The sequence below is a fragment of the Choristoneura fumiferana genome, chromosome 6 (assembly GCF_025370935.1).
Source record: "Choristoneura fumiferana chromosome 6, NRCan_CFum_1, whole genome shotgun sequence".
Lineage (NCBI taxonomy): Eukaryota > Metazoa > Arthropoda > Insecta > Lepidoptera > Tortricidae > Choristoneura > Choristoneura fumiferana.
In genome coordinates, this window is record NC_133477.1 from 1611711 (window position 1) to 1867242 (window position 255532).

The 255532-nt window shown below is 39.4% G+C and overlaps 11 protein-coding genes and 2 long non-coding RNA genes across 19 annotated transcripts in view; 7 read left to right on the forward strand and 6 right to left on the reverse strand.

The window, feature by feature from the left end:
- Positions 1-29823, forward strand: part of LOC141428799 (uncharacterized) — a 164328-nt gene extending 134505 nt beyond the window's left edge. Inside the window, exons 5-7 of the mRNA XM_074088817.1 lie at positions 19844-19954; positions 23171-23346; positions 24148-29823. Of these exons, the coding sequence (XP_073944918.1) occupies positions 19844-19954; positions 23171-23346; positions 24148-24265 (405 nt within the window). The 3' untranslated portion in view covers positions 24266-29823. The remainder of the gene's footprint in view (positions 1-19843; positions 19955-23170; positions 23347-24147) is intronic.
- Positions 29824-29921: 98 nt separating this feature from the next.
- On the reverse strand, positions 29922-42435 carry Cluap1 (clusterin associated protein 1). The gene is made up of 11 exons (XM_074088825.1): positions 42247-42435; positions 41027-41223; positions 39827-39991; positions 39285-39380; positions 37741-37958; positions 36877-37009; positions 35973-36057; positions 34919-35014; positions 33101-33220; positions 32102-32194; positions 29922-30398 (listed from the first exon to the last, which is right to left on the reverse strand). Exons 1-11 carry the CDS (start codon positions 42266-42268, stop codon positions 30283-30285), a joined length of 1341 nt encoding a protein of 446 aa, XP_073944926.1. The 5' UTR covers positions 42269-42435; the 3' UTR covers positions 29922-30282.
- Positions 42436-44431: 1996 nt separating this feature from the next.
- LOC141428795 (large ribosomal subunit protein mL62) lies at positions 44432-54442 on the reverse strand. The gene is made up of 5 exons (XM_074088812.1): positions 54151-54442; positions 53565-53666; positions 52824-52907; positions 47205-47374; positions 44432-45972 (listed from the first exon to the last, which is right to left on the reverse strand). Exons 1-5 carry the CDS (start codon positions 54304-54306, stop codon positions 45879-45881), a joined length of 606 nt encoding a protein of 201 aa, XP_073944913.1. The 5' UTR covers positions 54307-54442; the 3' UTR covers positions 44432-45878.
- A 13526-nt stretch (positions 54443-67968) lies between these two features.
- On the forward strand, positions 67969-133115 carry sn (fascin domain-containing protein singed). Its single transcript, XM_074088816.1, has 11 exons — positions 67969-68247; positions 91239-91461; positions 100299-100407; positions 110531-110678; positions 113726-113911; positions 117884-117991; positions 118943-119063; positions 127706-127862; positions 129053-129214; positions 129941-130068; positions 130578-133115. Exons 2-11 carry the CDS (start codon positions 91242-91244, stop codon positions 130781-130783), a joined length of 1545 nt encoding a protein of 514 aa, XP_073944917.1. The 5' UTR covers positions 67969-68247; positions 91239-91241; the 3' UTR covers positions 130784-133115.
- A 1571-nt stretch (positions 133116-134686) lies between these two features.
- Positions 134687-139424, reverse strand: LOC141428807 (uncharacterized). The gene is made up of 2 exons (XR_012451465.1): positions 139287-139424; positions 134687-137780 (listed from the first exon to the last, which is right to left on the reverse strand). It is a non-coding gene; the product is annotated as an uncharacterized lncRNA (long non-coding RNA).
- Positions 139425-140128: 704 nt separating this feature from the next.
- On the reverse strand, positions 140129-179323 carry lqf (epsin homolog lqf). Its single transcript, XM_074088566.1, has 16 exons — positions 178898-179323; positions 169506-169561; positions 164047-164136; positions 161742-162033; positions 157696-157877; positions 156356-157100; positions 156080-156323; positions 155529-156044; positions 154978-155493; positions 153890-154942; positions 149900-149917; positions 147963-148092; positions 146028-146123; positions 144497-144626; positions 142764-142954; positions 140129-140266 (listed from the first exon to the last, which is right to left on the reverse strand). Exons 3-16 carry the CDS (start codon positions 164134-164136, stop codon positions 140129-140131), a joined length of 4341 nt encoding a protein of 1446 aa, XP_073944667.1. The 5' UTR covers positions 169506-169561; positions 178898-179323.
- On the forward strand, positions 152605-153656 carry LOC141428809 (uncharacterized). The gene is made up of 2 exons (XR_012451467.1): positions 152605-152990; positions 153141-153656. It is a non-coding gene; the product is annotated as an uncharacterized lncRNA (long non-coding RNA).
- Positions 176876-203554, forward strand: Nup75 (nuclear pore complex protein Nup75). 2 transcript variants are annotated; one of them, XM_074088815.1, is made up of 9 exons: positions 176876-178399; positions 179817-180509; positions 181482-181604; positions 182590-182802; positions 184110-184219; positions 184877-185094; positions 196122-196340; positions 196550-196649; positions 203047-203554. In XM_074088815.1, the coding sequence occupies exons 1-9, from the start codon at positions 178391-178393 to the stop codon at positions 203246-203248; spliced, it is 1887 nt and encodes a 628-aa protein (XP_073944916.1). In that variant the 5' UTR covers positions 176876-178390; the 3' UTR covers positions 203249-203554. The 2 variants fall into 2 exon arrangements, with proteins under 2 accessions (XP_073944916.1, XP_073944915.1); XM_074088814.1 differs by lacking the exon at positions 176876-178399 and adding an exon at positions 179528-179738 and having other exon boundaries at positions 203047-203553.
- LOC141428800 (uncharacterized) lies at positions 185666-191975 on the reverse strand. The gene is made up of 7 exons (XM_074088818.1): positions 191890-191975; positions 191004-191027; positions 190642-190844; positions 190286-190418; positions 187717-187890; positions 186853-187031; positions 185666-185994 (listed from the first exon to the last, which is right to left on the reverse strand). Exons 1-7 carry the CDS (start codon positions 191933-191935, stop codon positions 185887-185889), a joined length of 867 nt encoding a protein of 288 aa, XP_073944919.1. The 5' UTR covers positions 191936-191975; the 3' UTR covers positions 185666-185886.
- A 2972-nt stretch (positions 203555-206526) lies between the features above and the next one.
- On the reverse strand, positions 206527-207813 carry LOC141428496 (oxidized purine nucleoside triphosphate hydrolase-like). The gene has a single exon (XM_074088485.1). The coding sequence runs from the start codon at positions 207664-207666 to the stop codon at positions 207151-207153; it is 516 nt and encodes a 171-aa protein (XP_073944586.1). The 5' UTR covers positions 207667-207813; the 3' UTR covers positions 206527-207150.
- A 2103-nt stretch (positions 207814-209916) lies between these two features.
- LOC141428802 (uncharacterized) lies at positions 209917-221062 on the forward strand. Of its 2 annotated transcripts, XM_074088819.1 has the most exons (5): positions 209917-210121; positions 211726-211914; positions 219498-219580; positions 220489-220603; positions 220807-221062. In XM_074088819.1, coding segments are annotated over exons 1-5 (459 nt in total). In that variant the 5' UTR covers positions 209917-210120; the 3' UTR covers positions 220878-221062. The 2 variants fall into 2 exon arrangements, 1 of the variants encoding a protein (XP_073944920.1); XR_012451464.1 differs by lacking the exon at positions 220489-220603.
- A 3518-nt stretch (positions 221063-224580) lies between these two features.
- LOC141428497 (uncharacterized) lies at positions 224581-234676 on the forward strand. Of its 5 annotated transcripts, XM_074088488.1 has the most exons (5): positions 224581-224794; positions 225801-225974; positions 228879-228961; positions 231526-231588; positions 231790-231857. In XM_074088488.1, coding segments are annotated over exons 1-5 (333 nt in total). In that variant the 5' UTR covers positions 224581-224793; the 3' UTR covers positions 231802-231857. The 5 variants fall into 5 exon arrangements, 4 of the variants coding, with proteins under 4 accessions (XP_073944589.1, XP_073944591.1, XP_073944590.1 ...); XR_012451435.1 differs by lacking the exons at positions 231526-231588; positions 231790-231857 and adding an exon at positions 234536-234676; XM_074088490.1 differs by lacking the exon at positions 231790-231857 and having other exon boundaries at positions 224581-224802; positions 231526-231704.
- Positions 234677-236362: 1686 nt separating this feature from the next.
- On the forward strand, positions 236363-241104 carry LOC141428815 (ecdysone oxidase-like). The gene is made up of 4 exons (XM_074088832.1): positions 236363-236458; positions 237475-237635; positions 238764-238897; positions 239489-241104. The coding sequence occupies exons 2-4, from the start codon at positions 237494-237496 to the stop codon at positions 241073-241075; spliced, it is 1863 nt and encodes a 620-aa protein (XP_073944933.1). The 5' UTR covers positions 236363-236458; positions 237475-237493; the 3' UTR covers positions 241076-241104.
- The last annotated feature ends 14428 nt before the right edge of the window (positions 241105-255532 follow it).

Below are 255532 nucleotides of genomic sequence, written 5' to 3' on the forward strand. Positions count from 1 at the left end.
CAAGCGACATATCGACCTTTGCGTTTTGCAACGGTCCGCCGTCGCTGAAGGTTGATGCGGCTGATAGATTTATTACTTTACAGCCCAAGTACTAAGGTACTAAATCATACTAAAAGTTATGTGAAATTTTACGAATGTTTGTATTGTTTCCCCTGGATTTCGGGAATCACAAGAAGGGAACGGGTTTCCTAGTAGGCTATAATTTTTTATCTTATATATTATAGTAGATTGTACGAAAAGAGCATAAAACGAGCCATTTTTCCCGAGACGTTCGTATAGCCACCCGAGCCTGTATGGCGAGGAAATTTAAGTCCCCTTGAGAGTTTCGTTTTTTTGTACGTACACCTTTTCGTTAAGTTAACCATAGACGAAATATAATACTTAGTAGACTTGTGTATATGGTTTTAATTTCAAGTCGAGATCTCCACGCGCGTTCCCAAGATAAAAGGGTCTTGACAGACCGACGGACGGACGGGCGGACGGTCGGACCGACAACAAAGTGATCCTATAAGGGTTTCGTTTTTTCCTTTTGAGGTCCGGAACCCTAAAAACAAGGTAATGTGTCTGAGATTGATTTGTATGTTCGGCAGTCACTGTCCTCTAAACACCGCCGCCGGGCCCAACACCAGCTAACGACCTGCACTGTATCGCAACTCCAAATAGCTATGCGTTTGCGCAACGCGGCAAACCACCTACATTCTGCAAAGTTCATTCATCTGTCCGGCAAAGAGACCTTTAGAAGACCCGCGTATACTGGTGTTTGGAAGTCAGGTGGAGGGGTTTTGAGGGATGGAATAAGTGCATGTTTTTGTAACCGAAAAATTACACTAGGGGTACAGTGCCCTTAGTGTAAGTTTTCGGTTACAAAATACGTCTCGATCGCGTTCGCGTTAAAATCTCAATTTGTATGGAAACACGAACATCGCAAACGTTCCGCTAGAGGCGCTGTTGCTGTTCGTGTTTGCATACAAATTGTGGTTTTAACGCGAACGCGATCGAGACGTATTTTGTAACCGAAAACTTACACTAAGGGCACTGTATGACCCTATCTATCATCCCTTAAAATCCCTACACCCACTGCCATACACCCTGTACACATAAACTGTAGGGAGAAGATACATACGATGCAAATCGGTGATTATTCGGGCCTTTCAGCCTCCTCATTTTCGTGGTCACTTTTTGAAACCCCCGACGCAAAAAGAGGGGTGTTATAACTTTGACCGCTATGTGTGTCTGTGTGTCTGTCTGCGGCACCGTAGCTCTTAAACGGGTGGACTGATTCGAATTTTTTATTTGAAGGCAGGTTTTCTAGCAATGATTCTTAGATATGTTTCATCAAAATCGGTTTAGCCGTTTTAGAGATATTGAACTTTGAAGTGAAGTCAGGGGTTTTCTAACTTTATGTTGGTTAGGTTATTATGAGCTTTTATTTATTTAACTTGCAAGGTATCTTTGCGGGTCAAATCTTGCAAGTTTAATTCGACCAAATTTTAGTAGTCGGATATTGTCTTGAAATTTGGCATACTTGTGTAAATTGCGTGACAGTACAATAATCTGGTAGTGACACACCACACCAGGCAGGCAGGACCACAGGCAGGACGGAACTTTTCAACGGTTAATGGCATCGACTTGAAATTTGGTATGCAAATGTAGTCTGGGTGACAATGCAAGTGGAGTCAGCAAAAAGGCTTATTAAAATGAAATTTTTACCAAAATTTGGAACGTAATGTATGGTTACATAGGATCGTTGCTATAGATTCTTAGATAATGCCCCACTATTGGCGTCTGCGAGCGATCAAGATTTGCGGGTGGGTGGCCCGGTGGTGCAAATTGGTCAACGCACTTGGCGCATGTAGCCAGGGGGCTACAACGAAATTGGGTAATCGAAGTTCGTATCGTACCGTCTCTCTCACTCGTATTAAATAATATTAGCCATCAGCGGGACGGCAAGACATGAAGTTCGAATTGGAGATGGAGGGAGATGTGCGTTTGAATTTGAATCTCTCCCGGTGCACTGCACCTGAAAACTTGTTAGTTTTTAAAATAACGTGTGACGTTTACCGTGAGAATTTTCAATAGTGAGTCAGTAATCGAATGGTTCGGGATTCGATTTGTAGCATTCGAACATGGCGGATGTAGACAATATCTAATTTTGCTATTTCTGTTTCTTTGGCTAGTTGAAGTATAATTTTGATAGTGTTTAATGCGGCGATTAACCTTAACAGGGAACAGTGATCACAAAATTCTATATTGCTCTCGTATCTGACATTTTTCAATGCGCAAGTTGTCTCCACGTGGTTTCTGGAATTTTACTATCAAGTTGCAAAAACTACAACCACCGTACAACGTGCCTCTCAAAGAGACTTTGACACTGGCGAAATTGACAAGATTTAATTTTTTTAACTTCTGTTAATTAGTACAGGAATCGAAAGAGTTTTGCCTCCTGAACATGGGAAAATATTTATTATAATTGATTTCTCCATATTTAAAAAAATACAAAAAATTGAAAAAATATGTCTAAATTTGCCAATACTACAACAGAATAGATATGTTTCCTTTGCCTTTATCACCAGAAAAAGGAGCTGTCATAATTTTGATATTGTCTCTATGCAACGTCTACGTCAGATTTACGTGACCTTTTTTTTAAGAGACTAGACAAAAGTAATGGATCTATTGTGTCGTAGTTTTGGAGTTATGCCCTTTTAGAATAAGCACATCTTAAAAAAATTGTAATAAATTAATTAATAGTTGTAGCGAAATTTTAAAAATATCAGCGTTTTTCTCTTTCCAAACAGAATACAGAGAACGAATCAAATTATAGTCTTAGAAATATGAAATCTTGTCAATTGTCCTATTAATTAGGACAGAAAAGCCATAGGTATTTTAAAAGAGAACAAGAAGAAGAATCGAATGGTTCGATTCGATGCGGCGGTCAGAAAATAAACACAAAAACATAATCATCCGTCCGTCACATCACAATAGAGCTGGTTTTTGAACTTTCTCGGCTACTAAGAAAGCGGCGGAATAAATTCGTTTATCGATACAGCAGGGCTACTATGAAACTCGAAACACGAAGTTCGTATCGTACCGTCCCTCTCGCTCTCGTATTAAACAGTATAAGTGTCAGAGGGACAGCACGACACGAACTTCGAAGTTTCGAGTTTCGTAGTAGCCCTGCAGAGTCGATACTCGTGTCTCGACTCGCATAATGTTTTGATTTCAGTGTTGATTTGTACCTAATCATTTGATATGGAGTTCCATACAATAAAAGGTACAAATTCGTGAGCTCTTAGAAAAACCTTCGGGTTTCGGGGAAATCGGAAGGATTCGTTAGTAGAAAATGACAATTGTCTTTTTGACTTAGTAGCAATCCATCACGCGAAGAGTGCACTCGTTATGTTTTCATTGATTTATATAGAGCAGTTAAAACCACCACCTACATATTTTATTTAGTTTGTTATTTTTCGGAAACTGATTTCCATGGGGAGTCAATTTAAACAGGGTATTTCTGTAACCTGCGAAGCGATTCAATGGTGCGTGTGAAGTTCCCAATCCGCACTGGGCCCGCGTGGGAACTATGGCCCAAGCCCTCTCGATCTGAGAGGAGGCCTGTGCCCAGCAGTGGGACGTATATAGGCTGGGATGATGATGATGATGATTTCTGTAAATGGCCAATCACAAACAGGAAATTGTTTATAATTTATATAAATATTTTGTAAAGAAGCTGAAAGTTTCAAGAAAATTGTTGATCGTAAATATTTTAATAAGGTTCAAGACCGAGTTATAGAAGCAACGGATTTCGAAAAGTACCTACATTAAAAAATATTAAACGAAAGCAGACCAAAAAAAAACATTTGACATCCCCTTAAGAAAGTATATACACTGTAACAACAGCTCTATATACTTCCATATAAAAGTAGTGTGTTAAGAGCGTTTATACCTGCTGAGCTGGTAACGTTGCATTTTTGTTAGTTTTTCTCGATTATTCCATAAATGTTGAATGAAAAATAAAAATGTTTTCTGATAGAACACTCCTTCATAATATAAGTTAATGTGTCTACTTCAATAATTATTCGAGATAAACTTTTATATTCCTTAAAAACGAATTAATGTTTATGACCGGTTTAAAAAACACTTATTTTCGAAGCAAAGCTCGGTCGCCCAGTTACGGTACAATAAAGAGTTATACAATACAATACAATATTGACTGACAGTTCTAAGCTTCGCAGGTGCCGACGCCGTGGCCATTGTAGAAAGATAACTTGACAGTTTTGACGCACGTTTTTGCCGCGACCTACTTGGTGTGTGATGCCCAATGGCAAATAGGCACAATGAATAGAAGTAATTAGTGGAGAAAAAATGCCACAACAATGGCTCTCCGGACCTCTGAGAGTGAATGCTCTGAGAGACCTTGGCACGTCTTTCTACAGAATACTTATAAATATTCACTTCTCGTGCTCTTAAAATGTTACTTTAGTTGCATATCGGGACTAAATCTCCTCATCAATCTCTAGGGATTAAAATGTTTTTTAACCTAACCTGACCTAACCTAATGTTGTTCGGTTTGACGAGCATGATCTATGTTTTATTTAGTTATTTGCTCATATTACAGGCCACACCACGTATATTCAACAATAGACATCTTATAACGTTTTAAACTTTCGTGATTCTCACTCATAGTCAAAATACCACAAACGGGACTTATCACGCTATTATTACACATTATATTCGAAGAACTCGCGCTGCTAGGCAGACTTGACACTCCACACTTCAGTCTACTCGTGACCACGGCAACTGTAACGTTGCCGAAACGTCGAGGTAAATATTACTTGTGTAATAATAGGGTGATAAGTCCCGTTTGTGGTATTTTGACTATAATAGACATCTTCTGGCTAATCTGGCTGATCATGACCACCAGGACTTAATTAAAATCTCTAAATTCACCTACAACATGATAGTCCACTGCCACCAGAATCTGCCATTAAAATTACACGCGAGAAAAGCTGTAGGTACTAGAACAGAAAGAAAAAATCCATGCTAATATTATAAATGCGAAAGTGTGTGTGTTTGTGTGTCTATATGTTTATCCGTCTTGTATTTTTGGCAGAGAGATAGTTTACGGGCCAGAGAATGGATAGGCTACTTTTTATCCCGGCAAAATGCACAGTTCCCGAGGGAACAGCTTGCGATAACCGAACAAATAAAAAATTAGAAAGGTACTGGCTAAATACAAAAAACTAAAAGCTAAAAGCAATTTTAACCATCCAATTCACCATAAATTATGTAAACTAGTATAATTTGCAATAGGAAGTCGCACCGTCCCACTGATATTGGGTATCGTATCTGGTAATCAAATCATGTCCACTCTTACGCAACTGCGTCCGGCTGGGTGGGCGTCACTTTCTTTCAGACTGTCAATTAGATAACAAACAGTGGCTCTATGCTATGACATTATGTCGGTGTCATGTAACCTGTCAAAGTATTTAGAAAGGTTTTGGTCAAAGAATAGCGAGCACACGTGCCATTTCGTTTATATATATACCTACTAGCTTTTGCCCGCGGCTTCGCCCTCGTGGAATTCGGTTATCGCACGCTGTTCCCTCGGGAACTGTGCATTTTTTTATAAGATAAAAAGTAGCCTATGTCACTCTCTGGCCCATAAATTATCTCTATGCCAAAAATCACGTCGATCCATCGCTCCGTTTCGACGTGAAAGACGGACATACAAACACACTTTCGCATTTATAATATTAGTATGTATATATAATATATATCACACTAGTGTTTAGCCGCGCCTTCGTACGCGTAGGTTTGATGTAACAGTCAAAGTCAAAGTCAAAATATCTTTATTCAATTTAGGCTATAACAAGCACATATGAATGACAAAAAAAATCTACCACCGGTTCGGAAAACTTCTGTTGAGAAGAATCCGGCAAGGAACTCAACGAGGTATATTTTTTTAAAAGATTAAAATATTATTAAATGATATCTATACATATATCACAAGTATTTAACACAACTTTATTTTTAACACAGTACACACAGTTGAATTTCAATTCCGGTATTTCCCGAAATTCCTATGGGAATTCTCAAAAATTAAATATGAGTTTTTATAAAGTCGTGACAAAAGTAAACTAGGTGTTATTCCAGATGTTTAGCTATCTTCTTACAAAATTTCATCCAAATCCGGTCAGCCGTTTTAGCGTGAAGGAGTAACAAACGTATACAACACAAACCCTCACAATTTTTCACATTTATAATATTAATAGGATTAGTAAGATTCAATTTTTGTAGTAAATTTAGGTATTTAGGTTAGTACAGTTGCCATCAGATATTTTGGAGCTGCCAAGGTGGTCAAAAATATTGGAAAATGCACTCTATATATCTATATTAATTATTTATTGCCACGACAGCAGTATTTGTATTATTATCTTTTACACTGAGCCACGTCACTTCTCCTTTGATTATGGTTTTAATTTTTTTTTTTCTCCGTCTGACTGGGGCAAAGGAACTGGCTCATGCATACATGTTTATTTAACGTTTGGGCTCCACAGAAAACCAGCGTTGCTGCACATAATGTGCGGCAACACATGCTGAGTGGAGACCCTTTTTGGTATCCTGCCGTGTCACCAAGTAACATAGTTTTAGTGCTAGTTCTAGTCTTAGTTTTAGGTGGTACTTTTGGAGCCAAAATAAACCTTTCTTTCTTTCTTCTTCTATAGGTTCATGCGTCGATATTTTTAATCACCTTGGCCGGTCCGAAATATTTAATGGCGAACCTACTAATTGGTAGTACTAATGTTAATGTACTACATTTTTGAATAAGCTTGTAATAAAAACAGGCAACCTTATTGAAAGCGAAATTCTTGTTCGAAATATCAGGTATAAAGCATATTACAGAGTTGTCGTCGGTTACGAGATCGTAGAGACGCGGGCGCAAAGAAAGTTGCGAACTGCCGAATCGTCACGTTGCTCGGTCGACCGCAAAAAGTCGCGGTCGCTGCGACGTGTGACATACATCATATAAAATATGTCTATTTTTTAATACGAACTTTTTGCTGACTTAACTTTTGGTGATTGATGTGAAAGAGCCTAGAAACTTGCACAAAAGAAAACAAAAATACAATTATATAAATAAAAAACCCTCCAATAAACATACACATCACACTCTCTCTCACACACACACACACACACACACACACACACACACACACACACACACACACACACACACACACACACACACACACACACACACACACACACACACACACACACACACATATAACACGTGTTTCCAGGAGCCCTAAAACCGAATGCAGCAGAAATTACGCGACCGAAAATACAACACGCAAGCTCGTCTGGCTTCACCCTTAAGAGTGCAATGCTTGAGTTGAGAGTCGCGTATTTTCGGTCGCTTGCTTTACGCTGCATTGGGCTTTATCAAAAAAGACCAGTTTGTGCCACACGGCGACTCAAAATGAGTAGTAGGGACACAAATGGGACTTTGTATAAAACAAAAATTACGCGACTCACAACTCAAAAAGTTACGCTCGTATGGCTTCACCCTTATCGTCTTTATTCTGATGTAAGTTCCCATAGGAACTGTCATAATAACCTAAGGCTGGTCACATTGACATGCACTGACGGCCGAGCGTAGGTACAGTTGGAATTAATTCAAATGTGATGCTGTCAGCCCTTCCATCACAGTCAGGCTGCACATAAATCAAACCGCTCCATGTGCTAATGCCGGGAACTGAGCCCCACACAAATGGTAAGGCAATACAGCTCATCCGCCATTGAACATAAAGGTAAAAACTATTTGACAATCATATTATAAGAGGTAGATATGGTATTAAGGCGCCGAAAATGAAGAGTACAAAAGGTGGCAAGTCGCAGTTTCTAGCCTCACGGCAAATCAACAGCTTTACTAATCGATATAAATACTTTTACCATTTTGCCGCCAAAATGCATACGTATGTCTTCTCTTCTTCTCTTTTAAAATATGGCTTTTCTGTCCTAATTAATAGGGGTGAGCAAGGAAATTCTTTTAGTTCATTGATATGGACCTCCGCAAAGTAACGCCTGATTCAATCAATTAATAGGACAATTTCGCCAGTGTCAAGTTAAACTCTCTTTGAGAGGCACGTTGTACGGTGATTGTAGTTTTTGCAACTTGATAGTAAAATTCCAGAAACCACGTGGAGACCACTTGCGCATTAAAAAATGTTAGACACGAGAGCAATATAGGATTTTGGGATCACTGTTCACTGTTAAGGTTAATCGCCGCATAGAACACTATCAAAATTATACTTCAACTAGCCAAAGAAACAGAAATAGCAAAATTAGATATTGTCTACATCCGCCATCTTCGAATGCTCAAATCGAATCCCATACGTATGTCAAAGATGCAACTGCAACTGTAAGGTTGCGAAAATGTGTTTTTCAGTTTCTTTGATTGTTAATTAATTTAGTTTTATCGAAAATACAAACTGGAAATCGATGCACAGAAAAATCAATAAAAGAGACCAGCGCTGGGAATCGAACCCAGGTCCTCAGCAATCCGTGCTGCGTGCTATAACCCCTACACCACCGCTGGACAGGAGTCTAGACACGAATTTCTCCTATGCACACGTATCTCAGGTTGCATTTTTCCCACTACGCTACTTAAGCAGCAGCACTAGCGACATCTATGTTTCGCTCTCATCGAGAGACGTCACATTCTTTTGGAACTACCCGCTCACCCAGACAAGAGATGTCGCTACTAAGCAATCAAATTATGATTGGTTTTTTGGAGTCCGTAAAAGTAACGAATTTGGAGTTGAAATAAAAAATACAAAAAGACTCCAAAAAAACAATCATAATTTAGTTGTGTCTATCTCTATCTGTATAACAATAAGTATAGGTATAAAAGTATTATTTATTAACATACTTACTTGTTAAACGAACTGTTTTAACAATAAGTGCTTCAAGAGAGCTAAATAAAAAATCTTAATTGTTTACCATCTTTGTTTATAAACAACGCAAATTCTTCTAACAAGCTCCAAATAGGAGAAGTTTTGAATTAAAAACACGCCCAAATAACTATTCATACCCAATTAAACACCAATCTCATAAAACTTCACTTTTAATTCACTATTCCCTGCCAATTTCAACTCTACACCTCTATCTTACATTTCAATTTGCCTAATCATGGTTTTTTTTATAATTTCATTACTCTCATGCATAATGAACTTTTTAGTTGCGAAGCCAAGGTTCAAATCAGTTTAGGTTGGACATGGGAATTAAAAATTGCGAGTGAATGTGCGCAAGAGTGCAAGGTCGGGCGGAAACCGGGTCGCTTTCCTGATGATGATACAATGGTGCCCAATGACATGAGATTACTAAAAGATGGCCGATGATTTGCTCCATGCGGAATACATCCAGGCTACAGATTTTAAATTTACCTGACGGGTAAACGTGATGCCGTCTCTGTTTACTTTGTTTGAATAGACGGAGACGGCATCACATTTATCTGTCAAATAAAATTAATCAATGGGTGGTGAAGCCCGTTAGTGAATAATGTATTTCCATCGGGAAAAGTCGGATTTCAATCGGCATACGACGGCACCCGACGTGTCAATCAATTATTGCATTAAATGAGTGACATTTTTACATCATTAATATGGAACTTTATTATTCAGTGTCAAATGTCAAAATGGCTGTACGATGGGTACTGGAGGTGAGTGAGAGAGCGATAAACACGAGCTTTTCCGACAAAATGCCATGAAAAACTATTATGGACTACATTTGTAAGAAAAAAAATTAGGAATTAATCAATTAGGGCATCACTTTCCAACAACCACCTCCACCAACCACCAACCTCCTTTTGGCCTGTCCTTCTACCTCTTCCAAGACCTACTCTAAATCCTTTACAGTGCAATCTACAAGGTTGTGGAATCGGTTACCGACCTCCATCAGGCAATCTCGCACCGTAGGATCGTTCAGGGAGGGTTTGAAGAATATGTAGCTCAGACCTTCTCCGTAAATGTTGAAAACATTAACTATTATTATTTTAGCTTATTGTATTGGTACGTATTATTTTTATTTTGTTTGTATATTTGTATTATAGTAGGTGTATTTTTATGTTAGGATTCTTTTATAGATTTGTGTAAGTATTATATTATTTAAAGCAATGTATTGTAGCTTCCACTACTTATCTATTTTAAATTTTAAACTCACTTTTTGTCTGTCCCTGACTGAATGCTCCTCTCATCCACTGGTTGACTGGTAGAGATCCCTTAAAGGGATAAGTTCGCCTTTGTACAGTCACCAGCATTAATATCTGCCACAGCGGAGCATGTAAAAATATCTGACACGTCCTTCCGGCCCTACAAATAGAGTCGTATCAGATATTTATGCACGCTTGTTGTGTCAGGTATTGGTGCTGGTGACTGTACATATATTTCATTGTTTGTCATCTGTGTTTGTTTACTTATTTTATACAATAAAGAGTTTACATACATACATACATACTTAGACTTTCTATTTATTAACTGTTACTTTTTTGACGTGAGAAGGAAGACGAATACTTACTCTCGAATGTCAAAGGCAATGATGGAATATCTATAGGTAGGTATTGATTATACGACGACGCTACGTGGTCAAACCATATCAAAACTAGGTAGGTATTTACGCTGATTTCTCTAGCTGACAACGTGATAATAGAGTTTCTTTGTTATCAGTGCTATCATCGACACAGATATTGACACGTCTCGATACTATGTGCTGATAGATCACTAAGATTACTTTAATGAGATTTTGCGCTGGTAAAATGATATTACACTTACTCTCCTTGAGTAGTGAATACTCATGTGGGCAGCGGTAATCATTTCCCATCAGATGAACCGCTTGCTCATTTGCCTCCCTGTCATAATAAAAAAGTATCCCGTTGCCTGTCTCTCTGTACAGTCACCAGCACCAAATTATGACAGCAAAGCGTGCATAAATCATATAAATATGTAATACGACTCTATTTCTAGGGCCTATATATTACTAGGGCCGGTATAGGACGTGTCAGATATTTTTGCACGCTCCACTGTGACAGATATTAATGCAGGCGACTGTACGCCCACGTCAGGGTTGCCAATTTTTAGAATAAATAAGTTTCTGTTAAAAACTTCATTTTTAACACAAGCTTTTTTTGTTGACTGCACTTGCATTGTCATCTAAACTGCATGTCCGTACCAAATTTCAAGTCGGTACTTTTAACCATTGAGGAGTTCCCTCCTGCGGAGACGGCTGGCAGGACCACCAAGATGTCACTCCCAGATTATTGTAGGTATTATCACCAAATTTACATAATATAATATAGGCCTTGATATCTTTCCCAGATGATTTAAGTAAATAAACAAACAGGGCAAGCTAAAGAAAAGCTTGTAAATAATAAAAAATAACTGCTTTTATCTATTCAGTTTCATGTTCATGTCGCGACTCATACAGTGTGAGTCATACTTAATAAATTACAGAACAACAGTTTCTGATATCCTAATATCCTGATATCCTGATATTCTGGTAACCTAATATCGAATATTTCTCGCTCTCAATAACCTATTTGACAAAAAGTAAGGTTTTACGCAATTAAAACGAATATTAATGTGAAAAAATTACTTTGTTATTCATAGATATATACTGTTAAATACAAATAACGTTTTCGTTTGCTGTTAAATGTGTACGAAACCCGTGCGCATAACCGCCCGTACTTGGCCGGTTTCAGTTTCCGTCTTCACTTGTCGTAAAGCGAATGCGTTGCAACAACTAATCTAAACTCGTTTCTATCAGAACCTGTCCGTAAACAAAACAAAGAGCTACAGCCATGATCTAATGATTACAAACTCCTAGTTCGGTGTTAAGGCGTCCCCGCTTGCCTTGTACCAAGGCTGCACAAGCCAGTTTTCCATTCTATACCTACTTTATGCGGTTAAACCATGCTATAGCCCACAGTTCAAACCCCTTAGTTTTTAGTCGTTACAATATTCACTACGACAGAAACGCTCTCTGTTATAATGATTAACCTACCTAACTTACAAAAATTGAAGACCCTCCAAAATTATCATTTCAAACCTCAATATTTCAAAAATGGCAGAACCGATTATCAAAATAAAATATGCCTCAGAAACACCACAAGGAAACTGGCGTTCACGTAAAAAACCCCATTAACATCGGTCTATTCGTTTGAGAGCTACGATGCCACATACAGACAGACAGACAGCCATTGGCGTTGAACTTATAAAACCTCTATTTTTACGAGTACGTCGGGGTTGTTATGTTTTTATTATAAATGTAGGTAAATACTTCTTGTTTGGCAACTTGTTACTCTTTAGTAGGATTAATACCTGTTATGCAACGACTCGTTGTATTATGATTTGTGTTAACAGATCTTAGATTACCGCCGTATTACATTACTGCTAGCTGTTACCAAAAACAGGGCCATTTTGAAATACGGCGCCCCACGTTTAGCCGCATCGTAAAAAAACAAAACATAAAACAAATCATAGCTTAGGTTAGAGTTGAGTCAAGGCGCGAAGCGCCTCAGCGACGCGGTATAGGAGCTCCGCGTTCGCGGAGCTCCGTCGATTTAGTCAAAGAATTAAAAAAACTGTCAAAGCATCGGCTAATTGACTCGCTGTACTACATTACGGCTAGCCGTGTAGAAGAACGTATTACGCCGAATACATTCCGGCGGATTTTCATTCAGCCGTAGGTATTCAATCCAGCTAATCGTTGAAACGCCGCATTTCAAAACGTCCCTGTTTTTGGTAAAGGCTAGCCGTAATGTAATACGGCGGATTATACGATCTGGCTGCGACATATATATAAGCTAAGCTTATATATATACTGTGTTACAGGCTAGCAAATAGCGATGACGAAAATGAATTCCCTGTGAAATTCGTGTCTTGGTACTTACCCTATATTCTATATAATAATAATATAATAATAAATAAATATAACGGGACAATTAACACCAATTAACCTAGTCCCAAAGTAAGCTTATAGCAAAGCTTGTGTTATGGGTACTAAGCAACGGATAAATATAATTATTTAGATAGATACATACTTAAATACATATTAAACACCCAAGACCCGAGAACAAACATTCGTATTTTTCATACAAATATCTGCCCCGACACGGGAATCGAACCCGGGACCTCAAGCTTCGTAGTCAGGTTCCCTAACCACTAGGCCATCTGGTCGTCAAAATAGTCTCGTGGGGACAACGGAATAGAAAGTTTGTACTTGTTACCCCTGAAATCTACCTACATGTCAAACTTCACCCAAATCTTGTCAGTTTTAGCGTAGAAAAGCAAACTCACGCACGCAAACTGTCGCATTTAAGATTAAGATTAAGCTTAGCTAGGCTAAACATCGACTAGTCCACCGTGTCCCCTCTCTAACCTGGGCTTGGTATTTAGCTGAACACACCCGTAACCGTCTCAAGGTAGCCCGGTTGTTGATCGAACCGTCGCGATGCAGGGGCTACTACGAAAATCGAAGTTCGTATCGTACCGTCCCTCTCACTTTCGTCTTAAATCATTAGCGTCAGTGGGACGGCAAGATAAGAAGTTCCAATTTTGAATTTCGTAGTAGTTATAGGCCCAGGTACCTCGGTGGATCGAGAAATCACTTGACCATTCAGGCCTAGCATAAAGCATCCGACCAAAACTAGTAGGTATCTAGAACAGAAATTTGATGATGATAAATTGAAAAAGACTGACTTTGATACAAATGAGGTTCTGTCTGATGGGGTCCCATTCAATCAGCATAGAAACTTTTGTATCACCGAGAACTTTAACGGTGTTCTAAGAGTAAATGTTGAACTACATTTGGCAATATTTGGATAACCTTTACGGAATGAAGGTTAATCGTTGTTTGATCTATTTGTAAATACGGTTTGAAATTAACGTCGTAAAGTGAATGTGGTCTGTTGAAGCCTTAAAAAGAAGGTCATAAAATCAAAATCAATAGAATTCAAATTGTTCATTCTGTAAGTAAGCCGCAAAGGGTTCTTTCAAGGTACTTTTTTATATACCATCGCTTTCGAAAAGACCATCACTGCCAAGAATAATTATATTACGACTAGCCGTTACCCGAGACTCCGTCCGCGCAGAATTCGTTTATCGCTATCCCGCGGGTATGCAATTTTCCGGCATAAAAACTATCTTTTGTCCTTCCCTGGGACTCAAACTATCTGTATACCAAATTTCATCTAAATCGGTTCAGCGGCTTAGGCGTCATGAGGTAACAAACAGACTTACAAACTTTCGCATTTATAATATTGGTGGAATTACCTTTCCCTGCTCTTAAAGGGTACCAAAATAAATAAAATTAGAAATATAACATAATCTACGAGAAGAAGGTTGTTAGTTAACTTCTTAACATAATGTAAGTCTATGTTTAATGTAAAAGATGTTTAATTTATTAGCTGATTTAATGGTCAACCTGCATGACTGCTCCATCAGTCAGACCCTGGCTGGATACCATTATTGGTCCTTGCTCCATCTCAGTCCACGTCTCACTTACCAATGGGGTAATTGTGGTCAAGCACAAGCCTTTTTCTGTATAAAAAACCAAAACCTGTAACCTGTAAAATCATTAGGTGCAATAAAGAATTGAGTATTAAAAATAAAACACTACTAGGTTGGGGACTTCGTTCTATCAGTTCTAGTGCCTGAATTACTGCTCTATCATCAGATCAGCATCGATTGTCATCAGAACTACGCATACAAATGCTAGGTTTCTTGTCAATATACAACGTAGATAATTAAACAGTTGAAGCTAACACAAGAATATTAAAAAAGAGCTCCACCGTATAAAATTTTCACTAGATACATTATATACTCGTAGTTATAAGGTTTTTAATGAATTTTACGTTCTTACATCTCTTAGCTTACAGCAGAATTTCATGTAAACAAACACACGGAAGTTGCTTCGCCATTTCAATTTATACAGCAAATTAAATTTGACTGGCAACACTGATCGCATTAGCATAGGAGACGTCGGTCACATCACTGCCGTCTCCCCTCCCTAGCGTATAATGCTGTCTGTAATTGTAAATGGAGATAAATCAACATTGCTGACTGTTTGATATTAGTAGCTGCGAGACAGAATACGGGGAGTCTAGCTGTCTAATCCTCCCGCTCGAGTCTCAAAGGGCTAAGAATTTCAGCTCATTTAAACTCTCAAGTGCCTGTCAAGCACCAGCAGATGTTCCTGCGCTTCGACTTCGGGTCGGAGGTTGTGGTGTTCCGTTGTTTAAGGACAGCGACGAAAACGACTTCCAAAAATCCCTGTGTCGTTTTTTTAATGACTTTTTTGTGTTTTTAAAGTCTTTTTGTGGATTTACCTACTCCTTTTGCATTGAATATGTTTCTAAATAATTTATTGAATCAGGCGTTACTTTGCGGAGGTCCATATCAATGAACTAAAATAATTTCCTTGCTCACCCGCGACCTTACAATAGCTAAGCTTATGCAAAATATGCGTGTTCATGCAGTTCCTCCACCTCCACACTGTAAGAACACACACAAATCACACAAACCCATCTATCACCACCACCACACTACACTGACGCGTTTCGAACTCAAACAGAGCTCATCTTCAGAGTGACACAACCGTACACCATGCTACCAGTTGTTAGACTCAACAACTGAGTCGGAAATTATTTTAGTTCATTGAATATGTTTCTTGTATAGGTACATGCTCATTTTTCTTGGTACCAGGCAGTCACTTCTTTTCAATCTTTCTTATCTCTAGGAAAGGCGTGTTTTCGAGTTAAAATGGTTTTTTGTGCTCACGCGCAATAACATCGGTGATTTCGATATATTTGTCATTAGGTACCTGGAGGTCTAGAGTTCAAATCTAGGTCGGACACGGCGTAGCTTATTGTTTGTACATTTATTTAGTTTACGTGTTAGGTACTTTAACCAAAACACTTAAAGATGATTGTAAAAAAAATCTCAAATAAAATTTATTTATATTATATCTTTAAAAAAAAACACTAGCAAAAAATAAGCAAAAGACGGTCGCCGACTGCTCAATAAACTAAACTAAATACTCATGGGAAGTACGACTCGTGTTCGTTGATTTTGTTAACAACGCGCTCGGAATCACAATCGTTTTTAACACTTCTTTCTGTCACACGGTGTAGGACGACGGTAGAAAGAGATAGTGAATTGTGAATGCGACCGCGAGCGTTCGCCCGCTAGACAATACCAACCTGCTGCGAGTCAAATTTTAATCTTGATCTTATATCGCGCTTGACATCAAAGCCTTATTCATCCCATTGTTCGGGCCCATCTAATTATAATTTTAGTACACATTCACTTTCAAATGCCGTGTTCTGGACGCGACCGTGCCGAGCTATCAGTTGGAACCGACCCAGATTCGATTTACTGTCATTCAGCACAGCCCTCTCATTCTGAGAGGAGGTCTGTCCTGTGCCCGGTAGTGGGACGTATATCGGCTGGGGTGATGATAAGTACAAATAAATTTACTAAGTATTTTGAATTCGGACCAAAATGAATACCGTCCAAAAGTAATACGATAACCTAATCAACAAAAAGTTGGAAAACCCCCGACTTTGTCACTTCAAAGTTCAATATCTTAGAAACGGTTAAACCGATTTTGATGAAACATATCTAAGAACCATCGCTAGAAAACCTGCTTTCAAATAAAAAAACCGCATTCAAATCGGTCCACCCGTTTAAGAGCTACGATGCCACAGACAGACATACAGACAAACATAACGGTCAAACTTATAACACCCCTCTTTTTGCTCAATGAGCGAGAGGATAAAAGGGGCGTGGCGCCCTAACCTAAAACCACTACTGATCACAGGAACCTTCGTTACATTTTGACAGAATTCACTTAGACGGTATTTAATTATGGACTGAATTAAAAATACGCGAAATAAACATTTTCTATTTTTATTTTTTCTATTAAAATGGTCAATTTATGGGGATCGGATTCGGAAAGAGGAAATCCGACAGAGAACTAAAGTCATCCACATAGCTCACCGAATAAGCAAACTGAAGTGGGCCGGCCATACCAGCCGAAGAACCGATAACCGCTGGTGAAGGAGTTCTTGAGTGGAGGCCGCAGATCGGCAAGCGTGGCCTGGGACGCCCTCACACTAGGTGGAGCGATGATCTTCGAAAGGTAGCTGGCAAAAACTGGATGAGAGTGGCCGAGGATTGTGTTCAGTGGCGAGCAGGAGAGGCCTTCGTCCAGCAGTGGAATAAGATAGGCTGATGATGATGATGATGTGCAAGATTTTCCATGGAATGACAGCAAATCGGTTTTATCTGGGTTAGTTTTGTCATGCTAGAACTAAGGTTTCGTAAAACGTGACCGAGGTGCGACGAAACGAGGCAGTTCGTAAGCTGCGCGCGACGCCGAGAATGCAGATTTTCGCAAATCTCGCTGACATGGTTTAAATTCCTTTTAAACTACATAGCACTGCAGGATCTCTTTGTATGCTAGTTTTGAACGCGGATGGCAACTTAATGCAAGTTTAAATTCAATCCTTTCGGTAAGCCATTCGGTATTTAATTGAATCTCAGCCAACGTGCATTTTGCGAGCAGTTGTGCCGACTGCAATGGAACTGCATTGAAAGTATAGGCTGACGGCAGTTGCAGTCACGTTGATGTTGGTATGCAGTCCGTCTGTACTGGCCCTTACGCTGGGGTGACCAACTTCATTGAACCCAACCCAGATCAAGCTTTTTTTATATGAGGTAAAAATGGACACCTATAAGTTGAGTTACACGGTGCGTTACGGCCCTTTGAGAAAATTATAGGCTCGTTTTTTGAAAATCCCCAAGTTGTAAGTACGGGTCCGGAAATACTAGCGCTGTTCTCCTTGCTATACGACCTGCCCATTGCCATTTTAGTAAGAATTCGCTTGGGTCGGTGACCCTGGTTCTACGTACTTATCGTATTTCTGATTCGATCTCATAGACTCGGCGTAGAGAAACCCCGAGCATGTTCTCCATAGCTTGCAATGAGGGCTACTTGATAGGTGAAATATCGCTAGATGGCGCTTTAGTATCCTGAGGTTCGGTTGGCGTCACGTCTTGCTTGCGATTGGCCAAATTGGTTGGCTAAATGAGCCAATCGCAAGCAAGAGTCAAACGTACCGTGAGATAAATATTAGCCCCCTTATTCATAAACGACAATCAAACCTATTTTAGTTATTATTATTATTATTCCCTCAATGGCGGCCTTAAGGCTTGGCCAATGTCAGTTGCGATGACAGGGTTGCGGTTGATTCTGCAGAACGCCAACAGTTTGACAGCAGCAAGAAAATAATTTTGAAAAGAGAAAAAAAAAATCCTTTTCGGCCGAACGCTGTTGCGGGAGTCACGTCACTGCGACAAAGACAAAAGATGTTGTTATTGATTAGATAGAACTATAGTCTTATATTATTAGAGGATATAAAATCACACAGAATGGTAATAAAAGGAGAATATACATAACCCTATTTTAGTTAAAATGCCGCTAAAATTCGTTTGTCCTTATCTGTCACTTCGACATTTGTATTTGTTAAAAAGGGACAAAGCATTTGTTAGTTAACATAGGCTTGTTAAGTTTTATGAATAAGGGGTATGTCCTAGCCTATGAAATTGGCGATTTTTCTATCGTGCTTCTAACTATCGTAACTTCGACATAACAGACATAGAAGATGTTCAGTTTTACACACAATATTTTGACTTCATCGTGCACTTTTGACTGCCATAAAACCAAAGCATTTATTTAATTAACTACAAGAAAAAATATGTTTTAAAACACGTTTATTTTTGTTTCCAGAATTTAGTTTTTGATTGGGTGTGATTGTCGATCCATTTTTTTACATTTTAATTGATTTTCATAGTTAGTTTATTATTGTCTTTAAACACGAACATAAGTTACATAACGCTAGCATTGTTGGTTGCTAAATAAATTAAAAAACATTTAGTATGGAAAACGCAACTGCTATAAAAATTAAGATTGGTTTTTTGGAATCTTTTTGTACTTATTTTTTATTTCAATTCTAATTTTTTTGTTACTTTTACGGTCATCCCGTAAAACCTATATCGAAAATACAAACTGAAATATAGAGATGCACAGAAAAACCAGAAAAATAAGACCAGCGCTGGGAATCGAACCCAGGTCCTCGGCATTCCGTGCCGTGTGCTATACCGCTACACCACCGCTCAGTTTGTATTTTTTGCTATAAAAATCTCCAAAAATAAAATACAAAACCCCAAATTTCATAGGTAAGAACCTAATATGTGGTCTACCACCCTAAAGTTGATAAACGTTTGCATGTCATAAAACAATAATGCCAATAGACGTGTCTGTCAACTTCAAAATTCGACTTTAGCAACATATTCATTTGATAGAAACTTGTTTAAAAATTGATAGACCACTTATTTGGCTGACGGTACCATATGATACTAACGCCATCTAGCGATATTTCGCTTGTCAAGTAGACCTTATTATGTTTATAATAATAATAATAATAATAATCAAAAAATACATCACGGGACAATTCACACCAATTGACCTAGTCCCAAGTAAGCTTAGCAAAGCTTGTGTTATGAGTACTAAGCAACGGATAAATATAATTAAATATAGATAGATACATACTTAAATACATATTATAAACACCCAGACCCGAGAACAAACATTCGTATTTTTCATACAAATATCTGCCCCGACACGGCAATCGAACCCGGGACCTCAAGCTTCGTAGTCAGGTTCTCTAACCACTAGGCCATCTGGTCGTCGCAGTTATGTTTCTGATGTTTCCGTTTGTCCACAGCTCGGCCGCGTGCCGGTGAGCGTGATGGTCCCACCGCGGTACGCGACGCTGCCGCTGCCGCCGGCGCCGTACGGTGCGCCCGCGCCGCTCTTCTACCCCGTGCATGACGCTGTAAGTACTCGGCCCGACCCGGCGACCCAATGAGGGTTTTTGACAGGTGGATCGCTAGATGGCGTAAGTATCGTAAGGTCCATTTGATGTTATAGGAAGATGACCTCTTGTATGTAGTAGTAACGTGTCCGTATAGATAAGTCGACGTTCCATATTCGAAAAATGACTTGATTCCCATATCAATCCTGTACACTTTTTGGGTTTTTTTTTTTTTATTCAACTGGATGGCAAACGAGCAAGTGGGTCTCCTGATGATAAGAGATCACCACCGCCCATAGACACCTGCAACATCAGGGGGATTGCAGATGCGTTGCCAACCTAGAGGCCTAAGATGGGATACCTCGAGTGCCAGTAATTTCACCGGCTGTCTTACTTTCCACGCCGAAACACAACAGTGCAAGCACTGTTGTTTCACGGCAGGATTAGCGAGCAAGATGGTGGTAGCAATCCGGGCGGACCTTGCACAAGGTCCTACCACCTGCAAAAAACACACACACACTCTTTCCCGGCCCAGATAATACCGTTATGGAAATACCGACCCTGTTTTTCGTGTACACACCCATAGAAGCTCCTGTCAGTTTCTATGTGCGGGTACACAAAAAACAGGGCCGGTATTTCCATGTCGGTGCTATCCGGGCTGGGAAAGAGTGTCACCCCACTTTTTTATCTATAATTAAATTATAAAATGTATAAATTCAAAAGTTTGTGAGTGTGTGCATGTGTTGTGTTGACGCTGAAACGGGTGGACGCATTTCGATGTTATTTGGTATGTAGATAGCTATCTACATATCAAATTTTATCCAACCGGGGCGGTTGGCGCGGGGCGGATCGTGCGTGGACATTAGGGCATGCTCCCGGGAATTCCCGGTACTGAAAGTACCGGAAATCCCGGGAATTTTCGAATACACTGGTACGGTTCTGGGAGAAAAAATCCCGGTTCTTCGGTTCCTTCGGTACTGAGTTTGTAACTAAATTAATTGACGTTTTTTGAATTCAAAAATTACGCGTGGCCTTGTAATGCTGTCACCTTAACCGATTCACACACGCTCGGTTTTATTCGGGTGCAATCGGCATGCTCGGTCCACCTGCTGCCCGACCTGACGACGGCGACGACGACGAATGGTGAAGGTGTAAGTTTTCGGCTACAAAATACATCTCGATCGCGTTCGCGATAAAATCTCAATTTGTATGGAAACACGAACAGCGCCTCTGGTGGAACGTTTGCGATGTTCTTGTTTCCATACAAATTGAGATTTTACGCGAACGTGATCGACACGTATTTTGTAACCGAAAACTTACACTAGGGGTACTGAGGTCTTATTGCTTAACGCACTTGGTATCACAATCGTTTTTACCATTTCTTTCTGTCACTTCGTGTAGGATGAGGGTAGAAGGAGATGGTGATTGCAACCGCTAATGTCAGCGCGTTAGACAATACGGCCTCAGGTAGTCAAAATATAGCTGTTAGGATTTAGTATTGGTACTATCCTGTAGTCTGTATGTCTAAACGATTGATAATGATAGTGATGAGCTTGTTTGTGTTTTTATCTATGTAATGTTAATTAACACTACCATCTAAATAACAACTAGTTATATGTTAGTGATGTGTTACGTATCTTTTTGTTCTATTTTGTCATATTTTTATATACAGTACCTAATAGGCTTGCATTTGACCACAATCACGCCTGATGGTAAGCAAAGATGTTGACTGAGGTGGAGCACGCTTGCCAAATAAATGTCCATTCACCCTAGATTTTAAGACAGCCTCATTGTAGCGATCAGAAAACACAGAAGCTGGCAAGGCTTTCCACTCCTTAAATATCCGGCCGGATAATGAAGGACGAGCGAAAACGCTTTGTGTGAAGTTTAGGGATGCTGACAACATAAAGGTGAAGATTCCGCCTACTTCTGGTCGACCTGTGAATGGAAGGAACTGATGGAATAAGATTGTGTAGCACCGAGCACGAGCTACCCTTCTGCGGTGGCGAACTCTGTTAGCAAAAATTTACCACAAAATCGCCGCTAATGAGTTTCTTCATCGCTCGCCGTTCCACCGAATCCAAAGCAGCCAACTAGTACTGGGCAGAGCCGTCCTAAAGGTGACAGCAATAGGTACTCCATGCAATACCGGACTCGGGCTCTGTAAGGGTGAAGGAGCTGGTCCGCAGTAAAGTATAGCCTAACTTTGGAAAGGATGCCAAGCTTTTTCGCAGCGGTTTTCACCAAGGCCTCGATGTGACCCCCAAAGTTTAGTTTGGAAGAAAAGTGCGAATATTCAGCGGTTTTTTTTTGTCGTTAGTTTCTGGCAGGTGTTATTAAAAAGGGTTATGCGTAGGGTTAAATTTTTATGAAAATTAAAGACAATACCGATGCTAAATTTCGCGTGATTAAAATTGACGCAATTTTCTTTCTGTTGTGCTTATAAACGTGGGATGCTAATGGCGTTTGACCGAGCGTTCAAAACGCTCAAATATTCGTCCTTAAAACAAGTGTAACTAAAAGGTGGTGGGAAATAGAAAGAGGCACAGAACGGAAAATAAACACGACTGAGTTTTTTAAAACCGACTAAATTGGCACAGGTGTGAGAAATTCAAAGCCAGAGCAAAAGCATGAGCTTTTCTTACAGCATGAGTGGTCTTGTGGAACGGGAATAACCACACCTGGCGGTAGGCGTTAAACTCACCCAGAAGTGCAACCTGCGCTATAGAGAACCGCCGTAGGACCACCTCAGCCGAGTCACAGAGGGAAAAACCAGCCCGCACAGTGCGCACAGCGGCAATGCGGAGACGTTTGAGCGAACGTTATAGGTACACAGGCATAGAGCATCTTTTCCATACCTGTGTTTTGACTTTTGTTGATTAAATTTTGCACTTTGTTAATTCTTTTGGGTTAAATTACAACAATTATCACTTTATAGGTGTTTCATTTATCAAATTAACAAAAAAAATACAATTCATTTACTCAGTACCGAAAAGTACCGAAATCCCGGGAATTCCGGTTCTGCCCCAGTACCGAAAATCTCAGTCCCGGTTCTGGAAATGGTACCGGTACGCATGCCCTAGTTGACATCACGGTGTGATGTTGCTCATATACAGCCACGTAAATAGGCCCGCCGCACTCCCGACCCGACCCGCTCCCGACCCGCACCCGTCTAGTGTGTTTTCCACTTAATGCTTCTTAAATACAGCTTTAACATATTCGACCTACGTATTGCAGCGCTTAAGGCGACGTCGGTCACCGCGCGACCAGCGTTCGCGTCGGCGTCGAGACCGCGACCGCGACCGCGAGTCGCAGCTGACGCGCTCGCTCGAGCGCATCCACCGCAAGCGGCGCGCCGACCGCGACCGCGTGTCTGACGCGGAACTAAAGCGAACTTACACCGGACTCGACAGGTACTCGTATTATACTACAAAAAAAAACTTTAGAGTTCCAGTTGCTACCTAGAAGATACCTACATGATTCCAGAACAAAAACACTTTTTATACTTACATAATGTTGTTAAGGAAAATAAAAAAGTTAAATTACTTGAAAATCCCATGTTTACCTAAAAACTTCAAAAAGATTAAGTTATCAATTCGGCTGTATTTTTTTATGTTTGTTATCTCAGAACTCCGTCCTTATGAACCGATTTGAAAGTTTTATTCGTTGTCGTTTTTACACATCTATGGGCCGGCGCACACTGTCGGCACGGCACGGTTCGGCATGGTAGCCCTCGGGCTGCTTTATCAGCCTTAAGCAAGCTTAAACGTCACTCACTATACATGCCTAAAAAGATAAATGACCACTATGTCGCAATCTAAAATTCTGAATATGACTATTCGCTTGCACCGTTCCCACGGTACTAAATTAAACCTGCATTTGGATCCAGGATGTTTTATTTACACCTCGGCATGCCTGAAGAAACCTCGACAATAAGTGCCGCTAGTGTACGCCTGCGGGTGGGGTGGCCAAGGATCTCTTGCCGTGCCGATAGTGTGACGTGTGTAACTTTCACAGGGTCCCAATAAATTCACTTATTTACCAGTGGTTTAAATGTAAAGAAGTAACAGACAGACAGACAGACAGAGAACCTTTTACATTTATAATATTAGTAAAGATTGTTATTTGTTGTTGTTGATGTTATTAATTGTAAATGCGTAGGGCGCAACCAACGCCATGAAAAACAGGCTAAATCGTCGCTTTAATACTTCCAGGGCATACGCGGAGCAGTTCATAGCTGTATGTGACTCCAGTCGAACCGCAGCCGAGCACCACGACTCATTGCCCAGCACTGCCAGCGACTCTAGTCGCGAGCAACGAGACTCCATGTAGATTGACGACTCCAGTCGCGACCTACGAAACTCCATGCAGACTGACGACTCCAGTCGCGACCTACGAAACTCGATCCATGCACACTGGTGACACCAGTCGCGACCAACGAGACTCCATGTAGACTGGCGACACCAGTCGCGACCAAAGAGACCCCATATACACTGGTGACTCCAGTCGCGACCAACGAGACTTCATGTAGACTGGCGACACCAGTCGCAACCAACGAGACTCCAGGTAGACTGACGACTCCAGTCGCAACTAACGAGACTCCATGTAGACTGGCGACTCCAGTCGCGACCAACGACGACCAACAACTTCAACTGCAACCAGCGACTCCAGTCGCAGATAGTGCCACTTTACGTAGACTAGTGACTCCAACTGAGACCAGTGCGTCTCCGTATAGATCAGCGATTCCATAATGGACCGCAGATAATTATAGCGCCCTCTTGCAAACGTCATCTACGTTCATGAAGATCTTTGTCGCACTATCCCAGTTTGTAAACCCCTGATATTGTGTAACGCACTCGCAATCACAATCGTTTTCACCACTTCTTTCTATAAACACGGTATAAGATGAGGGTAGAAAGAGGCGGTGAATCGCGAGCGCTTTGGTGTTAGACAATACGGTTATTGCTTACTAAATGAATTACGCTAGCGTTTTCATTTTGCGTGTTGAAGGCGTATGCGCAAATACTAGCCGCATAAATTAAATCTTCCGAGGGATGATATCAAACTCTGCTGGATCAGAGTCATGGAGTCTGTTTATAAGTAGAATACTATCGAAAAATTAATCATTTCAATTAAGGACTTGTACCTACTGTAAGATGTCTCCAATACTTCAATGAATATTAATTTGAATTAGTCGGCATTAAGAAAAAATCAAATTCGTCACAGGGTTTTAAAATAAGTTAAAACCGTTTTCTTTCTGACCTACATAGGTTATTTTAAGCTATTATTCCACTAAGTTTCTTATTAATTACCGATTAACATTATTATCTAATTACCTATTGGCACAGATCTTGAATGAAAATTTTGTTAGAAAATCATGGAGGAGGCATTTTTAGGTGATTCTTGTGACGGTATGTAGTCTGAGCAACGACTAGCTCAGACTAAATCCTCCTCAAAAAGTACATCATTATTTAACAACACTTTAAACTACAAGGCTATTATTTCAAAAGCCACAGGGATTATCACAAAATGATTCCACCTTAGGAAGAAAATTACCAAAAGCCTCATTCATAAGCCGCTGTTAAGTCAGTGTGAACTTTAATATTTTTTGTCTTTGTCTGTCTCTAGCGGCTAGAGTCTAGCCCGACACGATTAAACGTTAAATCACATACCTTCATAGCAACACTATATTATGTAAAACACATATCATACCAAACTAAAATGATAGCTTTACGATTGTAAATAATTATAATGTTACTAACTAATGTCACTGTTAAGTCCGAGACACGCTTAACTGGCCGTTAAAGATGGTTAACTGATTTTTTTTTAAAGTATGCTAATTATATATAGGTAGAGTCATTCACGAATGGCGCGTGCCGTGGTTCTTATTACAATGTCATTAATGTCTAATTTTGATAAAATCACGCGTCTTCGTGGATGGCACTATGTATATAGCGCTATGAATTTGAACTATTAGACTAAAGACAAAAACGGACTGATGATAAAAAGTAACCAAGTTCTGAAAACTCCAAGCCGCGATATGATTAGACAGTCAAAGTAGAGTTACAACGGCGTTACCAATTCGGAAAAATATCTGCAAGCAATTTCACTAAGCTCCGTCTAGAATGGTCGGTTAAGCATGTCGGTTAAGTCCTAAACTTAATAATGTATCTGCACCTCACTAACAATGTGGCAGATCCTTTCATCGAGCAAACTCCACGGTCTTGAACTAATCTGTCAACTGAACCCGTTGCCAAGACTGGATCTGTCTCGACAACTAACAAGCACACAATACTTGTAAACTTGTGTTTATTCGTCAAAAATCTGTGTTATACGATACTTTTAAGTCTTATTTATCTAGATAGTAGTTTACGCTGAATGATCGAGATGTTCCTGTTGACAAAAACCGTTAAGATACTTAAAGCAATATTTATTTTGTTTAAATGAAATGTGTACAGTAAGTACTTATACTTTAGGTACCTCGCGCACTAGACGGGCGCGGCCATGCCCAGTGGGCGCAACAACCAGAGGTCATATTGGTTAACTAAGTCTGCGGCTCTGAGGCGGAGACGAGCGGAGTGGAGAGGAGACGTATAGGGATGGACCTTACTTTAAATACAGAATGCTGTTTTTGCTTTTCATTGCGTCCATAAAAATTATATCCCAAAAGTACCGTCTTATGACGTAATTAGTATTTAAAAACTTTATTCGAATGAAACATCTCAATCATACAGCCTCTAGTTTTAATTTGTATATTTCAACTGAAGTCCTACGTACCTTGGCGGTGCCAAATTGCACGCACGATCGGCCTGTATATACTTAGTGCATCTAAATTTGCTCAATTCGTTCGAATTACTAGTTTCCTAATCGTATTTTTAAATGTCTTACAAAGTACTTATGACAGCAGTATTTTTCGGAGGGCAAGGTATAGGGTTATTCCAGTTGTCCGCACAGGGTCTGATTTTGAAGTCTTAAGGCCTTTGGGCTAGGAAGAAACTAAAAAGTCAAAAAAGACTATTCGAAACGAACACCGAACATGTCAATGACCTTCTTCTATTGTTTCTTGTAGAAACTTCTTCCTTATGGGGGCCCCGACGGCTGTTCCTAAATCCGGCCCTGTGAACTACTGGAATTTTATGCCCTGAAATGCAACGCACAATCAACTAGAAACATCCCATGACTATAGTACTATAGGTATTGTTATTGCCCGTCATATTTTTGGCAGAGATGAATGCGCGCGAAACCATCTCCTGTAATAAGTACTTTGTGAATTTATTTATAATATTAGTTATAATTATAATGCGTTAGATTTAGTCAAACCGTTTGGATTTGTATTATAATCAGAAACTATTTGTGACATTCAATAAATTAGAAGATAAGTGGTCGTTAATTTTAGACAAAATAATGAAAGAAATGGAATAACAAGAAAGCAGAATTTTAATTAAATTAGGATTATATTTATATTTCATTGTACAAACAGCTAATCTATATTATTAGTTTATATTCTTCAGGTTATAATTAAATTATAAACATTTCGTTGTATTCTGTTACCATTATTCATACATTTGCAATTAATTGTTCAATTCAACTTCATTCTAGAATAAGTGCATAATAGTTATTTATGATACAAGTGCGGAAAGTAGGCAATTCCAAACGAGTGGCGGAGAACTTGAAACACGAGCGAAGCGAGTGTTTTGAGCCGGCACGAGTTGGGAATTTCCTACTTTTGACACGTATATCATACAACGTTTTACAATGCATTAAGCGAGGAAAAAAATCGAGGCAGTGACTACATCATTTTTTTGCCATACTCCTTTAGTAGCAGGCAGTAGATATACATACCGACATGCACGCCAAACCAAATTCGTTAACGTATACACTTTATTAAACCAACTTTCATAACAATCATTGACTCAGAGGATTAGAACAGCTACAGCTAGGTACTAATGATAGGTAAAGGAGACTTTGTTTTAGTATCGTGATTTTTTATGATTAATTATTAGCCCTTGTTGCTTGACATTTTCCACACTTATATTGGCTAGTCCTTATCTCCTGCACGCTCCTATAATGCTAAATATCAGTGCAACCCGTGAATAAATCCGTGTAATAGTTAATTATCATCAAGTATATGTTTTATGTATCTAATCTACCAGCTATTAACAAAAAGTTACCGTAAATCTGAGATTTTTTAGCTTTGGAACTGTAAATAAATCAAAATTGGTTCACTAATTCTAATAGATAAAAGCAAATAAATAAGAATAAGACATACCGGTAGATGTTATAATATCCATGTGTGTAGAAGTAGATTATTCTATCAATTTACGATGTTTATTAACTTAGGTATGTATATTATAGTTCACGTATTTTGTTCAGCATTGAGTTTGTCACTGACAATATGTGCTTCGTGGAGGACGAAAGGCGGCGTAAAGTCACATATAAATTCATCATTTAAACTCTTCATTTTATTTACTCATCAAAAATTAATTCACCGGACTGAACTCATGAACATTACTTTGGCGGGGTTTCATGACAGGCGCGAACGGGTAACCATGATTGGTTCGTGCTACGTCGTGCGCGCGCACTGGAAGCTCATTGGTTAACTTTCGAGTGCGCGCGCTTGACGTCGCACGGTCCGAATTGGACTCAAAAATTTATTTCCTTTTTTTTCATAACTTTCGATGGAATTAAAATACGAGTTTACATGAAAAATAAAATAACGTTCTCTTTTCTGTCGCGTTTAATCTGTATTATCTTATCAGTAAATATTCAGTTGGTTGCATCAAACGTTTTCTTATTTGTTCAAAGCCTAAATATAACGACTCTTTAGACTTATTTTTTAACAATACTTTGGACATCATTTGGCAGTTTAAAAAGTTACTTTACCGCACAAGTGCGGTAAGTAAAATCCATACAACTTTACTGCACACTTGTGGATGCGTGCAGGAATCACTAATTTTCTATGGATATGTTGACCCACGTCAAGAGGCACTTTCCGAGCACGTGCATTGTAAAGAATATTATAGTTGAGACTCTTTTGTCATAGATACGAAAAGGCATTTAGTTCATGTTAGAATTGAAATGTTACGTAACGTCATTATAACCGTAGGTACCTATTTCGAAACATCACGACAACAGAGTTCAAAAAACTTATAGTACATTGTGTCTTAAGGGCGGTAAATAAGGAATTACGAACGAGAGTCTATTAGAAGCCCGAAGTCGAAGACTGAGGGCTTTAATGAGTCGATGTTCGTAATTCTAGTACCGCCCGTGCGACATACAATGTTTTTCATCACATTTGCGAGTAAAATTGTATATTTGTAAAAGAAAAACTGATATTTTTTGAAAAATTGCCGATACCGCTGATTGCGCTCTTGGCAGCGCCAGATAACCCGCCGCGTCGCGTCGTTTCACTTCAATGTTCACTAAAACACTAGTGTTTATCTTGTCAGCTTTTACCTGCAATGTAACATTCGCTAGAATGCTCATGAGAGTGAATGTACAAGTTCATCAGCACCTTAACACGTTCGGGCCCCGCAACGATCCACTAAGCTCTTACACTATGCCGACGCATATCCCACAGCAGTCACTTCTATGCCAGTGACACGTATACGGTGCGAAATTCTTGCTCAGAAGTTTATGAACTCGACTAGTATAGGTATACCTACTTCATTCCACGCATATACATTTTTTGTAAATATGTTTGACAATGCCTTATTTATGTAATTTAAACATTTCTCAGCCTAGAACACGATTTAATTTTAATCTGGAGTCAGACGTTAGTTAATATTAAGATATCGGCATAGTTAATATTTATTCACAGTACGAAATCATTTTATCGACGCTGACATTGTCAAGTGCTAGATGATCGTAATAAAGTTTTATAATAAAAACTATTGTTTTACTCAAGTCATCCTGGATATAGAAACCTACTTTTTTGAAAAATAACAAAGTTAGCCTTCAGGGCCAAAGTGACTTAATATATAAATAAGTTAATGTGTCTACTCCAATAATTATTCGTGATAGACTTTTATATTCTTTAAAAAGAACAAATGTTTATTAACGGTTTTTAAAGAAAATAAAAGTTAATCACGAATAATTATAGGAGTGGAGACACATTAACTTATATTAAGAACAGTTCTATCAGACCACATTTTTAATTTTGATTAAATTTTTATGGAATAATCGAGAAAAACTAACAAAAATACAACATTGCCAGCTCAGCAGCAGCAGCAGTCGTGCGGTCCCTCTGATACTTATACTATTTAATACGAGAGCGAGAGAGACCGCACGACACGAACTTCGATTTTCAAGTTTCGTAGTAGCCCGTAGTAGCCGAACAGCGTAGGTTTCTAGAACTCGTTGTCGCTGAGGGCGGAGGCGCGGCCGGGCGCGGCGCTGGGCCGCTCGCTGCGCAGACGCAGCTCGCTCTCGGACGAGCTGCTCAGCGAGCCCGACCCGTCCACTCCTGCGCAAGAGGATACACATGGAGGCGTGGAGTAAAGGAGGATACAAACATTCGTATTACCTATTCATACAAATATCCGACCGGGTATCGAACCCGGAAACTCTAGCTACGTAGTCGGGAACTCAAACCAGTAGAAAATACAAACTGAGACATGGATGCACAGAAAAACCAAAAAAAGAGACCAGCACTGGGAATCGAACCCTGGTCCTCAGCAATCCGTGCTGCGTGCTATAACCCCTACACCACTGCACGAATTTTTCCTATGCATACATATCTCAGGTTGCTTATTTCTACTATGCTACTTAAGCAGCAGCACTAGCGACATCTATGTTTCGTCGACAGACGTCACACTCTTTCGAGTCCCAAACAAAAAAAACCAGTAGGCTATATGCGATCGTCGAAAAAAAAGATTGATAAAGAAAATTGTTCGTATTAATTCGTATAAGTATTTCATACCAATATCTGCCCCGACCGGGAATCGTACAATGGGGGGAAGAAAGAAGAATGTGGACAAGTTAGGAATGGTATGCTGACGACATGTGATTCACAACGATTTAAGATGGTGACCAAATAGGACTGCGAAGGTGCGATAGGCCAATGCGGGTTTTCTTTCACAGAGGCGAAATATCGCTAGATGGCGTTAGAATCGTGAGGTCCGTTTGACGTTTGCTTGCGATTGGCTCATTTAGTTATTTTTCATCACACTTGCTCGTAAACAGTGTCGTAACATGCAGGCTACCTTAGTTGCAACCCCCCAAATAAAACCCTCGACCTTAACGTGCTTGTCATGAAGCCCGTGGTCGGTAAATGAGTCAATGCCCGTACTGATGGCGCTGCGCGCGCTGCTGCAGGACTACATGGACCATATGCACACGCACGTTGCGGCGCATGCCGAGGGAGGTAGAGGGCGACGTTGCCAAGAGCACAGCCTAAGGTATCGCCAATATTTGGAAGCATTATAGTTTTTCTTTTACAAATATAAAATTTTACTTGCAAATGTGATGAAAAACATTGTATGTCGAGCGGGCGGTACTAGAATTCGACTTCGGGCTTCTAATAGACTCTCGTTCGTAATTCCTTATTTACCGCCCTTAAGACACAATGTCACGAGCAAACGTCAAACGGACTTCACGATACTAACGCCATCTAGCGATATTTCGCCTGTCTTTTAGCCCTCAAGTCGTTTAACTTCAAACTCGCATTTCGTCGCAAACCTTATTTGCCTTTTCTTTAGATACCAAAATCTTAAAATTCTTAGAATTGGATTTATTATACTTGGTTGGAATTTATTTTTTATTCCACTGGTGAGTCTCTTGATAGTAAGAGATCAATACCGCCCATAAACATCTGCAACACCAGGGGTATTGCAGATGCGTTGCCAACCTAGAGGCCTAAGATTGGATACCTCAAGTGTCAGTAATAGGTATTTAGCTAAATGTCAACAAACTTCAGCTACCAGATTTGGTAAATTCAAGGATTTTAAACATGTTTTATCTATCTATCATTATTATACAATACAAACTGGACTAGTGTATTTCAATACAGAAATGTAAATGTTTAGATAGTTTAATTGGGGAATTTCAATATCTCTTCATTATATCTTCTTTCTTTCAATATTTAAGACACCAATCGACGTTGTTTTGTTTACATTTAGTTAAATACCTATCGAAACCAAGTATAGAGTTTGAACGGCTGCAAGCTACCTTCAATGAGGTCGGCGAATTCGTCGTCGTCGGCGGCGAGCGTGCGCGTGGCGGGGCGCGCGCGCGGCCAGCGCGACTCCTCCACGCCTGCGCCTGCGCCTGCGGACGAGGACCGACGCCGCTTCACAATTAGATAACCAACAAAAAGTTGGAAAACCCCTGACTTTAACACTTCAAAGTGTGCGGCTGAACCGATTTCGATGACACGTGCCTGAGAACCATCGCTAGAAAACCTGCTTCCAAATAAAAAACTGCGTCCTCATCGGATTACCCGTTTAATAGCTACGGTGCCGCAGACAGACACACATAGCGGTCAAACTTATAACACCCCTCCTTTTGTCTTTAGAAGACATTATTCTATGCCAATCTGGTCAAAATGGTCCAAAAGTTGATGCGTCTGGACTGTACGTAAATGGGCACTGACAAAGGTCATAAAATTTACCAAGGGACTACTAAAGTGTATCATCAACTTTCACACATTACTATAATGAATATTGATGCAGCTTGAAGAGTCCCGAGCGTAATTTAATTTAATATGTGGAAAATTTAAATAATTTCAAAGTATCAACATCGTTTGACCTATTTTAACCAGGTGAAGGAAAAGGTGGTTGTCGTGCCGTACCTATCAGGAAGTCAAACAGCTGGCCAAAGACCGTACGGAGTGGCGATCACTCCATCGACAAGAGCATAGCTCTTAAATTTAAGAAGAACATCGTTTAATCAGTGTACAGCAAGTGTTGTCAGCCTAATTTTTTTTTATACCGTAAACTGCTTCAACTTTGCCCTCTGGCCCCAACATTGCCTGATTCGATTTAGAGTCGATAACTAGCACCCTTCGAGGTTTTTAAACTTTTATCTCCCCGTAATAATAATTCCCGTGTAGATAAATGTTTAAAACCTATAAGAGTGCTAAGTTATCGACTCTAAATCGAATAAGGCAATGTTGGGGCCAGAGGGCAAAGTTGAAGCAGTTTACGGTATGCCATAGAATTAACGTGCCATAGAGCGGTCGGTCCGAGTCGTCGTCGGAGCGGTCGTCGTCGCGGTCGTCGTCGAGCGAGTCGCGCGCCGCCACCGCCATGCTGCCGAACGCGCGCCGCGCCTCCGCCGCGCCGCCGCCTGCGACACACGCCACGCACGCGATACAAACAGAGAGAGAAAGTAAACATTTACCCCCTTATTCATAAAACTTAACAGGCCTATGTTAACTAACAAATGCTTTGTCCCTTTCTAACAAATACAAATGTCGAAGTGACAGATAAGGACAAACGAATTTTAGCGGCATTTTAACTAAAATAGGTTTGATTGTCGTTTATGAATAAGGGGGTAAATCGTGATGGCATGAAAAAATCGGCCAAGTGCGAGTCGGAGTAGCGCACGAAGGGTTCCGTGCCATAATCTATACCTACAATAGACATTAGCAAAAAAAGGCAAAAAAAAATTAAGTTAAATATTTATTTTATTTTAATTTAACTATTTATTTTTAAAGTGATTATACAACTAAATACTCTGTGAATATTTCAAGCGTATACCTGTTGCCGTTATTAATATCTAGCAAAAAAACGGCAAAAAAAATCACGTTTGTTGTATGGGAGCCCCCCTTAAATATTTACTTTATTCCGTTTTTAGTATTTGTTGTTATAGCGGCCACAGTAATTCATAATCTGTGAACATTTCAAGTGCCTAGCTATTACGGCTCAAGAGATAGAGCCCTGTGACGGACGGACGGACAGACAGACAGACAGCGGAGTCTCAGTAATAGGGTTCCGTTGGCACCCATTGGGTACGGAACCCTAAAAAACCATGGTTGCAATGAATAAATGAATATGAATATGAATGCCACTAATTATTATCACACTATAATATTATAAATGCGATTGTAAGTCTGTTTTTTTTTTGTTTGTTACTTTATCATCATCACGTCTAAAGCACTGAACCGATTTAGACGAAATTCGGTATGCAGATAGTTTGAGTCTCGGAGAAGGATAGTTTTTATCCCGGAATATTGCATAGAACGCGGAACGGATAAACGAGTTCTACGCAGACGAAGTCGCGGGCAACTGGCTATACCTAGTGTCATCCACGAAGACGCGTGATTTTGTCAAAATTAGACATTAATGACATTGTAATAAGAACCACGGCACGAGTCGCGTCATCATGAAGACTCTATAGTTATCAACAATCGAAGCAATCCTTGATCTCAATATCTTTTGCTCTAAGTGAATAATCTCATCTCACAAGCATTGAGCATGACAGTTACAAATCTCGAAAATACAAACTGAGACATGGATGCACAGAAAAACCAGAAAAAGATACCAGAGCTGGGAATCGAACCCAGGTCCTTAGCAATCCGTGCTGCGTGCTATAACCCCTACACCACCGCTGGACAGGAATCTAGACACGAATTTTTCCTATGCATACATATCTCAGGTTGCTTATTTCTACTACGCTACTTATGCAGCAGCACTAGCGACATCTATGTTCCGCTCTCATCGAGAGACGTCACACTCTTTCGGAACCAACCGCTCACCCAGACAAGAGATGTCGCTACTAAGCAATCAAATTACACGCAGCACGGATTGCTGAGGACCTGGGTTCGATTCTCTTTTTCTGATTTTTCTGTGCATCCATGTCTCAGTTTGTATTTTCGATATGGTTTCACGGGATACCCGTAAAAGTAACAAATTTGGAGTTGAAATAAAAAATACAAAAAGACTCCAGAAAACCAATCATAGTTACAAATCTAATTCGCTTTCAACAAATGCATGCTGGGAGACCTATGGCCAACAGTGGACGTCCTGCGTCTGATATGCTTACCAGCAGTCTTGATCCGCAGTCTGGTCTTGGGCCTGGTGGCCGGGCGAGGCTGCCTGGCCTCGAACTCCTTGCCATCGTCGCTGGAATCCAGCTCGTCTGTTTAAAAACACGGACCATAGGCACTTGTCCCACCGCCGACGATGAGCGAGAAGCGAGCAGAGCGAGTAACTAGAAACGAGTGGGCGAGCAGTGAAAAGCGAGTGTTCGAGCACGACGGGCGATTACTCGCTCTACTCGCTCGAGCCGGGCGGCCGCCAAGCTAACAGCGCTGAGCGAGTATCGCTGAGCTAGTTTTATAGCTTAGCGAGTTTTATAGCTTAGTGTGAACCGCCAGCGATCAACTATTAATATATGTGTCTCTTTTACTCACACAGGATCTTATATCTTTTGTTCGTTTCTTGAGCGAGAAAATAGTCGATAGCCAATCGTTTCCTCGCCGGCGGTGAGACAACTGCCTTAGTACAGAACTCTTCGTAGATGATACACTAAACCCTACCAATTCTACTAATATTAAAATGCGAAAGTTTGTGAGTATGTGTGTGTATGTTTTTACTCCTTCACGCTAAAACGGCTGGACGGATTTGGATGAAATTTGGTAAGTAGACAGCTGGTCATCTGGATTAACACACAGGCTATTTTCCGGCGGAATAGGGACAAAATTTCGAAATAACAAGCAAAGCAGAGGATCGTAGGTTCAAACCCCGGCTCGCACCTCTGAGTTTTTCAAAATGCACTCAAACTCAAACTCACAACATTCATTAACAAGAAAAACACTACATCACAACAAAAACACAGTAAAAACATAAACAGGAGAAGAGAGGAAAATAAGAGACATTGTGCTGTAGTGTGATGCCAAAAGGATGAGTGCGAAACTACATTTTGAAATTTACCACGAGCTTTACGGTACAGGAAAACATCATGAGGACACCTGCACAACCTGCGAAGCAATTCAATGTGTGTTTTAAGTTCCCAATCCGCAGTGGGCCCGCGTGGGAACTACAGTCATTCTGAGAGGAGGCCTGTACCCAGCGGTGGGTATGAGAGCTTTGCTGACCTGACTCGCTGAGCTTGCCGAGCACGTCTTCGGCCTCGTACTTGTGGATCAGCGTCATGATGGCTGCCTGCTGCTCCTCGGCAGCCTGCGCAACAGACAGACAAAGTAATCTATACTAATATCATAAAGAGGCAAAGTCTGTGACATTGTAGGGGGGTCGATCAAATTTTTAATCAAATAAAATGTCAAAATATCATTATTAAATTCAGGCTGTAACAAGCACTAAGAATGTCAAAAAAACAATAACCACCGGTACGGAAAACCTCTTTAATAATACGACAAGAAACTCAACCAGGGTTTTTTTTAACCGATTTTCAATATCGAAAAATACAAACTGAAATATAGATGCACAGAAAAACCAGAAAAAGAAGACCAGCGCTGGGAATCGAACCCAGGTCCTCGGCATTCCGTGCCGTGTGCTATGTGCTACGTGCCTTGTGTTTCAGTTTGTATTTTCGATATAGGTTTTACGGGATGACCGTAAAAGTAACAAAAAATTTGGAATTGAAATAAAAAATACAAAAAGATTCCAAAAAACCAATCCCGATTTACAATGTTTAAATATTTACATTTGGGAAATTTGGACTCATCCATGTGTCCGTGACAATCATTAATTTTATAATACGCCTTAGATATTTATGTCTTCTTGACACTAGATTTGAATTTTGTGTCTGTTTGATCAGTAACATTTTGTGGGATTTTATTTAAGACTAGCTGGTTGCCCCGTTCAAATATTTTTTTTTTAATTTTGGTTAGCACAAACACACAAATCTTATCCTGACAATAGAGAACATAACAAAAAAAAAAGTTATCCAGTTCGGTGCCGTCGTTTGGAAATATGGGCAACGAAGTGCTAAAGTTTATTTTGTCACCATTCGGCTACAGAACCTTAAAAAGGACAGACCTCTGCTTGTGCCGTCTCCAGCACGCTGAGTTGATGCTTGAGCGCTTCGACGCAGCGGTAGCGCAGCACGTACCGCTCCCACAGTAGCTCTATCTCGCTCTCCAAAGCCGACAACTCGCCTTGGTACGCTGGCCTGGTGGTGTTACAAAATTAGAGCCACTTAGGTCATGTCCATGTTATACCTACATACCCTTAAGTATTCAATGTTATTTTTTTCCATCTAATGTATTTTTATGTGTATCGAATATGTGTAAATAAATGTTTCTCTCTCTCAAAGTCAAACCGTGTGGAGAGGCATCTTACTACTTATTTGTTCACTAGATGGCGCTAGGAGTCGCTACAGTCGCATTAGTGGGTAATTTTATTGCCCACCCCCCAATCCGGCCCTGTTTTCAAGGACTGGTCCTTGAAAACAGGGCCGGATTAACCATGTCAGGGCCCCTAAGCAATGCAAATTCTCGGGCCCTTTTTCCGCCATTTGAAGATCATCAGCTCCTTTCAAGTTCGATCAAATTAACTGATAGCATGTGTGGAAAGAATGCATAGGTAATTAAAAATATTTTTTTTACTTTATGAAACATTTTTGATTTCTTTAGTGCGCGTGCGGGCCCTTCGGCAGTTGCCTGTTCTGCCTAATGGTCCTAATGCCCTAATGGCCCTGCTTGAAAGGCTTTCAACGGTACCCCACTCTATATTGTTTATATATGACAAAAAGTTCCACGGCCACGTTAACAGGCCCACCGCACTTCACACCCGACCCGCTCCCAACCCGCACCGGTTCTATGTATATTTTACGCTTGGGTTCCTGGTCACGAAGTCTACGATACGGAGCCCTAAAAACCGTGTCCCAGGACTCGTACTGACTTGATCTTCTGCACGGTGTGCAGCCGTTTCTCTGCGCGCAGCAGGTCGGCGCGCCGGCGCTCCAGCTTGGCGTCGAGCGCCGCCTCGGAGGCCGCGACGCTGTCGATGCGGTCCCTTGCCGCCGCCGCCCGCGCCGCCGCCGCCGCCAGCGCGCGCCGCAGCGCCGCCTCCAGCGCCGACATGTCCAAAGGACGCGCCAGCGCCTGCTCGCGGACCTCCTACAAAAATACGGCCAATGGGGACACGTGATAAATAAATAATAAATAAATATCACGGGACAATTCACACCAATTGACCTAGTCCCAAAGTAAGCTTAGCAAAGCTTGTGTTATGTGGTACTAAGCAACGGATAAATATAATTATATAGATAGATACATACTTAAATACATAGTAAACACCCAAGACCCGAGAAAAAACATTCGTATTTTTTCATACAAATATCTGCCCCGACACGGGAATCGAACCCGGGACCTCAAGCTTCGTAGTCAGGTTCTCTAACCACTAGGCCATCTGGTCGTGATAGGCCTTATACTAGGATCGTTATACGAGCATTATAATTTTTTACTTGTATATTTGCGAAACACGATGAAATAAATTGTTACTATCATTAATGTTATGTTTTAAGCCCACATTTTTATTTGCCTAAGGTACAGGCTACTTCAGTATCCTAGTTTAGGCATTTAAGTTATTTATGAATTAGCATGATATTGTATTATGTTTAGGTACTCAGTGTTCTAATTAGATGAACATTGAGTGAGATGATTGAGTCAAAAGTGTACCTAGTATATGGGTTTATTGTTTAATAAAACCTAGACGTAATTTCAGCGCTTACTTACTTTTTATGTGTAAACAAATATTATGTTTTTAATAAACAATTTCAATTTATTTTACACTAGCTTCTGCCCGCGGCTTCGCCCGCGTGGAATTCGGTTATCGCGCGCTGTTTCCTCGGGAACTGTGCATTTTTCGGGATAAAAAGTAGCCTATGTCAATCTCTGGCCCATAAACTATCTCTATACCAAAAATCAAGTCGATCCGTAGCTCCGTTTCGACGTGAAAGTCGGACAAACATACAAACACACACACTTCCTCGGGACTCCGACTATCTCCATACCGAATTTCGTCTAAATCGGTTCAGCGGTTGAAACGTGAAAAGGTAACAGACAGGCAGAGTTACTTTCACATTTTTAATAGTTATTATTAGTAGCTTTTATTTACTTATGCACGGTAGAAAATTATGTCACAGGTCTTCAATTTTATGATATGCAATAGAGCAAACTGCCAGGTCACACTTTAAAACTAAGGTGTTAGTAAAGGTAGATTTAAGAGGCTTAATTGGCTTATCCTTGGATCTGATAACTTTTTACAGCAAAATCGTTATGAGCTTGTCAGCGTTATGAAATGTTTTTGACGGGATGTTATTTTACAAAAATAAGTTTCAACATTTTCTGTCATCTCCCAGGATAACAGGATCAAAGGAATTTGGGCACAAATGTGTGCCTCTGGGAGAGGACAGGTTAATTACCAACTTGAAAAAGTCTCACCTTGTTCTCGGCCTCTTTAGCCAGCAGATCGTGGAGGAACGCCCCTTGCGCCGTGATGTCCGTAGCAAGGGCTCTCGCTTGCTTAATTTCGCCCAACTACAAAGCATAAACATAAACATTGAAATAAAAAACCCTGTGAGGAGAGGCTACAGTAAAAAGATCTCTCTCAGGCATGCCCATCGTGCCCACAACGATGGATCCCCTTGCCAAGTATCGACCCGGGTGCTGACGTCGTATATAGGCGAGCGGGCGGCAGCCGGTCGGGCGGCAGCGCGGCCCGCATCAGCGCCGCTCCCTTGCCCAGTCAGTTCAGTACTGACCAGGGTGCTGACGTCGTATGTATATAGGCGAGCGGGCGGTCAGCCGGTCGGACAGCTGGTCGGGCGGCAGAGCGGCCCGCATCAGCGCCGCCCCCTTGCCCAGTCAGTTCAGTACTGACCAGGGTGCTGACGTCGTACGCGAGCGGCCGGTCGGGCGGCTGGTCGGGCGGCAGCGCGGCCCGCATCAGCGCCGCCCCCTTGCCCAGTCAGTTCAGTACTGACCCGGGTGCTGACGTCGTACGCGAGCGGCCGGTCGGGCGGCTGGTCGGGCGGCGGCGCGGCCTGCGCGGTTCGCAGCAGCGCCGCCACTTTCAGCAGCTCACGCACGGCCCAGCCGTCCGCGCCGTACAACCGCTTGCCGTTCAGCTTCAGGTTGGCGCGGGAATGCTGGAATGAGAACTTGCTTACATAATTCCTATAGACCAGAGGCCGTTTTGCCTAACGTTTCTGACGCCTTTGATCGCAATCTAATGACAGATTTAGCATACAAAAACTGTCATTTGATTGCGATGCGAGCGCCAGAAACGTTACGATACAATACGTTGCAATACGGCCTCAGATTAGAATGACACTCGTTAAGGTGCTGACAAACTTGAGCATTCGCTACCTATTGAGCATTCTAGCGAATGTTACATTACAGGTAAAAGTTCTCAAAATAAACAGGAGCGTTTAAGCGAGGATTCTAGCGAGCATTCAAGTGAAACGACGGAAAATTTGCTGCGAGCTTTTTACCGAGAATCCATCCGACATCATGCGCGCCATTTTTGACTACCATTTACTACCTACTTAGAGCGTTTCCTAGGTTCCCTAGAATGATCGATGATCGATCGATGGTCGTTGTTATTTAGCTCTATGTTTGACTCTATTCGTTGTTTAGTTCGACTAGTAGTAGACAGGTAGTGTTGGGTTTGAAGTACCTATTATACTTCATTTATTTTAACATTTGAAACTTAACATTAATATTTGCACACGATTTAAGTGAAACAATGAAACTATTTAAAATTGTGTTAACTTCTATCATAAAAACATAATAGATACCGCTGATAAATTTACCTGAGTTACAATTAGACCGTTAATTCAAACCTTAAAGTAAACGGAGTATAGTAAAATATTATTCTGCCCGGTGTATTTTTTTCCACGGACGATTGTATACCTAACGTATTATAATCCGTCCAGCAGTTTAAGCTGCAGAGAGGACCACAGCAATAAGCATACATGCATACATCAGTGCATCCATACAAATTATGCTCGAAAAACATAACCCTCCTTCGTAGTCACCAGCATTCATATCTGCCACAGCCCTAGAAATAGAGTCGTATCAGATATTTATGCACGCTTGTTGTGTCAGATATTGGTGCTGGTGACTGTACAGTCGGGTGAAGCGATGCAAAAAGTTGCCCAACTGCCATGGTGTGGACTCACAAAGAGCGCCTGCGCGTGAGTGACGAGCGCGACCCGCTGGTCGGGGCTGCCGCGGCCGCCGGGCAGCGCCGCGTCGGGCTCCAGCCGGGCCGCGAGCCAGCGTATACAGTGCTCCAGCGCCGCCCAGTTGGGGCTGCGGAATGTGTCCAGACACACCGCACGCGGGTAGCCCAGCGCGCGCATTGCTTCGCTGAAATCTATTTTTAACCCCCGACGCAAAAAGAGGGGTGTTATAAGTTTAATAATTAAGCTTAATGATTAACTAATTTATTTAATCAGTCGTTACTTTGCGAAGATCCATATCAATGAACTAAAGAGGTGAAAGAGAAGGAGGGGAGGTAATGAGGTCGTTTTAGGTCATTAATATTTAACCTGATTTTTTTAACCCTGGGTTAGAAATTAACTCGGGCGGGACCTTTCTTCTACGCTAAAACCTTTCTCTTTTAGCGGAGAAGCAAGTTAAATTAGCATAAATTAGAGTCAACTTTACAGTCAAGTGCAAAAATAAGTATCTATTCGAACCACTCAAAAATATATTACTACGGCCTTAATGAGGGCTATCGTTTTTTGTCTCACTAGATGGCGCACTGTTGCGTGAGGTTTTTAAGTATGGTTTTGAAAGTCTGTTATTACGGGCGTGGAAACAAAGTTTAGATTAAAATCATATTTAATACACCTTAAAACCGTACCATATAAATATCGAGCATGCCACAGTGTTGCATAGTCCCCGTTTTGTTCGGAAAAAAGGGAGGACAAAGGTTTCCGAAAGACAAAACTGTCTCAAAACACAGACATTCATTGCCCCGGAACGCATATTTGCCATAATTAATTTCAGATATTGCAAAATATTCACACAATTATTCTAATTCTAAATAAACCCGCGTAGCTCACCCAATAACTATGAGATTTGACATTTCGGAGACCTCACGCTACACTAGCGCCTCTAGCGGCGAATTCACACGCGATAGCCCCCATTGCGTCGGAATAAGAGTCTGTGGTACTTTATTTTGAAACTTTGAATAAGTTCATATTTTTACAATTGACTGTACAATACATTAATATATGTGATACTAACGAGCTGATCTGATGATTAAGCCGGAAGCTAGTCACTAGAACTTCAGGACAGAACAGCGTAGAAAATCAAGCTGTGTTTGGACTTGTTAGTAGACTTAAGGTTTATTTTAACTAAAATTTATTACATAGATAAAAAAGTCACTTACTTCGCAGATCTCTGTAAGACATGTTGCACTTATTCTAACTTACTGCTGCTACTTTACATCGTTTCTTGTTAGAAATTGATATTCTTTACGCTAGCGTTGACACAATCGACAATCGCAAGCTCAGATCGCAACTCAATGTTTGTTGTCAAGCGTAACCATAGCAACAGGGCCTACTCCGAAATTCGTATCGTATCGTCCCTCTCACTCTCGTATTAAATAGTACAAGTGTCAGAGAGAAGGAACGACACGAACTTCGATTTTAGAATTTCGTAGTAGCCCCGCAGCATGAATACCATAGATAATTTACTCGACAAGATAGATTCTTTGTGCGAGACTTTGTTTTAATGAGGGTTCCAAAGAGTATAAGGTTCTTACCTATAGGGTTCTCTTAGTCACTAAAACTGCGAATTTCCGAAGCTTCCTCCTCACTCACAGCTCACTGTAATGAAGCGTTTCTATTGGTTCATGTCATGACTCATGAAAAACACATTCTTCGTATCACATCCTCTCCATCTCTGATGGGAATGGAGCCTAAATATTGACGTTCGGCAGAATCAACTGTACAGTCAAATAAACTGAATCTCGTACCAGGGTGGATACTTTGTGCTATTGATGTGATGTCATATTGCTATTCCATACATGTGCCAAAGGAAAATCATAGCTAAATTGATTATGAAAAGGTCCCACTCAGAAACGCGATTTAATTTCCTCGACTGTAACCCGTTATCGTAACTGGCATTAGCCCAATTCTCTCAAGCCGCCATTCAGGGGAATAATAATAACTAAACTGGCTAATTATGACGAGCGCATTGAGAGACGAACATACATATTTATTGCATACGTTTTATAATAAAATTCCAAAAAATATTATAAATGAAACGGATACAAAATTCAGATCTATTGTCAAGAAGACATTAATATCAAAGGCGTATTATAAAGTTAATGATTATATCATGGACAGGGATATTTGGAAATAATTCCGATCCGCATTAGCGATCCCTTCAAATAGCGAACCTACTGTGTTAAAAATAAAGTTGTGTTAAATACTTGTGATGTATACATATCATTTAATAATATTGTAATCTGTTTTAAAAAAAAATATATACCTCGTTGAGTTTCTTGCCGGATTCTTCTCAGCAGAGGTTTTTCCGAACCGGTGGTAAATTTTTTTTGACATTCATAAGTGCTTGTTATAGCCTAAATTGAATAAAGATATTTTGACTTTGACTTTGACTTTGATATACAGCAGATGCTTAGTACGGTCCCTAGGCACCCTTTGGGTATGAAACCCTGAAAATTAAAAGCACTGAAAATTATAGTAAAACAATAACATTTGCTTTAAATTTTATTTTATCTACAGACTATATTAATACTACATTCAAAATAAAGGGTAACTAAAAATAATGGTAATTGGACACACTCAGCAGCCAATAACAAGCCGACTGCTGCAAATACTCGCTATTTTGAAACCCATCATAATTAAATTTCTCAACACTTGCTTTGAATTTGTAACAATAACATCACATTTAATATGATCACTTTCAAAGCAGCTAAGTACAAGTTAGACACCGGTTTTTATATGTGCGAATGACGACAAGCCGGTTACAAGAAAGCAGTTTTTTTTTATATTGCGACGCTCCGCCGTCCTTATGGAGTTTTATCCCCGTTTCATACGGTTTATCATTATTTGTTATAGGCAAGATTCCTAAAAACATATAATTAGTCGATAAGTTAGTTTAAAAAAAATATCAGACACGTTTTTATATTTGTCGACTAATCAAAAAAGGACGAAGTTGCCAGTTAAGGTTCCATGTGTCGTCACACTTATGTACACTTTTAAGTAAGGATTGACATCACTGGCACCATAAAGATGAACAAAGAACAAGTTTTTTTTTAAATAGTAGATTGTAAAACAAGAGCATAAAACGAGTAATTTTACCCAAGACGTTCATATAGCCACTGGAGCCAGTACGGTAGAGTTCTACACTCTACTTTTCACTTCGATGGCGAGGAAATTAAATAGCAACGCCGGAAACAATTGTTCACTTACTATGTACCTTTTATTTTTATGCATTACTATATAATTTTTTTTTTTTAGTTTTATTGATTTATTCTGATCGATTTTTATTTTTACGAATTAAAGATGATAAAAAATATGTAGAAACTTTTTTGTTTGTGGCTTTAATCTTAGACGAAGATTTTACTTTATGCACTAGAGCATAAAAAGTCAAACGACAAACGTAAAAATGCGTGTCTAATATTTTCTGATAATCTTACTGCAGACTTACCCCGTTTCACCATCCATTGATTAAATTTATCTTAGATGCCGTCTCTGTTTGTTTTGTTCGAATAGACGGCATCACATTTTATCCGTCAAATAAAATTAATCAATGGGTGGTGAAACAACCCCTAAATAGAAAATTATTTTTTCACACCGCTCCTTCAGAAAAGTAACTTTTCCTCCCTGACGAGAGGGAGCAAAGTGCAACTTTTCTGTTCAAGGCTTTTCTAAGTGTTTTATTGCAAATGCCATTTTTTGAAGGTGATAAATTGTAAAGCCACGACATTTTCTATGCTGGTTGTTCTTTAATAGTATTTGATTTTTTTTTTCAGGTTTCTTAATGCTCGGTATGAAAAGTTGTATGAGCCACTCGGGGGCATAATTATTTTCATCTAGGGCGTTAATAGTTGAATCCCTCATTACGCGCAGGATTCTATTGCAGAATCCTTCGCTACATTCTGGATTCAATGTACGCCCTCGCCGTAAATGGGCCAATCAACTTTTTTACCGATACTACTTAATCTGCCCGCAACATTTTTCAAACAATGGCAGATTTTTGTAAGTAAACATGTTTTTTCTGCAATTTACCTAATAGATGGTGTACATGGATACATGGCATCCTACGTAAGTTCAACCTATTGAACCGTGGAATATCTTCTTGGAAGTACGATTTCTTCGTAACGCCAGAGACAATTTTGGTAACGCAGGAGACGCCCAAAGTGTCGGTAAAATAGTTGATTGGCCCAAATACACCATTTCGCTCCCTTGTGACACAAATAACTATTTTTACCCAGGAATCTACCCAACTACATTGCCTGCCTTAACATGTAACGCTTGCGTTTCCACCAGCGATGTTCAAGGATGTGTTGCGAGGAATGTGTTTATCATGAACCAATAGGAACGCCTCATTTACCTATCCTCGCACAGCACATCTCTGGTGGAAACAGCTGAGCGGAGCGAGGCGAGGTAAATGAAGCGTTTCTATTCCATCCCAGCCTATATACGTCCCACTGCTGGGCACAGGCCTCCTCTCATAACAAGAGGGCTTGGGCCATAGTTCCCACGCGGACCCAGTGCGGATTGGGAACTTCACACGCACCATTGAATTGCTTCGCTGGTTTGTGCAGGTTTCCTCACGATGTTTTCCTTCACCGCAAAGCTCGTGGTAAATTTCAAATGTAATTCCGCACATGAATTTCTAAAAACTCAGGGGTGCGTTTCTATTGGTTCACGAAAAACACATTTCTCACAACACATCCTCGCACATCTCTGGTGGAAACGGAGCCTTAATCTGGCCATCGCAGTTCTCGCACGCCAAAACCCGGTACAGTGTGCCCAATTAGTGGAAGAATCATAAGTCGAGGATGGTCGGCGCCTGCCTCTGGGCGCGCTTAACAGCGTCCTCGCGTTTGAGCACCACTCGGAGTCTCGCCGCCTTTAGATGCCTGGAAAAAATGCAAATGTTATTAAAAAACCGGCCAAGAGCGTGTCGGACACGGCCAAAATAGGGTTCCGTAGCCATTACGAAAAAAATAAGTAATATTTTTCTAAGGATTTCGTATTTTATACGGAATCTTCCAAGTTTAGGTATATTTTATACCTTAGGCTGCTATTTACTCTTAAACTACTAATAATTCTCATGCAAACTTAGCCGTTATAGTTTCCTTGAAAGTTTGATATACTTACTACCATTCTGAATTTTTAATAAGATTTTAGAGGGGGGGCGCTCGACTTTAATGAAAATTTGCACTGCCCCCCCCCCCTTTACGTCTATACATATTCGTGCCAAATTACAGCTTTCTAGCATTGATAGTCCCTGAGCAAAGCCGCGGACGGACAGACAGACAGACAGACATGGCGAAACTATAAGGGTTCCGTTTTTGCCATTTTGGCTCCGGAACCCTAAAAAACGGTCAAATACGAGTCGGTCTCGTACATAAAGGGTTCCGTAGCTCCTTGGGCGGTACAATGTTTGAAAAACAGTACAGTAATAAGTTTTTGTTAAAAACTCAAATACAAACTTTTACTTCTCACATCTCACATATAATATAAACATCACGCCTGTATTCCCAAATGGGGTAGGCAGAGCACACGAAACGTTACCGCTTCGGAGTCACTTTTAGCAATTTTAGGTTTTAAGTTTGACAAAAACGGTACAATAGTGACAGGTTCTAGCCTGTCACATACAGTATACCTTAACCTATATCCTCAGTCGCCTCTTACGACATCCATTGAAGAAATAGAGAGGTGTAATTCTAACCCGACACCACATGGGGATAATAATGTATTGTCTAGGTACTAGCCCCTAGCAACTGGCGGCTGTCACCTTGCCGCAACAAATAACAACGCCTAGCGACCAAAAATTGCTGAAAAAAACCGAGGATATAGGTTAAGGTATACCTTAGGCGACAGGCTAGCAACCTGTCACTATTGTACCGTTTTTGTCAAACTTAAAACCTAAAATTGCTAAATGTGGCTCCGAAGCGGTAACGTTTCGTGTGCTCTGCCTATCCCATTTGGGAAGACAGACAGACGTGATGTTTGTGTGTGTGTGTGTGTGTGTGTGTGTGTGTGTGTGTGTGTGTGTGTGTGTGTGTGTGTGTGTGTGTGTGCAGCCACAGTAGGTTATACATAATCTGAAAAAGTTCAAGTGTCTAGCTATTATGGGTTGACCAACCTCTGGCGAGCCCTCTCCTGGGCGGCGGGGTCGGGTGCCGGCTGCGCGGCCGTCGCCTCCCACAGCATGTCTCGCAGCTTCCGAAGGCAGTCGGCAACGTTCAGCTGCTGCGAGCGCGTTGCGTCGGACCGCACGATCAGATAACCCTCCTTGGACAGCTTCTTACCGTGCTGCAATGCATTAACAGTGTAAAGCTATTTCAGGCAGTTGTCTCACCGCCAGCGAGGAAACGATTGGCTATCGACTATTTTCTCGCTCAAGAAACGAACGAAAGATATAAGATCCTGTGTGAGTAAAAGAGACACATATATTAATAGTTGACCGCTGGCTGTTCACACTGTCGGCGAGAACTCGCTCTTATATCTTTTGTCGCAGCGACAAGAGCTATAAAACTCGCTGAGCTATAGATACTCGCTCAGCGACGCTTGACGGCCGCTCCGCACGAGCGAGTCGAGTGGAGCGAGTAATCGCCCGTCGCACTCGGACACTCGCTTACAGCCAGCGACAAAACTAAACTCGCTGCTTACCCACTCGTTTCTAGTGTACTTTAAAGATAGCGCGACCCCCTTAAGGGGCATATGCTACCCCCGGGGGCTTGCGACGCACAGTTTGAAAAACATGCACTGCCTTAGAACCATACCCCACAATCGACCTAGCAAATCTGTAGCAGTTGTACGTCAGGGTAAGTAAGTACTATGAACAAATAAAAATACAATGTAATTTAAATCATACAATTTGTCTATATAAATAAAAATGAATCGCCAAAATGTATTTACGCGCATAACTTCCGAATGACGGCACCGAATTGAATAATTATTTTTTTATTGTATTCATTATTTTCAGGAAAAGGTTAGCGCTAAGCAATATAAAAAAAAACTGGAACGGGGTCAAACACCTAGTTTAAAATATATCTCATTTACCTCAACATTATTTTGAAAAAACTATGTTCCTGTATGATTACATTGTATCAATGTCCAAAATAAATTATCATGATTTTTTCTAAATGTATTGCAGTCAAACTGCGTCGCCTACTTGTGTAAATCCATTTTAAAGTCGAAAACGAGTGTATAATATTTTGTTCATTGTTTTCAAGCACACCAATATTCAAACAATATATCATGCAACAAAGATTCCATATTAATACTTCGATGAAATATGGAAAATACGTGATTTCATAAACAAAATGACAGACACATTGAAACGCATTTAGCATTGACATTGACTTGACATGTTAATTTATTTTCTTTGTTAGAAAATTAAATGGTTATCATTAAATTGTATTAATCATATGTGCAAAAAAGTAAGTAAATGATTCATCATAATCGCCAACCCTAACATAAAACTGTCATATGCTACGGTTATGCTACTTCTTGTGATGAATGTTGTTTATAGTAATATTGTAAAGTGAGGGTATGTCTTCACTTGAAGGTAGACGTACAAATTGATTGTGACAGCTGTCAATAAATCAGTCTTGAAAACCCCGTCTTTCTATTAACACTATACCTTACAGTGGCGAACGATTTGGTGTTTAAATTACGATGCCTATTGGTAAATTGCACGAATTTAACCTCGCGGGAGGCACGCTGTGGCCCGCGTACGTGAGACTCGTCCGACAGTACATCTTGTTGAACGATATTAAAGACGAGTTGCATGTTGCCACGCTAGTGACGCACGTGGGCGCGCCCACCTACCAGCTCATGTGTGACCTGTGCGCGCCCGCCAACCCCGAGGACAAGAGCTTTGACGAGCTCGTCAAGCTCGTCACGGAGCATTTAGAACCCATGCGATCTGAAATAGCGGAGCGTTACGTTTTTCGTCAGCGACAACAGGCAGAGGGCGAATCGATCGGGTCTTTCCTACAGAACCTCAAGCATCTGGCCACCCACTGCAAATTCGGCGCGAATCTGGAGGAAAACATCAGGGACCAGTTCGTATCCGGCTTGCGGAGTGAGGATATCCGGTCGCGGCTGTTTGCCGTGCGGTCGTTGGACTACAAGAAGGCGGTGGAGCTGGCACTCGCGCTGGAGGCGGCGGAGCGGCACGCGGCGGGGGCCGCGGGGCGGCGAGCCGCGCTGTCGGCGGGCGCCGGCGCGGGACTCGGGCAGGGCGAGGCCGCGGAGGGGCTGCACCGTGTGGGCGCCGGCGCCGGAGCTGGCGCGCCGTCGGGCGCCCGCCGCCGTCGCGGTACCGCTTGCTGGAGATGTGGAAAAGGCGCACATACTCCGAACAAGTGTAGATATAAGTCCTACGTATGTGACAAGTGCAGTGAAAAAGGGCATCTCTCAGTAATGTGTCCTAAAGAAAAGGAAGTCGGCAGGTCCAGGTATCAAAACTTTATTACTAACGGTTCCGATTCCCTTAGTGACTCGAGTGACGGCTTATACCAGGTTATTTCTGTTAAAAATAACAAAGATAGTCCATATTATTGTGAGTTAATGCTAGAAAATAAAATAGTTACATTCGAGATAGACACTGGTAGCAAAATTTCAGCAGTTAACAAACATTTTTATGATACGCATCTTTCTCATTTGCCTATTATTACTGACAAAATTAAGCTGCACTCTTATACGGGCGATGCCATAATTCCGCTCGGACGGGTTAGTGCCAATGTACAATGCGGCGGCGAGACCGCATTGTTGCCACTCTTTGTTATTGATAACGGCGGCCCGCCTCTTCTGGGCCGTCGCTGGCTACGTGAATTAAATTTAAAGTCAATAAATTTGTTTCATCTGTCGGATAAGGGTGCGCCTATCATAAATAAATTAAAGGCTGAATTCCCGGATGTATTCAATCCTGCTATAGGCACGTTTAGATCTAGTATAAAATTATATTTAAAGGACAAAACGCCTGTATTTTGTAAAGCTCGTCCCATACCGCTCGCGTTGCGCGCGCCAGTCGAGCGCGAGCTCGCGCGCTTGCAGCGCGAACAAGTTATTTACAAAGTTGAAAGGTCCGATTATGGAACTCCAATTGTTCCGATCGTTAAGAGAGATGGTACGATTCGAATATGCGGAGACTACAAAATAACTGTTAATAAAATGTTAAAGGACTTTCACTACCCATTGCCGCGTATCGAACAGCTGTTCGCAGCGTTGAGCGGGGGCGAGGAATTTACTAAGCTTGATTTGAAAAATGCCTACTTGCAATGTAACCTAGACGAAGAGTCGCAACCCCTTACTGCTATAACGACGCATTTGGGCACTTTCGTTTACAAGCGTGCACCTTTCGGTTTAAAGTGTTTGCCTGAGATGTTTCAAAAATTAATAGAAGAAACTTTGTGCGGGTTAAAAGGTGTTGTGGCTTTTCAGGATGACATTTGTGTCACCGGTCGTGATAAAACTCAACATTTGTCAAATTTAAGGTCGGTATTGAAGCGGCTACAAGACGCTGGTCTGCGACTTAGATTTGAGAAGTGTCAATTCTTCAAAAGCGAAGTATGTTATCTAGGTTATAGAATAAATAAAGAAGGTTTGCACACTGACAAAAGCAAATAGAGGCAATCACTAGGGCACCGGTACCTCAAAACGTATCACAATTAAGAGCCGCTCTCGGTCTAATAAATTATTACGCTCGTTTTATACCTAACATGAGTTCCACTTTACAGCCTTTGTACTCCTTGCTCAAAAAGGGACAAAAATGGAAATGGACAACCGAATGTGACACGGCGTTCACGACCATCAAAAACACACTGACCCGCGCGCCTATACTGGCTCACTACGACCCCTCGCTGCCGCTGGTGCTGTCCGTCGACAGCAGTTCGTATGGGCTGGGCGCCGTGCTGTCGCACAGGTACCCGGATGGCGGCGAGCGCGTGCTGTGCTGCGCGTCGCGCACGCTCAGCGCCGCCGAGCGCCGCTACAGCCAGGTAGATAAAGAGGCGCTAGCCATTGTGTTCGGTGTCACACGCCACCATCAGTACCTTTATGGTCGTCACTTTACACTCAAAAGCGATCACAAGGCGCTGAGCTACATATTCGGCGAAGCCAAGGGAATTCCGCAGACTGCCGCCAGCCGCCTGCAAAGGTATGCAGTACGCCTTGCTGCGTACAATTTTAATATTCAGTTTGTATCTACGGAGCGTAACGGGAACGCGGATGCCTTATCCCGCCTCCCGCTAGAGCGAAAGAATCGGAAACTGAACACGACGACGCCTGTGCCGCCGTCCGCAGTGCGCCGCCGCGTGTGCCGCCAGTTCCTTTCGTGTGGCCATCGGAACCGTGGACCAGACTCCACGTAGACTTTCTTCAACATGGAGGTAAATATTACCTGGTCATTATTGACTCCCACTCTAAATGGATCGAAGTGTTCCTCATGAACAGCGGTACATCGGCAGGTGTGGTAAATGCTCGACTGAGGGAATGTTTCGCGAGGTTCGGTCTTCCGAAACAGCTCGTGTCTGATGGTGGGCCACCATTTACCTCGGAAGAATTTGAAAATTTTTTGCGCCACAACGGTGTCAAACATATTTTGATAACTCCTTACCACCCTTCTAGCAATGGCGCCGCAGAAAATGCCGTAAAAACAATTAAGAGAACCATTAAAAAGGCCGCATCCGAGAATGAAGACATCGATAAGGCTTTGTCAAAATTTTTATTACAGTATCGGAATAGCACACACAGTACCACAGAAAAAGAACCGGCTGTAGCGCTGTTGGGACGCAGGCTGCGCACGCGTCTGGACATGCTGCGTTGCAGCACCGCTGACCGCGTGGGCGCCGCGCAGAGCGCGCAGGCGCGCCATACCGGTGGCACGCCGCGCACTCTACAGCCGGGGGACCAGGTACTTGCGAGAGACTTCTCTAAAAAAGCGCAGAGTAAGTGGAAGCATGGGGTGGTCACCGAGCGCACCGGAGCAGTCACGTATAAGGTACTGACCGCAGATGGATTGTCGCATCGGCACACTGACCAAATAATATCATCTCGGAAAAGTCATCGCTTTTCCGGTGCACAGGTAACAAACGACGCAGATACGTCACAAAGCAAGGTAAATAGTCATTTGAGCGAGGAGGTGGAGTCCAGTTGTGAGCCTAGTGCCTCACAGCAGTCTGTTCGGAATGACGCTGCAGACCCACACTCCGACGACCATCCCACACCACCAACTAATGAAACGTTTTCGTACAAGGACAGACTACGCCCCCGTAAACGTGATCATAATGAATGAGTAGGTAAATAATTATCTATTCTGCAGTGTGCAAATCATCACAATGTCTTTAACATAAATCTGATAGTAAATTAAATGCTATCGTTATTGTATGCATAATATCCATCAGCAACCTATTTCAAAAACAACATTGTTTAGAAATGATGTATTTATCTTTAACCAAAAACATTACGAATCTATGTGTGATAGTTATAGTATTCATGCGCAGGGGGAATGTGATGAATGTTGTTTATAGTAATATTGTAAAGTGAGGGTATGTCCTCACTTGAAGGTAGACGTACAAATTGATTGTGACAGCTGTCAATAAATCAGTCTTGAAAACCTCGTCTTTCTATTAACACTATACCTTACACTTCTGTTGCGGTTATGCTTAGAACATAGGATACTTCATGGCAGAAAAATATTTTGACTTCAGTTTCTTTTGGGTTCAACAGGTTGAGCTATTTATAAATAACTTACCAGTTCAAGCATTTTCTCTTTCACTTCAGGATGCAGCCAATCAGCGTCTGCCAGCTTGAACCTGAGGTCTACTTTTGTATGCACCTGAAGCATAAAATAGAATCATTATTAGTATTACAAATTATTCAAGGCAAATAATTGATTAATAATTGTTTGCTATAACTTTACAGATGTCCATGTCAAAGAAACCACCTTTGTTTACCTTGTTTCTATGTAACAATATAAATAGTGGATTGTACAATAAGAGCATAAAACAAGCCATTTTACCCGAGGCAGGCATTCATATAGCCACCCGAGCCGGTACGGCGAGAGTGGATAGACACATAGAGGGGAAAATGGGTTTAATGCTTGAGTTTTACAATCTGCTTTTCACTTTGATGGCGAGGAAATGAAATAGCAACAGTGGAAACAATGATTCACTTTCTATGTACCTTTTATTTTTTATGCATTATTATAATAATGCCATTTTTTTAATTTTACTGATTTATTATGATTGATTTGAATGATTTTTAGTTTTAACTAAAAATTATTTAAAAAATATACAGAAACTATTTTCTTTGTGGCTGTTGACACCTGATTACCTTGGTCTTAAGTTGGTCTTAGACGAGGATTTTATTTTATGAACTAGAGCATAAAAAGTCATTTTATGTCACCTAGATACAGCATAAACACAAACTTTATGAGCATGAGAAGTGAAAAGGTTGTTCTTTATTCAATCTAACATCATATATATTTCTGTACCTTATTTACGTTCTGTCCTCCAGGCCCTGAGCTAGCGCTGTATGTGATTTCCAGTTTCTGAATAGGTATAAAACCTGTGAACTTTTCTTTGGGATCTGCATTCTGAAAAGAACAATTATCATATGACAGCAACAGTAATTTAAAGTATAAGAAATAAATACAACAATACAATCCTTATTTTTTTCTTCAATCCAATCCTTATTTATAATAATCTCCAGTACAACCTGCTGTCAATTTGCAGTTTCAACACAAGGTAATTTTTGAAGAGAATTATAATACTAAAATGTAAATTTTGTTTTGAAAAATGATTTTCTGACAAGCTTCTTGCAGTACATATTTCTTGGCAATGATGGTCTTTCTGAAAGCGCTTAGAAGTCTATTTGTTTGTTAACTCTTCACGTCTAAACCGCTGAACCAATTTAGAGCGGGATAGCGATAAACGAATTTTACGCGGATGGAGGCGTGGGCAACAGGCTAGTACTACCTATATAGACTCGGACGTTACCTTGATTACTCTTAAATGTTGATTAAATATGTCAGATGGTGGCCGAGAAATCTTATAAGACGGCGTACAAATGGTACTTACAAAAGTAGGAGTACTGAGTTTCAGAGAACTGTTTGGGTATAATGTTTCCAAAGATATGGAACTTTTGTAGGCCATAGGTCGCTTTAACATTGTGGTGTAGAAGACGTTCTGCACCATTTTGTGAATAAAACCCAGCCTTAAAGGTGTAAACGCCATTATTCAAACGTATGCTCAGTTTCTAAATAAATGTAACTGTTAGTTTAATAAATATAGCATTGTTCCAATCTTCAATATCGATCGATTTCAGTTTCAGATATTTTATTTAATAAATTCTAACCTAACTTTTATTCAAACGTCAGCTATTGACAGCTGTCAGTGCCATCATGCTTCGAAAGCTATTCGACCTCCAAATAAAAACATGGTATATCTAGTTTTAGTTTATTTATTATCTACCTTTTATAATACTATTATAATATCAATAAATTATGTGATTAGATTATAAAAAATATGTGATATTATTTTACAAAACAATTAGGTACACTTGAATTGTAATTAAAAACAAAATGCTTCTAACAAATCAATCCTAGACCTATTTTTTAGTTAGATTAGACAGCTACTCGTACACTGTTATTTTTAGGGCTGAGCTTTGATAAACGATTGATCATCGAAGGGGCTGAGAATATAAAATGTATAATATGTACAGTGTTCAGAATACACAGAATATAAATAATGTTTAATAAAATAATGATAGATTAGTCAGGTATTCGAATAAGGATACTCTATTGTGTGGGTACTCTACTGTACTGTAAATACCTATTGTAAAAAAAAAATATGTGTTATCCATAAATAAATAAGTAAAAATTACAAAAATAAACTGAAATCACACTGGCAACATCTTAGGGCAATATATAACATTCAGTTTTTCTTCTGTAATAAAGCTATCAAAGTCGAAGCGTCTCTGCAATAAGTAAAGAACGCATGCATAAAAACAATTTTTAAATCCAATTTTTTGCGGTCAGTTAAACCAGACGCCAGTTTTAGTTAATTCTCTAGATCAGCATTTCCCAAACTATCGAGCCTTACTGATGCCAGTTGAGCGAGAGTGACTGGCCTTGTTATATTATATATACCTACCTATCTACATAATCATTTATTTTTCAAAAGAACTCCACAGAAATCAACAGATGCCCGCAACACGCAATCTTTTATATACGCGCACAATATGACCAACCAAGAAAGAATCTATTATTAGTAGGTAATTGTGTGGGATAGTAGATACGAGTAGGTAGGTTTGCGGAGAACCAAGCCCTATAATACTAAGTAAAAAATTCGAACCTTGTATGTTGCCGTCGCGCTCACGCTTATATTATTTAATACGAGAGTGAGAGAGACCGTACGATACGAACTTCGATTTTCGTAGTAGCCCCACATAGCACATAGCAGGATGTCCTAGTGTACCACAGAAGCCATGTGTAGGCCCATAAGGCACAGCAGGACACAGTCACATATTGCAGGATCCCTCACTTGCAGGGTCAACATTGTTTCTCTCCTCGAATAGTAGGATTTATCCATCCATTCCATCTTTGGATGAAAATCTGCAGGTGGTAGGACCTTGTGCAAGATCCGCCCGGATTGCTACCACCATCTTGCTCGCTAATCCTGCCGTGAAGCAGCAGTGCTTGCACTGTTGTGTTTCGGCGTGGAGAGGAAAACAGCCGGTGAAATTACTGGCACTTGAGGTATCCCATCTCAGCCTTCTAGGTTGACAACGCATCTGAAAAACCCCTGGTGTTGCAGATGTTTATGGGCGGTGGTGATCTCTTACCATCAGGAGACCCACTTGCTCGTTTTCCATCCAGTCGAATAAAAAAAAAACTGGTTACACTACTCGACCATAATAGTTCACTTGTCTTCTCGTAGTGCATGAAGTAATCTTATATATATAATATAAATAATCTTATATAACTAATGTAAAGCTGACATGAACATATTGTATCTAGTTAATGTAATTAAGAATCTAATTTTTGCATGCCTATTAATGGTGAATTATGCTGCTCTGTATTTATATTTTTTGTACTATCATCTTCATGTACCATAATTCTGGCAAATAAATAAATACTATACTATACTATACTATACTATACTATACTATACTATACTATACTATACTATACTATACTATACTATACTATACTATACTATACTATACTATACTATACTATACTATACTATACTATACTATACTATACTATACTATACTATACTATACTATACTATACTATACTATACTATACTATACTATACTATACTATACTATACTATACTATACTATACTATACTATACTATACTATACTATACTATACTATACTATACTATACTATACTATACTATACTATACTATACTATACTATACTATACTATACTATACTATACTATACTATACTATACTATACTATACTATACTATACTATACTATACTATACTATACTATACTATACTATAAATAAGTTAGGTATCTACTTTAAATAATATTTATTTCAAAGAAAAATAATATGAAAAGGAGAGTACAACGAATAAAAAACTAAAATTAGATTAAATTAAATAAACCAACTACACTAGCACCCGTTCTGGCTCCAAGGAAAATAAGTTACCTGCTACTCATGTATGTTCTTCTTCTCTTTTAAGATATGGCTTTTCTGTCCTAATTAATAGGACAATTTCGCCAATGTCAAGGTAATTTCTCTTTGAGAGGCACGTTGTACGGTGATTGTAGTTTTTGCAACTTGATAGTAAAATTCCAGAAACCACGTGGAGACCACTTGCGCATTAAAAAATGTTAGACACGAGAGCAATATAGAATTTTGTGATCACTGTTCACTGTTAAGGTTAATCGTCGCATAAAACACTATCAAAATTATACTTCAACTAGCCAAAGAAACAGAAATAGCAAAATTAGATATTGTCTACATCCGCCATGTTCGAATGCTACAAATCGAAAAACATGTATGTTAAAATAAATCATTTTTACTGACCGATGTCCAGATAAGTTTAGGAACCACTGTTCTAGAGGAGCTGAGACGTGTTCCTTCACGCTCTAAAACTTTAATTGGGATCGTCACGCACCGTGGCGCCCTCTACCGTATCTGCGGCCACATTTAGACAAATCATTTTATAAATTTTGACAGGTTTATAATAATGAGAATTAAGCACATAGTTTTTAAAAGAAAAAAATTAAAGTCTGACTGATGTACAGCCAGCACCTACATCTGACACAACAAAGCGCGCGTAAATTCTGATACGACTCTTTTTCGACTCACCGAATGAACGGAAACCGAAAGTTCGTATGGACATTATTATCGATTATTTAGTTTGTAATTGTAGTTAATTTAAATTAAACGCCACGCACGCCACAATGCTAGTTTGTACTAAATACAAGTGTGGGGTTCCTCTTCCACTGGGATTCTTCAAGGAAAGATTTATTTCATAAACTTGATTTATTGATCACTATGTCTACGAGTAGTTACATCGACGTACAGTTGGGAACTGAACTCAAGCTAAAGCTTGCGGCGTGCTCCCACCGCCGCGTCCCCGGTTCCAGGAACGTTAGCGCTGCGTCAGCTCATATTCTAGTGCACCGCACTCGTATATGAGCTGATGTGGCAATGTGCCTATACAAGTTTTAGTAAAACTTGCGTCTGTATCTCTGCAAACGTAGTCTTCAAATAACTTTTCTTCTTAGCCAATTAGAAAATGCACAAAAATGACTTTCAGGATTTACCTTTAGTCAGTTAAAAGTGCAGCTAAATAATAAAAATCGGCCCAGTGCTATTGGGACCCGCCCTATGAGGGTTCCGTACATCTAAAAATCAAACTGACTAGGTCTGAGAGTGGGTACAGTCAAGGAAACTGAATCACGTACCAGACTAGAAACTTTTCATAATCAAGATTACTTTGGCATAAGTAGCACAAAGGCACCGTAGTACTTTGTACTAAGTATTACTTATTTTGTGCTAGTACGGTACGTAATTCAGTTTCCCTGACTGTATATAGAAGAAGCATGGAAGCTTAAAATCGCAACATTCACAACACTGTATTCCGTGTAATTTAATTATGTAAATGATGTTTTTACGCCACTTCCAATAAACTTCATAATCTCGAACCGTGTAGATCTATAAACCAGACAGATCAATGAAGCCGCGGCGGCTGCGCTTCATTCAACACATACACCGGGATTTAGTTTATTTAGTCGCGTGTTAAAACGTGTCGAATAAATAAGTTTTTCAACTATGGCAGCTTTTTTTCCCCCTACTAAAGTATGGGAAATATAATATCGGTCAAATTTATCAAATACTTTCCAGAAATCCAAATGCAGTACTGGTACAAATCGTTTTGCGAAAGAAAAAAAACTCCTATGCGGCGGTATGGCGGCCATTTGGAACTGCCAGAAAAGTTGGCATGGTGTATTTCGTGAATGGCTACTCGACGATGATTAGCTGTGCAAAAATTAGCCTGGAACAAATGAATGAAAGAAAGAAGACATTTTATACACTAATACGGAAGTCACACAAATACAATAAAATTTACAAATGGTTCAATTGTTTTTTTTGACGGGCTATAAGCCACACCGAAGCAGTATGGCATTACGCTACCGCCTACATCTTTTTTATCGACTATCGGAACAAATCGTTCGATTTTTTGTTATTTATCCGACACGTTCGATTAACGCCCACGCGATTGGGCCGCCGGTACCATTTTCTTTTGTCATTCCGTAATTAGACCCCTGAAGAACGGCCATGCTGGTACAAATCATCTAATATTTTGTGTCACCATCTCCCGGTGTTATTATATTTTCTGTGTCCCGGTCTAACAGTAATTTTCCGACCACTTTCAAAAACAAGTGACAGTTCGGTATTTGTCGGTATTCGTCGCTTTTTGTCGGCAAACGCGAATGTATTATTTTCTGAACATAAAGAAGAACATGGGTTAGAAGCAATGAAGGTAGGTATAAAAGAAGAAGAATACCTATAGAAGAAGACGGTATTATAGAAGGCATAGGAAGGGCGTTTTTTATTTGAGTCGGTCCAAATTTTTATTTAAATAAATAAACATATTTACTGTCAAATAACAAGATCCACAGAATATGTTAGTTATTGTCTACTTGTAACATTTTTATATTTAAAATTAGACCCGTTAGAAGCCGAGGCGAGTTGTTATTGTAGGTACAAAAGTAGACTGGCAGAGATCTCCTTAGTCCGCCTCTGCACTTAGCCCTTAGCCCTTAGCACTTAGCCCTTTTTAGTATGACCTTTTTGTACAATAAAGAGTAGGTATAAACAAACAAAATACGAGTAATCTCATAGAGATTTGAAGCCGGAAAATTTTAAATTACTTATGTGTTTTTAACAGGTATTCGCTGGCGTAGCGACGTGTTGTTGAGTGGCACACTGGGCTTGACTAAATCATGTTAGAGAGGATAGTCTGCTTTCATCAATTATGATAATACGCCGCTGCGCACGCGACGCTGCTATGTCGGCTTTCCGAATTCCGAGCATTCGGTCCACACTGCGAGTTGTTCCATTGAAACAATGGCTGTCTCTTCAAACGCCAACTAACAAAACCACGTAAAAGGCGAAACAAGTATTTGACCTGGACAACATCCAGTCCAGACGCAGTTACTTAATTGACATATGGAACTTGTGCTATTACCTACTCTTATTCTGTCGTATGGCCTCGTACGCAGATCGTGGATTAAAATCCGGACTTGCACCTTAGAATTTTTTTAAAATTCATGCGTGAAATTGTCATGGGATTTTGAAATCGGAATGTACCATCAGCCAAATATGTAGTCTACCACCCTAAAGTTGATAATCGTTTGCATGTCATAAAACAATAATGCCAATAGACAATTTCGACTTTAGCGACATAAACATTTCGTTTCATAGGAACTTGTTTAAATATTGAGAGACCACTTATTTGGCTGATGGTAAAAAACTCCAAAGCTCTTTTGACGTGCTAAAAGATATTACTTATTTAAAATATGTATTTCATCCACTTAGTTTCCTTATCGCCATTAGTATTCAATCACGTAGAAACTTTCGCTGATTTCAATCAAAAGATTCTATCGGTGTAGATGATAGTACACGCTCGAGAACTCAATCGATAGGAAAATAACTCTGGACCGTTGGGAAAATAACTATAATTCTATACTTGTCGATAAGGTATAACTGTGCGTGTTGCAACACTTTTACGATGTAATTTTTTATTGGAATTTAGATAACTCGAACGACTAAGATCACGTTTAGTGTTTTGCACAGAACAGGGCATTAAGAAAGTGGTATCTAGGTAGGTAGGTTTAGTTTAAAAACTTAAGAAAATGGCGTGTTGTACATCCTAAGCTGCATAAGGCTGCATAAGCTGTATATACACTCATAGATAAGTCGAATTCTATTTTCGAAAAATGACTTAAGCTCCATAAGTATCAATTCTACGCATACATGTATAGCAGGTCATCTTCTTATGTTTTTACTAAAATTTACATTGAGCCTGTCAAGCATAGATGATCACGAATTCAAATTCGAATCTAGGAGACTACTCCGAAATTAGAAACGTTTCTCGTATATTTTTTGGCAATATACAATAAATCAAAAAAAAATTAGGAGAACGACCACTGTTGGACGCAAGCGTCCTCCATAGGCATCCAGTTGCTTCCGTTGGAAGCAGGCTGCATCCACCGTGAACCCGCGCCTTTAACGAAGTCATCCGTCCTTCTCGTTGGTTGGCGCCCTACGCTGCGCTTGCCGATCCGCGGTCACCATACGAGAACATGTCGGCCCCAACCGCCATCTGTTCTCCGTGCAATATTGCCTGCCCATCAACACTTCAGGAACAAAGAAAAACATTAATTCGTGGAATTTAACACAAAATACTTTAAAAAAAACTAAAAAAATTAGGCGTACCCCTGGTATTGCAGATGTTTATGGGCGGTGGTGATCTCTTACCATCAGGAGACCCACAAGCTCGTTTGCCATCCAGTCGAATAAAAAAAAATCACAGTCACGAAATGGTCCCAAACCAGCAATAAATAAAAAGAAGTGCTTGTGAACGGCGCTGTTTTTTCTTTTGCTTTTCCTTCAGTGATCTAATTAGCTGGGCTGTGTCGGTGGCCCTTGTTCTTCTACGTATTTCCTCATTTCTGTGAAATTTTAACTAAACTTTGAAAAACTCTTCATCATCATCATCATTAGCCTATCTTAGTCCACTGCTGGACATAGGCCTCGGCCACTCCCATCCAGTTCTTGCCAGTTACCTTGCGAAGATCATCGCTCCACCTAGTCTGAGGGTGTCCCACGCCACATTTGCCGATTCAGGGTCTCCAGTCTCCACTCAAGAACTCATTTACCCCAGCGTTTATCGGTTCTTCGGCTGACATGGCCGGCCCACTGCCACCTCAGGTCCGGTAAGCTATGTCGATGACTTTAGTTCCCTGTCAGATCTCCTCGTTCCGAATTCGATCAGAAAGTGTAGGTACCTGCAAATAATTAACAGCCGTATAATAAGATCTAAACCATCTTAGATACCTACTTTATTCTTCTGCAAACCAAAATTGTTGCTATAGTACCGCTCGCGCTTTCACGCTCTTCTTATTCGACCTATAATTCAATTGCCAATGTACTTGGACCCGTTCTCCTAGCATTAGTTACACAGAGACGGGTCTAGTTAGGCTGGAAACGATGTTAGATTAAAATGAAAAGCAATGTTTTATGGTTTTAACGGGAGGTGTAGTCGTCTACTAATTAGTTAGTCACAGAGGAATTAGAAATAGACTGGAAATGTTGTAAGTTCGGTTTAGTTCAGTTTATTGAGTGTTACATTGACACTGTGCGAAAGTAATTTTGTCAGTTATATGTCTTTTAGTTTGTTACTTCTTCAAAACTATAGAATGAACTGATTTAGAAGGAATTTGGTATATTGTGTAAATTAAATTAAACGCTTCGTACGTACCACCGAATGTACTTTACAAAGCCCATTCGACGCATTGTTCATCGAATAAAGTATTTTTTGTATTAAAATTTATACATATATTTAATTTAATTATGGAGGAAATAAAAGGCTTTTTTATTTATATATTAAAATATATAGGTACATACATCAGTTCCCATGTATTAGTCCAAGTATGCCGTGTATCTGTTTTAAAAATTATGTCTATCTCAAGGTACTGAGTCACCCTATAGCAAGGACATGGGATAGTTTTTATCTCGGAAAATTGTATAATTTCCGCGGTACAGCGATAAACTACTTTTTGGTAGACAAAGTCACGAGACAAAGTCTAGTACGATACAAGTGACTGCACAATGTGTTACATACTTAATATCACGCAACTTATTTTTTTTTTCTGAAATAATACAAGTATAAGAATAAAAATAAACATGAAAACTGCCAAATAAATAAAAATATGTACATAAGATCGCGGGTAAGAAAAGTACCTATTTTTTAGTTCATTGATACAGACCTCCGCAATGTAACGCCTGATTCAATAAATATTTTTACCATTACCACTCTATAGGATAGCTCCTCTATGGTTGATGCCGATCTGGTCTGCGCCCAACTTTCGTATAATTAACATTTAGATGTTAAAATTCGCGCTAAAACTTTACTTGCTAAGATAAATAGCATTTTATGTGGGGCTATATTATAAATTAGATAAACAGCGAGAGGTTTCATTAACCTGGGCCAGTATTGCCTAACGTTTCTGGCGCTCGCGATTGCAATCAAATGACAGTTTTCTCATACAAAATCTGTCAGTCTGGTACAGTGCTTTCATTCTAGCATGGTGCGGGTGACACTTAATGCACGTTTCGTTTTACTCAAAAAAAGTTGCTGCGGTCTAAATAAATGGAAGTATATTTCAGTTGTAGCCTGAATATGACTGACGTAAAATATTTAAACATAAAGAACTATTTTATATAAAACAAATTTAAGCTATCAGATTTTTATAATCAATTAATTAAATTCAACGCACAATTAAATGAAAAAACGTAATATGCATGAAACGTAACACCAGAAACTCGTTTAGTGATGGGACCTAATGGATCTTGAGTTATATCGGTACTTATTAATTAGTTTAGCCTTAATTAAGTGGCAAATAATATTCAAACCTAGAATTTCACTAATATTCTCAATAAAATTAGCGTAATAATCTGATTAATGATGACATTAAGTATGATTAAGATTTTAAATTATTAATTTTATCGACTCAAGTTTCGACACTTTGACTCTCTAGTCTTGTGATATTGACAGCTGTCACCCGCACCATGCTACAATGAAGGTACTGTAGTTGATTGCTATCGGGAGCGCCTGATACATTAGGCAATACCTACGGTCTCTGGTCTACACTATATTTGGTACTAGTGATTACACGGGTTTCGCACGCGTAAATCATTAGAGCCAGCAGTCGAATTAAAATTTCGGGATCTTACTAAGTTCCCGTAGGAATTTCCGAAAATCACTTCGTGGTCTTTATTGTCGTTGCATTATAAATAACAGTCCTAAGTAAAAAAATCTTAAGTTTTTATGTCTGTCCATCTATTGCAATACTTAACCATCTAAAATGGCCCCACACTGCGTACATTTTGCTTATGAGAGGGACTCTGCTAATAATGGATAATGGATATTCATAAATACCTACCTACCTTTGTAGGGAACCCTCGGTGCACGAGTCCGACTCACATATTCGGCCGGTTCTTTTTACATATTAATTTCGTTTTCATATTTTATTTAGTATGAAACATTATGAAGACCGGGACTGAAGTTTTATTTTTTAGGGAAAGTAAAAGTTCAATATCTCAAAAACGGTTAAACTGATTTTGATGAAACATGTCTAAGAACCATCGCTAGAAACTCTGCTTTCAAATAAAAAACGCATTCAAATCGGCCCACCCGTTTCAGAGCTACGGTGCCACAGACAGACATAGCGGTCAAACTTATAACACCCCTCTTTTTGCGTCGGGGGTTAAAAATAGATCATCATCATCATCATCCCAGCCTATAACGTCCCACATCTGTGCACAGGCCTCCTCTCAGAATGAGAGGGCTTGGGCCATAACTCCCACGCGGACCCAGTGCAGATTGGGAAGTTCACACACACCATTGAATTTCTTCGCAGGGTTGTGCAGGTTTCCTCACGATGTTTTCCTTCACCGTAAAGCTCGTGGTAAATTTCGCACATGAATTTAGAAAAACTCGGAGGTGCGAGCCGGGGCTTGAACCCACAATCCTCTGCTTGAGAGGCGATAGGTCAAACATTGGTCAAACCCGGAGCTCAAACCACTAGGCCACCACGGCTTCGTAAGTAAAGTAAAATAGTTATTTACTATGTATGTGTATTGTATGTTCTCCTGAATAAATAACAATAAGTCACCAAATTACAGTAAATCAATAATATAATCCATTTCCACATTTTGTTTAAAGTACTTACTTTTACCAGTCTCTTCGCCCGTGGCATTCAAACTAGAACAATGTCTACTTACGCATACATTTTCTCGTTTTCCCAGTACGTCTCATCTCAATAAGGCAATAAGGAATGAATAAATTAAAGCAACAATACAAATTGTAGTATGGAGGCGAGCGTGCGGTGGGAAGCGGACAGACAGACAGACGGACTAAATGGTACTTTTAACGGGACATTTTCATTCATAGCTGTGGGAATGCATTCTCAAAAACACATTAAACGTTTAAGAAGTCCGATAAGAATAAGTTTTAACAAAAACACAGTTTAAATATGACTAAGTATAATCTGGTTAGATGTGTATTTCTATAAAATTTTTTATTCGACTGGATGGCAAACGAGCCGGTGGGTCTCCTGATGGTTAGAGATCACCACCGCCCATAAACGCCTTCAACACCAGGAGTATTGCATATGCGTTGCCAACCTAGAGAGCTAAGATGGGATACCTCAAGTGCCAGTAATTTCACCGGCTGTCTTACTCTCCACGCCGAAACACAACAGTGCAAGTGCTGCTTCACGGCAGGATTAGCGAGCAAGATGGTGGTAGCAATCCGGGCGGACCTTGCACAAGGTCCTACCACCTGGTTGTGAGCATGCTTGTGACTTCGACTGTACAAGCTATTAAATACCTCAAAGAAATGGCCAAAACCCTAAATCACAGGTTTTACCAATTTAGGAAGTAGTGTCTTAGTTAAGTGGACAATGTAAAAAGATGTTTTTGGCACAAGGTCATTGGTGCATTTTGCTATTGTGAACTCAACGTAAGATTATAATGATAATGATAAATAACGCTGTAGGTTTCCAAGTACCTATCACCGCACCGACAAGGCAAGGTTTGCCCTAAGCCGCGTATCCATTAGAGCAGCCTCAGGCCGAGCACCGCGAGCCGAGCTATATTTTGTCGGTTTTTTGGCCGTGCTCAAAGGAGCCTCAGTCTGAGCCGTGCCTTTGGCAGCGTCTCCACTTGCGCGGCCTCGGAGCGAGGCAGCCGCTCGGCCCGAGGCTGCCTCTATTGGATACGCGGCTCTAGGTGGGTAACTCACGCTTGATCGTGGTCGGTCAGTACCTAGCCAACACCACAGAACAGATAATAGTGTATGTGCACGTATATGTAGGGTCGCAACTAGTCGCAAGCGCACAGTATGCAGATACAATCTGCCGTTAATGAAGCAGAACGATAACGCATCAATATTAACGTAACGGTCCCCGGTACCCTTAGTGTAAGTTTTCGTTTAAAAAATACGTCTCGATCGCGTTCGCGTTAAAATCTCAATTTGTATGGATGGATACACGAACATCGCAAACGTTCCGCTAGAGGCGCTGTGCCCTTAGTGTAACTTTTTGCTTACAAAATACGTCTCGATCGCGTTCGCGTTAAAATCTCAATTTGTATGGAAACACGAACATCGCAAACGTTCCGCTAGAGGCGCTGTTCGTGTTTGCATACAAATTGAGACTTTAACGCGAACGCGATCGAGACGTATTTTGTAACCGAAAACGTACACTAAGGGCACAGCGCCTCTAGCGGAACGTTTGCGATGTTCGTGTATCCATCCATACAAATTGAGACTTTAACGCGAACGCGATCGAGACGTATTTTGTAACCGAAAACGTACACTAAGGGCACGGAATACCTACTAAGGCAATGTTATTATCGAGGAGTGCACTAGATGGTCAATACAATACGACGATGCTTTTTTTTCGAATAAAATTGTGTTTGTAGTTATTTGTACCTATTACTTAATTGAAGCCGTGGTGGCCTAGTGGTTTGACCTATCGCCTCTCAAGCAGAGGGTCGTGGGTTCAAACCCCAGCTCGCACCTCTGAGTTTTTCGAAATTCATGTGCGGAATTACATTTGAAATTTACCACGAGCTTTGCGGTGAAGGAAAACATCGTGAGGAAACCTGCACAAAACCTGCGAAGCAATTCAATGGTGCGTGTGAAGTTCCCAATCCGCACTGGGCCCGCGTGGGAACTATGGCCCAAGCCCTCTTGTTCTGAGAGGAGGCCTGTGCCCAGCAGTGGGACGTATATAGGCTGGGATGATGATGATGATTACTTAATTATCTCAGAGGGCAATATATCATTTTAATGTCCAACCGGAGAAAGTAGTTATTATTTTAATTTATTTTAATTTTATAGTACTTACGCTACCGGAAATATCTTCGTGATCTGGAGCAGCTTCTTTGCATGGTTATGAATATACCTACATACTTATTTGGTGGCATCTCTAACAACTTTTTAGTTACTTTATTAACCCCCACGCAAAAAGAGGGGTGTTATAAGTTTGATCGCTATGTGTGTCTGTTTGTCTGTCTGTGGCACCGTGGCTCTTCAACGGATGAACCGATTTGAATGCGGTTTTTTTATTATTTGAAAGCAGGGTTTCTAGCGATGGTTCTTAGACATGTTTCATCAAAATCGGTTTAGCCGTTTTTGAGATATTGAACTTTGAAGTGACAAAGTCAGGGGTTTCCAACTTTCTGTTGGTTAGGTTATATTATTTTTAAATTAAAGTGTTACTTGCCTAATCTACCTACTGTAATATTTATACGAGTATATAAAGCCAATTGCGAGTCGCACTCGCGCACGTACGGTTCCGTACCATTATCTATAGGTACAACTATTAGACATTAGCAAACAAAAAACACGTTCGTTGTATGGGAGCCCCACTTTAAATATTTATTTTATTTTAATTTGATTATTTATTTTTAGAGTAAATATAAACGACTAGATGACGACTAGGTTAGCTGGAAGAGGTCCCTTTTTAGGGATAAGCTCGCCTTTGTTCTCCTCTCTGTGTATTTGTATTTTTATTTTTATGTGCAATAAAGAGTTTACATACATACATACATACTAAATATTCTATGAATATTTCATGCGTCTACTTGTAGCCGTTATTAATATCGAGAAAAAAAACACGTTTGACTTTGTTGTATGTATGTAGGCCACAGTTATACATAATCAGTGAAAATTTCAACTGTCTATTTACATTCACGGCTACAGCCTGGTGAGGTGACAGACGGACGGACAGAGCGAAGTCTTAGTAATAGGGTTTCCGTTTTTACCCTTTGGGTACGGAACCCTAAAAAGATGGACTTTCAATTCAAGTGTTCTTACTGTTCACGCTCTGCAGTCTGAAAACTTGAAAAGTTCTCATTTTTGGAATAATTTCATAAATGAACAAAACAAGTGAAGAAGAAAGATGAACTTGTTATTTATGTTTTTAAACTTTCACGGGCAAATAAACGAGAGTAGAGCCTTGATCGTTCATTGGCTGTCTCCTAGCTCGGCGGGCTCTGATTGGCGGAGCTCGTAACGGGGAACTTACGGCTGCATTCACTCGTGTCGTCCCCAGCGCAAGCGCGACGCCATCTTCATTTCATTCAGTCCGCCGCGAACAGCCGTGGAACTAACATGCAGTTAGTTGATTGAAGCTAAAAACCTCATCGGTCTCATTCACCGGTTTTAGACGATTTGGAACTGAAATAACTATTATAACTAAAAAAAAGTGTCAAGTTAATTGAAGTTTGTGTAATCGTATTACGGTTAGATTTTTTCGCAGTGCAATTTGAGTGGTTTGATCTCGCGAGTCGCGATCTACGTGACTGTATTTCTTTGGTGGTGTGAGCTTGCTGAAGTGTAAAAAGGTAAGTTTTTATTCCGTTACGAATAGAATAGAAATGTGCGGGTGGACGACCGGCGAGCGGGGCGCGGGCCCGGGACGCCGCGCGGTTGCCGGGACTCGCGAATCGATTGTCCGGGTGTATACCTATTTATTATGCGGGGTCTCCACCCTCGCTCACTCGTTAGACACCACACATTTGTTGTTTCTTTCCGTTCGGTCGGTGATCTTGAACTAGACGCAGAACCTAGCGCCCGTTTGTTATGATAATATGAATTATTTATATCACTGGGTACTTAAGCTGCTCTTTCCGATGTAGCCTCGGTCCCGGTCTATTCTTTATGCTTGGAAAGCAAACGGAGCGATGTAGACTCAGTTCTTTACTTTAGGTACCTACTATACCTACTTTCTGCTGGTCAAATTATGGTGAATCTGCTTACCCACAATGTCAAGGCACTTATAAGTTGCCTTCATGTTTTTTTTTCTACTAGTCTACCCTCGGCTTTGCACGCTTATAAACTATTCGATCTGGTAGTTACAATTGAAATTCCGGGATTTTACAAAACTCCCCTGGGAAATTCCAAAATTTATATCGTGATTATACCCAGTTGTTGAAATTTCAAGATTTTATCCCTATCCCGTGGGAATATCGGAAAAAATAGCCTATATGTTATTCCAGATGTCCAGCTATATACATACCAAATTTCATCCAAATCCGTCCAGCCGTTTTAGCGTGAAGGAGTAACAAACACACACACACCACACACACACACACACACACACACACACACACACACACACACACACAAACTTCCGCATTTGTAATATTAGTAGGACTTTATTCATACTATCCATCCTTTCTTGGTTTGGTAATGAATCAATTTGGATGAAAGGGATGGAGATCGTTTGAGAGTTGAGACACTGGGATAGACTCACGGGATAGCGATAAACGAATTCTTTGCAGGCGAAGTTGTGGGCTAAATCAAGGTTCATTATAAAGAACCCCGTCAACTGTGAAACTTAGTTAATGAGGAAGAGAGCAGTCAATGGACTTCTCATTCCAAACGCTATACTACACGTAACAGATTTGCTTATGGTTTAATGTACCGATTGCAGATGTTACTAAAAAAAAAAAAATTATAAAGGAAGCAACCTCTGAAAACGGGAGTACAATGATCAGTCATTCCTATCACACCTATGTGAGGTTTCCACCGTTCAAAGATGTGCAGTATTTAGGTCTGTATAAGCATTGCTGTGCAATGCAAAACCCTTTCGGCTTAGGTATGCTGTTATATCACACCTTGCCGTTCGTTCTTATTAAAATACTAGCTTTTACCCGCGGCTTCGCACGCGTAAACTATTCGGTGTGGTAGTTGCAATTGAAATTTTCAGGATTTTACAAAATTCCCCTGGAAATTTCCAATATTTATATCGTGGTGTTCATTGAGGTTGTGTTGTGAATAACTGTACAAAATTCAAGACTCTAAACCCAGTGCTGAAGTTTCAAAAATTTTCCCTATCCAAATTCAAATGCAAAATTCAAATTCAAATCATTTATTTAGTAAATAGGCCGCAATGGGCACTTTTACACGTCATTTTTTATACTACCAGCGCTTTCGGAAAGACCATCATTGCCAAGAAGAATGCGCCGCAAGAAACTTGGCAGAAAGTCATTTTTCAAAATAAAATAATAATAATACAGGGATGTATGGGGTCCCTTAGTTACAAAACTATACTGTGGGAATATCGGGATAAAAAGTAGCGTACTTATGTGTTATTCTAGACATACGGCTACCTACATCCAAATTTCATGCCTCTAAGCCTAGCGGTTGTTATTTCGACATTTTATTCCTAGGTATCCCGTGGTAATATCGGGTCAAAAAGTCGTCTATGTGTTTTTCTAGACATCCAGCTTCCTACATACCAAATATCATGACTAAGCTCAGCGGTTAATATTTCAAGATATTATCCCTATCCCGTAGGAATATCGGGGTAAAAAATAGATTATGTGTTATTCCAGAGGTCCAGCTACCTATATACCAAAATTCATGGCTCTAAACCCAGTGGTTGTTATTTCGAGATTTTATCCCTAGGTATCCCGTGGGAATATCGAGTCAAAAAGTCCCTTACGTGTTATTGCAGACGTCCAGTTACCTACATACCAAATTTTATGACTCTAAGCCCAGCGGTTATTATTTCAATATTTTATCCATATCCCTGGGGAATATTGGGATAAAAAGTAGCCTATGTGCTATTCCAGAGGTCCAGCTACCTACATACTAAATTTCATGGCTCTTAGCCCTGCGGTTGTTATTTCAAGATTTTATCCCTAGTTATCCCGTGGGAATATCGGGTCAAAAAGTCACCTATCTGTTATTCCAAACGTCCAACTACCTGCATACCAAATTTCATGACTCTAAGCCCAGAGGTTGTTATTTCGAGATTTTATCCCTATCCCGTGGGAATATCGGGATAAATAGTAGCCTATGTTTTAATCCAGGTTATAAACTAACTCTTCGCCAAATTTCATCAAAATCCGTTTAGCCGTTTCAGCGTGAATAAGTAACAAACATACTCACTCACTCACTCACTCACAAACTTTCACATTTATAATATTAGTAGGATAGTAGGATTACTGTCAGTTAAGACTTCAGAACGATTTTCTTGCAACAAGTCTAACATTTTGAACATGAAACTACCGTGAGACTCACTCAGATTAAATGATATTATAACGGATAACTCACGTCTTAAACCGAGTTTAGCTCGACATGTTTCGGGCTATTTCGTAGCCCTTCCTCTCAGGAGCACGCGACTCGGCGGCTCGCGGGTGTGTGCGTGTTGCGGCAGCCGCCGAGTCGCGTGCTCCTGAGAGGATGGGCTACGAAATAGCCTGAAACATGTCGAGCTAAACTCGGTTTAAGACGTGAGTTATCCGTTATAATATCATTTAATTAGTCTAACATTCAGTAGGCATAGGTACTAAAGTCCTTAGTCTTCAGATCTCTGAACACCAGGGTCCAACCAGATATTGTTGCCAGAGTGATTTCCTAGCAAGAAATCTAATAATTAGGAGTCTTCTCGATGCCAAGCCAATAAGCAAAACCGAAATAGAAGATGAGGTAAAGTTAAGATTCTAAAACAGCTTGGCAAAAGCCGCGTCAGACGGACCCCGTGAAAGTTTAGATTAGACCAATGCATAACAGCCGAGATTAATGATATGATGAATAATTAATCGGAACCACATCGTCGCCCCGGTACGTGGTACATTACCATACTTTCGTTTTTCACGTTATTTATGGCACGCATAAATCGAGATCATCTTCAATTCGTGTCCATTTACTTTCCTTCTGTTGATTTAAGTGTCACAATGTAATGAAATTAATCCTTTTTGGTAGTCCTTGCGATTGCATAGTTTTTTTTTTTTAGCTTCTTCAAACCTACGTGGGTGTAGTAGCCATGACTGTTCGGTCTTTGGCAAGCTTTTAACTTCTTAAATTACCTGGCCAAATAGACTTGTCTCGGCTTCCTTCAATTTTTCCATCTAGCAAGTTTAGCAACCAACTGTCTTGCTGAATCTCATGGGCGCCGGGATTGTGGACATTGTGGTGCAATGAATGAAAAAACGTGATAGATTATTGAAGTACAAAATTGGGAAAAAAATAGGTCTTATTATAAAACCTATAAAGGCTCCCTCTAGATTCTGGAGGGAGGCAGGATACAACGCATCTTCTTGAAAATATGTAATCCTACCGAACCGACACCAATCTGGTGCCCTATTATATTTTTAGGCTTTAATAATGTTCCTTTTTTAACAAGTACCAGCTTTGAAATACGAAATTGGCAGACCTGATAACAAAAATTTGGTAACCTTAAACTACCGTCCGATTATCATCATCGACTAATACCTACATAACCTACATGTATAACAGTTATGAGAAACTCAATATTGAAAGGAATAACCAAATCAAGCAATACTAATATAACGGTTGAATTTCTAGCACGGAGATGAAACAGCGTTGCTAGAAAGGCTGCTTCGTGCGCGTTATTGGGCGAAGATCTAACTGGATCGGATTGACGAGACGACGCGGCCGCGCGCGCGCAGCAGAGCGCGTCTGTATCTTATATCCGACGACAATTTTGCTGATCTACTAGCTCATGTAACATATCTACTGTGAGCTAAACTAGGTCACTAGAGGATACTCTATTGGAAGTGACGTGTAATTTCACTTACCCCAACATCAGAATCATGAAACATTTCATCTGGTGATGCCAAAAGACTTCAATTTTTTTGGTAACAAACTCAACCTTATGTTGGACTTTAAATTTTCACAGGTACAAAATAAATATCAACTGACATTTTCTTACTGCATAACACGACACAGATCTGTATTATTATTATGTATGTAATGCAAGCATAAATGCAAGTTAGTCTTACACTTAAAACAAAATGTTTAAGTGCTATGGAATCACTTAACATTTTCATATTTATCAAGAACTTTCATGATTAGGTCTACAGTTATACCTTCCGCCGCCTAACTTTGCCTAAAAGTTCATTGCCACGGCTAGTACCCAAAAACTATAAAGGTATAATTCCAAAAATTGAATAGGCACTATAAGTGATTCGAACACAATCCAGGAGTAACGTAAAGACGTCGCATAAAAAATGTATCTCAAAAATGCGTCAAAACTGAGTATTAAGTAATGAATTTTTAGGCAGATTTATATGGCGCGTGGTATAGACCCGGTGGCTGTTGTGCCAGCATGGGTGGTCAATTCTCTGATAAGAAGGATTTAATGATTGTTTGACTAAGATAGCGACGATCATTACCACCTAATTGAGGAAGCTACTGTACAAATATTTAAAGCGACTTACTAACAACAATTTGAAGTCTTATCTTGGATGTTGTGGGGTGTTATTGAGTAAAAGTTGACGATACGAAACAATCGTTTCTGGTTTCTGATGACAAATTATTTAAGGATGGAATATTCCGAACGGTTGTGTGAGCTGAACAGAGAACATAAATTTTGGTAATTTAAAATGATGATACATTTCTTACTCAAGTTGTTTTGATCCGAAGTCTGAGCGCATTAAAAATAATGAGCTGGAGACGCCACAAAATTAATACCGCGAGGTGAAAGGCATTCAAAAACGGAACTAATAAAAGAATGCGTTCGGAACATCAACTTACTTTCCCAAATCTGCACGCCACGACTTTCCAAGACTACAGAGGAGCTCATTACTGTTATCTGTATAAAAATGTGATTTAGTCGCGCTACAAAATGTAGCATTTCAGTAATTAAGTGAGCTAATTATGCCGCGGCGAGCAGCGGAACGCTTCTGAACGGATCGCCGACGGCGATGCTCCGCATCTAATTTTGGAACAATTATTATTTATAATAAAAATATAAATTATGGTCGCGTTTTTAGTGCCCAGCCACTCTGCAATTAACTTAAATGAAAAAAAAAATATTTTTTTGGACTATAACAATCTTGCTTGTTTATAAAATGGCAAAGTCGATACTAAAATATTTACTTAACATTGTCGATTGTTAAACGACTCGAGTTGGTCAGAGGGTATGATTGACATATCGGGTTATTATCTCGTCCGATTTATCTTATCGGCCGAGTTGGTTTGAACTCATCTATTACCTCGCTTATTAGCATTTTCAAGAGCCTTTCTATGTTTAGTACTTTTCGGCGTTATTGCTGTTATTGTATGCTTATCACCAGCTAATGACCAGAAAAACATTAAACTTTTCCACTTAAATGCAAACTTAATAGACGGAACGAAGGACCATTTTTTATTACGATTTTTACAGTGTTGCCAGCATTTATACGGGCCTTAGACGATCCCAGCTTATTAAAAAGCGATAAGTGTACGCCTAAATAAATAAACACATGAGTCGTGTCGAATGGAGACAAAGCGCAGGCGTCCAGAGACATCCGCCCATTGTTGTCAAACCCACTATATTTAATGTACCATACATTTACCTATTTACTAACAACAATGGCTTTTTTCCGCAAATATTGTTATGCTGTAGAGAACACTCACGGCCACCATATTGGTTCCGTTCCCACGAATGGTGGAATGCACACATCTTCAAAATCTTAAAGCCTCTTAATAAAGAAATGAATTTATCTCAGTTTATGTTTATACCTTCCTTGCCCAAAAGAAATAAAATAACTGATAATGTTAATCAAATAAGTATTTTACTTTCCTCTCATGAATTAGCTTTAAAATTAAATTCCTCAGGTTGGTAGCTTGCACTGATCCCATGAGTACACCGTTTCCTTAGACATTTTTGATGAAATGTTGATGTAACAAACGTAAATGTAAAACTAAACTGGCTGATACGATCGAATGCCTTGTACGTTTGCCTACAGAAAAGGAAACAAAAATTGCAGCGACTGGTGTTGGCAATACTGATTGGCGCTAACCGTTTAATTTTAGAACGTAAGTGCAGTCAGACGCGGAATTATTGTAGGGGTTGCCTTTTTGGGATGCCATCTTGTTGACTCTGGGTTTGTTTGGAATGATTATACATACTACTCGTATACCTACCTAGTGTAGGTAGGTACATATACAAACACTAGTTTTTGATTGAAGGCCAAGCACCTATATACTGAATTCCTAAATTAAATATGGTATGAAATGTCGGTATTTTAGGGCCCTTTAGGAAAAAACAGTACCAGCTTACTATTCTATCACATGCAACAAGTTTGTGTAGCATTTTTTCCTATGATTCAAATTATCAATCTTCAAGAAAGTTGTTTTGTTATGTGTCAGGGTTAATTTATTTATGTGCCAGTATTATTGCATAGTGATAGCTGTAATACAAGCATGCTCTTAGCTTTGTCGTGTCGCTATCTTAATATCTACATGGTTTGCGCGAGTCTTTGTTGTTTTGAGAGGTACACGACTTTGATTTGTAGCATTAGCCTTTTACATTATCTCGATCTCGATGATACTATTATCTTCACTAGTGCCCTCATATTATTCAGTTCTCGTCATTACATAGTGTTAAGTACTAATTACTAAAGTAACTTTATTTACTTAACAAAACACCATAGCATTCAAAGCTGTTTTAGCTGTTAGCATACTAAATAACGTAGTTGTTATAGCTTTTTATATTTCATGTTGGAAGATCTCAATACCTTTTACTTTTATTTTAATTATAAAAAAAATAACAAGCGTGCTCATTCGAAATTCGTTTTTTAAATATGGAACGCAACATGGCGCGACAGTGTCAAGGTCACAGACGCCATTCGAAAACATGGCTGACTGCAGGGCTCATGTCGAGTGCGTTGACTCTTTTATTTTTAATTTTATTCATTGGTTCAGCTACAGCTGCGTTGAGAGTTTTTTTTTTTATTTCGAAGCCATTACATTGACTTACTGCATTCTTGTATAAGTTATGGCTTGTTGGAATCGGTGAGTGATTAATATTCAATTTTAGATTGCGCTTCAATTTTTTTCTAACAGTTAATAGCTTTTATCGAGTAGTTGAAAATGTTGGAAGATGCTTGTTAATTAGTTATTGCTACCTTAATATAAAATGAATTGCTGTGTTACCCGTTTTAACAAGTTATAAATCATCTTAGACCAGTCCATTAACCTATTCTCAAATAGGTATATTTCTTTTAACAATATACATGCATGAAACTGTATCTTGGTGATAATTCTTTGAATCAAAAGTTTTCGTACGAGCTCACCTTGAAAAGGAGCCACGGACTGGTTCGAAACGGGTCACGCATACCTTGACTATTAATACGTAAGTGTACAGTCTACTTAAAATATAATATGTAAGTGTGTCTGTTTGTTTACTTCGCATTCGCAATGGAGCAACGGTGTACTGCCGTTTCGGCAAAATATTTTTCGCCAAATTTCACTTCCCAAAAAACTTATCGCAGTAGTTTCATTTCCCAAACGAATCTTTAGCATATTAACATTTCGCAATTTATTCATTTGATCAAATTATCATTTGGCATAATTTTACTTTGTCAAGTTTTATTATTACAAACGTTTATTAAACAAACGTTTTCTTTTTGCTAATATTATATTCCAAAAATATGTTTGTTCAAAATGACACTTCGCACACGAACCAACCACAGAAACCAACTGCTACCAGAAAAGTAGGTTAGGTTAGGTTAGAACTGCGTCCCCAACAGAAACGAACTGCTACCAGAAGAGTAGGTTATTATTATGCCATGCAATATTTTGGGAACAGTGCTTTTTGCCAAACGAGATACATTTGACTAAATAATACTTGGTAATATGAAATATGACTAAATAATTATTTGTGAAACAATAATTTGCCAAAAAAAAAATCTAACTGTAAAATTGCGTTAAGTTGTTTTAGCAAATTATTTTTTGCCAAATGATAATTTGAGTAAAATATTTTGGGATGTGATACTTTGGGAAATGTTTTTTGCTCATACAATAGTAATCCTGGAGCAACATGTATAATATACATAAACTTGATTTATTTCAAATAAACCAGAAGCTTGAAGATGGGTTTCTTTATATCCTGGAACAACCTGAAATCACCTTGATGGCCTAATTCTATATATGTAGTTGAATAAACGAGAAAAAAATAACGTAGATATGTTGTAGCATTATAAATATAAAGCTACTGTTACACATGCTCGTTAGTAGCACGTGAACATGTTACCTACTATCGAGCAAATGCTACCTACTAGCATGTGTGAACAGGACATGCTGCTATCAAGCATGCTAGTTGATGCGGGGGTGGAAGGGGCAAAGGTAATAAGCAAGTGTGAATAGTGCCACGAGAGTTGCAAGCAAAAATAAAGTTACTAAATGTGAATTTGTAAAAGTGAATAAATAAATTTATTTATTACCGTTGAATTTGCGAGAAGCCGTAACGGCCACAGGGTTGTAGAACACGGTAATTGCCGTGGCAACACTGACTGAACTGACAGAGAGCATGCTATCAAAAGGCACGTGTATCGGAGTGTTCGTTTTGAGCATGCTTAAAACTAGCATGCTTATTATTGCTAGCAAATGTAAACAGTCCATGAGCATACTCATTACGGGCATGCTCATAAGGTAAGGATGCTTATTAGCATGCTAGTAACGAGCATGTGTAACTGTAGCTTTAGAGAAACGTTTGAAACTTAGCTAAGTACCCGCACGTTTGTCTGCGGCGAATTTCTTTGTTGTTTACTTTAGGGAAATCTGCCATTTCTCCCAAAAGACAGTAGCCTAGCCTAGTATATTACTGAATGTACAAACAAATAAACTACAACAATAGACGAATAAAACTTAAACACATTTTGAGTCTCATCACGATTCGACGCTATCAGTCGTTACATAACATTCATTAAAGTTACGACCAAGTCGGAACAGGCCTAAAAATAAACCATCCTTATCTATCACCCGACCTATACCAACATTACTAACAAAGCATTTAAGCCACACGCCTCTTGTCGCCTGAAATAGCTCCCGGAATGCGTCAACCATAGACTAGGGGAAACGCGTTTGCCCATGGACACTTCCCTTTAGTAAATTGTAATTAATTGTCCTTTGTCTGAGGGCCTACTACGAAGTTCGAAAATCGAAGTTCGTATCGTACCATCCTTATCGCTCTCGTAGTAAATAGTATAAGTGTCAGAGGGACCGAACGACACGAACTTCAATTTTCGAATTTCGTTGTAGCGCTAGCCCTACTGCAACTTTTGCGTAGAGTTCTTATGAGGGTTTCTTGATTGGCGAAATGTTGCCAGATGGCGTTAGTATCGAAAGGTCCGTTTGACGTTTCAGTGTTGCTATTGGGGGTGCCCCTTAGTTCGCATAACATTAATTGTCCTAATATGAATTCGCATAGGTAACAGATTTGGCATAACATAAAGCATAGCGTAATACGGTATTTGACAACTCCTGATTTTGCCATATCTTAATATAATTATGAAAATATAGATAAACAGATAGTGTTTAGCGAAGAGAAAATTTAAATCGGTTGAAAATTGGATTTATAGTGATTTTTTGAAAAATCTATATACCTGTCTCATTCTCAAACGCTTTTCTCTATGCAGCAAGTATGGCGGTACTGGCGTGTGACGTCACATGCCAGTATGTCTTTCTCTGTCTAATCTTGAATTTCAAACCTTTATAACTTTGTTATTTGTAAAGGTAGCTTAAAAATTGTTTTTCTATTCGATAACAGGCATTGTGTAGTTTTAATTTATAAAACATATACAAAATAGTCAAATACCGTATTATAAAGAAGTATAAAACTTATTTAGCATAATAATGAATCCGCATAATTGAGATATGCATAACATAAGAAAGAAGTCATGCACGATATTTGGAACATCCAATCCTTTCTCACATCTCTGTCGTTCGGGACAGATTAAATGTGACGACAACCAACAGTTGGCCGGTAGTTCGGTTTAATTGTTAATGGCCATGTTTGGTTAGATTTGTTTTACCAATTAGAGTTGCTTGGATTTCTTAATGAATAGACTGAAGCAGTAATAACACATGTTTACACGTTCACGTAGATTAAAAATAATAGGAGTGGGAAATTATATACGGCAAGAGCATACATAATCAATTTTAATTATATATTTATTAGTAGTTAGGCTTCTTGCGGCGTTATATTTTGAAAATTATGGTCTTTCTAAAAGCGCTGTCAGGGTTTAGTCGATACTAAAGTTCGATCGATTGTGACCCACCGTTTCGTAGAAAAAGTCGTCACAACGTGTGTGTTGCTTGACAAGGGAACTTATTATGATACTGTGAGAACGTTCTATGGTGGGTCAGGAATCAAATGGTTCGACTGTACTCGTATGTATGCGCTAGTCCTTAGATCAGAATTAACAGAAAAACTTTTTCAATAAGCTACCAAAGATCGACTTACAGAAAAATTTGAATTTTTCGAATCTCAAATGTATTTTACCTACCTTACATTTTCTATTCAAGTAGGAAAAAAAAAAGATAGCTCGGTGTGGTACCAAAGTGTCCAATAATATAATACGTATCTAACCTTCATTAATTTTTGGTAAATTTAATTAAAAACTGCATTGCAATCGTTTTCCCCACTTCTTTCTTTCACACGGTATAACACGAGGGTGGAAAGAGATGGTGAACGTCAGTGCGCTAGACAAGACGGCCTCTGATCGTGCCTGCCGTTGCCAAGCTGAAACCCATAAATATCACGGAATAAATATCACGGAACAATTCACACCAATTGACCTAGTCCCAAAGTAAGCTTAGCAAAGCTTGTGTTATGGGCACTAAGCAACGGATAAATATAATTATATAGATATAGATACATACTTAAATACATAGTAAACACCCAAGACCCGAGAACAAACATTCGTATTTTTCATACAAATATCTGCCCCGACACGGGAATCGAACCCGGGACCTCAAGCTTCGTAGTCAGGTTCTCTAACCACTAGGCCATCTGGTCGTCTAAACCCATGGACCTAAAAAGCTAAAATATTTTATCGGAATTAAATTGTTTTATTAAATTCCTGCGATAGTGAATCATGCACTGAGAGCGCAGACGCGGAAATAAGCTAGTTATAAGTATATAACCATAGTTCTTGCAGTGCCACTTCTAAGACCAATAAACTCATTTATCTGTCCAATTTTTTTTCGGACCCCGACTCACGCGCAGCGGTCGTGCGCAGCCAGCCGGCTCGTCTGTCACGCACCGCCAACCGCCTAAACTAATAAGATGCGGGTAGGTGATGTTTTGCCTAAATTAATGCAGATGCTCTGATTAAGTAAAAGCGTGAAGTTTTTGAGGATCAGCTCGTTGTGCGCTTGAGTTTCCATCGTACTTAACTGATGGTAATCTGTTTGTTAAGCCAACACATGCAATTGACAGATAAAAAGAAACGGACAGACAGGTTTTATATTTTCATAAAATATAATACGATTCTGAAATGTGTATTTCGAAATTAAAAATTGTTTTTTTTTATTTGGCCAAAAACTAACAAAAAAAACACTGTAAATCCATTTTTAAAGCTAATAAGGCTAATCCCATTTAAGAAGCCGCAAGCGCCAGTTCACGAGTTACGTCTCTACAGCTTACAGCTCTACAGCCACGGAACGTTTCTGTCGATTTAGCGGCAAGGTGAGATAAACAGATCGCGGTCGTTCACCTCTAACGGGCCAATTTCGCGCCCGTCATTATCCTCTGAATACACGCGAAGCCGGAACATAATCTATATTTATGACGAAGAAATACCCTCATTTCATTCATTCCAACTTTTTTTAACTTTTGGTAACCCAACTTTTGGTAGTCCGGCCAGGATCGTCTCCGTTCCGTAGGACGGAATTTCTCAACGGTTAATGGCATCGACTTGAAATTTGCTGGTAGGTAATCAAGCAGGTGCAAAACGAGCTGAGATTGCAATTCAGCATAATATAACTGAAATTATACATATGATTTCAAGCGTCTATCTCCTGCGCCCGCGCCGCGAGTCCCGCTTCTCATTCTCATAACCTCCGTATCCGTGTAACTGTACGCTTCTAACCTAAACATATTCAATAGGTAAGTTTTTGCTGCGATGATTAGCTATTTATAACAGACTTAAAAAATTACGATTCTATTTTCGTTTTCTTTATATATGCAAGTTTATATAGCTCGGGGAATTTTTATTTTTCTGTATATTGTATTTTGAATATGTGTAATTCATATTTTTATTTTGATATTATAGAACTTAATTCACATTGGACAACATCATTTTATGACATTTGACGACCTTTGAAAAACTAATTTTTGCTCGTTTTTGATTTGCAAGGAACCCTCTGAGGGCGCGACTGACTCTTAGGTGACTGCTTTTTTTCGATTCGTCTATTTATAGCCTTGTCAATTTACTCGATCTTCGTTGGTGACTCAAAACCAGTTTCATGTAATGAGACCGACCATCTGACGGTTTGTTGGTAAACTTTGCGCCCAACCGGTTTATACTTTAACAATGCTTAAATACAGGATATAATTACTAATATTATATATATTTTTTTGCAGGTGGTAGGACCTTGTGCAAGGTCCGTCTTGATTGCTACCACCATCTTGCTCGCTAATCCTGCCGTGAAGCAGCAGTGCTTGCACTGTTGTTTCGGCGTGGAGAGTCAAGACAGCCGGTGAAATAACTGGCACTTGAGGTATTCCATCTTAGGCCTCTAGGTTGGCAACGCATCTGCAATACCCTGGTGTTGCAGTTGTCTATGGGCGGTGGTGATCTCTTACCATCAGGAGACCCACTTGCTCGTTTGCCATCCAGTCGAATAAAAAAATATATCCAGGCGCGACTTTCGAGCACTGCAGCAGGTTTGCAGGTGGTAGACCTTGTGCAAGTCCGCCCGGATTGCTACCACCATCTTGCTCGCTAATCCTGCCGTGAAGCAGCAGTGCTTGCACTGTGTTGTGTTTGGCGGCTGAGAGTAAGACAGCCGGTGAAAATTACTAGCACTTGAGGTATCCCATCTCAGCCCTCTAGGTTGGCAACGCATCTGCAAAACCCTGGTGTTGTAGATGTTTATGGGCGGTGGTGATCTCTTACCATCTGGAGACCCTTGCTTGTTTGCCATCCAGTCGAATAAAAAAAATAAAAAAAACTGTGTATTTGCCCAAATGGCCCCAATATTTGCCTAAATGACAGAAAGAAAGAGAGATTTTGGTTCCATTACCTTACAGTAATAAAAAACAATAAAACTAAAACGAAACGACAAGGACACAATGATTAACCTAACCAACAAGAAGTTGGAAAACCCCGACTTTGTCACTTCAAAGTTCAATCTCAAAAACGGCTGAACCGATTTTGGTGAAACATGTCTTAGAACCATCGCTTGAAACCCTGATTAAAAAAAACCGCATTCAAATTGGTCCACCCGTTTAAGAGCTACGGTACCACAGACGGGCACACAGACAGATATAGTGGTCAAACTTATAACACCCCTCTTCTTGCGTCGGGGGTTAAAAAGGGCCACACGTTATGTATAGCAACCAACGAGATAAAGAATTCGAAAGACACGTAGAAAACACCTGGTAGAGCTACGGTCCATGAAACAGCTTATGAAGGGAAACCTTCCAATTCAAATTCAAATTCAAATGATTTATTCAGTAAATAGGCCGCAATGGGCACTTTTACACGTCATTTTTTTAAACTAGCAGCGCTTTCGGAAAGACCATCATTGCCAAGAAGAATGCGCCGCAAGAAACTTGGCAGAAAGTCATTTTTCATAAAATATAATTACAAATAAAAACTTAAAAACTATATTATACAATAACACTAAAGGGTCTACCCACTACTCCGTATCATAGCATGACCGTAATAAGAACGTGTCAGGCGCGGAAAGTAACGCGCATATATGGGACGCGACGGCGACGGTAGGTTAAGAAACTGCTAGTGGGTATACATACTAAAGAAAGCAAGAAAGAAGACATTAATTCACATTCACAAAGACACACAGATTCAACAAAATTTAAAAATAAGAAACAACAAAAACAAAAGTAAACACAAAAAATAATAATAGATATACGATTTTGTGTGTCCCCGCAAAAGACACTTAGACACTACTAACTACTAATACTACTAGATAGATAGGCTCATAGATACTTTTCAATACAAAGAATATATTTTTGCCTGACAAGTTCATATTAACGGTCATAGTATTGGTACTGTGTTGCGGAAAGAGACCTTTAAGCGAAAACTATAATAACACATTCTAAACCATAAAGACTTACGTCCTATCTACCACGACTGAGTAAAACAAAACCTACTACAAACATTTAAATTATAAATTAACCACACCGCATAATTGGATCGTATACGCCGTTTAATTTTTGTAATGGTTGTTATTAATTTATCGAACAGAATTATTATCGGTTGGCTACTAGTACCAGTTGACTATAATTATAGTTAGGCGAGATGTTACGTTAAAACTTGTTTTTGATGCGCGCTTTTAACCAGACTATCATTTCTCAACAAGTGTAGCAAATAAGCTTGACAAAACAGACAAATCTCTATTTCGTTTCAATTAATCGCGTACCACCACCGTATCACTTCACACATATCAGCTGAGAGTAGCAATCAATTGCAGAACATTCACAAAATGTGCAAAAATTCTAAGAAATTCGTTACTATGGCTTTATTTGTGCAGCACTTCTCTGGTGGAAATAGCTGAGAGGAGCGAGGCTAATAAAAGAAGCATTTCTATTGGTTCATGAAAAACATACCTCGCAACGCGTCCTCGTAAATCTCTGGTTGAAACGTAGCTTAAAGGTTCCATGGTGTCATGATTCAGTGCCCTTAGTGTAAGTTTTCGGTCACAAAATACGTCTCGATCGCGTTCGCGTTAAAATCTCAATTTATATGGAAACACGAACAGCGCCTCTAGCGGAACGTTTGCGATGTTCGTGTTTCCATACAAATTGAGAATTTAACGCGAACGCGATCGAGATGTATTTTGTAACCGAAAACTTACACTAAGGGCACAGTTGGCCTTGATAGTAGTTAGTTAAGTTTAAGGGAGCAGCCGAGTCCCAAGGTACATGTACACATGTACATATATATGTATTGGACCGCGGCTGTTTTGTTAAGGAGGACGTTAGAGCAGCATGTTCCGACATTTTAAAGGGCACTGAAAAGCGGCAGTTGTATATTTTTTTATAAGTTTAACAGTAAAAATTGAGCAGTAAACTAAATCTGGCGACCAAAGAGCAGGCTTTTTCTTCGCCCAAAGACTGCTGGGCTACTACGAAACTCGAAACTCGAAGTTCGTGTCGTGCGCTCCCTTTGACACTTACACTGTTTTAATACGAGAGCGAGAGGGACTGCACGACACGAACTTCGAGTTTCGAGTTTCGTAGTAGGTAGCCTGAGCCATGCAGTGCAACGAGGCAACGCCGCTAGCGTCTTAGGTACAATGCCCCGCGCTGCGCTGCCTTTGGAAGAGGAAGCCCGTTTTAGTTAATTTTATGTGTTTTTTATTTTTATGTAAAAATTCATTGTAAACTAAATAGAAATTATTCGTAAGAAACTTTTATATGGGCAATCAAATAAATATTGAGTAGAAATATGACTGAATGGGCAGTTATTGGGTTTCAGGTAATAAATCGGTATTAACTAGTCAGTTAAAGTCTCATTTCACGTCCCACTGCAGAACGAAAAGGGCCTAGTTCCCACGCGTGCCCAGTGCGGATTGGGAACTTTAAACACACCATTACATTTCTTCGCCCTTATTATAAGTTCATGGTAAATTTCAAACTTAATTTTGCACATAAATTCCGATAGACTTGAAGCGAGCCCGGGTTTGAACTCACGATCCCCTGCTTGGGAGGCCATAGATCAAACCACAGGGATCACGGTTCCCGATGGTTGCTGATTGTAAAAGAAAATTGACAGAAATAGCGCTGCGCAAAGATGGCTAAAGGGTCAAAGGCAACACTTCATTGCATATTGGACTATTACGAGCGACTGTTAACGCAACGAACATTTTCTCTGTTCATTGCGTCTTCAGCCGGAAAACCATTGCGCGGCGAGCGAATCAGCTGCGCAGTGAATGGAGAAAATGCTCGTCGGTCCGCTGCGCTGGTGCTAGTGAAGGTATGCAATGGAGGGGTTATCGTCCGCGACCTTGCCGTGTACAGAACATAGGATCGGAAAGTGTTTATGGTGAGTCGCTCGCCCACTCGCTCACTCGCGTGCCTGTAGGGTTCCCATAATATTGCTATTTTATTTACTTTTTGTCCGTTTAACCCTCGACTCTAAACTGAGGGTTTTTTGTTGCTTGAAATCAAAATTATGTACTAGAATATTGAATATTTGCATGACAGTATTTATGTAAGTACCTACCAGTTCAATTCAAACCATACTTTTCTGGTTGCATTCAAAGCGTCAATGAAGTACCGTTATTGTGTTAAAAATCAAATCATCGAACCCTACGAATCGAACCCTTCGGGGCAGAAAGTGCAAAATAAATGACCTAACTAGTTAACTTAATAAAAGTTGAAAAAACCCCGACACAGTCATTCAATGTTCATAATATTAAAAAAAAGGAACCCGATTTTAATGAAACATATCTAAGAACAATCTCAAGGATATACTACTTCTCTTTCACTTAAAAAAAAAAACCGCATTGATATCGGTATATGTCCGTTTGAGAGCTAAGATGCTGCAGACAGACAGACAATTGGCGTCATACTTATAACATCCCTCTCATCAAAAATACTCTGTTTAGTTGAAAATTCTATAAATCCTGAGATTTCCCTAGATTTCCAATATCCGGCCGGAATCCTGAGAAGAGTCAAAATCCTGAGATAATGGTAACCCTAGGTTAGTAGCCGCGCCGTTCGTTGACCTTTCAACTGAAGCTCGCTTTGTTGATAAGCTTGTAGGTATTAAATTATTTATAGAACTTTCTGCGTGCGGGAGCTTTGACAAGCTGTATTTCTCGAATAATCAGACAAACTAAAGTCCAGTTTAGACTAGCAAGAAAAATCGTGCAAGTTAGATTTCATTGAGATTCCATAAAGCGAACAACTTTAAAGTGGTCAATCGAGCGCCGCAATGTAATGCAACTTGCATAATTTTTCTTGCAAGTTTAAACTGGGCGCAAAAAGAGGGATATAGTTTGACGGCAATGTTTGTCTGTGGTATCATAGCTCTCAAATGGATGGACTGATTTTGATTCGGTTCAGCCGTTATTTCCATATTTTTGAGGGCTTCACTTTTCTAAGTTGGTTAAGTTTTATATCTATTGTTAAATTTGTTACCCCTACGAACTAAAGAGAAACCACAGACATTTTCATCCCAAATCGAGAACTTATGAGTGATCAAACAGATTTTGATAAAATCGAAATAAAGTTTAAATATCAATTATTTTAGCATACTAATTCAGAAAAACTTAGGTTGAAAGGTGTGGCAAACCACAGGTCTACCTATGTTATTAATAAAAGGATAAGTATAGAGAATTATTCGTTTTACGATTATTAACGGAATAAATAAATAATCCCCGGCTCTCAACTTCGATGTGTGTAAAAAAGCGTTTTACGGTGACGTAAATTTAATTTTTTACGATACCTACATTGCAAAAACTGTTAGCGGGCGGTCACTGACCCAAGCTGCCAAGTTACCCCCTGCACGGTTGTTATATTATAAGGCTAAAAAAAGCTAACCGCCCTGGATCACATGAGTGATCTACAAACGATTATGTAAACAAACTATGTAATTAACTCGCCTTCCCCTCGCGGCTTACCATATCTGGCAGTTGAATTAAAAGTGGATGGATAGAATTCTCAACAATTGCATCCTGGTGATCCTTGTCTTCATTCAATGTCACTTCCTGCCTGGCAATATTTGGACAACTGTGGCGGACTGTCCTCCAGCACATCCTCATGCTGTATTTAAGGATAGACCGCCATAGTTCCGCCCACCTCATTTATATTACATGGTAACAAAAGATATTTTCATGTTGCCTTCGGCCCCATAAATGCCGATGAATAAATCCCGTTCAAATGACCGGGTCCCCATGGGCCTGTGAATCAACAACAATAAAAATTTCATAATTAAAATAATAGTACATTACTGTAGAGGCCGGCAACCCCGCGTTCCGGCCGAGGCTTGTAGTTATAGTGCTTTTCTCAAACATGACATGAAATAAAATAAAAAAACAAGAAATGAAGCTGGCGGGATGCTAGTCTCGTCGCCGTGTCGTGTGGCTGCTGGCCCCGGCGGCTGCAGGCGGTGGTGCTGGCGGTTTCATGTCATGTTAGAGAAAATAGTATATTACTGCAGAGGGCAGGAAATGACATTTCTGCCGAGGTCTGTATACTGCTTTTCTCCAAATATGCGAGGAAATAAAACGAAAACATTATAAATTTATTCGACACAATATATATTTATATAACAATTTACCTACAATCTAAACAAAATTAACACTTTAATAGTAATACTGTTGTGTTTCGAGAGTAAGACAGCCGGTGAAATTACTGGCACTTGAGGTATCCCATCTTAGGCCTCTAAGTTGGCAACGCATCTGCAATACCCCTGGTGTTGCAGATGTTTATGGGCGGTGGTGATCTCTAACCATCAGGAGACCCACATGCTCGTTTACCATCCAGTCGAATAAAAAATAAATATATAAAAAAAAACCTTACTGATAAATGATGCTGCGCTACGAGTTAGGAGTTTGTGGTGTGCCATTAGGATATTTTTGTCACTACTTGTAGAACTCATTTTATTTTTGTAAAAATAACACGGCAGAAAATTTCCCGCCTCAATTTCGGTATTAAAGATTTGGATCCGAATCGTATATTTGGTACGAGTACATAGCCTCGTATATTTGCTACGAGTATATAGCCTCTGTTTTTAATATTATCTGTTCTGGGCCACACACTGTATAAGTAGGATTTTAAAGTTGAACCATGTATTGAACCGTTTAATTTAGTAATTTTTTATTTCATTTAGTTTCACCTGTCCCGTTGTCTCTGTCTGTCCGTCCGTCTCTCTGTCTGTAATCAAATCTTGCAAGTTAAATTTGACCAACTTCCAGTAGTCAGGTTGCCTTGAAATTTAGAATACTTATGTAAATCGCGTGACAATACAATAATCTAGTTATGGCATCCTGGTAGTCCAGCCAGGATCGTCTCCGCAGGACGAACCTCTTCAACGGTTAATAGGACAGTACGGTTAGTAGTACAGTCAGCAAAAAATCTCGTATTAAAAATGTTTTTTTTTTATGGTTAGGTTATTATTTGCTAACATTTTACAATCAAATGTTCAAATGACTTGCCTCTTTTTAAAACAACACTCGTCAAGATCTTACTAAACAAAAGCCTAGTCGTCTAACGAAAGTCCAAACACTACAAAAGGTGTTTATCACGACGAAAGCGATTCGTCATCTACGCTAATATCGAGTTCATAACGGTAATACACAGTCGTGACAGACGCTCGGTCGCCCTGATTTACAGGCTCAATATACTGTTAATTGTTTATTTGAATTATTACAAATAAAACTGGTCAAGCAGGAAAAATATAAGTTGTATGTGTTCAGCACTCGACCTTTATAGTAAGTACACGGTTTTAACAATGAACTGTCTGCTTCTTTATCTTTTTTTTGCATGGTCCTTAAAATGTGTTGTAGCAAGGGTGCAGTCGGTATCAACATTGATTGTCAACAGCAATGTTGAAAATCTATAAAGCACAGACGGTCTGACCTGTTTAGACTCTTAGACTCACGGTCACAGAAGCTTGGCCCTGATAGTAGGTATTATATTATGTAGCTGGATTGAGCTAATAACTGCAATCGCCCGGTCCTAAATACAATGTATAATTAATATCCTCAAATGCATAATGAGCACTGTAGGAAACCTTAGTAGGAAACCGATGTACATATGTAGAAAACACATACAAAATACCCTATTTAGATATGATTGACTGACTGACTCACCGATAGCTTGTTTCCTTGTTTATTAACCACATCCAATATGGCCGCATTTGCTGTGTAAAAAGGAAACCCTGCATATTATGGCGATTGCTTGATTAAGTCATAATGCCCTACCGGTGGCCTAGACACGCCTAAGCTAAGCCAATCCCTTGCCCTGTTGTTAGGATGTTATAACTACCCACTCCTACTCTTCGTTTAAATCTACTTGTACATGAATTGACAAAGTGGGCCTAATGTATGTCGATAGATATATACTTACATAGGAACGTTACGAACGTTAAATTTTCTAGTTAAATGTTCGTCCACATCTTCGTACCTATACTTATTTTAAGATGTTTCAAAAAATACCGATATAACTCTGTTTGGTTAACAATAATGATATGGGTAAAAAACTTGAGAAGAAGACCAGTTGTACATATTATGTACTTACCTATATATAGTAGGTATGTAGGTAGTGCGCAGAATTGATATGAGACTCAAGTCATTTTCGAATATAGAACGTCGGCTTATCTATATGGACACGTTACTACTACATACAATAGGCCAGTGTTTTTTAAACTTTCAGCACACGACCCCCCTTGGTTCGCGACCCCCTGCCTACCTCCACTTACAATTATTTGTATTATCCTACGTTGATAATACAAACATTGAATAATCATACACAATAACGGTGAGAGTATTTTAAAGATGCCGCGACCTTCTTAAGGGGCATCCGCGACCCCCCAGGGGGTCGCGGCCCACAGTTTAAAAAACACTGTAATAAATAGGTCATCTTCTGAAGTTTTTGTCATTATTTTTATCCCCGGGGGTCGCGACCCACAGTTTAAAAAACACTGTAATAGGTCATCTTCTTAAGTTTTTATCATTATTATTATCCTATATCTGTCCTACTGCTGAGAGATAAAGTTATAGTTGAACAATTAAAAAAACAATTTGCTCCTATTACTCAAAACAGTCTGACGTTCTGCGGACCAGTTTTAGTTCCCTCAAAGACTAGGCTAGGCTAACTCGGGCTAAGGGCATCTACACGGTTGGAGTAACATGACTTCATACACGTAACATGACAATAGCGGGCGGTGCCTCTGACCCAGTGGCAGGACCTTGGGCGCCAGGCGGAACAGCCGTGGCGGATCAGGTCACGCATGACACTGAATGAATCCTTCATGACTGGAGTCTGTTTTACATGATGTGCAGATCACCACCCAAACATTTACATGCCAATATTGTAAACTAGCTGTTGTCCGCGACGCCCCCGTTCCATTTTTTTTTGTTTACCTAATACCAGTCTTGTCTTGACAATAACGAGCACAAAAAAAGAATTATTTAATTTGGTACAGTCGTTCGGAAGTTATGCGCGTACATAAATTTCGACAATTAATTTTATTTATATAAAACTAGCTCACGCCCGCGACTTCGCCTGCGCGGTGGCGCCCTCTACCGGAATAAAAGGTATCCTATGTTGATCCTTGGGGTTCAAACTATCTCTGTACTAAATTTCATCATGATCGGTTCAGTGGTTTCGACGTGAAAGCGTAACAGACAGACAGAGTTTCTTTTGCATTTATGATATTAGCAGGGATAAGACGCGAAAATTTCTGAATGTGTGTGCATTACGCGTATTCTACATTGAACTTGGCTCCAATTTTCACATTTATGTTTGTGACAGGATCCCCTTCATCTTCTCAGAATACAAGTCTTTCTAAACTACACCAGACTCGTTATTCTAGGCATGAAGTCTAGGCGCTTTTACTGGAAACATAAAAAAAACAAGTTTCGAGCAAATGAACCGTTTAGTTCTTTTGTTGTAACTTGAATAGTCTGGCTTGGAAAAGTAGTTCTAAAATGGTATTATTACTGGGAGCAGTCAAGCCACAAATTATGCATTTGTCATCTTGAGAGCTGCCAACTTGGCATTATACTCGTGCTGAGGCACCCACTTCAACCTGGTAGAAAATTATTTTCATACGTTTTTTGTAGTCGGTTAAATTTTTTGTTATATTTTTTTTTCACGATTATTAGTGTAAACAATCTAAGATACAATAGTTTAATGTCAACTGCTGGTCACCTTTTACGAAAGATTGCTTGATGCAGAGACGTTCATTATTGAGGAGTCCTGGTTGGTGCTTTACCACCCGTTCCATTTCACCATTACATTACGGACGAGTATAAACTGCTTAGTAACTGTTTTACAGTAATTGATATTCAACCTTCGTTTGTGAGATTTATTACCTACTTATGTTCAATGAATGCGGCGAAGGACATCCATCAAATTGTTCTAAGTTAAAATGGTGCTATCACGGAAGTGACGATCATGTCTTTGTTGATACAAACACACAAACATCACGCCTGTATTCCCAAACGGGGTAGGCAGAGCACACGAAACGTTACCGCTTCGGAGCCACTTTTAGCGATTTTAGGTTTTAAGTTTAACAAAAACGGTACAATAGTGACAGGTTACCTTAACCTATATCCTCAGTCGCCTCTTACGACATCCACGGAAGAAATAGAGGTGTCTTTGTTGATAATTTTCTTTATTCCTAAACCTATATGGCGATGATGGTTCTAACACCTTAATTGTTGTCCACAGACAATGAACGGAATGAACGGGCACTCCAACGGCGAGGCGCACAGCGCCGGCGACATCCTCACGCAGAACCAGCAGAAGGGCTGGTGGACCATCGGCCTCATCAACAGCCGGTACCGCTACCTCACGGCCGAGACCTTCGGCTTCAAGATCAACGCCAACGGCACCAGCCTCAAGAAAAAGCAGATATGGACTCTGGAGCCGGCATCGGGGAACGCTAATGACAGTAAGTTAATATGAATTAGGCGTTACTTTGCTGAGGTCCATATCAATTAATTAAATACTTTGCTGTACTTTGAGATCTGTAGCGAGGATTGTGTTTTTCATGAACCATTAGAAACTCTCCATTTACCTCGCCTCGTTCCGCTCAGCTGTTTCCACTAGAGATGTGCTGTGCGAGGGAGGTAAATGAAGCGTTTCTATTGGTTAATGAAAAACAAATTCCTCGCAACACATCCTCGCACATCTTTGGTGGAAACGCTGCCTAACCTCCTGACCACAGCAGGGCTACTACGAAACGCGAAACTCGAAGTTCGTGTCGTACCGTCCCTCTAGCTCTCGTATTAAATAGTATAAGTGTCAGAGGGACCGCACGACACGAACTTCGAGTTTCGTAGTAGCCCTGCAGATACCGCGACACGCGGAGCGGCGAGCGTTTTCTCTTTACAGAAAACGCTCGCCGCTCCGCCGGTCGCGCGTGTCGTGGCCGGGCCTGTAATAACAGGTTGTGTACAAACAGAACGTGCTCACAACCCTGTGTTTACTACAGCTGCGCTTGCGCGTGTGTAGCTTGTATTAAAATCATAGCATCGGTCATAGAAATAGTTCCAACTTAATAGTTTTAAGTGCTGCCAATTACATATTCGACACTGCCATTATAACATTACCGGTCGGGATGTGATCACTGCTATTAACTTCTTTAACAACCGTTTTTAAGTACTCAATCTTAGTGGTCTAAGAACAAATGACAGTAGGTACACCTTGAGCAGAGCAATCAGGGTGCCCACTTTCTGAAAAGTCAGGGAAATTAGCTAGAAATCCAAAAAGTCTGGGAAAGAACTCGTGATAGTCGTGATTCCCCAACAAATTAGCTCTTTAAATTAGATATTTTGACACCAGTCATTCCAGTTCTCGGCGACGGATTAAAGAGTGGTACAGTGAGTGGTTCCATAAAAACAGTCAACGAAAAAGTGAGCTGTGCAGTGAATTCCCATCATCGGGTCTAGCTTAGTATCTCGGGCAATAAAAAAAACATTATAAGTGTCATGTATCCTGCTTTGAAATGTACATGATTGGTCAGAGAAACATGGAAATGTGACCAGGAAAAGTCAGGAAAAAGTCAGAGATTTGTAGTACCTTGTGCACTGTGTACCCTGGCAATTCAAACCTTGTAAATATGCAGCTCATGGGATGGCTACATTTATGCACCGTTTGCATCCCTAGAGCCGTGAGGACCGGCAGAACCCAAGGAGATAAATGTTTCAGGTGAATCAGCCTGGCTATTCAATGAGGCTGCCAACCTTCTGGACACAAGCGCAAAGCAGCGATGATGATCATAGAGGAACTTCAATACTTTTCTGGGAAATTGCATACGTTTTTAAATAAAATTCCAGTGTCAAGAAGACATTAATATCTAAGGCGTATTATAAAGTTAATGATTATATCATGGACAGGGATGCTTGGAAATAATTCCGAAGAACCTACTGTGTTAGAAATAAAGCGTGTTAAATACTTGTGATAAGCCTGTGATGTATAGATATCATTGAATAATATTGTAAATCTGTTTAAAAAAATATATACCTCGTTGAGTTTCTTGCCGGATTCTTTTCAACAGAGGTTTTTCCGAACAGGTGGTAGTTTTTTTTTGACATTCATAAGTGTTTTTATAGCCTAAATTTAATAAAGATATTTTGACTTTGACTTTGACTGCGTTTCCACCAGAGATGTGCGAGGACGCGTTGCGAATAATGGCTTTTGTCATGAATCAATAGAAACGCCGCGCCGGCTGAGCTGTTCCCTTGGAAACTGGGCATTTTTCCGGGATAAAAGTAGCCTATGTCACTCTCTGGCCCATAAACTATCTCTATGCCAAAAATCACGTCTATCCGTCGCTCCGCTTCGTCGTGAAAGACGGACAAACATACAACCACACACACTTTCATATTTATAATATTAGTATGGATAGTCCGGCTTGACAGACGCGTACTTATTTATTTACCATCCCAATCTCAAACCTATTGGGAGAATTGTCCTCCAAAATAACTAAACCCTCTTCTATGCAAAGTTTTGTTCAAGCAAACTACAAACCACGAAGAAGACAAGTATTAGGTTTGGTTGTATCGTAAAAACTTGTCAGACAGATTGCCATCGGTCTGTCAACTGAAATCTTCGTTTCCCATTAATAATGTCACCTGCGCCACAGTCCACGCTACTCGCACACGTTGATTTAAGGCTTCCACTCGATCCCCATCAATTACCTGGTTTGGGGTGCTACCCTCGCCAAGGTCCCTGGCTGAGGGGTGTCAAGTGCGATCAATACAAGGGACGATCAGGTGTTATTTTATTTCAACATTGGCACGATCCAATTGGATTAAAATTTAACTTTGGCGGCGCGGTTAATAGTCATGGAAACTTACAGGTTTTTAACACTTAGGCAGTGCTTCCACCAAAGATGTGCGAGGAATGTGTTTATCATGAACCAATAGAAACGCTTCATTTACCTATCCTCGCACAGCACATCTCTGGTGGAAACAGCTGAGCGGAGCGAGGCGAGGTAAATGAAGCATTCAAGATTCAAGATTGATAACCAAGGGTGGAAAGAATGGACAATTTCACCCGAGTTAGACAGTACTTTTCATTTCGACTGCGAGGAAAGTAAAATACTACAAAAAAAATGAGAATAATAATAAATTGAATTTACTTATATCCAACCTCCAACGGTACCTTTTCGACCTGGCCACTTGCCACGGCCGACTATAAAAGAAAATCGAGTTGGTCACGACCAAGGAGCTTATATACATAACTGGAGGTTGAACGCCGAACGCAGAAGTTTGACCCTTATTACTTATTTATATATTCCATCTTTTTTCTTTCACATTTCACAAATGACTTCCATCTCTTTCTTAAGAGGCGACCTACGCCAGTCACTGCTATTTTTAAACAGACGTGGTATAAAATTGGTGTACTTCGTGGCAATAAAAAAATATTACGATAATCTTGATCGTATTCCTGAGTTAGTCGTTGCTTTCAAAACACGATTAAACTAATTTGGCTCGATAGATTTTATTGCCAAAGTGAGCTCTTACTTTGATTTAGAAACCAAAAATACTCCGTTATTTATAAAGACACTATAATCAAATTACTAAGTCTGATTTACAAACAAAACGTAATAATAATATCTGTCGTGTTATTTCTTAAATCTAAATCGTAATTTCTTTGCATTTATTTTATTTCCAAATTTTTGATGAGCAAAGACTTACGCCACGCCGACGACATATTGCTTCTCTGTCACTTCAACGCAGAGAAACAGTGAGCGCTTAGGTGCTCTGCCTGATTGACCTGCGTCGCTTTTCTCCACAAAATTCATTTACGAAAAAAAACTTTTACATTTACACTTCTTTCATAACACTCAATCTATGAGTAAGGAAATTATTATTAAATTACGTTATCACTGTATTTTGGGTATTTAAGGTGTTTTAGGATAGTCAACACCGAGAAATAAATTAAATAACGCACAAAAAAAACAAGAAGCCCTCATACTCGTACAATGACAGACAACATGTCAGAAGATGTCAGAAGTTGTAAAGTAAGTGTGTTGTTTATTACAAGAATTAGGTAAGTACAGAAAAATTGGTTAGTAGTCTAAATAGTTTTATTGGCTCCATATTTTGTCTATTACTTATAAACTGATAACTACCATAGTAGGAATATAGGACATGTGTTCAAACTTAATACGTGTCTGGTACGAGTATATAGCCTACCCAACGAAGACCAAAAACTGCCTCTCCGGGGAAATCTCGCGTATAAGTCAATTTTGGCATAGTTGTAGGGGATGGTGTTTAAGACCACATACTAAAAGTAGGTACTGATGGGTGGGGGTAGAGCTAACGGGTGGGGAGGAGTTTGTGTAAAAGTCCCATTTAGTTTTTCGTAAATAACTCGTAAACCACAGCAAAAAATGTTCTAAAACATAAGTAATCTACATAAAATTCTCTACAAAAAAAATTCTAAACATTTTTTTTAAGTATGGCGATGGATGGATGTTTGTTACTCTTTCACGTAGAAACTACTGAACGGATTTGCATGAAATTTGCCATACAGGTAATAAATACCCTGGATTAACATGTTCTACAGTAAAAAAACGCACTGAGGTCTCTGAACCAGATGATGATACATCTACACTACACAAGCACTATTTTAGTACAGTAAGTACCTACATTATTTTGAGACACCCACTAAATAACATGACTTATATAAAACAAATATTTACTTTATTAATCGTTGGGCAAAGTAACTTATTGATTGAATTTTATAACGGGCAAAGTTATTTAGACAACATTGCCCACATGCGTTATAATAGTAGAAAAAGTTCTCACTTACAGGTTCAAATACTGCACTTTGTGCTTTTTGTATTAGTGTTAATAAAATATCCTTCTTTCTTTCTTTATACGTAATTTCTCCACTCTTGGAACTCCAGTTTTATAAATCTAAAGTACAATTAAAATAGTAAATAATTTATTAATTCAGACAAAGTGATTGCATTTAGTCGTTAGGTAACAGTTCATAGTTTGGTTTTTCTAGTAAGCCGTCCCTTTTATCAAATGGGCACAGTTTTTTCTGCGAGTACTCGTATCTCCAAGAATATTTATGTTGAGTATGAATATCCTACTTGTGTCAGTTCTTGACTTTTGTTTTTTTAATGTATTTATTATCAGTATGTAATCAAGCGATTTGTTTCAAATTTTAAAGTTGTTCTTTATATAGATTTACATCGCCACTCAAAAATCATATAAGTTTAAAAAAAGACCAAATAAAAAGACACATTTCTTTTATTTGGTTTTGAAGTAGTGACACCTCTAACTTTTTTTCTAAGAATTAACCATACATTGACCTACTACTTGCCGAAATATCAAAGTTTTGTAGGTGGTACTTCCTATTAAAAATAAGGGACATACGTGGCCTAGTTCTGTATTCAATCGGTGTTTTTAGTGTCATATACAAACTGTTGTTGTTATAATTTGTTATTGGTTATTAGCGTTTAACTCATAAATATGATAAAATTATTAGAAAACTCAAACATAATATAGAGGTGTTTGTATACATACGACATTGATAGAACACTGATTGAATACAAATTGCTGATTTTTGACAGGACCCCCTGTCCCCTGTTTGGAGTAACGCCTGGAAAATTTTGATATTTAGGCAAGCAGGCGAGAAAAAATCTAGAAGTTGACACCTCTGTCATGCTGAGGATGCTGGTCTCTTTTTCTGGTTTTTCTGTGCATCTATATTTCAGTTTGTATTTTCCTACCGACTATGGCCTTGTTGTAACAGGATCATAGCGGGTAATATTTGGAATTGGAACTAATATTGACACAAAAGTACATTGTGCATTAAGGGCTGTAAAAAGGGGATTATTAACGAGTCTATTAGAAGCCTGAGCTTAACTGACTTCAGAAAAAAGGAGGAGGTTATCAATTCGGTTGTATTTTTTATGTTGGTTCTGAATTTTGGGCAAAAAACCGTCAACTTTGCCTTAGGGCCATTTTCTTATAAAATCGATTGTCACGAATGAGTATTTTTTGTTCAATAAAGGGCTTATATAACTCTCTATTCTAACATATAAAAATAACAGTTATCAGAGCAAAGTACAATGTTTATTTTGTGTTTATTAAAATTTAAGTTTGTAAACGTAAGTGCTTTATAAAATTATAAACGTGGGTAATTTTACTCAATATAATGTCCACTTGTGATTGAAAAAATTGCCCGCCAGGCAATGTTATGTCCTTTGAATGTTTTATCCGACTGTACGAAGCAAATGAGGTTTTTGGTTTTCAAATAAAAAATCGATACCTATCTGCAAATGGATCCATATTTTAGTGTATACCTACCTAAATGAGTATAGGTATTATAAGTTATCTTCAGTTTTGTCTACATTTTGAGAAATATATCTTGCTTAATTTTTAATATTTTGATATAGGTATTTCTCTAGCAAGAAATTACTAATACACTTTTAGAAATGTAGGTGTATTTCATAGGCCATAGTTAAATTAAAGTGTACCTAAGAAAATAAAAGTTAGGTGAACTTTAGTATTGTGTCACCCGAAAGACGTCCACTGCTGGACATAATAGGCCTCTCCCAAGGCTCTCCACTCAGACCGGAGTACAATAAAGAGTCATTGTATTGTATTGGAATGCAGCTTTGAAAATACTCATAACATCACATTTCACATCACATTTTCGTAATTTTGGCGATTTTCAAGTTAATAAAAACGAATTACCTAAGTACCTAAGTACATAAAATTGAATCAGTTTGAACGTGGGAAATTGTAACGTCATAGCCTTGTCATAGCAGTCAGTCTATGACGTATTCAATACAAACTCCATAACAAACGATCGTTTTGACATTTCTGATAAACTTTAGCGGTACCGTATTTCGCCGCGCTGCGCGCGAAAACGCGTCGCTGTCAGATAACGCCTACGAACAAATCGCGGTTGCACGCGATCTATCTCAGAGGGGTCGCGGGGTGAGGTACAAAAACCGCTCGCGCAGTTTGGCGTGGGTGGACTCTTAACCTAACTAAAGAAAGAGATAGAATATGTTCGTGACGTAATAAAGATCAAATTATTATTTCTTGTTTCAAACGGATGTTCGGCGTTCAACCTCCAGTGTTGTAATAAGAAACGTGAAAAAAAAAGTGTCATTGACGTAACTCAATTATCTTCGACTTCGTGCGTGGTTAATCGAAAAATTTGAAAAAAAAATTACTTTCCTCCCTAGAGATGAAAACGCAATTTTCCACCCGGCTATCTACCCATGAAAATTAAACTTTCCGAACAGGAGAGATGAAAGCACAGTCCTCGCACGCAACACATCCTCGTCCATTTCTGTGGAAACGGAGCCTAAGGGCTAGCGAATACATAAAATACACAACTTTTCCACTCAACAGTTTACTCGATGTAAAAGTTGTATATACGCGCTACCCCGGGCTAATATTTTGACTATCGGCTAACTTAAATAAAATGTAACATTTTCCAATTCACACGGCTCGTTAATCTTCTAAAATTATGATCCGAATAGAGACTATAAAGATCTCATTAATCTTTGATATAACTTGCTCTCTATTACTCTATTCCATTGCGGTTTACGGTCGCTTTCGACGTTAATCACCACTAGAAAGTATCAGATTTGAATATAACAAAGTAACGGTTTATATGATTTAGATTAATGGATGAAGGTTTATCTTACTTTTTTACGAGCAATTATTTTAACCTTTATGTACATCGTGTTTTTTTTGATATCCGTTAGCTTTGACTGACGACTCAGTTCATTAATATGAACTACCTGATAATTAACTTTTTCGAACAATTGAAAAAAAAATTTTTTTTTTCGAAACAAAATCTTTTTTTCTTGCATATAATAGCGTCACATTCATTTTTAATTGGTAAATTGTAAAATAAACAAACTTGACAATTACATTAATACAATACAAAAAAATGACTCCAAAAAAACAATCATAATTTGATTGCTTAGTAGCGACATCTCTTGTCTGGGTGAGCGGTTGGTTCCGAAAGAGTGTGACGTCTCTCGATGAGAGCGGAACATAGATGTCGCTAGTGCTGCTGCATAAGTAGCGTAGTAGAAATAAGCAATCTGAGATATGTATGCATAGGAAAAATTCGTGTCTAGATTCCTGTCCAGCGGTGGTGTAGGGGTTATAGCACGCAGCACGGATTGCTGAGGACCTGGGTTCGATTCCCAGCGCTAGTCACTTTTTCTGGTTTTTCTGTGCATGCATGTCACAGTTTGTATTTTCGATATTGACAAGTAACATTTTTTAAACAGTAAGAGTTGGCGCCTAGTGTCTTTAACACGTGTCGTTAACGGATATCAAAAATAACACTGTGTATATTTATTTCGGGGGTAGTTGGAAACGGCTCTAATTAGTCTTAAAATAAGTACATATTAACTTTGTATTAAGCAATCTTTGTTAACTCCAGGCTCCTGTTGTATAACATGATAGCTTACAAAGGGTTGATAATATTTTTCGCTCAACTAAAAACAATTACTTTGCTCATCCGAGATCATACTATAGCTACGTCTATGAAACAAATGTGTATTCATGCAGCTCCTCCACCTCCACACTGTAAGAAAACACAAATCACACAAACTCATCTATCACCACCACCACACTCACTCTGAGAATGAGCTCTGGTTGAGTTCGCAACGCTTCAGTTTTGTGTGGTGGTGCTGATAGTTGGGTCTGTGATTTTTGTGTGTTCTTAGATTACAGTGTCGAGTTGGAGAAGCTGCATGAACACACATTTGTTGCATAGACTTAGTAGTAGTTACGTAATGTCGCGGCCGAGTAGGAAATTACTTTCCTAGTTTTTAGTTTATTGAAATGGACCTCCGTTAAGTATCGTCTGATTAAATAATTATTTTTCGCTTTAAAATTTTATTATACACAAAAAATAATTTATATTACGGGTTAGTTTGTCAGTGAAGGGCAAAGATATCGACACGGCCAAAGTTGCAAAAATATGTATACTTACATGGTCTTAATGTTAAGTGCATAAAGTCGTGTATACATAATATATCGTGTACATACATAAAAATACATAGGATGCAATACTGCACGACTAATAAAGTTAAAGTGATCGTAAAAGGGTGGCTGCTGGGGTCCTCTGGGCATAAAGTTATACTGTAAACTTGTGAATTATTAAGCAAACAAATATTTTTGTATTTTTATTATTTATTTTTTGTATATTGTTGTAACTTTGGCCGCGTCGATATCTTTGCCCTTGACTGTAATAAGTTGCAGTATAACCATGTCTTTCCAGGTATGATCTACCTTCGTTCACACCTGGACAAGTATCTGGCAGTGGATTCGTTCGGCAACGTCACATGCGACTCTGAAGAGAAGGAGGCTGGCAGCAAATTTCACATTAGGTAATCTTTTTTTTTATTTACGAGTTTGTCGAACCTTTGATTTCTGACCCACCGTACAACGTTCTCACAGTAAGTGTCAATAAATTCTCTTGTCAAGCAATGCGATGCCACTATGACTTTTTCTACGAAAAGGTTCCACAGTGGGTCACGTACCTCTTATATAAAGAATAGAAAGTAATGTTGGTTGGAATAGAGTTTTAATTTCAATATGATTCGTTCTTGAAAAAATGGTAAAAGGAGACCATGATCTATTATTATTATTAGGGTACCGTTTATCCTATCCATTTGAGGCAGGAAACCTAAAATACTGCTGAGTGTAACCACAAAATAGAAATTAAAACCCCACTTCCCATAGTTCCCATACAAACATAATAAGGGTGAAACCAGACGAGCGTATTTTTTTAAGTTGTAAGTCGCGTAATTTAAAATTTTCTAAGTTGTGAGTCGCGTAATTTTGGTTTTATTCAATGTGTACAACTCGTTTTGAGTCGCCTTGTGGGACAAACTGCACTTTTGTATAAGTCCGAACGCAGCAGAAATTACGCAACTCGCAACTCGAAAAATTACGCCCCTCTGGCATCTTTCTGTCTGAACTTTACTTTCTCTTTCAACCATTTCCTACTCAGTCGGACTCTAACTATCGCAAACCCATCTGCCGCCTCTATAAACGCTAGATTAATCTGTTATTTACGTTATCGCAAAAACTTGCGTTATCAGCACAGCATCATAACTTTTTGCAGTTTTTGCAATCATAACTCATGTCATCTTGACAACGGAAATAGAGTTTTTTTTCACTGCCGCGGAATACTAATCCAACTGACTCACCGGATGTCGGATATCGACTTTACGACGCAGCCGTGGTGTCGCGTGCAAATTAAGAATTACTTCTGACATTAACAATACCTTTACCAGTCTCCAGGCTCGAAGCCTGACCCAACAGAAGCGGATTGTCGCTTGTCTAAGCGACCGAAGTTACGCGCTTGATAAGCGCGGAAATTACCCGAATTCAATCTAAAGTACCTTAATTACTAGCAACATATTTGCTGCAATTACGTCACGTTTTGACCAAATTCAGTCGGGTTTATAACGAAGTTCAGCTATCTAGTTTTTCTACAAGCTTTTGACTTGCCCTTGTTGTTGTTATTCGGACAAAGTTCATTTTGGCGCACATCCAGTGGTCAGATTGACGTGAAAGTTGGCATGTGGGCCCAGCTACTTATGTCCGGTGACAATTATTAATCCGATAGTGAAGTTCTGGTAGTCCGGCCAGGATCGTCTCCGCAGGACGGAACTCCTCAACGGTAATTGGCATCGACTTGAATGAAATTCGGTACGGTAATGTAAATAGTTAAGATGACAAAGCAAGTACATACATACAATCAACAAAACAAAAAAGCATACTAAATGAAATTTTTAACAGAAACTTTTTACATGTAAGGAAAAGAATATTGTTGTGTTGACATTTGTAAATTTAATTGACGTTGCCTTATTAGACTTGCATAATAGTTTTTTCCTAAGATTGCTGTGGTAAAGGTCATTTAGTAACGTCTTTGCTAACAACATTAACATTTTGCATTGCATTACGATACTTATAATTACCTAAAGTTTGATAGAAGAAGATAACTTGCAATTAATGTGGCGCATGGCGTGTTGTCTGGATTAATTAGTTGTACTCCATGTGCGGTACAATATGGTAAAGTTTATTTATGATGTCGTGTTTTTTACAAATAATATGAGTCCGACTCGTGCACTGAGGACTACTTACAATCAATAGCAAAAATATTAGCTCTCAACAATTTTGACAAAGTCCTAAAATAAGGTGAAATAGGTGGTGGTTCTATACATTTTACTTTTGATACCATTAAACTGAATTCAACACTTCTTCTAGCTAACGACCATTTCAATCTTACTATATCGTAAGTACTTTAAAAAAGCTCGTGCCCCAAAATCGATAATTTTACTGAATTAACTTAATGATAATTATTTTATGGATCAATTTTGTTGACCAATTGATATGTGATAAGAGATTTTTCTAAAGTAGTGGCGATATTTGGCGGATGCGATGCAATATAGTTTTTGTCATCTTTATTTTGTCATCTACTGGGCATGAGCATGTCAAATGCTAGGACATTTATCTTAGTTAACTTTCATTTTGGCTAGTTAGGTAGTAAGAAATTTGTTTCAGTGCATTAATGCGAACTCACCCTGTGCTGTGTTAGGGGTGACCTTTCTCGTTCTTTGAAAGGGCAGACGACTGTGACTCACATTTCTCCCAAATAAGTAAACAAAACGCGGATGACTCAGTGACGAGCGTATCGGAAATAACTTGGCTCGTTTAACTGCGTGCTGCGGGGGAGAAATGTGTCACTGTTTACAATATAACTGTACTTATATCTAAGGGTGGTTTTCAGCTGTTCACTTATCTTATATTTTAAACGCGCAATTCTGCCCTCCTAAGCGAAAAGGCGCTATCTCAATAAAATCACTTTTGAGTTATTAAAACTATTGTGTAGCTTAAAACATTCTGCATCATATGGCTCGTAAATGACAGAAAAGCGTTTTTTTTTTAGATAGCGCCTTTCGGCTTCGGAGGGCAGAATTCTTGTACTTTTTTTTTTGGGATTTCGGAAACGGCTGACGATTTTGATGAAATTTGATATTGAGAGGTTTTCGGGGATAACAATCGATCTAGCTTGTATTTCTGGGAAAACGTGTGTTCGAGATTTAGCCGGAGGGAAGCATTTAGTTATCAACCAACCAGTGTATGTATACCCGCCGCTTCGCACGCGTAATTAAATCCAGAGGTTGAATTGATGTTCCGGGATTTTACTAAAGCCTCATGGGAATTCCCCAGAATTTTATCCCGACCGGTGGGAATATCGAGATAAAAGTAACCTATTGTGTTATTCCAGACCAGATGTCTAACTGTCTATGTACGTACCAAATTTCAACCAAATTCGTTCTTCAGTTTTTGCGTGAAGGTGTAACAAGCGCACGCACACACTTTTAGGAGGATACCACTAATGTCGAATGGGTTACGGACGGATACTAACGCCATCTAACGATACTGCAATTTATTGAATCAGGGATTTACTTCGCGGTTATGGACTTCGCGGAATTTCGGGTCGCTTCGGGTGAGCAAGTAATTGATAGCTACTTACTGCAATTGTCAAAAACTCATTGCACTGGATCGTTGGACTTCGCGCCAATTTTGAATTATTGAACTGTTAAATTTTATTAATGAACGTCTCTGAGCATAGCATTAATTTATCAGAGACTACACAAATGTGTGCCACTAAAATTACACATAGTATTAGGCACACAATTAAATGCAACACTGATTTGCATATATTTTGTACATTACGTACGGATATTAAGCACACAATTAAATGCAACACTGATTTGCATATATTTTGTACATTGCGTACGGATACGTTTCCGCATTAAGACATACGTTTTATTTGCATATCTAACAACATTGTTTTAGTTGAAACATTCGGAAGTTCTTATAAAACGCATAAAACCTTACATTCTATAGTTCCTCTTTCTAGATAGAACAAAACTTGATTACTTTTTTTAGTTTCTCTTAGTGTGTCTGTGTGAGAAAATCGATTAAGTAGTCGCGAATAATCGAAGATACAATCGACAGGCGTAACTCTGATGGCGTCGACGTGCATCCAAGTGTTCACGTTTATGGGTTGCGCGGCATGTGTAAACATAATTGTATGTATGCACTCCGACGCCCGTTCGACAGGTGTGAAATTGTAGAAGCGACCGCTTCTCGGCGATATACAAATATTGCGAAAGTGCTTGACATATTGCAAAAGTACATCTCTCTTATTCTAATTTACCTTAACCTAAATTAGAATAAGAGAGACAGAGTTAAATCAGATGCCGTCTCCGTCTATTCGAACAAAAAAAATAGAGACGGCAGCACACCTAACCGCCAGTTAACACTAATCAATGGATGGTGAAACAGCCCCTAAGACTTCATAGGTACAAACTGTTTTTAAACCAAATAAATGTATTCTTCTTTTATAAAGTAACTTGAAATCCAATATAGCAGTTGTCTGCTTATTCGAGGAATCATGTTTGTTTTTACAAACCAGAATAGCATTACAGTGTTTCATAATTACTTAGTTAATAATCTTTATTATTTAAGATTTATAAAGTTATTATTGAAGCACGCGTTACTTTGCGGAGGTCCAAATCAATGAACTAAAAACAATTAGGTACTTGAGAAACCATATTTTAGAAAAGGAATGTACGTAAAATCTGGTCAAGTCAAATCTCGAACTTGCTTTACATCTCAAATTAAATTAACTTAGCATAGCACCTATATAGATCTTAATTATTTTGTCGGTGAAGGCATCAACGGTGAAAACAACGACGCATATTCTTAATATTGAACTTGGCTATCATTTCACATTTACGTTTTTGGTGGGACTCTTTTTAATTTCTATTTTTTATTGCAACCATGGTGTTTGTGCAGGTCTTAAAACATAATTTCTCATACTTTTAGGTGTTATAATTGCCACCTGTTATAAAAATGGGACTGTTATGAAAAGTATGAGCGGCATTTGTTTCTATATCCAGTGCGACGACCGAAGTAGGACCATTTTGAAAGGTGCATTTGACTTCGTGTATGAGTCACGACCTTTCAACCAAATACCCTAATTGACACTTGTTTGAGTTACGATGCCACTGACATTTGTTGTAATATCAAAAATTTTACACATTTTGAATACAATAACCTCAAAGGCAGCGGTCGTAGTATTCAGTTGTGCAAATAAGCACGTAGCTGACTAGACTACGCATTTTAATATTAGTCCTCGGGGAGAATGTCACTCCGGGTGTAAAGGAGACTTCTTTCAGATTGTGTCTCCCTCTGGTAAGATAAGTGATTATAGGTTCGAGGGAACTTGTTACTTGAGAACTGACAGGTCCTTGAAAAGGAAACGGTACCATTCAGAGCCATGCGTTTATGTTTTATGAAAGACGAGTTTTTACCATTGCATTGCTCCCATTATTCGTTGTTTTTGTTTCCAATCATACTTTTTTTCTTTTAAAGTTTGCATCGTTTCGTTATTTAAATCGGGTAACATTACCTACGAGTATATGAAAGGGTAAAACCACGTAAAACTTTAAACTACATTAGGGAAGAAGTTGCGTCACCATGTCTGACGCCGTGATCACCATTAACATCGTGTCCCGGAACCGCCGGCGGAACACGATGTCTTTCGGACAGGACTTCCTTCTTGAATTGACTCGCGATCTATAGTGCTTGGTCCAAAAACCTGGATAGCTTGTAACTAAAGCGAGCTTTTTATTATCCTTGGACGTCCAATCCACTAATAAACCCGAACTCTTTGACTGTTCTTAATGGAGTTCAATTGTCACGGAGTCATTAAAAATCAAAAGAGGAACTTAGCTATGTACAGTCACCAGCATTAACATCTGCCACAGCGGAGCGTGCAAAAATATCTGACACGTCCTTCCGGCCCTAGAAATAGAGTCGTATCAGATATTTATGCACAATTGTTGTGTCAGATATTGGTGCTGGTGACTGTACCTACTCGCAATATGATTAAAATAAATTTAGAGGAAACAACGTCTGAAAAAAAAATCAGTTTTCCCCTTTTTTGCGAATTATCAAATGATGTTGCAAGTTGATTCTATATTTACTTCCCTCAAAACTTAAATGATGTCGGTAAGTAAAAATCTTAATCACGATTCATGGCTAAAGAATGACTTAACAAGCTAACCCAATGAGTTCCCTAATTCTCTATTGTTAGCAAGAATACAGCTTCGTTAGCAAGAGTCGTTTCGAGTGCGTGTTCCCATGGCATCGTCCGTTATTTGATACTTGTTTCCATTTATTTCTATTTATAATTATGTACTACCATATTTTCGATGGTGAACAGCGGTATTGTGGAAGCGATACTTTCGTGCAATAAATGGTATACAAAATGCTTCCTGTGAAAACTAAAAAAAAAAGTCTTGTAGTCAGAACTTAGTTAAGCAATTTGAACTCTGCCACATGTGAAATTTTAGTTAATGTACTTATTAAACATTATTATATTCTATTTGTTCTAAGATGATTCAAATGACACATGATGATTATGTAACTTTGTGAGGCGGTAACTAATTTTTTATTTTTTCCCAACAGAGCTATAATGCTTGAAAAAATGAAATCACATTAAAACTGCTGATTGTTCTAATATTTGAACTCAAAGCTAACAAATTGTTAAGTTACTGCGTAGGCACTGTGTTATATTAACTTAATTTCTTTAATGAACCCCCTTACAACGTTGTTTCAATAGGCCGCAATTGCTAGAGGTGAGGGTTATCGGTATCGGTAAAAATAAAAGCGGTAAAATAAACGAACTTATTACATTTTAAAATTCAAATAAGTCTTTCAGTTTGATAGCGTAACGTTTAAACTAACAAATAATGCTATTGCCACTTTTAGCACCAGGTACATGCAAAAGTATCGATAGTTTGCGTAACAGTAGGAGGGACTCTAGTTCCATCAGTTTAGCATCTGTCATTTGAATCATGTTAGAACAAATAGAATATAATTAGATAGTTTGATTTGGCCTAGTGATTAAAAGGTATCCTAAAACTTTGAAGTCATTATAATAATCTATTTACTTAAAAATAATTCTAGCAAATGAGATCTTATCATTCAAAAGTTTTATGAATTAAAAGCCCGATAACCAGGCAATGGTCACACAAAAACATGTTTAGATACATTCACATTGGACCGACTTATGAAGTTTATCTTTTGGTGGTTCATTGTTGGGCACCCTACCCTAGTTAGTTGTCAAAGTGAGATACCGGCGAAAAGTTAGTTGACAAGTAAAATTCTTACAAAAAAATTCGGCGAAAAGGCAGAACATCGTTATCACGATATTCGACATGAACTTTGACGGTTGTAGAATCAACATTTGCAATATAATAATAATATATCACGGGACAATTCACACCAATCGACCTAGTCCCAAAGTAAGCTTAGCAAAGCTTGTGTTATGGGTACTAAGCAACGGATAAATATATTTATATAGATAGATACATACTTAGACACATATTAAACACCCAAGACCCGAGAACAAACATTCGTATTTTTCATACAAACATTCGTATATTTGCCCTGACACCGGAATCGAACCCTGGCCCTCAAGCTTCGTAGTCAGGTTCTCTAACCACTAGGCCATCTGGTCGTCTAATGAGAACAAACTGCGTCCAGTACCCCTAGTGTAAGTTTTCGGTTACAAAATACGTCTCGATCGCGTTCGCGTTAAAATCTCAATTTGTATGGAAACACGAACATCGCAAACGTTCCGCTAGAGGCGCTGTTCGTGTTTCCATACAAATTGAGATTTTAACGCGAACGCGATCGAGACGTATTTTGTAACCGAAAACTTACACTAAGGGCACTGTACAACTACCATGAGTTTACAGTGCCCGTACTCGATAGCGACGGCGTAAATTATTTGTAGAGGCGCTGACGCCGTCGCTATCGAGTACGGTCACTGTAAACTCATGGTAGTGGTACAGTCCCTTTCCCATTGTGTTTCGTGCTGCGCCTCCCGCTCACAGAAAATAAGTTTTTGTAGTGGCATCTTACGGTATCTTTCGCCATGAACAGAACTTGATGACAAAAGGATTTTAATCGCGCCCCAGTGTTGTTGTGGTAGGTTTGATGCTTTTCTGTTTTGTTTTCATTTCGAGTGACTGTTAAGTTAAATCAACTGTTATATGCTGTGCTTATACACTCCGCCTATTTAGTATTATACAGCTCGGCTATTTACGTTATATTTCGTAAAACATATTCAAAATAATCACATGACGCGTATGCTCGTTTGCCTCTCTCTCGTAATAAAAATACGCGTTCTTAGTGAACCTTTCAGAACGATAGTTTGGACTTCACAGTGTATTCAAGTTTCCTGGAGATGTCTTCCTTGACCACAGAGCTTACGGAAAGTACAAATGTAATTTCGCAAACGAATTCCCGAAAACTACTAGGTTTGACTGTACTACCATTAGCTTTGAGCTATGTTTGAGAGGCCAGAAAAGACTAAAACCAACAATACGGTATTTGACTATTTTGTATATGTTGTATAAATTAAAAATTCACAATGCCTGTTATCGAATAGAGAAACAATTTTTAAGCTACCTTTACAAATAACAAAGTTATAATGGTTTGAAATTCAAGATTAGACAGAGAAAGACATACTGGCATGTGACGTCACACGCCATACTTGCTGCATAGAGAAAAGCGTTTGAGAAAGAGACAGGTATATAGATTTTTCAAAAAATCACTATAAATCCAATTTTCAACCGATTTAAATTTTCTCTTCGCTAAACACTATCTGTATATCTATATTTTGATAATAATATTAAGATATGGCAAAATCAGGAGTTGTCAAATACCGTATTATAGAGTGGTATGCTTGAGACGAGACTGCCGAAAACAATAGACACTTAATTGATTTAAACATGCCATTCAGCGATAGTTCTAGTCTTCTAAATGATTATTAGTAGTCTGAACACATGTTTGCTTTGCTGCTTACTTTATGCAGTCGATTGTGTGTAATTATTATTAGTTTTTGACCTTGGAGGCTTTTTACACCTCTGAAGATTGTATAAATTAATTAATTTAATTAGTTTACTTTGACATTTAGAGACTATATACATCTCTGAATTATTTAGATTAGGAATTTTATTATTAACATAGGGACTTTATACATCCCCTTGCTGTATAATAATTTTATTATTAACTCAGGGACTTTATACATCCCCTTGTTATGTTTAAGGCTGTATATTGTTAAGCTTATGGATTTTAAACTTTTATATTTTTAGTTTAAATTCTAGTCACAGGCTCGCGACGTCGAAGTTCCCAAGACGATCCCATAGAGCTTATGGGAACGGAAGCAATACCATGCCCTCGGTACCGCTCTGCTTTCAGAGCATGACATGAGTGCGTGTGAGCTAACTTTGGGGGCGGCAGACGTGAACTTGCCTTCGAAATCCAAAAGCTTAATGGTTACTTGACCTGAAATGTATATTTCAGAACTAAATTATTGTTATTATTATTTTAAAATTTATGACGGTGGAAGCATTCTACACTTCCACTGAACGTAGATATAGTTTAGATATAGTTAGGGGCTGTTTTCACCATCCATTGATTGATGTTGGGTGGCGGTTGGGTGTGGTGCCGTCTCTATTTGTTTTGTTCGAATAGACGGAGACGGCATCGCATTTGGCCGTCACTTGGCGCTGATCAGTGGATAGTGAAACAGCCACTTAGTGTTTAGTATTGTAACTAAGGGACCCCATACATCCCTGTATTTCCTGTATTATTATTTTTTGTATTTCTTTTTCTTTAATTGTATAATATAGTTTTTAAGTATTTTATTTGTAATTATATTTTGATGAAAAAATGACTTTCTGCCAAGTTTCTTGCGGCGCATTCTTCTTGGCAATGATGGTCTTTCCGAAAGCGCTGGTAGTTTAAAAAAAATGACGTGTAAAAGTGCTTATTGCGGCCTATTTACTGAATAAATCATTTGAATTTGAATTTTTTGAATTTGAGCCCTTTGTTTGTGAGTCAGAATTGCAATCAGCCTATTTTTTAATTTTATTTCTATACAAAGTCAAATTTTTGAATGTAATACATAATTAGGTGACACACTTTTGTTAAAATTGCTCTGATTTTTGTAGTTTCCATAGTGTAAACAGTTCTTGATTTAATTTCGACAAAGGCGGCCGGTTACCTTATAATATGTGTATTTTCTCCATGTACCTACCCGGTTTTCCGTATAGTTTTTATGTGGTGCTAAATGTATTAAAGTGCGATGCGAGACGAGCGTAATTTTTTGAATTGTGAGTGGCGTAATTTTTGTTTCAGACAATGTGTACAACTCATTTTGAGTTGCCGTGCAGAGTTCAGAAACTGGACTTATCTTACTTGTACTGTTACTTATTCTGTGCTTATGTATAAAACCGAAATTACGCGACACAACTCAAAAAATTACGCCTGTTTCACCCAAAGAGTATCTAATTGCATTGTATCGTAACTTTACATGGACTACGTATTTAAAGGAGATGGTTGTTCCAGTGTGTCTGAAGACAACAGCGGGCGCTGGGCGCTGCGCAACGTGGAGCGCGGCTACTTCCTGGGCTCGGGTTCTGACAAACTGGCCTGCTCAGCCAAGGTGCCAGGGGACTCCGAGCTCTGGCACGTCCACCTCGCTGCGCGCCCACAGGTAACCCCCTACTAAAATCCTAAAATTGAAGTTCGTATCGAATCGTCCCTCTCACTCTCGTATTAAATAAAATTTGCGTCAGCGGGACGGCAAGATACAAAATTCGAATTTTGAACTTAGGGCCTGTAACTAACTAATAAATACATATATGAGTCTGATTAGTACTGACACGCGTTGGATGGCGTTTCGCAAGCGCTTAAGCGTGGCGTGGCGTGGCGTCAGGTTTTAATAGTATGTCCGCACCTTAAAATAAAATTAACTTCAGCGGGAATTGCCATGATAGCTAAATAGTACATCGTTGTAGAGGCACGAAAGTAAGCAATAGATGAACGAGTTAGTTTGGACTTGGATAATACGAGTTCATCTATTGCACGTTTGGCCGACACTAAACATTGTGCTTTTCACGATCACTGCGAGGAAATAAAAATAGTGTCACCCTTCCCGCCAGCACGCCAGCACGCCAGCTCAGCACGCCAGGAATGAAATTCAGAAATTATATCCAAAAAAAGTCGTATCGTATTATGAAATACATATATTGATACGACCTGTTTTCGTAATGTGTTAACATTGTTGTCGTGTTTTGCGAGCCATAAATGAGTCCGCTGTTAAATGTACATATATAGGCAGTTCTGGGTACTGGATTTAAGTTATCTATGGCCACATTTTCGAGCAGTATCGTGAAAAAGTCATTTTATGTCGCCTAGATCCAGCACAAATACGAACTTTACAAGCATAGGAAGTAAAAAGAATATTTGTATTATATTGTATAATTCCTTCTACGTTAGCCTCTATACCTCATTTCCACACGATGCTGTGACGTGCTCTATCACAAATCATGTCATCAAAAACATCTCACAGTCACAGTAGATATAGTATCATGCAGCCATATCTATAGATACCGATCATATGTGCAACGTTGCGTCTGTATGCTAGCCGCAAGCGATATTGGATCCACGGCACGTACAGCTAGTTGCGTGACCAGCAAGCGTGTAGACTATATAGCGTTGTTATTAGTAATTAGCTGCCATTTATGAGTAGTGTAATTCGATTAATTTTGTGGATCATCTGAACATTTATTAATTGTCGCTGAATTCTTGGGAATGAGCGAATTTAAGTCACGCACACTTGTACTAATTGCCCATCATTTAGTTTCATAGCAAATCGACGGTTCGATAGCGGCTTGCGGGTTTTTATTAGCATGATTGGTTTTTTTTAACACAACAATAGCAAACACGAGAGTTTACTATTTTGATACAAGACGGAGACGGAACGTGCAAGAATATCTGATACGTCCTACCGGCCCTACAATAGTCATATCGTCGTTGCTACTGCAATACCGCGTAACTAGCATTTTCCATAAGGTACAATTTTCATTGTCAGATCAGTACAATAAAAAGATAAAAATATTTTATTTGCTTGATGAGTAATAATTAAATACAGTTGGTACACATAAAAAAGAAAAGAAGTCCTACGTGTTTTACCTTGCGGCGTACAAATTGTTTATTGCAGTAAAAGTGCTAATTCAAATAAAAATAAAAGAACCTATTAAAATGTCAAAGTGATATTAATGTCAATTCCACAAAAAAATATAAGAATTCCATACAATGCTATACTATCCTGAATCTTCAAAACAAAACCTACTTATTAAGATAAATGTCAAAAGTGATATTAATGGCCATTTCATAAAAAAATAAATTGGTAAGAAAAATTAGTTAAAATCAAAATTTAAGATTAAAAATTAAAACATGCATTATTTATTTACAATAATCATTTAAAAAATCATTAACTGAATAATAGCATTTCCCTACGAGCAGTCTAAATAGTTTTTGCTTAAACCCACTTAAGTCACTGTCCCTTATATCTTTCGGAATGTTAGTACTCTTCTGACAGTGAAAATTATACCTTATGGAAAAAGCCAGTAACGCGGTATTGCAGTATCAACGACGATATCAGATATTTCTGCATACTTTGTTGTCTCAGATATTGGTGATGGTGGCTGTATGCATTTAACATTAACCTAACGGAACAAAAATTTGGAAAACCCCAGACATTGTCACTTCAAAGTTCAATATCTCAAAAACGGCTCAACCGATTTTGATGAAACATGTCTACGAACCATCGCTAGAAAACCGGATTTCAAATAAAAAAACAGTCCACCCGTTTAAGAGCTACGGTGCCACACACAACCAGAAGGACGGACACACAGCGGTCGAACTTATATATAACACCCTTCTTTTTGCGTCGGGGGTTAAAACATGTGTACTACCTGGCAGTGGCATGCTGTTATAATTCATTTCCCATTGAATTACTTACCTAAATTTGTACGTAACTTCGAATTGCTTAACAAAATATTGTTTGATTTTACTGCGGCGTAGTTCATGTCAGCCTATATACGTCCCACTGCTGGGCACAGGCCTCCTCTCAGAACAAGAGGGCTTGGGCTACAGTTCCCAGTGCGGATTGGGAACTTCACACGCACCATTGAATTGCTTCGCAGGTTTGTGCAGGTTTCCTCACGATGTTTTCCTTCACCGCAAAGCTCGTGGTAAATTTCAAATGTAATTCCGCACATGAATTTGGAAAAACTCAGAGGTGCGAGCCGGGGCTTGAACCCACGACCCCCTCTGTTTGAGAGGCGATAGGTCAAACCACTAGGCCACCACGGCTTCAGGCCACCACGGCTTCAGCCGCGGCGTAGTTGTTACTCATTAACTTTGACGGATTATGAGAACGGAAAATCCTGCATTTTCTTTTTTTGTCTTTCCATTCTTTCCATAAGTGTGTTACAGTCAGAGCGTCAAATGGTTCCTGTACATTTGTGCCTTGAAATACTTGTGGTACTTGCACCATCAGATTTGTCGATTCAACCGTCAATAGTTAGTAATACCTCCCACGATTGTTGTTGATTGCTGGATTACCACAACAAAAGTACAAGTCTCGACAACTTTGTTCCACATCTTTTATCTTATAAAATCATTGGTAGTGGAATAGTCGTAGTCCAGTGTTCGAAGACAGCTTATAGGTAACTTACTCCTCCTTTTCCGCAGATGAATCTCCGTTCCATCGGGCGCAAGCGCTTTGCCCACCTGTCGGAGACGCTGGACGAAATCCACGTGGACGCGAACGTGCCGTGGGGTGAGGACACGCTCTTCACGCTGGAGTTCCGCGCCGATGAGGGGGGGAAGTATGCGCTCCACACTTGCAACAACAAGTATCTCAGCGCTGGCGGAAAGGTGAGGACACTGACACGTGTATGTACAGTCACCAGCACCAATATCTGACACAACAAGCGTGCATAAATATCTGATACGACTCTATTTCTAGGGCCGGAAGGACGTGTCAGATATTTTTGTACGCTCCGCTGTGGCAGATATTAATGCTGGTGACTGCACCAGGGATGTTACGGAGCTCCGATTCCGTTTCCGTTAAGTCGGAACTTCCGTTTGATATTGAACATCCGTTTCGGTTCCGGTTCTGTTATTTTTGAAACGGAAGTTTTATCGGATGTCAATGCTTAGCGCAGCGACTGGACATGAGTGGCGTCTGGCGTACACCGAAAACGTATACAGAGGGCTAATTATAAATATTATACAAAATTATGATTGGTTATTTGGAGTCTTTTTGTATTTTTTATTTCAACTCCAAATTTGTTACTTTTACGGGTATCCCGTGAAACCATATCGAAAATACAAACTGAGACATGGATGCACAGAAAAACCAGAAAAAGAGACCAGCGCTGGGAATCGAACCCAGGTCCTCAGCAATCCGTGCTGCGTGCTATAACCCCTACACCACCGCTGGACAGGAATTTTAGACACGAATTTTTCCTATGCATACATATCTCAGGTTGCTTATTTCTACTACGCTACTTATGCAGCAGCACTAGCGACATCTATGTTTTCGCTCTCATCGAGAGACGTCACATTCTATCGGAACCAACCGCTCACCCAGACAAGAGATGTCGCTACTAAGCAATCAAATTATGATTGGTTATTTGGAGTCTTTTTGTATTTTTTATTTCAACTCCAAATTTGTTACTTTTACGGGTATCCCGTGAAACCATATCGAAAATACAAACTGAGACATGGAAGAAAAAGAGACCAGCGCTGGGAATCGAACCCAGGTCCTCAGCAATCCGTGCTGCGTGCTATAACCCCTACACCACCGCTGGACAGGAATTTTAGACACGAATTTTTCCTATGCATACATATCTCAGGTTGCTTATTTCTACTACGCTACTTATGCAGCAGCACTAGCGACATCTATGTTTTCGCTCTCATCGAGAGACGTCACATTCTATCGGAACCAACCGCTCACCCAGACAAGAGATGTCGCTACTAAGCAATCAAATTATGATTGGTTATTTGGAGTCTTTTTGTATTTTTTTATTTCAACTCCAAATTTGTTACTTTTACGGGTATCCCGTGAAACCATATCGAAAATACAAACTGAGACATGGATGCACAGAAAAACCAGAAAAAGAGACCAGCGCTGGGAATCGAACCCAGGTCCTCAGCAATCCGTGCTGCGTGCTATAACCCCTACACCACCGCTGGACAGGAATTTTAGACACGAATTTTTCCTATGCATACATATCTCAGGTTGCTTATTTCTACTACGCTACTTATGCAGCAGCACTAGCGACATCTATGTTTTCGCTCTCATCGAGAGACGTCACATTCTATCGGAACCAACCGCTCACCCATACAAGAGATGTCGCTACTAAGCAATCAAATTATGATTGGTTATTTGGAGTGGTGGATTGCTGAGGACCTGGGTTCGATTCCCAGCGCTGGTCTCTTTTTCTGGTTTTTCTGTGCATCCATGTCTCAGTTTGTATTTTCGATATTATACAAAATACATTTGATTGTGATTGCGAGTGTCAGAAACGTTACACAATAAACCCTCAGGTTTAGTAGACCTACCCTTAACATCTCGTCCACCTATCACTCGGGCTCCGATTCTGGCTACGGTTCCATTTTCGGTTCCGATTCCGTTTCTGATTCTCTGGTTCCGCTTTCGGTTCCGATAAAACCACATCCGTTACATCCCTGGTATATACTCTAGTCTAGAGGTATATGATTATAGCCTCTCCTTCACCTGTAGTTCTTCCAGTATGGACAGGTTGGTGCGGTGCCGAGTCCATGACACTCGAAGCATACGTCTCCAACACCACATCTCGAGAGCGTCGATTCTTTGCCTCTCGCACCGTTTGTCATACTTCTTTCCCACTGAAACCTTAAAATTTTCTGAAATTTCAAATGGTCTGCCTATAGAAAACTAAAGGTTAGGTTAGGTTTTTTTTTCAATTCTGAACAATTATTGGATTCAGAGAAAAAAGAGTTATGACAAACGATAATTCTGACAAACATTACATTCGGACTTTCAACAAGTATGCGAGCCGGGACCCCAGCATACAATTTTTTGGATCCAGAACGATATTTGAACATGCTTGGATGGTCGAAACCTGAGTCCAGATTGACACGAATTGAGAACAGAAGCAAAACAATATCGGGACCTACTAAACTAGTACCAATACTTAGTCATAACAATGTGTTAAATGGACCGTCAACATTCTCGTGGCGAGCAGCTGTACTAACTGTCATGGCGTCGTGCGAATTAGCAAACAATGACTAAATCGTCACAACACAAGACGCGAAGTCGAGAAAACTATCACGGCGGCATTACTTGTCTGGAACTCTGGATGTTGGTGCATGATTAAATGCTGCAATTATTTCATAACTAAGGGCTCTGCCTGTTACACCGTACTTACCTACCATGATCGTTTCGTGTCAGGCAAAAATATATTCTTTGTATTGAAAGGCTTTGACCACTAGCACGTTTCTTAAACCTTAATAAGGCCCTATTTATTGGAGCATACTACCACAGAATCAAAAGCTGCTATCGAATACATACCTGACAAAGGTTATTTAACTAAAGTTAAAAAGTCGAAGTTCAAAATATCGAAAGTAGGTTAGGTTCGAGATATTGATATTTACACCGTCGATATTTTAACTATAGATATTTCACTTTTAGATATTCAGATACGTGCCCATATATATACTTACAGCCTTATTCATAAAAAATCCTTAATTGAGGTTTGATCGGTCTGTTACTTAGCAGACTGATTAAGCTTGTTAGACGGTTGTCAAGAAGTATGATTCATAAACGCTTGCTAGCAGTCTGCTAGTTGTTGAGCTGCTGATAGACCATAGAGTAAGATAAATATACCAAAAGGACGTGAAAGGTGATAGACGGATTAGACGCGTTATGTTGGCAATCTTGACAAATCAAAGACAAAAAATGGCCTCATCGATAATTAAAAAAAAAATTGACAGCAGTGACAGCAAATTAGCAGGAAAAAAAAACAAAGATGTTTGTTTTCCCGCCATTTCCGATCCGCATGTTTATGTTTAAGTGCAAAAAGCCGTAATTATGTTTATCATCCTAATTTTATTTTTCTCATATTTATTGTTAGTAAAGTAGCAGTAATTTTAGAGGATTTTTAAATACAAATTACTGAAAATTTTCCTGGTTTTTTTTTTATCTTTGCGTAACTTCACCCTTCACTAAAAATATCTTCGGTATGGTTTTTTGCTCTTGTCAAAGTCAGCTGTTCAGACTTGTGGCGGCCATTTTGTGACTTAGCAGGGAGATAAAGGAGGGTCTACGGTCCTCTAACTTTAGCAGAGCCTTGGTCGACTGATTAGCGCTAACAGACGTTTATGAATCACGTTTTTTAGCATCGGCCTTCAAGGAGCCTTCAAGTAGGCTCTAACTTTTTATGAATAAGGCTCTTAATGTTTATCCGTTGCCTTGTATCAAATGTACAAACTTTGCTTAGTTTGGGACTGGGTCGATCAACTTTTCCCTGTACCGCGTTGCCATGGTTACGTCCCCTGGACAACTCTTTAAAACCATGAGTTTCTCCATGTTTTCTGTGGTTATAATTCATAGAGCGTACATTTTTGTTGTAGTTACAAGCCCATTATTTAATGGACAATCTCCTAAGCGCATTAGTAGCATATATCATAGCAGTTTTTTTAAGAAAGTCTGTCTCTGTTGTCTCTTGGACAACGGGTCAGAATAACAAACAAGAAAAAGTTGATCGACCCGACTACAACTGGTGTAAATTGTCCCATGATATTTATTTTATTTATTTCTTATGGGAATTCCAAAAATGTCATGGTGGTTTTGCCCCTTAGCTTCTGGACACGTGCACTCCGGCGTGCCTGTTCAGCGCCGAGTACCACGCGGGGGCGCTGGCGCTGCGCGACGGCGCGGGCGCATACCTCGCGCCCATCGGCTCCAAGGTAATGACCGGGGCACTTATGGTTGCCAACTTTTTTTTAAAGAAATAAAGTATATTTTGGTCTGAGAAGGGAAATAAAGAGTATTTTAGAAAAATCTGCAGTATTTTCTCCTTTTCTTGTTTTAAAAACAAATTTTTGGGTGCTTCTCGCACAACTTATCAATTTAGTATCATTTTTAAAAGCCTCATAGACCGCGTCAGAATCAAAAATAAAATTAAAATATTTTTTTTAAATTTACATTGGCAGATTCGGTTTGAAACACCACTAAATATTGTGACTATGCTGCATTGACTTATTGTGTGCTTTGTGTTAGGCATTTTTATTTTGAAAACAGTATTTTGTGTACTTTATTTTAGTTCAACAGTAAAAAGTATAATTTAGTGAAAAAGTATAGTTAACTATACTGATAAAACCAGTATTAAACTGTTTTTCACTAAATTATACTTATAAATTATAATTGGCAACCCTAGGGACACTTCCACTGGACAAATGCCCTTAGATCTTCACAACGAAACTTATGCAAGTGTAGTGCATGTTTTAACATCGATTTTTATCGGAAAAGTTCGTATCTCTCAATTAATTAGCTTCAGTAGTTATTCAGTTTAGTTTAGCTGTAGTAGTTTTTTAAATTATTTATTATATGTCTGTTAGTCTGTAAGGTATTTATTGTATGGGCCAAGTTTCCCGAAATAAATTGTTTTATTATTATTATTTATTCATTCAATATACTCGTATGTAACATCACATTATAATTTACGTAAATGTCAAGTTACACGAACTCATATTAAAATCGTCGAAGGTAATATAAATAAGATTAACAATGAAGAATGTCATCATGATATACCTACTTAAACAAACAATTAAAATAAGATTGGTTCTCCTCAAAGGATCGTTATAATGAAAGCACTTTAGGTTATTAATAATCGTTATTTTTCCCATCCCTGCTCGTAGGCGGTGCTGAAGACGCGCAGTACGGCTGTCACGCGCGACGAGCTGTTCTCCCTCGAGGACAGCCTGCCCCAAGCAGCCTTCGTCGCTGCTCTTAACGACAAATACGTCTCCGTCAAACAAGGTAAGCCATCCATAATAACAACTATACATACCTACCTTAACAAGTTCGTATGTGGCAGTGGCACCCTGTCGCAGAGAGCCTCTGCTGTCCTTATCAAGATTTAATTTGATAATTGAGACAAATACTTCTTCTTCTTCTTCTCTTTTAAAATATGGCTTTTCTGTCCTAATTAATAGGACAATTTCGCCAGTGTCAAGTTCGAACTCTCTTTGAGAGGCACGTTGTACGGTGATTGTATTTTTTGCAACTTGATAGTAAAATTCCAGAAACCACGTGGAGACCACTTGCGCATTTAAAAATGTAGACACGAGAGCAATATAGATTTTGGATCACTGTTCACTGTTAAGGTTAATCGCCGCATAAAACACTATCAAAAATTATACTTCAACTAGCCAAAGAAACAGAAATAGCAAAATTAGATATTGTCTACATCCGCCATCTTCGAATGCTACAAGTCGAATCTCGAGAGCAAATACTTCTGCGCAGTTCTACCAAGTGTCACGCGCCCGCTATTCACGCAACTTTTAACAAGAAGAGGTAAAAGCGGCATTAGCCATTGTTGGTTACGGGGCACTGTAGTACCATCGACGCATAGCGGAATCACTCAAAACTTCATCATTTTTAACCCCCGACGCAAAAAGAGGGGTGTTATAAGTTTGACCGCTATGTGTGTCTGTCTGTGGCACCGTAGCTTTTAAACGGTGGACCGATCTTAAAGCGGTTTTTTTATTTGAAATCAGGGTTTCTAGCGGTGGTTCTAGATATTGATCTTTGAAGTGACAAAGTCGGGGGTTTTCCAACTTGTGTTGTTTAGGTTATGGATGTTCGGTTCCAGTAAACCGAATGCTATCTTATCCCATTGGTTGTCCACAACAACTACGGTGTAATTATTCAATCGACGTGAAAGTTAATTGTGCTTGCATCGGCCGCGGCTGTCGGAAACTCTTGCTTCCTGCAGATATACTGTCATGTAAACTTTGGTTAAATTACTCAGTTGGTACTTGGTTTGGTTGGGCGTTAAACAATCCTACTTCTTAATAAATAAGCGTACAGTAGGATAAGAGATGCGAAAGTTTGCAAGTATGTGTGTGAGGGCTTGCCTTAGCGTGTTTTTGTTACAGATGGTATGAGATATGATATAAACGGTGATACAAGAATGCCTGTAAAGCGGAGAGGGGTTAAATAGTCCCTTAAAAAAGAGTAACTGCCATAAATAGTTCTTTTTTTTATCTATATGCAAACCCTATTTCAGTAAGATTAAAGAATAGGTAAACTACGCTGAAAGTGTACATTTTTGCGTAATATGCGCGGAATGATAGTCTTAAAAAGTTTTTTTGATATAAATTGCATTTTTAATACAAGCTTTTATTGCCGACTGTACTTGCATTGTCATACTACATTTCCGTACCAAATTTCGATGCCATTTACCGTTGAGGAGTTCCGTCCCGTAGAGACGATCCTGACCGGATCACCAGAATGTCACTGCCTGATTATTGTAATATCAACAGATTTACATAAGTACCGAGATATGCCAAATTTCAAGTCGATTCGGCCACTGGAGGTGGGTCAAATTCAACTTGCAAGATTTGACCCGTAGATACATAGACACATACAGTGCGAGTTAAATAAAAGCTTGTAAAATGGTATTGTCTGGTAAATAATCTATGCTAACTCAGGTTGTACCATCAGCCAAATATGTGATCTACCACCCTAAAGTTGATAATCGTTTGCATGTCATAAAACAATAATGCCAATAGACGTGTCTGTCAACTTGAAAGTTCGACTTTAGCGACATATTCATTTGATAGGAACTGCTTTAAAAATTTGTTATGTTTTATATGGGTTATTTTGTAACACGTACATATAGGTAGCTAGAGTATAGCTAGATCTTTAAATTACACATAGCCTACTTAAATAAAGGTAAAATCTTCGAATTTCAATTTGACTGCCAGACTTAATGCGAGCGACGCTGAGGGCAAAGGCTAATTAAAAATAAACCGTGTACATGGTACACCGAGCCCGCGTCAGCGATGTTTCAGCTTTGACGACGGACTTTGCTTTTGAGTAAGCAGATCAGAACAATACTGCAGATTGATCAAACACAATACGCTACAGGTTCCAAGAAACACTACAATTGCATCTTGATTTGAGGAATGCGAACGCGCTTTCTCGAGGACAATAGGATTCAGAGGCTGTTCAGAATTTAGGTGCGATGGCGTGGTACCATCAGCCAAATATGTGGTCTACCACTCTAAAGTTGATAATCGTTTGCACGTCATAAAACAATAATGCCAATAGACGTGTCTGTCAACTTGAAAGTTCGACTTTAGCGACATATTCATTTGATAGGAACTTGTTTAAAAATTGATACAAACTTATTTGGCTGATGGTACACTCTATACGATGGTTTTTAATCGGTGAAGATGAGGTATTGAAAAATATTAATAACCAGCAAAAATTAAATTCAATAGATGAGGTTTCATATTTGAACTAAGGGCTCGTTCGATCTCCTATGCAGATCGTATTCCAACTGTACATGATATAATCTTCAATTTTATTATACGCCTTAGGAAATAGTTTTCATGGCAATAGATTCGAATTTTCTCTTTATACAAAACCTACTCCTAACCTTCTGCAGAAATCATATTAATAAAAAAAACTTTTACCTGCAAAGAGCTCTTATACATGACACTATTTATACTACCAGCGCTTTACTACAAGAGGGCTTGGGCCATAGTTCCCACGCGGGCCCAGTGCGGATCGGGAACTTCGCACGCACCATTGAATTGCTTCGCAGGTTTGTGCAGGTTTCCTCACGATGTTTTCCTTCACCGCAAAGCTCGTGGTAAATTTCAAATGTAATTCCGCACATGAATTTCGAAAAACTCAGAGGTGCTAGCCGGGGTTTGAACCCACGACCCTCTGCTTGAGAGGCGATAGGTCAAACCACTAGGCCACCACGGCTATATACTATGGAAATATTCTGTCGCATGTTATAAGAAGGTTTGGTTAAGAACATCTTCCATTATTTTGTTTGCCATAACGCATCACTTAGAGCCGTAGAGGAAACTATAAATATGCAAATGGCCGACAAGCAGCAGCTCGCATGCTCGGTCACGCGCCGCACTCGCGTCTAGACCCTCCAGAGGGCGCTGAAGTGCTGTGCTAGAACGTGAAATGTCTGCTCTAGGATCCTTGTCCTTGTTTAGGGTTCCGTACCCGAACAAGACAAAACTGTACTCTGGGAACATCACACACGCCATTGAATCTCTTCGCAAGTGCGTCCAGATTTCCTTACGGTGTTTTCCTTCGCCGTAAAGCTCAAGTACATTTCAAATGTAATTTCGCTCATGAATTCCGAAAAACTCAGGTGCGAGCCGGGGTTTGAACCTACAGTCCTTTGCTTGAGAGGCCATAGGTCAAACCACTGGCCGCCACTGCGGCTAACTTTTTCCATGTGCGAAATTAAACTTTGAAATTTACCACGAAATTACGGTGACGAAAAACATAGTGAGGAAACATGCACAAACCTGCGAAGCAATTCAATGGTGTGTGTGAAGTTCCCTATCCGCACTGGGCCCAACACTGTAAACTATGGCCCAAGCCCTCTCATTCTGAGAGGAGGCCTGTGCCCAACAGTGGGACGTATAAAGGCTGGGATGTTGATGATGATATTTTTGCCGTGACATTAAAAAAAAAATTAAACTGTTTATTTCTCTGAAAATTATTTCTGTTTAAATTACATAGCTTAACTTCTAATCTTAATTCGGGTAAGTATTAAAGATTATTGGAGTTAAGGAGCTTCCAAACAATTAGTTATTATTTTATTATTAATTGTTAGTATTAATACAATATAACATTATTTATTAGCACAATAGGTAGAATAGACATTTGGTAGTTTATTTATTTAGTTAGGAAATATCGCTTGAGGACACGTCTTATCTGATTACCGGGTACATTTTCAGTTTTATTTGTAGTTTACTTGGAAATCCATTTAAAATACTGGGCAGTATGCTCGTCCATACTCTTTGGCCATATATATTGTTACACCTTGGTCTTATATAGGCAGGATAGTTAGGCTAGATTGTACAGAGGGATGAAGTTTGGTAAGTAGATAGCTGGACGTCTAGAATAACACATACGGGATAGGAATAAAATCTCGACATAACAACCGCTGGGCTTAGAGTCATGAAATTTTGTACAGTTGTTCTTAGCACACCCTCGATGAAGATCACGATATAAATTTTGGGATTTCCCAGGGGAATTTTGTAAAATCCCGTAATTTCAATTGTACAGTCACCAGCATTAATATCTGCCACAGCGGAGCGTGCAAAAATATCTGACACGTCCCTGGAAATAAAGTCGTATCAGATATTTATGCACGCTTGTTGTGTCAGATATTGGTGCTGGTGACTGTAACTACCAGATCGAATAGTTTACGCGTGCGAAGCCGCGGGTAAACTTTAGTATTAAATAATACTTACCAGAGCACGAGTATGTTATAGTTCATAAACCGCGTGATGGGAATATAATGCAAACACGTTTTGGGTTTTTAACAATGAAGCTAACTGAACCACGACTAAGAAATCCTTTTGGCTAATTAAGCAATTTAAATAAAATTATAACAACTGAGGTGTCTTCAGTTTCTACAGTTGAGTTTGCATACTAATTAGATAAAGTAATACTTACTGATCACTGAACCATTTTGAAAATACGCGTATGTTAGTCAAGAAACATTAGGTACAACCTGACACAGAAGATTTACCGATAAATCTACAAATAAATTGAGTGCCAAGATACAAGCTCAGCCTAGTAGGTATGGTTGGTACTTGGATAATGTTGACCATTTTGTAATCTTGTAATTTGTATTTTAATAAACTATTCTATTCTCAAATGTCGAATAGGGAAAATAATTCTTGTTTCATAATCATAACATAATTCTCTGCGTACCTGTTTTATACCTCGCTTACTAGTGGTCTACAATGAAGTCGTGTATTGTATTGTATAATTATCATTAAATTTAGATACAAATAATTAACTATCACTTGACATATGTCACTGACGTCACGTTGGTGAAATACGACCTGATCATCAGTTATGTTGCAGGCCCAAGGTGCACCTGTCAAGTTTCGGGTGCACGCCCATAGCAACGTCCGATCTCTTGCGCGCAATGCGGCAAAAACAGCGCATTGTGCGCGCTTTCTCGCGTTTCTCTCCACGGATGCATGCGCCCGCGCCGCGCGTGCTATTCGCTAATTTTATTTAATTAAATTATCTCTGATGATACCGCTATTATGGTGCGGTGGAATTTATTTCAGTGAGGTGCCATATCTATTCTTTTATCGCCGCTGCGCTCGCTTAGATCTGAAAAATCTGAATCATTGAAATTCAGAAATTTTGCAGAAATTCAAGAAACTTACTTGGTGGCCTTCTTAATTTATGTCTCTTATATTTTGTAAATAAGTAATCCAAAAGAAAGAATCATCAATCTATCTATATGATACCTTTAAACGAGCAATTCTTGTATAATTATATATATACTAGCTTTTGCCCGCGGCTTCACCCGCGTGGAATTCGGTTATCGCGCGCTTTTTCTAGGATAAAACCTATCTATGCCACCTCCCCCCCCCCACCCCCCACCTACCTGCCTGCCCGCCTACGTCACTCTCTGGTCCATAAACAATCTCTATGCCATAAATCCAAAATAATAATGGCAAAAATCATTTCGATGTGAAAGACGGACAAACATACAAACACACTTTCGCATTTATAATATTAGTATGGATTAGTATGGATATAATATCAGAATCTCGGGAACGGATCCAACGATTTCGATCTAGCTTGGTCTTCGTTATTTTATTTTTGTAATGTCACTGTACCTACTGCTTTTCGTGATCAATAAAGAATATTTGTATTGTATTGTATCTCTGGGAAAACGCTTATTAACGAGGTTTAGCCCGAGCGGAGCTCGGTCGCCCAGGTAATTTTGATTATTAAAGGTAAAAGCTAGTGTGGAATAACTGTTAATTGCATTCCCAATCTCATTACGGCTTAGCACTACCCGCTGTAAGTATCGCGGTGCAGTAAACAGCAGTGATAAAGCTACAGTTAACAGGGACGTTCACCCCCCGATATCATAAACATTGCACGCAGACCGCTGCATGCGAATCGGTAAACTATGTCGACAGGTCTGCGCTGCAACTTTGCCGATAAGCTCTTCTTGCTAATCTCCAAGATAAATTGAGTCAGTCACGATACATATCTTGATGCTAAATCTTGGATAAAGTAATAATCTTTTGCCACCGTGAGTATTCGGATCTGAACACACGACTACTTTGAATTATTTTATTAATACATAATAACCTAATCATAAAAAAAATCATTTTTAATACAAGCTTTGTTTGCTGACTGTACTTTTTGTTGACTGTACTTGCATTGCCACCCAAACTACATTTGCATACCAAATTTCAAGTCTATGCTGTTAACCGTTGAAGAGTTCCGACCTGCGGAGACGATCCTCGCTGGACTACCAGGATGTCACTACTAGATTATTGTATTGTCACGCGATTTACACAAGTATTCCAAATTTTAAGTCAATCTGACTACTGGAAGTTGGTCAAATTTAACTTGCAAGATTTGATTACAGACAGACGGACAGACAACGGGACAGGTGAAACTAAATAAGAGTAAAAGCTTGTAAAAACGAACATACCTATGATTTTAAAACGATTAAAATTGGGGAAAAACGCGATATCAGCTCTAACCCATTCAGTGCCATTAACGCCCATTGGCGTTTTGATAGACCCTAATATAATGCCGCAGACGCCGATGGGCGTCCAATTTCTAATGAAGATTTCATGGTATATTCTGAACATTTAACTTTTAGAATGTCCAGCTGTTGTCGGTTTTAGGATAGCAGCAAACATTTTGTTTTTTACTTCGATTTCATCTCGAATGACGTGAACACCGATGGGCGTTTGTCTACTGGGCAATGAATGAGTAATAAGAACGGCTTTTCCACCGGCGTCTACGTATTCTCTGAGATATTTACGATCCTAAGTCTAAAACTCGATTCAACGAGTACAGTCGGCCCCGTTATTCTGTCGGTACTGCTTGCGGTGCACCAAACACAGAGCAATTACGTCGGGAGTTGTCTAGCTTATCTTTACGAAGTGGCGAGAAATATGTAGGTATATTTATTTATATCACACTCCCGTGTATTGTATTATGACCATAGAACTTCTACTAGAATAACTTAAAACCAACTTAAAAAAGTTGAAAAGTCCTCAAAAATGTATGTATGTGCGGGTCAAATCTTGCAAGTTACATTTGACCCACTTCTAATGGCCGGATTGTCTTGATATTTGGTATACTTATGTAAATTGCTTGACAATACAATAATCTGGTAGTGACATCCTGGTAGTCCGGCCAGGATCATCTCTGCAGGACGGAACTCTTCAACGGTTAATGGCGTCGACTTGAAATTTGATATGCCAATGTAGTTTGGGTGACAATGCAAGTACAGTTAACAAAAAGTACAGTCAGCAAAAAAAGCTAGTATTAAAAATGATTATTATACCAAAAACTCTTGCATAATTCTTCTTTAAGGTGAGCGTCCACTGATCCGCATCGTACACTTCGGGCGTATCGGATTTGTTGCTTTGTATAGAAATGTGCGATCCGTACAGTGCGGGTCAGTGGACGCTTACCTTTAATCTTCTTCTTTAATCGTACTTTACCTCTCCAGTCATAAGTGCTCTGTGGAAGCAAAACAAAGAGAGACATGCTTATGCTAACTAGGTACTTGAATAGTAACGGTAGATTGACTCGAGATGGGTTTTTGACGGCCGCGGTGCCTTGTTGCAGCTGAGTTACGGCTCTTGGACTATGGTACATTTTGAGTGCAAAGATGAATTACTGTTATAGGTAGTGCCACCAGAGTTGAGGTCACACACACAAGAACATGTCATGTAATGACAACGGGATTTTACATTCACTCATTCATTTAATTAATTCTCCTTTTATGCAATCAGTAACTTCAACTCTCGTGACGCTACCTATATGTGCTTATTATTGCGTCTTAAAGATGTGCGAGGATGGGTTGAGAGGAATGTGTTTTTCATGAACCAATAGAAACGCTCCATTTAGCTATCTTCGCTTAGCACAGCTCTAGTGGAAACAACTCAGCGGAGTGACCCAAAAGTGGGTCGAAAATACAAACTGAGACATGGATGCACAGAAAAACCAGAAAAAGAGACCAGCACTGGGAATCGAACCTAGGTCCTCAGCAATCCGTGCTGCGTGCTATAACCCCTACACCACTGCTGGACCAGCAGTGGTTATTACTGGGTTCGATTCCCAGTGCTGGTCTCTTTTTCTGGTATTTCTGTGCATCCATGTCTCAGTTTGTATTTTCGATATGGTTTCACGGGATACCCGTAAAAGTAACAAATTTGGAGTTGAAATAAAAAATACAAAAAGACTCCAAAAAACCGATCATAATCCAAAAGTGGGTCTTGGCCTCTAACACCAGACTACGCCACGCTTTACGATCTTGAGCCAGCTCTTGCCAGCCTTCGTCCCCGAGACCCAAGAGGACTTTCAGGACCTCGTCTCATAATATTTATTTAATTGTTTTGCAGGCGTGGACGTGACGGCCAACCAGGACGAGATCTCGTCCCACGAGACGTTCCAGCTGGAGTTCGACTGGGCCACGCGGCGCTGGTACATCCGCACCATGCAGGACCGCTACTGGACGCTCGAGACCGGCGGCGGCATCCAGGCCGCCGGGGACAACAAGTCAGTACACCAGAGGGCCAATGAGGGCTATCGCGTATGAATTCACCACTAGAGGCGCTAGTGTAGCGTGAGGTCTCCGAAATGTCAAATGTCATAGTTTTTGGGTGAGCAACGCGGGTTTATTTATAATTAGAATAATTTTGTGAATACTTTGCAATACCTGAAATTAATTATGGCAAATATGCATTCCGGGGCAATTAATGTCTGTGTTTTGAGACAGTTTTGTCTTTTGGAAACCTTGTCCTTCCTTTTTCCGAACAAAACGGGAACTATGCAACACTGTGGCATGCTCGATATTTTTATGGTACGGTTTTAAGGTGTATTAAATATGATTTTAATCTAAACTTTGTTTTCACGCCCGTAATAACAGACTTTGAAAGCCATACTTAAAAACCTCACGCAACAGTGCGCCATCTAGTGAGACAAAAAACGATAGCCCTCATTGTGTAATGTTTGTGACACTCGCGATCACAATCAAATGACAGTTTTTGTATGCGAAATCTGTCATTTGATTGCGATCGCGAGCAATCAATCAATCGAGCGGTCAATACGGCCTACGGACTAAAGACCAGATTCATTAAGCAGAATAGCCAGCAGCCTAAAGCCCCCATCGGGAGCGCCAAAGTTCAAATACTTTTAAATGGTCATTCTATGGAAAAGTCTAGGTTGGGTTAGGTTTGTTTTATAACAATTCTGAACAATTATTGGATTCGGAGAAAAAAGAGTTATGACAAACGATCGTTCTGACAAACATTACGTACATTCGGACTTTTAACAAGTATGCGAGCCGATATAGACCCGACCTAAGTATATCTTCTCAAGCAGAGGATCGTGGATTCAAACCCGGTCTTGCACTTTAAATTGAAATTATGTTTGAAATTTACCACGATTTGCAAATCGGGGCTCATGCCCCGGCGGCAGTTTAATGGGGGCGCCAAATCCTTGAGACAAGAAATGAAGAAGGAAAGAAGAAAAATGCTACTCATTGGCAGTTTTTACAGTTTTCTCAAACACTGAAGGGAGGGGGCGCCACCATCAAGGTTTTGCCTCGGTTCGAAAAAATCGTAGATCTGGGGCTGATTTAATGGAGTGTTTGAAGTTCCTTATCCGCACTGGGCGAGCGTGGGAACTACGGCCCAAGGGAAGATATAGGCTGGGATGATGGTGATGATGAGTGTAACAATGTGCAGGTCCTCTAACGCGCTGTTCGAGCTGGACTGGCAGGGCGACGGCGCGGTGGCGTTCCGCGCCAACAACGGCAAATACCTCATGACCAAGCGATCCGGACACCTCTACGCCAACGCAGACTCCATCGACGACAACTGCAAATACTACTTCTATCTCATCAACAGGTCGGTTAAAACAGATGCTATCAAATATTAAGTTTTTGGTAAAAATAAAAACATTTTTAATGCAACCTTTTTTTGCTCCGTCCTGTGGAAGACGATCCTGGCCGGAATACCAGGACAGAATGTCACTACTAGATTATTGTATTGTCACGCAATTTACATAAGGATACCAAATTTAAAGTCAATCCAACTACTGGAAGTTTAACTTGCAAGATTTAATTACTGACTGACGGACACGTGAAACTAAATAAAAGCTTGTAAAAACCAAGGGGGGGACGCTCGATTTAAATGAAAATTTGCACTTTTAAGTTGAATATTTCGCAAAATAAAATCACTGAATCGAAAAATCGTCTTAGCAAACCCCAAATGGTTTTAAAAGACCTATCCAACGATGCCCCACATTATAAGGTTGGATGAGAAAAAAAAAATCATCCCCACTTTACGTCTATGGGAGGTACCCTTAAAAAAATGTTTTTGAATTTTTAATTGTACTATTTTGTCGGCATAGTTTACCTATATATCCGTGCAAAATTTCAGCTTTCTAGCATTGATAGTCCCTGAGCAAAGCCGCGGACGGACAGACAGACAGACAGACATGGCGAAACTATAAGGGTTTCGTTTTTGCCATTTTAGCTCCGGAACCCTGAGTCTGTCGGCTCGGGATTTATGCTCTCGTTGTACAATCTACTATTGTATCTATTTGATCAGTTAAAACGTTTACTGTTGCAGACCCATCCTGGTGCTGAAGTGCGAGCAAGGCTTCGTGGGGCCTAAAGGCGTGCGGCTAGAGTGCAACAAAGCGAACTACGAAACCATCCAGGTGGTGCGCGGCCCTAAAGGCGCCGTCTACTTCAAGGGTAAGCCAGCACGGTCACGAGCCCTCCTAACTGTTTGCGTTAATTATACATTTACTATGCTCACCCGCGACCTTATGAAGCTACGTTTATGCAAGAAATGTTTAATCTAACATCTGTTAGTATGGTGAACGGTTGTGTTGCTCTGAGGATGAGCTCTAGTTGAGTTTGAAACGCATCAGTGTAGTGTAGCGGTGGTGATAGATGGGTTTGTGTGATTTTTGCGTCTTCTTAAGCGGCAATCACACTAAGTCGTTCGCCGCATGCTGCATGCGGCGACCGCAAAAGTAAAGAACACGGTAGTATAAGACGACGTTTGTTGGCCTGAGTAGTTTAAAACAAGTTCGGCGACCGCGTTAGGTGACCGACTCAGTGTAATCGCCACACAGTGTGGAGGTGAAGGAACTGCATGAACACACATTTCTTGCATAAACGTAGCTATAAACTCGCCGGTGAGCAGAGTAATTGTTACAAATCGTAGCATTTGACTTCAATCGATTTAACATTGGCAGGTTCTAACGGCAAGTACTGGCACGCCGACAGCGAGTCCGTGACGTGCGACTCTGACAGCCCCCAAGGGTTCCACCTGGAGCTGCGCGAGCCCACGCGCCTCGCCATCCGCGCCGCCGCCGCCAAAGAGTACCTCGCCGCCGTCAAGAATGGCAACTTCCGTCTCGCCGGCGCCGACATCAGCTCCGCCACGCAGTGGGAGTACTAAACGCGCCACGCCCGTCATTGTCCGATGCTGGAAAAGCGGCCGCCATACCACAAATCTGAGAGACTTCCTTATAGATTCCACTTGTCGGATGTCGGGCCCGAATTTTAATCGGATGTTCCATTGGCAGAACGTTTTGTACGAAGCTATTCACACTTGCCCGACACCGATTTTCTATAGAAATGACCGACATCCGACACGACACGGAACCGGCACCCGACAAGTGGGAACGGGCTCTTACGATATCTAATCTACAGATACACTCGTATAGTGCATAATTTCCATCGAGAAAAGTCGGAATAACACGGCACTTGAAGTGTCAATCAATTATAGGATCAAATGAGTGACATTTTCCAATTCATTAATATGGAACTTTATTATTTAGTGTCAAATGTGCAAACGGCTGTACGATGAGTACAAGCTAGAGAGAGCACGATAAATGAAGTCGTTATGTAATCAGAAGTGAGATGACGGACGTTTTTCCGACAGTAGTTGCCCAATCACCGTCATTGTCGGAGAGATTATTCAATATGAAGAAGTGTATCGTTCCTTCTGCATTTTCCTAACCGAAAGCCACTCCTTGTTATGTCATTGTAACAACGGGGGAGCATTTTGTTGTACAACCGCCACAGCTGCTTTCAACTGAGCTATATTTTTTATCATGGACAGTCAGGGCGATATCCAATTAACTCTGCTAAGTAGTTCCTGGTTGACACGTGACAGAAATTCATTGGGAGGACAATGACGGCGTTGTTTACCCAGATTCGCCTACAAGCTGGCAGTTTATCATTCTCATATAAGCCTCTAAACATGGTCGAGATTCTTTAAAATACAACCTCAAATCATCGAGAGTAGGTAGCTAGGATTTTAAATTACCTTAGTGATATATTTTTCTGATTATGTTGCCAGAAGGGACTTATGTTTGAGGTAAACGCCAGTTTTAAGATGAGATTTCTTTGGACGAACCGAACAACCTTCACAAAAATAACTGACGACGTCTTGGTGTTAAAATTGCTAGAAACATGGCAAGCAACAAGTGTAGATGATATATTCGAGAATTTGTTGCATTTGTAATCTAGATCTTGTTAAAAAGCTGGTAAGAGCGTGATCAGAGTTTTAACAGGGTTGTAAAGAAACATTTTATTACTTAGTTTATTTACAATGTACTAAAATGTATGTTCCGACATGACAGTTTTAAGAATTTTAAGAAAGTTTTCTAGCAATGTAACACTGAGTATTTTTTAAATATTTTAGCTGTTATACAAATACATAAGTTTTAATATGTTTTTTTTTATTACGGTATAGGGAACGGTTCGCTCAAATGAATCTCTTAGGATAAACCGTAACAAAACCTGTTCACATACTCTTCCATATTCCATAGTGTAGCGCGTCGGACCGAATTAGCAGTGGCTTTGTTTCAGTTTGTCCAACGCAATGTGAACCACCATGCGTGACCGCTCAGTTGACGCCATTTTATAACCAAGCGGCCATTTTGTTAACAGCAAGATGGCGGCGTCCGAACGACCCAAACAGCTGGTTCCGAGCAGAATCAACTGCCATTTGTTTGGTATTTAAAAATAAATAAAACGGGAATGTTACTCAATGTCCACGCATTGTCGTTAAACATTTCGGCGAAAAAAAAAGAAAACGGATCAACTGAGGCGGCACTCGTTTTGCATTTAGTATGATTAAGGTATTGCCGCCAGCGCGGATGTGATCAATCGAGAAATCGCTTCACTATAATCATAGTTATTTTAACATTTAGATCTGTCTATGCTTGCTTAAGATATTTTACTCTTGACCATCTCGGCTTGAATTATTTATTGTTAGAATTATTTGGGGGCGTATATTTTCGAGATTAATTGGTAGTGTCTAGTCGATGGTTTTTACGATTTACGTATTTCGTATTGGCGTAGGTTTTAAATCAAGAGACTGAGCCTACAGCAGCGCAGTGGAACTCTGACCTAAGTTAAGGGCGGACGCAATACCAGGCGGCCCCCGCGGCCTGGCCTAATAACTAATGTACCGAGTAAGTTAGCTAGAGTATTTTAAGTGTAGGGTAAGACGATGAAGGATGGAGCCGCTTAATCCTCCATTCCATGCTTCGTGGGATAGCGTTTTATACATTTATATAACCTGGTGCATTGTGTATATAACAATCCACGTATCCTCATCTCTACGTACTTACAGTGGGACGCGTAATCGTAAGACTTTTTATAATGAACAAAATGTTTATCGAGAATTTGTACGCGCAGTATGCTGAATCAGAAAAATTAATATTTGTACGATAATATCTGTGTAAACTATTTATGAATAAATTATAATCATATTGTAATACTGATGTTTTATTTTTTTATACCGTTAGTTATAAAAGGACAAGTGCGACCTACGGGTCTGAATTGAATTCGATTAAATCAAAGCGACGAGACAAAAAAAAATCGAGTGATAAGTACACCAATCTAGTAGTACATAATGGTTTTCCATCGTATTTTATAGGAAATTTAATAATTTATTGTGCTCTAATATTGTGTTTCAATGCCCGTCGTAGTCGTGCATCTGACTCCGGAGTATGTTGGGCCAATTGTCAGAATGTCCAGTTGCCAAAACATCAAATTGTTAAAAAGCCCAATGAGGGCTATCGCGTATGAATTCGCCGCTAGAGGCGCTAGTGTAGCGTTAGGTCTCCGAAATGTCAAATCTCATAGTTTTTGAGTGAGCTACGCGGGTTTATTTATAATAAGAATAATTTTGTGAATATTTTGCAATATCTGACATTAGTTATGGCAAATATGCGTTCCGGGGAAATGAATGTCTGTGTTTTGAGACAGTTTTGTCTTTCGGAAACCTTTGTCCTCTCTTTTTTCCGAACAAAACGGGGACTATGGAACACTGTGGCATGCTCGATATTTTTATGGTACGGTTTTAAGGTGTATTAAATATGATTTTAATCTAAAATTTGTTTTCACGCCCGTAATAACAGACTTTGAAAGCCATACTTAAAAACCTCACGCAGCAGTGCGCCATATAGTGAGACAAAAAACGATAGCCCTCATTGTCATAATGTCCAGTTATCATAACACCCAATTGCTAAAATGTTTAGTTGCTATAATGCCCAGTTACTAAAACAACAAATTGCTAAAACGTCTAGTTGCCGTAATGTCCAGTTACCAAAAAAGTTATAAAGTCTTATTATCAAAACTAAACAGCTTAAGTACACAGATACCCCAACAAAAATCAGTAATATACAGATGGTTTCCGCTTGCCAATCGTAGGCTAATATCTCGCCCATAGGGGTCAATCTTGTGTGGGACTTGAAACTTTATACAAGGTTTTATTCACTGAGACTCACGCTTGACCTTGCAGTAGTCAGTACATGGCTGAGCGCTGCGGGCTCTTTGCCTTCTATCTCAAAAACGGTTGAGCGTACGAAAAATTTTTTACGTCATATTTGTTACAAATTTAATGCTCTACAATTTTGTTATAAATGTTAACATCACTGGAGCTATAGAAAACGAGATAATCGTGAATAACTTACGACGCAGACACGAGATTTTATGAGACTTGAGACAACATTTAGGACACCAAAATGAAGCTGTAAACGAGTTCCCAGCTTATTATCTCTCATTCCGAAGTGAATTTCCTAATATTACTGCATCATGTTATTCATGTAGGATTAACTCACTGTATTTTTCATTAACTTATAACATCTGGACATTATGAGTCCTTGGACCTACTGACACTTGTACATATTGACTAATGGTCTTTATAACATCTGGACATTATGACTTCTTGGACATACTGGCATTTGGTCCAACATACTCCGAAGTCTAAATCCATTTTATGTAGGTACTAAATCTGCAACCGTCTGACTGAGCGAGCGTGTGCAAGTAGTAAAAAAACGCACCATGTTGAAAAACTTATATATTTTAATTAAATAGTTACATTAATCTTTACAGTTTCTCCCTAGGCTAGTGACGCATCGATGCATTTTATTGGTCAAAAATTAATATATTAAAAATAATTTATCTACAAAAAAGTAAACAATCAATAACCATTTGAACCTGATAATAGTGATAATAAATGTTAAGAGGCGAAACAAATCGATCGCTGTGTTGCCACCGGAACCCGTGAAGTGAAGCGGGGACAAAAATCGTGTAAAAATATTGCTTACTTTACGGTATTACTAGTAGTAAAAATGCGAGTAGTGGCGTCTCCCCTGGCAACACAACGACCACAAACTGTATACAATTTACACGATCAATATAGTACATAATGAGGGTAATAATAATAACATAATGAAAACCATACACATATAAAATTGGAATAATTTGTACGCAACATACATTCACACAGCAAACGCGGTCGGGACTGGACGCGGCTGAATCAAAACCACCCATGGACTTGCTGCCACTCTTGTGTAAAAAAACAACCATCCATTTGGGCACGCGGGTAAAATATTAAAAAGAGAATGTTAACCTTTAAATAAGGTAGAGGCGATTTAGCGACCACATGCATTGATTCGGAAATGCAACCTTATTGTTTTAGTAATAAGTTACAATATTCATTTTAATCATTGAAAATACTACCAGCATTAAAAAGATCCTTTGCTAGGTATGTATTCGATAGCTGCTTTTGACTGTGGTAGTATGCTCCAATAAATTGGACCTTATTAAGGGTTAATCAAAGACTTTTCTCTGCACGACTGTGCAGCCTGTAATAAACCCTAAACCTTTACAGATGGGATCCCAACAAAAACAATTACATGGTATCGAATAAGTAGTTTTTATATGACAAAAGTTTCTATTCACACAAAAATGAAGCTAATTCAAATTTATACACCGAGATGCCAAGAAACTGCATCAAATTCCATAAAAAAAGTCAAAAGTTGTTTATATAACCATTATATTATAATACTGGCGGTAATATCGCATTTATTTCCACATGTTAGGCGTGTCTTTACGCACGTCCTTCGAAACTCGAAACAAAAGATCGGTTTTCCTTTTCCTTCTCATATAAATCTTCAGAAAAACGAAAAGAAACCGACGAGTCCCGAGCGTCATTAACTTTCTGGTCGTGAAAGCAAGTCCACGGGAGCCAGAGCTAGTCACTGTTCTAACTTAACGTTAATTTATTGACAAGTTTCACAGGCGGCGACTTTTAACTGCAGAACTAATTCTTCTAGATGGTTAAAATATAGTTTTCGCTCGAAGTTGTTTTTTCAACGGATTACAAAAACAACTAATACAACCATAATTCGTGTTTCAGTCACAAATAATATTCGTTCTATTGTCTCCCAAAGAACTGATCTTATACTCCTAAGAAGTACTTAACGTGCCATCCTGCTCACACGAACAGTATTTCAATAGAAAAGCGAGATGGCTGGTGTGATACGAACCTAGAATTTAAAAGCATGTGGAAAAATTCAAATATTTTAATGTTACGAATTCAGACTGTCCTATTTTTGCAGATAAAAGTCGCCTAGTACGCTAAACACACAACGTTACAAAATTGGAGTCTAAGGCACGTTCAAACAACATGAGACCTTGCACAGCACGCCGAACTTGGACGTCATCAAAGGGCCCCAGTACATAGCAGATCAAACTATGAGACTTCCTGTGACAAGGGATAAGTACGCCTTTGTACAAGTATCTCAAAGTTTGTCAATTGTGTTTTGTCTCTTTTCTTTTGTATAATAAAGAGTTTACATACATATACCTAGCGCCATTCACGAAACGTGTGATTTTGTCAAAATTAGACATTATTGACATTGTAATAAGAACCACGGCACGCGTCAACGTCACGTTCGTGATTGGTTGAATAAATGAGCCAATCGCAAGCAAGACTTAACCTCGTCACGAGACTAACGCCATCTAGCGATACATGTCAGAAAACTCTAGTTGATATCAAACAAATTAGTATTATTGCAAGAACGCGAGATTGATAACGCAAACTATTGCGTCAAATGTATAAAAATCTCCATATTAAATTATGACACCGATATAGTTCTGCCGTCGACACTAAAGCCGGGTTTAGACTAGCAAGAAAAGTCGTGCAAGTTTGAAGTGGTCACTCGGGCACTGCAATGTGTTGCAACTGGCACGATTTTCTTGTTAGTCTAAACACGGATTTATGAGTCCATTTTATCGGCAATATTGACGCCTCTGCCGTTTGTTTTAAAAGCTACCATTACCTGCTATGTACCGCTGCATCCCTTGTAATATAAAGTAAGTTACATTCAATTTATAACATACAGACCGGCCGAAGGACTACAATAAAATACCAATGAAAATTCAATCCTGGATCTAGTTAATTACTTCGACGAGTTCCAAAATTTATCATATACAAAATGTTTGAATTTAATTTTACACCTATAACCCTAATTGCTGTTATTAATATTCTGGGCGCGTGATTCTGAAGTACGCTTTTTTTGCTCCGGTTTCACACAATCTTAATAAAATGGTAGATTGTTTTAGGACGCGTGTAGCCCGGACCTTACATTGTAAATACCACCCTAAAATAGCGTACTAGTTTTTTACGTCACAGCTTTATCCAGTCTATCTATATATATAAAAAACTCCATTTACATTTATGTATACCGCATACTATTTCACCATTTTAATTTGTTAACCTACACCACTCATGCGCAGTCATTAGTCATACATGATCCACCACACAATATTAAAAATAAACGAATAATAGTTATAAATAGCTAGTGACAAGAAATTTATAAGATGAAAGAATACAAAGTTAAGGTGTCATTAAATTTAGTAATTGCTAGTGTTTGCAACTCAGAGATAAGTGCAGGGCGACGGTTATTCGCCAGCGGAATTTATTTCAGTCCAACGAGTCCATGTTCCAAGCGAAGGTTTTACTAATAGGGTTCTGTATAGGTTTCTCATATGTTTCCCGTGCATGCCAGGGCGCAGCAATGGGGTGCGAAGGCGCGGCACGCGGGCGACCCCGCGGCGTGCGGGAAGCGACCGTCAACATTACTATCGACCTGTAATGAACAATTTTATTTATCAATCTTTTTTTCGGCGTCCGGATAGCTGTGGTTTCAGAACCTGACTACGTAGGTAGCTAGAGGCTCCGGGTTCGAACCGTTTGTTATTTGTATGAAATAATATGAATGTTTGATCTAGAGTCTTGGGTGATTTCAAAATTGAATGCGGCGTAGACAAGAAACACAAATTGTTTCATGGCAACTGTACTGATACTTTTTATTCACATTTCTTTACTATTTGGGATACCGAAGAATATTGATGTATATCAACTTTGTATCTTTCTTTAGTCGAATAACTTTTAGAAATCGCAATTTGGTTGGCGAATCAATCGCTTGTTGTTTTGTTTTGTCTATTCTTCTTTTTTCTTTTGCTTTTGTTAGGAGTGAGAAGGGTAAAGGAGACTGGCCTATGCCTATTTCTTTTTTTATATACTGGCTACCCATTTTGTAATGTTAGTATTTATTTCTTTTTATTTTATTTAAATAGGAAAGTATTTTTATATTTTTAAACTAAAAATTGTATCGGTCTCACTTAGCTGTACTTTTTTCAATGTATAATGACCAGATGGTCCCAAAGGAAGACCAGCGCCGTTCGCAAGACCGGCAGATTGCTGATTTGGGACCATTTCGTGACATGCATACGTAACAATTTTTTATTTTATTTTTATTATTGTTGCTGTCTTTTTTAATGTCACGAATAAATGTTTTCTTTCTTTCTTTTTACAAGCAGCCTCATGGAAAAGTATTATCTGCGAACGTGTATTTATTTAGACAATAAAGTCGTTATTTCAATGAACTATTTTACTTTATATTTCCGTTCATTTTAAACAGGTTTATGCGGTTGAGGGCACAATATAATACAATGGATTTGTTCGAAAGGTTGGCTGTTAACGAGATCGGGACACCTCAAATAATTCCTACTAGGTATAACTAGACTGACCAAACTTATCTATGAATCGAAAAGTTTTAATAAAGTCGTTCCCATAAAAAGTGTTGCACGGTCTGATTCACAGATGTAGTGCGCATAATGGCTTTCTATGGGGAGAAATCGGAATAATAATAATTCCTACTACTTAGGCAGTTGTCTCACCGCCAGCGAGGAAACGATTGGCTATCGACTATTTTCTCGCTCAAGAAGCGAACTAAAGATATAAGATCCTGTGTGAGTAAAAGAGACACATATATTAATAGTTGATCGCTGGCGGTTCACACTGCCGGCGAGAACTCGCTCTTACATCTTTTGTCGCAGCGACAAGAGCTATAAAACTCGCTGAGCTATAGATACTCGCTCAGCGATGTCAGCTTGGCGGCCGCCCCGCACGAGCGAGTCGAGTGGAGCGAGTAATCGCCCGTCGCACGCGAACACTCGCTTACAGCCGAGCGACAAAACTATACTCGCTTCTCGCTGCTCACCCACTCGTTTCTAGTTACTCGCTCTACTCGCTTCTCGGTCATCGTCGGCGGTGGACGCCTTATACTAGTTTATTTTATTAGTTTAGTTACCTGTGTGTGTCGGCTAGGAGAGAAAGGGGTTGGGCGTCTGCCTGGCGGCGGGGCGGGGGCGAGGGCGGGGGCGGCGGCGGCGGCGCGGGCGGCGACCACGGCGAGCCGGCGCGCGCGGGGCCGGCAGCGGCGCCGCCCACGGGGTCGGACATGCCTAAGGGCGCCACATCACACTTATACACAACTAGGACTTGACTACTTAACGCATAAGCCTTATATACTTAGGGCCCTTGCGCACGTTTTTTTTACGCTCTGACGCCTGCGTTCGAAAACCGATACAAACGCAAGGATCGTGTGTAAGGTTAAAACGTGCCAGCTTCTTTTCGTTTGCTGAGCGTTCGACTTGCGTTTGTATCGATACAAGCGAGCGCAAAAAGAGATCGATTCACGGCTGGCACGAATGGATTGAACGAAACTAATGTCACTTAGACATTTTTGTATGAAAATGACATGCTTGTCATTTTCATATATGTGCGTGTAATCAAATAGGTAACACACAGATACTTACATTTACTCATTCAATCCATTCGTGCCAGCTCTTGTGAATCAACCTGTACGTTAGTTACCCACTGAATTATCCTTGTATATAGTATTTTAACATACATATAAGAAGTTGTAGAAGACATTGAAGCGAATAGACATTTAGGGGTTGTATTCGAACAAAACAAACAGAGACGGCATCACATTCATCCGTCAAATAAAATTAATCAATGGATGGTGAAACAGGGGGTAAATATCAGCTTTCACACACATACGCGTGTGCGCACACATACACAGACGTACGCATGCGCACGCGTACACGCGCACTCATAGACACGGAACCTTCGGTCGCTGTGTCGTACCTATGGCGGGCGCGGGGTACGCGGGTAGGCGGGCGGGAACTGCGCGGCGGGGGCGGGGGCTGCGGCGGGGGCGGCGGGGAACGACAGACCCGACAGACCCATCTGCTGCTGCTTCAGCTCGTTGATGGACAGCTTCGCCTGAAGACAACCATTACAATAATGTAGAATCATCAATAAATATCGCTCATTGGCACGCACACGTGCAAAGTTCATTTAGCACCTGGGCATTTTCACTAAAAAGTGTGGGTTATCTTTTTTTTTTCAATTTTAGAAACAATATGATTTTTCCTACTCAGAATCAAGAGCACAATTCGATTCCGATAGTTTACAAAATGTCCCAAACAAAAATGACAGTTTTGTTACGTTTTTTCATACACTCGATATGGGCGACACAAAACTGACTCATAAAATTTGTATGAAAAAATTAAATACATTTTGAAAGGAAAGGTACACTTTTTAAAAAACGCCCACCTACGAAACGCCAGTGTTGCCATGCGTGGCGCGCTTGACAGAGCCTGAGATCTGGACGCGGGAAAAGCAGTCAATTGTCAGCTTGTAAAAGAAGTCTGGCCCGAGCCCGAGTCGACAGTCTCAGGAACTGCGTCCCAATCAAATGACAGTTTTTAAGGTTCCGTAGCCAAATGGCAAAAAACGGAACCCTTATGGATTCGTCATGTCTGTCTGTCTGTCTGTCCGTCCGTATGTCACAGCCACTTTTTTCCGAAACTGTACTGTTGAAACTTTTTAAGTAGATGTATTCTGTGAACCGCATTAAGATTTTCAAACAAAAATAGAAAAAAAAAACAATAAATTTTGGGGTTCCCCATACTTAGAACCGACTCAATTTTTTTTTTCATCAAACCCATACGTGTGAGGTATCTATGGATAGGTCTTCAAAAATGATATTGAGGTTTCTAATATCATTTTTTTTAAACTGAATAGTTTGCGCGAGAGACACTTCCAAAGTGGTAAAATGTGTGTCCCTCCTTGTAACTTCTAAAATAAGAGAATGATAAAACTAAAAAAAATATATGATGCACAGTACATTACTAGGCAAATTTCCACCGAAAATTGGTTTGAACGAGATCTAGTAAGTAGTTCTTTTTTAATACGTCATAAATCGTAAACCGCAATCTACCTTTCATTCAATCAACTCAAATTATTAAAACTATTACACTATTATTAAAACACCGATCAAGGTTACAACGAACTACAAGAACTTTTATATTATGTTACTTGCTGCTACGGAACCCTTCCTGGGCGAGTCCGACTCGCACTTGGCCGCTTTTTTCTTGTATGCGTAATCTGTCATCTGATTGCGATCGCGAGCGTCAGAAACGTAAGTCAGTGAGGCCTCTGTTACGCGTTTCTTTATTATTAACTAGGCTTTTCTTTAAGTTACTGTGAATCGTTGTGATAATTGCATTACTAAGATTGCAATGATTGCCGCATTCATTTGGTTTGAAGTCACATTTTTTTAGGTTGAATCCCCATGCTTGTTTTCTCGTTCACACAACACGGCTTGCAAAGTTTTTCAAGAGTAAATGCATAAATTTACATTTATTTTATTGTATAAAAATATATTGTATAATTGTAAAAAGCCGTGGTGGCATAGTGGTTTGACCTATCGCCTCTCAAGCTGAGGGTCGTGGGTTCAAACCCCGGCTGGCACCTCTGAGTTTTTCGAAATTCATGTGCGGAATTACATTTGAAATTTACCACGAGCTTTGCAGTGAAGGAAAACATCGTGAGGAAACCTGCACAAACCTGCGAAGCAATTCAATGGTGTGTGTGAAGTTCCCAATCCGCACTGGGCCCGCGTGGCAACTATGGCCCGAGCCCTCTTGCTCTAAGAGGAGGCCTGTGCCCAGCAGTGGGACGTATATAGGCTGGGATGATGATAAAGCATACAATGCCCATGTCCATGGCTGGATACGCCCATGCCTATCGCGCTGACGTTCGCGGAAAAAAACTAGAGAACTTAAAAGTAATTTGGCCAACAATTGTTCATGAGAAACACTGTCCTCGCAACGCGTCCTAGCATATCTCTGGTGAAAAAGCATTGGACATATTATAAACCAAGGGGCGGAATTTATCATAGCAAAAATCAAACGTCAAAGGAATTGAACATAAGTTTTATCGACTATCGATAAATATTTCAGCAATTAATAAAAAAAGAAAATAGTAGGTACTTTTAAAATAGCACTTTTTAAGTTAGTTACAATTAAAATATAAAGAGCTTGAGCTGCTTCAAATTAACTTTACATTTAGAGCAGTATATCGTTGAAGAATCTTCATTGTAAATAAGTAAGGGATGTTTTTTTTTATCCATTTGTCAAACGTTTCTCTTTTAGGATTAACCATTTTTATAACACGGGAATGACTGAGAAAAACTCAAGCGACATAAATGTCATAATATGTGACGTTGACGCGATTTATTTTATTTTAATATGGAGATGCAAGTCGCTTATCAAAGAGGACAAATGTTACAGAATAATGTTACAAGGCGATAACAAGCTAAAAGTCCATTCGATAACATCGATAACCGGAATAGTCGATAAAACTTATGTTCAATCCCTTTGATGTTTGATCCGCTCCTTGATTATAACGATTGTAAGTCGGTCTCGGTGGTTACCGGGGGCGGCGGCTGGAAGGCGAGGCGCGCGTCGTGCGGCGCGAACGGGTTGGGCGCGGGCGGGTCGGCCGGCGGCGCCTGCAGCAGCCGCTCCAGGTTCACCAGGTTAGAGTTGGAGCCGAGGAACGCCGACGGGGACTTCTTGATGGCGCCCGTGCTCGGCGACGACGGCTTCGCTGACAGGTTATCGCCTGGAAACACGGAACATTACACTTTATTGCTCAACCCTTTTCCAGGGCGCGCGAATTTCATAATATAAATCAATGTTTTTTTTTTAAGGTACAAAAGAATTTATTTATAAACAAACAAATAATACATACAATAATTAACAGAAATAAATAAAAAGAACTAAAACTAACTAACTAACTCTAATCCTAAACATCTATATTTACAAATATCACCCAAGTCGTTGCTATTGGGCAGGGTGCCCATAAGGCTGGCTGCGTTTCCTCGTTGTATGGCAATGCCAATACGTTGACCGAGGAAAGAGCCAGCCCTATGGTCACCAGTGGAACGGGCAAGCTTCTTTAAAAAAAATATAGTTTTTTTTGCTTCGGGACCCCACGGACCAAGCGTTTCAACAGCAAAGGCCGCAAATATGAAATGAATCATGAATCATTGTTTCATGTTGTTTACCTATGAGGGATTGATTTAAGAACGAATAATGTTTTTAACGGATACAAATTATTATTTTTTACTCAGGAAACTATCCCATTGCGAAATTACAATTGGTGCATATGACGGCAGGCGTACCTATAAGGGCAAGAGCCAAAATCGGTGGCTCTTACGACCATAAAACGTTGTCCTTATCGTAATCCATAAGACTCAAATTAATAGTATTCACATACTGTTGTAATAATCTATTCAAAGGCTTAAGAAGTTAGTGAAAAAGATTGCCGCGAAAAGTCTTGCTTTATAAAGGGTCAAAAAGAGTTTCGCGGACCTTATTTTAGCTCATGCGGACCACTGGTTTGCAGGTGGTAGGACCTTGTGCAAGGTCCGCCCGGATTGCTACCACCATCTTGCTCGTTAATCCTGCCGTGAAGCAGCAGTGCTTGCACTGTTGTGTTTCGACGTGGAGAGTAAGACAGCCGGTGAAATTACTGGCACTTGAGGTATCCCATCTTAGGCCTCTAGGTTGGCAACGCATCTGCAATCCCCCTGGTGTTGCAGGTGTCTATGGGCGGTGGTGATCTCTACCATCAGGAGACCCACTTGCTCGTTTGCCATCCAATAGAATAAAAAAATAAAAAAACCAATGGTTTAGATCAGTGATTCCCAAAGTGGTCCAGGTGGACCCCCAGGGGTCCACGGGAGACTTGCTGGGGGTCTACGTAGGCGTGAACAAAAAAATGGGGGTCCATAAGATGTTAATGGGGGTCCACGAAAATTTATCTGCTTTTGATAGTAAAGAGCCAAAATGTAAGCATAGTTTTTATAAGGGCCTACCTACATTGTTTTAAGTACCTAACTAAGCAGATAATATTTTAATAGGGCAAGCGACTGGACAGAACTCAGAAGCGACACAATTTTTATTTTTTGGCGACTTTAAGAATGTGGTAGAAATGTAGCAGCAGGGGGTCCACCGAAACCAGTAAAATTTTGAAAGTGGTCCACGAGAAAAATAAGTTTGGGAACTACTGGTTTAGATGAAGACTCGATCGAGCTCTGGGCAGGTAGGTGGAGTAAGGTCGGCGGCAACTAGTCAAAGCAGTGGCCGTGTGCGGCGTTACCTAGCGCGGTGAGATCGAAGGGGTCTCGGTCGTCGAGCGCGGCGCGCGGCCGCTGCGACAGCGCGTCGAACTGCTCGAGCTCGGACGACGACGGCGACGACAGTAGCGACACCGGCGACTTGCTTGACACCTGCGACAAAACATCCGCTTTTAAGGCTGCGTTTCCACCAAAGACGGGAGAGGATGTGTTTTTCATGAATCAATAGAAACGCTTCATTTTTTCAATTTCATTAATTATCAAACTTCTCCGGCTTCAATCCGCGGTCGGGGCGAATATCTTTATGAATAATACGAATGTTTGTCTCGAGCCTTGGACGTTTAAATGTATTGAAGTATTTATTTATGAATATAAGTACGTTTCTCCGTTGCGAGTACTCAGAGTATGAGTACAAGCATTGCTTAGTTTGGCACTAGATCACTTCCTTATTTATGATTGGGCAGAAACATGCCATACTTATGCAAATCTGGGCCCGATTGCATAACAAAATACAAGCTAACATATTAACGATTGTGTATTGACTCACTAATATTATTAGCTTGTACTAAAGTAAATAATCAATTGCAAGTAATTAGTAATTGCTAAATAAATTATGCAATATAATAATCTGGTTGACATATTAACATATGAAGGCAACAAAATGTACATTCAGCAAAAAAAAGTTTATACAAAAATAGATTCTTTACAAAACCTTGTTTATTTTTTACCACAGAACTTCGATATTGTTAAACCGATATGGAGAATTATATTTTTGTTTGTACAGATGGATCTTCTTCTCAGCGCTGAGGTGGCCTTTTAATTAGCAATGCATATCTTTGGTTCCGACTGACAGCCCGTTCCCACTTGTCGGGTGTGTCGAATCCATTTCATGTCGGATGTCGGTCATTTCTATACAGCGTCGGTCAATAGAAATAAAATCTTCTGCCACTGGAACATCTGAATAAAATCGGGACCCAAAATCCGACAAGTGAGATCCAACTCTAACCTCTTGACGCCCAAGTAAAATTTTTGACTTATGAACGTTAAAGGAATTGAACATAAGTTTTATCGACTATCGATAAATATTTCAGCAATTAATAAAACAGAAAATAGTAGGTACTATTAAAATAGCACTTTTTAAGTTAGTTACAATTAAAATATAAAGAGCTTGAGCTGCCTCAAATTAACTTTACATTTAGAGCAGTATATCGTTGAAGAATCTTCATTGTAAATAGTACCTAAGGGATGTTTTTTTATCCATTTGCCAATCGTTAAAGTCGCTTATCAAAGAGGACAAATGTTACAGAATAATGTTACAAGGCGATAACAAGCGAAGAGTCGATTCGATAACATCGATAACTGGATCAGTCGATAAAACTTATGTTCAATCCCTTTGATATTTGATTTTTGCTATGAGAAATTCCGCTCCTTGCTTATGAACATCAAACTTTGTCATTTATGATAGAGTTTGATGTTCAAATTATAGTAGGTCCTTTATAAAGGACACTGAGCGTCAGGAGGCTAAGTTCTGGTGCAAGAGTGAGGTATAGTTACCGGCGCGACGGGCGCCCAGGGGTCTGCGGGGGCGGCGGGCGCCCAGGGGTCCCGCGCCGGGCTGCCCACGCCCGACCACGCGTCCGACATCGTCTCCTGCACAAACAACACATATACATACACACATAATACATTGTGCCTTCAAATAGGGAATATTACGGAAAGCTCTGCGCAGGGGGCGACCGTAAACAAACCACCATGACAACGTCAGTTCTCTTTATAATTTGATATTTACATTACATTAATAGTAAGGATACAAAAAAATCCACATCCCACAACACTACTGATTTAGTGCTCAAAGACGGCAGAACATTGCAGTATAATTCCCTCATTAACGTAACTTAGTTACACACAAGTTAGAACTTTGATTGTTAGTTAACCCTGTAGATGGTGCAACTTTGACTGAAGATGACTGAAGCAGGCAAGATGAGCTCTGAACTGCTGGGCGTCCCTATGGTTTGTACGCAGATATAAAAAAAACAGGGGTGCTTAAGTCATTATAAATGTGGCCTACTACTTATTTCTACCGATACAACAAAAATTGTAAACAATTAATAACTGTGTAATACAGCAAACAACACGCGTACACCCAAACGACACACTCGAACGAGTTCAGCGTTTGACATTCTAGCAGCTACAACAGTTCTTACCATGGCATCAGAGAATATGCCAAAATCCAAATCCAATGTCTGATGAAAATAATATTAAAAAAACAATTATAATAATCAAATAAACTCCTCTTCCATAACTAGTTTTTGGTGTAAAAATATGTATAACTAGCTGTTGCGCGCGACTCCGTCTGCGTAGATGTTGTTTATAGCTATCCCGCGGGAACTATGCAATTTTCCGGGATAATAACTATCTTATATCCTTCCCCGGGATTCAAACTAGCTGTATACCGAATTTCATCTTAAGGTTCAGTGATTTCTACGTGATGAGGTAACAAACATACAGACTTACAAACTTTCGCATTAATTGTATTTATAATTATAATATTAGTGCGATTAAATTGTTTTGAATATGAAACTACCGTGAGACTCACTCATATTAAATGTTATTATAACGGATAACTCACGTCTTAAACCTAGTTTAGCTCGACATGTTTCGGGCTATTTCGTAGCCCTTACTCTCAGGAGCACGCGACTCGGCGGCTGCCGCAACACGCACACTACGCGCCACCGCTCTGCTCGCGCGACTGCCCGACGAAACTAACACCGGCGCACAACTACCCGCATTTTTATCGTCATTTTTATTATCAATGTCTAATGTAGGGTAGCACACAACACTAACAACATCACTCCGCCGGTTCGCGTGCTCCTGAGAGGAAGGGCTACGAAATAGCCCAAAACATGTCGAGCTAAACTTGGTTTAAGACGTGAGTTATCCGTTATAATAACATTTAATATGATTAAATTGTTTATCTCTCTCGTGGCATTATGCTGAGTGGGGACCTGTTTAGCGTCATGTAAGTATGTCTTATTTTTTACAAGCTCTAATTTAAATTGGTCAAATCTTGCAAGTTAAATTTAAGCCACTTCCAGTAGTCAGATTGACTTGAGATTTGGTAAACTTATGTAAATCTGGTGACGATAAAATAATCTGAGTGACATCCTGGTACTCCGGCCAGGATCGTCTCCACAGGACGGAATCAACGGTTAATGGAATTGACTTGGAATTTGGTGTTCAAATATAGTTTGAGTGACAATACAAGTACAGTCAACAAAAAGTGCAGTCAGCAAAAAAAAAGCTTGTATTAAAAATGTTTTTTTTTACCAAAAACTTATTTTCCATTGTTATGTCAAATGAAGAGGCCTATACCCAGCAGTGGGCGGATGTGACTGATTTCATTGATTGATTGCTTATGGCAATTGTAATGTTTTTAAGACGTTTAATAAATGTCTTCTCTCTCTCTCTCATTGTGTGGGCGGGAAGTACCTGCGTGTTTGCGGGCCAGGGCGCGGGCGCGGAGGCGGGGGCGGGGGCGGGCGGCCCGAGCTGCACGTCCAACAGGTCCAGGAGATGCGACTGCGGCGCCGGCGACGACTGCTTCTCCGCACCCGGCGTTCTGCAAACGTCATCATCATCAGCATCACGGTTAGCCGAGAGACAGCAATGGTCATAACGGGGAGGCACAGTGACCTAATAAGGTACAGATTTTTGAGTTCACTCGAAAATAATCAAAAACCTGCATGATTAATTTGAAATACCGTGTGGAGATTACAGGCCAGGATGGTCGCGGAAATTCTCCAATCAACGCACGTGCAAAAAAAATTACATGTATTTTTTATATTTTAGCGATATTCTAATTTTAATTTATAACTTGTTAAGAATCGCTGGTCTAACTGGAACTGAAGTAAGTCAAAAATTTAATTTGTGCTTTAACTTTTAAACAACTTTCGAATAGTATTTTCGAGCGGTGTAATCTCAAAAATCGGTCCTCAGGTCATCAGTCCACCTTGTGGAGAAGTTACAGGTAGTGCCGCCAGAGTTAAGGTCACAGGAACATATTCATTCGTTCAGTTTCCTTTTGTGCAATCAGTTCTTTATGTAACTGTGCGTTTAATCATTCACTTTAACTCTCGTGTCACTACCTATAACCCTACATCAACATGCTTTAATCGAAAAATAAAAATGTAATTTACACGAACGAATAAATTCAACTCTCAAACTAAGCAAAACTTGTACAGTCGAGTGCATAAATATGTTTCTATTTGGACCACTCAAGTGCTTTTATCTTACGAGAAATCTTAAGGCCAGAAAATTTGCTCATTGTTTCGTACCTGTCTGACATTGAGCCATGGTTTGGTTGACTTGACATATTTTTAAAGCATTGAAGCATTGCCCAAGTACACGGTTTTATATTGGACTCGACTGTACAATAATAGAGTACGCATGTTTGGTTTAAAATGTCTAAAAATACATGAGATGACGCTAACAGTGGTGAGATAGCCATGGAAAGTTCACAAATATATATTAATAAGACAAATTAGTCGCAATTAACAAAACACATAATTAAATCTTGTTGAAAATAATTCACACCAAATCTACAATAGGAAGAGCTAATCGCAGAGTTGATTTCAAGTCAGTTACACAAGAGAAAAAGTTATTATTATTATATAATATACTTCATTTTTTATTATTAAAAATGGTTTTGCTAAGAAAATCCTGGACAGGCAATTTTTTTTTATAATTTTTATTGATTTTTAATTAAATGCAGACGACCCTCTTTTAACGTGTTCACAATAAAACAGCGCTTACGTTTATATACAATTTGTTCTATTATCTAATCAAGTAAAAGTAACTGGCATCGACATAATTGTTAAGTTTAAGTTTATACCTGGCAACCCAGTAGTTCGCCCAGGTAAACAATAGCAGACCCAACGTCTACATATTCTATAGGTTTTAGACTTTAAGTCAATATAAAATTTTCTTATTATCTATTAACCTGATGCAACAAAAATGTATTAAGTAAGTCATTTTTATATAATTAAGAATAGCTTGTCCAGGATTTTTTTACCAAATCCATTTCTAATATACTAAATTTATTATAAAATAGGTTTCATTCTGTTATCAGACCAGTGACGATCTTTTCAAGTTCGGATCTTAGACTAATACAACTCATCCTCACACATCTCTGGTAGAAACCCAGCCTAACTCTGGGTCCTTCTTAAGCTTGGTAGTCGGGTTTAACCATTAGTCCATCAAACTAAGCAGCAATAAATAAAATGAAGTATTTATAGACCAGTGTAACGTTGTCGAAATCTCAACTGCGTACGGGTTGTATTAGAATGACAGGCAGCTGTATAACCGTACAGCGTATGAGGGTACAGAGCTAAGCTACTAGGAATACGGCGATGCTAGTTCTTATTTACCCAATTTGGAACAAAGACCTGTCGACAAATAAAACATGGTCAAATTCATACAATAAAATGAAAAAAAAAAAAGATTTTGATTGATTGAAACATTGATCTACTAATCAGATGTCACTCGTCACTCGGCACATTTTCTACGGCATACAACGTGTTATTTTTGATTTCCGTTAACTTTATGGGAACATTCTACAGGTCAAAAATTAAGTCGATTTCTCCAAGACACTAGTGGTCTAACTTTAACTATTTAAAGATAATCAACAATTATGATAATTAATTATGCTCAGCATAGTGCTATGGTCCGTACCTTAAGTGTTTTAATTAGCCCGTATTAAGCAAAAGATTAAAAAGGTATTTTTGAGCCCTCGTTCGACAACAACAGCAAGGCTACTACGAAACTCGAAGTTCGTATCGTACTGTCCCTCTCGCTCTCATATTAAATAGTACAAGTGTCAGAGGGACCGCACGACACGAACTTCGAGTTTCGAGTTTCGTAGTAGCCCTGCAGCATGCCTCATCGATGCGGCCAATGTGACAAAAAATGTATACATGACTGCATTGAGCAAACATTTAAGTCGTGTATAAATATTTTAGTATTTTTGTCTTTGTAATTAACTGTACCAATGAACTCAGGGCGCGCGGCAACAGTCGCTATTCGTTGTATAGTCGTTATCATAATATTTGTCATCTCTCAACGAGCAGGTCTTATATTACGAAGTGTAAAATTCGAATTACGTATCTTTCCGTCCCACTGACACTAATACGCTATATTATTTAGTACCAGAGAGGGACGGTAAGATACGAACATCGATTTTCGAATTTCATAGTATCCCCCAGACTTTAGATGCGTCAGTATATAGTTCAGTAAAAAAAACGTCTAATATAATGAATGGCAGATCATTTAAATCAGATGTCAGTTTTGGCTACAATAAATGCATCTACATGTACCAAAGTACGAAATACCTTTACAAAGTGCCTATATGACCGTACACTACCAAACCAACAGACCTATAGCCCACTCCTTTAGGTGTTTCATATAAAGGCAACAAACATCCTCATGTTTCTCAAGATTTTTTACTGTGGTTGCCAAATGTTTTTATACATTTTATATATCCAAAATGTATATCGTTAAAATGCTGAATGTCAGAAATCCTTTGGGTTGATTTTCCACCAGAGATTCCTGCGGAATGTGTGTGTCATAAACCAATGGAAACACGTCATTTACCTATACTCGCAAAGCGCATCTCTAGTGGAAACAGCTCAGTGGAGCGAAGTTAGGTATACAATTTATTAAAAGTGTAAACAAACTGATTTCATCAAAAATTCTTGTGTAAACACCCACTGGATCGAATCAAATTTTCATTCGAAAAATCTTTGTCAAAATCTGACGTTATTTTTTGATTGAAACATGTGTATGATCTGTAGTAGCATAGACTGGCGTAGAGATGGTGAAAAATTTGACATTTTAAAAATCGATTAATGCGCGGATGAATAAGAGATTTTTATTTACTTTCCTTAAAATTAAAAAAATAGTTACTGCTTTTATAATTGAATAAACAGTATTCGGAATTAAATCAAGTATTGTAAATAATAAAATAGACAAAAATACGTTGATCTATTCAATTAATAAATAATCGATTTACAGAACAGATTAATTATTTTGCAATATGTTCTAGGTTTTCACATCACTAAAATGTCTATGGTCGGGTTAACGGCGTTTGTTTACGCTTTTCATAAATTGGATCGGAATACAATATAAATGAAACGTTTCTATTGGATCATGACAAACACACTTCTCGCACGTCTCCCGTGGGGACGCAGCCTTTATAGGCGTTTAATAAAGCTAACCCTTATACGTATGTATCAACACCTAAGGGCATGAAGTAAGCAACTCTACAATGTAAGTGGGAACTAACTGGCCGGAGCGCAGCCAGCCCATGCAACCATAGACCCAGCAGCCGGAGGCATCCTCTTCTGAACCTTCCGGGAATGGATATAGGGATTGCAGTCTGGGAGGGAAAAGGGATCAGAGGACCAATTCTTCTAAAAATACGTAAAAAAAATCTTATTAGGGGACTTTGAAGTAAACAAGCTTCGTATATAAGCAATGGAGAAGCAATCGTCATTGCAGTATTGCTGACGTGATCGCTAATCACCCAGCGACCCTTCCAATTTCTCCATCATGTCATAAAACTAGCGAAGTATACCCTCCAAAACATTTGGTGCTTACGTAGCTTACGGCACTTTAAAACAAAAATAAGGTCCGTAAAGTGCATCGCAATATGTTATAAGTAAAGGGCGGATGATGGATGCAATATGGTGACGAAAGCATAAGATGGATAAGACTCATTACTTCGATTAATATTTTTCGTATAAAAAGCCGTGGTGGCCTAGTGGTTTGACCTATCGCTTCTCAAGCAGAGGGTCGTGGGTTCAAACCCCGGCTCGCACCTCTGAGTTTTTCGAAATTCATGTGCGGAATTACATTTGAAATTTACCACGAGCTTGCGGTGAAGGAAAACATCGTGAGGAAACCTGCACAAACCTGCGAAGCAATTCAATGGTGCGTGTGAAGTTCCCAATCCGCACTGGGCCCGCGTGGGAACTTATGGCCCAAGCCCTCTTGTTCTGAGAGGAGGCCTCTGCCCTGCAGTGGACGTATATAGGCTGGAATGATGATGATGATGAAAATGTATAGAAATTTGAGTGATGGTGATAGATAATGTTCCTAACAATCAATGGTGAAGTATCACTTTACGAATACGCACCTATTACATCTGTTCTGTAGATGTAAAGAGGTAATTTTACCTACATAAGTGGATAGTGAACTATAAAAGGAATGCACTGAAAATATGTAGGTAATATAGAAAAAAAATACGATTATTAACTATATCAATAAACTATTTCTTAATTATGTTCTCTTTTTTTAACCAATTGTAGTCATATCCATATTACGTATATCGCTCGACCTGATTTTGACGTAAATTGCATCGGTCATCCGCCCACTGTTTATAAGCAGTGTGCGTCTGTCACAACAACGGACGTATCTACTAACACCAACGTCAGCAATTCAGAGGATAGTAGACAATACATAGTATCTTTTTTTTATTTTTATTCGACTGGATGGCAAACGAGCAAGTGGGTCTCCTGATGGTAAGAGATCACCACCGCCCATAAACATCTGCAACGCCAGGGGTATTGCAGATGCATTGCCAACCTAGAGGCCTAAGATGGAATACCTCAGGTATCTCTGGGAATATAGGAAATGGTATTCGCCCCGGCTGTCTGTATTTTTTTATTTCAAAGCTTTTCAAGGCCAGTGAATCAGCTGTTACTGTACCAGCGAGTTACAGTTACCTCATCTGCAATTTCATCAGGTGAAATAGAGGTCAATGAGGGTTTGACGTTTGCTTGCGATTGGCTCATTGAGTTATTTAACCAATCACGAGCAAACGTCAAACGTCAAACAGACCTCACGATACTAACGCCATCTGGCGATATTTCGCCTCTGTGAGAACCCTCATTGCTGTTTACTTTGATTGTAAAAAAGTGCTCGGTGGAATCATGTCCTTATGTACAGTGCTCAAGAAAAATATAAATATAAATTTAAAAAAATAGTTTTTACCTAAATACTTTGGGTGTAAATTTAAATCATTAAAGAACAGCGTACTCCTACGTTAAAGGCCGGCAACGCACTTGTGACTCTTCTGGCGTTGCAGGTGTCCATGGGCGACGGTAATCGCTTACCATCAGGCGATCCGCCTGCTCGTTTGCCCCCTATACTATAAAAAAAAGAACATTGTCGATCTGTTTCGAAAATAAAAATAATCCGGGATTAGGTGGTATTAACAACTCCATATTACTTTTTCCCGTAATGTATAAGTAAATTGACTGTGCCTATTTCGATCGCTGACTATTATACAGTGTAGAGGGAGTGCCTCGCGGGACATGGCGGCGCCTGGTGGTGTATAGAGCACGCTAGAGTGTACTGACTGCAGGTCGTGCTGCGACTGGCTGATGGCGAGCTGCAGCCGCACGTCGTCGGAGCGGCGGCGGCGCTCCTCGCGGGACATGGCGGCGCCTGGTGGTGTATAGAGCACGCTAGAGTGTACTGACTGCAGGTCGTGCTGCGACTGGCTGATGGCGAGCTGCAGCCGCACGTCGTCGGAGCGGCGGCGGCGCTCCTCGCGCTCGGCCTCCTCGCGGGACATGGCGGCGCCTGGTGGTGTATAGAGCACGCTAGAGTGTACTGACTGCAGGTCGTGCTGCGACTGGCTGATGGCGAGCTGCAGCCGCACGTCGTCGGAGCGGCGGCGGCGCTCCTCTCGCTCGGCCTCCTCGCGGGACATGGCGGCGCCTGCTGGTGTATAGAGCACGCTAGAGTGTACTGACTGCAGGTCGTGCTGCGACTGGCTGATGGCGAGCTGCAGCCGCACGTCGTCGGAGCGGCGGCGGCGCTCCTCTCGCTCGGCCTCCTCGCGGGACATGGCGGCGCCTGCTGGTGTATAGAGCACGCTAGAGTGTACTGACTGCAGGTCGTGCTGCGACTGGCTGATGGCGAGCTGCAGCCGCACGTCGTCGGAGCGGCGGCGGCGCTCCTCTCGCTCGGCCTCCTCGCGGGACATGGCGGCGCCTGCTGGTGTATAGAGCACGCTAGAGTGTACTGACTGCAGGTCGTGCTGCGACTGGCTGATGGCGAGCTGCAGCCGCACGTCGTCGGAGCGGCGGCGGCGCTCCTCTCGCTCGGCCTCCTCGCGGGACATGGCGGCGCCTGCTGGTGTATAGAGCACGCTAGAGTGTACTGACTGCAGGTCGTGCTGCGACTGGCTGATGGCGAGCTGCAGCCGCACGTCGTCGGAGCGGCGGCGGCGCTCCTCTCGCTCGGCCTCCTCGCGGGACATGGCGGCGCCTGCTGGTGTATAGAGCACGCTAGAGTGTACTGACTGCAGGTCGTGCTGCGACTGGCTGATGGCGAGCTGCAGCCGCACGTCGTCGGAGCGGCGGCGGCGCTCCTCTCGCTCGGCCTCCTCGCGGGACATGGCGCGCCTGCTGGTGTATAGAGCACGCTAGAGTGTACTGACTGCAGGTCGTGCTGCGACTGGCTGATGGCGAGCTGCAGCCGCACGTCGTCGGAGCGGCGGCGGCGCTCCTCTCGCTCGGCCTCCTCGCGGGACATGGCGGCGCCTGGTGGTGTATAGAGCACGCTAGAGTGTACTGACTGCAGGTCGTGCTGCGACTGGCTGATGGCGAGCTGCAGCCGCACGTCGTCGGAGCGGCGGCGGCGCTCCTCGCGCTCGGCCTCCTCGCGGGACATGGCGGCGCCTGCTGGTGTATAGAGCACGCTAGAGTGTACTGACTGCAGGTCGTGCTGCGACTGGCTGATGGCGAGCTGCAGCCGCACGTCGTCGGAGCGGCGGCGGCGCTCCTCGCGCTCGGCCTCCTCGCGGGACATGGCGGCGCCTGCTGGTGTATAGAGCACGCTAGAGTGTACTGACTGCAGGTCGTGCTGCGACTGGCTGATGGCGAGCTGCAGCCGCACGTCGTCGGAGCGGCGGCGGCGCTCCTCTCGCTCGGCCTCCTCGCGGACATGGCGGCGCCTGCTGGTGTATAGAGCACGCTAGAGTGTACTGACTGCAGGTCGTGCTGCGACTGGCTGATGGCGAGCTGCAGCCGCACGTCGTCGGAGCGGCGGCGGCGCTCCTCTCGCTCGGCCTCCTCGCGGGACATGGCGGCGCCTGCTGGTGTATAGAGCACGCTAGAGTGTACTGACTGCAGGTCGTGCTGCGACTGGCTGATGGCGAGCTGCAGCCGCACGTCGTCGGAGCGGCGGCGGCGCTCCTCTCGCTCGGCCTCCTCGCGGGACATGGCGGCGCCTGCTGGTGTATAGAGCACGCTAGAGTGTACTGACTGCAGGTCGTGCTGCGACTGGCTGATGGCGAGCTGCAGCCGCACGTCGTCGGAGCGGCGGCGGCGCTCCTCTCGCTCGGCCTCCTCGCGGGACATGGCGGCGCCTGGTGGTGTATAGAGCACGCTAGAGTGTACTGACTGCAGGTCGTGCTGCGACTGGCTGATGGCGAGCTGCAGCCGCACGTCGTCGGAGCGGCGGCGGCGCTCCTCTCGCTCGGCCTCCTCGCGGGACATGCGGCGCCTGCTGGTGTATAGAGCACGCTAGAGTGTACTGACTGCAGGTCGTGCTGCGACTGGCTGATGGCGAGCTGCAGCCGCACGTCGTCGGAGCGGCGGCGGCGCTCCTCGCGCTCGGCCTCCTCGCGGGACATGGCGGCGCCTGCTGGTGTATAGAGCACGCTAGAGTGTACTGACTGCAGGTCGTGCTGCGACTGGCTGATGGCGAGCTGCAGCCGCACGTCGTCGGAGCGGCGGCGGCGCTCCTCTCGCTCGGCCTCCTCGCGGGACATGGCGGCGCCTGCTGGTGTATAGAGCACGCTAGAGTGTACTGACTGCAGGTCGTGCTGCGACTGGCTGATGGCGAGCTGCAGCCGCACGTCGTCGGAGCGGCGGCGGCGCTCCTCTCGCTCGGCCTCCTCGCGGACATGGCGGCGCCTGCTGGTGTATAGAGCACGCTAGAGTGTACTGACTGCAGGTCGTGCTGCGACTGGCTGATGGCGAGCTGCAGCCGCACGTCGTCGGAGCGGCGGCGGCGCTCCTCTCGCTCGGCCTCCTCGCGGGACATGGCGGCGCCTGCTGGTGTATAGAGCACGCTAGAGTGTACTGACTGCAGGTCGTGCTGCGACTGGCTGATGGCGAGCTGCAGCCGCACGTCGTCGGAGCGGCGGCGGCGCTCCTCTCGCTCGGCCTCCTCGCGGGACATGGCGGCGCCTGCTGGTGTATAGAGCACGCTAGAGTGTACTGACTGCAGGTCGTGCTGCGACTGGCTGATGGCGAGCTGCAGCCGCACGTCGTCGGAGCGGCGGCGGCGCTCCTCTCGCTCGGCCTCCTCGCGGGACATGGCGGCGCCTGCTGGTGTATAGAGCACGCTAGAGTGTACTGACTGCAGGTCGTGCTGCGACTGGCTGATGGCGAGCTGCAGCCGCACGTCGTCGGAGCGGCGGCGGCGCTCCTCTCGCTCGGCCTCCTCGCGGGACATGGCGAGCGCCAGCTGGAGCTGGAGCTCCTCTTCGCCGGCGGTCAGCGGCCGCGCCAGCTCCGCGTCCCGGCCGGACCACTCCGCCGATTCGCCGTTTGACTGCAAATAGTTATTTGTTACGCAATGGTGGAAAGTTATTGTAAACAATAGCATCTCGTGCCTTGAAACCCTCGGCTATGCTCAGGATTCTTCTTTTGAACTACTCGCTTCGCTCGTGGTTCAATTATGGAATCCTTCGCTTTCTCGGGTTCCAATGTACAAAAGCACTCGCGCTAAGGCTTGATTACCTTCTACGCTGACATCGGTCGCTGACGTCGGTCGAGCGTACGAATAAATATAATGTATTACTTAGCGCGAGTGCTTATGTACATTGGAGCCCGAGAAAGCCATAATTGAACCACGAGCGAAGCGAGTAGTTCAAAAGAAGAATCCTGAGCATAGCCGAGAGTTTCAAGGCACGAGATGCTAAACAATTTTACAGCCGAGCGAAACACACTATACGTCATAATGTCTTCTCGTTGGTATTACTTTAGTTTTAAAATTTGATATGAGGCACTTCATACGAGATGGCAGCGTGCAGTCGGGAAAAATCCATTGTGGACGACCGGGAAGGGAGCGCCCAGACAGTGTCGGACTCTCGGCTAAAATCCCGACTGCACGTCCCCGACTCCCTTTGTTTGTTGGTGCTACTTACGTTTTCGTTGGGCGGATACTGCGGGCTAGTGGGCGTGTCTAGCGCTCCGTCACTACCGAAGGCACTAGCGCTCTGGGCGAACCGCTGTTTCGCCTTCAGAGCGCGCGCTCGCTCGTTCTTTAATCTCTCATCATCTTTCAACAGGTTCACTAGCTGCTTCGCTTTTTCGCGAACGTTTAAACCTGCAAAATAGCAGACAATATGGTATTTGACTTAGACATGACTTGTTTAGATATAGTTAGTGTTTAGTATTGTAACTAAGGGACCCCATACATCCCATTAAGATTGGTTTTTTGGAATCTTTTTGTATTTTTTATTTCAAATCCAAATTTTTACTTTTACGGTCATCCCGTAAAACCTAAATTGAAAATACAAACTGAAATAAAGATGCACAGAAAAAACAGAAAAATAAGACCATCACTGGGAATCGAACCCAGGTCCTCGGTAATCCGTACCGCGTGCTATACCGCTACACCACTGATGGTCCCATACATCCCTGTATTTTTATTATTATTATTTTTTGTATTTTTTTTCTTTAATTGTATAATATAGTTTTTAAGTATTTTATTTGTAATTATATTATTATGAAAAAATGACTTTCTGCAAAGTTTCTTGCGGCGCATTATTCTTGGCAATGATGGTCTTTCCGAAAGCGCTGGTAGTTTAAAAAATGACGTGTAAAAGTGCCCATTGCGGCCTTTTTACTGAATAAATAATCATTTGAGTGAGCAGAGTTATAAAGGTTTGAAATTCAACATTAGATCGAAAAAGGTTTTGGCAAAAACTTCATTTTTAATAAAAGCTAATTTTGCTGACTGTACTTTTTGTTGACTGTACTTGTATTGTCACCCAAACTACATTTGCATCCCAAATTTCAAGTCAATGCCATTAACCGTCGAAGAACTTTCCCTTTTGCGGAGACGATCCTGGCCGGACTACCAAGATGTCAGTACCAGATTATTATATATAGTCACGCAATTTACATAAGTATGCCAAATTTCAAGACAATCTGACGGCTCAGGCCTGAAATGTCTGTTTTCCTAAAATGTACAATTCTCAAAACGTCTGCCTTTTCACAATGTTAGCACTTGGATTTTGTCAACTTTCTCAAAATGACTGCTATTTAAAATGTGTACAATCTCAGGAAGTCGTCTATTCATAATGTTTACATTCCTATAATATTAGCATTACCATAATTTCTTTATTTATATAATATATAGTCTTGTTATGTTTGTTTTCCCATAATGTCGGCTTTATTTTCAAATCAATGTTCTAAATGTAAAGGTTTAATTTTATTGTTTGCCTACTTACTCTTTGATAACATAAATATCTATAACTAATATAAAATTACTGGCATTTAAGACCACTTTAATAAATAATGACGTTTAGATGAAATTTGAAGACCATGATTGGAGACATTTTGGGAATAAGACTTTTCTGAAAAGCGAATATTATACAAAAACTGGCATTCTTGGAGACGGGCAATTTTAAATAGCTGACATTTTGAGAAGCTCACATTATGCAAAAGACGTGTTGACATTCTGAAAAGCAGACATTTTGCGAAAAATACATTTTAGGAAAACTGATATTTCAGGCCTGAGCCAATCTGACTACCTACTGAAAGCGGATCAAATTTAACTTGCAAGATTCTACCTGCATGTTACGTCACATACTTGCTGCAGAGAAAAGCACTGAAAATCTAATTTTCAAGCAAATTATTTCATCTCTTCGCTACCATACAATACAATACAATACAATAACTCTTTATTGCACACCAATACAGTAAACAGTACAGAGAACACAAGTATATACATAGAGATTTCTAAGGTAAGCAATAGGCGGCCTTATCGCTTCAGAGCGATCTCTTCCAGGCAACCTTTACAATGGACAGAAATAAGGAATACATTATTGTCTGTGATCTGTTTTTTTTATTAGGATACGTGCCATTTTAGTCTAGACGTTAATCACCCGAGCTGCAGGGTAGATTGGTCAAAATGGGTTTTAGGAACAAGGTCTATACCTCAAGCTTAGCAGTCAGGTTTTCTAACAGCTAGAGCAGTATGTCATCAAAAATGTGAACCGTATCAACCGTATAAATGAGGGCTATCGCGTATGAATTCGCCGCTAGAGGCGCTAGTGTAGCGTGAGGTCTACGAAATGTCAAATCTCATAGTTTTTGGGTGAGCTACGCGGGTTTATTTATAATTAGAATAATTTTGTGAATATTTTGCAATATCTGAAATTGATTATGGCAAATATGCGTTCCGGGGCAATGAATGTCTGTGTTTTGAGACAGTTTTGTCTTTCGGAAACCTTTGTCCTCCCTTTTTTCCGAACAAAACGGGGACTATGCAACACTGTGGCATGCTCGATATTTTTATGGTACGGTTTTAAGGTGTGTTAAATATGATTTTAATCTAAACTTTGTTTTCACGCCCGTAATAACAGACTTTGAAAGCCATACTTAAAAACCTCACGCAACAGTGCGCCATCTAGTGAGACAAAAAACGATAGCCCTCATTGAGACATACTTAACAAGTTATCCTAACCAGTTGTAACCATATCGTCGACGTATATCGAGTGTTAATAGGCGGTGTAACACGACATGGCGATAAGGAATCGTTTCTGGGTACGACGATCGAGTGCGCCAGCGCATGTAGCTGGTTTATGATGACTAATTACTCAGTTTTACAAGGTGATAGATTTTAAAACAGCTACAGAGCGTTAGTGACTGATTGCAAGTGTTTTAGAAAGAAAAAAAGGAGTTACAACAAAAAGCGAAAATTTTTTTTGATAAGGAATCATCATCTCAGCCTATATACGTCCCACTGCTGGGCACAGGCCTCCTCTCAGAACAAGAGGGCTTGTGGCCATAGTTCCCACGCGGGCCCAGTGCGGATTGGGAACTTCGCACGCACCATTGAATCGCTTCGCAGGTTTGTGCAGGTTTCCTCACGATGTTTTCCTTCACCGCAAAGCTCGTGGTAAATTTCAAATGTAATTCCGCACATGAATTTCGAAAAAATCAGAGGTGCGAGCCGGGGTTCGAACCCACGACCCTCCGCTTGAGAGGCGATAGGTCAAACCACTAGGCCACCACGGCTTCTAAGATAATCTAAGATAAGGAATATGGAAGTACAGTACAATCGCCAGCACCAATATCCGACACATCAAAGCGTGCATAAATATCTGATACTACTATTTCAAGTGCCGGTGACAGATATGCACGCTCCGCTGTGGCAGATATAAAGGCTGAGACTGTATAGAAATAATTATACAGTTTCATACATTACAACTGGTGCGTGTGCGTGTCACGTCACGCACACGCATCTGTTGTGCATCGGCCTTTAATCATAATCGCGCAGTGAGCCGCGCCTGCGCACATATGGTGCTTAATGGTTATGAGGGCTATCGCGTATGAATTCGCCGCTAGAGGCGCTAGTGTGGCGAGAGGTCTCCGAAATGTCAAATGTCATTGTTTTTGGGTGAGCCACGCGGGTTTATTTATAATAAGAATAATTTTGTGAATATTTTGCAATACCTGAAATTAATTATTGCATGGCAAATATGGGTTTCGGGGCAAAGAATATCTTTTGAGACAGTCTTGTCCTCCTTTTTTTCCGAACAAAACGGAACTTCGCAACACTGTGGCATGCTCGATATTTTTTAGTAGGTCCGGTTTTAAAGTATTAAATATAATTTAAATGTAAATTTTGTTTTCACGCCCGTAATAACAAACAAGTCAGCAGGACCTTAGTCTACAGTGGCGCCAACTGGTGATCGCGAAAACAGTAGCCCTCATTAGCTTCAGTGCCCACCGTATAGTTGGCCGTTTTGACATTTGACACTAAATAATAAAGCTCTATATTCATGGATATGAAAATGTCACTTATTTAATACAATCATTTGATTGAAAGTAGGTACGGGTTCCGCCGTATTCCGATTGAGGTTAGGCCTTTTCGAAATACATTATGGACTATATCTGTACCTATAGATAGAGGTTAGGACAAATCCTAGATCATAAGTAGTTGAAAATCTTTACGTACCCTGATCTTTCCACTCTTCCATATACTGGAAGTCTTTTAGCGTGTGTATGGCAAATATGTTCTCTTTGCACTGCATGGCCACTTTTTCGCTACCTGTCTTTATTAGATACTCCATAAGGACCAGGGCTTTGTAAACATGCCTCCAGTTCTTGCCGTGGTCGTTTAACCGTTTCCATATCATCTGCATGATTTCGGTAAAAGCCATAACGTTGTAAGTGAGATCGGCGATCTCCGCCATAAGAGTACTTGAGGGGCCCCATGGATCGTTCGATGTTGCCTCACGCACTTTTACCTGAAAATTACAAAATTTAGGTAAGTTTTTTAACTATTACATTATTGAACACTCCAAGTCAAAGATTTTTTTTTTTTTTATTCGACTGGATGGCAAACGAGCAAGTGGGTCACCTGATGGTAAGAGATCACCACCGCCCATAGACACCTGCAACACCAGTGGGATTGCAGATGCGTTGCCAACCTAGAGGCCTAAGATGGGATACCTCAAGTGCCAGTAATTTCACCGGCTGTCTTACTCTCCACGCCGAAACACAACAGTGTAAGCACTGTTGCTTCACGGCAGGATTAGCGAGCAAGATGGTGGTAGCAATCCGGGCGGACCTTGCACAAGGTCCTACCACCTGCAAAAGATATCTTTACACTTTAGTACGTTTTCACTGTATGCCATTTTTATAGGGCCTTAATAATCCTAACGATCAGACTGTACTGTTCGATCGGTAATATCCAACGGAAATACAAACTGAAACATGTATGCACAGAAAAAACTCAGAAAAAGAGACCAGCGCTGGGAATCGAACCCAGGTCCTCAGCATTCCGTGCTGTGTGATATACACCTACACCACTACTGGACAGGAATCTAGACACAAATTTCTCCCATGCACCAGACATTTCAGCCTGCTTTTTCCTTTCTTAGTCACTTAAGCAGCGACACCGACATGTATGTTTTAACTCTCATCAGATGACCTGGGTTCGATTCCCAGCGCTGGTCTCTTTTTCTGGGTTTTTTCTGTGCATCCATGTTTCAGTTTGTATTTTCTTTGGATTTCACGGGATGACCGTAAAAGTAACAAATTTGGAGGTGAATTAAAAAAATCAAAAAGATTCCAAAAACTAATCTTAATTCGGTAATATCCACTCAAATATAACCAGGTAGAGATGTTTGTCAATTATATTTCTTTTATTATTTTTTTGTACGATAAAGTATTTACATACATTTTTTGACGTCGACTATGCAGTGAATGTAAACATTTAAGTATGATAGCAAAGAGTGACCTCATCACCTCCATTTATGACCTATACACGTCCCACTGGTGGGGACAGGCCTCCTCTCACAATAAATGCCGGATTTCAGCTCAATCGGATACCAGAAAGTGGTAGAAAAATGGTTCGAAAATTAGATTTATATACAAAAGAAAATAAACATTGCAGGGTCAATTTTTCAATTTTTATAAACTAAATAACTTAACACGTTCGGCCTCAGTGACACAACGTCTGTGACTTTTTAGTTCTTACCCCTATGCCAGTGACACGTATTTGTGACTGCTGTTGGATATGCGCTATGCTATACATTCGGCTCCGGCAACGTTCCGCTAAGCCCTTACGCTGTGCCAGCCTTTAAGAGGTACAAATTATTTTGACACGACATACGTGTCACTGGCATAGGAGTAAGAACTAAAAAGTCACAGACGTTGTGTCACTGGCACCGGAATGTATTACGTCTGTGACACGTATACGTGTCACTAGCATAGAAGTGACTGCTGTGGGATATGCGTATAGTAGCGATAGCGTCAGAGCTTAGTGGATCGTTGCGGGGCCGAACGTGTTTTTAACTTAATTTATTGAATCAGGCGTTACTTTGCGGAGGTCCATATCAATGAACTAAAAGAATTTCCTTGCTCACCCGCTATCGTAAGGTCGCGGGTGAGTAAGGAAATTCTTTTAGTTCATTGTTTTTAACTTATCATATAAGCAGGTTGCTTGCGGCTCCGTCAGCGAAGAATTCATTTATCGCTATCCCGCGGGAACTGAGTATTTTCCGGGATATCTCACTGAGGACGGTTCAAAACTTGAAGTGTAAAGAGGTAACAGACGGACAGATAGATAAGACAGTATATAGTATTAGTAAAGCCCAGTTTAGACTTGTAATAAAAATCGTGCGACTTTTACGTCGCGTAAGCCAAAGCGAATGAGTATCAAGGGTCAATCGAGCGCTGCTATGTACATAATACAACTTGCACGATTTCTCTTGCATGTCTAAATTGGGCTTCAAGACTATTGGTTAGGGTCATACCTGGGCATCGGAATAGTTGTGCGCGAGGTTCTTAATATTTCTCCTTAGGCCCGCCACGTTTACTTGCATATCGTCCCGTCCCCGGGGCATCTGGAACGGCACAAGCATTCGATGAGGTCGGTTCAAACGCCGATATGGCAAAAAAATACCTAAGTGAGGCTGCTCGTTTCCGCCAGAGATATACGAGGATGAGTTGCGAGAATGTGTTTGCCATGAACTCATGAACCGATAGAAATGCTTCATTTACCCGTCCTCGCTCAGCGCAGCTTTAGTAGCAACAGCTCAGCGGAGCGAGGTTTTAGTATATTCAGTGTCCACTACAAATCCTTAAAAAAACCCCTGACTTTTCCTGACATTTCTAAATTTCCCTGACCAATCAATTACGTTACAAAGTAGGTCATATGATTTTTTTTTACTGCCCGAGATACTAAGCTAGACCAGATGATAGGAATTCACTGCACACCGAACTTGCTCACTTTTTCGTTGACTTTTTTTATAGTGCCACTCTTTAATACGTCGCCCAGAACTGGAGCGACTGGTGTCAAAATATCGAGCTAAGTTTTCGGAAATCAAGTTTTCTCTGACTTTTTGGATTCCTAGCCAATTTCCCTGATTTTCCCTGACTTTCCAGAAAGTGGACCCCCTGTATATGCAAAACAAGGGAAGGATGTGTTGTGAAGTAGGTACTGAGTCACTAGTAGCAGCCAGTGGTGCACGCGCTCCGCTGCGCCCTCTTTACGCACCCTCGCACCGCTCAGCCACCTCTCACATTTCTGGTAGAAACAGTCGCAACGTTCCACAAATTCAAAATTCAAATGATTTATTCAGTAAATAGGCCGCAATGGGCACTTTTACACGTCATTTTTTTTAAACTACCAGCGCTTTCGGAAAGACCATCATTGCCAAGAAGAATGCGCCGCAAGAAACTCCACTTCCACATCATCGCATCGCTCAGCTCTCTGGTATCTCTGGTCGAAACGCAGCCTTATACCTCCAATACAGTACTCGTATAGTTGATCCAAGTTTAGCGAGGGCGAGAGTCATTTTTAAACGAGGGTGTTTAATAAATACTCACATGGTGAATGGTCTCTTAGAGCATTTTCACACCCCGTTTTTTAAACGCACCGTCAACGCGCGTTTTCTTTCCATAAAGCAGCCTTTCAACTCGAGTGCGTATCACGTTGCATCGATGCAAACGCGCGTCGACTTTGCGATTAAAAAACGCAGTTCCTACTTCGAGTAGTGTAGTGAAGGTAATATATTTTGAATATGCAGGCCGCGCGTGATGTGGTAAGGAAATTGGAAGTTTATTAGAATAGGAAATTGTATGCCTAAATAAAAAGTAGCTGTATTAAATAAGGCTTGGTCTTTACATGTAATTTGGTGCGTCCATAAAAGGTCCTGTGATTTTATTTTGCTTAATATAGAAAATGTACACACCCAATATCATATTTTCTCAAGTTTTTCGCGATTCTCAAGGTCAAAGAATCGAATTGCTTTGAAATTCCAGAGAAATAATGCGATGTTTGGGAGAAACGTGTCAAAATGGTGTTGTAGAGCGCCATCCTGCTCTGTCTCGTTTTTTTCCCGTTCTGGTGGTTCACTTTTATATTATAGACTAGCTCTAGCTCAAGCTTAACTCCACAAGTAAATTATACGTGACATTACATGCAAGGGCCATAAACTTGAGGATTATGTTTTTATATGATAGCCTCAATAGCCTCAAGGTAAGACAGCTTCGAGCAACTATAAATATAACTCCGTAAGGTTACTTCCTTCCTTCCGCATAATGGATAAAGTCAGCGCTTCAATATAATAGGAATGATTTTAATCGCAAATTTTTGCTGTTTTTGTGTTGCAGATACAATACAAAATTGTTTTGAGTCACTGCACACAGAATTGTCAATGTCATTGTCTGAAATTCTATGTTCAGTTCACTATACATTTAACTAATAATCTGTTAAATTACGGTTATTTGACTAATGAGAGTTTCTATGACAGGCCTGGCGCTATCATCGTGAGATCCGTTAGGATCCGTTTGACATCTTTGACATTTACGTCACGCTTGTGATTGGTTGAATGACTCAATCGCAAGCAAGACTGAAACTTCAGACGGACAGTCAAGGGCAAAGATATCGACACGGCCAAAGTTGCAAAAATATGTATACACGGCCTTAATGTTCAGTGCATAAAGTCGTGTATACATATTTTTGTAACATTGGCCGTGTCGATATCTTTGCCCTTGACTGGACCTCACGATACTAAGGGCCAGTACAGACGGACTGCATTCCAACTGCAACGTAACCGCAACTACCGACTGCGACTGCCCATAAATTTTTCGTTGCAGCTAGATTGCAGTCGGCACAACTGCACTCAGACTGCAATTGAATTTCTTTCTTTCTTTCTTTCTTCTTCTTTCTTTCAGTCCGTCTGTACTGACCCTTATGCCATCCATCTGCTATAATGTCCAGGAGAAATTTCAAGACAACCTGAATAAAAAATCCTCAAATAAACTATTAACACTAAAGATTTAGCATGACATGTGATGATGTGAGTGAGCCTAGCGATGTAGGTACCGGGATAGTTCACTGCACGGCAAAGCATACTAATTGACCTTTTATTATGTCAGCCATACACGTTGACGAAGTATACCGAATGTGACCGAGTGCGTATTCTTTGTTTTGGCATCCCGCTATCTAATCAAGAGATTGCGCGAATCAAACAAAGAAAAGAACTCTGCAGTTTTCTAGAAAGTCACACATTTATTTCGTAATAAATATGTTTAAATGCACGGCAACCTAGGCTTAGGTTAACAACATATTTTTAACTCGAAACTTTATTGCGTTAAATGTAAACTTTATTGAAATCTAATGTTTCTTGTGTCTCAATTTTTTAAACGTCCTTAACCCCAGGTTAGACCTGCAAGAAAAATTGACTGTGCTCGATTGGCCACTACAAACGTGTTAGCTATATGGTCTAAACCGGGTTTTATGACAAAAGTAAGCAACGTGCATCTTCCCTTTTGTCAAAAATATGACATATAATGATCAAATCAACATGGATACAGAAAATGTTATAATTTGTTTTGGAAATGAATTTGTGGGAACGTAACGAACTTTGCGACTTTTGTAAACGAGTCATACATACAAACGCAAAAGTACTACGCGCCGTTGCTCCTGACATCTCCAGCGATTCTAGCTCTGATCGCGTAGTTATAGACACAAAACTACACCTATCATATTAACGGTAAACTAATAATAATCATAGTAGATCATTAACATAATAACTTCTATTTGAAGATGCCGTTCAGTTTTATTTTCACGATCACCGGTAAAACATACGATACAAACGACTACGATATTATTATCGACCTTGTTAGTCCAAGACGTGCCCGAAACGTCAGAAGCGTACAAAGAAACTATTTCGGACGCGTAAACAAAGAGTGACGTTGACACGGCTAGTGACCCGCGGTAGGATGTGGCCGACACAATGCTGTATCTGATGAGTGGATTTATTCAGCATTGCGTCGGCGATTTTGGAGGGCGGCATAGCCCACTGGTTAGAGAACCATACTACGCTTGTGGTCTCGGGTTTGATCTCCGGGGGCAGATGTTTGTATGAAAAATACGAACGTTTGTTCTCGAGTCTTGGGTGTTTAATATGTATTTATGTATCTATCTACTATCTATTTAAGTATTATCCGTTGCCTACTACCCATAAGACCATCTTTGCTTATTTTGGGACTAGGTTAACACTTTTCCAGACCCCGCGAATTTAGATACGCCACCACAAAATGAATCAGAGTTTTATATTGTTAACCAATGAGGGACTAATTTAAAAACGAATAATATTTTTAACGATTTCAATTAATTTTAAATTTATCAAGGACGAATATTTGTGTAAATTTAAGTGGTCGCTATATGCATTATGCCTGGATAAGGGTTAATTGGTGTCACATGTCCCGTGATATTTACATTTTCCTTCTCAGGAGACGGAACTCCATAATCATGTGATATTTTTTCCCGCATTAGTATTTTACGCTTACCTTGCGGAAAACCACACGATGTTTTTTTTTTAAATTTTGTAGCAAGATTTACTTTTAATAATAGAGTAGCCATAATGATGACGAAAATAAGACTTTTATCATGAAATCGCATCGTCTGTCAATTACTTATTCACTTTGTGTATGGAGATTATTAAATCCAGTTCTCAATTATTTTTTTTTGCATAAACTATTGTTTCAGTTATTGTTGAATAACGTGTTGCTGGTGTTGTTGTTACAAGTTGAATAGTAAAATTCACAAAACGTAACGAGTGACATTGACGTACCACATAAGGAGGCTTAAAAAGAGTCACTTTATTCGACATTTTTTGCTAAATATGTCTGAATACGTATGACTTTATTTATGGACTTTAAACATACGTCGTTACAAAAAAAAAAATGTGCGTATGATTAATTATCGTAATTCTTGATTATGATTATCTTTTACTTAATTTGACCCGTTTAATGTTTCCTTGAAGTTAACGAAAGTCAAATAAAAATACTTTGCAACAGTAAAAAAGTTACTTCACTTAAATATTTAATATCTTAGAATATTCTGGGTAACTATGCCACTCTATGTAATTCACTTGAAGGATTGTTGATTAATGAAAAAAAACTGACAAGATTTTTTTTAATGCCGTGTGATTATTATTATGAATTCAAATAATCATACAGTTGCCTGAGTAAATAACTGACTACTTAGAATTGACAAATTAGAAAAGTGGACACATCATTATTATAATCAAATGAAGGTCGCAATAATTTGAATAAGATAGGTATTTGATAAAGATATAGGTATAGCGCGATAAAGAAATATTTATGTTTTTTTATACTCGAACACATCACTTTCAAACTGATTTGGTTTTTTTTTTGCTTTTTGTCATCAAGACCAAATTTCTATAAACGAAAATGTTTAAAAAAATAATTTCACCTGCGCGAAGCCGGGGCCGGCAGCTAGTTTAATATAAAATTAATGTTGGCTATCTAATAATCCAACTTTGCATTAATTGATATTTTTTATCTAATTACCTGACATTCTTAGCATTTGATTTTTTACATTATAATATAGTCTTATATTACGTTTGACGACTTCAATATAATACATTCTTGTAACTTGACATTTATGTAAATGATGATGTAATATTATAATGTAATATGAATATATAACTAAACTAAACTATTGAAAACTGTTTGCAAGCATGTCACTGATCTCTTTGGTGATGTTTTATATAAGGTATATAATAATAATTATGTATATCCTACAGCAGGATGAAGTGATGACTCGAAACACAATGAAACAATGTTTGATGAAACACTTGAGGCACCAGGCTTATAAAGTACATCTATAGGATTCAAAAGAAGCGCAAAGTGCCTTGTGGTAGCGATATAATACGGGTTTCACTACTTTTAAACTTACTTTGAACGGTTATTTGATAAGTCAAAAAACGCCGAAGCAACGTGGTTCCGCGGTTTCTGCCAACAACATAAACATTCATACAAATTTGTATAGATATACAACGTGCAACCATATTGGAGTTAAAAAAACAAACGAGCGCGCCAAGTTTTTCTTTAAACGCTCCGCATTTATATAAAAAAAAAAACTTAACACGGCACATTTACCACACCGTTAATTTTGTGTTAGTAAACATATGAAACACTGTTAGCACTCGAAAACACCCATTTTATATGTGAAACAGCTGTAACTACGTACATATAGCAAAATGTGGAAAACGCTTAACATTTGTGCACGAAATGTGACGTGCTAGGCGGCTAGGATACCACTAAATGAATCGCTGACCTAAAGCTGGCTGTCCACTGGACAACACCAATATAGCATGCAAGCGCAAGCGAATACCACACACTCTAAAATCGTCAAATGATTCAGATCTATATTCTACTTAGGAAGCGCAATACCAATATATCGCGTGTATTTTTGATACCACCTCAAACTGTAACCAGACGAAGATTTAAGTGCCGTGAACCGATATCAAAACAAATTGTTAATTTAAAATTAATTTTTGAAATATTTTCGAGCAGCAATGTATTGCGTACAAGAATTTGATACGAGAGAGAAACGTTCTGTGACAGCTGTCACGTCAACAAGTGAGACGTTTGGAATAAAAACAAAGCAGTATCACGTAGTGATACATTGCGTGCTAATTAATTTTGTAAGGAAAATAGAAAGTATTTTTTTTTTACTAAAACAATAAAATATGATAATTAAGGCCTTCACTAACTACCCTTAAAGTTTGAGGTAGTATCAAAAATACACGCTGTATTTTATTTCGAACATCTAAAATGCTTTTTATATTAACCTAAGAAGGTAGAGGCGATTTAGCAACCAAATGCATTAACTTGGAATTCGCGGCGCATTCTTGGCAATAATGGGCTTTCCGCAAGCGCTGGTAGTTAAATAAAAGTGACGCGTAAACGAGCCCTTTACAGCCTACTTGCAGAATAAACTTTTTTTTCTTTGTTCTAATTTTATATGCGTACTTTTTACTTTTAAGTGCAAAGTAACGGCACGGGTGTCAAGCTATTATCTAATGTTAGTGAGTTGCCAGCTTTATCTGGGTAGGTTAGGTAATACGGTTAGTGGGAGGAAGCCTTACGAGCCAGACACTGCGCCTCGAAGAGTCAAAGGCGATGCTAAATATTATGATGTTTGAATGAGTATGGTATCATTGTTTTTTATGGATTTATAACCTATCAACAGCTTAGGGTCATTGAATTATAACAAACTAGACTTTACCCGCGGCTTCGCACGCGTAAACTATTCGATCTGGTACAATTGAAATTCCGGGATTTTACAAAATTCCCCTGGAAATTCCCAAAATTTATATCGTGGTCATCATTGAGGTTGTGTTAAGAACAACTGTGAAAAAAAAAACAAAATTTAAACTCTAAACCCAGTGATTGAAAATTCAAGATTTTATCCTTATCCCGTGGGAATATCGGGATAAAAAGTAGCCTATGTGTTATTCCAGATGTCCAGCTATCTACATACCAAAATTTCATCCAAATCCGTCCAGCCGTTTTGGCGTGAAGGAGTAACAAACAAACATACACACACACACACTTTCGCATTTATAATATTAGTAGGATGTAGCGCCAAAATAGTTTTCCAACGTATTTTATCGGAAAAAATCGTGTTTATCGTGCTGTCTCAATTAGCTCCAGTACATACCATCTGAACAGCCGTTTTGACATTTAAATAATAAAGTTCCATAATATTATTAGACACTGAAAATGTCATTTAATACAATAATTGATTGCCGTAGCCAACTACAAATGGAATGATACGGCCAGATGCAAAAATCCGTATGTATGTATACACGACTTTATTGGCTTAATATTGAGGTCGTGTATGCATGTTTCTTTTTAGCCGTAAGTATCGATTTATTTTATTAGGGGGAAAACGAGTATGCGGGTCACCTGATGTAAAGCAATCACCGCCGCCCATGGGCATCCCTAACATATGCTGACTAGCAATATATTTTGTAGTATATTTTGTAGGTGTACGGAACCCTCAGTACGCGAGTCCGACTCGCACTTGGCGCTTTTTAGTCTGACAGGTGACAGCCCCCGTGCATTACGGTTCTATGGTACAGTAAAGTCGGATGGTTCGTGCTGCGTGGGTTCGTTGACCGCGCCAGTGCGTTACCACGGGGATCTACTCGCGATTACTTCCGCTAACCTATCGTTAACTCGCAGTTTATGATAGATTCGTTCGTGACCGAAAAAAGCGGCTAGAGCGAGTCGGACTCGCGCACCGAGGGTTCAGCACCAAAATAACCTAGTAAAAAAAAGTTTCTGAAAAAAGGATCTGTTGAATGGAGGTGTAAATGTGATTTTGAGTCAACCACTTTAAGAAGAGCGATGCGGATTAGCAAGTTCATTAGACAGGTATTTGCATCCAGAGACTAGGTTTCGGTACAAGGGAGTGTGTAACATGTATCTGAGGCTCCCCATGAGGCTGACATAGTCACATTTATGTACTAAAGCCTCGTTAAAATATAATATTAAAAAAAGTTGAAAAAGCCCGACATGGTCATTTCAATGATTGATATCTCAAAATTGGCAGGACACTCGTTTTTACGTACAAGAAAACGCAACGAGATCGGTCACCCGTTTGGGAGCTACGACGCATGCCACAGACAGACAGAGATTGGCATCAAACGTAGTGTTTAACCTATCTTTTCCCATCGGGGGTCAAAGGCAAGTAAATAATTTGTTCGAACCTATTTTTTATAGTAAGTATTTCCGAGAAAAAAGTCATTTTTTGCGGATCATTTTTTTTTCCTTGTAATGCAACCCTAATAATATAGTTGTGTCTTGTGTTGTGAATAAATGTATTCTTTTTTCTTTTTCTTTCAATTTCACTGGGTACACTCTGATGCTTTATGTGAAGTGACCTAGACGTGAAAATTGACCTTATAGGTATCTGTGGGCGCTGGTATGGCCATCCCGGAAAATTGCATAGTCGGCCGCATATATCTTGAAATTCTAGGGGCCGTAGGTAGTTTTACGTATACAGATAAGGTATCGCCAGTTTCAGGTTCTTCAAGATTACTGTCATAAAAGCAGACGGGGAAATGTAGTAGATAGATATGCTAACGTATGCTTATTGCATTTCAACTATGTACGATGATGATGATGATGACAACTGTATGTATTTCCATTTTGGGTGATAATTCCAGTTTTGACCTATCGGCTTGGTCATTACCATCCTTATTAGCACAACGGAAGGACAAGTCGCAAGAGATATATAGATCACGCTTCAGTTTCCTCAACTGTACAGTCAAGGGCAAAGATATCGACACAGCCAAAGTTGCAAAAATATGTATACACAGCCTTAATGTTAAGTGCATAAAGTCGTGTATACATATTTATGTAACCTTGACCGTGTCGATATCTTTGCCCTTGACTGTACTACCTATGTATACTAAATTTCAAATCAATGTAACACAAGAAATAGGTCAATTTAACTGGTAAGACTTGACATCATGTCTATTGTCAAGTCTTGAGTTAATAACAATAAATATAACAAACAAACAATTCAAGATAAATAAACGTTTATAAAAAGCAAAAATTACGAAGATTTCTACTTTTGCATATAAGTATAATTTGTACCTAACCTATGTTATTGAAGGTGTTTTAAGGATTAAATGATTCATGGGCTCGCGTCAAAGTCCGAAAGTTTAATGTCTGATCTGATTATCGTCATCAAGTGCTGACGTAATAGTATGTTTATGAGAACAAGTTTTTGTTTAAAAAAATCTTTTTTATCATATCTTCTGCTGATTGTACTTGATTTACGCTTTTCAAACAAATTAGAAGCCGGACGAGCGTAATTTTTGTGTTCTGAGCTTAGATAACTGAGTCGCGTAACTTCTGCTGCATTCGGAAAATAAAAAATCAAAAGTCCAGTTTGTGCACGGCGACTCAAGATGAGCTGTACTCGTACACATTGTATGAAACCAAATTTACGCGACACACAACTCAAAAAGTTACGCTTCATCAAGGCTTCATCCTTAAACTCCCGAACAGATTTCAGATGAAATTTGGTACGGCGATAGTTTGGGACCCTGAGAAGGACGAACGATAGTTTCATCCCAGAAAATTGCGAAGTTCCCGCGGGATAGCGATAAACGAATTCGTCGCAGTAGTTGCGCGGGAAACAGTTAGTTTCGTACATAAATTCTGAAAAACTCAGTGTAAGGGGAAGAGAGTAAGCACGGGTTAGAATTTACGACCCTCCGCTGACAGGTCATTGGTCAAGTCACTGGGTCAGTGTTTTTCAATCTGTGGTCGTGGACCCCTTAGGAGGGGTCGCAGTAACTAAAGTACTCTCTCCGTTATTGTGTATTATTGTTCATGTATCAACGTTAGATAAATAATTTTCAAAATGAAAGGGGTCACTCACTAGGCAATCAGCTTTATATGGGATTGTTCAGTTCGGTGCCAAGATTAATTACAAACTGAAAACTTCAGAAAATCAGAGCACTTTCTAAAAATAGTGCTGTGATACAATAAATCAATATTGTAGTGTTAGGCAAGTTGGTTCGGTCAAGGCTTCTTGGTGCGAACTGGCCGGCCTTGTCGACCGGCGGCGATGCTCAATTTTTGTAATAGGTACGTAAAGATTTTAGGTTTAGCCCTGAAGGGTTACTTCACTTGATCCAGGTTTTATGGTCGTGATGATGGATCAACGGGGGCTGAAACTGAAAAAAAAATCTAGGCGCCTAACATACATACATACATAAAATCACCGCCTTTTTCCCAACGGGGTAGGCAGAGACTACGTCCTTCCACTTGCTACGATTCTGGCATACAACTCTCGCTTCCTCTACATTCATCAATCTTTTCATGCATGCACGTCGGTTTAGAGTACTCCTGACTCGACCTTTCTTCAGAACGTCCCCGATTTCGTTTGTCTAGGCCTTCCTCTCCCAACGTTCCCATTCACGCTCGTCTTATAGATCTGCTTAGTCAAATCTGTTTTCATTCATTCTCTCAACATGCCCAAACCATCCAAAAAACCTAAAATCTAGAGATATGGCTAACAAAGAAGACTAAATTGACACTCGTTCGTTGGATCTTTACGAGAAGAGATTCAAATTTCCCTGTTACGTCAACGGAACAATGTAATTGCGGCTTTTAGGCCGACACAATGCCGTCGTGATTCGGAATTTTGACGATAAGCAACCGTAGGTATCATTGTCAACATCAGAGTGCGAACAAATGTGGACTACCTACAAACAAAAATGTTATTCACCTCTAAACTGTTATCGGCTAAGTCGTGCTTTATCAATTTCCTTTATTGATGAAATGTTCTTCGTTATCTAGTAAATTTTTGGCTAAATATAACAGAATAGAAGCAGGATCAACTTGTTATAATTAAGGTATAGGTACATAATGGTCGGAAAAACGCCCGACATTTATTTTCACCTAAGATTAAAGTTCGTAACGGGTGACACTATTTCCCGGCTCGGATAATCATCCCAGCCTATATACGTCCCACTGCTGGGCACAGGCCTCCTCTCAGAACAAGAGGGCTTGGGATACTTCACACACCCATGCGGATTGGGAACTTCACACACTCGTCCTCCTCCTCCTCACGATGTTTTCCTTCACCGCAAAGCTCGTGGTAAATTTCAAATGTAATTCCGCACATGAATTTCGAAAAACTCAGAGGTGCGAGCCGGGGTTTGAACCCACGACCCTCTGCTTGAGAGGCGATAGGTCAAACCACTAGGCCACCACGGTTTTTTTTTTTTTTTTCGGATAATACCGACATGGAAATAGCAACACTGTTTTTTGTGCACACGCCCATAGTAACTGACATGAGCTTCTATGGGCGTGCACACGAAAAACAATGTCGGTATTTCCATGTCGGTATTATCCGGCCGGGAAAGTTCACCCTTCGTAAGGACGTCAAAAAAACCGCATTCAAATCGGTTTACCCGTTTAAGAGCTACAGACATACTTACACATAGACACACAGATACACATAGCGGTCAAACTTATAACACCCCTCTTTTTGCGTCGGGGTTAAAAAGAATTTTGATATAGGGCCCATCTAAGGTAAACTATGCCACACTCACGCAACCACACACGAAAACATTTTCAGGCTACAATGTGCAAATTTCGAACAAGGAATCATGCCGTCCTGCTGACACTAATATTATTTGACACTAGAGTAAGAGGGACAGCACGATACGAACTTCGATTTTCGAATTTCGTAGTAGTTCTCCAGGCTTTCTGAACTCAGAAAGCCTTATTATAAATTATTAGCAGGGAGACTGTTAAGATGAAGGCCTACAAGCGTTTCAACCGCTATCAGTTACTGTCGCTTACACCCAAGAAATGAGTCGGGCAGAATGGAAGGATTTTATAACACAATTATGATGTGCATGAGGTACAATTACAGTTCATTATTTTTTTTTTTGCTTACATTCTCATTTCTTCAATATATGGGACAGGAAAGAGATAGCAGTTGAAATGCTTGTAGAACAACAATTATACCCTTACAATTTTTGTTGAAAAAGTAGTTTTTAACTCAGTCAAATAAAACAAATTCAATTAAGATTTTTATGGTTTATAATACCACACTATATTAATTAACAGTCTACTTTCTATGTTTTAATTAACAGAGCAGCAATTTTCACTCAATTAGTGAAATCATGGAGATTGCAGATAAAGGTTTTAGAATAAGTAATAAACACAAATATTGACTTTATTATACTAACTGCACAATTTCATTTGTGAATTTAAAAACAGAACTTTTATTTTTAGTTTTTAGATGCGAGATTGAATTAACGCATTCACTGCCACCGACGCACATATGCGTTTTAAGAACTTCGTTCAGTGCCACTGTCATAATTATTCATACATTTTGAACTCACACATGCGTCAGTGGCACCAGTGGAAGTCAGGTGGCAGTGAATACGTTAAGATTTTCACACATAGGTACGTTTAAAACAGGAAAGTATTACAAGCATTGCATTGCCTAATTTGAAGTGAAAAAACTTATAAAAATTGTGAAAATAAATTGATTGTGAAGTCTCTCAAACTTTTTCTAATAAGTTTTTTTTTTGAGGCTTTGAACACTCCAGGTGATCATGTCAGCCTCATGGGTGCTCGCTCATTTTCCCTATGCAAGGGACATATAAAAAATTGGTAAATGCAAATGCAAACCTAAAATTGCTAAAAGTGGCTCCGAAGCGGTAACGTTTCGTGTGCTCTGCCTACCCCATTTGTCATGATGTATGGCAAACAGACCTGGCCATTGTGCATGGGGCCCAAACCGTCAAGTACCCTTCTCCTCAAGTCGGAGTTCCGAGCACATTCCAACAACAAATCAGACTCTAATAAGTTTATTACAGGCTTTACTTTTTATCTTAACCTCTGAACGCAAAAAGAGGGATGTTATAAGTTTGATTTCAATGTCTGTCTGTGGCATCATAGCTCTCAAACGGATGGAACTTTCTCAATGCGGTTTTTTTACATGAAAGTAAGGTTCCTTGTGGAAATTCTTTTAGTTCATTGATATGGACCTCCGCAAAGTAACGCCTGATTCAATAAATTATTCCTTGTGGTAGTTTCTAGCTATGATTAATCAAAATGGTTCAGGTTTTTGTGATATTGAACTTTGTAATGATAATGTCGAGGGTTTTTCAATTGTAAGTTTGATAGGTTATTGGCAATTATCCTTGTAAGTCCTGACTTTTTTTTATCATACATAGTTCTACAGACCGAGACGAGAATTCTAAATTTTGTGCTTTTGGAAGTTAGTTACATAAATTTAAAGTTATTTCATTAGAAAATTTGTACTCCACTTAGTACATTTGGCAGTAATATAAGGTCTAGCAACCTTGCAAAGAAGTTATAATATGTGAATTTTGCATGCAGATTTTTATCCACTTTCTATGGCCCTGGCCTGGCTTTAATTTTGGTATTCATTTTTCAAGTAAGATTCGACATTTAATCCATTTAATTATGTACATTGATAGGTCAATTTCTGACAATATTTCAACCAAATCTACAGACTGACCAATTTATCTGTGAATCAGACCAAGCAATGCTACACTTTATGGGGAATGACATTGAAACTTTTTCGATTCACAGATAAGTTGGCCATTTTGTCTGTATGCAGCTGTTTATACACCAGTGAATTAAAAAAAAACACCAACAAACTTTTACATTTATAATAGTAGGACAGCAGTTCTAAAACTATTTTGGTGGCAGACCCTTTGGAACATTTTGATTTTCCAGAGCGCTAAGTTAGTCGAAAACTGGTTAATGGTGTATTCTTTACTCATAAATCTTAATTCAGTCAATCATATTACTTTATCTTCCCTATGACAGGTTGTACTCTCCAATTTTATAGTACAGACATCTTTATCATATCTGCCACAGCAGTTCGCAAAAATATTTGACATGTACTACGGGACATTGAAATAAAATTGTGTCAGATATTTTTATGCATGCTCTGTTGTGTCAGATATTGGTGCTAGTGACTGTACCCTAAATATTTTGCCTGACATAACATTTATTTTGATTATGCTCAGTTTGCAGAGCTGGATGTTGTCAGATATTAAAATGTTGCCATATCAATTAACTCACTAACTATGTATTTGTAAGCAATGCTCTATAACTTTTTTATTAAGATCAGCTGACTTGCAGCAATGTCCTTCATGGCGAATAAAAAGTTGCAAATTATATGTAGATATTTTATACAGTCGTTAAGACTTGTGAAAATGATTTACAGTGATTACGAAGGAAGGAAAGTGTTAGTAAATGTGTCAGGTATGGCCACAAAGCAAATACAAACTAAATTAATCAAAAAGCTTAAACTTACAGATTGTTAAAAATTTCAGTGCACAAACACGGTAAACAAAGCTATGCTATACGAAAACTGAACATCACCTCTGTGAATCATTATTCAATGCCTCTACTGAAAAACGTACATGATAGCACTATCACTAACAGATAAAGTTTATCATCATTATCACACTATATTTAACACTAATACTGCTAGACGGTGACGTCAGGAAAAAAATATTCTCGACCGCTAACGAGGATATTCTGTCCTGAATACTTTTCCAAATACTACTGTTAGTCACTACATCTACCAGTTTCTAGGAAATAAATTTCAGCAGTTAAGTTATGGTAGGTATGAACATGTTAAGTCGTCTGACTGGGTGAAGGTCCACAAAATATACTAGAAGAAACCGTGCCGCGGTCCAATAACTACATAGAAAGTTTAGTGACAGGCAAAATTTCGATGCAACACCAAAAACTCACCAAGTAAGATTGTCACCGATGAGTTTTAATGTTTCCTTTTGTCAGACTTATCGCCGTAAATAAAAATCACACATTATACGGCTAGCACGTAACACAACACAATATTGTCCAATTTACTGTATAATTTTGTTTAACAATACACTTTGACGAATTGACAAATATATCGTTTCTTTCGTGACCAAATCAACATGTCCTCCAACAAGTCATCCGGTCATGACTATCACCTCAAAAATATATTCCATTATGTATTGCTTTTGATTAGGATATGTTGAATTAGAAAATTGTGTCACTATTATACTTGAATAAAATAATGTATTAGTCTATTAAATCCCGTTTAGCTTAATAATTTATATTTGGGAAATTATCTGATTCCAATATTTACATTTTGTCTCGAGGAGCACGTCTTTACGAATAACTCGAACGGAATGCCATTGGTGTGCTTTGTGTTTCGAACAGACCGATTCAGCTGGGCTACTACGAAACTCGAAACTCGAAGTTTGTGTCGTGCGATTTCTCTGACACTTATACTAATTAATACGAGAGTGAGAGAGACGGTACGATACGAACTTCGAGTTTCCAGTTTCGTAGTAGCCCAGCTGCCCTGTCCATACCGTAGACAACCACCAAAACGTCTAACTAATCTAAAAACAAAAATGTCATGCAAGACACCATAAATTCAAACGGTCTCGCGGACAACTGACTGATTTTATTGTACGAAAATAATACAATTTTGTGGATTACATTTTCATTTCTACATAAAATAAACATGAATATATCAGGGCTTTCACAAAATCCACCTGCTGCTAGTGACATTCAAGTGATAAACCGCGCTAAAACATTTGTATGTGCTTTCTTATTAATTTCAGAGGTTATGTTTGTTACTAAATCACTAAACACTAAATTTCACACTCTATTTCAGGTTTTACCGGGAAAATGTTTTGAAAATCGTGTAGCGTGTACTTGGAGACGAGGAAATAAATTCTCTATCTACTCCAGAAGCCAAACTGAAAGTAAAATTCCTTCAGACAAGAATGATGACAGAATTTTAAATATACGGCAAGATATTTTGCTCTTCCATCCAATTTTAAGAAAACTCGTTAACGAATCTAACGGCACTTATCTCTCCCTCCAAAAAGCCGCGGAGTTAAGTAAAAATCTAGATAATCAGGTGGAATTTTTGAAACATTCGCGTCAATATCGCTCTATCATCCGAGTTTGCATTGAAAGTTTGCAAGACGCAGCTTCGAAACAGTCAGACAGTATCGAAAAGAACAATCTACTAACTTGCATAACTATATTCTACTCAATTGAGTGTGTATGGCACTTGTGTGAGATCCTATACATTGATAATGTGCCTGGAGATTACATACTGCCATTTTTACTAGAGTGGGTGAGATTCCACTTTCCGTGTCACGAGCAAACCGCGGCGCAGTTGTTGGAGGCTTGCGAGCGGGGGTCCGAGGACCACCCGGAATATTGGGATACTGTTATTGGTATGATTGTACAGGGGAGAGTGGACGTAGCACGGGCTTTGATGAAACTACACTCTGATACAGATAGCCATGAGTTCAAGCTAGTGGACAATTCGCTGCGAAGTATGCCCATTTATAGCGTAAGTATTTTTTTATATATTAGCTGTTGTATGGGCCAATCAACTATTTTACCGACACTTTAAGCGTCTCCTACGTTACCAAAATTGTCACTGGCGTTACCAAAAAATCGCACTTCCAACAAGATATTTCACGGTTTAATAGGTTGAACTTACGTAGGATGGCATGTATTCATGTACACCATTTATTAAATTACAGAAAAAACATGTTTACTTACAAAAGTCTGCAATTATTTGAAAAATGTTGCAGACAGATTAGTGTCGGTAAAAAAGTTGATTGGCCCGTATATGACTTTGTCTGCAAATAATCCATATACAGGTGGAAAAAGATAATGGGCTCTGGAAAAAAACTGCCTGAGCCCAAGCCCTGCTAATTTAGATATGCTACCACAAAATGAGTCAGTTTTAATATTGTTTACCTGTGAGGGATTAATTTAAAAACAAATAATATTTTTAACAACATCATTTTATTCTGTATCATATTGTATATTTAGCAAGGTTGAATATTTGTGTACAATTATGTGAACACACTATATGCACTAGGCCTAGGAAATGGTAAGGATTTAACCCTTAGTTAGCTCATTGACGTAAAGAAACATTCTTTTATTTTTAAAAGGAAACAAAATAGCATTCAAGTTTTCTAAAATTTGCTTGTCTCACCCGGGAACAAACCTGCTAATTATTAAAAAATAAAATTTATCCAATAAACATTGAGGGGCTGTTTCTCCATCCATTGATTAGTGTTATATGATGGAAATGTGATGCCGTCTCTATTTCTTTTTCGAATAGACGGAGACGCATCACATTTAACCGTCAGTTAACACTAATCAATGGATGGTGAAACAGCCCCTTGGTCTTTCAAATAAAAAAGAACATGAAATCTGCCACAAATTTTATTTTATCATCAATTCCAATACAAACAACACAAACATAAAAATTTTTTTATTAGCTGTTACAATTTCTACCGTGTTCCAGGTATATGGAGGCATGTCAACGGGAGAGTTCACTATAACATGGAAGCACTGGCAGGCCGAGTGTCGTTCGAAGTTGACCAGCCGAGCTGTAGCTTCACAGCCCCAGCTAGAACTTATTATGCGGGTAATTACTTTTCTTTATATTTTTGAATGAATTAATCAACATCATTATCAGCCTACAGCAGTCCACTACTGGACATAGGTCTCTTCCATGGCGCGCCGTCTACCGTGCCTCAGGACACCCTACACTAAGTCTTTCCATCTGTGGTCTCCATTCAAGGACATCGGTATGTCGTCAGGAGCTCTTTCTATGTGCGTTGATTTGTACTTTTGTTCATTGTCATAATGTGATTTCGGATTTTATCCTTCAAAGAAACCTCTAGCATTGCTCTCTCCATAACTCGCTGAGTGACCTGGAATTAATAAATGATAGGATAAAATATAAAAAGCTAGACATTTGTACATTTCACTTTTAGTCTAAATAAAAAAAAAAGTTTCTCTTTTCTTCTTTCTGCAATATTGCGATCTGTGAAATGAACACAATAAGCCACTCCTGTCTTTATTGTTTTTGTCATCAACTGAGAAATATTCCACTGAGCATCCCGTCATGTACTGTCATTGAACCTGTTTGATAGAGCAGGCAGCTCGGCAGGGATGCCTTTTCAGTGTAGTGACACTTTTAACACACAAAAAATAGTGAAACGGATTTAGAAATGTAGTATTAAAATTACTTTGTAATTCTCCCAGTGATGAATGATGCAATCCATACTAATATTATAAATGCGAAATCCGCATTTCACGTCGAAACGGAGCGACGGATTGACGTGATTTTTGGCATAGAGATAGTTTATGGGCCAGAGAGTGACATAGGCTAATTTTAATCCCGGAAAAATGCACAGTTTCCGAGGGAACAGCGCGCGATAACCGAATTCCACGCGGGCGAAGCCGCGGGCAAAAGCTAGTATTCATATGAAATTCATTAGACATACTTTTGTGCACAGAGACTCTGTTTCTAGGCAAGGCAGCATGTGGTTTCTGTGGCTTCGCATGAAGCTGTCATAGTCACATTTGAATATCATAGTTCTATCTTTACTAATCATAAATTCCAGCTGATAACCGGAGACTACACAGCGTTTGAGAGCATACTACCCAAATATGACTCATGGCTGGACATCCTGGGGGGCTGGACAGTATTCACTAGCCCGTGGGCCCGTAAACACGACCTCAGGGCTGCGGCCGCGGCCTGCGCGGGCATGCGCGGCGCCACCCGCAGCGCCTTGCACGATCTGCTGCGACCAGCAGTCGAGGGGGAGCTGCATCAGGTATGAATTATAAAAGTAGAGGCTAGAACCAGTTTGGATTTTAGAGCTGTTGGTGGGGATTGGTCATCTTGATGACATGATGAGATCATAAACGCCATCTTAGAAGGAAAAGTGGAAGGGAAGTGAATATGAGGGAAGCCGAGGAAAGATTATCCCACTCCTGAACTTTGACGAGCACCATCTTTGTAAGTTTTTGTTAGGGTTCCGGAGCCAAAATGGCAAAAACGGAAACCTTATAGTTTCGCCATGTCTGCCTGTCTGTCCGTCCGTCCGCGGCTTTGCTCAGGGACTATCAATGCTAGAAAGCTGTAATTTTGCACGGATATATATGTAAATTATGCCGACAAAATGGTACAAAAAAGAATTAAAAAAAAAATAGATAATAAATATAGATGTAAAGTGGGGGTGATTTTTTTCTCATCCAACCCTATAGTGTGGGGTATCGTTGGATAGGTCTTTTAAAACCATTAGGGGTTTGCTAGGACGATTTTTCGATTCATTGATTGTTTTGCGAAATATTCAACTTCAGTGCAAATTTTCATTAAAAACGGGCGTCCCCCCACTAAAATCTAAACCGGTGGGTGGAAAAATTTGAAAAAATTCAGGATGGTAGTAAGTATATCAAACTTTCAAGGAAAACTATAACGGCTAAGTTTGCTTGAGAATTATTAGTAGTTTTACTCTTAAATAGCAGCCTAAGGTATAAAATATACCTAAAGTATGGAAGATTCCGTACAAAATACGAAATCCTTAGAAAAATATTACTAACTACTAAAATATTACTATTAATTTTTTCGTAATGGCTACGGAACCCTATTTTGGGCGTGTCCGACACGCTCTTGGCCGGTTTTTTATAGAGGACTTAGAACATTTTTTAGTGGAGTGTGTATTGATTGACTTAGGATAACCGTGAGAGGTATTTGAGTGATTTGGACCTGTTCAATGGTGCAGTGAATATTATTTTGAGTTGTCCGGTATCGGAAGATGCAGTACGAATTTACAGGTTCATCAAGTACTCCTTTGCAGGCAAAATTGCAGTAATATTCCCTATTACGTTTTACATTTTAACCGCCAATACGTTTTCATTCGTACGTGCCCGTATCGCCACCTACATTTTGTCTTAATTATAAGAATGTGGCGAAGTGAGCTGGATAAGTTTTGTCTTATTCAGACAATGGCGGTTAAAGGTTTAATCCATTCCATCCATCCATTCCATGGTCCATTATTATGGTTGAACTAAAGAAAACATTAATCTCCTGAATTTTGTAAGCTAACATTATCAGCATCTAATATAGCGAACATTTCAGGTCATTCACGAAATACAGCAGCTGTCAGACAACGGGTGGTTCGCTACCCACCTCACTGACATCCTGTACCATTGCGGCAAACTGAAGGTCCTAGACAAGCATCAAGTCGAGTAAGCATTTAGTTAGATCTTTCATCATCACCATCACAGCTCATATACGTCCCACTGCTGGACACAGGCCACTCAGAATGAGAGGACATAGGCCATAGTTCCCACGCGGGCCCAGAGCGGATTAGGAACATCACAGACGCCATTGAATTGCTTTACAGGTTTCCTCACGATGTTTCCCTTCACCGTGAAGCTCGTGGTAAATTTTAAATGTAATCTCGCACATGAATTTTGAAAAACTCTAAGTGCGAGCTGGGGTTTTGGTCCCACGATACAATAAATAGTTATTGTATTGTACAAGTAAGTAAGTAAGTGTACAAAAAAATATACTGCAACCTCAGATACCTATTCTAAGTCTTATTTTGTCTTAATTCAGTTTGTTGTATTTATTTTCACTTATAGGATATCTCTCAGGATAAAATCTTGAAATCTCGTCGGCTGGGTATATAGCTCGCATCGCTCCGCTCAGCTGTTTCCACCAGAGATGTGCTGTGCGATAGGCAAATGAAGTGTTTCTAATAGTTCCTGAAACACACATTCCTCGTAACACATCCCCGCACATCTCTGGTGGCAACGCTGTCTTACCATGAGATTAAATAAAATCTCAGAATTACAATTATTTTTAAACCAGTGCAGTTGTAATATAATCGACGTTGACAGCGTGACGGCCCGTCTGCGGGACAGCTTGGTGCTGGAGTACGGCAGCCTGCTGATGGAGCACGGGTCCCTCTGGTCGGTGGGGCTGGCCTACCTGGCCGGCTGCCCTCCCGAGGGCCCGCTGCGCGCCGAACTGCTCATGGAACGTCTCCCGCTGCCCAATGAGACCAAAGCGCTCAGGGTCATGGCGGAAGCCGAGAAACACGGCCTCATCAATGTTGGTGAGTGGACGACAGCAGAGGTTTACTAATGTTCGGTCGAAAACATTTCCCCAAAATCACAAACTATTTTACTTTTTCGCTCTTCGGGAAACTAGTGGCTGTAAATTACTAACAGTTTTTCCTATTATTTAGAGATGCCCTCGGTACGCTAGTCCGACTCGCGCTTGGCCGGTTTAAGTGATTATCATTTAATTGCGTTAATTTAGAAGTTTGATTTATGATTACACCAAGAGGTCTGGGTATTTGATATTAATTTCAGCTTGATATCCACGCTTTACTGAGAAAACATACAGTTGAATTAAAATCTTCTTTTTTGAAATCTGAGGTCCTATTGCCTAACGTTTCTGACGTTCACGATCGCAATCAAATGACAGTTTTTGTATGGGAAATCTGTCATTTGATTGCGATTGCGAGTGCTAGAAAAATTATGCAATACGGCCTCTGTTCTTGATAGACGGGCGGACAGCAAATCGATCCTATAAGGGTTCCGTTTTTGCCGACTGGTACAGAACCTTTAAAATATAAACGGGTGAAATGAAGTATAACTTTATAATTACACTTTTCCTTTATTTTATATGAAAACAAAACAATGTTGAGGTAGAAAATTCATAAGTCGAGCATTATGTTTTGCTAACAATTACGCTTGTAGGATACAGATATGGTTGATAGCGTACCTCAGGACAAAGAGAAGGATAGAAAGATAGAAAATTCTGTTCACTACTGCCTGCGAGAAAGGCCTTTAAGTTTGGCCACTAATAGCACTTTGGTAACTGGTACTTTGTTTGTGGTGCTTTAGCACATAATGGTCCAGGGTTCTTCCACATAGTAGATATGCATAGTCAGGATTCCAGGGTTGTCCGTCAGTTCAAACAAGCAGTCGGGGGCACTCGGCACAATCGCCTGGAAAAAACAATAACATAATTTACAAATAGCTTTTGCACGCGGCTTTGTACGCGTAAACCGATAGGTGAATTGAAATTCTGGAATTTCACAAAATATTTTGGCAGTGGGAATTTCCAAGGAGTACATTACAAATTACAGTAGGTCAGGTTGCATAATTAACACAAATTGTACCAAATTTCGTCTGATCTCTCGTAGGTATGTCAGATGGGAAAAAAAAACTACATTCAAGTCTCATTTATTACAAATAACGCCAAATGGCGGAGCTAGTGTTGGAATATTTTGTTGAGCGAATTATATGGGCGCATGGGCGGAGCTTATTTTGTTGAGCGCATTGTATGAGCGGAGCTAGCGCTGGAGTACAGTCAAGGGCATAGATATCGACACGGCCAAAGTTACAAAAATATGTATACACGACTTTATGCACTTAACATTAAGGCTGTGTATACATATTTTTGCAACTTTGGCCGTGTCGATATCTTAATAAATAAATAAATAAATAAATATCACGGGACAATTCACACCAATTGACCTAGTCCCAAAGTAAGCTTAGCAAAGCTTGTGTTATGGGTACTAAGCAACGGATAAATGTAATTATATAGATATAGATACATACTTAAATACATATTAAACACCCAAGACCCGAGAACAAACATTCGTATTTTTCATACAAATATCTGCCACGACACGGGAATCGAACCCGGGACCTCAAGCTTCGTAGTCAGGTTCTCTAACCACTAGGCCATCTGGTCGTCTGAATCTTTGCCCTTGACTGTACCTATGTTGTTGAGCGCATTGTATTGGAGCTAGCGTTGGAATATTTTCGGCGTCGGCTGCCTCGTCTGAAAAGACACTCACCCTGACTACGGCTGTGACAGGAGTCTCAAACCACTGCCGTGCGATGTTAGGCCTGTCCAGCTTGCCCAAAACCATGAAGCCGGTGGCGATCAACTGGCCGGAGTCAACCATCGGGAACCACGGGAAGAGGGGAACGTTGCAGTCAGTGGTAGATGACATGTTGTAATAGTAGTGCTGGCCTGGGAAGTAGAAAAAGTTTTTGTTACTTGCATTGTCAGCCAACCTACGTATGTATCGGTTCCAAAGTTCAAGTGAGTCCAACTACTGAAGGTGGGTTAAACTACGACTAAAATCTAACTAACAGGGCAAGTAAAATAAAGGCTTGTAAAAATGTCTGTAAACTATTAGGGACACCAATAACTTGATACCATATACATTGTGTAGAAGAGTCAGATTAAACTCAGACGTCAATGACCAGAATAGTTGAATGATTAAATAAAATAAGTTTCTGAACGCAACATGTTCCCGATTCCAGGGCCGTCTTTCACCTATTAGAGGCCCTGGGCTCAACATGCTGCATTCGGTATCTAAACCTGTTTTTCAGGCGTGAGTGTAGTAGCTATCGGTTATCGTTTGGTAATGGAGTAGGGATTAGGGGGGCCCAATGCATCGCGGGGCCCTGGGCACGTGTCCAGTGTGCCCAGTGGGGAAGAGGGGCTTTCCCAAGTCGTCGAATTCCCAACTCAACAGATTCCTATCTCTAACTGGTTCCCAGTTCAACAGTTCACCCACGCATTCTACTAAAGGTCTCCATTAGGTCCGAAGACGAGCTAAGGAGTACTAAGAAACAAACTGTCACTCTACAACATGCGAGCCGAGGGACCTTTTTTAATTGATTAGCGGTGCCAGATAGGCTTAACATACCCATCCAAGGAATGCAGGCCTGCTCAGTAAAGATGCTGTCGTGAACCTCGGCGGTGGTGTCTCCGATCCTGACGAGCTCCTTGCCCACGCCGGTCACCCACACGGCTCCGTGCTGGATGAGCTTGTTGCTGTTGCGTGAAGCCAAACGCACCTCCTTGGGCTGCCTCAGGATATCTATAGGTTGAGGGAAGGGAATGAGCACAGGTTCAAATTCAGCGTAATTCCGCAATTTTATGAGCTCGATCTGTATTTAACTTCAATATTATTAGCCGTTGGACGTCCACTGTTGGACATAGGCCTCTCCCATAGGCCTCCAGTTGCTTTGGTCGGAAGCGGCCTGCATCCACTGAGAGCTTGCGGCTTTAACCAGGTCATCCGTCCATCTCGTTGTTGGACGTCCTACACTGCGCTTGCCGATCCGCGGTCTCCATTCGAGAACTGTGAGAATCAGTTTTCCGTGCTATATGGCCTGCCCATTGCTACTTCAACGAGCTAATTCGCTTGGCTATGTCTAGGACCATCTTTCTTCTCTTCTACATATCTCTTCATTTCTGGTATATCTTTTTTTCATTTTTTTATTTATTAATATTAGCACATACAGTGGTGGCCACGTAATTAAGAACGATTTGAAGTTCCAGATTATTTTAACTAAATCATGTCATGTGTAGTCGTGGGTCCTTCTTAGAAGTAACTAGTTACGTTATGAGATAGCCACATGAATAGAGCAAACGGGATTTAGAATAAAGAATTAAATTACTGTCATTTTTTACAAATTTTGTTTTTATTCTCTTTAGTAACAAATTCAAATAGTAATGAAGCTGGACAAATAATTAAGAACGATTTATTGAACTGTTCGAAAGTTTTTTTATTTGAAACTTAGATTAACTAAATCACACTAACGTGAAGTTTGTACAGAAAAAAAGCAATGTAATACATTTTAACTAAAATTCATTGTTAGTAGCATGTCCACGGCTTTTTATTACTGCCTTACACCGGCGAGGCATTGAATCTATCAATTTTGACATTTCGCAAGAGAGATAGAGTTCCATTCTTCTAAGAATACGTCATACAGTTCTCTTAAATTGCCACACTGTCGATTTGAAACTTTTTTCTTGACTTCGCACCAAAGATGCTCTATTGCTCTAAGATCGGGGCTGTTGGCTGGCCAATCTAAGACAGAAACTGATTGCGATGTGAGGAATTCCTTAACGGTACGTGCAGTATGCTTGGGATCATTGTCGTGCTGGAATGTCCAAATAACCGGAAGCACGCCTTCAGCATATGGTAACATTGTTTCTTCCAGTATGTTTTTGTATTGAAATTGATCCATGTTTCCTTCTATCAGCCTAACAGGTCCAACACCATGTCCAGAAAAACATCCCAAATTTTTACATTTCTCCCGCCATGCTTTAAAGTTACTTTTGTGTACTTTGGGTCGGATGCTTTATTTGGAGGCCGTTTTACATATCGTTTGCCATCAGAACATACCCTATTTATTTTTGTCTCGTCAGAAAAAAGAACGTTTTTCCACTGTCTGACTGTCCAGTTTTCATATCTTCTTGCAAATGCAAGCCGGGCTTGCCTATGACACCGTTTCAACATAGGCACCTTCCTTGCTATCCTTCCGTGCAACTTTTCTTCCACCAAACGCATTCGAATACTGCGTGCCGAGATTGCTGAAGGGTTGTTTTCGCCAAAATATTCTTTTCTCAACTCATTAGACCCTTTAAAAGAATTTTGTTTTGCCAAACGAACGATATTCGATCATCTCGACGAGATGACTTTCTTTGTCTAGGTACACGCGGAACATTTGAAGTAGTTTGATACGTAGCAAAATGCTTTATGGTGTGGAAAACCATAGTTTTTGAACATTGCAGATGATCGGCTATGTGTTTATACGACCAATTCTTGTCGCGAAGTTTAGTATTACTTTTCTTGTAGATTTATCACAACTTTTATTTTTCCCCGTTGTTTTTATGTGAAGCAATCGCCTTTAAGACTTTTACGGCAGTAAATGGCGCCAAAATTATTTAAATAATAACCTAAAACCACAAAGCGGCGGTCCGTTCTCTATTTAAATTTGAATAAAAAATAAACTATTCAGCGTTCTTAATTATATGACCAGCCAGTAAGTAGTAATACTAGGTTTAGATGTAATATATAAAGTTTATCTATTTATTTTTTAGCCAATTATATGTATAAATGAATTTACCGCTAGTAAGGAAAGTTTTACGATACCGAGATAAGTACAAAAATATGCATACAGTTAGTAACACTTGTCAGTTTGAAAAATCTTCTCTATAAAAAATCGTTCTTAATTATATGACCACAACTGTACATAACAATTTATTATCTAATGGCATCTAATGGTGTCTCTATCGTTTTCCCGAATTTCATTAAGTTCTGGTTTTTGACATAATTATTTGACGTGAAGTTGTTTAAAAATTAATAGACCAGTTATATGGCTGACCGGTACGTACAAAAAATCAAATGTCCTTTTTATACTGGGAACATGAATTCAAACGTCAGATCGAAGGGTTAGCGCGTGCCTAGTGGATTAATAACGTACCTTCAGTGACAAAGTACTGCTGCAGTGACCAGTAAGTCTGACTCTCAAGCCAGAATGGTACGGATGGCGTCCAGAGAGTGAAACCCGTCGCCTCCATGTCGTAAACGTTCCCGCTCCACTGCTCTACGGGGATCTAAAATAAAAATAAAATGATTTTATCAAGAAATGAATCAAATTAGCCCACATCCACCCACTACTGAGTAAAGGCCTCTTCAGTTTCACGCCACTTTGCCCAGTCCTGTGCTAGTCTTGTCAAAAAATAAAATACATTTACTCACAACAACAGCAGACACAACAGTATTATTGGATTCTATTGCACATTTAGCCCGCACGAGGATAGGACAAGTGAGACTCACAGAGATCTGAAGACCAGCGATGTAGTTGGTGTCATCGAACAGTGCGCACACGACCCTATCAGGGAAGCAGTACATGAACAGCGAGGGCAGCGGGCCCGCGGGCCGCTCCGTGAGCACCCACGCCTCGGCCTCCGCCTCCGCCACGCTTTTAGGCAGGTTGATGAAAAAGTCTACACCATTGGTCCCATCCATGTCGAAGCGTACTGCAATTTTAATAATAACGATAAAGAGGACAATTGATTTAGAGAGGCCTTGGTGCGCTGGGAGACCTGACTTTGTCCGCTTGTACACACAAGGTCACTGGGAGTTATTTTCGACTTAATATTGATATTTAGCACTATTTTGTTTGAGTATAATCTTACCTCTTAGACCGGGCTGCCACGCATCTGAAATGTAACAAAATACGAACCCATTAAAACACGTTTTGCTTTTCACTAAGATAATGAAATAAAATAAATATCACGGGACAATTCACACCAATTGACCTAGTCCCAAAGTAAGCTTAGCAAAGCTTGTGTTATGGGTACTAAGCAACGGATAAATATAATTATATAGATAGATACATACTCGAAATGAAAAAACACACACAAACACCAATACTTGAAATGTCTCGAATCAATCCGTGGTTTAACAAATAATACGTGAGTGGTCCGTGTATTTATATTAATAACTAGCTGTTGCCGGCGGCTTCGCCCCCGTTTCTTTTGTATTTTGTTTCACACAAACCTTGTCCAGAAAATAAACAACACAAACAAAGAATTACCTAATTTGGTGCCGTGCTTCGGAATTTATGCGCTTACATACATTTCGATGATTCATTTTTAGGGTTCCGTACCCAAAGGGTGCCAACGGAACCCTATTACTGAGACTCCGCTGTCTGTCTGTCTGTCCGTCCGTCCGTCTGTCACATGGCTCTATCTCTTGAGCCGTAATAGTTAGACACTTGAAGTTTTCATAGATTATGTATTACTGTGGCCGCTATAACAACAAATACTAAAAACAGAATAAAATTAATATTTAAGGGGGGCTCCCATACAACAAACTTGATTTTTTTGCCGTTTTTTGCTAATAATGTCTAATGTTGATAGATAATGGTACGGAACCCTTCGTGCGCGAGTCCGGGTTTCTTTAATACTAGTGATTAAATCTGATGATTCTCAACAGAGGTTTTTCTGAACCGCTGGTAGCTTTTCATAAGTCCTTGATATACTTAGCCTAAATTAAACAGATGTTTTGACTTTGACTTACCGGCTAAAGCTGCTAGGAGCACTACAAACAAAATAACAGGGTTCATGATGAATGACTAATTAATGATTAGGTGTTAATTACAAGTGAACAAATACAGGACCATACCGCTTTTATATACAGCAATAATAGTTCTTATCTATTACTAATTGACGACACAAATCTGCTGATGAACATACGATGGATTCGGTAATCTAGCATCGGCGTTACTTGACTTTGATATCTGGGGTTCTGCAAAATGGCAAAAACGGAACCCTTATAGTTTCACCATGTCTGTCTGTCTGTCCGTCCGCGACTTTGCTCAGGGACTATCAATGCTAGAAAGCACAAAGTAATTTTGCACGAATATATATGTAAAGTATGCCGACAAAATGGTATAATAAATAAACAAAAAAAAAATTTTTTTTAGTGTACCTCCCATAGACGTAAAGTGCGGGTGATTTTTTTTTCTCATCATATCTTATAGTGTGGGGTATCGTTGGATAGGTAGTTTTTCGATTCAGTGATTTGTTTGCAAAATATTCAACTTTAAAGTGCAAATTTTCAGTAAAGTCGAGCAGCTAAGCTAGCAGCTAGCAGCTAGCAGCCTAAGGTATAAAATATACCTAAACATGGAATATTCCGTACAAAATACGAAATCCTTAGAAAAATATTACTTATTTTTTTCGTAATGGCTACGGAACCCTATTTCGGGCGTGTCCGACACGCTCTTGGCCGGTTTTTATTCTTATTCATTTACCAGTAACAACTCGATTCATACCGGATTAGACTGCGTATCCACAAGCGATGTGCGAGGATGCGTTCGTTAGCGCAGCTATAATACGGTATTTGACTATTTTGTATATGTTTTATAAATTAAAACTACACAATGCCTGTTATCGAATAGAAAAACAATTTTAAGCTACCCTTACAAATAACAAAGTTATAAAGGTTTGAAATTCAAGATTAGACAGAGAAATACATACTGGCATGTGACGTCACACGCCAGTACCGCCATACTTGCTGCATAGAGAAAAGCGTTTGAGAAAGAGACAGGTATATAGATTTTTCAAAAAATCACTATAAATCCAATTTTCAACCGATTTAAATTTTCTCTTCGCTAAACACTATCTGTATATGTATATTTTCATAATAATATTAAGATATGGCAAAATCAGGAGTTGTCAAATACCGTATTAGCGAGAAATCAGTAATGATTGATGATTAGGCAGAGCTTCCAAAACCGGAGCCCAATCTGCACGGGGCTCGCGTGGGAATTACAGCCCAAGGGCTCTCATTCCGAGAGGAGGCCTGTGTTAGCAACAGCCAGTTGACAGATTAGTTATTTCTTTCCTAGTCGCCGGCAAACTAAAGACAAGAGCCAAAATTTACACCTTTTTACAAAATTTACACATTTAGATACATAATTTACACCAGTATTAACCGTATTTTACTTAAAACCATTTCGGTGACACTCTTTTCCGGCTAGGATAACCCCGACATGTAAATACCGACCATCTTTTTTGTGTAACTTCCATAGAAACTGACATTAGCTTCTATAGGCGTGTACACGAAAAACAGGGTCGGTATTTCTATGTTGTATAACACAGTGTGATGGATTCTACTCTCGATTCTGAGCAAACTGCTTTCTGGTTTTCAGTTATTTAATTAACACCTTGTAGATACACCAAACTGAGCATTCTGTCATATTTGAGTAATATTTTTGGGATATTTTTTTAGTACAACTTGAGCCATTTCAGGCCAGAGTGAATAGGCTGCTACTGAACCAGTTAGCTGCATCTTTGACCTCATCTGCACCATTCAGGGATAGAAGGCAATCGCTGGTCAGTAATTTTTGAGAAGGGCATAGGATATTTTTTATCCCATGTCCTTTGTCCCTTTGTCCTTATTCGCAGACAAAGTCGCGGACAACGGTTAGTTCATTTCATAAAGTTTTTTATTCAGTCTCCTCGGTCGATAGCTGATGTTTTCCTGAGTGACATAAATTAAATAATCATGTTAGTTGCTATGTGTTTCGATGCTTGTTCTAAAGATTTCCGTTAATCTTACTTTGAAGAATAGATAAACAGTGATCGTACTTTCTCTAGCATTTTTGGTGCAGTGCTAGGGTTGTCATTAGTTCCCAATATTATTATTTAAATTGTTTGAACCAAGAATCAAATAAAAACAAAAATAAATATAAAATAGCGTTTTAAACAAATCGGAAATACGGAAAATATTCTTAGAACATGTAAAGCCCGACCCAATATGCATAATGACATGAAGGGTTAATTTACTATAAGAAAATGTAACACAGTTGCAATAAATCCTTATCTCAGGCATGGCCTACCAACCCTTACAAGCTATATTTAATACTAAAAAAACAGCAATAGATGACACTACCATTAACATTGATAAATTATAAAATGTGAATAAGCGGAATTAATTAGAAATATTGAAATTAAAATAAAGACTAGCATATTTTATAAACACAACTTCACATCAACCTTAATTCAACTCCTTAATTTGAAGATAAGAAACACGATAAATAATAAATTGAGAATACAAAAGTATAGGCTACATGTGGCTACATTAGTGTTTTGTAATTGTGACGCTAGATGGCGAATAACCGGAATGCGCTTGCTGGGCTTGCCCCGCGCTTGCACACATTCGTCGAAACTATTTGAGAGAAACATGCCATTCTCTTCTAACGACGTAAATAAGACAGAGACATCATGCGTATCTCTACTCGTCTAGGCTCAGTTGGTGAGCTTGTTAGTTGTTGTCAGTGTACCGTATGCTTAGTGTCACACTAGATGGCAATACGTATCGTGTTATTTTGTGTTCTCACTGGTGCCATCTATTGGACAATCGAAGGAAAGAAAAATAGCCAGTTGAATAGCCAGTATTAGGGTGATACCATTTGCTTGTACTAGGTGGTGTCTCTGTTATATTATCTACTTTGTGTCTCAGGTTATAGTTCATATTTATGATTAGGAATTGATATACTAACTATATATTAGCATAGACATTATAATGCGTAGGTAATGTGTATAACTGAATAAACACAATGGAGAGACTGGGTTACAGTAATAAATGTTATACACAATTATAATAACTGATTAAGTAAAAAAAAAATGAGTTTCATTTTCAATGACAACATAATATTACATAGTTCTAAACGTCAATCATATTATACACGTCGACAACCCTAGGTCGCTGTCGCGTGTCACTTGACGTTATCGCACGTAAATGGTAGAAAAAGTACGATCACTGTAGATAAAGGTAATTAATTGATTACATTTGTGCCACCTTTGGATCGTTATGTTAGTAATACTTCTATTAAACCTCACTAAAATTTCGTGTGCAAAATGTTGAATTCCAAGGTTCATCATAATCATCATATCAGCTTATCAGCTTAGGGATATACGTCTCACTGCTGGGCACAGGCCGCCTCTCAATATCAGGGGGCTTGGACCGTGGTTCCCACGCAGGCCCGTTGCTCGCAAAATTCAGAGGCGCGAGCCGGGGATAGAACCCACGATCCTCTGCTTGAAAGAAAGAAAAAAAACATTTGTTCGTAACAACATACGAAGAAAAAAAAATTAAAATATATAACATGTCACGAAATGGTCCCAAATCAGCAAAAGTTGCCGGTTTGCGAACGGCGCTGTTTGTTCTGTTGTTTTCTATTATGTACATTTTTTTACTGTCTATGTATGCTTTTTTGATGTGACTTTTTTTTTACCAACCGAAACTAGTGCCTTTTTATTTATTCTTAAATAGTGGCATTAAAGGTCCTCCAACACGCCGATGTGTCAATGACACCCCGTTGTTAGTCTGTAAATGTTACTAAAGTCATACGTCAACGGTTACTAACATACTATGGATCTGCTGGTCTGAAATAAAGATTTATTTTTTATTTAAATGATGTTGTAACGGATAATAATAATAATGCTATCTGTCTGTGTCATTTTTAGTTTGTGATGGTGATTTTTTTTTTATTATTATTATAAATCACGTCTTAAATCGAGTTTAGCTCGACATGTTTCGGGCTAATTCGTAGCCCTTCTTCCTAGGAGCAATGCGACTCAGCGGCTGCCGCAACACGTCGCGTTGCTCCTAGGAAGAAGGGCTACGAATGAGCCCAAAACATGTCGAGCTAAACTCGATTTAAGACGTGAGTTATCCGTTACAATATCATTTAATATGAGTGAGTCTCACGTTAGTTTAATGTTTAATTAAATCTGTTCCAGTCCGCACGGTGTGCGCGTGCGTGGGCGCGCGTCACCTGTCGGCGGGGCGCGCGGGCGCGGCGCTCGCGTGGGGCATGCGCGGGCGCAGCGCGGGGCTGTGCGCGCGCGCGGCACACGCGGCGCTGCGCTCCTACGGGCGGGACACCAGCCTGCCCGCCAGGGACCTGCTGCCCGCCGCCGGCGCCGGCCTGCTGCTGCACCACACTGCGCTGCTGCTGGGTACCTAAATATACTCTGTTTCTACGGCAGGCGAAAAAACGTACGATATGGTTAACCTTTCGCGTGCGTTTCCGTTTTTGCCATTTTGGCTACGGAACCCTAAAAATGACAATTATGTAGAATTGTAGCAATTGCAACTTTTTTAAATAGGGGCCAGACTTCCTCTTGTGTTGTAATAAATTAATTAATAGTGTCCATTGCATTTCCAGGCAAATACTGCGACTTCCACAGACTGTACAAGAACAGGGAGTTCAAGCAAGCCGGCAAACTCCTCATATCCCTGATAACTTCCAAAATAGCGCCAGATTAGTAAGTATCTCCTTGAGTACATCTACGAACATCTGGTGCAGGGGTTATAGCATGCAGCACGGATTGCTGAGGACCTGGGTTCAATTCCCAGCGCTGGTCTCTTTTCTGGTTTTTCTGTGCATCCATGTCTCAGTTTGTATTTTCGATATGGTTTTACGGGATAACCGTAAAAGTAACAAATTTGGAGTTGAAATAAAAACACAAAAATACTCCAAAAAACCAATCATAATTTGATTGCTTAGTAGCGACATCTCTTGTCTCGGTGAGCGGTTGGTTCCGAAAGAGTGTGAGGTCTCTCGATGAGAGCGGAACATAGATGTCGCTAGTGCTGCTGCATAAGTAGCGTAGTAGAAATAAGCAATCTGAGATATGTATGCATAGGAAAAATTCGTGTCTATATTCCTGTCCAGCGGTGGTGTACGGTTTTAGCACGCAGCACGGATTGCTGAGGACCTGGGTTCGATTCCCAGCGCTGGTCTCTTTTTCTGGTTTTTCTGTGCATCCATGTCTCAGTTTGTATTTTCGATATGGTTTCACGGGATACCGTAAAAGTAACAAATTTGGAGTTGAAATAAAAATACAAAAAGACTCCAAAAACCAATCATACATCTACTAAACTTTTCACTAGGAGTGGCGAGCACTACCAGCCATAAGTTAAGCATGAGATTGATGCATTTAAGTATATGTATGCACTTTAAAAAGGTCCGCCTTACTCCCGACCCAACCCGCTCCCGTCCTGTGTGTGTAACGCTTAAATGGTATGGTTTTCAAGTGGGTTGCGAGTAAATGTATTTCGCACGGATTGGAGTAAAATTTGATTCAACATGGATTCCGGTCAATTAATGGTCACGTCTTTGACAAAATTAATGAGAAATAATGACTCGGAAAGTTCATCACCTCAATTGAGATTGTTTTTTTTTTGGAATCTTTTTGTATTTTTTATTTCAATTCCAAATTTTTTGTTACTTTTACGATCATCACCGAAACCGTAAAAGTAACAAAAAATTTGGAATTGAAATAAAAAATACAAAAAGATTCCAAAAAAAATAATCTCTATTTGATTGCTTAATAACGACATCTCTTGTCCGGGTGAGCGGTTAGTTCCAATGGGGTGCTGAAAGTTTCTCGATGAGGGCTACAGCATAGATGTCGTGACTAAATAGAAAACAAACAAGCTGAGATATGTGGTGCATATAAGAAATTCGTGTCTGTATCACTGTCCAGTGGTGGTGTAGTGGTATAGCACGTGGCACGGAATGCCGAGGACCTGGGTTCGATTCCCAGCACTGGTCTTATTTTTCTGGTTTTTCTATGCATCTATATTTCAGTTTGTATTTTCGATATGTCATCACCTCAAGTTATGATGACGTCTCTCTCATCTGTCATCTCTTTCGAATTCGCGCTTCGTTTTGGTGAAACCCCACTCTGACCCACCAATATTGTGGGAGAAGTAGGGGCGACGCGGTCGCCAACAGTGACGTATTATTATGATACATATTATTATGATGTCGAGCGATCGCTCTCAGGCAGTTGTCTCACCGCCGGCGAGGAAACGATTGGCTATCGACTATTTTCTCGCACAAGAAACGAACAAAAGATATAAGATCCTGTGTGAGTAAAAGAGACATATATATTAATAGTTGATCGCTGGCGGTTCACACTGCCGGCGAGAACTCGCTCTTACATCTTTTGTCGCAGCGACAAGAGCTATAAAACTCGCTGAGCAATAAAACTAGCTCAGCGATACTCGCTCAGCGCTGTTAGCTTGGCGGCCGCCCGGCTCGAGCGAGTGGAGCGAGTAATCGCCCGTCGTGCTCGAACACTCGCTTTTCACTGCTCGCCCACTCGTTTCTAGTTACTCGCTCTGCTCGCTTCTCGCTCATCGTCGGCGGTGGGACAAGTGCCTCAACGACGACGGGCTTCAGGTGGAACCAAACAGAGACTGCTATAATCGTTGCTAGCGTTTAGTGAAACGTACCCAACGTGCATGCAACGTGCACCAATATGGCTGTGTGAACTTCCGGCAACAGCTGTATTTTTAGTAAAGGGAACTTATTTTTTTAGGGGACACTTCCTATGGTTTTCTCCTTTTCTGTGGGTAAACCCAACAGATTGTTAAAAATAAAGTTGTGTTAAATACTTGTGATGTATAGATATCATTTAATAATATTGTTTACAATGCACGTGCTCGAAAGTGCCTATTGACGTGGGTCAACATATCCATAGAAAATTAGTGATTCCTGCACGCATCCACAAGTGTGCAGTAAAGTTGTATGGATTTTACTTACCGCACTTGTGCGGTAAAGTAACTTTTTAAATTGCCAAATGATGTCCAAACTATTGTTAAAAAAATAAGTCTAAAGAGTCGTTATAGTTAGGCTTTGAACAAATAAGAAACGTTTGATGCAACCAACTGAATATTTACTGATAAGATAATACAGATTAAACGCGACAGAAAAGAGAACGTTAATTTTTTTTTTCATGTAAACTCGTATTTTAATTCCGTCTGAAGTTATGAAAAAAAAAGGGAATAAATTCTTGAGTCCAATTCGGACCGTGCGACGTCAAGCGCGCGCACTCGAAAGTTAACCAATGAGCTTCCAGTGCGCGCGCACGACGTTAGCACGAACCAATCATGGTTACCCGTTCGTGCCTGTCATGAAACCCCGCCAAAGTAATGTTCATGAGTTCAGTCCGGTGAATTAATTTTTGATGCGTAAATTAAAATGAAGAGTTTAAATGATGAATTTATATCTGACTTTACGCCGCCTTACGTCATCCACGAAGCACATAAATATTGTCAGTGACAAACTCAATGCTGAACAAAATACGTGAACTATAATATACATACCTAAGTTAATAAACATCGTAAATTGATAGAATAATCTACTTCTACACACATGGATATTATAACATCTACCGGTATGTCTCATTCTTATTTATTTGCTTTTATCTATTAGAATTAGTGAACCAATTTTGATTTATTTACAGTTCCAAAGCCAAAAAATCTCAGATTTACGGTAATTTTTTGTTAATAGCTGATAGATACAAAAAAACAAAAAATAATCATAAAAAATCACGATACTAAAACAAAGTCTCCTTTACCTATCATTAGTAGCTGTAGCTGTTCTAATCTTCTGAGTCAATGATTGTTATGAAAGTTGGTTTAATAAAGTGTATACGTTAACGATTTTGGTTTGGCGTGCATGTCGGTATGTATATCTACTGCCTGCTACTGTAGTAAAAGGAGTAGGTATGGCAAATAAATGATGTAGTCACTGCCTCGATTTTTTTCCTCGCTTAATGCATTGTAAAACGTTGTATGATATACGTGTCGAAATTAGGAAATTCCCAACTCGTGCCGGCTCAAAACACTCGCTTCGCTCGTGTTTCAAGTTCTCCGACACTCGTTGGGAATTGCCTACTTTCCGCACTTGTATCATAAATAACTAAAATCTGTTTAAAAATATATACCTCGTTGAGTTTCTTGCCGGTGGTAGATTTTTTTTGACATTCGTAAGTGCTTGTTATAGCCTAAATTGAATAAAGAAATTTTGACTTTGACTTTGAGATTATTATCATAGTAAAAGAGGACAAGTAAATCCACTCCGACCCTTTAGGAGACTGAACTGCCTACTCCGGCGCGGACGCTTAGGGTTGTCGACGTCTATTTTAGATTAATTACCTACCGGCAAATAATAGTAGTACGAAAGTTAACTTAAAATTGTCTAATGTCTGTGTCTAGAGAAACCAGACAGATTCTATGCCGTTATATCATTATTATACTTTATTTTTATTTTTTATTAGCCTATTCTTGTGTCCCACTGCTGGGCAAAGGCCTCTCCTCTCTTGCTCCACTCCTGCCTATCAAAGGCGAGCTCCCGCCATCCCACATTATAGGCATCTAAGTCGTCCCTCCATCTCCTCTTCGGTCTGCCTCTATTACGGTATCCGTCACTAGGGACCCATTCCGTAACAATTTTGGCCCAACGTTCTGGGTTCATTCAACAGACATGTCCAGCCCAGTCCCACTTTAACTTGGCCGTCTTTACGCCCACGTCAGCAATTCGAGTCTTTGAGCGCAGCTCAGTGTTTTTAATCCGGTCCGTTCTTCGGACACCAAGAATGCTACGCTCCATTGTCCGCTGGCAAACCTTGAGTTTGGACTTTTGAGCTTCTGTAAGTGACCACGTTTGCGCGCCGTAGGTTAGGATGGGCAGGACACACATGTCGACGAGTTTACGCTTTAGCGATATTGGAAGATTCCCTTTCATTAACGATTTCATAGACCAGAAGCTCTTCCAGGCGTTTTCGATACGTCTATCGATTTCTTTGTCTTGCCTGTTTCCAAAGGATGCTATCTGGCCTAAGTAAATATACTCGTCGACGTAATGTATGTCCTGTCCATCCACTACGATTTTACGTTTAACACTATTAGTCATGACCTTAGTCTTAGCTCGGTTCATGATGAGTCCAACCTCAAGGCTCGCAGTGCTGAGGTCTTGAAGCATTTGTTCAAGTTCCAATGCTGTGTTAGAGAACAAGACAATGTCATCGGCGAATCGAAGGTTTGTTAACCTCTTATCGCCAATTTCAACGCCCCTGTTCTCCCATGAGGCGGCTAATTTTTGAAAGATCTCCTGGAGACAACTGGTGAACAACTTTGGAGACAGCGGGTCGCCCTGTTTGACACCTTTTTCTATTTTAAATGTGGGACCGAAAGTCTGCAGTTTAATGTTGGCTGTACTGTTGTGATAGATTGATCTAACGAGTTCAACATACGTGGATGGGATCTGTTGAGTACGCAAGGCTTATTTAATTTGAAAATATTATTTATAAATTCGCCGAAATGGTGATGGCGACTGTATACATACTAATCATGTTTACCTACACATAATACTAGGTATAACTATATTGTTTATAGGTAGGTAGGTATCTATTATTTTTTTATGTGTCTTGCACGAAACTATTACGCTATACTATATCTAATACAAAAAATACGTAAGTACGAGTAAGCGAACGTAAAAGGTGATCATCTCGCGAATAAAGCGCAAGACGAGCGAGCTAAAATCGAAACGTACGGCACCGACGGCAGCGCAGCCTTGACTAAAGAAAACTTAATCCTCCTTCAATTATCAGTGTGCGGTGCGGCGGGTGCGTGCGTACCGGCGCCAACCGGCGCGCGCGCACACATTTAAGCCGCGCGATGTACATTGTTCGTAGTGAGCTTACTTGTCCTCTTTTACTATGTTATTATCGTCTTTTTTAAAAACAATTAAAGCAAATCATATCTTATCATAGATAGGAAAGCAATGGCTTCATAGGAAGCGAGCAGTTGCCAAAAAATATCTAAGCGCATTTGCCTAGTAATGATTAATAGATTAATTTGAACTAATGCATTGAATGTGCGTGTCGGGCTCGCGCACCGAGGGTTCCGTACAAATTCTTTAAACGGTCGTATCTATAAGCATCCAGAGTAGAGTCTTGCTCGTAAGCAAAATGCACTAAGTGTGGGGTCACTTTATATGACTTAAATAAAAACTGAAAATTCCTAATTATCCAAAAAAAAATAACATTTATCGTCTCGCTTTGCCAGTGATAAAGCACCTTTAAGTATAAAACAAATGATGTAATGAACAATCATTAATTACAGCAACAAAACAAACAATCAATCATAATTTTGTATTTTGCCGAATGAAGCTTGGTAAGCATTTGACAACGTAATAATATTTGTATTAGAGTTTACTCTCTGCTTGAAAAAAAGGACAACTGTATTTTTTTTCTATTAATGTTTTTTTTTTATAAATAATACTAGAATAGAACCCAATATTTTTATCCAGACTGTAGGTAATGCAAAAAGAATGACGTTTATAAATACGTTTACCATTACTATATCACACCTAGTTTCGGGTGTGTGTGTACATACACTTTTATGCGATTAACCATAACGTGGATGTAATATATATTTGACACTATGGCTGTATAGATATTTATTTGATCAAGTATTTTTTTTTATTCAACTGGATGGCAAACGAGCAAGTGGGTCTCCTGATGATAAGAGATCACCACTGCCCATAGACACCTGCAACACCAGGGGGATTGCAGATGCGTTGCCAACCTAGAGGCCTAAGATGGGATACCTCAAGTGCCAGTAATTTCACCGGCTGTCTTACTCTCCACGCCGAAACACAACAGTGCAAGCACTGCTGTTTCACGGCAGGATTAGCGAGCAAATATAGTATTTAGGGTCTAATGGCTCACCGTCTCTACCCGCTACACCGTATCATAGCATGACCGTAATAGGAACGTCTCGGGCAAGAATACATTATTTGTATTAAAAAGTAAGACGCCCACGTTTTCAGTTCCTTTTTTAAATTATCATTAATTTTAATTCCAGCTTCTGGGAAACGTTGCTGCTGGACACGCTGCCGCTGTTAGAGTCGGACGAGCCGATATTCTCGTCGGCCGACACGTTCGAGATAATGCTGTGTCTCGAGCTGCGGCCGGGCGTGCTGGACGGCGACAAGGCCGAGTTATTACGTCTCGCACTGGCGAGGAACCTGGCCCGGAGTCTGCTTGTACACGTCAGCGAAGAATAACCAGCAGAGCTAGTGTTTAAACGCCGCTTCGCACGCATTGATAAATCGTTGAACAGCAGTTGAATTGAAATTTTATGATTTTATAAAACTACCGTGGGAATAGGGAATATTGCTGCAACTTTGCAGGTGGTAGGACCTTGTGCAAGTCCGCCCGGATTGCTACCACCATCTTGCTCGCTAATCCTGCCGTGAAGCAGCAGTGCTTGCACTGTTGTGTTTTGGCGTGGAGAGTAAGACAGCCGGTGAAATAACTGGCACTTGAGGTATTCCATCTTAGGCCTCTAGGTTGGCAACGCATCTGCAATACCCTGGTGTTGCAGTTGTCTATGGGCGGTGTGATCTCTTACTATCAGGAGACCCACTTGCTCGTTTGCCATCCAGTCGAATAAAAAAAAAAAAAAAAAAAAACTTTCTGCAAAGTGCAGCACTAGTAAAAACCGTACAAACAGTTTTTTTGAGTACCTATCTTAAATGCCTTAAGGTGGGGCCACATGCAGTTGCTAGTCGCTCGATTGCTTGCTATTTAGCGATAAAGCTGAAAATGTTGCGCTTTATCGCTGGTAAAAGAAAACCTCTTCGATTTCGGCAAAACAGTGTTATTTTTTTTTTCCTTCACTACAATTTCTTTTATTTGTACCACTGCCACGACTGCTACTAAATGACATTAAGAAATCAGCTTCCAAGACCAAGACCATTCCTGACAGAAGCCATCTTGTTGCTGCTGCTCGAAGCGGCGGCTTGACGCTACATTTTTGAGTCGCGGGAAATTAAAAATCAACTTCAAAATGGTGTCACGTGACCAGATTTATCGCTGCAAACGAGCGACTAGCGACTGCATGTGGGGGACCCATAATATCATATTGTTTAAATTATTTTTTTGGAAATATAGCTTTGTCGTTACTATCGATGTAAATATCATGTTATTTTGTTACTAATAAGTAATAAATATATCATGATTTCTATAGGTACTAAATTAATACTCTTTGTATTTGGTTATGATCTGTCATGGCGACAAAATATAAAGAGAACTGACGTTGTCATGGAGGTTTGCGCTAGTGTCGCCCCCTGCGCAGAGTTTCGCCTAATATGCCCTGTCTATTATATCGTGGTTTTCATTGACGCATTAAAAACAATCGTCCCGAATTTCATGACGGCCCAGCGGTTGTAATTTCGAGATCGTATCTCTGTGGGAATATCGGGATAAAAAGTAGCCTGTGTGTTACAGATGTCCAGTTATCTATCTACTTATCAAATTTCATCCAAGCCCGTCCACCCGTTTTAGCGTGGATGAGTGACAAACACACACAAACTTTCGCATTTATAAGTCAAAGAGCTCGAAATTGCATATGTAGTAGTATTGTGTTTATAGGCATTCTGAATTTGAATTACCTCTTCTTGTGTTATCAGCATAAAACCTTTAGTTAGAGCCCGTTCCCACTTGTCGGGTGTCAGATGTCAGTCATTTCAATAGAAAATCGTGTCGGGCAAGTGTGAATAGCTTCATATAAAAAGTTCTGCCACTGGAACATTATGATTAAAATCCGGGCCCGACATCCGACAAGTGGGAACCAGCTCTTATACATGGTGCCTTTGAAATGGAGCATTAAATTCAAGTGATCTGCTTCTATTCTGCAACATGTCCAGTGGTTTTTTTTTCCATACGCATACAGATTGAATGTGATTTTCAATGTATGCAATACTATACTAAATAGGCAGCAATGTGTTTATTTGTAAATGGAATAGAGAATTGGCATTTCAACATTTTAACATTTGTAGTTATGTGAATGTTGTTGTTGGATTAAAATACAAGTTGGGTTTTATTGCATTGTTCTGTATTTCTGTAATTTACTCAGTATTTTAACTGTCATGAAAAACAAATGGATCGAATTTTCGATCATGATATTTCGACAATACTTGTGACAGCTCGGATGAAGATTTCAAAGTGATAACGAGTAAAAGCAAAATTTGTTTCATGCAATTAACCGCACAAAAGTTTTTATTATTTTCCTTTAAATGCAAAATGGTACAACCACTAGGGCAATTCCGAGCTCTCGTTAATTTTTCTATACCAAGGCCTCTCATACTGCCACACCGAAATAACACGTTCTTTATATGATCCCTATTTTTTCATTTGTTGTTCTACATACCTAACGGTGAAATTCAACACTGGAGCAAGTGTTCCAGTAGTTTTCTAGCCTGTGGCTGCAACTAGATACGTCAGTCAGTATTCCATGAATAACATAACAACTTACATAGTATTTGTAATTAATCAAATGTTGTTCTAAAGTTAACATGTAAAAATTGTGATGGCATGGATGATGTGTTCTAAAGTTAACATGTTGTAAACATTGTGATGGTATGGATGATGAAAAATGTATGTGGAATAAATTAATATTTTTGTAACATGCGTTTTATTTCCAAATGCTTTCATTATTGAAATGAGCGGTGGTTAGTTTAGTTTCTAATTTTTTTTATTTTTGGATAGCAAAGCAAATATGAAGGCGCTGACACACTACTAAAATGCGACGCCACGCCACGTCGTCCGACGCATGTCTATCCGCAACTGACTATAATAAAATAAATAAATATATGGGATGGATAGTACTCACACGCGTCAGATGCCGTGTCGCAAGCGTGGCGTGGCGTTTGTACGTTGTTAAATATTATCTACTAAGGCGTTTTTTTGTAGTCTTTTTCATTTAGGTTAGGATACTATTTATAACAAAGTTATTTTTAATTTCCGTTAATTTTGAGAGCATTCAGCAGGTCAAATCAAGGTAAATAAAAAAAAAATACACATACCGGGTGTTCGGCACTCTAGTTAAGGTAATTCTATTTTTGACCAAATTTATTATTATGCTAAGTTTCAAGGTTTTCGAGATATTGTCATTTTTTTCTAATTTAAGTCCATTCGCCAGTTTTTTTTATTTAACACCTGTATAGCCTTTATTGAATAAATTTTTAGTGTTTTGCCTTTGCAATATTTTGGCACTTCATAATAACGAAAATACAAACTGAGACATAGATGCACAGAAAAACCAGAAAAAGAGCCCAGCGCTGGGAATCGAACCCAGGTCCTCAGCAATCCGTGCTGCGTGCTATAACCCCTACACCACCGCTGGACAGGAATCTAGACACGAATTTTTCCTATGCATACATATCTGAGGTTGCTTATTTCTACTACGCTAGTGCTGCTGCATAAGTAGCGTAGTAGAAATAAGCAACCCATATAAATAAGAAAACAGCAACCTCTTGACAATAGTCATATATTTTTGGTTTACCTTTAACACAAGTGAAGACTGCATTGTAATACTCAGAATCCTCATGAGAGTTTTGTAAAATGCCAGAATTCAAAGTCAACTTTTGGACATAATGGTTTAGAGTTATGGAGCTGCATGCGGGCAAAGGCTGATAGTAAATAAATAAGAAACAGTACTATACTAAACCTAGTGTAGAAATACTTATTTATTCATTTTTCTCTTATTAGGTATTTGGTTTTTACACTAGTAAGGGTAATTATTTATCTTACAGTAATACAATGGTAACAATTCAAGAATATAAAAAAGAAATCAAAATAGATATAAACTTGCAAGTTTCCAGTCCTAAAATCAAAAACAATAATAATGTGCTTAAGTACAAATGTTAAGACTTCAAAAATTTAAAATATGTAAGTAGTTTAATAGATAGAGACTCTTCTTGAGGTAACAGCCTAACAGCTGGTTATTCCAGTGTCATAATTAGGAGTATGCTGGTAGTCTGTAGGCCAATGCCTCAGCCTGTGTGTGTCTGTCTCTGTACAGAGATGAACAGATTGTGACAAAATTATTGAATCAGAATAAATGTAGTTTTAATTAAGTGGAAACCCGCACCGGCCACAGTATATGTACTTATGTACAGCACTGTTAATTCACAGAACCTAAGTTTCTTTTAGCGTAAAATTCTTCCATAGATTTTAACTCCTCCACTTTGTAGTGTCCAATTGTATTGTTATTTATATAATGGAACCTGCCATAGAACAGTTTATTCTCCAACATAAGCGGTAACCATATTGCATCATCTGGCCACATCTTTTGAAATGGTATTTCACTGTAATTAAACCATTTTACCGACATCTCCTCGGTATCCTTAGGGGTGCCTTCGTAAATATTACTGCTGAAAACGCTCACAACCATCAAATTCGGTTCGCCTTCGAAACTGAACTCCAAGTGGCCCACATTCTTCAAGTCACTCTTCCGAACAGTGAGGCAGCATTCTTCTTTCAATTCACGTAAAGCGGCGTCGACTATTGTTTCATTTGGTTCGATTTTACCACCAAATCCATTGTACAAGTTCACGCCAAAACCGCGCTTTTTGAAGCCTAACAGTATTTGAGTTGCAGTGCGTATGAAAACCAGGGTGTATGCTTTTTTTAACAACATCTTATACAATAGAATATTACGTCACTAATCAATAACGGTATATAGGTAATGTATTTTATTCTAGATTGAATTTATTAACAAAGTAAATAATAAACAACGTTTAGTTTTAAATTTCAAACAACTGAACTGTTGGGTGACACTTTCCCGGCTCGGATAATACCGACATGGAAATACCGACCCTCTTTTTCGTGTACACGCCCATAGAAGCTCCTGTCAGTTTCTATGGGCGTGTACACAAAAAAAAGGGCCCGTATTTCCAAGTCGGTGTTATCCGGGCCGGGAAAGAGTCTCACCCCTGACAGTCGGATTTGGCAGTGTTGCCATGCCAACAACTCGGAACCTGTTATGCACAGAGTACATTAAAATTCAATGTACTGAAAATTTAAATGCAATGATTGAATCTCAGATCAAATAAAAACTACCCGTCAATCCGGTGTTTGCTAATAATGTATGAGCAAACTTATGTAGGTGAGATATCTGTGATTCTGTGATCCTTCACTCTAAGAGTCATCACACTGGTGATTTGCGGACGAGAACAAGTTTACGGACAGAACGCCTATAGGCGTTAGCCTTTGAAAAAGTGATCCCATCAAAAACATAACATGTAAAAAGCTACAAGTCTCGCAACGCAGTTCTTATAGGTACCTATTGCTATAAAGTTTTGAAATGCAAGTTTCGTTGTCAGTACCGGGTGTGCCAGTATCAATAATAACGCAGTGACAGCCAGTCGGAGGTTATGTACTCTGTGTTGAACAGTTACGATAGCTAGCCACATTTCGGCTTTCATTGTCATAAAAGCTGCGTATATCCTTTCAATTAATAGCTCTCGGCCGCGTCGCACCTCCGAACATAAACCAGCTCTGACGCCCGTCTCCAGACAAAAAACTCAAAGGGCGTTAGGTCTGGAGACCGTGCGGGCCAAGGTATCGGGCCGCTTCTGCCAATCCACGTCCACGAGTTAGGAAAGTAATAACCCCAAGAATATCCCAAAAAAAATTTGACGGTCCATGTGCCGAACACCCTGTATATACCTACTTATTTAAAGTACCTATTGCCCTGATCACTCGTATCAAGTAGCATGGCGAGACAGCAAATTGGTACCTACTCGGCCGAGAGAATAGGGTGGGCGAGTAGGTGTTTACACGCATTTTGATTTTCCTGGTGACAGTAGCCAATGCGCGGTTGCGCGGCCGCTCGCTACGACGACGCTCCAAAGAGTATATAACCACTACGTTTTGACGCTACACTGGCGAGTGGCGAGTGAACGAGTTCATACCTGCCGAGTGGGAGCGAGTCGGCGCGGGGTATGCTGAGAGGAGTTGCGGGGGTGGCCACTCGGCCTAGTAAACAAACCAGGGTTATTTTTTTTAATTGCTTTGCAATGAGGGCTATCGCGAGTGAATTCGCCGCTAGAGGCGCTAGTGTAGCGTGAGGTCTCCGAAATGTCAAATCTCATAGTTTTTGGGTGAGCTACGCGGGTTTATTTATAATAAGATTTTTTTTGTGAATATTTTGCATAACCTGAAATTAATTATGGCAATTATGCGTTACGGGGCAATGAATGTCTGTGTTTTGAGACAGTTTTGTCTTTCGGAAACTTTAGTCCTCCCTTTTTTTCCGAACAAAACGGGACTAAGCAACACTGTGGTTGCTGGATATTTTTATGGTACGGTTTTAAGTTGTTTTAAATATGATTTTAATCTAAACTTTGTTTTAACGGCCGTAATAACAGACTCTGAAAGCCACACTTAAAAACCTCACGCAACAGTGCGCCATCTAGTGAGACAAAAACGATAGCCCTCATTGCAACCCTATTCTAAACCAAAGCATTGGTGCTGAATAATAACGACCTTCGCGCGCAGCACTAGAGTTCAATGTTGGTTGGTGGTGCGCGGTGATTTTGATTTTGCTAATAAAAATTACGTAGGCATCTTAGCTAACTCGCTGTGCGCCCGCGAAGAAATCGTTACGTGCTCGCAGCGAACTCGCTGCGCGCTCGCCTCGCTTTTAACTCGCCCGCAAATTGCAAGTGTGATAAGGCCCTACAACGCACAACGCCTGTTGACGTCATCATTATAATAATATTATATAATAGATGCGTGAGCAGCTTCGTCGTCCGATATCGGATCGGATAATGTGAAAACCTTGTGAAAACGAAGTGAAAACGCTCTTACACTGTCAAGTGTCAGTCATCCTGTCATCCAGTCACAATCTAGTCATCAAAGAGTAGGTATTAGGAGTATTAAATAGTAGATACCTCGTAGATACCTATAATATAAAGAGAAACCAGTCATATGCAGTGACGAAATCTTTCAGTGGACCACTGTGGACTCAAACAATCAACTGGACAAAGCTGTATTTTTATAAAACAAAACCGAAAAATAGTCAATCAGTTCATTAGCCATTTGGTGCATCGTTGTTTATTAATCTTTATCGGAGCCACGGCTCGCAACCAGTACGTACCTAATTAAACATAAAGACGAACTCTCCCGAAATGTGCACTTTCTTTAAGGTGTAGGTACTCCTTTAAAGGGAGCACTTTATTCCAAGACAGCCTTAAGGCGCGTACAGATTAAGTATGCTCGGCAATCACTCGAACCTGTGCTCGAACGTAGGAGTAGGAACGCGCGGCGGCCACGCGCAATGGCAATAGCAATCAAATTAAGATTGTTTTTTTTTAATCTTTTTGTATTTTTTATTTCAATTCCAATTTTTTGGTTACTTTTACGGTCATCCCGAAAAGCCCATATCGTTCACTCGATCCATAATGTTCACGCGAACTGCCGCGGCTGCCTGCGGCTACCGCGCATAATATGTGCGTGCGTGCGTGTGTGGATGGAGGACAATGGACGGGAATCACCGATGAACGAGAATCACCGATGGACTAGAATGGACGGTGAACGATGGACAATGGTCGTCTCGTGAATGGACGATGGACGGGAATGGACGATAGACGGGAATGGACGATGGACGGGAATGGACGATGGACGGGAATGGACGATGGACGGGAATGGACGATGGACGGGAATGGACAATGTACGAGAATAAACGCTGGACGAGAATGGACCATGGATGATTGACAAGGATGGACGATAGGCGATAGACGAGAATGGATGATGAACGATGTACAAGAATGGACGATGGACGAAAGACAATGGATGAGGATGGACGATGGACGGTAGATGGCCGAGTCAGTACCTATGTGTATTAAAAAAAAATGGCTTACTCTTTATTTGAGAACTATAAAATGATTTTCCACGGTTTTAAAAGAAACAAGCAACACACTTACGAACAATTTGACAATAATTCAAATTTGGTCCTAAATGAACCATGACAAATAGTTTTATTTATTTCTCTTCTTTTAGCTTCGATTATTCCTAACTATGTTTGTTAATGGTGTGATAGTAAATACATATTTTTATTAAAATCTGATATTTAAATTCTTTTGTATTTACTTGTAACGTAGTAATTTAATAATTTAATTTGTAAAAATACATTGGAAATACTCGTGTACATTTCGGACTTTACGATAAATGACAACTGCAGGGCTACTACGAAACTCGAAACTCGAAGTTCGTATCGTACCGTCTCCCTTGCTCTCGTAATAAATAGTATAAGTGTCAGAGGGACCGCACGACACGAATTTCGAGTTACGAGTTTCGTAGTAGCCCTGCTGTTTAAGGCCGGGTGCGCATCATGTGACCAAAGTTCTATCTTTGTCACTCTTTGCTATTATAAGCAGGACAGCAACATTTCAAACTGTCAATTTGCTTAAAAGTGTAGACCAGCTTTATAACTGCCTTTGTGACGGGCACGGGACACTGCAGGGGTCAAATGAGGGTCATTACTTAAATTTTGTTTATTTAATTCAGTTTATCACATTTTTGGAATCTGATTTCTGAAAACGCTTCACAAAGCCTATTTCTCCAAATGGTTTTCGATTTATTATATTATTATGTTGTCCAAAATTGGGACATCCCAATTGTGATGGAATTTGGTATAAGTAGAGATAGTTTGAAGCCCTGATCGACGGTTGAAAGGATCATAACTTATTTACAGTGCTGCAAAAATGTTGCGGAAGCGTGGAACTGAAAGCGGGGGCCCTTATAATCGCCCTGATGTCAGTTACAAAACAACTTTTAGCTTGCGGTGCAGTGGGCATGATTATATACTTGGTCGTCACAGGGCGGTATATATCGCGAGTGAATTTAGAGGACTGGAGTATAAATGTGGAAATGAACGACGTTGGTTAGTTGATCAACTTTATGACAAGCAACTCTCTATCTCATCTAAGCTAAGTTTTTGTTAAAAATTACATTTTTAACGCATTCACTGCTACCTGACTTCCACTGGTGCCACCGACGCACGTGTGCGTTCAAATTGTATGAATAATGACAGCGGCACTGGGCGAAGTTCCGAAAACGCATATATGCGTCGGTGGCAGCGAATGCGTTACTAAAAGCTTTTTGCTGAGCTGACTGTACTTTTTTTTGGCTATACTTGCATTTTCATCCCAAACTCCTTTGAGGAGTTCCCTCCTACGGAGACGATCCCGGCTGGACCATCGAGATGTCACTACTAGATTTTTTATTTTTTTATTTTTTTTATTAGATTATTGTATGTATAGATTAGGTTAAAATTAAACGTGGTAAAATTTAACGTGAGTAGAAGAACTTAGGCACTTGTCCCACCGCCGACGATGAGCGAGAAGCGAGTAGAGCGAGTAACTAGAAACGAGTGGGTGAGCAGCGAGAAGCGAGTGTAGTTCTGTCGCTGGCTGTAAGCGAGTGTTCAAGTGCGACGGGCGATTACTCGCTCCACTCGACTCGCTCGTGCGGGGCGGCCGCCAAGCTGACATCGCTGAGCGAGTATCTATAGCTCAGCGAGTTTTATAGCTCTTGTCGCTGCGACAAAAGATGTAAGAGCGAGTTCTCGCCGACAGTGTGAACAGCCAGCGATCAACTATTAATATATGTATCTCTTTTACTCACACAGGATCTTATATCTTTGGTTCGTTTCTTGAGCGAGAAAATAGTCGATAGCCAATCGTTTCCTCGCTGGCGGTGAGACAACTGCCTTAGTGTGAGTAGTAGGCAGATATAGGAATGCACCCACGGGGCAGTTTTGTGACAGGTAGTGAGTTCCTTTATCGATAATCTCAATTATCGATGCTTGTTCCATATACTAGTATCACTCCAAGTTTTGTTTGTAAAAATATTTTTTTATCAGTGTAAAAATGAAAAAAAAATAACGTAAATTCTCTTCTTTTTTTAAAACGATTTTTGATACTCATCATAATAGGAATGTTGACACCATTAAAAAATAATTCGAAGACACGACTCCAGTAAAAAAACGCTTTATTTTAGCCCTGAAAACCAGATTAATTTTCGATTGACTGCAAAATTAGATGTTTTGTTGTTTTAAAACAAATAAATAGTTATTATAGTTGACTGAGTGTGCGAACAATGAAATGAAATGAAATTATGAAAGTTGCTATTTTCAACTCTATGGGAGAATTGTGTTTTGACAGCTCATAAAAAGTACGTCAATTGATTGGTGGTGTCAACATTTCTATTGATTTTCTTAATTACTGTCCCATTTACTGTTGTTAAAATAAACGATCAGAATTTGTTCCAAATTTTCGGGCGTTAAACGTCTCCGTCTTGAGTTGACTGATATGTGATGAATCCATTTCAGGGGACTGAATGACAAAGTCCGATCAACGATTAGTACTAACTGATCGGAGATGACAAATAAATAAATAAATCATTTAAAATATGCTTTGTGTGAACTTCATACTCATCAGAACAATACTTAATAAAACCGGGCCAAGAGCGTGTCGGACACGCCCGAAATAGGGTTCCGTAGCCATTGCGAAAAAATTAAGTAATATTTTTCTAAGGATTTCGTATTTTGTTGGTACGGAATACCTATTCCAAGTTTAGGTATATTTTATACCATAGGCTGCTGCTATTTACTCTTAAACCACTAATCATTCTCAAGAAAACTTAACCGTTCTAGTTTTCGTTGTAAGTTTGATATACTACCTGATATGTATCGGAACGTAACACGACGGACAGCTAGAGGAGAGACGTTTTGGCAAGCAAGCACATGGCGTGTCCTGTATTTCAAAGTGATTTTTTTTATTGAAATAAAAGTTATTAAAGCAGTTTCTGTTTATATTTTCTTGGTGCTCTGGGCCAGGGGCTCAGGACACAACAAATTGGCGACGAGGATGTCAAACTTGGGTCAAATAAAACCGTACTCAGAAGGTGACGATGTTGATTGTTTTCTGGAACGAATAGAGCAATATTTCAAAGCCAACGATGTGGCAGCGACGAAACAAGTGTCTACTTTATTAATGTTAATCGACGAAAAGTCGTATAAAACTCTAAAAAGCATGTTCCACCCTTCATTGCCAAAAGACAAAAGCTACGCTGACCTTGAAGGAGCTTTGAGATTAAGGTTTCGACCTAGAGTATCGTATTATAGAAAAAGGGCAGTATTCGACAAAGCCATTAAAAATGAGGTGGAAAGTGTATCAAAATGGTATGAAAGAGTAAGGGAAATGGCTGCTGAATGCGAGTTTGGTACAGATTTTGAACAAAGAGTGAAGGACAAGTTTGTTACGGGTTTTCGATCAGGTCAAATATTTGAAAGGTTGTGTGAAGAGCCAATCTCCAAGGCAATAGCGGATTTGTTAGACATAGCTCTTAACAAGGAATCTGCTTTACTGGAAAGACCAGAAAATGTCTACGTCAATAAGGTTAAAGCAGTAGAGAAGAGGGTTGCGGAGGCCGATGTGCTTTTGTGTGTACATTGTGGCAAGCCTAACCATTCCTTTGCCAAGTGTAAATATAAAACATATAAGTGCAAATCATGTGGAAAAATTGGGCATTTGGCTTTGGTCTGCAAAAGTAAGCCAACTCATACATTGGAGGTGCAAGAAGAGGAGGATGAAAGTGGGTTAGTGGACATTTTTACTGTTGAAGAGTCAGTTTTAAATATAAATTATGTGGCACCATATATGGTTGAGTGTTGCATGGGTTTGAAAAAGTTAAATATGGAATTAGACACTGGTGCGGCTGTATCATGTATTCCCGAGGAAACATACAAAAATATCTTTTCTGATTTTCAGCTTCAACCAGCAAACTGTGAGTTAAAGACATATAATGGCCAAATTGTCAAGCCTTTGGGTAAGATTACTGTTCCTTTAAAGTATAATAACAAGAAAATAAATTGCGCATTACTGATTGTAAAAAACGGTTGTAAATGTTTGTTTGGTAGAGATTTAATAGAAAAATTTAAAGCAGAAATGAAAAACTACATTCCATTACATTTGTTACAAAGTGAAGTGATTCCAACATTAGATTCTGTAGTACAAAAATTTTGTGATGTTTTCAAGCCAGAATTAGGCAAAATTGAAGGTGAAAAAATTAAGTTAGAATTGTTAGATGAAAATGTAAAGCCTATTTTCCACAAACCAAGACCTATTCCACATGCTTATAGAGAAAAGGTTGATAGTGAATTGTCCAAGTTAGAAAAGGAAGGTGTCATTACAAAAGTTGAGAATACAAATTGGGGTACACCTTTAGTACCAGTCCTAAAAGAAAATGGGCAGTTGAGACTATGTGCAAACTATAAAATCACTATAAATAAGTATTTAAAAGAGGTTAACCACCCTTTACCCAGAATTGAGGACATTTTTACTGCTTTACAGGGAGGAGAAAAATTTACAAAATTAGATTTGCGCAATGCTTTCAATCAGTTAATTTGTGATGATGACACTGGAAATTTATTGGCATGGTCTACACCTAAAGGTATTTATAAATTAAACCGATTACCCTATGGAACTAAGCCGGCAAGTGCAATTTTTCAAGCAAAACTTGAGAAAGTGTTGCTAGGGGCAAAAGGTGTAGTTAATTTTATTGATGATGTGTTAGTAACAGGGGCAAATGACCAGGAACATTTAAAAAATTTAGAAGAAGTTTTGAAAAGATTTCAAAAAGTAGGTATTCGATTAAATAAAAATAAATGTTTATTTTTCAAAAGGAGGTGAAATATTTAGGCCATGTAATTTCAAAAGGGGGCCTTAAGAAGGACAAGTCTAAATTGGATGGATTAATTAATGCACCACCACCTAGTAATGTTACCGAAGTACGGTCTTGGATTGGAATGGTCAATTATTATTCAAAATTTGTACCACAAATGTCATTAAAATTAAAACCACTTTATGATTTATTGCAAAAAGATGCTAAGTTTGTGTGGTCAAAAAAGTGTAATGATAGTTTTGAAATGGTAAAAAAAGATATAATTTCTGAAAATACATTAGTTCACTTTAATAGAGACTTGCCTCTAAGATTATCATGTGATGCCTCTCAAAATGGAATTGGAGCGGTACTTAGCCATGTTATGCCAGATGGTTCAGACAGGCCAATAAGTTTTATTTCCAGAGTCTACAGAACCGCTGAAAAGAATTATTCCATGATTCATAAGGAAGCATTAGCTATTTATTGGGCAGTTCAAACATTTTACCAGTACCTTGTTGGTACTAAATTTGAATTACAGTCTGATCATAAGCCATTGCAGGCTTTGTTTGGGGAAAATAAAAGTTTGCCACAAATGGCGGCAGGCAGACTGCAAAGATGGTCATTGTATTTAGCAGGATTTGATTATACTTTCAAACATATTAAGGGTTCAGATAATGTTAAGGCTGATTGTATGTCTAGATTGCCAGTTAGTAGTGATCTTAGTGTAACTACTAATACAGCTAAAGAATGTGATTACATACATTTTGTAGAGGAGCAAAATGTTATTGATTTAAATATTGTCAGGTCTGAAACAAGAAAAGATCCAGTTTTGAGTTCTGTTTATAATATGATTAGATATGGTTTTCCTAAAAGTGTTACTGATGAATCCATTAAGCCATTCCTCAAAAGAAAAGATGAGTTGTATATTGATCAAAATGTAATCATGTGGGGTTATAGAGTTGTTGTCCCAGAAAAATTGAGATTAAAGTTGCTGAAAGAATTACATGCAACCCATGAAGGCATTGTGAAAATGAAGACAAATGCCAGATCATATTTCTGGTGGCCAGGGCTAGACAATTGTATCGAAAACATGGTAAAGAATTGTAACATTTGTATGTCAGCACGACCTGAACCACCAAAGTCAAATGTCATTTCATGGCCAAAATGTAGTATTCCATATGAAAGGGTTCATGCTGATTTTCTGGGACCAATTGACGGAAGAATGATTTTACTAATTGTAGATTCATATTCAAAATGGCCAGAAGCATTTATAATGAAGAGTTTAGAAGCTAGGCTAACTGTTGAAAAATTTAGGGAATGCTTTAGTAGATATGGGTTACCATGTATTGTGGTAACAGATAATGCAGCAACTTTTTGTAGTAAGGAGTTCTCAGAGTTTTTACAAAAGAATGGCATAAAACATCAGACATCTGCTCCATTTCATCCTGCTACAAATGGTCTTGCTGAAAATGCAGTTAGAAATTTTAAATCTGGATTACTGAAAACATTGCAAGAAAAAAATCACGTGTCATTTGAAACATTGATGAACCGTTATTTATTTCATTACAGAAATTCTGTTCATAGCACCACTGGAAGTGCCCCGGCAACATTAATGTTTCAAAGAAAATTGAGAACTAGATTAGATATACTAACAAACAAAAATTGTACTAAGGAGGAAAAACTGAACAGTTATGGAGGACAAAGGAATGTAACTTTTAAAGAAGGGGAAACTGTTTATTGTAGAGACTATAGGAATCCAAATAAAAAAAGATTTGTAAAAGCTGTAATTGAGGAAGTCTTGGGAAAAAGAACTTATCTTTGTAAAGTAATCAATGAAGAGTTAGTTTGGAAGAGGCATCTGGATCAGATAATAAGTTGTTCTTCCCAAGACAATAATGATCAAAATGATGATCACAAAAACAGTAGAGATAATTATGATTTTAATGCATGTAGCAGAGAAAAAGTTATTAAAGACTTTGATAATTCTAAAGGCATGCAAGTGCAGAGTGAAAATGGATTACCTAATGAAAATGTACCTGGAGAATTAGATACTGAGATTGGGACAGATCAAAATTTAAATGATGTCATTACACCTACAGTACCTAAATCGCCAGTGGAAAGTAAAACTCCTCAAACATGTAGTAAGGATAATGATGTGGTAGTTAGAAGATCCTCAAGAATTGTTAAGCCACCCCAACGCCTAAATTTATAAGGGGAGTATTGATATGTATCGGAACGCACGGGTTTTGACAGCTAGAAGAGAGACGTTTTGGCAAGCAAGCACATGGCGTGTCCTGTATTTCAAAGTGATTTTTTTTATTGAAATAAAAGTTATTAAAGCAGTTTCTGTTTATATTTTCTTGGTGCTCTGGGCCAGGGGCTCAGGACACAACACTACCTACCTACTTTCTACCGTCCCGAATTTTTTCAAATTTTTTCGTCCACCGGTTTAGATTTTAGTTTGACGGCCAATTTAAAATGAAAATTTGCACTTTAATGTTTGCAAAGAAATCACTGAATCAAATTTTAAATTACATAATCACAATCAAAATCAAAATAAAGTAATTACATGTCAGAATTAGTATAGAGTTGCCTTACGTCTAGTGTTAGTATGCATTACTGCCTACTAAGCAACCCCCTAATGGTTTTAAAAGACCTATCCAACGAAACGATACCCTACACTACAAGGTTGGATGAGAAAAAAAAAACACCCTCACTTTACGTCTATGGGAGGTACTCGTTTACGGTAACGTTTTTTGATTTTTTTTATTGTACCATTTTGTCGGTATAGTTTACATATATATCCGTGCAAAATTACAGCTTTGTAGTATCAACGCTACGCAAAGCCGCGGACGGACAGACAGACAGACAGACAATGGCGAAACTATAAGGGTTCCGTTTTTGCCATTTTGGCTACGGAACCCTAAAAAATACACACAATACTGGGGGCGATTATTAGTATATGGGACAAGCATCGATAATTGAGATTAATCGATATAGGAACTCATTACCTGTCATAAAATTTTGCCCCGTGGATCCCTTCCTACCTATGTCTGGACTGGAAGTAGGTAACTAAGGTCAGTGCAGACGGAATGCATTCCAACTGCAACGCAACAGCACACCTGCCAATGAGGGCTATCGCGTATGAATTCGCCACTAGAGGCGCTAGTGTAGCGTGAGGTCTCCGAAATGTCAAATCTCATAGTTTTTGGGTGAGCTACGCGGGTTTATTTATAATTAGAATAATTTTGTGAATATTTTGCAATATCTGAAATTAATTATGGCAAATATGCGTTCCGGGGCAATGAATGTCTGTGTTTTGAGACAGTTTTGTCTTTCGGAAACCTTCGTCCTCCCTTTTTTCCGAACAAAACGGGGACTATGCAACACTGTGGCATGCTCGATATTTTTATGGTACGGTTTTAAGTTGTATTAAATTTATGATTTTAATCTAAACTTTGTTTTCACATCCGTAAAAACAGACTTTGAAAGCCATACTTAAATCCTCACGCAACAGTGCGCCATCTAGTGAGACAAAAAAACGATAGCCCTCATTGCCAGGATTCCTACGAGATCGAAATAAACATCTTTAAAACTCAACTGTTGTTGGGTTTAGTCATAAAATTTGGCACAGCTGTTTTAGTGCAACGTCAATGAATACCACAATGTATTTTTTGGGAATTCTCATGGGAATTTAGTGAAATGCTGGAATTTCAATTCAAATGTTGAATCTAATGGCTTACGCGTACGACGCGGCGGGTAAACACTTGTATAATAATAAAAAAAATGTTTTTCTTACAGAGGAAACCATTGCAGGTATTGTCTCGGTTCTTCTGGCCCCGAATTTTGTGTTTACACTGTTACTAATCGTGGGAATTTTAAAGGTACAGAATGTTAGTTTTATTTTTATTAGAGCTCTGTCCGAGTGAAATAACGGAATCCTTGTAGGATCATGTCTGTTTATATATAAATCTGTCTACATACGAAAAACTTGCATATATATTTGGGAGGCAAATTATAAAAAAAAACTTACAATCAGCCGTGCGACATGTGGGTTTGTTGGGGTAGTGGTTCTAATTATAAAATACATTTTTAAACTTACTATGTATCCTTCTAAACATACGAGTACTTTAAACATTTACGTGTCTTCGGCTAATAATATACAATACGCAAAATGTATACTACACGCAAAATGTGAAAACATAAAAATGTACATACGCAAAATCTACATCATGATAAATGTACATCATGACAAATGTACAGTACGCAGATTGTACAAATATGCTAAATGTACTCCACGTGATAGTGGCAAAATGTACAAAGGTAGAATGATCAACACACAAATTGTACATTACGGAAAAATAACAATACGCAAAATGTACATACTTGAACCTTGTAGTGATTGGCAACACTTACTTACGTAAACCATCCTGCTTACTGTACACATGTACTTGTACATTTAAAGTTTTGTACGATTGACGATTGAGCATTTTGCTTTTATCACATTTTGCGTTATGTGCATTCAGCGTAAGTAAGTTTGTCATGATGTAGATTTTGCGTATGTACATTTTAACTCTTTGCACATTATGCGTGTAGTGTACATTTTGCGTATTGTATATTATCAGCCGAAGGCCTCCCTTGAAAGAAAGCATTAAGGTCGCGGGTGAGCAAAGTAGTTTATTGTTTCAGTCCTTGGAGGTTTACGTACATAGATTTGAAAAGTCACCATTATAAATAATAGAAAAACAAACTTGATCTATAATTATTATGTTTTTTTTTTCTTTGTTCCTAGGAATCTGGAGGGATGATGTTGCCATGGCTCATAACATCTGCCATAATATTATTATATTTTATGTATTTTACAAACTATGTGGTCAAAAATCAGCCTCTAAGTTTAATTGGTTTCAGTAAGAATGTTTCGTGTTTTATATTTTGACAGAATAAACAAGACAGTATTCATTACCAGTGATTGATTAAACAAAAGTAAAATCCTTAAATATTCGTGCTTTTCGGTACCTACATCCAAATTAAAAATGATATTTCTTGTAGTAATATTTTATTAATTTATTTCTCCTTTCTTTTCTTTCTAAAACTGGTGTTTTCTCCGCAGTTCCCATATTTGTCTTGGAGTGGTACTTCCACTTGGTGGTATTGAGCTACTACTTGGAAGTCAGAGGTTGAAGCTTACGGAGTCCAGAAGAGGAAACTGAATCACGTACCGGGGTGGCACTTTGTCGTAATCAAATTTCTCTGCGATATGTTTGGCACATGTACGAGTATGTATACGGGACGTAAACACGACATTAGTAGCAGAAAGGTTCCACGCCGCTACGAGCTTTTGTTTCTTTGGTAAAATTTTGTGAATATCTTGTGACCTGATTTTGTAAAAGTATCTAATAATTAAATAATATTATTCCTTATTTTTCTGCTTGTGTATATAATTGCATGATCGGTGAATTCAAACAATATCAGCTCTATATTGCTCTTTTTAGGATTCCGTAGCCAAAATGGCAAAAACGGGACCCCTAATAGTTTCGGCATGTCTGTCTTTCTGTCTGTCTGTCCGTCCGCGGCTTTGCTCAGGGACTATCAATGCTAGAAAGCTGTAATTTTGCACGAATATATATGTAAACTATGTAGACAAAATTGTACGGTAAAAAAATATATTTTAGAGTACCTCCCATAGGCGTAAAGTGGGGGTGTTTTTTTTATCATCCAACCTTGTAGTGTGACTAGTGTGAGGTAGCGTTGGATAGGTCTTTTAAAACCATTAGGGGGTTGCTTTGTAGGCAGTAATGCATACTAACACTAGACGTAAGGCAACTCTACTAACTATGACCATAAACATACTTTGATTTTGATTGTGATTATGTAATTTAAAATATTGTTATTTTGTTAATATGAAGCCTTAAGTTTTGAAATAAATATTATTATTATTATTAAAACGATTTTTCGATTTAGTGATTTGTTTGCAAAATATTCAACTGCAAATTTTCATTAAAATCGTGCGTTAAAATTTGGAAAAAATTCAGGATGGTAGTTAAGTATATCAAACTTAAATGGAAAACTGTAACGGTTAAGTTTTCTTGAGAATTATTAGTACTTTAGAGTAAATAGCAGACTAAGGTATAAAATATACCTAAACTTTGGAGTATTCCGTACAAAATACGAAATCCTTAGAAAAATATTACTAAATTTTTTCGTTATGGCTACGGAACCCTATTTCGGGCGTGTCCGACACGCTCTTGGCCGGTTTTTTAAATATAGTTTAACCAAAAGTGTATTTATGGTCGAACCGACGGAATATTATTTGGTTTGTTTATGAAATTAGGAGCACACAATGGATCTTGCAAGTCTCAATAAATGAGCCAAATTGGACGTTTTTTTTTTATATACGACTGGATGGCAAACGAGCAAGTGGGTCTCCTGATGGTAAGAGAGATCACCACCGCCCATACTGCAACACCAGGGGTATTGCAGACGCGTTGCCAACCTAGAGGCCTAAGATGGGATACCTCACGTGCCAGTAATTTCACCGGCTGTCTTACTCTCCACGCCGAAACACAACAATGCAAGCACTGCTGCTTCACGGCAGGATTAGCGAGCAAGATGGTGGTAGCAATCCAGGCGGACCTTGCACAAGGTCCTACCACCTGCAAAACAATGTTTATGTTAAATAGTTTTTGAGTTATGAGGGGGTCAAAAGTGGCTCCAAATTATCGCTTAAGAACGATCTATTCCAGGCAACCTTTTTTCGAAAGAAGGTCTGGACTAGTTTACAACGGTAATGTAATAAATAATTAGTAATTTTCAAAGTTTTGTGAGCGTTGTCCTAAATAAAGTTGAATAAAATTTTATGCATTTCTAATAAGCAACAATTACACGAATACTATTTCGATGGTTTTAGGGTTTTAGTAAATAAGGCCGTCTTACAGGAAAAAATAAATCTAGATTTAGTCGTTAAACATGGCTTAAGCCTGACAGTTCCATACATTTTGACACTACTAAACTGAGCTTAACGCAAACTCGAGATTTATGTGTTTCCAGATACGTTTCACATATCATATAGGTCATCGTTAATCCACCATTACCTCTCATATTTCGTTTTATAGAATTTTTTCACCGTACAACGGCAAAACCTACTAGACACTGGTAAAATTGTCCTCCAATGGACAGAGCCATATTTTTCTAAAAAACCAACCAACCATGTGTTTCCAGCAAGTCAAAGAGGAAGGAGAGACAAAGATGAAGGAGGATCTCTATAGTCTAAGCAGCAAGTAGCCATAAGAGAAAAATTAAACTGTCACTAAAGACAATCTATCTATTTATTTATTCCTCTTAATGGCGGCCATAAGGCTTGGGCCAATGTCAGTTAAATTAAAGATAAATATATTCTTCTTATGCATGTTGTACGGTGATTGTAGTTTTTGCAACTTGATAGCAAAATTCCAGAAACCACGCGGAGACCACTTGCGCATTAAAAAATGTCAGACACGAGAGCAATATAGAATTTGGTGATCACTGTTCACTGTTAAGGTTAATCGCTGGGCGATTTGTTGGCGGTGGGACAAGTGCTAGGCATCCATATACTAATATTATAAATGCGAAAGTTTCTGTGTTTGTGTGTTTTTCCGTCTTTCACGCCATAACGGAGCGACGGACGACGTGATTTTTGGCATAGAGATAGTTTATGGGCCCGAGAGTGACATAGACTACTTTTTATCCCAGAAAAATGCACAGTTCCCGAGGGAACAGCGAGGGAATACCACGCGGGCGGAGCCGCGGGCAAAAGCTAGTGACTCTATATGCTGCCAATCAAAAACATGATTCTATGTCAGTTAACAAACAAGCTTTGACGACTGACATGCATGATCTTATAAGATTATTGTCACAATACCTTAGGCACTTGTCCCACCGCCGACGATGAGCGAGAAGCGAGCAGAGCGAGTAACTAGAAACGAGTGGGCGAGCAGTGAAAAGCGAGTGTTAGAGCACGACGGGCGATTACTCGCTCCACTCGCTCGAGCCGGGCGGCCACCAAGCTAACAGCGCTGAGCGAGTATCGCTGAGCCTGTTTTATAGCTCAGCGAGTTTTATAGCTCTTGTCGCTGCGACAAAAGATGTAAGCGCGATTTCTCGCCGGCAGTGTGAACCGCCAGCGATCAACTATTAATATATATGTCTCTTTTACTCACACAGGATCTTATATTTTTTGTTCGTTTCTTGAGCGAGAAAATAGTCGATAGCCAATCGTTTCCTCGCCGGCGGTGAGACAACAGCCTTATGCTCAAACAACCAAAGACAGTCATTAACAAAACCGGAGGCCGTATTGCCTGATTGCAATAAAACTGTCATTTGATTGCAATCGCGAGCGTCAGAAACGTTAGGCAATGCAGCCTCATGTAAAGATTTTGTAAACAGCTCTTTTACAATATCTTTCACGAAATGGCAGCGAAGATCAATGTGCTTGGTCTTTTTGTGGCAGTACTCTTTTGTTTGGTAGAGCCTTGTGGGAGACATATGTCCAGCAGTGGACGTCTTTCGGCTGACATGATGATGATGGTGATGGCTCTTTAGTTTGAAGCAATTTTAATACACTAAAGATACACTAGATTTTGGTCACTAAAGATTCTACTATAAAAAAATTAATAAAACATTTCTTTGCATGAATTGCTCAAAGCCAAACATTCAGCCTTCATAGTACGTCCATTTTAGGATCTAATACGAAATTGGTTTTAGTCACGAAAAAGACCTGTGGTTTTAGTAAAAAAGAGAAAAATTAAACTGTCACCAAAGATAATCTATAGTACTACTACCTACGTTTTTGGCCTAGTTTCAGCGATACTAAATGTCAATTTTTACAATGGACGAGCCATATTTTTTTATAAATATAAATGAACTTAGCGACAGAAATTCATGACCAGTTCATCAATCAGAACACATTTGTGATCGGTTCCCATGAAGTCAAAAACGTGGTTAAATTACTTGTGCACTTTAACAATGCGAAGCGAACTGAAGGTTCGGAAGGAACAGTTTTGAGGAATCGTTGTTTTATAAATATCTAATCATCATCAATTTGCAGACACCGTTCGTCACAAGTACGTAGGTAATCTTTACCCAATTTCAACAAAACCTCAACGTTTCTCAAAATGGTTCTGATTATAGCAGTCAATTATACTGCAACAATTTTATTATACTTCCTTTTTTTAGCATTACAAAAAAGGTAAACAATCTTGACGAGTCTTACTTATAAATTATAATTGAATAACGTTTTAAAAAAACAGTAACTATCACTAAGTATGATACTACAAGCAAGTAAATGATCACAATGTCCTTGCTAATTGTTACATATTTGCTATGGCATATTTTTCAAAAGTGTTTTTCAAAAAGAGGACACGTCGAAATCGCTAGCCATCTTTCAAAATATCTTTCTAAAAAACGAAGTATAGCTCATTCCAAATGTATGTTACGTTATAACACTATTAAGGAGCGGCCACACCGCTGCTTAATAAACGGTGACGGTTCGGAATAGCAGTGACTTACCGTAAACGTCAGGACTTTCCTAAACAAAAGTCGTGACGTTTACGGCACGTCACTGCGATTCCGCACCGTTTGCGTATTTTAAGCAGCGGTGTGGAAAGGATGCAAAAAAATATGATGGTCGATGCGTCACTGCGATTCCGTACCTTCACCGTTTTTTAAGCAGCGGTATAGCTGCTCCTTTAAGCTGCCATTTACACAGGGGCATCAAAAAAGTCAACAGTCGGGACGGGAACCGTTACTGGGATTATTGGAGATCGTCACGATTTTGAATGGGCCCCGACGACTGTAGAAGTTTAAGCTACTTAACAGACTTCTATCTATACATGTTCATTTTAGTTTTTACTTAAAGTTTTTGTAAATTTTGTGGTCGACCGTCTTAGCCTGCTGCCGCCGTTGTCAAATTTTTGTTTTAAGGCTACTACGCACTATGCGGCTAACAGTGCGGTTTGAGCGCGCCGTCTCTTTCACAAGTGATATTTTGAAGAGGGAAGGCACGCTAAAGCCGCGCGGCTAACCGCATAGTGCGTACATAGCAAGCTGATAATGATGAACATTTTACAGTGCTACAGTCATGCTGTGGGTCCGTGACACTGAAAACAGGGTCTGTTATAATCGCCCTGATCTCACTAGCAAAACAATTTTTCGTTTTTGGTGCAATTGGTTTTGGTATTGCAATGGCTATCAACATCATCAACAACAAAGCTGATATTAAGCCCCGATTCGAGCCCGATACTGGTGAGTTTGAGCAACTTTTATTAAAACCATAGTACTTAATATTAAGTTTATGGTTAAAACGGCATTTGACAAGTCCTGAATTTCTCATATTATCCTGTATCGATACCCTACTTCACACGCGTACTACTTACTTAATTAAATTTTAACCAATTTTACAGTAAAGCGTTTTTTTATTTTTGCAAATGAATATTATAAAAATGGCGTAAAAATAATAAAAATTATGTATTTAAATATATCTTAGTTTTTGTATAATATCTTTTTTTTTTGTTGTTTCTTGTGGCATAATCTACAATCACTCGGTCGGTAGATTTTAATTAGATATTTTGCAAACAATGGATCGTTAGGGACTGGGCCACAGCCATGTAAAAGAAAGAAAGAAAGAAAGAAAGGTTTGGTTTATTTTGTCTTCTTTCATTCAGGGAGCACAAATGCCCGCTTCAATCTTTTGGTTGTGCACCGATTATACATGTTCACCAGAGGGTAGGGGTGAATATTATAACCCCTCTTTATGTTTCATTCTGTAGCGATTGATCTCTATGGCAATTGTTGGTATCTCTAAGTAGTTATGAATTTTATTGATTCGAGCAAATAATAATTAAAACAATATAAAGGCTACAATGAAATGGTTATCCACTGTTTGCCCGAATTTCATTTGCCCGAATGTTTCGTTTACTAGAAAAGTTATAGTAATAATTATAATAAAGTTTTATTTACAGGCATTTGGTACAGAGTAATCCATATTATAAAATGAAATCAAATAAAAAATAAAACACAAAATAACAATAACAAAAAAAAAAAGTTGTACAACAATAATAATGTTGATTGCCGTCATCCTAGCTACTTCTGGTTCTGGTGGGCGGAAAGTCAGTACCTAGGTGGGACTGGCCATGTCGAGATAGACCGCATTTAAGATGCTGTTCCGCGAGCGACGCAGCCCCTCCCAAAAGGAGGCGATGCGCGTGCGCACAACAGAATAGAAGTCAGGGAATTATCAGGGACTGTCAGGGAGTTATTTGACATGATACTCATGTTTTCTCGAAAATTTGATGCCATAATGATACGAATGCCGTACGTAATGTTTTCCATATTATTAAGTGCAATAATATTATTTTATAGACTACTCAAACCTCACACTAAATATTGTTTCTTTCTGAATCCATGATTAATTATTTTTATTTTTCTATTACTTTATCTATCTATTACCTTCCTCCTCTGAACATCGAATAATATTATACCTACCTTAATTATGTACATATATTAACCCTAGCCTAAGTCTGATAGGAGCCTGAACGACTGTACTGTATTAATGACTGTATTAGTATAGCTTTGGTGTAGACTGTGACAAGTGTTTAACAAAAAAAATTGATATCTCTTTAGCTGAATTTAACCTATATTTAATTGTTTTGAAAGAAATATTATTCGTTTTGTTGATAACTTCCTACTTACATTTACAACGTTAAAGTAAACTTTGTAATAAGTGTGTGTTGCCTGGAAGAGATCGCTCTGAAGCGATAAGGCCGCCTACTGCTTATCTTGTAAGTTTTTCTCTGTGTATCTGTTTTCTGTATCGCTAACTTTTTCTGGTGTACAATAAAGAGTCTTTGTATTGTATTGTATTGATCATGAAAATATAGAATATTAAACAAAATAGATAGAACATTAAACAAAAGACTATCGTATTTGTTTAACAGCTTACCTGATAACATCCGCCTAGAAACTGACAAAAAATAAATTTAAAAAGATCCTTATTTTTTTTAGTACACTCTTCCATAAGACATAGTTGTAACAAAAATAGTACATTACTGCAGAGGCCATGAAGTAAGGGATTGATGGACGAGTTCGGGGTAGACTAGGGGGTAGACTCGTAGCAGTATCGCAAATGTTTATAGAGTAGTGGTGGTTGACTGTTCGTAATTTTTCCTTTGTCAGTTTAATGTTAGTAAGCAAATTTAAAAAGTTAGAGCAGCGGACAATAATGGATTTTCATACATACTTCATGGCCTAGGCCAAGAAGTTATGTAGGGAGGTGGTAGGGAGCCATAAATGAGAAACTTCATGTCTCCATTTCGTGACATTAACGCATACATTTCCGAGCATGTCTGAGAAAAAAAAATATGTATAAATTTTTCATCACACTTGCTCGTAAACAGTGTCGTAACATGCAGGCTACCTTAGTTGCAACCCCCCAAATAAAACCCTCGACCTTAATGTGCTTGTCATGAAACCCGTGGTCGGTAAATGAGTCAGTGCCCGTACTGATGGCGCTGCGCGCGCTGCTGCAGGACTACATGGACCACCACATGCACACGCACGTTGCGGCGCATGCCGAGGGAGGTTGAGGGCGACGTTGCCAAGAGCACAGCCTAAGGTATCGCCAATATATGGAAGAATTATATTTTTTCTTTTACAAATATAAAATTTTACTTGCAAATGTGATGAAAAACATTGTATGTCGCACGGGCGGTACTAGAATTACGAACATCGACTCATTAAAGCCCTCAGTCTTCGACTTCGGGCTTCTAATAGACTCTCGTTCGTAATTCCGTATTTACCGCCCTTAAGACACAATGTACTATATTACACATTACATTATTTTATATTTTTATAGAGACTGTATCCTGCAGTCAAACTATGTAAAAATAATGTCAAATAAATACTTTTTCATTTATTAATTAATTCATATGTGATTTGATATTTAATGAAGCCGTTTCTAAAAATCCTGATACTTGCTAAGTCGGCAGTCTTGACAAAGGGTGAACAATCCTGATGTATGGCAACCCTACACGGAAGACACATGGACGGACGGACGGATGGACAGAACGAAACTATACTTAATCTTATCGTTTTTTCGTTTCGACAATGGAACCTTAATAAGATATACATATTTTTCTGTTATTTTTTCAGAAGAAATACTGCCGCTTATTTTCCTGATTCTTCTAGTGCCTCACTTTGTGTCAATCTTTTTACTAATCCTGGGAATTTTAAAGGTAAATAAATAAAATATCATGGGACACTTGACACCATATTGACCTAGTCCCAAGCTAAGCAAAGCTTGTATATACTATGGACACTAGGCAACGGATAAACATACTTATATAGATAAAAACATACTTAAATAATAAATAAAATAAAATAAAATATTTTATTTCCTTTTACAAGTAGGTTTATAAATGACAGTTTCCGGGACCTCCCTTTAGGCTTACAGAGCCTGTGTTGGGACGTCCCGCTCTTCCTTTGCTTGGGTGATAGGTACTTGTAGGAATCCAGAGGTGTCCAGTGTGTCAGCCAGGTTCATTACATAACATAAGAAATCTTACATCTAAAAACTTAACACATAGTAGTAGTAAAAATAACACAAGTAAAACAATACACATTAAGTCCTTTAGGTAGGTAAGTAGAAAATAAGTGTAGTCTGTGTGTGTGTGTGTGTGTGTGTGTGTGTGTGTGTGTGTGTGTGTGTGTGTGTGTGTGTGTGTGTGTGTGTGTGTGTGTGTGTGTGTGGTTCTGTTAGTTTCGGTGTAACCTTGGGATCGGAAGATGCGTAAACATCTTCCACTAAATGAAGGTTTATGATAAATAAATAAAAATAAATAATGAGTACTAATTATATTTATACATACCTATTGTAATACATATGAAACATCCAAGACCCGAGAACAAACATTCGTATTATGCATACAAATATCTGCCCCGGCCGGGATTCGAACCCGGGACCTCAAGCTTCGTAGACAGGTTCTCTAACCACTTGGCCATCCAATTGCTTAGTTTATGTTTATTATTATTTAATGTTCGAGTGAAAAGAGGAATCTTTGTGAGATCACTTGTCTTACCGTCTGTGACAACCATTTTGCCCCAAACCGACTGCGCCAGTTAATGTGAAATTTAGTAAACTCATGAGTTAATTTTGAATTTGTTGTGCACTCAACCAGAGATCTGGAAGGATGGATTAATGCGAGGAATATGTTTTTCATGAACCAATAGAAACTCCATTCACCTAGCCTAGCACCGCTCAGCTGTTTCCACCAAAACGGTGCTGTGCGAGAAAAATAAATGAAGAATTTCTATTGGTTCATGAAAATCTATCCTTGCGCTCTTGTAAGCCGTGGTGGCCGAGTGGTTTGACCTATCGCCTCTCAAGCAGAGGATCGTGGGTTCAAAGCCCGGCTCGCACCTCTGAGTTTTTCGAAATTCATGTGGGAAATTACATTTGAAATACGAGCTTTACGGTAAAGGAAAACATCGTGAGGAAACCTGCACAAACCTGCGGAGCAATTCAATGGTGTGTGTGAAGTTCCCAATCCGCACTGGGCCCGCGTGGGAACTACGGCCCAAGCCCTCTCATTCTGAGAGGAGGCCTTTGCCCAGCAGTGGGACGTATATAGGCTGAAATGATGATGATGATGATTCTCGCACTTTTGTGGTGGAAAAGCAGCCTTAGAGGTCAAATCATTGAACGAAAAAATAACTTGCAAACCGTAAAAATATAGGTAGTACTTACCATTTTTCATGTCGGCAGCATATGTATAGGTAGTGCCAAAGTCTAAGAACTTACATTTTTCTTACACTGTGGTAGTGCCATGATAACACTGACGACCTAAGAAACATAAAAATCAACGTAAAAATTGCAAGGGTGGCTCGATTTCTTTACTCCCAAGTAAATAAGCAAGCAGTAAGCAAGTTTAGGTATATTTTCTCAAAAATGTCCGTAAAAGTTGACATTATTCTTTACATATCAGAAGGTGAAGTGCATAGTTTATGGTCAGCGAAAAATTAAAAAGTTAAAAAGATTGCAGGCGCGCTAGCTCGACAATAATGAATTAGCGCGCCTGCAATCAGTCACAATTTTTTTTTAAAGTTAAAAAGGCCATGGAAATGTTGGCACAAGTCGTATACAGCCAAATCTAATGGGCGGTATCAGATATTTTGTTGGAACTTCGGACTTTTTTATTGGGTCTGAAACAGCTTGTGGTGTTTTCGGTGGAAAAATACACCTGCAGTTTATTTTTCATGAAAAAAGGCGGGAAAGCGTAAGAAAAATAATTGGAATAAAATTAAATATTATGATATATTTTGAGAAAAAGTTTAGTCTATTTCAGAATTATTCATCATTTTTGAGAAAAGTTTTATATTAGTCTCGGCTGGAATAGCAATTGCTGGCTTCGTATTAGTTAAACGGACTCCCAAGCTCGTCCGTTTAATACTCATACTCAGCCAGCAATTGGCTACTTCCAGGCCACGAAAATAATCTACTATTATTTTATACCTTAGCCTGCTATTTACCTACTCTTAAACTACCTACTAATAATTCTCAAGCAATCTGAGCATAAGATTTTTAGCCGTTATGGTTTTATTTGTAAATTTGATAACATCCTGAATTTAATCAATTTTTTACATCCAACAATTTAGATTTTAGAGAAGGGGAAGCTCTTTAAAGTTGAATATTTCGCAAAAAAACTCACACACAAAATGAAATTATCTTGGAAATTTTAAAAGACTTATCCGACGATACCCCACACTATAGTTTGTTAGTTCTCATTTTGTTTGCCCATAGGAGACTGGATGGCTGATGCTGCCGTGGCTCGTAGTGTCCGCCATGATGCTGTTGGATGTTATGGTTTTTGTATTCGTTTTGGCAATAAACACCCCTGAAAGTTTAGTTGTGTTCAGTAAGAATTTTTCGAATGTAGGTATCCTGAATATAATTTGATCCAACCTAAGTAAATGAAACGTAAATTCAAGCAAACATTTCTCTGCGTATACATACATCAAAACAAAGTGACACCGGTACAATTCTATTCAGTTTTCCTTCTTGCAGTTCCACTATTAATCTGAATGGTACACGTACTTGGTGGTATTGAGCTACTTCTTGGAAGTCAGAAATTAAACCCACGGAGCAGAGAGGCTATACATATGATTTTTTATTGCACTGATGTATATTCTGTGACTTGTTTCTTAAATTGTCCTATTAAACTATGTTATATCTGTTTCCGCTTTGGACAAAGCGCGAGCTAACCACCGACAAAATCGGACAACTCGCACTTAAATCGATACTCTACACTACCGTAAACTGTTTTGGTTTGCCCAAGCCCCAATAGCCTTATTCTCATAGCCAGTCGAAACTTAAATCCAATGTGAAACCTTTTCGTGATCTATTTCGGGATGTTTAAAATGAAGGGGATATCAACATAACATCGGTAGGCAATGTTGGGGCCAGACCAAAGTTGAAGCAGTTTACGGTATACTCTTTATATTTACTCTACTCTAGGTATACAAGGTGCTTATGAAATAACTGAAAATTCAGACACCCCAAAAATTTTGAAAAAGTAAATTATTAAAGGTGCAGTTTTATTTTAGCTGTGGCAATATGGCAATCCATATGGTAATTAATCGGGACCCATTTCGTAAAAATCCTTTGAATTGTCATACTGAATATTTGATATAAATGGGAATTAACATCGTTAATTAGCGAGTCATAAGTTTTGAGCGACTCCACTTACATACAAAACTTTTTTTTTCGAACTCACAGTATTTTTCTACTTGGAACATATTAGTAATTAGTAGCCCTAATTTGGCTTAAAAAATAGTACAGGTTTTTAATAACCCCTTATACACATTTTTTTATACACACCTAAGAAATGGTACCTGGCTATGTATATGGCGAAAACGGGTAAAACCGTATGAAGTTATAGAAGTTTCCCAAGACTCGGAAACAGACACAAAATTTAAATCTATTGTCAAGAAGACATTAATATATAAGGCGTATTATTAAAATTAATGATTATATCATGGATAGGGAAATTTGGAAATAATTCCGATCCGCATTGGCGAGTGCTTACTCCAAATAGCGAATTGAGAACTGTTTTAAATATGTAGTTGTGTTAAATACTTGTGATGTATAGATATCACTAAAATATGATTGTAAATCTGTTTACAAAATATACCTAGGTTTATTGCCAGACTCTTCTCAACAGAGGTTTTTACGAACCGGTGGTAAATTTTTTGACATTTATAAGTGCTTGTTACAATCTAAATTGAATAAAGATATTTTGACTTTGACTCAATATTTCATGTCAAAGCTTGTCTTAAGCAAAGTGCCAATCAGACTCGCGCACGAAGGGTTCCGTACCATCTATACAACTTCATTAGGATTAGCAAAAAAATGGCAAAAAAAAAACATTTGTTGTATGGGGGCCCCTTAAATATTTATTCTGATCTATTTTTTGTTATATATATATTATATCGACTACAGTTATACATAATCTGTGAAAATTTCAACTGTCTAACTATCATGGTTCATGAGATACAGCCTGGTGACAGACGGACGGACAGCGAAGTAGTATAAAGTAGTAGGGTTTCCGTTTATACCCTTTGGGTACGGAACCCTGAAGAGGCACAAAAAGCTAAACCGTTATGTGGATACAAATGGGTGCGATGCGATATATGTATCACATGAGGAACCTTTCACAATAAAATATGAGTACACATTTGAACAGGAATACGAATCAATTGAATGTGCTTCCATTAATTTAAAGCACTTAATACAATTACTTTTCTTAATAAAACCATTTATATTTCAAGTGAGGTTTTTTATAAAGGTATATTTCTGTATTTTGTATAGCACGTTTAAAACATTACTAGCGGTATATTGGTACAAGTGGCATGCTAATGTTAGCGTATAATGATGCAAGTGATAAAAACGTTTATAAATCAATAGATGAAGGTAAAAGAGCATCTTTTTTTATTGTTCATTGCAAGCCATATAAGTATTTCATCTAAAAATTCATATACAATATAAAAATATCGTTAGATCAGTAATCTACGCATTACGCCGTATACTGGAGCAAGTGGTAATTAGCTCAGTATACCGCACAACTACAAGATGTAAAATACGCGTATAGTAGTGTATCTGCCATTTTCTCAAAAACTATAAAAAATTTCAAAGTTCCATGAATACAGGTAGAAAGCCAATATTTTCTTTGGAACTAATGCAAAATTTTAAAAAGTTATATCACCAAATGAGAAAGTTACAGGTTTTTGAACCTTTGAACAGCTCTCCTGTAAATTTATGATTATGCACTTGTACCAGTATACGTAGGAGGTGTCGATAACATCCTGAATTTAATCAATTTTTTACATCCAACAATTTAGATTTTAGAGAAGGGGAAGCTCTTAAAGTTGAATATTTCGCAAAAAAACTCACACACAAAATGAAATTATCTTGGAAATTTTAAAAGACTTATCCGACGATACCCCACACTATAGTTTGTTAGTTCTCATTTTGTTTGCCCATAGGAGACTGGATGGCTGATGCTGCCGTGGCTCGTAGTGTCCGCCATGATGCTGTTGGATGTTATGGTTTTTGTATTAGTTTTGGCAATAAACACCCCTGAAAGTTTAATTGCGTTCAGTAAGAATTTTTCGAATGTAGGTATCCTGAATATAATTTGATCCAACCTAAGTAAATGAAACGTAAATTCAAGCAAACATTTCTCTGCGTATACATACATCAAAACAAAGTGACACCGGTACAATTCTATAAAGTCATGTTTTCCTTCTTGCAGTTCCAGTATTAATCTGGGAATGGTACACGTACTTGGTGGTATTGAGCTACTTCTTGGAAGTCAGAAATTAAAGCCTACGGAGCAGAGAGGCTATTACATATGATTTTTTATTGCACTGATGTATATTCTGTGACTTGTTTCTTAAATTGTCCTATTAAACTATGTTATATATCTGTTTCCTTTTCTTTGGACAAAGCGCGAGCTAACCACCGACAAAATCGGACAACTCGCATCTTAAATCGATTACTCTACACTACCTACTACTCTTTATACTTTACTCTACTCTAGGTATACAAGGTGCTTATGAAATAACTGAAAACCTCAGACACCCCAAAAATATTTTGCCCTAAAAAGTAACTTTGACTATTGGGATTAAATCTCGGTGCAGGTTTTATTTTAGCTGTGGCAATATGGCAATCCATATGGTTATTTATTCGGGACCCATTTCGTCAAAAAATCCTTTGAATTGTCATACAAAATGATAGATATTTGATCTTAAATGGGTCCCAAATTAACGATCGTTACTGTACCTCGCGAGCTCATAAGTTTTGAGACTGAATTGAATTATACAGAGTTACTAAAATACCTTTGCTTTATATATTATAGTAAAGGTAGTATCCCACCAAAACATTTCATGTAAAAATGGTGGCCAAGACTCACAAAGCTTTCGCTGTAAAAAATGATCAGGTCCAAGAAAAAGCCAAGCCCCTTAACCCTGGCTTTACTAACCCTACACCTTGGATTTAAAGTGTGACCTGGAAGTTTCATAGCTCTTTTTCATATCGTAAAATTGAAGACCTGTGATATAATTTTCCACCGTACATAAGTATATCGGACCGTCTGGCCGATATTGCAAGAAGTTAAGTTTAAAATAAATAAATATTACAGGACACTTGACACCAATCGACCTAGTCCCGAAGTAAGCAAAGCTTGTATTATGGGTACTAAGCAACGGATAAAAATACTTAAATAGATGTATAAATACTGAAATACATATTAAACACCCAAGACTCGAGAACAAACATCGTATTTTTGATACAAATATCTGCCTCGACAAATCTGCATATCGCTATTCTTCTTACCGACTACTTGGCGAAACGAATAATAGGCGCAACAAAATTAGGTATAACAAACGTTGCGCGGCCAAAAGAAAAATCTGCCAATAGTTGTTGTCTGCGAAACAAAAATCTGCGTAATTAAACGGCGAAATTAAAAGTCACCTATCAGAATACGTTTAACTGATAAGTATCCAAAAGTAATCCTTGATAACTCGATAATAAAGCCATAATACAATGTGCTAGAAAATCAGATGCGGATATTTTCACGTCTTAAATCGAGTTTAGCTCGACATGTTTCGGGCTAATCCGTAGCCCTTCGTCTTCGGAGCAACGCGACTCAGCGGCTGCTGCAACACTACCCGACGAAACTGACACCGGCACACAACTACCCGCGTTTTCATTACAACTGTCAAATGTAGGTAATGTGGACTTGATGCTATATCTTCAGCGTAACAAGTGTCCGATTTTATCCGTCACCCCTTTTATAAACGGTAAATATACCGAAACCCTAAACCCTAAACTCAATTTAAGACGTGAGTTATCCAGGTCAATATATTTAATATAAAAGAGTTAATGCATTATATTACCCAGCATTAACTGATCACGAAACACTAATTTTGTGTTACGTCTTAGAGTTCACCCTGTATATATCAGAATGACATTCTTATTTACCAACAGATTACCTACACACATTTTATTATCATTATTACTATGAATTGACACTTTATAGTCTTAATTAACGTATTCTGAATTATAAATAGAAACAAGATTGTCGTTGTTTATCGGTACCATTCCCATTTCAAATTCTGATTGCAATGTGTTAAGTTGTTTTGTTTGAGTGGTTAATAGACAGTAAATAAGAGTGGTAAGTTATGTACCATTTCGAACATTTAATTTTTTTAGGAGGACCCCATACACCCACGTAATTTTTTCTGTTTATTTGTTGTTTTTTTATCTATATTTTTAGCTTATTCTGGTTTAGTAGCTTTGATTTGTCAGCTTGTGGTAGTTATCTCTAACGACTTCAAAAAAGGAGGAGGTTCTCAATTCGCGTGTAAATATAATTCTATAATTCTAACTCATGCATGAACAATAAAAAGTTTCCTCGCCATCGAAGTGCATTAAACCCATTTTCCCCTCGCCGTACCGGCACGGGTGGCTATATGAACGCCTCGAGTAAAATGGCTCGTTTTATGCTCTTGTTGTACAATCTACTATTGTATTGAACAGTATGAGACTATGCCCACTAGCACGTTTCCTAACAAACCGTTCGTCGTCGCGTGCCATTTATACGCTTCACATTCCGTTCCTGACACGTTCCTATTACGATCATGGCATGATACAGTGTAGTGGGCAGAGACCTTAATAATTAAAACAATTGAAGAAGTACCAATTAAAAAGCAAATAACACAACAGAAAAATCACTTAACATCAGGTGAATGCAGGTGAACCGTCTGCCTGTTTGTCTGCTATTACAAATTATTATTGGAGCAGTAAGAAATATTTGTTCTCGCCCGACCCTCTAGGTTGTGGCTGTGGCTAAAAATTAGTGTTTTGCTCCTCCTAGCAATGTTGACCACTGAGCTATGGCCCTTTTGCACTACTGCAGCGCACACAAACAATATGAAATGTTTACTTTTAAGTCTGGACTGATGTTTTGTATAACTGTATCTAATCTTGATTGTGTGTGTTTGCAATACCAAATAAACGTTTTTATCTAAACATCTATCTATCTATCTACATAAAAAAGTAATTACATGTCATTACAGTAAATTCATCCACCACATGCTTCGTCATAAAAACTAGCCTAAAACCGTCCCCCATGAATCGCACTCGGCTGAAATGTCCCCATAGTACCAGCTTTATAATTTAACTTCCCAGGTGTCCGAACTGAAGGATCATGGTGTGCGTGAACCACCCCTGTTCTTCGTACGCTCAGGGGCCTGCTGGCACCTCGTTTGGGAACCTGCTCACCCAACTGCTGGCGGCGCAGTGTCTGATCACCGAGGACTGGCCCAAGGATGACCTTAACAGAGTTTCGAGTATGTCTGAGGGTTTTTAACAGACGAAATATCATGTTTTAAAATTTCGTGATTTTCACTCAGTTTAAATACCACAAACAGGACGTTTTGACCAAATTTCAAACTACTCGTGACCACGGCCACTGTAATGTGGTAGAAACGTCGAGGTAAATATTACTCGTGTGTTTTTATGGTAGTCCTGTTTATGGTGTTTGAACTATGAGACGAATATTGCTAGGTGGCATTGTTATCATGATCCATTTGCCGTAATGTTATAATCTGCAGTCTCTTTGAATTTGACAGCTATCTAAAATGAAGAAGACGGCTGATGATTGATTACGAGCAATAAAATCAGTTCCAGAATGTCTTGTTCTACCAACCATGCTTTTCTGTGGTCAAGAGTTTCTGTGGCGCGAGGTATAGTGAGGTCCCTTTGGCAACTTTGACATTTGTGTCACGTTTAGGATTGGTTAGATAACTAAATGAGCCAATCACAAGCAAATATAAAAAACAATATACCTAACTCAGGAGGCTCTCTTCAGGAGTTTATGGAATAGGATCTAGGCGATCCACATTTATGGAATATTAAATAATATAAGTATAATAAATGTAAGATATTATTATGTATAGATGTAAGATATGTTAATGTTTTATAAATATGTTTTAAAAGATTTATGTTTATAAATATAAATGTTGCTACGCCCTTGTAGGGTCCATGTTTGTACTGGCTATAATTAAGAATATCTTATAAATACCATGGTTGCAATAAATAAATAAATAACTTTCAAAGTGTATTTAGGTCTATTTATCTATACTCCTGTAGCCGTGGTGGCCGAGTGGTTTGACCTATGGCCTCTCAAGCAGAGGATCGTGGATTCAAACCCCAGCTCGCACCTCTGGGTTTTTCGAAATTCATGTGCGGAATTACATTTGAAATTTACCACGAGCTTTACGGTGAAGGAAAATATCGTGAGGAAACCTGCACAAACCTGCGAAGTAATTCAATGGTGTGTGTGAAGTTCCCAATCCGCACTGGGCCCGCGTGGGAACTACTGCCCAAGCCCCTTCATTCTGAGGGGAGGCCTGTGCCCTGCAGTGGGACGTATATAGGCTGGGATGAAATAAAATCTATACTCCTTACCTTATCAGATGGAGACACGTTTGACTTCATAGTTGTTGGATCGGGAACAGCTGGCTCTCTCCTCGTGAACCGATTGACGCAGGTGGAACATTGGAAGGTCCTCCTGATCGAGGCAGGAGGCGACCCACCATTGGAGGCAATTGTAAGTGCAATATGAGACAAAATAGACAAAAACATTTAATAGAGCCAGACGTCATTAAGGTAGAGCGTTTCCATCTCTTTCATGGAAATGAACTACAAGCTTTTGATATTAAATAGGCCACTCTAATGACAATTTACTCAATCTACTTTCGCTTCTTATACTAAACTATTAGCGGACCCGGCAGACGTTGTCCTGCCCGGTAATGCAGCCTACATTAAATATAACATACCGACAGCAGCGCCACCTACCGGGTCCAATTGTATTTTTAAACCATCCAGGAACCCATTGAAATAAACACACAAAATTTCATACAAATCGGTCCAGCCGTTTAGGAGGAGTTAGGTGACAAACACATGTACAGAAGAATTGTATATATTACTAGCGAATCCGCCCGCGTAGAAGTATGAAAATAGTATACATCCTATTCTCAGACCTACCGAATATACACAAAGAAAAATCATAAAAATCGGTCAACTCCTCCGAAACGAGTTTGGTCACGAAAATTGTGACCCGAGAATTTTATATATTAGAAGATATCAAATAAGTCCAACGATTTCAAAACTTAAATAGTAATTTAAACAAAAATTGCAGGTTCCGAATTTCTCCGGTGCTACACACAGAAGTCCGCAAGTATGGCAATACTACACAGAGCTAGATGAAACTACCAATCGAGGCTGCGTCGATGGACGCTCATTCTGGCCGCGCGGCCGAATGCTGGGCGGCACGGGGTCCATCAACAGTGCTTTACACGTAAGAGGTAGTCCAGGAGACTATGAACCATGGAACATAGACGACGGTTGGGACTGGCCCACCATTAAAGAATACTTCAAGAAAAGCGAGAAGATGGTCGACCCGTTCATACTCAACAATCCTGAACTAAGAAAGAACCATGGAACAGAAGGAGAGCTTATTGTTGATCAGTTAAACTTTACACACGCTGGTATACCTGAACTTTTGACACGAGGGTACAAAGAAATAGGACTAAAATATTTAGATGACTTGAATGGAGATACGCAAATGGGAGTCGGGAAACTTCAAGGTAATAATTATAAAGGCAAAAGAGTCAGTACAGCTACTGCGTTCTTAAATCCCGTAAGAGAAAGAAAGAATCTATTTGTACTAAAAGATACGTTTGCAAACAAAGTAGTTTTTGAAGGTAAAGAAGCTAAAGGAATCGAAGTAACTCTTAGTGATGGCGGTACAGCGACATTCTATGCAAATAAAGAAGTTATTGCAAGTGCGGGAGCAGTGAATACGCCAGTTCTTCTTATGTTATCGGGTATTGGGCCAAAATATCATCTTGAAGAATTAGGTATTGAGGTCCTTGCAGACTTACCTGTTGGAGAAAATCTTCAAGACCATGTTCGTATAACAATTCCCGTAACTGTAATTACAGGAGCCGAAAAGAGAGATGACAAATTTTGGCTTAAGGCAGCTGCAGAGTACTTAATAGAACAGAATGGACCGCATGCTACCAACTACGATCAGCCCACAGTTAACGCTTTTCTATCAGTTCCTGATGACAAAAGCCTCCCAGATGTACAAGTGGATCACAATTATTTCCTGCCAAATACATCGTATGTGTTCTCAGCTTGTCATAATCTCATGTCGTACCAAGAAGAAATCTGTAAACAATTCACTACTTTCAATTCCGAGAAGGAAATGCTCCTCTTCTTTGTGGCTCTATGCAGGCCACATTCAACAGGAAAAATTTTGCTACGGAGCACAAATCCAAAAGACTTCCCTAAAATTTACTCAAAATATTTCAGTGATGACCGGGACATGAAAATTTTCGTATCCAATTTAAAAAGAGTTGCCCAGATAGTCAATACCCCGTCATTTAAAGCAGTAAATGCTGAATTAAAGAGAGTCCAATTTAAGGATTGTGATGATACTGCATTTGGAAGCGATGCTTACTGGGAATGCATGACCAGAACACTCACCTACAACGTGTACCATCCAGTGGGAACAGCCAAGATGGGTAAAGCTGATGATCCAACGGCTGTAGTTGACAGTAGGCTTAGAGTTCATGGTGTAAAAGGATTACGGGTAGTAGATGCTAGTATTATGCCGACCATCACCAGTGTTAACACAAACATCCCGGTTGTGATGGTTGCGGAAAGAGCTGCTGACTTCATAAAAGATCAACATTTAAAAAAACACAATGAAGAGTTGTAAAAGAAATAGATATTTTATTATATTTTTTTATTAAATATTGTGGTATTCTTTGTCAATTATCCAAAAAATGTATCAAAATCTGTTCTGTAGTTCTGAAACAAAAATTGTAACAGAGCTACAACATACAATCGGACAAAAACACAACTTTCTACCCCAAGCACTTAACCCCATCTTCGTTCTCCTGCGTTCTTATTTAGCAGAACAAAGAAGCCCCAAGTACTATTTTATCTTGCCAAATCATCATCATCATCGATCATCATCATGTCAGCCGAAAGACGTCCACTGCTGGACATAGGCCTCCCCCAAGGCTCTCCACTTAGACCGTTCTTGTGCTTTCCACATCCACCGCGATCCCGCGATCCTAACCAAGCCGTCGCTCCATCTTGTTGGAGGCCTACCGACAGCTCGTCTCCCGGTCCGCGGACGCCATTCGAGAACCTTCTAACCCCATCGGCCATTCAGTTTCCCAATTCTTCGGGCTATCATGCCAAATGGGGAACGAGAATCTACATTTGGAAATCGTTAAGCAGCGTTTCCACCAATAATGTGCGAGGATGTGGTACGAGGTATGTGTTTTTCATTAACCAATAGAAACTCTTCATTTAAACATCCTCGCACAGAACATCTCTGGTGGAAACAGCTGAGCGGAGCGAGGCGAGGTAAATGAAGCGTTTCTATTGGTTAGTGAAAAACATATTCCTCGCAACACATCCTCGCACATCTCTGGTGGAAACGCTGCTTTACGATTTTCGATTCAGTGATTTGTTTGCGAAATATTCAACTTTAAAGTGCAAATTTTCATGAAAATCGAGCGTCCCCCCCCCTCTAAAATCTAAGCCGGTGGGTGGAAAAATTTTAAAAAATTCGGGATGATATGATCGGTAAGTATATCAATTTTTCAAGGAAAACTATAACGGCTAAGTTTGCTTTAGAAATATAAATATACCTAAACTTGGAGGATTCCGTATAAAATACGAAATCCTTACAAAAATATTACTTAATTTTTTCGTAATGGCTACAGAACCCTATTTTGGGCGTGTCCGACACGTTCTGGCCTGTTTTTTTTTACAAGCTTTTATTTAGCTCTCCCTGTTTATTTATTGATTAGGATCGAATCTTGAATGAAACCATTTGACCCACTTCCTGTGGTCAGTCTAGCCAGAATCGCAGGAACCCTGTCGGCGATTGCTTCCTAGTTCTTAATTTTCCACATGTGAAATTTTGCAAATTATTATCGGGACGAATGCTGGACGAATTTTGCATATTCATAATATTAAGTAAGATTAGAAAGATAATACGAATGAATAGGACAGAGACAGACATGTCAGTGTTTTGGAAATTAGAGAAACTCGTCCGGTGCTAGCTTCAAGAAAACGGCAAAATATTTCCAACAATTTATTCTTACAACAACGTTTAACTAAAGGCCTCACACAATATCAAAACGGTGATATCACACGACGATACAGATTGCTTGAATTTCACCTACCACATCACGCATCACTAAGACTCAGTATAGGGGTCCTTGAAAACAGGGAGGGGGGTAAGGTGCGCATGGAACTGGTGCGCAGCACGGTGGTGATGGGCAGCTTGGTGGTGGCCCGCAATCTGGGGGACACGAGGGTTTAGGACATGGTTCGGAAGGGCCGCAACAGGGCCCAGGCTTGCAAGGTCCACAGCAAGGTCCAGGCCCACAAGGTCCACAACAAGGGCCAGGCCCACAAGGTCCGCAGCAAGGTCCAGGTCCGCAAGGTCCGCAGCAAGGTCCAGGTCCGCAAGGTCCGCAGCAAGGTCCAGGTCCGCAAGGCCCGCAACAGGGCCCAGGTCCGCAAGGCCCGCAACAGGGCCCAGGTCCGCAAGGCCCGCAACAGGGCCCAGGCCCGCAAGGTCCGCAACAGGGCCCGGGCCCGCAAGGCCCACAGCATGGCCCAGGGCCGCAAGGTCCACAACAAGGCCCAGGGCCGCAAGGGCCACAGGGACCACAACACGGCCACCCACAAGGAGAACACATTTTTATCTAATAAGTAATATGAAATATGGGACGTAAGATATCTTTAAAATTAGTGCTAAATTCACTAGATAATTTTGAATAGTTTTTGGATTTTTATCGATTTGTAATTTTTTTACATTATTCTGTATAGTTTCATTAATTAAACTTTTATGTGATACTGAGACATTTGAGTCAGTTTGACGCCTGATTTGTTTCGGAATTTGAAAAAGATGTAAGTATGACAGAATATTTTATGACTTAAATTATTTTAGGCCAGTTTTTTGTATTGCAGGGGTGTGAGGGGTGGTTGTCGAAGCATGTGTTCAGAAATATTTGTAAAATTATCACGCAATGTTCACACCTGGCAACAACTTGAAAACGTTTGATTTTAATGTCGGAATCTTCATGCAGGATAAATTCATAGACAAAAATTAGTTGTCACGCAGAATGCGTCTGTCAATATGTTCGAAAAGAAATGTTTATTTATTTTCTATTATTTATCGAACCCATATTAGCAACGATCTTAACACTAGACAAAGGTGTATTTCCGTTACAAAAAAACTCGGTGTCGCTACAGTTCTATTTAGACGTCGAAAATCAGGATCGGGTCAATCATTGTAGAGTCTTTGCTAGACCTAAACTGTGCTGCTTGACTGTCGAAGATCAAGGTTGTGATGCTATGCAAGTTTACGGAGAAAACGTGGAAATAATAAAGCCCAAAGACCGAAAGACTTTAGTATTTATTCATCCTACTGTATTCCAACACGACAAAACAGGTTTCTGTGCTTTTGCTCTGAACTACAAATGTGGACGCAAATTGGCAAAGAGACAACTCTTCAATATTACTTTTGATACGAGACTTTCGAAACTGGGGAAGAAGTCGAAGATGGTTAGTAAATATGTCGAAAAGAAAAAGATCGAAGATTGTGAGTCAATAGACCAAAACTCTTTGGAAAACTGTTCACCAGTTGATTGTAACGTTAAATATACTGATGAGAAATCATATTACGATCAAAATTTAAATAGATGTGTCAAAGCAGTGAGATGTGTCGGTGATACAAGCAAAGATATGCCTGATACAGTTTATTTGCAAGATGTTAATTTCTGTAGAGACTTATTACATCCAATAGAAATCCAAGATGTATACGCTATGAGTCATGGTTTAGGCGTGGTAACACCAAAACCTAAGTTAGAAGCTGAATTGATTGCTAACTTACAGACAAATTGCACAACTGTATCTCAACAAATGGGCTTACTCAAGGACATGATGTCTGGAAAACTATGCCCACATCAAAAAGGAATTTGTGTGGATTTCAGTCGACCTTGTTTGATAGCAATTTTGTCCATAGTAGGTTATATTTTCGGCATTGCAGCTGTGATTGTATCTTTCGCCTGCTGTGTCCACACACTAGCTTGGTGCCATGGCAAATGGGACAGTGGCTCTTTGAGAAATCAATTTCAGAAGTTAAGACGGAAAATGAACAAAAAAAATATAGGAAAGGACCCACCTGTGGTTATACAGAGAACGTTTAGTACGAGGAATAGTAATATAAAGAATAATTTACTTCGTGAAGTCATAACTCATGATATACCGCTAGAATTAAGAAGCAGCGTCATAGATGTATGTGACAGGGTCGGAAAGGAGGTGAAATGGCAGAAGAGGTATAGAGTGGCTGACATTGGACGGATCGGGCTCGACAGAGAGGCTTCCGAGTGCACTTCGTCGACAAGTACATTACAGATCGATAGTGAAGAAGATTAAAATTTGTTTTATCTTGAAACCGCAGTTTTAAGTGAAGTATCTGTCGAAATAAAGAGATATAGGCACGGCGGTGACGTTTTGAATGGGTTAAGTTTAGTGGTAACTAGTTGTTGATAATAATTTGTGAATGTAAATAAAGTTGTAAGTAATAAGTTATTTCTATTTTAAACTCCGTGCATGAAAAGGAAAAGGCAATCCCTAATAGCATTATATCATTGTCCATTCGTCTGTCTGTCTGTCTGTCTAGACTCTTTTTCTCTGAAACGATGGGGATATCAAATTGTTATTAATAAAAAATAAACAACACCCACACCTAAGGCTATGGTCTCACAAAACCATAAAATAAACATTTTTTACGACGAAACATTTTGGGAAAACTAAATTTTTGCCGGGGCCCTAATATTAGTTAAAAATGATGTAATTTTTAGGTATTTTTATTTTCTCTATATTTTTTTTTATCGATAAAGCACCTGGCTACAAAGTTGGTGTCATAAAATAAAAGATTCCGACGAATTAAGAACATCCTCCTTTTTGAAGTCGGTTAATAATAACAATAATAAGTAATGTTAGGAAATTAAAGTTAGCGCCATCTAGTCGTCACACAGAACAACTGCAACTAATTTGGAACGAACAAGTCGTGCTTGTTGCGACTTCATAGTAACTGCGGTAGATGGCACCACACTTCATTAATTATTAGACGTGGCCCATTTCACCCAGCTATAGGTAGAGTCCTTGTAGAGTCATTCGCGATGACGCGTGCCGTGGTTCTTATTACAATGTCTTTAATGTCTAATTTTGACAAAATCACGCGTCTTCGTGAATGGCACTAAGTATACAAGGCTACAATTTACCGCTTGTACCTTCGATCATCAATACGTACTAGATTCAAGGACACAGCTCTGAAAACGGCCAGAGAAATAAGAGCACAAATTTATTTTGTGCTCTTATTTCTGACAGTACGCGTCAACCACAGCCAACGTGCGGACGTGAAAAATACCACAATGGTGCGTTTAAAAATTGCGAAAGCAGCCACCATTACACTAAGGTTTCGGAAAGAATATCTTTCTTTAGGTAAGTACAAGTCAGTATTTCATTTAAAATACGTAAAAAATAGCAGTTAACATTTAAAAGGCTTGTACTTGTAGCTTTGTGAAGTAGCGCACTGGCAGTTGAATTCTGTGAATTTTGTATACGATGTAATTTTTGGGGATTCCCATGCATGTTTCTTTACCTATACTTACATAGCTGTTGTTGGTGCAGATATTCTGAGAGAATGCTTGTACCAACATTGGGACGTATAGGGTGGGATGATGATGTTGTTGCTGACATGTGTATTTATTGCTCAAAAACCGGCTAAGTGCGAGTGGGGTCCGCGCACGAGGGTACCGGTGAATATCCAGTGTTAGCAGAGCCGAACTCCCAAGCAAAATGTACACAATGTGGGGCCATTTCGGATGGTTAGGTATGTTATGACATAAACCAATACATAAACAAACATAAATGTAATAGCTACCTTCACACCAAATTTCAAGTTTCTAGGACAACTCGAAGGACCCTATAAGTTTTCGGTTACGGCAATTTGTATGGAAACACTTTTTTAACCCTAGACTCAAAAAGAGGGGTGTTGGAAGTTTGGCATCAATGACTGTCTGTCTGTGGCGTCGTAGCTCTTAAAGGTGTAGACCGATTTAGGTGCGTTTTGTAGAATAACAAAAAGACACGTCAAAATCGCTTACCTTCTTTCTAATGCTAAAGAAAACGAAGTATAGCAAGTTCCACCGTAAGGAAATTAGCTTTCACATAAAAATAACCACCGAGAAATCGGTCTATACGTTTGAAACCTATGAGGCCACAGACAAACAGACATTGGTGTCAAACTTACAACATCCCTCTTTTTGCATCGGAGGTTTATCGGAGGTTAAAAACAAAATAGTTGTATATAAATGTTCCTCGCTTTCTGCTTGTTAATTAAAAGCCTTCAATATAAATGAATTAATTTACAATATTATGTAACAGGAAAGCAATAACTTGGGCTTGGTTTCACATCAGAGTCGCTCGCTACCGCCAATATAAATGCAAATGTGATTTGTGTTAAATAATTGCTAATGAAAATTATTATATCTACATGCATATCATAACTTCCCTATTATATGTTCAGAAACGACTATCAAATGACCTTTATTAAGAAACCTGGTATCTGCGGGTGCATCTTAATGTTCACATTAAAGTACAGTGCATCTTAATGTTTACATTAAAGTATCGGTAATACTTTTTTTAACAATGCATATCTGTACATATTGCAGAAAACTTATGACATGCATGTAGATAATAATAATTATTGTAAATAGAACTTTAGTTTTTTATTATCTGTTTTATTTAAGCTTTGGTAGGTACTTTAAACTAGTTATCAGTAACACTAACTTAAAAATACAGGCCATATCTGAACATATTATAGAAAACTTATGATATGCATGTAGATAAAGTTATGTATGCGGCTATACATAATTAGGCATTAAAACACTCGTGTGATCTTATTATACACTCGTACTTTAATGCCTCTCATTATGCACCAGCCACATAAATAACTAAGAACGAATAGGTTAGTGTTATGGTGTTAGATAATTTGTAGGTAATGTATTGTTCGCCGTGGTGGCTTTTGGTTTGAATACGCTTGAACTATGAATTCTCAAGCAGAGAGTCATGGGTTTGCTGTTTACAAGAGGAAAATATACGAGTATGTGTAAAAGTTACTTTTTAAATAAGTTCTTGGTAAAAAAATCATTATTAATACAAGATTTTTTTTGCTGACTGTGTTTTTTTTGACTGTACTTGTATTGTCACCCAAACTACATTTGCATACCAAGTCAAGTCGATGCCGACTGTTGAAGAGTTACGTCCTGTGGAGACGATCTTGGCCGGACTACCAGGATTTGACTAAGTACCAGATTATTGCATTGTCACGCAATTTACACAAGTATCAGCAGCAGGTGGTAGGACCATGTGCAAGGTCCACCCGGATTGCTACCACAATCTTGCTCGCTAATCCTGCCGTGAAGCAGCAGTGCTTGCACTGTTGTGTTTCGGCGTGGCGAGTAAGACAGCCGGTGCAATAACTGGCACTTGAGGTATTCCATCGTAGGCCTCTAGGTTGGCAACGCATCTGCAATACCCTGGTGTTGCAGTTGTCTATGGGCGGTGGTGATCTCTTACCATCAGGAGACCCACTTGCTCGTTTTCCATCTAGTCGAATAAAAAATATTTTTTCAGTGCTTCTTTTGTTGGTCTAGATTATTCAAAATAACCACAAGGACCAAAGCCATTATATTCAAGCTAGGCGGCCTCTCTCTGTTGGATCTCTGGCACCAACATGAACATAATTAACATCAATTCGAGGAGAACCACGACTGCCGATTGCCAACAAAGCCACAGGCCTCGATTACATAACCGCCAGAGGGCGTCGTTTGATGCGTCACTTTGATCTGTAATGTAACATTGTAATGTCAAAATCTACCCCTCGTCGTTTTAAAATCTAAATAACCTAAATATCAGCTGAAGAGTATACAGAAAGAACATGTCTATCCATTTTGTAGTCTGTCTGTCCGTCCGTCTGTCCGTCTGTTAATCCGCCCGCCGCTTAAGTTGAAGATATTAGTGTATGTGTAGCAATTATGTCGAGAAAGTAGTAAAATCAATTTCAGAAAAAAAATACCGGTGGTTTGTGAAATATTCAACTTTAAATTACAAATTTGAGTAAAAGTGGTCTATCTCCCCTCTAAAAGCTAAAGCGTTTGAAATTTTTGAATAAAAGTCACGATGGGTATTAAGGTCTAAGTATATTAAATTAACAAGAAAAAATATTAACGCATTCACTTGACTTCCACAGGTGCCACCGACGCAATTGTGCGTTCAAAATGTATGAATAATTATGACAGCGGCACTGGGCGAAGTTCCGAAAACGCATATGTGCGTCGGTGGCAGTAAATGCGTTAAGGTTAAGTTTGCTTGAAAGTTTACTAACAGTTTAAGAGCAGCAATATTAAATAAAAAATTAGGGCAATTACGCAAAAAGTTAATTAAAAGAAAACTACCATTATTGTTAAATTGATTTTAAAGGTTAACAATAATACTTGTCTGATGACAATGACTAAGTTATAAATATAGACAGTTAATAAAAATAACTACATGTTAAAATAAGGTATATAATGCAATTTTTTTTCTTAATGGCTACGGATCCCTATCCCGGGCATGTCCGACAAGCTCTTGGCCGGTTTTAATATGATGGAATAACCGATTTTTTTTTAGGTGAGTTAAAAAGTAAACTATACATCATGTTCACTGCTATGAACTACTTAGGTACCTTCAGCCAAATATCCACCCTAAAGTAGATAATCGTTTGCATGTCAAAAAACAATAATGCCAAAAGACGTGTCTTTCAACTTAAAAGTTCGACTTTAGCGGCATATTCATTTGATAGGAACTTGTTTAAAAATTGATGGACCACTTATTTGGCTAATGGTACCTGTTACATATAGGTATTTTAGTGAAATAGAAAAAAAAATGTTTTTTTTTCGAGAATAAAAATCATTTTTTCATGCATGTAATAGCTTCACAGTCATAGTTGGTTGGTTGGTTTTTTAGAAAAATATGGCTCTGTCCATTGGAGGTAAATTTTGCCCGTGTCTAGTAGGTTTTGCCGTTGTACGGTAAAAAATATATAAAACGAAATATGAGAGGTAATGGTGGATGAACGATGACAGCGCGAATCCTGTTAATAGTTAAATTGTAAAATAAGCTTGACAAGTGACATTGACCGGACACATAAGAGAGACACCAAGATAATCCATATGCTTAACTTTGTTTTGGTATGTGTGAATTAAAACCTAATTAGTTACTAGACCTTACGCTGTTTTATTGCTTACAAATAATTATCTTTTAAACAGTAAAAGAGTTAGGTCACTAATGTCTTAGAGAAATTTATTTTATTTGACCTGTTGATTGTCCTCTTAAAGTTAACGGAAATCAAAAATAATACGGCGTATGCTAGTTCAAAGGCTTAGAATTAAGAAATTCTATTGGTTTAGAATTAAGCTACCTACCTACTACTGCTTTACATAAGCCAACTGAAACAACACATATCGAAGCGCCTTTCATGCCCGCACGTGCGTGAAAACGACGTCGTCGTCGGGACATTAACATAACCCATTACAATAATGATTCACGTTGGAGGTATAACGTTGCGCGTCCTTTAATTTAGTGGAACTAAATATACAGTGTAGGGGTAGGTATGATTCCTTCTATACTTCCCGTCACGTCAAACTTACGACCTGAATTTGTCGAACTGAAATGAATGTCAATAATTCTACGACCACATAATTCAAACTTTTATTTACGGTCATTATTCGAATGTTTATTTTATTTGATTTACGTGGGCACGCTTTTGTTGCAATGGTAGAAGATTCTGTTACAGTTGACAGGTTATCTAGTAGAAGTACAGGGTGTTTAAAAAATAATCGAAAATATCATCAAATTTTATAGCCCATTCATAAAATAATGTGACCATGAAAATTGACGCGGTTGATTCGCTCGAATAATCTATCTATCTAATACCTTTAAACGAGCAATTCTTATATATAATATATATATAGATGAATGAGATAAGACCAAGCTAGATGGACTTGTCGTCCCCGAAAATCCCCACATACCAAATTTCATCGATATATATATATATATATCCCGGGATTCGTATCCGGGATCGGTATCGGGATATATATCCGGGATCTCGGAAACGGCTCCAATGATTCCGATGAAATTTGGTATGTGGGGATTTTCGGGGACGACAAGTCCATCTAGCTTGGTCTTATCTCTGGGAAAACGCTTATTATCGAGTTTTAGCTCGAGCGAAGCTCGGTTGCCCAGATACTTACGCTTTAATTTCCATAAATGTTTGAATTCATCATCCTCCTCAATCCATCATTATTATCGTTTCAGGTTGACAAATACGGGGTCGTACATTAACCGTCCATTTTACCAACTGTGACAGATTCATTCGTTTGATAGCCGCTATATTCGTTCAGTCTACTGCCACAAGTGAGCTAACCGATAGTGTTTTGGTTTTTTCCCTCCTCGACATTGGCGGAAGCATCGATAATATCGATGGAATTTTGTATCATCATCATCATCATCATGTCAGCCGAAAGGGTTCTCTATAGTTTGCCCGAATGTATCGTTTTCTACAATTTTCATTTGCCATAAAGAGATTTTATTAATATGGTAATAATGAATTTTTACATAAAAATAAAAATAAAAAACACATAAAATTAACTGAAACGGGCTTCCTCTTCCAAAGCAGCGCAGCCATAATGTAATTTATTTCTGAAATAGTAATTTCTTCAGAGCTGATGTTAAACCTATATGATGACATTAAAAAATCTGAAAACAGCACAGCTCTATATATTTTATGGCAAACGTTGGTATGGTAAGTGAAATTCGGGCAAATGAAATTCGGACAAGTAAAGGTAAACGAGCCGAAAGACGTCCACTGGTTGGCCATTGGCCATCTCTCCATTCAGACCGGTCTTGTGCTTTCCGCATCCACCGCGATCCCGCGATCTTAATTAGTCTGTCGCTCCATCTTGTTGGAGGCCTACCGACAGCTCGTCTCCCGGTCCGCGGACCCCACTCGAGAACCTAAGAACTAGGTATTTTCAAGAATTGAATTGAATTAAGGTGTATACCACTTACCATTTAGGTATGTGCAAGGACGCTATATGGCTAACCGTGCGGTTTTAGGGCCGTCTCTTTCTCCAGTGATAAGTACTTTGAAGAAGTTCCTTTTTTTTGCCGACAATTTTGCCTTGGTTTAACGAACGGGAAGGATCCCAAATCAGGTTCTTTATTTGATATCAGTCCAAGTTATACAGAACTCAAACAAGAAGAAACGGGACTATTTTATTTTAATAGTTAGATGGGCGGATGGCCAAGTGTTTAGAGAACCTGACTACGAAGCTTAAGGCCCGGTTTCGATTCCTGGCCGGGTAGATATTTGTATGAATAATACGAATCTTTGCTCTCGGGTCTCAAGTATATACTAATTTATCTATATACTAACTTTTGCCCGCGGCTCCGCGCGTGGTATTCGGTTATCGCGCACTGTTCCCTCGGGAACTGTGCATTTTTCCGAGATAAAAGTAGCCTATGACACTCTCGGGCCAATAAACTATCTCTATGCCAAAAATCACTGTTGCTCCGTTTCGACGTGAAAGATGAACAAACATACAAACACATACACTTTCGCATATTTTATAATACTAGCTTTTGCCCGCGGCTTCGCCCGCGTGGAATTCGGTTATGCGCGCAACTTTGCACCGACGCAAAAAAAGGAGTGTTATAAGTTTGATTGCTATTTGTGTGCCTGTCTGTGAAATTGAGCTCCTAAAAGGTTAATGCGATTTTTATACGATTTTAAAAGCTAGTAGTTAAGAGGCGACCTACGCCAGTCACTGCTATTTTTAAACAGACGTGGTATAAAATTGGTGTACTTCGTGCAATAAAAAATATTACGATAATCTTGATCGTATTCCTGAGTTAGTCGTTGCTTTCAAAACACGATTAAACTATTTGGCTCGATAGATTTTATTGCCAAAGTGAGCTCTTACTTTGATTTAGAAACAAAATACTCCGTTATTTATAAAGACACTATAATCAAATTACTAAGTCTGATTTACAACAAAACGTAATATAATATCTGTCGTGTTATTTCTTAAATCTAAATCGTAATTTCTTTGCATTTATTTTATTTCAAATTTTTGATGAGCAAAGACTTACGCCACGCCGACGACATATTGCTTCTCTGTCACTTCAACGCAGAGAAACAGTGAGCGCTTAGGTGCTCTGCCTGATTGACCTGCGTCGCTTTTCTCCACAAAATTCATTTACGAAAAAAAACTTTTACATTTACACTTCTTTCATAACACTCAATCTATGAGTAAGGAAATTATTATTAATTACGTTATCACTGTATTTTGGGTATTTAAGGTGTTTTAAGGATAGTCAACACCGAGAAATAAATAAATAACGCACAAAAAAACAAGAAGCCCTCATACTCGTACAATGACAGACAACATGTCAGAATGTCAGAAGTTGTAAAGTAAGTGTGTTGTTTATTACAAGAATTAGGTAAGTACAGAAAATTGGTTAGTAGTCTAAATAGTTTTATTGGCTCCATATTTTGTCTATTACTTATAAACTGATAACTACCATAGTAGGAATATAGGACATGTGTTCAAACTTAATACGTGTCTGGTACGAGTATATAGCCTACCCAACGAAGACCAAAAACTGCCTCTCCGGGGAAATCTCGCGTATAAGTCAATTTTGGCATAGTTGTAGGGGATGGTGTTTAAGACCACATACTAAAAGTAGGTACTGATGGGTGGGGGTAGAGCTAACGGGTGGGGAGGAGTTTGTGTAAAAGTCCCATTTAGTTTTTCGTAAATAACTCGTAAACACAGCAAAAAATGTTCTAAAACATAGTAATCTACATAAAATTTCTACAAAAAAAATTCTAAACATTTTTTTAAGTATGGCGATGGATGGATGTTTGTTACTCTTTCACGTAGAAACTACTGAACGGATTTGCATGAAATTTGCCATACAGGTAATAAATACCTGGATTAACATGTTCTACAGTAAAAAAACGCACTGAGGTCTCTGAACCAGATGATGATACATCTACACTACACAAGCACTATTTTAGTACAGTAAGTACCTACATTATTTTGAGACACCCACTAAATAACATGACTTATATAAAACAAATATTTACTTTATTAATCGTTGGGCAAAGTAACTTATTGATTGAATTTTATAACGGGCAAAGTTATTTAGACAACATTGCCCACATGCGTTATAATAGTAGAAAAGTTCTCACTTACAGGTTCAAATACTGCACTTTGTGCTTTTTGTATTAGTGTTAATAAAATATCCTTCTTTCTTTCTTTATACGTAATTTCTCCACTCTTGGAACTCCAGTTTTATAAATCTAAAGTACAATTAAAATAGTAAATAATTTATTAATTCAGACAAAGTGATTGCATTTAGTCGTTAGGTAACAGTTCATAGTTTTGGTTTTTCTAGTAAGCCGTCCCTTTTATCAAATGGGCACAGTTTTTTTATGCGAGTACTCGTATCTCCAAGAATATTTATGTTGAGTATGAATATCCTACTTGTGTCAGTTCTTGACTTTTGTTTTTTTTAATGTATTTATTATCAGTATGTAATCAAGCGATTTGTTTCAAATTTTAAAGTTGTTCTTTATATAGATTTACATCGCCACTCAAAAATCATATAAATTTAAAAAAATACCAAATAAAAAGACACATTTCTTTTATTTGGTTTTGAAGTAGTGACACCTCTAACTTTTTTTCTAAGAATTAACCATACATTGACTACTACTTGCCGAAATATCAAAGTTTTGTAGGTGGTACTTCCTATTAAAAATAAGGGACATACGTGGCCTAGTTCTGTATTCAATCGGTGTTTTTAGTGTCATATACAAACTGTTGTTGTTATAATTTGTTATTGGTTATTAGCGTTTAACTCATAAATATGATAAAATTATTAGAAAACTCAAACATAATATAGAGGTGTTTGTATACATACGACATTGATAGAACACTGATTGAATACAAATTGCTGATTTTTGACAGGACCCCCTGTCCCCTGTTTGGAGTAACGCCTGGAAATTTTGATATTTAGGCAAGCAGGCGAGAAAAAATCTAGAAGTTGACACCTCTGTCATGCTGAGGATGCTGGTCTCTTTTTCTGGTTTTTCTGTGCATCTATATTTCAGTTTGTATTTTCCTACCGACTATGGCCTTGTTGTAACAGGATCATAGCGGGTAATATTGGAATTGGAACTAATATTGACACAAAAGTACATTGTGCATTAAGGGCTGTAAAAAGGGATTATTAACGAGAGTATATAATGATTTACCAAAATATAATGATTTACCAAAAGCCATAAAGATGCAAAACACTTAATATATTTAAAAATAAGTTAAATTCATACATAGTTGATAACATTATATAGCCATAACACTTGCACTGTATAAAATATAGGTACTTAAGTCACTCGTGTTGTATCAACTACTGCGAAACGTAATAATTGTTGTAATTCTAGTTGTAGAAATTGTCTTATAAGTGAAGTTAACTGTATTTCTTTAGAAATAAAATGTTCTTTAAACCGAGTCTTTTAGAAGCCTGAGCTTAACTGACTTCAGAAAAAAGGAGGAGGTATCAATTCGGTTGTATTTTTTATGTTGGTTCTGAATTTGGGCAAAAAACGTCAACTTTGCCTTAGGGCCATTTTTTATAAAATCGATTGTCACGAATGAGTATTTTTTGTTCAATAAAGGGCTTATATACTCTCTATTGTACATAAAACATATAAAATAACAGTTATCAGAGCAAAGTACAATGTTTATTTTGTGTTTATTAAAATTTAAGTTTGTAAACGTAAGTGCTTTATAAAATTATAAACGTGGGTAATTTTTACTCAATATAATGTCCACTTGTGATTGAAAAATTGCCCGCCAGGCAATGTTATGTCCTTTGAATGTTTTATCCGACTGTACGAAGCAATGAGGTTTTTGGTTTTCAAATAAAAAATCGATACTATCTGCAAATGGATCCATATTTTAGTGTATAC

Excerpts from the sequence above, each read along its gene's own strand:
- Cluap1 (XM_074088825.1), bottom strand. The coding sequence starts at position 42,268 with ATGTCTTACAGAGATCTGCGAA. Across the intron at positions 39,992-41,026 it reads CTCACGCGCAGGCGCTCTTT|CATTCCCGCGCCAACCTGAA; the intron begins GTGAGTCCACAC and ends TTCTCATTCCAG. Across the intron at positions 37,010-37,740 it reads CACACCGTGCAGAAGATCAA|GCCAGCGTACCAAGGCGAGT; the intron begins GTCAGTACGAGT and ends TAACACCACCAG.
- LOC141428795 (XM_074088812.1), bottom strand. The coding sequence starts at position 54,306 with ATGGCGTTTACACCTTTAAGGCTGGGTTTTATTCACAAAATGGTGCAG. Across the intron at positions 52,908-53,564 it reads GAGGACAGAACGTAAATAAG|GTGCATACAAAAGTAGACCT; the intron begins GTACAGAAATAT and ends TTTATGCTTCAG. Across the intron at positions 45,973-47,204 it reads CAGGAGAGGGCTCGCCAGAG|GCATCTAAAGGCGGCGAGAC; the intron begins GTTGGTCAACCC and ends CATTTTTTCCAG.
- sn (XM_074088816.1), top strand. The coding sequence starts at position 91,242 with ATGAACGGAATGAACGGGCACTCCAACGGCGAGGCGCACAGCGCCGGC. Across the intron at positions 100,408-110,530 it reads GGCAGCAAATTTCACATTAG|TGTGTCTGAAGACAACAGCG; the intron begins GTAATCTTTTTT and ends TGGTTGTTCCAG. Across the intron at positions 113,912-117,883 it reads ATCTCAGCGCTGGCGGAAAG|CTTCTGGACACGTGCACTCC; the intron begins GTGAGGACACTG and ends TTTGCCCCTTAG.
- lqf (XM_074088566.1), bottom strand. The coding sequence starts at position 164,136 with ATGCCCCGGGGACGGGACGATATGCAAGTAAACGTGGCGGGCCTAAGG. Across the intron at positions 156,045-156,079 it reads CAGTCGCAGCACGACCTGCA|GCGCCGCATGTCCCGCGAGG; the intron begins GTCAGTACACTC and ends ATACACCAGCAG. Across the intron at positions 146,124-147,962 it reads CCTGGCCCGCAAACACGCAG|GAGACGATGTCGGACGCGTG; the intron begins GTACTTCCCGCC and ends TTGTTTGTGCAG.
- Nup75 (XM_074088814.1), top strand. The coding sequence starts at position 179,664 with ATGAATATATCAGGGCTTTCACAAAATCCACCTGCTGCTAGTGACATT. Across the intron at positions 182,803-184,109 it reads TCGAGGGGGAGCTGCATCAG|GTCATTCACGAAATACAGCA; the intron begins GTATGAATTATA and ends CGAACATTTCAG. Across the intron at positions 196,341-196,549 it reads CCACACTGCGCTGCTGCTGG|GCAAATACTGCGACTTCCAC; the intron begins GTACCTAAATAT and ends TTGCATTTCCAG.
- LOC141428800 (XM_074088818.1), bottom strand. The coding sequence starts at position 191,935 with ATGAACCCTGTTATTTTGTTTGTAGTGCTCCTAGCAGCTTTAGCCG. Across the intron at positions 191,028-191,889 it reads GCTCCTAGCAGCTTTAGCCG|ATGCGTGGCAGCCCGGTCTA; the intron begins GTAAGTCAAAGT and ends GTTACATTTCAG. Across the intron at positions 190,845-191,003 it reads GTGGCAGCCCGGTCTAAGAG|TACGCTTCGACATGGATGGG; the intron begins GTAAGATTATAC and ends TTAAAATTGCAG.
- LOC141428496 (XM_074088485.1), bottom strand. The coding sequence starts at position 207,666 with ATGTTGTTAAAAAAAGCATACACCCTGGTTTTCATACGCACTGCAACT.
- LOC141428802 (XM_074088819.1), top strand. Across the intron at positions 219,581-220,488 it reads TAATCGTGGGAATTTTAAAG|GAATCTGGAGGGATGATGTT; the intron begins GTACAGAATGTT and ends CTTTGTTCCTAG. Across the intron at positions 220,604-220,806 it reads TCTAAGTTTAATTGGTTTCA|TTCCCATATTTGTCTTGGAG; the intron begins GTAAGAATGTTT and ends TTTTCTCCGCAG.
- LOC141428497 (XM_074088487.1), top strand. Across the intron at positions 225,975-228,878 it reads CCGATTCGAGCCCGATACTG|AAGAAATACTGCCGCTTATT; the intron begins GTGAGTTTGAGC and ends TTATTTTTTCAG. Across the intron at positions 228,962-231,525 it reads TAATCCTGGGAATTTTAAAG|GAGACTGGATGGCTGATGCT; the intron begins GTAAATAAATAA and ends GTTTGCCCATAG.
- LOC141428815 (XM_074088832.1), top strand. The coding sequence starts at position 237,494 with ATGGTGTGCGTGAACCACCCCTGTTCTTCGTACGCTCAGGGGCCTGCT. Across the intron at positions 237,636-238,763 it reads TGACCTTAACAGAGTTTCGA|ATGGAGACACGTTTGACTTC; the intron begins GTATGTCTGAGG and ends TTACCTTATCAG. Across the intron at positions 238,898-239,488 it reads ACCCACCATTGGAGGCAATT|GTTCCGAATTTCTCCGGTGC; the intron begins GTAAGTGCAATA and ends CAAAAATTGCAG.